General features: G+C 40.1%; 7 protein-coding genes and 1 long non-coding RNA gene across 18 annotated transcripts; 5 read left to right on the forward strand and 3 right to left on the reverse strand.

The window, feature by feature from the left end:
• Positions 1–243: 243 nt before the first annotated feature.
• On the reverse strand, positions 244–27,423 carry CENPK (centromere protein K). Of its 2 annotated transcripts, XM_064139941.1 has the most exons (10): positions 27,291–27,423; positions 22,073–22,174; positions 21,155–21,211; positions 18,060–18,132; positions 13,810–13,856; positions 11,679–11,761; positions 11,453–11,551; positions 11,146–11,278; positions 5,713–5,766; positions 244–1,266 (listed from the first exon to the last, which is right to left on the reverse strand). In XM_064139941.1, the coding sequence occupies exons 1-10, from the start codon at positions 27,291–27,293 to the stop codon at positions 1,108–1,110; spliced, it is 810 nt and encodes a 269-aa protein (XP_063996011.1). In that variant the 5' UTR covers positions 27,294–27,423; the 3' UTR covers positions 244–1,107. The 2 variants fall into 2 exon arrangements, with proteins under 2 accessions (XP_063996011.1, XP_063996009.1); XM_064139939.1 differs by lacking the exon at positions 5,713–5,766 and having other exon boundaries at positions 27,291–27,415.
• A 17-nt stretch (positions 27,424–27,440) lies between these two features.
• On the forward strand, positions 27,441–38,059 carry PPWD1 (peptidylprolyl isomerase domain and WD repeat containing 1). Its single transcript, XM_064139938.1, has 11 exons — positions 27,441–27,585; positions 28,531–28,633; positions 29,332–29,432; positions 30,588–30,708; positions 31,333–31,780; positions 32,329–32,519; positions 32,982–33,171; positions 34,431–34,612; positions 35,369–35,450; positions 35,957–36,139; positions 37,154–38,059. Exons 1-11 carry the CDS (start codon positions 27,441–27,443, stop codon positions 37,295–37,297), a joined length of 1,890 nt encoding a protein of 629 aa, XP_063996008.1. The 3' UTR covers positions 37,298–38,059.
• An 11,360-nt stretch (positions 38,060–49,419) lies between these two features.
• On the forward strand, positions 49,420–53,126 carry LOC135193113 (uncharacterized). Its single transcript, XR_010309104.1, has 2 exons — positions 49,420–49,517; positions 52,815–53,126. It is a non-coding gene; the product is annotated as an uncharacterized LOC135193113 (long non-coding RNA).
• A 4,166-nt stretch (positions 53,127–57,292) lies between these two features.
• TRIM23 (tripartite motif containing 23) lies at positions 57,293–84,205 on the reverse strand. Its single transcript, XM_064176604.1, has 11 exons — positions 83,981–84,205; positions 83,175–83,337; positions 70,237–70,358; positions 69,080–69,358; positions 68,247–68,429; positions 67,075–67,290; positions 65,502–65,636; positions 62,470–62,599; positions 62,240–62,350; positions 60,694–60,818; positions 57,293–60,327 (listed from the first exon to the last, which is right to left on the reverse strand). The coding sequence occupies exons 1-11, from the start codon at positions 84,080–84,082 to the stop codon at positions 60,148–60,150; spliced, it is 1,746 nt and encodes a 581-aa protein (XP_064032674.1). The 5' UTR covers positions 84,083–84,205; the 3' UTR covers positions 57,293–60,147.
• Positions 84,206–89,678: 5,473 nt separating this feature from the next.
• On the forward strand, positions 89,679–126,211 carry TRAPPC13 (trafficking protein particle complex subunit 13). 5 transcript variants are annotated; one of them, XM_064140184.1, is made up of 13 exons: positions 89,679–89,883; positions 99,371–99,439; positions 100,256–100,355; positions 102,195–102,279; positions 105,218–105,345; positions 105,482–105,554; positions 108,995–109,039; positions 113,796–113,813; positions 115,960–116,093; positions 116,648–116,846; positions 121,593–121,693; positions 122,917–123,064; positions 123,163–126,211. In XM_064140184.1, the coding sequence occupies exons 1-13, from the start codon at positions 89,838–89,840 to the stop codon at positions 123,256–123,258; spliced, it is 1,242 nt and encodes a 413-aa protein (XP_063996254.1). In that variant the 5' UTR covers positions 89,679–89,837; the 3' UTR covers positions 123,259–126,211. The 5 variants fall into 5 exon arrangements, with proteins under 5 accessions (XP_063996254.1, XP_063996253.1, XP_063996256.1 ...); XM_064140183.1 differs by having other exon boundaries at positions 89,687–89,883; positions 122,914–123,064; XM_064140187.1 differs by lacking the exon at positions 89,679–89,883 and adding an exon at positions 90,168–90,240 and having other exon boundaries at positions 122,914–123,064.
• Positions 89,808–94,967, forward strand: SHLD3 (shieldin complex subunit 3). Of its 2 annotated transcripts, none has more exons than XM_064140189.1 (2): positions 89,808–89,883; positions 93,035–94,967. In XM_064140189.1, the coding sequence occupies exon 2, from the start codon at positions 93,170–93,172 to the stop codon at positions 93,917–93,919; it is 750 nt and encodes a 249-aa protein (XP_063996259.1). In that variant the 5' UTR covers positions 89,808–89,883; positions 93,035–93,169; the 3' UTR covers positions 93,920–94,967. The 2 variants fall into 2 exon arrangements, with proteins under 2 accessions (XP_063996259.1, XP_063996260.1); XM_064140190.1 differs by lacking the exon at positions 89,808–89,883 and adding an exon at positions 89,904–90,041.
• SGTB (small glutamine rich tetratricopeptide repeat co-chaperone beta) lies at positions 124,555–149,667 on the reverse strand. The gene is made up of 11 exons (XM_064140188.1): positions 149,521–149,667; positions 148,138–148,258; positions 143,152–143,255; positions 142,304–142,373; positions 138,289–138,388; positions 134,753–134,857; positions 131,804–131,942; positions 131,654–131,716; positions 129,581–129,618; positions 129,274–129,357; positions 124,555–127,889 (listed from the first exon to the last, which is right to left on the reverse strand). Exons 2-11 carry the CDS (start codon positions 148,235–148,237, stop codon positions 127,778–127,780), a joined length of 915 nt encoding a protein of 304 aa, XP_063996258.1. The 5' UTR covers positions 148,238–148,258; positions 149,521–149,667; the 3' UTR covers positions 124,555–127,777.
• A 31-nt stretch (positions 149,668–149,698) lies between these two features.
• NLN (neurolysin) lies at positions 149,699–193,675 on the forward strand. 5 transcript variants are annotated; one of them, XM_064140181.1, is made up of 13 exons: positions 149,699–149,917; positions 159,969–160,099; positions 164,914–165,170; positions 167,211–167,359; positions 174,324–174,431; positions 175,762–175,864; positions 176,570–176,730; positions 178,542–178,677; positions 181,136–181,502; positions 183,250–183,451; positions 187,081–187,267; positions 187,592–187,720; positions 193,152–193,675. In XM_064140181.1, exons 2-13 carry the CDS (start codon positions 160,008–160,010, stop codon positions 193,235–193,237), a joined length of 1,977 nt encoding a protein of 658 aa, XP_063996251.1. In that variant the 5' UTR covers positions 149,699–149,917; positions 159,969–160,007; the 3' UTR covers positions 193,238–193,675. The 5 variants fall into 5 exon arrangements, with proteins under 5 accessions (XP_063996251.1, XP_063996248.1, XP_063996249.1 ...); XM_064140178.1 differs by lacking the exon at positions 159,969–160,099 and adding an exon at positions 188,114–188,250 and having other exon boundaries at positions 149,715–149,917; XM_064140179.1 differs by lacking the exons at positions 149,699–149,917; positions 159,969–160,099 and adding exons at positions 150,321–150,560; positions 188,114–188,250.
• The last annotated feature ends 25,191 nt before the right edge of the window (positions 193,676–218,866 follow it).

Here is a 218,866-nt window from a genome sequence, read left to right on the forward strand (position 1 = left end):
GTTTAACTTGGCTGGTGGCCATGTTACAACAGTCTGCTTTAACAAGACTTACCCCCATGATCAGGAGCAAGACAAATGTGAAAAACACCAAAATACAAAAAACCCCGTGGGTTGAGATAAGGAGAGTTAATGGGATATGTGGTGGGTTGGCCCTAGTTGGTAACAACTGCCCACCAAAGCCACTCTATCACTCCCCTTCTTAAATGGACTGGGGAGAGGGGAAAATATAACAAGAGCCAGTGATAATATAGAAGCAATTTAATAATGACAATAAGCAGAACAACAGACCACACAGAAAGCAAAAGCAGAGAGACATATTAGTCTCTACTTCCCATCAGCAGATGATGTTCAGTCTCAGGAAGCAGGGCTGTATACACTTGGTCCTTACTTTTGGAGGACAGATGCCGTGAATAAATCCCCCAAACTTCCAAAGCTGTATTTATAGATATGGGAGAGTAGAATTTTGTTGATTTGTGGACCACACTATGGCCGTGGAAAATAGATTAGAGTGACACAGCATGGCAGGATTTATTCAGAAGACAGCAATCAATTGACATAACTTAAAAGCTACAAAAATTAACTGAACAGAAATAAGTTACAAGCCTTGATAAACTACATCCAAAACCCTGTGAAGACAAACACTGTTGAGTAATGTAACACAACACAAATTTAGGCTATTTAGGAAGCATGCATTTGTAAAGCTGTACACTCAACATCTGCAGTCCTTTGCATAGAAAAATGTCAGCTTTTGAAAATGTTTATCTTAAAAGCCAATAAATTTGTCTGCAAAAGCTCTGGAATAAAACCCAACCCCAAGCCCACTACATTCTTGAGATGATACCTCACTGTTAGTATCTGAAATGTCTGCAAATTAAAATACACTAAAAGAGAATTGAAAAGAGTTAAAACAATGTAATAAGTCAACATTAAAGAAGATCCCTGGATGCAATATGGTCTTAACAAAAAACCCCAATACCTTTATCTGAATGTGCATCTTATTGAAAGCAGCTAAAAGCCTACATAGCAAAAATCTTGGTATACCTTGCTACAAAACTGAAAGACAACTTTAACTGCAAGTAGTGAAAAGTAGAAATTTTTGTTGTCACACTACAGGTGAAAGGCTTCCAGACGCATTCTGTTTGCATCTCCTGTATGTCTCCGAGCAATTCCATACCGCAGTAGCAGCTCTACGTAAGGTGGCCAAAATGAGTCATCGATTGTGACATAGGGTTCATATGGTGTGTACAATAATTTGTTTATAAGACGCTGCAAGATCAAAAGGATTAGATTCAGGAAAAATACTTTATCTCCTTTAACCAAATTCGTACAAGTTCTTGTAATGAGACATACATAGGCAGTGTAAGAAACAAATGGGAGAAACACAAGACCTGTTAAAGGCAGAAGCAAAACTGAATCATCTTCATAACGCATTTTGGTGTAAAAATTAGAACCAGAATTCTGCTTTTATCCAAACTGTTCTTCTATCTGTTAAAAATTCTTAGTTGTTTCTGAACAGCATAACTGTAAATGTCCAAAAATAATCTGAACATGAAGGTCATAAGATCCTCATACACTTAACTTTTAAATCAGTATCTGTTAACTTAAGATTAAAAGCATAATAAAGAAAAGAAGCTAGGGTGTTTTTTTAATTACTTGTTCAAAATCATGAAGACTTACTGTCAATAAACAGTATTTCTTCCTCACTCTTTCAGATTTTGGCAGAGAAACATGTCATTCTTACATTTTTTCTAAAGTTCTCTCACTGAAATGCTAAGCCCCAGATGTCTTCGTAGATCAACATGAAGTTTTCTGTATTTTCTATCTTTGTGTGGGTATTAGAAATAGATTTGTACTTGGAAAAGTTAAACATTGTATTTCTACTTTACACTCATTGTTTGAACATCACACACTTTTGCACCTCTCAGACGGATTAACCAAATTCTTAATATTTCTTCTCTGGGAATAATCATCACCTTACAACAATTCATGTCCTCCTGATACCAAATAATCACTGTTGGAATTCATCCCATGCTGCTCTCTACTCACCCCACATACTTCATAGAATCAACCAGGTTGGAAAAGACCTCCAAGATCATCCAGTCCAACCTATCCCCCAGCCCTAACCAATCAACTGGACCATGGCACTAAGTGCCTCATCCAGTCTTTTCTTGACCACCTCCAGGGACAGTGACTCTACCACCTCCCTGGGCAGCCCATTCCAATGGCAAATCACTCTCTGGAAAGAACTTCCTCCTAATATCAAGTCTGTACCTCCTCTGGCACAACTTGAGACTGTGTCCCCTTGTTCAGTTGCTAGTTGCCTGGCAGAAGAGACCAACCCCTGCCTGGCTACAGCCTCCCTTCAGGTAGTTGTAGACAGCAATAAGATCACCCCTGAGCCTCCTCTTCTCCAGGATAAACACCCCCAGCTGCCTCAGCCTCTCCTCATAGGATTTGTGTTCCAGGCCCTTCACCAGTCTTGTTGCCCTTCCCTGGACATGTTCCAGCACCTCAGTATCTCTCTTGAATTGAGGGGCCCAGAACTGGACACAGTATTCAAGGTGTGGCCTGACCAGTGCTGAGTACAGGGGAAGAATAACCTCCCTTGTCCTACTGGCCACACTGTTCCTGATGCAGGCCAGGATGCCATTGGCTCTCTTGGCCACCTGGGCACACTGCTGGCTCATCTTCAGCCTACTATCTATCAGTACCCCCAGGTCCCTTTTTTCCTGGTGGCTCTCCAACCACTCTGCCCCCAGCTTTTCTACTTAATGCTTCTGGGTGATTTAGCTTTCCCAATTTAAGTAGTTACAAATTTAAATAGGTGCAATTTAAGCAGGTACAAAACATTCTGTCTGCCTCTTCTCGCTAAGGTAAAACTCAAAATTCTTACTATCAGGCTTTACTTTTTTCTTCCTTTTCCATCATTGCTATTGAAAAAAAACCAAACCAAACCCAAATACACAGAACAAAACAATTAAAAAAAATCCACAAACTGAAAACCACTGCTCTTCTTTTTCAGACCATTCTGCAGAATTGTTCCAGTTAATGTTTTTTGTACTTATGTGCCCTGGTTTTGAGTATTTACTCCAAACATGTTACTTAGATTAATTGTTACTTAGTCTTTTCTGTCGTCTGGTACTTTATTACAGCCTATACTGTCTGCAACTTTATCTATATTTGCATTATGAACAGTCTTACAGATCTTAAAGTAGTTCACCAAATTCTCAAACAGGAAGTAATAATCCTCAAAATGTTTAAAAGGAAAATAATTACTGTATTTGTAAACAACTGCAGCTCTTTAGTGGAATAAAAAGTAGTGTAATAAAAAAATCTGAGATTTGCGTTAAGTTTACTGCTTGCTTACCACATGTTAATTTAATGAGGTAGGTACTGATATGCATAAATCTTATAAATGCATACACTCAGAATCATAGAATAGAATAATAGAATCAGTCAGGATTGTAAGGGACCAAAGGATCATCTAGTTCCAACCCCCCTGTCATGGGCAAGAACACCCTATCCTAGATCAGGCTGGCCACAGCTTCATCCAGCCTGGCCTTAAACATCTCCAGAGATGAGGCCTCAGCCACCTCCCTGGGCAACCCATTCCAGGCTCTCACCACTCTTATGCTGAAGAACTTCCTTCTCATATCCAGTCTGAACTTACCCACCTCCAGCTTTGCTCCATTCCCCCTAGTCCTGTCACTACCTGATAGCCTGAAAAGTCCCTCCTCAGTTTTTTTGTGGGTGCCATTCAGCTATTGGAAGGCCACAATAAGGTCACAGCCCCAACTCTTTCAGTCTGTCCTCATAGGAGAGGTGCTCCAGCCCTCTGATCATCCTTGTAGCCCTTCTCTGGACACGCTCCAACATGTCCACATCCCTCCAGAACTGGATGCAGTACTCCAGGCGGGGTTCCACCACAGCGGAATAGAGAGGGAGAATCACGTCCCTCCACCTGCTGGCTACACTTCTGCTGCAGCCCAGGATCTGGTTTGCCCTCCAGGCTGCAAGTGCACACTGATGGCTCATGCTGAGTTTCTCATTCACCAGCGGACCCAAGTCCCTCTCCTCAGGGCTGCTCTCCAGCCAGTCACTGCCCAGCCTGTATTTGTGCTTGGGATTGCCTCGACCCAAATACAGGACCTTGCACTTGGTCTTGTGAACCTCATGAGGTTGGCTTATGCCCACCTCTCCAGCCTGTCCAGGTCCCTCTGGATGGCATCCCTTCCCTCCAGCATGTCTCCTGCACCACACAGCTTGGTGTCATCAACAAACTTGCTGAGGGTGCACTCAATGCCTCTGTCCATATCACTGACAAAGATGTTGAACAAGACTGGTCCCAGGACTGATCCCCGAGGGATCCACCATTTAGCTTGGTAAAGTAAATGTCTTAAAAATGTGAACTTCTGTTATTTAAAAAAACCCCAAACCACATGGAAACTGAGGAGACTTGGTGAGAACACATACACTGTCTGTAGTTCTGGTAATTAGTATCTCTACACAGCAACTCCTAAATCTGCAATTACAATACAAAGATGACTTAGCATTTATCTCTAAAAAACTGTTACCTGTATCTAAGAAAACACTTCTAACATTTCATGGTCACTTGATGCTAGAACCAAGTGACTCAACAAAAAAACCCTCCCATAAAACAAAGATGAAGGACATCAAGAATTTCCTTCAGGACAGCTACAATTCAAAGTAAATCTGAACTCTTGGAAGTAGTTGCATTCTTCCACCTGAAATTGGACATTACTTGGATGTGCTCATGTTCTGAGGACATTAACGATATCAGAAAAAATATGAAGGGCAATTTTCAAGCATCTGAATGTGGCTATTTTAAATTCTGATCTGTTTATAAGGTCTGTCTAATTTGGCATTAATAGACACGCTGAGATAGCTGATGTACATAAAATGGTTTTGATGATGTAAACCCAAGGTCTGGGCTTTAGACTAGAGTACAACAACATCACAGTGACCAGATTGTAGCATCTTAATACCAAAAAGTTGTTATTCTTAGAAGCTTTTCTATGGAAAAGAAATTTATTTGGGGAATTCTTACACATAGACATTTAAAATGGCCTGAATAGTGTTGATGGTGGATGAACAGGAAAATTCATTTCAATGCTACATTTAAAACAGGAAGGAACAATGCTAGTGGAAAGACTTTTGATGCTCCTTCAAAACTGTGTTTTGCAATTAAATCTCATTAATTCCACTGCAATTAAAAACACACACTAGGAAAGGCTCACATACTTTAAAAATTGATTAGAAATGCATTAATCAGATTGACTCCCTTATAAGAGAAGATAACCCAGTTAATATTAAAGGAAACTTGCATTTGCCCTATTGCAACTCTTATTGCATACTTCTGAAATGTTATTATTGTAACAGTGCAAGATGCAGCATGAAATAGAGCATAGCATTTGCCTTCCCTAGTATGAGCTACTAAGGCTCATTAAAATTTTTGAATACCATTACAAAATCATAAAATAAAGGATAATAATTTTCCAACTCAACATGAAAATTTAGTTATCTCAATTATTGACACATCTCCTGTAAAAAAAAAGAATGCTTAATGTGGCAGGAATCTGACATAGCATTCTTCTTTTCAATTAACTATATGCCATATACTTACTAATACTTAATATAATCAGATTGAAGTATTGAAAAACCCTCCAAATCTCTACACAAAACCCATCTTACCTCTAAAATGTCCTGCAGTGTTAACAGTTCTACCTCTGGATCTTTAGAAAATTGCTGCAAAAATAACCAGCCAGCCAAATTAACAAAGTCCAAAATTAAATACTCATGAAAAATGTTAATCAGTTATTTGATTGCATAGTACAAAACAGATTAAGGCTTTTACTTATATCATAACAGAAATGCAATGTAGTATTGAAATCTACCAGTTCAGTATTGTACAGTTTAAATGCAACTTTCTAATCATTAGAAAAAGATTAAACTTATGTGATCATACCAGATCTACCTGGGCTTACATTTCAATAAAACCAAGTAGAATCACAGAATCAGCCAGGTTGGAAGAGACCTCCAAGATCATCCAGGCCAACCTATCACCCAGCCCTATCCAATCAATCAGACCATGGCACTAAGTGCCTCATCCGGGCTTTTCTTGAACACTTCCAGGGACGGTGCCTCCACCACCTCCCTGGGCAGCCCAATGGCAAAACACTCTCTCTGGCAAGAACTTCCTCCTAACATCCAGCCTATACTTCCCCCAACACAACTTGAGACTGTGTCCCCTTGTTCTGTTGCTGGTTTTCTGAGAGAAGAGACCTGCCCCCACCTAGCTAGAGCCTCCCATCAGGTAGTTGTAGACAGCAATGAGGTCACCGTAGACCATAACTGCAATGTAGCACAGTGCCAAAAACATTATTTGAGTATGATCTGTTAGGAAAAAATTGTGCCTTTTGTGAACTCCAGAAAAATCTTTACAGTATGAACTTGGCACAACTCAAGACTTCACTTCATACTGCCATAATATTTTTTCATGATTTACCAGTGAATACTTTTTCTTTCTAACTGAATTATTTTTTAAAAAACGCCCAAGAAGACAGAAAGAAACAGAAATACTATCATTTTGAAAAAGAAAGAAAATCTTGACAACATTCTTTGTTTTCTTTTGCAGCAAATTAATCAAGTTATTTGCCTGTAAGCTTACACAGGCTCCTCAGGCAGCAATACCAAACTGCTTGTGCTGTTGCACAGTGAACCCGATTATTTTATAGCTTTAATCCTTTTTCCCCCGTCCAACTTCATATTCAATAAAGGAGACAATACAGGAGTAGCTGTCAACCTGCTCATTCAGGTTGACATATTCAACAGCAGTCCTAAATCCTAAGATTTCAACAGCTGTGCAGCAGCTTGCACAATCTCATTTGTGGAACAGAAGAATACAAGCAATAATGAATTTATGGAAGGCACGTCCTTGCTCCTTTTCCCCAGTCACAGTTCTGAACATTCTCATCTTCAGAATGCCACAAAGGAGACATACTGTGCTCCTTGGAAACGTTGCAAGCCATGGAGCTAGGGCTACAGAATAACTCACCACATAAGGCAAGGAAATAGAATCTACACTAAGCAACAGCAGAATACTCCTTATAGTGATGATGAAGATACTTTGCAGCCTCAGCTGTTGTATTTCCCTGGCCAAAAATACTACAATGTAACTCAGGCTGTGGGTACAATTTCAACGTTTCGGCTGAAATCAGAATATGACTTCAGTAATTAATAAAACTAATATTCAAAGGATAAAACCCTAAGAATATTAGTGTAAAGAGGTTTGCACTCACACATAACTACCTAACTTGGTTTGGTAGGTTTATAATATATGTTGTATATATTATTTTTTAAAAAAATGTAACTTACATATTTTTAATACCAATATATTAAGTACCTCAAATTAATTAACGCATGTGAAATAATTTTTAAGCAGAATGCTCAACATATACTTGTTTAACCTAAAATGCAATTTTCATCTCCCTTTCATGATACAGATTTGCATAAGAAATATTTCTCAGCATAGTGCTTTTCATATTGTGTGGAAAAAAAATGTCTTTTTCTAATCCAAGATTTAAAATGCAAGACAATTATTACCTAAATGACTAAAGGTGTTGGGCCAAGGCCCAGAAGCTAACCTGAACTGCTGTTACTCAGTCTTCCCTCTGACTCCCAATCCCAGACATTTGATGACTGATGAAACGATGGTGGCACTAGAATAATGAGGCTTGGAGAAGTTCACTCTGGTATCTTGCCTTACAGACATCAGCCCCACCCACTTGTCCTCACATAATACTGAGAAAACACAAACTGCTTCCACAAAGTCAAGGAAAACTACTGACGTACAGAGTTAAGAGTTCAGTGCTTCCAAAGTACTGAACCAACCTGGTAATAGATGTGAATAACATGTTTCCTCAAATCCATGTAATAGTGAATCTCATTCTCATTACTAATGCCAACAATTTATATATCTGATACAATACAGAAAACAATATAGGTGAAAATGGCTGTTTCTCCTGCCTTCACAACTAATCATTTAGATGCAGATTATGTGGGACTCATGTTTGAGCCACTGAGATGCAAGTGAGTCAAAGAAAGTATAGAAATTGCTATGAATTTACAAAAAGTGAAAAGAAACACAGTTTTTCTGACAAGTGTTCTAAAGAGTTAAGGAAATGCATAATAAAGACCTCACTTAAAAAATTATAATTAAAAATTATATTTAAAAAAAAAGAAGGTGAACTTCTGCGAGCGGAGGAATGGTTGATTGATCCCAGGCACCATGGACAATAATTTTTAATTTAGATTTTAATAAGGAAAATTGCAAGGAAGAGAGATGAAGACAAAGTAGCTAATAAGAACTTCTGACAGTGTAACGGCACCTGAGAAATCTGAAGAAGTTCATTTTGCTCTGGGGTGGGAGATTTTACATAAAATCTTCCTCATAATTGTAAAACACACGAGTCTACTGCTTCTTATATTCAGAGTATATCTGGGATATCACCATGAGCAACTCAAACCAGCTTTGGTATTGGCACTAACTTGCTGAGTGTGTTGAAATGGGAGATCTCTGGTGGTCACTTCCATTCTGTATTTTTCTATGACATCACATAAGTGGGAACAAATAAATTGCTGTATCTCATTATAGGAAATATGCATTTAGGGAAATAATCATAGAACCACAGAATGTTAGGAGCTTGAAAGGCCCTCCAGGGATCACTTCCCTGTCAAAGCTGGATCAACTAAGGCAAGAAATGCATTCAGGTGGGTTTTGAAACTCTCCTAAGAGGGAGATTTCACAACCCCTCCAGGCAGCCTGTTCCAGGGCTCTAGCACCCTCTCAGTAAAGAAGCTTCTCCTCATGTTGAGGTGGAACTTCCTGGGTTCCAGCTTATACCCACTGTTACTTATTCTACTACTGGGCACAACTGAAAAAAAGACTGACACTTTCATCCTGATACTCATCTCTCATATTTATAGACATTGATAAGATGCCCTCTCAGCCTTCTCAACAGTAAACATCCCCCAGTCTCTGTGTCTTTCTTCATAGGAGAGATGTTCCCTAATCAGCTTTGTAATAATTACATATATGGGGAAAATGGACAATCACTTTGAATACATCTGGGAAAGCTATTAGTGTTTGAAGATGTTTGTCCTAGAACAACTTTTAAGATAAATAAAGACCAGCAGATAGAAAGATGACATATCAGGCTGAATTTAGGAAATTTGATTGAAATACAACTGTTAATTAACCCTGAAAGCTTTATTTTTTTCATGTTGGAGAAAAATGCATTGTATTTTGTAATTGCATGAAATGGAAGGCATTGACATGCAGCAGAACTGTAGAGTACTGTGTGCAGTTCTGGAGCCCCCAAAACATTCAACTGTTAGAGTGAGTACAGAGGAAGGCCACAAAGATGATCAGAGGGCTGGAGCACCTCTGCTGTGAGGACAAGCTCATAGAGTTGGGGCTCTTCAGCCTAGAGAAGAGAAGGCTTTGAGGAGACCTTATAGTAGTCTTCCAGTATCTGAGCCAGCAGTGTGCCCAGGTGGCTAAGAGAGCCAATGGCATCTTGGCCTGCATCAGGAACAGTGTGGCCAGTAAGATGAGGGAGGTTATTCTTCCCCTGTACTCAACACTGGTCAGGCCACACCCTGAGTACTGCATCCAGTTCTGGGTCCCTCAATTAAAGAGAGATGCTGAGGTGCTGGAACATGTCTAGAGAAGGGCAACAAGGCTGTTGAAAGGCCTATAGGAAGGCTGGGGAGGGATTATTTACAAGGGCTTGTAATGACAGGACAAGGGGTAATGGGTTTAAACTGAGAGAGAGGAGATTGAAACTAGGTGTTAGGAAACGGTTCTTTACAATGAAGGTGGTGAGACACTGGCACAGGCTGCCCAGAGAGGTTGTGGATTCTCCCTCCCTGGAGGTGTTTAAGGGCAGGCTGAAGAAGGCTTTGAGTAACCTGTTCTAGTGGGAGGTGTCCCTGCCTATGGCACAGGGTTGGAACCGGATCTTTGAGATCACTTCCAACCTAAACCATTCTATCATTCTATAATAGAATAAGATATTTGAAGATGCTTGAATAAGACTTTGAAAAAATATATCAAGCCTTGTGGGCTGCATTTGGTATTTTCATGTGCAAAATTTGTACTCCTGTGCAAATGTTCAAGGTTCATCAGCAAGGAAAAAACAGGAAGAAAAACACAAGGGCTGCTTTTGTGATGACTGAGCTAGTAGCTCTGTTTACAGATACGCATCAGGGTAAGCCAGGGAATTAAAAAATTGTCTAGCAAACAAAAAAGCTTTGCCAGTTCAGTTAGCAAAAGAGAGAGTATAAGACTGCTGTCTATAAATATATCAGGAAGATACAACTCAAGAAAAAAAACCAAACAGTTATTCTGAGGATAATACTGGTGTAAGAATACATGGGATCTGTGTTAGACTAAGCGAGTAAATTTAGACTGGAAGTTAGGAGACAGTTTCTAGCCAGAGCACTGAGATACTAAAACAAACCTCAATAGAAACAGTAGGAACAAAAATAATTTGTTTTAAAGAAAGCTTAAAGAAATTATATTTGGTTGTCTCCAATAGCAGAGAACTGGTTTAAAGTAATTTCTGCTTCGGCAAAATACCCCCTGACTGCCCATTTTCTCCACAGTTTTAAGATAATTTTTGGCCCAGTTTGCCTGAACAGAAACTGGTGTTTAACGTCCCAAACGACACTGTAATTGTAAATGCGTCTCCAAAAGCACTGATAGACAATTAACATCTACTCTTCCAAAGAAAATATTAATCCATTTGCCTAGTGGAGTAAAAAAAGAAAAAGGAACGGTTTGGGGTGAACTTCCCACCATTTCCAAATTTGGCACAGCGTGCAGTTCAGTAAGAAACACAATATATTGCTATGCATCTCATCAGGATATGCATTAACAAAGAAAACAGTCAGATGGAAACAATACGAACCAAGCTGAAAAACACCAAATTTAACCTAAATGATCAGCTGTAAGAACTGTAATGATTTTGAAGTTAACTGCAGATTCCACGCTGGTAACTTTAAAAAGATAATGCAGAAGTTGGTAATTCCAAATTTAATAGATATTAAGAAAAACCTTACCTCATTTCTTCTGTCTTTCTCTGGAAGGGGAAAATGTTTTTCTAGGAATTCACTAAAAGCATTCAAGAGTTTTTCCTTATGTATCTGTAGCTTCCAGATTTCATTTTGCAGTTTAGATTCTTCAGGTTTTAAACTAATAGCAAAAACACAGCAACAGAATACATTTCACATGTTGCAGGTATGGATTACAGAGTTGCTCCTTGTTTTCTTAAATAGATCAAATATGTTTTACGAGTTTGCTTGCACATTTGCCCTTTTTGATATTTAAATTCTTAAATATAAAAAAAGGTTTATTTGTAAAAAATACCTTCTCGTGGAAACTTTTTCAAATTCCTTTTCTGTCTCTTCTTTAATTCCAATAAGAACATTTAGTATCTCTTTCTGTTCATTTTCCCACTGCAGTTCTCTTTGAAAATGAAAAGTAGGAAACAGCACAACAGATAAACAGATAGTTTTCCAGGACTGTCAAAAAAACACCCCAAAACTCAAAAAAAACAATTTACAGATTTCATAAGACAGAATTATTGTATTACCTTTTCAGATCTTCTTCCAGCTGCTTATTCTTTGACTGAACTGTTTGCAGCAGCATTTCAAGCTCATCCTTTACTTTCTGCAACTATAAAAAAGTAAAAAAAAACCTACAGTCTGCAGGTAGCCCAGTCTATAGTATTTGTTGTATGTAATATTACACCTGTAAATCTGGTAAAGAGGAAAAAAAAGTCTGTAATTTTCTTTCCAGTGGTGATCCCCAGGGATCAGTACTGGGTCTAGTTTTGTTCAATATCTTTATCAATGATCTGGATGAGGGCATTGAGTGCACCCTCAGCAAGTTCACTGATGATACTAAACTGGGGGGTGGCTGACACCTGTCAGGCTGAGCTGCCATCCAACGAGATCTGGACAGGCTGGAGAGATGGGTGAAGCCAAACCTTATGAAGTTTGATAAGGACAAGTGCAAGGTCCTGCATCTGGGGAGGAATAACAACAGGCATTGGTACAGGTTGGGGGCTGCCCTGCTGGAAAGCAGCTCTGTGGAGAACACTCCTGAAAGCAGTCTGGTAGACGGCAAGTTCTGCTGCATGGGACAGCAGTGTGCCTGTGTGGCCAAGGGAGACAGTGGCACCCTGGGGTGCATCAGGAAAAGCATGTCCAGCAGGTCTAGGGAGGTTCTTCTACCCCTCCACTCTGCCCTGGTGAGACCACAACTGCAATACTGTGTCAAATTTTGGGCTCCCCAGTTCAAGAGAGACAGGGACCTGCTAGAAAGAGTCCAGCGGAGACTCACAAGGATGACTGGGGGACTTGAGCATCTCTCCTATGAAGAAAGACTGAGAGACCTGAGTCTGTTTAGTCTGGAGAAGAGAAGACTGAGAGATTTCATCAATGTATACAAATATCTGAGGTTTGGGTGTCAAGTAGATGGGGTCCATCTCTTTTCACTGGTCAGCAGCAGTAAGACAAGAAGCAATGGCTACAAATTGAAACACAGAAGGTTTCACCTCAACATGAGAAGAAACTTTACAGTGAGAATGACAGAGCACTGAAACAGGCTGCCCAGAGAGGGTGTGGGGTCTCCTTCTCTGGAGACTTTCCAAACCTGCCTGGATGTGTTCCTGGGTGAAATATCCTAGGGGATCCTGCCTTGGCAGGGAGGTTGGACTCGATCTCTGAAAATCCCTTCCAACTTTTACAGTTCTGTGATTCTGTGATTCTTAAGAAATACAGCCATAGTGTGACATTCTTTTAAAATCCATCACTCAGAAAACAAAGATGCTGCCAAGAAAGTCTAATGGCATCCATGAATTAGATAGTCCTCAGAGTCATGAACATATCTGGGAGGAGAAAGAGGGAAAAATGAAACTACTGCAGCCAAAAGCTATATGCCATGCTGAAGTCCAGGAAAAATGGACAAGATCTTTCCTTGGTCCATTATGTTCTACATAATACTATTTTTAATAGTTTGGGGTTTTTTTAATATAAACTTCTTAGACACAAATTATGAGAACTTTTATATTTAGCTCAAAGAAACAAAAATTGTGAATATATTCTACAGAAGCAAATAAGCCCCATATATGTGCAAACCTGAAATTAAAAGTTACAAATCAGGTATCAGATGAAACATGCTAGTGCAAATGGAAGTGTGTAACCAAACAACTTGTTGATAATGATTCATAAGAGCTGGACTCCCTGCTGGGAGTGATACTAGAGGGAGGAAAGTTCCTAGGAAGCAGAAAACAAAAAAAAAGAGTTCTTTTTTAAGCAACAGCCACAGGAATACTATCAGGTCATATTGCATGCTAATATTAAAAAAATATTTCCTGATGCTACTCCTAACACGATTCTTGCTTGTTCTTTATTCCAAGGTTGGGAGAATTCAAATTAATTGCAGATTATTGCCACAGTAACAATACTGTCTCTTTTGTGTGAGACATTGCATTATTTCATATGAACTACAAAAAGCAAGCTATAAAAACTTTTACAGAGATCATTCATTACAACTAGTAAATTTCAGCTGTTATGATAAAGGTGAAGAAAAATATTAGAACAAAAATGCCTAAAGAAACATACACAGTACCCTATTTGCAGTCCACAGGAGTAGTCATAGGAAAATGTGGCAATTGTATACACTTTAATTTTTTTGTCTTGACAAACAAAAAGACTTACCTCTTCTTTTCCTAATGCTAACAGTGCATTTGGATCAGCAGAAATTACTGAAAAATAAATGGAATTTTTTTTTAAATCATTTAATTGGGTGATAGAGACTTCTTTATACTGAAAAGCAGCCCAGGTAGGAAGAAATCTGCATAGCTTCAAAAAAAAACCAAAACAAAAACAAGCAAAGAAGCAACAAAAAGTACAACAAACCAACACCTACCTGGGATGTCAACAGCAGTCTAACCACATTCTGTGGGCTAACTTATCATCACTGTTTAGCAAGTTAAATTCAACTGAAAGAAATGTGATGTTAATGCTTCTGCATTAATTTTTATACCTGAAGTAGCTCAGGTATATAGTTATAGATACCTAATGCTGAAATGAGAAGTACAGTCATACTTCAAGACAAGCAAAAGCCTGACTTTTCCAGTGGAAGAGATTTCATCAACCTGACCACTGTGGACAAATTCTTCCAGTCGTCCAACTCCTTGTTACCCAGCCTCCCAAATGCTATCACATTTAAAGAATTCTGAAAGCATGTCACCTCTTTAAAAGAACAGCTACATGCAGGAAGATAAAAGTTCCAGCAAGAGCAATGTCCTAATTCCAACTCTGAGCAATAGCAGTACATAAACGGAAATACAGTACTGTTCAGTAATGTAGTAATGATTCCTTAGAATGCTTCTGCAAAATGCAGTGACTTATGGTTTGTGGATTTCCCGAATAAAAAGTGAATTGTTGCATTTGATAGCCTTCAATGCTCTCAAATCAGTTCCCACTTCCATGTCAACTTGCAGCACCTGCGTGAAAGTAAGATTTTCTCAAAACTGGAGCATTTGAATTTGAACAGGGGAAATGAAAGCTACTCAAACAGATTTAAATCTTAGCATGACAGTAATTTTATTTCCAGACATTTAAAAAGTGGTGCTTGTTCCAAGAAAAACAACCAGCAAACTGCTGAGGTCAATATGTCTCAAATTATGTATCACAAAATCTGTTTTAGAGAACTACTGTCTCTAAATTTTGCCACAGTATTTGAGCAGAATTCCCCCACACTAAGCTTATATGTAAGCGCTGTATGAGGTAGTGATCTGTGCCATTATTAGAGTAAGATTTCTTTAATGGTATGAATATTCTACATACACAGGGTAAAATGCATTGGTGTGCTTTTACTCATATTCACTGGTGTATCCAAAGGAACACATAGACCTCTACTTCCCACCCCCTTCTCCACACCATGACTATCACAAGCCTTCACTACCTGGAATTATCAATTTCTACTATTGGTTTCTAACACTTCTTCACTTTTAGGTACCTAATTCTGAGTATGTGCTTCCCACTTGATATTCATATTATAATATAAGCCCATATTTTCTTAGGAAAGTAATCACTAGCCCTAACTTCGTGAAGAAATACTGCAGGTCTGAAACAATTTATGGCAGTTCTTACTGTGAAGAAGAATATAAGTCAACCCACTATCAGTTAAGGCTGTTTTCTGATATGAATTACTCCACTTGCAAAAATCAAATGTCAACCAGAACTGCCTAGGTTTACATAATAAAACTATTAAGCAAAATACTACTAGATGCTGGTAACATAAAATTAACTACTATGCACGTTTATAATAAAGAGGAATTTGTCAGAATATCGATATTTTGCAGAGAAAAACAGAACTTATACAGTGACCACAAAACTATGCAATACAGTTTAATATATGGTTGCCTCCACGTCGTCATTTTGCAAAGGTAAAAGGTTCTTCTATGAGCCAAATGCTTGCAAAAAAAAAAAAAACTAATTCAACTTCAGCTCCAAACCTACATTAAAAGTACCAGAAAGAACAAGAGACTTAATCAGAAGCTCTGCATGGTGAATATGAATCTGTTTGCCAGTATTGTGCCCAAAGAAATACAGAACTTCTAAAATTGATGCTTAGAATTAAAATGCTGACAGGCCTTCATTTACAAGAAATGACCCTGATATTTGTGATCTACTAGTAAATTGTGTGAAATTACTATTTCTGGTATTTCTGTTTACCTAAATTCAGAAAACTCTTTTTAATTGAGCACATTCTCCTTCAAAATAAACATTAGGTAGAAAGGAGCCAAGATGGACAGAGAATACATAAGCACAGCAGACTTGATTTTCATACAAGTACTAAAACGCTATTCAAATTCTTAGCAGCAATTTTTTTCTTGCCTCAGAAAGGCAAAGATATAGCTGCAAAATATTATTTTCATTGTAATGTGCAGAGATCATTTACCTAGTACAAAATGAAGACTTCTACTAATGAAACTTATCACCTGGGAACAAGTAAGAATGGCTGAGCAACACAAATCACCAAGCCTGTAAAAACAGTTCAAGTCCCAAGAATATTTAAGCCAATAGCTTACAGTCTAAAATAGCGACATATTCTAGTAAGAAAACCTGATATTTAATCCAGAAAAAAGAAAAAAAAAGGCAAATGTTTTCAATTAATTTGCTTTAAGCCAGCAGTGTATTCACAAGGAGCAGCCAAGAACCTGTACTTCCCAAATTCTTTCAATGCAATACTTTTGGTGATGTACCTCTAAGAAGCATTTGAGGCTGACCTTCTTAGAGACAAAGCACATGAGCTATGAGTTTATTCTAACAGAGCTATTTATAAGAAAGAAATATTTTTTTTCCATCTCCTCTATTAGCCTCTTCTACCTGGTGGCAAGTGACAGGACTAAACGGTTACAAGCTGTACTAGGTGAGGTTTAGGCTGGATATTAGGAAATATTTCTTCACAGAGAGTTATCAAAACTTTGGAATGGTCTGCCCAGGGCAGTGGAGCTACCATCCCTGGAGGTACTTAAATGGTGCATGGACCTGGTGCTTAGGGACATGGTTTAACAGTGTCCTTGCAGTAGTTGGGTCAAAGGTTGGACTTAAAGGTCTCTTCCAACCAAAGATACTCTGTGATTATTGCATCGCAATACGCCAAGGTACATGAACTTTGAAGTAACCTGAAGCGACTCCAATGTTCATCTGAAAATGCATTTCCATCTGGCAAATGACAAAATATGGAGTTACCATCTGCTGTTTAAAACACAACTCTACTGTTACGCAAACATTAAAGGAAAACCAAGATTTTTCTGGCATAAAAATTACTCAAATGAGTCAATGTATCAAAGATTGACCAGTAAGTTTTCCTGGGTTGAAAGGTGCCAACAAGTCCTTGAAAAAAGCTGTCAGTGTTTACCAGAATACCAATGACAGTTTAGTGTGAACTGGTTTAGGAATCTGCAAATGAGATATCTAAAAAAAAACAAACAAAAACAAAACAAACCTGAATAACTTTATTTACACTTAGATTTTGAATTATTTTATTTTCAGTGTCTGGTCATATCAGCTTGTAACAGAGTGAAATGAGTCAGCACTGCTTAGGTACAAAAAGAATTAGGAAGAACTAGGGAATTGATACTTTTTTGACTGATAACATCTAAGAAATCTAAAAGGTATCACCTGTCTCAGTGGCTTGTGATTTTCAGGATTAATAAGTGACCTAAACTTGCACATTCTTAAAATGAACTGAAGTACCTTTTATAATCTCTTCTTGACCTGAAATCTGAGCCTTGTTAAATTCAAGATAAATTTTATTATGATGTAATGGGCATACTGATGAGGGTTTAGTTCAAAGTTTCTGAGAGTGGATCATAACACAACACTCTTGTGAAGTATTAATGATAAAACCACAAAGAAAGTATGATTAGTAATATGTCTGAGTAAATTATTGTTCACTTATGAGCAGTATTTCAAAAGAAAAAAAATCATCTTCTTAAAAGACAAAATGAAGACAAATTTATTTGTCAAAGTAGTTCTTCTGTTCTACAAAGGAAATGCAAATGAAAAATGAAGATGAAACAATCACAAAATGAGAAATCTGAAGGATAACTGCATAACGCACTTCTGTCATTTAGTTAGGATAACAATTCATCTGTTTAACTGACTGATGAATAGTTACATGAATCATGCATTTATTTTCCAGAATCATTAAGTTAAGTTGCAGGACTGAGTGATTAAGAATTCATTTTGAATTATAAGTTCACTTAGAACTGAAGTGCAAAAAGAAAACAGAAATGAAACACACATGCTACTGTGGTATTTAAGTAATTATAGTCTGAAAATACAATCAGAAGACATTTTATATATGTATTTTATATATGTACTGTTCATGATATATAAATGAAAAACTTTGCAGAAGTGTGAGCATATCTTGCATGAAACAAGTTACTTACATTCAGGTCTTCTATTTTGCCACTGTTTGCATTCTGCTGTTAAAGCATTTGCTTGCATCATTAACAAGGAAAGCTGTATAACAAGAAGCATTTATTGAAGTATGTTGAATTGTATCAGAGTAAAATGAGATAGAATGGGATAAAAAAATCTATTTATATTTATAAAGCACAAAAATAAAGAGCATCTATTACAAAGCCACTTACCATTTCAAGAGATTTAAAAAGTCACTTTCAGGGATCAGGAGTATTTTTTATTATTTTTTTCAAATGAGGTCAGAAGTACTCAGTTTGGTTATCACCAGCAAAGCTTACTAATAGTGCATTCAACTTATTCATCTGGATCATGGGTAAGCATACCATGGCCCTAGAACTGACCCCTAAGGAGGAACGCTGCTGGTGACTGGTTACCAGACAGATGTAGCTGCCTTGCAGAGGACTTGGGGTGCTGGTTAATAAGATGCTTAACACAAACCTGCAATGTACACTGACAGCTCAAAAAAGCCAATCACATCCTGGGCTGATCAAAAGAAGTGTGGACAGCATGTCAAGGGAGGTGATTCTTCCCTTCTACTCTGCTCTTGTGAGACCTCACCTGAAGTACTGCATTCAGCTTGGGAGTCCCCAGCACGGAATGGACGTGCATCTGTTGGAAAGGAGTTCATAGGAGTGCCAAAAAGATAATCAGAGGGCTGGAGCACCTCTCCTACAAAGACAGGCTGAGGGAGTTGTGTTTGTTCAGCCTGGAGAAGAGGAAGGCTCCAGAGAGACCTTAGAGCAGCCTGTCTATACCTGAAGGGGGCCTACAGGAAAGCTGTATGGTGATATGACATGGGGCAGTGGTTCTGAACTAAAGCAAGATAGATTTGGATTGGACATTAGGAAGAATGTTTTCTCACGGGTAAATAGTGATAGAACAAGAGGGAATGGCCTCAAGCTGTGACTGGGTAGGTTTAGACTGGACATTAAGAAATACTTTTTCACAGCAAGAGTGGTCAGGCATTGGAATAGGCTGCTGTGCTAGTTTGAAGCAAGCTAGAATGTTTTGGTGAGAGAAAGTAGATAATTGGCTATGACAGGAAAACATGGTTGTGTCTCTTCTCTCACAGTCCCACTGAGAACTATGGGAACAAGAAGTAAACATTAGATAACATTCTCCATTTTGTCTTCACTCTGCTTTTGCCTTCACACTGAGCAACATCTCATTAACCTTGCTGCCACTAACCTTCCTTCTTAACCTCTTGGCTGCACCTCTATTCTTTCTCAGGATTTGGGGTAAGGTTGAGAGGGCCAGGGGGGGGTGTTGGGGTGGTTTGAGAACCCCTCCTGGGGACTTAGGTTTCTGGGAGGGGAGTTGTGCTTCTGTATTACTTATCCTTTGTATATTTCTGTATATAACTGTATATATTGTAAATATCTGCTTGTATATTCTGCTAGCTGTAAATAAATAGCTTCATTTATATTCCCAGAGTCCATCTGAGTTAGCTGGGACATTTCCAAAAGTGTGGGGGGCGGGTTACAGCCTAAACCACCACAGCTGCCAAGGGAGGTAGTTGAGTCACCAACTCTGCACATGTTTAAAAGTTGTTTGGATGTGGTGCTTGAGGATATGGTTTAGGGTGAACCTTACAGAGGAGGGATATCAGTTGGACTTGGTGATCCTGAGGGTCTTTTCCAACCTTAATGTTTCTGTGATTCTGTGAAGAAGTTTCTTACTATGAGGATGGTGAGATACTGGAACAGGTTGCCTACAGAAGTTGTGGACACCTCATCCCTGGTAGTATTTAACACCAAGCTGGATGAAGCTTCGAGCAATCTGGTCAAGTAGGAGGTGCTGCTGCCCATGGCAGGGAGGTTGGAAATAAGCGATATTTAGTGTCCCTTCCAACTCAAGCCATTCTATGATTCTGTGATCTTGTGAAGTTACATAGCCCTCCATTTCATTTACTATGTTAGTCATTTATCACATTATTGTTTTGATTGGAAAAGACCTTTATCATCAAGACTAAACCAGCACAACCAAGTCCACCACTAAACCCTATGTGCTGCATCTACATATCTTTGAAATACCTTCAGATGATGACTCAACCTCTTCCAGGGGCAGCCTGTTCCAATGCTTGACAAACAAAGTGAATAAAATTTTCTTAATATCTATTTTTAAACTCCTCTAGCACAACCTGAAGCCACTTTCTCTTGTTCTATCACTTGATACTAGGGAGAACAGACCAACACCAACCTCACTACAGTCTTCTGTCAGATAGTTGTAGATAGTGGTAAGGTCCCTCCCTTCAGCCTAGTCATCTCCAGGCTAAACAACCCCAGCTCCCTCACCCATTTGCTGGGAGTGAGGCCCAAAACTGAACAGAGTATTTGAGGTACAGCTTCACCACTGAATACAGAGAGATGACCACTTCCCTAGTTCTGCTGACCACACTACTCCTGATACAGGCCAGGATGCTGTCTGCCTTCTTGGCTACCTGATGAAATTGCTGTTCATAGTCAGCTGGCTATCAGTCGGCATCCCTGTGTTTCTCTGGTTTGCAGCCACTCTTCCCCAAGCCTGTAATGCTGCATGGGGTGGTTGATACTTAAATGCAGGAACCAGCTCTTGGCCTTGTCAAACCTCATGCCATTGTCCTCAACCTATTCACCCAGTCTGTCCACTTCTTTCAGTAAAGTGTCCCTATCCCCAGGAAGGCCAACTCTCCCACTCAACTTGGTGTCATCTGCAAACTCAATAAGGGTGCTCTAAGTTCTCTCTTCCAAATCATCAATGAAGACATTAAACAGAAGTAGCTCCAAAACAGAGACTTGAGGAACACATATAACAGGCTGTCCACTGGATTTAAGTCCATTCACTGCCACTCTTGGGGCCCAACTCCTGTGACAAGACTACATGTAACTTTTCTGCTATAGATAAATACAACTTTTCAGTATTTGCTAGAAAGGTACTTCAGAATACAGCTTCAAAGTTAACACTCTCAAAAGTTGACAGCTTTACTGTTAAATGGAGATAATTTAGACTCCTTTTGGAAACAATATCTTTACAGAAAAGTAAATATTTTATGAAAAAGGAAAAAAAAAGAAAATACTCTTACCTTGGGAGTCAAGTTTAGCACTGTTTCCGTTTCTTGAAGTAATATCTTGCTCTGGTACTTAGTAGGAAACAAACAAAACACAAGCAATGACTACTTACTCTTGTCTTTTGTAAGAAAGAAACAGGATGCTTAGAAACTCAAACAAAAACCAAAAGTTGTTTAATATAGGAATAAAATTTTGACTTGGTCCTAATTTCAGTTAAGTGAAAAGTAGAAAATTAGCAGCTATAAAAAGCTGTGTGATTTGAAGAGAAAGGCAAGTTATGAGAGAAAAGCTGATGCTAAGCAGTTTTTGCAGACACAGCAGAATCTTATAGGATTCTCCGAAATGTTAAAACATTGTGCTCCCCTGGGATTCCCAAAATAACCCACTCTAAAATGTAATTATTAGCCTATTGAATCCTATGTTGGAATAATTTTTACTCCTGAGGATGCAGCTGTTGCTTTGTGTGAATGTATGCTAACACTATTGTTTTAGCTTCTTTCTCCTCCCATTTTGTTTCACTTTCCTTAAAGATCCAAAAAAATTGTGAACAGCAGCTGAATCCTGTCTTGCATGATGCTAAAGAGAAAAGGATCTCAAGTCTCACTTTTCTGATACTCTCTGGTACTACCAAAGCACAAAAAAATTGTTCAATAGTTTTAACAGATACTCTCATTCCATTGAACGATATCATAACATTGGTATACTGTAAACAAATACAGATGCTGCAAGACATTCTTAATCTCTGCCAGCACATACATCTAACTTTGGCCTTCGCGAAGTCCTTTTTCCCACCCCCCCTCATTTTCTTGCAGTGGTTTCTTTGAAGAGGGTTAGGCAGGCATGCAGTGAAGGAATGGAAGGTGAACAGTAAAAAAAAAAAAAGGTGAGGAAAGTTTACAATAAATCTAGACTATCACTTGTGACCTGCATACCTCTCCCATCTGCTTCCAAATAGTATCACATTCCTTCAAGAGTTCTTCTATGGTGTCTACAGGATGAACTACACCACCGCTGCTCTCCGGCAAACACTCAGCCTATTAACAAGAAAACAGTACAATTATCATTTAGATATAATTATTAATAGGCTACTGAATTGTACCTACTACATGAGGTCAAATATGTAATACAGCAATCCCTCTGAAGCTGAAGATTTCCTTCAATACCTCTACATTTCTGCAGTTATTCAGTAAAACCAGTTAACTATTGCTGTAGTAAAGTTTGAAGACGGCAGTTTAAAGTTGGACCACCAAGTCCTAAATTTTCAAAACAGCCTTGGTTATCCACAATGGTGGGTTTTATTTTTTGAAAACTTTATTAAAGAAATTCACTTTACAAAGCTATGCTTTTGTTCCATATATCTGCAAAGCTCTTAAGCATAGTTACTTCTGCCTTGTTTTCCAATAAACAGCGTAATCTATTTCTCTGTATGACAGCCTGGATTACAAATCTTTTTGATTAAAAAATTAAAATAAATAAAAGCACCTGAAAGGTGGACAGGTGACCAGGAAAAGATGGCATTAAAACAGCCAAGAGAAAAATCAACCGAAGTTAAACTAAAAAATCTGTGATAGATAAAAACGCATACAAATGTAGAAATTTAATACTAGTTACATCTACAGAAAGATCTGTGAATGACAATAGGAATTAAGAGGGAAAAGAGCAACAAGGGCCAAAATGGCAAAGGGAGGGGTTTTTTTAAGGGAAACCAACCAAGAGGTACTTCCTAGATGTACACGATGCTGGAAGTCTTTAAAAATACTTAAATAGACTGCTAAGTGCAAATACATAGATGTTGAAAAGAGATGTTAAAAACTACAGAGATCTAAGGAAAACGTAAGTATCTCTGCCACCTTAATGATGCACAAATTCCTAACTCCTCATTTTGCTAATTTTCAGAACAAAACCTCACCAGAGAAAGATATGTTGAAAACTCAAATCATTTAAGAGGAATTAGATACTCAACTAGCACCTCCAAAGCTTAAGTATGCCAGAACAGAGTGAAGAAAAAAACTGGAATGTCTCACTGAACACTGGAAGCATTGTAGAGAACTGAAACGTAGCAATAGTTTTACTTCCTCAGAAATTTGTTGCATAAAAAAATTAAAATCAATACACCAGAAAATCTGGATTGCCATGATCCAACATGGTCCAATGAGTGCTGGTTTTGAAAGGAAAATCATTATCTTCTCAAGAGATATCTTGAAATGTCTCCATACCGTAAAAGAGAATCAGTTCACCTAATTTAGTAAGACTTCTGACATGCCTCCAGCAAAGTCCCCCACAGAAGGCTAACAAAGAAACAAAGCTGTCTTGAGGGGCAGTGTACTTTTTTTTCCCCACTGAATGCTGTTCAGGAGGCAAAGAGGGGGAAAAAAAAAAAAAAAACACGAACAGGTAATTTTTGTCATGGGAAAAGACTCAGCAGCTAAAAGTGCCTGCATTTAAAAAAAAAAATCTACAGCAGAACACTTTCAAGATTTGAAATTAGTTCTGGAATGGAATAGATAGCCCCATCATCACCCCAACCTCCTGTCACAACTCAGTATCCCAAGCCAACTCTGGGCAGCTAGGATTAAAAAAATGTCCCTGGAGTAAATAAATGCTAAACAATGCCAAACAGCTGATGAGTTAGGTTTATTAGAGCAAATGAAAACTCTTGGTAATGGACCAGAGCAGAGGGAAAATACGAACAAAAATTGAGAGAGAGAGAGAAAGGTAGAGTTAATTAGTGAGGGAGACAACTAGGGAAGGTGTCCTCCTGGACCTGCTTCTTGTGAACAAGGAAGAACTCGTGGGGGAAGTAAAGGTTGGTGACTATCCAGGGCTCAGCAGTCATGAGATGACTGACTTCTCTGCCCTTGGGGAAACAAGGAGTGGGGTTAGTAAAACTGTGACCTTGAATTTCCAGAGGGCAAACTTTGGCCTGTTCAGAAGACTGATTGACAAAGTCCCTGAAGGATAAGAGTTCAGGAAGGCTGGACGTGTTTCAAGAGGCAGAGGAGCAGGCTGTTCCTGTGTGTGCCGAAAAACTAGTTGTTGGGGAAGACGTCCTGCCTGGCTGAATAGGGACATCTGGCTGGACCTCAAGAACAAAAGAAGAGTCTATGGTCTTTGGAAGGGGGGGACAGGCCTCTCTTGAGGACTATAAAGATGTAGTGAAACTATGCAGGGAGAAAATTAGGAGAGGCAAGGCACAGCCAGAGCTCTAACTAGCTACAGCCATTAAGGATAATAAGAAATCTTTCTACAAATTCATTAGTAACAAAAGGAGGACTGGGGAAAATCTTCATCCTTTATTGGATGCAGAGGGAAACAGTGACCAAGGATGAGAAAAAGGCTAAGGTGCTTAATGCCTACTTTGCTTCAGTCTTTAGCACTCAATCCAGCAGTTCCCTGGACACCCAGCCTCCTGAACTAGGAGTCAGGGAAGGGAATGAGAATGAGGTCATCATACTAAATGATCTGCTACATCACTTAGATGCACATAAGTTTATGGGGCTTAATGGGCTACACCCGAGGGTGCTGAAAAAGCTGACAGATGTGCTTGCCAAACCACTCTCCATTATTTACCTGAGTTCCTGCTTAACTGAAGAGGTGCAAATGGACTAGAGGGTAGCAAATATAACATCTATCTACAAGAAAGGAAGAAAGGAGGATCCAGGAAACTACAGGCCTGTCAGTCAGACCCTGGTACCAGTGAAGGTCACAGAGCAGGTCATCTCAAGTGCCATTACAGGGGACACAGAGAGGACAACCAGATCAGGCCCAGTCAGCGTGGGTTCATGAAGGGCAGGTCCTGCCTGACAAACCTGTTCTCGTTCTATGACAAGATGACTTGGCTACTAGATGAGGGAAAGGCTGTTGATACTGACTACACAGACTTTCAGAAAGCTCACAACACTGTTTCCCACAGAATTCTTGTGGACAGACTGCTCATGGCTTGGACAAGCACAGGGTCTGCTGGATAAGCACTGGCTGGACAAAAGGGCCCAAAGAGAGTTAAATCCAGCTAGTGGCCAGGCCACAAGTGGTGTTCCTTAGGGTTCAGTGTTTGAACCACTCTTCTTTAACATCTTTATAGATGACCTTGACAGAGACATAGTGTGTCAGCAGTAAGTTCACAGGTGACACCAAGTTGGGTGGCAATGTTGATCTGCATAAGAGCAGGGAGGCGCTACAGGTGCTGGAGTAAGTGCAGAGGGAAATGAAGCTGAACGGCCTGCAGAGTAAATCTTATGAGGACCAACTGAGGGAGCTGGGTCTGAGGAAGAGTAGGCTGAGGGGGGACTTCATCACTGTCTACAACTACCTGAAAGGACATTGTGAAGAGGTTGGTGCTGATCTCACAGGCAAGTAGTGACAGAACAAGAGGGAATGGCCTCAAATTGCAATTGGGTAGGTTTAGACTAGATATAAGGAAAAAAAATTCACAAGAGTGGTCAGGCATTGGAATGGGCTGCTGAGGAAGGTAGCTGAGTCACCAACCCTGGATGCATTTAGAAGTCGTTTGGATGTGGTACTTAAGGATATGGTTTAGGGTAAACCTTATAGAAATATTGGTTGGAAATGGTGATCCTGAGGGTCTCTTCCAATGTGAATATTTCTGTGTTTAAGAAGTAACAGAAAGATAACACCATCCCTGGTTCTCACAGGCATAGTCCAAGTCATTCAGTGATGGTTGTACATTCCAGGAGGGTCTCCTGTGTTAAATACAACAGCTGGATCCTGAAAACTGTGGTCCTTTTATACCGTTTTGCACTGGGGGATGGGAAATCTGTCCAAGTCACAAAGACACAAGGAGAGGTGTGCATGAATGAGGTGTGCACAGAAGGTTGTGTCTGGCCTTTCAGGGGTGCTGCTGCAGTGGTTTTAAAGAGGGAATTCTCACCTCTGCAGAAATTATGTCTTTCCATTATCAACCCATTTCTCCAGCCCAGCAGCTCTCCTCCAGGGCTACCAAGTCCGTGGAAAGCACCACCCTGTGGTGGTAATGTCACATCTTGTTTGAGACAATACCGTAATTGTGGGCTATCGGCCCCTCCCTGCCAGCTGTTTTGAGACTATAAAGGATTGGGCTATCATATTCTTCTATTCCTGGAGTACATGGCACAAAAGGAAACCCTCATAGGTTTAAACTGCTACGATTCTATTACTGCTATCCTTCAAAATGTCCATAAACGATCCCACACAAAGTTTTATAGTGTATATATTATGAAGAGGCTTCTATAGCGCAAGCCAAATTGACTTGTGGTCCCCAAGACGACACAGTGTACAGACAGAAATGCAATGTTCGCCTGTTCTTCCTTGTAGCTTGCAGTTTTGCCAGTTTCTGTTTGGTAATTATTCGTGCACCGAACCTGAACGCTTAAGGGTTATTTCTGCATGCCGTTAATATTAACACATTTCATTTTCAGCATTCCAGTAATTCTTCATTCTCACTTCGAACTACTTAATTAGACTTTAAAAAACCTCGAACGGACGAGCATGCATTATAGGATCTCAGCTAGCCAAGCAAACGGGGCTTATGAGAAATATCTGCCTCACATAGAGGACAACTAACTAACGGCAGGAATTTACAAATGAGAATGCAAAACAGGACAGGGAAAAGGAGAGAGGAGAGAGGAGAGAGGAGAGAGGAGAGAGGAGAGAGGAGAGAGGAGAGAGGAGAGAGGAGAGAGGAGAGAGGAGAGAGGAGAGAGGAGAGAGGAGAGAGGAAGGCGACAGGAGTTCACCTTCGGAAGAAGAGTAACAGCGTGGTACAAACAACATCACAAGAGGTTAGACAGGGAGACTCTCATGCTCCCTGAAATAAACCCCAGAACTACACCAGCTACAAGATATCATCCTAAAGGAGGTTACACCTCACAGGTGATGCTTGAAGACAGCCTTTCCCAGTGCGGGGGCCGGAGGTCACGGGAGGGCAGGGCAGGGCACGGCATAGCACGACAAGACTCGACCTGCCCCGCCCTGCCCCGCTCCCTTTCCCCTCACCACCCCCCACTCGCTCCCCAGCAAAGCAGCGGCCCTTAAAAGGCCTTCAGTCCCCTGGAGCCGCATCAGTTGCCTTTCTGTGGGGCTGAGGAGCGGAGCTGCTTCCCTCAGCCGCTCACCCCTGCGAGCGTGGCGCGGCGGCCCCTTCCCGCACGTTACCATTGCGGCACAGCTCCGCTTCCCTCCGCGCAGCGCCAGGCGCTCGGCTCCGCGCGCTCCGCAGTCACTGGCTGCGCCCGAGCCGTCGCTTTTGAAACGCCGAGCGCGGGCGGGACGGCGGGAAGAGTCCCGGGGCAGTGACGTAGCAGCATGGCGGCGTCCGACTCGGAGCGCAAGCGAAAGCAGCCGGAGGCGGAGGAGAACAACGCGGCGGTGGTAGTAGCAGAGGAGGATGAGGAGGAGCGCTGGGTCGGGCCGCTACCAGGAGAGGCCGCGCAGGCGAAAAAGAGAAAAGGTAACGGGAGGCGCGGAGCTTTCTCCCGCCTGTTCTTCCTTAGGAGGTGGCTCGGGAGGCGTCCATGGCTGCGGCTCGGGCTGGGTCCGGAGCGGCGGGATCGCTCTTGGGCCGCAGGCCCCGCCGGGAGTAGCAGAGCGATCCCGGGGCTGGGGCAGCTGGGCTGCGGCGGGAGGGGCCCCCCGCGACCGGAGGCGTGGAGGAATAGCGGGTGGAAGCCCGTTTATCGGTCGTGAAATGACCTGCCGTGATGGGACCCCCCCCCCCGCCCCAGGGTACAGAGTTAAAGCCAAGGCTAAGGGCGCTGTATTGCTTATGGCTGTGAAGTTAACGGGGGAAGTTAACGTCTTCCGGGCCAGCGCCCTGCGCTGGAGGAGTGGAGGCCTGTGGACTTCATTGTGGCATAGGTATTTGTATTCCTTGGTATCAGTTTAATGATGTTCAGCAGACAGGTTCAGTAACAGGCCATTGTGCAGGTAGTAATAGCTAAGATGTAACAATCAGAAACAACAGCAGAAAATCTGATTATTTTAGATAGGACAGTTAAACAATGAACTAGATGGGTGTCAAAGTTTAAATCATAGATGGTACTTATCTGGAGCCCTGAATCTCAGTAACAACAGCTATGTTTGTGTTTGGAAGAAAATAAGGTGCAGATTGTCTCCTTTTTAGTGGCACGATAACTTGTGCCTATTTTTTATGTGCTCAGACATCCAAGGTAATAAACTTGCTTTTAAAAGAGGTATTTGTATGGGTCAAAGCAGAGTCTGAGTGACTTTACATGGACTTCATTAGGCAGAGTACAAAGCCATGCTGGCAGCTTTTTCCTATCAGAGTCTTCATTGAAATGGGAGTAAGCTATGCAAGCATAATTAGGGGAGAACAGAAATTAGGCTTAATTCTATGAAAAACAATTACAATTAATTTTCTTTTTATTTTGTTTAGTTCTTGAATTCGAACGAGTTTATCTTGAAAATCTACCATGTGCTTCAATGTATGAACGCAGTTACATGCACAGAGACGTCATTACACACGTGGCATGTACTAAGTAAGTATCTTTTTTTCCCCCAACGTCTCATTTAGCTTGTATCTGGAGTGAAACTGTAGCAGTTGCTCTATCATTCTGTGGTCTCGCCAGCAGAGGAGGTTTGGGAAAAAGGAAAGAGACCTAGGAGTTGAAAGCAGAATAAATTTGCTGAAACAGCCAAAACACTGCAAATATAAAGTGTACAAAGTTATACTCAGTGAATGAATGATGGTCACAATAAATATGAAAACAGGGTAAAGAGCGGCCCATACAGGAAGCCTCCCATCTTCAGCAAACTTTCTGCTTTTTAGTGAGTGTAAAGTTTGCTGTATGGGATACAGCTGCAAACAATCTCAAGTCAGCTGCCATGGCAGACTTGAAACTGCTAATGGCTGTTCTGTAACTGTTTCAGTGAAACCAGGATGAGGAGGTAGCTTTTTTCTCTTCTATGTTTGTGTGTGTATTAATAGTAACTACCGTGAAACCAGACTTGAATAGGAGTAACATTTAAAAGGGTTAGCATTATATACTTATGGAGTTAAGGCTGTTTAGTTCTTGTAGAGTAATCCAGAGTGTGTTAAATGGCTTTTCCGAGTGTGAAAGCACCCATTCAGACAGGCTGTTCAGAGTTCATTGTCTACATAGCACTAATTCTAGTGCAGTTCTGTCCAGTGTGAAAGTCCATCATGTATATATTTTTTTCTCTTATTTAACTGTAGGACAGATTTTATCATAACAGCCAGTCATGATGGACACGTGAAATTCTGGAAGAAAATAGAAGAAGGGATCGAGTTTGTTAAACACTTCCGAAGTCACCTAGGTGAGAATTTTTTTCTGCTCACTTTCTGTCCCTTATTCTTAATTTTTCTGAAGAGAGTGCAATTAAAGAAAAGAGAGGTTCAGAGCTTTATTCACTACAGTCAGGGATTGAATGATCTGTCTACTTGTCTTCCTTCATTCCCTTAACAGTTCATTTCCAAATGCAGAAAGCGTGAGAATTAAATGTGGACCACAGATTCCCTACATACTTTGCACTGCCTTATGCAGCAGGTGTGGGTAGAATGTTTAGGTCATGGAGAAATAAATGTTTAGGTCATGTTTAAGAATAAATGAAAACAGAACATATCAGGGTAAATAAACAGAAGTTTTAAAGGATGTTGCTTCCATCCCCCAACTTTTTACTTTCTTTTCTCTTGCAGTACTTATTTTCATTTGGAATTATTGTTGTTGTAGAGCAAATTCTGTATTATGGTCATGATTGTCAGATGAGCTGTAGTTAAGAATTAATAATATTAAACAGGTTTTTGTAAGTAAGTATGTGTAGGTCTTCTGTAGTATGGTAAGAATGAAATAGGCTGGACACAAAACAAGGTTCTTATTGTTGTTAGAAGTTGTCATATGCCTGATGGAAAAAGAGTTTGATATATGGACAGTTAAAGTAAGGAGATACCTAATGGTAGAAAGCGGAATTACTGTTTGTTTTTAGAGGTAGAAAAACATATTATGTCTTTATCAGTGTCTCATTATATACAGAAACAAAATGTGAGAACAAAGCATAATAAACTAGAGTAAGTGTTGTGAAAAATTCAATTACAGGATAGTTTTGAGTATTGTATGTGTTAATGGCAGGATTGTAATCATCTACAGAGCTTTTTGGGTTTTGAGATGCAAGCAGAAGACTAACACCACTTCCTACTGCATTGTACTGTTCTCAGTTATTTGAAGTTAACATTTTTAAATTAAAATAATTGCAGTTACAACATTTTCTTTATGTAAATGGTAAGTCATTTGTTAGCACATGCTAATTGCATTCTGAGGTTTGGGGTTTTTTTTGTTGTCTGGTTTTAGTTACAGTGTTTTTAAGTCATGCGAAGAAATCTGATAAACAGGTTTACACCTTGTTAGTTTTTCACCTGTGAAATACTGAAGAGCATCCTTTTCTTGTGTATTAATAGTGCGATAACTTTTTTAACAGGTGTTATTGAGAGTATTGCCGTTAGTTCAGAGGGGGCATTGTTCTGTTCGGTTGGAGATGACAAAGCAATGAAAGTGTTTGATGTAGTCAACTTTGATATGATCAACATGCTGAAACTTGGGTAAGTTACTTAGATTTTGAAAATGCTTGTTTGAGATTTTAATTGGGGGTTGTTTGATAAGAGGTAAGTTGATAATTTGGGGATTTGAGCTTTTCTGCCCTGCCCACCCCCCATTCAGTTGAATTTCAGTGAGTTGCATTATTCAAAATGCATTTGGTGGCTGAAGACTACCTGACTGAGTAGACAAATGTGCAAAGGCAGTATGGCAAAGGTGCAGTTGTCTTTGTTTCCACTGAAGTGTCAACTGGTTAACAGATGTGAAGGAAATACTATTGAGTCTTAGAATTTGAGTAGTAAATATTAATGCCACTAATGCTATTTAGCTGGCTTTCCATATGTATTTTTGCTCTATGACTATCACCTATCTCTTGGTTGCTCTTTTATAAAGAGGCTGTGATAGAAAACAAGTGGCTGATCCACTGAACTGAAACCAATTTTGTGCTTGGGAAAGTTTGGTTATGGTACTGAATTTTAGCAAAACAAATACTAGCAAGATGAGTAAATAAGGCTCAAAATTAGCTTCTGATACTCCTGATTTCATGTTTATAGAGTAGCTCAGTTATCTATGTAATACCAGTCTTAATTACTTTATTCTTTTTTTTTTTTTTTCATTCGTTGTTGCAGCTACTACCCAGGCCAATGTGAATGGATATATTGCCCTGGCGATGCCATATCTTCTGTTGCAACATCTGAGAAGAGCACAGGAAAAATATTCATATATGATGGACGAGGAAATAACCAGCCACTTCATGTGTTTGATAAACTCCATACGTCCCCTCTTACTCAGATACGGTTGAACCCTGTCTACAAAGTAGTAGTGTCTTCTGACAAATCTGGAATGATTGAGTACTGGACTGGTACTCCTCACGAATATAAATTTCCCAAGAATGTGAACTGGGAGTATAAAACAGATACTGATCTATATGAATTTGCTAAATGCAAGGCTTACCCATCTAGTTTAAGTTTTTCACCTGATGGCAAGAAAATGGCCACTCTTGGGTCTGACAGAAAAGTTAGAATTTTCCGTTTTCTGACTGGGAAACTCATGAGAGTCTTCGATGAATCTCTGAGTGTAAGTTTGGTTTTGTTTTCTTTTGAGGCTTGACTTTGTGCCAGCATATTGTCCTAAGCTACATGTTTCTAAAGCTGAGATTGATTGCTATACTTTTCTTGCAGGGGAGCTTATCTAGTCTTTTGTATTGCTTTACTCAAGAATTAATTCTTACTGAATTATGATCGTTACATCAACAGTTGTTGATTTTCTTCTGAGTGTTCATACTGCTAGATTTCTTTTTACTAGAAAGAAGTTAGGAAAATTCCCACTTCTGTCATGAAAATAGTGAATTAAATTTGTCATCTTCTAAAAGCTCTTTTAGATATCCACAGACATTCTTTTCTTTACCCTGGTACCACAACGTGCATATTGGGTTGTTAAAGAGCAGCAATTCTATTAATTTTGGTTCCTCAGTGAAGTTTGAGTGGAATAGTATCCTTGAATTTTGTATTTTCTAAATGTGGATTAGTGTGTAGCTGGATCAGAAGTCTGAAATGTGTTTTAGTATTACCTTTTTTTGGGTTTTGCTTGGGTTTTTTAAATGTTTTGGTTTTTTTTTTCTATAGATGTTCACTGAACTTCAGCAGATGAGACAGCAACTACCAGACATGGAATTTGGGCGACGTATGGCAGTTGAGCGTGAGCTGGAGAAAGTGGATGCAGTAAGATTAATTAACATAATTTTTGATGAAACTGGACACTTTGTTCTCTATGGAACAATGTTGGGCATTAAGGTCATCAATGTAGAGACTAACAGGTAAGTCCCAGTGTCAGAGAGATGAATATATTTGTCTGTATTAAGTCAAATTTATAGCATATTTGAAACTTGATGTGATTGTCAGCATCTCTTTTTTTTTTGACTGATTATTTGGGAGCTTTACAGTTAGTAAACTTCTGCAATTAGTAATGAGTTACTGCAGTTTAAAGCTTAACAGAATGAGGAGAAAATGACAAGCATATTTGTATTAAGGATGCATAAGCAAATACTCTCTGGGTGTGATAAAGTAAATGTGGCTTATCCAGTCGGGATTTTCTTGTGTTAGGGAGCTGACTAGTGAATCATGTAGCAAGTCTGAATAGAGAAACATCCTAAAACAAATTAATAGATTATTTTGAGAGGGTTTGGGGATTTTATTTTGAGTCCTGAAATAAGAAAGGATACCTTCTTTGACCATGAGTGCCTAGCAGTGGTTACATATTTTTACATCTTGTACTTCAGGTGTATTCGTATCTTGGGAAAACAAGAGAACATCAGAGTGATGCAACTAGCCTTGTTCCAAGGAGTAGCAAAGAAGCATCGTGCTGCAATCACTATAGAGATGAAGGCATCTGAAAATCCTGTTCTCCAGAATATCCAAGCAGATCCAACAATAATATGTACTGCTTTTAAAAAAAACAGGTTTTACATGGTGCGTATTTTTTTCTATTTTAAATAATGCCATTCTTGCATTTATGTTTCTCCATGTTTTTTTCTCTTTGTACTTTTCTAGTACTTTTTGTCTTTGAGTCCTTGTGGACACAAATTTTGAAGAAGAATTGTTATATATTTTAAGTATAATACATCAGTTTTAGCTTGAAATAGCTAGACATTTAGTAGAAAGCTTTATAGTCTTTGATTCTTCAGTGTTGCTGAAGTAATTAAATATATTTGGGTTTCTGCCTAAATTATAGTTCTTAAAGAAGGATATATACTAATGTTCTGTTTGGAAGAAAAAAACCCATAGACTTAAATAAGAACATTTGAAAAAACAAACCAGATGATTAAATTTAGAACAGGAACAGCACTCAGCAACCCCAAGTATCTTATGGGAAGCTAAGACAGGAATCGTCTTCCTGTTAAAAAGCTTAGTTTTCAGGTGAGACACAATGAATAAACTGAAAAGACAAGCAGTTCCAGAATAATTAGTGGCTGATCCACTGGATGGTCTCCATAGGTTAGAGATGGGTATGTGTTGTTAACCTGTGCTTGGGTTGGATCACGTTTTCCATTGGAGCAAGATAGAATACTTTCTAAAGCTTTGTGTAGTACATAACGCAAAGTGGAATGCACTATTTGGAACAATCTGACAAGTGAGGAAGGAAATATTGCTCTCTGATAGAGAAAACATGACTCTGTGGCTTTCAGAAAGGTTTTCCGTTTGATAGATGAGTGCACTACTCAAGTGGATGCTCATGTAGTCCTATATTTATTCTGTTTTCCTGTTAAGTACTACAAAGATTAGTCTTTTAGGAGTGTCTTGTGTTACTCCTTTTCTGTGACTTTATATGTATGCTTTATTTGAATAAGAGGATTTAGTTTGGTGGGTTTTTTTTGTAGTGAGACTATAATCTTTGTGATGAAACCCACTGCTTCTCTCTCAATATAGCAGAACACATGGATATTCTGCACTTGTCTTTAAAGAAAGACAACTGCTATCCTCTTTCTATTGTAAAGAGGAGGAAGTTTAAGGGAACAGATTATTAAAAGTGACATGGATTTGCAGGTAGTCCTACTGGAACTGTGCCTTTGGAGTTGCTGGTAAAACAACACTGAATTCCTCTCTTTCAAATATAGTTGTATGTTTAGTAGGTTGTATAATCACATGCATGTCTTGGATGCAGAGCTTTGTTTGAGATAGAGGGGAAAATCCCAAACAGTAAGTTAACCTTCTGTTCATTTGTTTTTCAGTTTACTAAACGTGAACCAGAAGATACAAAGAGTGCAGATTCTGACAGAGATGTGTTTAATGAGAAACCTTCTAAAGAAGAGGTCATGGCAGCCACTCAGGCTGAAGGTCCCAAAAGAGTTTCAGACAGCGCCATCATCCACACAAGCATGGGAGATATTCATATCAAGCTTTTTCCTGTTGAGTATGTATTTGTTAGTTTTTATGTTATTTTACTTTACCCTCTCTACTTTTTGTTGGCAATATCAAAGACTTACATTTTAAACTAGAAGTAATTATTTTTTTCTTAATACTGTTCCTTGCTAGTTTTTCAATACATCAAGCTAGGAATGTGACTTGCCAAACACAACATCCAAATAGTTCAAGCTACAGCATGGCTTGGGATTTTTTTTTTTTTCCCAAATTATTCATTCAGATGACTTTATTCCTTCCTTCTCTTTCTTTGTCTTAACCACAGATATGGAAAGATGATTGTGAGGCAGTGCTTTGGATTCCGTCTTGAAAACAAATGACAGTGTTGGCAGTTGATGTATCAGTAGTTCTGTGTAAACCAAAGGATTAGTAGTTTGCTGTTTTATTTTTATATCTCACTTGTTGAATACAACACTGAATACCTTCCATGCATAGCTTAATAGAGTTTATGTAATAGAAGTAAACAATGGAGTGTACACTCCTTGATTTTGAGTAAACTACAGGAGCAGAAAATTGGTGGAGGAACATTTCATCTTAAGGCAGCTCTGCTTTGAGGAATCAGATTTGGTTCCTGACTGTCACCTAACCTTGGTTGACAACTAAGCACCACATAGCCACATGCCCTTCCTATCATGTGCCAAAATACTGCTCAGTACAACAGAATTTTAGTCTCAGATGAAATCTTTGACCTTGCTACTATACTGTTAAATATTTATTGTAGCCTGTGTTTTCTGTTCTGTGATTTTAGATGCCCCAAAACAGTGGAAAACTTCTGTGTACACAGCAGAAATGGTTATTACAACGGACACATATTTCACCGTATCATCAAGGTAAAAAGCTGGGGGGTTTTGTTGTTTTTTCATAATGTACCTTTGTAGTAGGCCTCTGTTAACCATTTAATTTCCCTTTTGCACAAAGGAACGGCTTCAGCGCTCCCTTTAATTTCCAGACAATTCTGAGGCTCTCTATAAACTTTATCCCTTACCAAAATTATTGAGTAGTAGCTCTGCAACTGATAAGATGAAAGAAACTGAAATCTGAAAGATCCTGATTGTGTTAAGACTTTATTTCATGTCAGAAGGCATTTCTAAGTTTCCTGCCTAGGTATTTGCAGAAGGAACATGCAGTCGTTTTTCTCCCTCACTAGCAGAAACTTGATTTTTTGCAAGTACCCAATTTTCAGTTAAAGCTTGAATCCTTTGCAGATTTTCCACAGCACTTCAGCGCTTTAATTTTGTTGAAAGTTTTGAAGGAAGTGAAAGAATAATGGCACCTGGCATGAAACACATCTATTTTCTTATTCTGTGTAATAATGCAGTATTTAATTTTTACACAGGGTTTCATGATTCAGACCGGTGACCCAACTGGTACAGGAATGGGAGGTGAAAGTATTTGGGGAGGCGAATTTGAAGATGAGTTTCATTCAACTTTGCGGCACGACAGACCATATACTCTCAGCATGGCTAATGCGGGACCGAATACTAATGGATCTCAGTTTTTCATAACAGTAGTTCCAACTGTAAGTAATGTGAAAAAGATCAGTTGAAGGCCTGAGATGCAAACAAGATACTCAGAATATTTTTCTGATGGGGAGGGGGAAAGGAACACACTTGTACTGCCTAAATTTGTGCTTGCTATTTTGCAAGTAAGTGCTGCACATAAGGATGAAGCCTGTGTAGGCATCACTGAAACTGTTCTCTAAGAAGTCATCAAGGCCTTTTGACATTACAGTAAGGATGATACCAAAATCTCAGTAAATTAGACATGTTTGCAATTGTCTCTTACTAGAGTATTGTACTATTTTGAACCTGATGGAAATCAAGTTGCTTAGGTTGAAATTTTTGGATGACTCTTCAGTATTGCCTAGCTGTGGCTACACAAAAGGGCATTATTCAAGTTTCAGTATTACTTTGATCTGTGTACAATTTCAGAACACAAAAGATTTTAGTATCTGAACATAACAAAAACAAATTCTTAAAGGTAGCACTTTTAGACACCGCATTCTTATGTAGCACTTAATCATGTGCCTTTCTTTTCAAAAACACCCATCTACCATATTTTTTTAGGCTTATTAAGTTATATTGGTGCCTATAATCAGACTGCTATTTTGGCATTCTGTGCAAATACGGCTTTTAATTTAGTAGTGTTCTTGACTGGCACCTAAAATGCAGCTGTGGAAACAACCATGGACTAGGGAGACTGAATCAATGGTTTTTCTGAACTAAGAATAAACTTTAAACTATCATGTGCTACTGCTGTGATGGTTTGGGTTCTTCTCACCAAAACATTCTGTCTAGCTTTAAACTAGCACAGCTGCATTGCTAGGACTTGACCACTGTAATACAAGAAATTGAAAAGATAAGTTTAAATGCATGTGAACCTGTATTAGCTGCACTGTAGTATTTATTTACATGGTGTTAAATTTTGTAGTCTGAGCATATAAAATCTGTTCACTAGTTCTAGATCACTCTTTTTTGTACACACTGCTTTCTATTAATATGCTTTCTGTTTCTTCTCTTGTGCCCTCAAACAGCCATGGCTAGACAACAAGCACAGTGTGTTTGGACGAGTGACTAAGGGAATGGAGGTTGTTCAGAGAATCTCCAACGTGAAGGTCAATCCCAAAACGGACAAGCCCTATGAGGATATCAGCATCATTAATATCACTGTGAAGTAAGAGAAGAGATGAAGGATCCAGCTAGAGGTTCAGCATCATAGGATGTCAGGGCCTGGAAAGGACCTCAAAAGATCATTTAGTCCAACCAACCTCCTGCAAAGCAGGATCACCTCCACCAAATCACACAGGAACATGTCCAGGTGGGTTTTGGTTATCTCCAGAGGGAAACTCCACAACTCCCCTGGGCAGGCTGTTCTGGTGTTCTGTCACCCTCACAGTGGAAAGAATTCCTCGAGTTTACATGCAATTTCCTATGCCTCAACTTCCACCCATTGCTCATTGGACATCACCAAGAGAAGCCTGGCACCATGTTCTTGGCTCTCACCATTTACATATTTATAAACATGAATGAGGTCATCCTTCAGTCTTCTCTTATCCAGTCTACAGAGCCCCAGCTCTCTCAATCTCTCCTTAAAAGGAACATGTTCCATTCCCTTAATTATCTTTGAGGCTCTGCATTGGACTCTCTCAAGCAGTTCTGTGTCCTTGAACTGGACACAATACTCCAGATGTGGCCTCGCCAAAGCAGAGCGAGAGGAGAACCAGAGGGAACAAAATACTGATTCCTGGAAAAGCTCAGCACTAGGACACAAAGAAGGACTTAGGAATTATCAAAATTGTTTCTGTTCTTTCTAGGTATAAGAATTGCAAGGACAGAGCAATCACTAGTTGTACTGTTTTAAATATACCTAAAGTGCCCTAATACTGTGTTTCTGGTAATTTTGTATTTTAAAGTAAAAACATCTGTATGCTTCTTACAAAGTCTGCTCTTGCGTCTCTTTTATGCAAAACCGAAGATAAAACTTCACACCATGCCTCGTGATAATGTTTGTAAAATAGGATCAAGGTATAATTTGGATTTTTTTCATATTTCTGTCTTTTGTGACTGCTTAAGTCTTTTCACAATATTGAAATCTTTGACAGAAGAAAGGGTCAGAAATCATAAGTCGAGTAAATACTTCAGTCATTTTTACCTGTGTGATGGGTTAGGAGCTTCCTCTTCCCAACTACCTTGAAATTTACCAGCATGAAAAGAAGCTATATTTACAACAAAGCAAAATTTACAAGTATATTCATATTTGCAATTATATACAAGTTAGAAATAATACAGAAATCCAAACTCCCTCCCAGACAAAGGAACCTGCCCAGAAGGGGCTCAAAGCTTCCCTCTCTCCCTCTACTTTCCCAAACAAATGAAACAATCAGCAGTGTTTACATTATTGTGTTAGCCAAGATTAGTGGAGAGATAGTGGGGGGAAGTGAATAGATCCAATGTACCTGACCAGAGTGGGACAAACTATTTACATTTTGGCCTTGTACCTTAAACCAATGAATGATACAGACTTTACACCCAGTGATCTGATTTCTTTCATTAAAATATTTCAGTTGGCTACAATCAGCCCAGGCTGCGTCAAAAGTTAGATTAAGTTATGATGCTGTTTGACAGGATCTGTCAAACTGCCACCCTTCTGTGCTTTAAAAATGATTGAGTACATGTCTTGTGTTGTCTGGGGTTTGGCTGGGAGGGAACATCAGAGAGAATGGACAGCTGAATCCACTAATGGGCACATGCTGGTGTCACAGGCACCATGTAAGGGAAGAATGGTCTTGGGCAAAGAATCATGGGACTTGGAGTTTGGACTTTGACCTGTGATACGAGATGCTTTGTATTTCCAGGGCACTGTTACCTTCCACTTCTGGATTTTTTCTGTTACTTGCTCACTCCATTTCCTGTGAAGTCTAATATCTTCTTGCACTGTTCCATTAAACTCTCCTTATCTCAATCTACATCACTCTTTTCCATTTGCTCTTCATCTTCTTTCCTCTCCTACCAGGAGTGTGGGGTGGGAGCAGTTGTGTGAACAGGTGGGTTGGAACTCAGATGCTGAGCCTAAACCACAGCAGTCCCTTAGGTGTCCAATGTGGGCATGACATGATGAGGTTGAGACAATGTGGGGTTGAGATGAGAAAAAAATTGACTTGTTTAAATAACTTTGATGTATGTATTTTCCCTTTGTACATTCACCATGGTGATGAATTTGCTTTTTTGGTTATGCTGTGTAAATCTTTATATACCCTCTGGTGTTTATCACCTCAGAGAAATGGATTAGAACCATCATGTTGTACAGGCTCCTGTCAGGTCATAATAGGATCGCTCTGTTAAGCTGGTATTAGTATGCAGTGCTGTCACTTAACCAGTAATCTCACCTCAACAATGGGTGGAACAGCAGGCAGCACTTCTTCATCTTTAGAGAATTTTGAATATCCTTGGGTCACAGAGACCAGCTATCTTCTGTTCTTTAAGTATGTATTGGGCCTTTTCCAAAGTAACACAAATCTTAGTGATGTGTGAGAGAGTACAGGCAAGTGTCTAAGACAGTGATCACTTCTTCCACCATTTTGGTATTTTACCCCTGAACAAGCACAAAATCATGACAAAGTGGTGAAATATTTTGAAATAAGTCTACTGTCACCCCAGAAGTTCACAAGAGACAAATCACTGATTTGTTGGGTCCTGGTCCCTGCCTCTTGAGCCCTTCTCATCACTGCAACTCAGAGGCAAGAGAAAGTCTCTGGGCCTAAAGCAAAGGCACTGCAAGTACTCAGATTCCAAGAGTAGGCACTGTAGCTGCACCAGAGAACCACTCTCTGCTGGTATCAGTTGCTGTTGTACAGAAAGGAAATACACAGAAAAACTTTTTTGCAAAGGATGAGGATGAATCAGTGTCATCACAGGAATAAAAGAAAAAGTCAGACGTAATCACTTGATCTTCATCCTGTGCAAAAATGCAGGACATAGGAAAGAATTTGAACCACCATCCAGGCAACCCCATTATCACCTGGCTGTGCCACTTCTGGGATAATGGAAACAGTAGTTTGGAATTAGACGGTAGGAAAACCAAGCACGTGAAATCCCCGTCTAGGGAAGGGAGTAGTGGCAAGGTCATTGGAAAACAAGCACAAGGCCTCAGCCGCTGGAGGCCACTTCTATCAGGCATGAAAGGTAGGTACTCTTTCAAGAAGGTATGTGTCACCCAGGAAAGTGGATCACCGTGCAGAAAGGCATCCAGTACTTCAGGGAAGTAGCTGTGCTGCAGGTAATCTGTAATACAAGGGGCGAGCAGCTGCCAACAGACCCAGATGATGTCATGCACACCAGCTGTGGGGGGGAAGGTTTCTACAGAGTGCACCACTGTTGTGTGCTTGCTCATTGTCAATAATATTTTGGAAAGATGGGCAAGGACAAACAGTGGATGTATAGGGTTAACACTCCAGGGGGGGTGTAACCCTGAACCTGACCTTAGGGATCTTGGCCCCTCCCCAGGGGTGGGCCACACTCCAGGTGATGGTTAGCCCACTCCCCCCACTTCCTGTGGTATAAAAGAGAGAGGAGCTTCCTGACTTGCTCTCTTTTTCCTTCGCTCCTTATGGACACACACACTCACACTGCATACCAGCACACCACATGGCAGCCACTAGGCAGAGACACCATCACATTGCTCGGGTTGTATCCATCCCTTTTTGTATTTTGCTGTTTTCCCTTCCTTATCCTTTGTAAACTTCCCTACCTCCAATACCTTTTCTAAGTTGTTGTTAAACTTTTCTTTTTAACTTCCAAATCGAGTGAGATTGATTTATTTGGGTGTACTTATCTCTCTCTCTCTCTCTCTCTCCCTATCTTTGGGAAAAGAGGGGGAAGAGGGGAGGGCACTCTATAAATTCTATAAATTGTCATTGGGTCTATTAAATTTATTAGAGTCTCTGGGGACCTGCATTTGAACCCAAGACAGTGGATTAAGTGGCTAACGTTCCAGCAATACAAGGGAAACCTCTCTTCCTCTCCCTTTCAATCGTGGAGCAACTGTCCCAGGTCTTCCATCAATTTAAAGAACACAGGTCCTGTTCCCCACCTCTGCAGTCCCATACTTCAGCTATTAGGAGCAGGCATTTCCCTGTCCGAGAGAGAGACTCTTAGAGGTACAAACCATGGTGTACCCTGTAGTTTTACTTACATGACCATGGGAAGGAAGGACATAAGAAAGTGAGACAAAAAAACAAAACCACTTCAGCCCTAGCTGTGCAAGTGTGTGAATAACAAGAAAAAAAGCAGCCAAAAAAGGGAATTCTACCCAGAAGAAAGACAACCCACTTTCCAGCAGAAAAATGTCCAAAAAGATCAGACAAACTGACGCTGCTTCTGATCCTCTCAAAAGGACCTCCAATGCATCTTCACAAGATGCAAGTGATTGCAGTCAGGATTAGAGGGGCTCTGCCTCCAGCCACATGGAGGAGAGGGACAATCAGGTCGGCTGATCTGTGTGCATTCGATGGCCTGGCTGCCGTGGAGGGCCCATAGGCCCAAAATAGGCTTACATATGCCTTGCCTTGCCTGGACATGTTTTGCTGCCCAAACCCGAGGTAAGCGCATGAAATGAGCACAAAGGGGCACAATAGGCCTGGTGACATAAAGTCTGGCCTGCCCTGGCTTTAGACTGTGTAAGTGGTTGTATAAGCCCATGCACCTAGCCCATGGCCCACCGGGTGCTAGGCCCATGCTATTCCCATATTTGGGAGGTCCAGGAGTGTGGACTTTCCCTACTATGGTAAGGTTTGGCTGACTGCCAAAAGCTGCTTGGTCATTTTGGTGGCCAAGGGGCCGTTAATCTCGGCCCATATTTAATATAAAGAGGTACACAGGTAAACAAAGTGCTTGGACTCGCCAGCACTGCTTTTTGTTTATGCCTGCCTGCCTGCCTGCCTGAAGCCTCACACGCAGGGTTCACCTGCAGTGCATCTACTTTATTCTACGGAGGCAGTCTCCCAGCCAGCCGTGCACATTTGCATGCCACTGAGGTGAGTTACCAGGACCAGATCCTGTATTGCCTTTATCTATGGAGCATAGACTCCCGTGCAGCTGTGCACCCTATTGCACGCCTGCTGCCTTATCGTTGCCTGGTGCACACCACTGCCGCTGAGCTCCCAGGAGCAGACCCCACTTGTCTGAACACAATTGGTCTATATGGCCAGCGTGATACCGTGCCAAGACTGCATGGCATCATACTCCTTCTGCACCAAAGGTCCTGCCTAAGAATCCCTGGACAGAGTGCCCAGAAGAAGCCAGGAGAATAAGGTCAGAGACTGTCCTTTCCCATACAGCCAGGAAGATTCTGCTTTCCCCTGATGCCAGGAGAATTCTGGCCTTGATGTCCATGGGCAGAGTCCCCTGAAGATTTGACACTTGCATAGGCTGTGACATAGCCCCAGAGGGTGATTGATAATTAATCAGAATTTGTGAGTGAATGCTTTAATGTCTCTGTAATTTCTATTGCCTCCTGCCATAGAGCAGAAAGAGCTTCAGCCCACCTGCTGGGCAAGCAGCATATTGACCCCAAGCAGTATTTGCCACGGGGAAACTCCTCTCTCTGTTTATAGTTTGAATGTCTGCTAGTTATTAACAAGTTATTGTTTGATATTCCTAGAATGTCTTTCATAGCCGTGTAGATCTTAAATAATATTAAAATTCAGTGGTTGGGGGTGGCGAGAGTTAAAAATATTGGAGTTAATAAATTACATTATCTTTATAGAATATAATCTTGCACCAATTAATTTCTCCCCTCTGCTACAATTGGCATAGGAGGCAGACTACCCCTCCACAACACTGGCACGTTGGAGTCACAGGAGTAGATACAGATACACAGTGTGCTCTGGTAGCATCAAGGGGGCGGAACCCATCTATTTTTGGTGTGATGGGGATCCCAAGAGCTGAGTGTGTTACAAGAGGTGACCATAAGGGGAAATAAGTGGCCAAAACATCCCACTGTAACTGACTCGGGTGCCCTGTGCATCCTTGGTATAGATTGCCTCAGAAAAAGATATTCTAGGAATCCAAAAGATGGTGGCTTTTGGTGTGGCTACCTTGGAGACAGAGGAAGTTGAACAGTTGTCCACTTTGATGAGTCTCTCACGACCCATGCCAGTTGCTACTATGGCAGTGCAATAGTACCATGTAGCTTGTGAGAGGTACGTGTTTGATCAGAAGTTACAACAGACTGACAGTCGCTAGGTTAGCAGAGATAAGACCTGGGGAAAACAAGGCTTGCAAGTACGTGCACCATCAGTAGGGAAAGGTGTTATATAATATATTCCAAAATAAAGGAGGAGCTCTCTTATCCTTGGTTCAGCCTGGTGGGATGTGCTGCTGTACATCACAGAATTCTGAACCCATATATACTGAGAGCCTAGAGAGCTAGGTTGGAGCAGCACTGATCTTACCACCATGACAGTGCTGTTCTTGAATGGGGCCACCCACCTAAGATAAGTGCCTGCCAGCTCTGCAATCTACACATCTCAGGAGTATGGCTGGTCAGTTGGATAGAGTGAGTATAACTTGCTCTTTGATCAATATAATTACTCGGCGTTCTTTGTCATATCTTACTCACCATTGTAGTTTACAGTATACCTTTGTCTCTCATTTTGGTATTTGAGTTATGATAAAGTGTTGAAGCTCTACCCAAAAGGGAGTACCCATCTGTGTGTGTGCTTCCTGGATCTCAACCCACTAGAACTTTGCAGTATCACTGAAGCCCCTGGTCAAGCTGGCAGCCCATGGCTTGGACAGGACCACTCTCTGCTGGGCCAAGAACTGCATGGACAGCCAGGCCCAGAGAGTGGTGGTGAGTGGCACCACATCCAGTTGGCAGCCAGTCACTAGTGGTGGGCCTCAGAGATCACTGATGGGCCCAGTCCTGTTCAATATCTTAACTGATGATCTGGACGTGGGGATTGAGTTCGCCATCAGTAGGTTTGCAGATGACACCAAGTTCAGAGCATGTGTCAATCTGTTAGAGGCTAGGAGGGCTCTACAAAGGGATCTGGACAGGCTGGATAGATGGTTGGAGTCCAACAACATGAGATTTAACAAGGCCAAGGGCCAGGTTCTGCACTTCGGCCACAACAAGCCCATGCAGTGCTATAGGCTGGGGACAGAGTGGCTGGAGAGCAAACAGGTAGAGAGGAACTTGGGTACTGGTTGACAGCCAACTGAACATGAGCCAGCAGTTTGTCCAGGTGGCCAAGAAGGGCAATGGCATCCTGGCCTGTATCAGGAATAGTGTGGCCAGCAGGACCAGGGAAATCATTCTTCCCCTGTACTCAGCACTGGCTAGGCCATACCTTGAGTATTGTGTCCAGTTCTGTGCCCCTCAATTTAAGAAAGATGTTGAGGTGCTTGAACATGTCCAGAGAAGGGCACCAAGGCTGTTGAGGGGGCTGGAACACAGCCTTATGAGGATAGGCTGAAGGAGCTGGGGTTGTCCATCCCGGAGAAGGCTCAGGGGAGACCTTACTGCTCTCTACAACTACCTGAAAAGAAGTTGTAGGTGGGTGGGGGTTGGTGTCTTCTCCCAGGCAATCAGTGACAGAACAAGAGAACAGAGTCTCAAACTGCACCAGGGCATGGTTTAGGCTGGGCATTTTGAAGAAATTCTTAATGGAAAAAGTGATTGCCCATTGGAATGGGCTGCCCAGGGAGGTGGTGGATCCACCATCCCTGGAGGTGTTTAAAAAGAGCTCTAGTTTAGTTAACTAGAAGGATTAGGTAATAGATTGGACTTGATGATCCTAGAGATCTTTTCCAACCTGGTTATTTCTGTGATTCCTTTACCCCTATGTGTGAGCTGATTTGACAGCTGGAGAGCCAAGGGGTGATCAGTAAAACTCATCCTACAGCAGCCCTGTATGGCCAGTGCAGACGTCCAATGGTGAACAGAGACTGACAGTAGACTACCCTGGACTGAATGGAGTTATACCAGCAATGAGTGCTGCTGAGCCAGCCATGCTGGAGTCAAAGGCAGCCAACTGGTAGGTCACGAATGCAGATTTTTTCCTATCCCTAGATCATGGAATGCAGGTCACAGTTTGCTTTCATAGAATCATAGAAATGTACGAATTGGAAGACACCTCAGAAGATCTAGTCCAACCTCCCTCCCAAAGCAGGATAGAGCATTTTCTTTCACTGAGAAGTTTCTTCAGTGCCATAATGAACAACCCCACTGGCTCAAAATGCCTATCATAAAAAAAGGCAAGAAGAATCTGAAGAAATACTTCTTGTTAAAAGGACAGTATCTTGCCTTGCTAACACTTTATTTCCAATGGGTGAAAAGGGGGGGGGGGGGGGGGGGGGGGGGGGGGGGGGGAGGGGGATAAATAAACCAAAACAAAACCACACAACCATCCAGATATCCATATATTGAAAGAACCAAAACAGTAAAGGAAACGGTAAAAACCAGTCAACTTCTGACTAATAAGAAACTTGAAAACTTGCTAACAGCATTTCAAGTAAAGCACAGTAGAGGTGAGAACCTGGATCTGAGAATACAAAACTCTTTAAATGTGTCCCTGTTCTGTACCTAAGAAATCGGAGAAAGAATGTGGGGATGGTAGATAAGACAAAAGAAAGTGTGAATGGAAGGAATGCCGGCGCAGGTCTGATTTAGTTAGCCAATGTAATTAGTATACATGGGGAGTGGGAGGCCACTGCCATGTGAACCGAACTCCAAGTGTATATAAGAGATTCAAGTTGTGCAAATAAATGTCTTTGCCTGAGTAAACTGCGGAGTCCGTGCCCCTCATAATCGCTACAAATGGTGACATCCGTCCTGATGGACTCTAATACCGCCAAGAACAGAGCGCACCGGTCGCAAGCGCGGCTAAGGTAAGAGCACAGTGGACCAGAGCTGCTGCGTCGTGCGACATTTTCAACACCTCTACGGTGTCAAGAGAGAGGTGAGCAGCTGGGAACTGCAACATAATGGGTCAGTATACGACCAAAGAACATAATTCTATCTTGAGTGTTTATACTCACAGTGTGACGGCTGTTAAGAATGAAAGGCTGCCGTCACCGCCGCCGCAGAAGAGGAAGGAATAGTTGTACCACAGCACCCACTATGAACCTCTTTTGAATGTCTTGGGGCTGGATCCAGGGACTGCAGACGGTCTGTGTTTATTTGAAACTCCTGTTCTAGCTTTCGGGGTCCCTCTCCATTAACGTCTCTGACCCTCAGTGCCGTTGTCGCTTGAGGGTAGAGACTGCGTGTTTACTCAGCCATGCACGGGGCTGGTTCCCAGCCGGGCACCGCCATGGATGTGTACCGTCCACGGGAGCCGCAAAGCTGCAAACCCTCCCGATCAAGATCGCCTGCGGCGCCTCCCGGAGCAGCCAAGCCAGGCAGAGAAGCCGCCAGCAGCGGCAGGAGGAGGAGCAGGAGACAGGCTCACGTCATATTCCCTGCCTGTGTGTTTCCATGGAGATGAAGATGGTGGCAACAGTAACCCTGAGGCGGGTGCTGTGGTTGCTGCGCGACGGGACGGGACCCCGAGGCTGTAGGAAATGGCCGGTGCTGATCTCTTGTTCTGCCGGCTGCTCGCCCATCTGCCGGCACAGCCACCACGGAGGACGAGAAGGAGCTGGAGGCAGTGAAAGCCAAGCTTGCCCAGTTCACCCAGAGAAAGGCACAGATGCTGAGTCTGGCAGGCTCAGCGTCATCAGGGCATTCTCGGTTTAAGCAAAAAACTTGCTCAGCAGGCATTAGGTCAAGTTCCGGCTTTAAACAAGCCTACGCTTTCTTTTTACCTTGATAAAGTAAGGTGCCAACGAGCCATTTTTAAAATGTATAGGTTGGTTAAAAGACACGTCTGTCTCTCTCACAGCTGCTGTTTGGGGCGGGTGTTTGCGATTGTGGTGCCAGAGAGAGGCTGGTTCATTTTCATGCTATTTGATAGTAATTGTGGCGTTAAGTTCTTAAAGTGTCACCGTTTGTCGCTTTGGGGGAAAAAAAAAAAAGAGAGAGAGAGAGAGAGAGAGACGGGGGAAAGGGGGGCATAAAGAAGTTTCCTCCTACTGCAGGGGAGGGGAGAAGCAGCTTCCATAACCTCCTGATAAAAAAAACATTGAAGTTGTAGCTTTGTAGCTATTTGCCTTGTTGTAATTGCTGGAGGAAAGGAGTACAGCTAATCAGGCAATGTTATACATGAAAAGTCTGTTTTATCTTTTGTTTTGTTAAAGCAAAACTGAGGTTGAGGTTTTCTCCTTGCCTGTGAAGGGAGAGGCTGAGAAGTGTTAGTTGTCCTAACCAAATCATTGCATTCTTGAGATAAGTAGGAGAACTGTGAGAAGATGTGATAGTATTTAAACAGGGAAGTATAATATTAAGGTGTAGAAGAAATAGCTACTGAAATTTGTTTAGGTTTAAGGAAGTTTAGTTTTATGAAAATAGATCTAAGGATATGTTTTTATCTGTTTTGCCTCACAAGAATTCACTTTTCAATGCAAAAGCCTTAAAAAGGGCAAGAAAAATCGGTGTACTTGAAGCTGAGGTGAACTTTCTGAAACTATCAGTCACAGCAGCAAGCAATTCACCTGGAATTGGAAACATCAGAAGAAAACAACTGCAGAACTCTTTCCCAGATGATGATGATAACAGAACCTAAGAGCTTTTCTGGAAATTACAGGATGGTGCTACAAACTGAATTTCTCTGACTCTTAACACATAAATGAGCAGCAGTTGGCTGATATCATCTGTTCTGAGCCAGAGGACAGTCACTGCTGACTATCACACAGTTAAAGCATAAACATTATAAATCCTTCTTTAGACTGTTCCCCCCCCAAAAAAAAACCAAACAAACAAAACTCAAAACAAACAAACAAACAAACAAACAATACATGGAAGCTTAAAGACAGAGGAGGACGTATGGAGTCATTTCACCTAAAACCATTTTTTGTTAAAACAGCTTGAGGAAAAGCAAACTACATCTATTGGAAGCTGTCCAACCACCAGTCAAGGTTTCTACTATGCTGTGGGAAGCACACCAAAGGGTAACAGATTAGCTGACAGGGGCCAAAGATAGCAGAAAACATGTCAAAGGAATGGGCTTTATCCTGAAATAATAGAAACTGAATTAGAACCAGGATTTTAAGTAATTAGTAACTTGGAGGTTTTTCAAGGAAAAGGGATGTAAGTATCTTTTAGTGCTCACATGGTTCTTTTCCAGATGCTCAGAGGTTTTCTCTAGAGTACCTATGGTATATATGGTCACTCCCTCAGACTGAGGTATTAATTCCTGCACTCAGGTAATACAACAGGTAGATAATTTTGAAAACATAGTGGCAATTGCATATTCCTTATAAATCATAAGCCAGTGGACAACTAAAGAAATTTAATCATATGCTAAACGTTAAATAGCCACAATTGCATTATTTAAGAGTGTGAGGACAAATAAAGGAATTAAGTTCATTTTTAGATGTTGTGTGGGTTATCAATTGGGGAATTCTTGTCTGCATAATTATGTTGTCTTTTAGGAAAACAATTGGAGAAAGTTAATACAATTGTCCTAGGAACCAGAGCTAAAGGACTATCTTGTGTACCCCTTTAGCCCTGCAAACTAAGTTCTGTTGAGAATTTTACAGGCAATCTTCGATGAGAAGTGGAGCAGATCCTACCAGAACAACCTACACTGCGATCAAGATAGGAACAACCAGATGGGACATAATTACCCCTGAATGGAAAAAGCTTCAGATAAGGAAATTAGCAATATCTGACTTGTGTAAAGTACCTGCAAACATTTATACAGAATTGTGGCTCGAAGGACCATCAATCGAGGAGTTAAAACCTTGCTCCCATCTGCCTGCCTGACTACAGCCGTTACAGCCTGTTTTCTCCCCCAGAGGGGCATAAGCTGTAACATGAGCCGTTGTTTTGGGAAAAAGACCTTGGTTCAGAGGAACTATGAGCACCCTACGCACACCTGCTGGGGGCTGACCCTTACCAGCCCCTGGGGTGGTGCCACAGGTTGTTTTCATGAGAAATAGCCTATCTGTGAATTACACATAATTTTGAGCCAATCTGTATTGTCCACTTGTGTCAACCCAAGTCTGGCTGGATACACCTCCTCTGAACGGTATAAAAGATGCTGCATTGCCTTAATAAAGCACCTGGATACTCTCGCTCACTCGCTCTCACACACACCCACACCCACACACATGGCACATGGCACAGCTCGGCACTCGCACTGCAGCATCGAAGCTACAGCCGACTCGCCAGTGCTATGATCTGCGGCTGGCCTCCGGACGGACGCCAGCACCCAGCTTGGCTCGGACCCGCGGAAGCTCAGGCAGCGCGCCCCAATCCACGATATTTAGGACTTTCAGAACTGAATTCGGACAGTGAGTAACTGAGAAAGCTTGATCTAAAGCCAGAATAATCTCTCAAAGCCTTCCAGTGGAACTCTTGCTTCGCCACAGACTCTCTTCCTAAATTCTTTCAAACTGTTGCTAAATTCCTGATTTCTTATACATAGTCATTCTGTAATTTAATTCGCAACCGCTTACAAAGAACTTGCGTGGGGTAGTTACAAATAAGTCTGGGGAAGGGGATTTCTAGTGATTATAATATGAAACCTTTTAAACTCTTAAAAATCGGCCTCGCATTTCATTCCCCAAAAACCCAGACAAACTCCACTCGGTGACAACTACACTCCACACCACTATGTGATATAGTGCATTTAGACAAGTAGAAAATCAAGCAAATATCCTTAAAAAAAAAAATAGGGGTGGAATTATGGGAAGTGACACGTTTCGTTTTGTTTACCTCTAGGCAAAGATAAATATGGAGATGGTAGACAAGGTAAAAGGAAGTGTGAACGGAAGGAATGTGGGTGTAGGTCTGATTTAACTAGCCAATGTAATTAGTATTCATGGAGAGTGGAGGGCATGATCTGAAGACTACCTGAAGACTGCGCAGTGAATAGACCTCGAAGGTGTATATAAGTGACTCAAGTTGCGCAAATAAATGTCTTCACTTGAGTAACCTGCGGAGTACCCCATAATTGCTACCAAATAATTTTTTTAAAGCATTCACTGGTCAAATAGCACAAAGATAATGTTTAGCCTGTTTTGTGAGTACTTACATTTGCGGCCAAATTGTTCATTATACTGATACTTTGTAGACTGTGCGTTCTAGCCTCAACACTTCATTAGAAAATGAACATGAAAGTCTGGTAAAGTAAAAAATGAGACATAAAGCAAGGCAAAATGCAGAGTAAATAGGAATTAATCAAAGAAAAAAAGACTACCAAATTCTGGCAATAAGCTGGGTGAGGGCACGAAGGTTCAAGGAAGCTGTATTTGCTTTTTCAAAAAGCATGCAGTAGTGTACAAGCCAGGTAAGTGGGCTGCAAGTAGATAGTAAAGAGACGACCTAGGAAAGTGGGTATCTATGCAACACTCACTCTTAGACATCTCTCTCCACCTAAAATACCACAATTGTAAACAAAGAAATCAAACAGGATAAAGAATGATTATTTGGCAGTGTTTATAAAGTTTATAAAGCACCACAGGTCCTCCTTCATGAGCAATCTCGGTATTAAAAGATTCCTGGTTTGGGGCGGGGGGGAATGGTGATAGGAAAACGAATTTTAGGAGCTGAATACCTTGCTATAGCTCTGAATTGCCATAAGAAATAGCTGCAATTTGCTTTTAAGTTTTGGGATCTACAATTTTGTCTGTCAATGCTACAGAATTATGGAAAGTTTAGATTAAAAGGTCAAGTTGAACTTCAAGCAGGATTAATCTAGAAATGATATCAGGTTGCACAGGGCATCATCTAGCCAAGTTTGAAAGTCTCAAAGAAGTCTCCACAACCTCTTCAGATACAGCCTCTGAATAGCCTATTCACCTTCCCCATACCCCTCTCAACCTTACCCCAGCTCCAAGGAAGAACGGAGGTTCAGCCAGAGGGTTAGGAAGCAAAGTGGATTAATCAGAAAAACGGCAGAGAAATGGAGGATGAGGTTAGAGAGAGAGATGCAGCTTGGAGCTCCCCAGCAGGAGTAGTGCCTAATCTATGTTTTGATTCTTGTTTTTATATATCTCTGCAAGCCTATGAGGGAAGTAGACATCACCATCGTTTTCCTTTCACAGCCTGTAGTCTAGTTCTTCTCACCAAAACATTCTAGCTAGCTTCAAACTAGCACACCTTATTGCAGTTTCTGACTGTTGTCTTCTGCTTTTTTCTGTTTTCCTCCAAGAAGAGTTGTCAGAGGGGTGAAAGACCAATGAAGTGCGATGTAGATATTCACACAGACAGAACATTCTTTCAGCTGTCCAGGGCTCCTTTCTAACCTGCTGTTTGAGATGCATGCATCTATAGTTATGATTTTCATTTAAAGGCTTGGAGATACTTGGTTTAGCCAGCTGATAATGGATTTTGTGCAGCGCCGTTGTGCTTGAGCCAAGTTAGGTAAGATACTGAAGAAGCCAAGGGAAAGAGATCCCAGCCCAGCCGAGTCTGTCCTAGCATGACTAACACATGCCAGCATCTGGGCAGTTTAAAATTTATCTGTTCTGCAGCACATTTCCTGTAAAAAAAAAAAAAAAAAAAAAAAAAAAAAAAAGAGAGAGAGAGAAGGAGGGGGGAAAAAAAAAAGCCCAAGAAAGTAGAACAGAGTCACTTTTGTTGTCAAGCAACTGGGATACTGAGACTGCCTGAATTGTCATGTACTTCGTGCACAAGTGCTGTGTCTAGGCAGCCAAGGGGTCGCTCGACCTGCAAGCATTTATACAAAACGTACTGCTAAAAGACAGTAACTCCAAAAACGCTTTTGGTTGCCTCCAAGTGCTCATACATCGAAGTGTATGTCCTATGTAGAAGTGGCATCTTCGTGTGCCTGGCGGCACTGCAGGCACAGGATGGGCAGTAAATACTGTTTTGGTGGGCTGAGGCAGGCTGGAGGGTTGGGGACCCACTGGCAATAACGAGCCTGTTTCTCCAGCTACTTGTGGGACTCAGAGGTCATCCTGGGAGGGAGGTAGGGAGGTGGGTTCGGTCCCTGGAGGTTTTGGTGCTTGTTAAAATTGAGCCACCAAAAACTTAGAGATAAGTTTAAGGAGTTTTATTTTGGCAAGCAGGGAGCAGCGCTGGGCGCAGGGGAGTTTATCTCCACAGCTGCGCACTGTACACATGCAGCTGCAGGGTTTTTATTTCCCGCTCGGATACATATTCACAAAGCAGTGTAATCCATATTTTATCATTTCCCAAAACGGTTGCAGTTTTTCCTGGAACTTTTGCGCATGCGTGCTAATCCTCCTGGGGTTCTCTCTGGTGGTCGTGAGGCTGAAGTAAAGAGTCTTCCTCAGGTGTCTTTGTGACTCACCTATTTGCGTCTTGACAGTCGCCTGCTTTACAGTCTTCTTATCTACCATGCTCACGGTGTTTTCTGTTATCGTTCATCCCTAGCCTTGCTCAGCTAGCTCTGGCACACCCTTGTTTTGTTCATGTCCCCTATTCACAGGGGGCTCTCTTCACAGCGCTTTCTGTTATCGCTCGTAGGTTCCAACGTCTCCAGCTTAGTTAGCTCTGACACACCCTGCTCTGCCTTTCGCATAGTGACATATTTTCGTTTTCTCATATTCTTATATTCTGCTTTGCCATTCTTTTATTGACACGGGTACCATTTTTCACAGTGCTGATGCAGACTTCCTTCAGCAGCTGTCAGGGCTGCTGGCACTGGGTACTGCCTGAGTTTCTCAGTCTGCATCCTCAAGCCGGGGGACAACAGGACCACATGAGAGAAGGAGGATGGCGCTGAGGTGCCTTCCATGGCACATTGCCACACTGTGGGTTTGCGGAAAGATCTGCTGGGAAAGCAAGATAACTGAAGTGGTGTGGTGGGGGCAGAAGTGAAAGGTTTGGAGAGAGAAAGTGTTTGGAGAGATAAATGGAAGCAGCTCCTGTTGTGGTATTGTTATTAAATATGATTTATGATAAAGCAAAAATTACAAGTATTAATTTTTTTTTAAACACCCCCCCCCCCCCCCCCCAAACTTATTTACAGTTAATACATACACAGATTCGGATATTCGGTGGGTAAAGCTGGCTTTGCAGAATGTATATACACAGCATTAGAACGATTTAAACATCTCCAGCAAATTTAGAAACAGTAACCCGATTGAAAAGGTTCCTGCCGCTTGTCCTCTAAGGGTAATGTTAACGGAACTTTCATCCACTTGAAGTTGAACGGCAGGCACAAATCTTTATAAACTGTAGAGAAAAGAGTCAATTTACTCACACTCACTGACTCGAAATGTCAATATTTGTAGTCCAAAACGATGCGCGGCTGCACAACGCAAAGGCAGTTCCAACGCGCGCAGGCTGCGGAGGGGCTGCTACAGCCGAGGGAAAAGCTCTGCAGAGGGGTGCGTAGCGCAAATTGGGCGCAACATCTCCGGGGTCCACGGGCACGGCGAGACAACTCCTCAGTGAGAGGGCAACTCCTTCCACGGCTCACAGGTGCTACCCGATCGGGCAGCCTGCCAGGTGCGGTGGGATCCAGGCTGCGACGGGTGGGTGCCAGGCACGGGACTGGCTCCGTTTGCAGTCAACAGAAGCGGTCCCCGAAGTCGTAACCCGATGCTGCTAGGCTGCAGCTGGGCCGAGCGGTCCGCGGCTCTGCCGGGCTCAGGCGGGCAGCTGCGCCCCCGAGCGGGGCAGGCGGTTTGGGACTGCGGCCAGGCTCGGGAGGGGAGCAGCGCCCGCACCCCCCGCTAGCAGCAGAGGCAGGCCTGGGCGCTGCACATGGCCTGGAAGCAGGTACGGCGGGGCCGGCAGCGAGCAGGCAGACGAGGGAGCAACTTGTTTAGCAAATCCGAAGTTAAGCATTTTGCCGAGAGCATGTTAGGCCAACAGGAGCAGATAAAACTCAACAGCCAGCCAGCCCTGCGTTACTTACACCAAAAACAGAAGATGCACAGGCGCACACACATCAGGCTGCCCACGGACAAAAAGGTGGATTTTGTTTACCAGTGCGCAAAGCAGGCCCAAAAACAAGCCCAAACGTGGTGGTGTTATTCAGACTGACAGGCACCAAGGCTTTCGTATTGTTTCCCACCTTGTCCTAGCTCAGGAAAGAGAGAGAACTGGTGGGGAAGGTGAGTATGTTTGTTTGGGACATACAGGGACATGTCCTGGATATGCATTTTGAGCATAATTTTGGACCTTTCACCACAGCTCCGTTTGCCCAGCAGTGAGCTGAAAGCAATGGAGTGATAAGGAAATGCAAAAGTACCAAAGGGCAAGCCCAGGTGCTCTGGGATGGTGCAAATCTGCACAGGGCACAGACAGGGCCGAGAGCCCTGTGGGTGAGGCTTTTTGAGCTGCTGGAAACCACCAGTAAGCTGGGAGTGGAAGGCATCACCCACAGCAGTGGTGTGAGGCTCTGGAGCCTGCTCCGTGATGCCAGCACAGTTAGCTGGCACCTGTTCAGGTGCAGCAGTGCAGACACAGGTGGGAGGAGGCACTCGGTGGAGGCAGGTCAGTCTGTCACAAGCCAGGATAAGGAGATGGTGCTTCTGCTGAGGCAAGTGGAGGGTCCCCAGCCCTCCAGCCTGCCCCATGTGAAATATCTGACTTTGGCTGTGTCCAGAAGTGAGAAATGCTTCAGTGAAACCATTAGGCTCAAGATGAATACAAAATGTCTTTATGTTGTCAGTGCCTCCCCCTGCCAGCACACATGCCCATGTGTCTGCACTGTGACTTGTCTTTACTCCCCCTTCTCCTCAGGACAGCCTTGCTCAGGTAGAGCAGCCTGCTTGGGACATGGATGAGGGCTGCATTGGAATGGGAACTGCCCTGCTTTGGGCTGTGATGTAGTGTTTTAGATTAAAAACGTGGCTTCTTGATATTTAGAGAAGACTCTCCACAGGCCTCCCTTGCAGCAACAGGATGTCCTTCCCACAGGAGAGGGAAGGATGAGTCTCTTCTGTGGACCACAAACCTCTTGGTCATGGACCACCCCAGTGATGCTCACTCAGTGATCCTTGCTCAGAGGTGCTGATTGACTTGACCTTGACAAGAGGCAGGTCCAGCTGGAATGAAGGAAGTTTCTGCAAGTTGCTTACATGAGCTATGCCATAGCCCCTGCCCCACTACCAAACCTTGTTGGACAGAAGTGCAACACATCAGTTAAAGCACAGAAGTGCGTTTAATTGATCTTGAAAGCAGTGTAAAAATTTCCCCAATGATCCTATTGAAGGCGCAACTCCCTAAGGTGTTATCCCCATCCCCCACTGCACAGCCGGTAACAGACTTCCCTGGCTAGCTGTAACTGCCAGTGCCTGGCAATAGGCACCACATAGTCCCCTCTGCCCTGCTCCATGTGCAGCCCATTTCTCCTCCCATTGCTCCTAGCACAGCCTTAGATCTCTTCTCCTGATGCCTCCAACCCACATCCATGACTTCTCACCTCTCCCAGCACCTCCCCCACTTCTCTGTTTACATTCAGTTGGGTCACAAACTCTCTGAAAAAGAAGAGGCTTTGCACTGCCAGAGGTGGGCACCCTGCCTACAACTACCTGGGCAGGCTGAAGCAGGCACCCTGAGGGAGGCGTGGGGTGGGGAATCTCCTCTGCATAACTTGGTGGGGCAGAATGCCCTTGGGCTCATGCTGCAGGGATGCTTGCTGGGGGCAGCTGACTCCTGCCCACAGTCTGTGCTGGTACCACTTCTGCTCCTTCCCAGGATGGACTCTCAGTATCTCAGGCCTCCCCGCAGTGCAGGACAGCCTGAAAGCCACAAGTGTAGAGTAAGGAATTTCTGTGCCCAGGATTCCATGGGGCCAGGAAGCAGGACCACTCACTGCTACCCTCTCTGCTCTGGCAGACACAGAAGAGGTCACAGCTGTCCAAACGCCTGAGGAAGAAAGAGGTTAATACAACCAAGTAGCTGGAGAAACAGGCTCGTCATTGCCAGTGGGTCCCCAACCCTCCAGCCTGCCCCAACCCACCGAAACAGTATTTATTGCCCATCCAGTGCCTGCAGTTGGGTTGGGTCACTTGCTGCCAAGCTGGGGCAGTGGCTGGGGAGCACAATGCCCATTGCATGGACACAGCACCCTGTCCCCTTCTCCTAGTGACACAATCACCACCACTTCACTTGCCCTGAGTACCTGTCCTGTCCCCTTGTCATAGTGGCACAGTTGCCATCATGACATTGCCCTGAGTACTCATCTGTTTTGAGCAGGGAACAGTTTCTTAGGGCTCAGCAACCTCAGTATAACTCCAAGGCCAACTGGGGTTCAGTGCTGACAGCACGGTCCCACTCTGCCCAGTGTGTCCCACAGCTGTGCTACATCTGGTACCCATAAAGCCAAAGCCCAACTCACAGCTGAGCATCTTGGAAACCCTCAGCTGCTGGGTGAGGGGCTACTTGTTGGGTCAATGGCTACATCACTGCCTCTGCTTTCAGGTTCACTGGAGTTGTGGTGACTGGTGGAGAACACAACGTAGACGATATCTGGTGCTCATTTTTTTCATTCATTCATTTATGCCTTTCTGTAAATACATTCATTTTTTTCCGTATGTATATTTATTTCTGTTTTTCAAATCTTGGCTCTGTCTCATCCCTGCATTGTTTTTGGGCACTGGTGGGGTTTGCCCAGTTGTGGTTTCCACATGCTCTGGAGGCAGCTGTGGGTGCTGGCCTGGTCACCGCAGAGGCAGTGGAAAATGAGCAGAGGGGCAGGAAAGGGGCAGCACTTGGGGAGGTGGCCTCAGCTGGGACAGACCCCTGAGAGTGAGAAGGGCAGAGTATTGGCGGCAGGGAGAGAGAAAAGGTGCAGCTAAGCAAGGCCTGTCCTAGCTGCTACCTGCTGCTCACAGTGGCCATGGCCCCTGCTCCCCACACAGGGTGCTTCTTGGAGTGTGCAGTGCAGACTGCAAGGCTGAGGCTGCATAGGGCTGTGGGCAGAATGGTCTGGTGCAGGGCCCTGGTGCAAGGCCCCTAGGGTGCACAGGCCTTGGGGCCGAGCTGTCACTGAGGGGTACGTGCGGGCACTCGTTAGCCATGGCTACCCACTGATTAGCAGAGGCTATCTTCAGTGAGATAAAGGGTTATTTCCAGTCACCAATAACAAAAACTAGAGTAAGTTAAATGTAGCACACCTCTATTCTGAGATAAAGAAAAAGTTTATTAAAATTCAAAGTTTTAGATAATTCTTTTCCATAGAAGTATTTTTCTGGGCAATTCACTGCAGCAGGCCACGAATTGTTTCCAATAAAAGAGCCCTTTCAAGAAATCTTTACATAGCATCCACACCTACTCCAACAGTTCCAAGTAAGAGCTATCTTGGAATAAAATCCCAGTGTGCCACACACTTCACAGTCAACGTAAAGGTAGTATGCAGTAAAATTGTATCAAGGGATAAAGCATTTTTCATTTAGACTAGGCATACTACTTTTGAGCTGAGATTCTTTAAAGAAAGCCACAACACAGTCACTGTATGTTGTATTTACTTAATTTCACAAATAAGTCAAAATCCTATGAAAAGTTATTCAGTCTTTTCAAACAATCCTCATAGTAACACTTGAGTGAGTTCTATTTGAGGAGATATTTCAACCAGATATTGTGTGAATTAGTACACTAAAAGTTAAAGTCCAGTAAAACTGGTGGAACAAGCTTAAATTTATAACTGAAGGCGTTTATATGTAGTATTAATTTATAATACAAATAAACCTCTTAGTGTACCTCTTTACACTGAAGAGTTCACAGACAAATTAAACACTTTCACAGTTAATTTCAAGATAATAGAAATAAATTCCATTTAAAAACACTTTTATGGTAGCATTCCACGTGTCACAAAGCAATCCTTAGTACTTATGATAGTATGCATGAGCGAGAATTTTCCAATTTCCCCTCTGCCCTCAAATGTAACGTTATAAAAAATCCAAACTGGTCCCCTTGAGTGTTTTACAACGGAGCTACACTGAGGCATGTGTAACTGGAGCATAAGACAGCCAAAATAAAATTACAGAGTTGGGATTTTACTGAAGTATGCATCTCTGCCCTGTTAAAAATATTTCAGGAGAAGATACTTATGAAGGGACAGTCAGCACTAAGTAGGTCTTGGACTGCTTTGCAGTATGGGCAAAGCAGTCAACTGTCTATTGTGTTACAAGCTGGGAAAGATGAGTAATTTTTAGTCCAAGTGGTGCAAGAAAGCATCTTTCACTCTGTTGTAAAATTATGTCCAAATACCACATTGAAGAAAGAGTAAATACCCTTTGTACATGTGGAGGGTGTTCAGAGACATTTAACTACTTTGGAGACTAGCGTTCTTTCAGCTGCTATGCACTTGGCTTGCTGAATCTTGCCACACTCAACATCATTTTCAAAAAGATCTAACAGAGAACTACAAGTGTCATGAGGAACAACACGTTAACTGCTCCTCTTTAAGAAGACTGCAAATGTACTAAATTGTTTGTTTATACATTCTTGGCTTTACGTAAGATACCTAGTGGGAAAACATTGTTCAATTCATATTTAATATTACAATAAAAGCCACAGTCACAGAAAATGGGGTATCTTTTCTTTAAAAGATGAGGTTTAGAGGTCTCACAGGTAAACACACTTTTCAATGTGGCAACAGTATCTACCTGTCTGTGAAACAACTCTGCTCACTTCCACTGTCTGGCTCTCCTGAGTCACCTCTGCTCCAGTAAGAAAAGTGATGATACAAGGTTTTGATCTACTGGCTCTTTGTACCTCCTCTGCTGACACAAGTTCTACAGTACAGCTACTTTAATGGCTGTACTCTTACAAAAAGAGGACAGAAGACTCTGGTGTGCATACTAGACAGACAAATCTTTTAGCAGAGCTAAATATGCAGCAGGAAAAAAAAAAAGAGATATCACTAAAGCTGTTGCAACCTTCTCTAAATTTAAGCAGCATTTCACCCATATTTCACGAGTCTGCAAATAAGCAATCTTGGAAAAAAGGCATTAGTGACAGTTCCATGTAGAAGACAGAGTAAGATCTTAAGATCTAATTAGGGAAGCTTTATATCACATTTCACCATCTGCTCCTCTAAGTAAGAGTTATAATTAGTGTATACTGGTTTACATTGTGTTATTTACTATTTTAAGGCCACTACCTTAATCTGAAAGCATGACTTCTACATAAAAGTACATAGTTGGATTGACAGTACAAGCTACTTCTTAAAGATGAGTTGTTCAAAACTTCATTTGACTTCTGCAGAAGTAAACGCAATCTCTAAAGGTAGATTATGTCCTCAAGCACACACAAACCACTTTCAGCTCAATATCACTACAGTCTGTTCATAAATAATTTAGCATGTGTACAACTCACAAAAAAACCCAACCTTAACCTTTGCCACCCACCCAAACTAGAAAACACCTAGTTAATCAATGCCACAGCCCCTTAGCCAGGCAACACTGTTCCCCATTCTCAGTTTTCTCAGGTATGCAAATAAATGTCAGGGGGAACATATTCTTTTTGTGGTGTACTTATATGTAATGTAAACAATTACACCACCTTTAGATGAATGAATTCTTTTGACCTTAAAAGAAAAGCACCATTTATTTCTCTCTAATCAAATAACTTGAGATGGATTTTGGAATAGTTTACTGGGAAAGTATTCATAAACTACTTAAACTTTTTCTGACACCAGTCAACTACTGCAACCTTGTTATAATTACTAGATAAACTCCAATGCATATTATATCAGGGAAGAATTTTAATTTTTAATAACCTAATTCACCAGAAAAACTTCAAGGCACCCCTGTAACGAGCCCATTCCATTACTTGTAAATATACCAAATCTCAAAACCACTGTTACAGCACAAGTTTAATAAACCAATTATCCAGTTTAGGATATAGGCTTATATTTTTCTGCAGCCACAAAGATAAACAAAGTCCTCTCTTCAGACAGCAGACCTGGCTACAGCATCCTAAATCATGCAAACAAACACAACAGTACAAACTTAAATTTCATCTGCTGTAAAATTAAGCCACATCCAGGACTCCAGCAGCCACTAACTGTCTTGAAAGCCAGTCCAATCCTTCATAAAGTCCTGTACCACTCCGGGCATCACAGCCCTGAATGTACCAGCTACGGCCACAGCAGAGTTTGTGAAGGCTCAGTAGTTCTGTCATTTCTTCCACTGAAAGTGCACCTGCTACATCCTATAATAAAATCAAACAAAAAAGACACAGTAATTCTTCTGTACTAAGTTTAATGTATTTTATCTTTACCCAGTAGTTTAGAATGAAGCTACAGATCATGCAGAAGCTTTGCAAAAATATAAGCTCAATAAAGCAGTTATGCATTTACTACTTGCTATCATAAACTAAAAAAATGGTTATTATATCTACTACGCACTCTAGCATCACTTATTTTACCAGCATTAAACATGAGAAAAACATTTACATTTAATGGGTTGTACCTTATCATTCCCTAACCATAGCAGAAGGTTCAGAAAGTTGGAATTTGATACACAGACTGAGGGAAAGAGTAATAGCGTGGGGAAAAAGAAGAAAAATCACAAGTACCTGTTTATTAGCAAAGATCAAGAGCAAGGCATCCCGCAATTCCTTTTCTGTTAACAATTTCGCAAGTTCACTGTGTGCTTCACTGACCCTGTCTCTGTGACTGCTATCAACAACAAAGACCACCGCTATGAAACAAAGAGATAAATGTTTACACACATTCAGATATAAACACTGTAACATTAGCTTTCAACTCACAATTTTTTTTTGTCCTAAGAGTTGTCTATGTGAAGTTTCTCAGCACTGCGCAACTTAGATTTCAAATCCTGGAGGACTGAGAAATATCTTACATAACTCTATTTTTTTTTACTAAAATTTAGAAGTCAACTAAAATAGAGGGGGGAAAGTCTGAAGTTTTTTGCCCCGTCTAATATAAAGGCTTTCATACTTCTAATTACTTAGGTCTAAAACTAGATTTACAATGTGTAGAATGAGTACCTCAGGTTATATAATTTCTTGATCCGTTTATATTGTTCAACTCCTACATGACTCTACTAGTTTCCATTAACCGTCTGGAATATCTACAGGGTCAGCCAAAACAGCACAGCTCTCTTCAGCTATAGACTATGCAGTGAAAATTGCTGTCAACCTGACACAGCAGTGCAGATTTTACTATCCACTACAGAGTAATCAAGATGCCAGAAAGACTGGAGAGCCAGGGAGGCATAGCTAGAGCACAGAATTTAAACTTGCAGCTTTTGCAACTAAAAAAAACCCAACACCAAAACTAAACAAAACTTACTGCAGAGTATGTACCAGGTTAACTGCTTAGCTTTCTCTCCAACATAAAATTCCTAGAGGCAGACATGAGTCCATGCTACTGGTGTTTACACAGTAAGTTTTAAGAGGACAACAAAAATCTCAAATTACAAGTTTTAGAAGTTTGAAAATATGAATAATTTAAAGTGTTACAGCTTGCAATGCAGGGTAACATAATGCATAAAGTGGAGCACCTAGATTGATGTTCATCATTCCTAAGTATTTTAGTTAATTCTGAACAAATTCACGAAGAGGAACCCCCTTTCTAAATTGGAGAAACAACTATGGGGGATTTACAACATAAGTTTCTAAGTTGGCACAATTTAGATCAATGTTTTCAGAATCAGTAATATAGTCTATGACCAGATACTACACTGCAACATTGAGTCAGAAGTTAATGAACTTGGTAGAAATGTTTACATTGTCAACTAACGGCTCCAAAAGACTGAATATTTTAATTTCAAGTGATATTTGAATTTCATACCTGGCAAGTAGTAATTCTCACTGTGCAAACTTAGGAATGCTACACTGTATCTGTTGTCAGCTAGAACCACTTTTAACAGAGATTCTAATTTTGTCTGGCTCCATAAACTGACAGATTTACAGAGAATGCACCTTTATCAGATGCTGTGACAAACCAGATGGAAATTTATTAGCTCATGAATCTAGCAGCTGTACTTCATATTACGTGAAAACTTCTACAGTGATAAGTTATTTCCATTATAAAATTTCTTGGCTCTGAAATCAGCATAGAAGACGAAATAGAGATTTAAAGTTCTATGAGTCTCACCTTGTGTATTGAGGTAATAATGTTTCCACAGGGGCCTCAATTTGTGCTTCCCTCCTACATCCCAAATAGTAAACTTTAAATTCTTGTACTCTACTGTTTCAACATTAAAACCTGAAATAAAAATATTAAAGTTTCACAGTCTTGCCCTGTATAAATAAAAAATAATGAAATTCTGCAGATAAGCCAAACATTCAGAAAACAGCTATAATGTTTAAATTGTTGCTACTAACCTATTGTTGGAATTGGCTGCATGAATTCATCTTGCTTCAATTTAAACAAAATAGTTGTTTTGCCAGCTCCATCTAATCCTAGAGTGACAACACGGATTTCCATTTTTGGTCCAATATGTACCCTGTTGTCCTGGAAGAAATAGCATGTACAAAAGACAAACAAGTTTAGGAAGTTCTGATTAGAAAACCCTTACGTTTAAGACAGCTATCACTATTTGTGAAGTGATTAAATGGATGAACTCTAAAAATACAAGGCACAATCACCCTTTAGCGATGATATAAGCCAAAGTATCCAATAATGTCTATATTGAATCTGCAACTTCTGTTTATCACACACCAGACATGTGATAAAGACAGCCAGTCTCACGCTATCGTGCTGGTACTTGTTAAAATTTCAAGCTCTTCTGTAATTCTTAGCTCAAACTGCATGAGGATTTCTTCATAGCAGTTAGAATTCTCTGACCAGAGCACTCTCTGCTGGTCTTGTAACTTCTCTACTACCTTTAGTTACATTCTTAATGCCCCCACCTACAAAGTTTCCTTGCTTGAAGGCTCTATAGCCATGCCTCTTCAGCTCACTCTGCTTCCAATACTCTATGACATTACAGAAGCAACATTATTAGCACTAAGCAGTAATCTGAAAGAGTGAATTAAAAGAACAACAAAAAAAAAAATCCCAAAGCCTTGCTTGGAGGCAAGGAAAAATGAACTTCTCATTTGTAGTTTACAGTGAGCCAATGAGAGTACTGAGCAAGCTGATGTTAAGAACGTGATCAAATAGTAGGACTAATACGCAGCAGCAAAACATAAACAGTAAAATAAACACCACAGGCTAAGATTACTATGTATCCATGAAACACTTGGAAATACTTAGAAATGCTACCTTGATGAAATATCAGAGTTTCAACGATTAGAGTTGTGTGGCAATAGATTTGTTTTCTTGTAAGATCTGCACAGCACTATGCTGACAAGTAATACACAAAACCTTCTGTATACCCTACACAGCATTTTATTTCTTCTTGTATTAGAAACACTATTTATTGTGCCCAGGCTCACAGCTACTTTAAGGCTTGTTCCTTAAAAAGAGACACTGGAAGACTTCTGAGTTCCCCAAACCAAGACGTATTTTGGATCTATTACAGCTTAGCCAGCTGCAAGTGTTTTCTTTCAACACACTCAGAAATTCGTAGTCAAAATGTTCTTAGTTAGATTAACAGCTCCCAAAGGCAAAAATAGGCATCCAAAATGCCTCTCTGACTCAACCCTGTGAGATGGCAGCATCAGCTCTGAATACACAGAATTCAATTCATCATCTATGAAATGTGAATGCTGCTTTATTTCTGGAACAATTAGAGTTTGCAGAAGAGGTTTCCCTGATAATTCTAAACTTGGTCTGAGCTGAATAGGAAAGGGAGAGATAGGAACGAAAATGTTGCACTATTGATCTAGAAACAGTTTTTACAGAAATTCAAATAAACTGAAAAAACAAAATAAGTTCTATGGAAAAAAATGTAATTTCTACCATCAGAAGGACTGGGACAGGATTCTCATGGAAGCATCTCTTTCCTTATAGTAAAGACTTCAACGGCAAGCATTAAATCCTCAGTTTTATCACAGCAACATCAGATCTTATACCTCGTTCACCATTTAGAACCAAAATAATTCATGAACTAAAGCACTTCTTGTCTTTTAAGAGTTTCAAACTTACTTTCCTACAAGAATAACAGTCACCACTATCAAACTCCAAATAATTTCATCATCTTTCAACAAAAGGTTGCATTAAAACTACATTAAAGGAGAAAAAAACCCAAACTATCTAAAAGATCATCTGTGTCTAAACCATCAGTGAATTTAAAGCAACTATAAGGCAAATCATCATTTAGCAAATCGAAAGAAATACACTGCTTGGGGCAGTGTGGTTAGAGAGCTGCCTGGCAAAAAGGGATCTGGGAGTTGTAATAGACAGGCAGCTGAATATCAGCTAGGAGTGCACCCAGGTGGCCAAGAAGGCCAGTGGCATCCTGGCTTATATTAAAAATGCTGTGACCAGCAGGAGTAGAGAGGTGATTGTCTTCTTGTACTCAGCTTTGGTTAAGGCCACACCTTGAATACTGTATTCAGTTTTGGGCACCACAATACAAGAGAGACGTGGAGGTGCTGGAGAAGTTCCAGAGGAGGGCAACAAAGCTGGTGAAGGGCCTAGAGAGTAGATCTTATGAGGAGCAACTGAGGGAGCTGGGGCTGTTTAGTTTGAAAAAGAGAAGGCTGAGAGGAGACCTCACTGCTGTCCAAGCTACCTGAGGGACATTGTGGAGAGGCTGGTGCTCGTCTCTTCTCACAGGTAATTGGAGACAGAACAAGAGAGAATGACCTCAAGCTGAGACTGGGTAGGTTTAGACTAGATATTAGGAAAGAGTTTTTCACAGAGACAGTGGATGTGTTTAAGGGCTGTTTGGATATCAGCTTAGGGATATGGTTTAAGGTGAATCTTGTAGAGTAGGGTTATAGGTCAGACTTGGTGGTCTTGAGGGTATTTTCCAACCTGGATGTTTCTGTGAAGATAAACTGAAAGTTATAATAGTGTTATCACATTTAGAAAGAGGTGTGCAATTTTCAGGAAATAAAATAATAAACATTATGCAGGAGTCCTGCTGTTCTCATAAAAGTCAAAACCACAGGGAAAATACAATTCCTGGCATAAGTCGAACAAACAACAAATCAGGGATGTTTACAAAGAAAAGCATTTCTAGAATTCACAAATATTATCTTACATATTTAAGAAAAAGTAGCTAATCTTCAAATAAAACTACCAATGTAATCAATGTCAAACAAATGTTTCTCTCTGTAAGTACAACAGCACAGTAGTTTTTTTGCTCATCATATGTTAAAGACGCTGTGGCACTAACTGATATCAACTTGCCTAGATTTGTGGCAAAAGGATCATAATGATCATATACTACTCCTACTTTCTTTTAAATTACATTTAAGATATCACAAAGTAGATAGATGTATTTTCATGAAATTAGCAATACCTTTGTAAAAGTGACAGGTATGCTAGCATCCAGCTGGACATGATCTGCAAGTTCTGTAAACTGCTGCTGCTGTTTCTGTAGTGTCTCCAGCAATCTTGTAATTTCCTGTTTGGCCAACACTACTCTGCAGTCATCCTAAATAGCCAAAGAAAACAAAAGCGTTCCTTACCTTCAGTAATTTACTTAAAATAACCAAACACAATGTAAATGTGGTGATTATAATAAAGAGACACTAATGTAATAGAAATAATTTAAAATAATTCATATACCATTCCAGCAGCTGGAATAGAGCAGCTCCTTTGAAGCTGTAAGAGGGAAGAGCTGGTATGTGTTTTATCAGAAGTTACAACAGGCTGATAGTCATTAGGTTACTAAAAGAAAATACCTAGGGAAAACAGGACTTGCAAGTATGCACATGGGCAACAAGGAAAGATGTTATGTAACAGATTCCAAAATAAAGGAGAAACTCTATTCTCCTTCATTCAACCTTCTGGGATGCACTGGCTATATATAACAGAGATATATATATACACCGGGAGCCTAGATAGCTGTGCTGGAGCAGCACCAGCCTTACCATCACGATGGTGTGGTTCCCGGTGGGGATGTCTATCTTAAGAAGGTAAGTGCCTGCCAGCTTTGCAATCTACACATCTCAGGAGTATGGCTGGTCAATTGGATAGAGTGAGTATAACTTGCTCTTTGATCAATATTATTACTTGGCATTCTTTGTCATATCTTATTCACCATTGTAGTTTACAGTATACCTCTCTCTCTGATTTTAGTATTTGAACTATAATAAAAGTCTTGAAACTGTACCCAGAGGGGTACCCATTTGTGTGTGTACTTCCTGGACCCAAAAGAATCCACTGGAACAGAAGCATACAGTAACAAGTTTAACACAAAAATATTGTTATTCATCCATTAATGACCATAATCCACAATGGAACACTTGCACAGATAAAAAAGTACACCTGACTTAGCAACCAGATATTAGCTCTAGAAACATGAAAAAAAGTTAAAATGACACATTAAATAATTTCTCACACTGATTACTGGTTGGTGTTTTGGTATTTACTTCCTGTTACCACTAAAATAAGGAAGTGACCAACCTGATACTGTCATAAGGCTCCTTCTTCCAACATTTAATATGTTGAATTACTTGTACTGCAAGTGATACTGGGAGTTATTTAGTCCTAAAACTTTTATCCTACCAGCATCATATGACAACTGTCTTCAAACACCTATATGAGTAATTGCAACTGTAAAATCTCATAAACCTTATAGGTTTTCAGCTTCAGTTTCATCTCTCCTTCTCACTAACCTCACAAATAATCAGAAATAACTACAACCAAGATAATTATGTGACAGGATTTCCAGCAATTAGAAGGCTTGATGCTTTTGCACTGATTATCCTTGTCTAATATCCCCTTGTAACAAATACTTAAAGTCAGTATAGCAATATTGTAAAGGAAATAAAAATGTGGAGTAGCATTTAAACTATTCATCTGTAGTGCAAATTCAAAAGCCAGTTCTACACATCTTGCCGTATGTTACAGCTCATTTGCCAACTTACCTGTTGTAAGGTCTTTTCACAATGAAGGCACGCTGTTGAAACTTGTGACAGGAGAATGGTCATGTCTTCTTGCTGTTGCCTAAGCCAAATCAACTTCTCTCTCACATGAGCATCAACAACACTAAGAGCCATTTCCTCTTGGCGACAAAGAGTTTCATGAAGATCAGAAAAATAGGCTCGGACACACGAGCGAGCATTCTCTGCAGTCCCCGGTACCTAGAGTGTTGCAGTTAGGAGATGAAGGATTAAGAACAACGTTTGTTTCTGGAAGCACATTTTACTTTGTATGTTTTCATCGTTTCTTAACGTGTTCTCACATCTGCTTGGCTACATCACAGCTCAAGTCCCAGTTATATAAAATAATGTCCTATCAAGATCCTCCAAGAAGTTACTTCACTCATCAAGGAGCTTATTCATCTGTATATGCACATTAGTAAAAACAACTAGGGAAAAAAACCTCAGCAGTATCACAGCATCCAAGAATAGATGCTGTGGCAGCAACACAAGCTTTGTCTGGGGCCTCTCTGTTTTCATGTTGAGGTGCTGCAACGTGTCCAGAGAAGGGCAACAAGGCTGGTGAAGGGCCTGGAACACAAACTCTATGAGGAGAGGCTGAGGGAGCTGGGGTTGTTTAGCCTGGAGAAGAGGAGACTCAGGGGTGACCTCCCTGAAGAGAGGTTGCAGAGAGGTGGGGGTTGGTCTCTTCTCCCAGGCAACCACCAATAGAACAAGGGGACACAGTCTCAAGTTGTGCCAGAGAAAGTGTAGGCTGGATGTTAGGAGGAAGTTCTTGCCAGAAAAGAGTGATTTGCCATTGGAATGGGCTGCCCAGGGAGGTGGTGGAGTCACCGTCCCTGGAGGTGTTCAAGAAGAGACTGGATGAGGCACTTAGTACCATGGTCTAGTTGACAGGGTAGGGCTGGGTGCTAGGTTGGACTGCATGATCTTGGAGGTCTCTTTCCACCTGGTTGATTCTATGATTCTGTGAAGCCATGAAACATTATAATGGACTACAAATTTCCCTCTACAAACTGTCTTAAACCTTAATCCCTATTTGGCAGCAGTAAGAATTTACAGTCTTTTTGAAAAATATATGTAGGTTTTACAAGAAATTCCTTATCTTGGTTATTATTAGAAGCCAATACTCTTGGGAGAGGGAGAAAGAAGCATACATGTTCAGTATGGGCCATTCCAACTCCATCTTCAACTATTTGTTCTCCTCCTTCTATATGTTGAACAATTCCAACTAACTTTCTGGAATAATCTGAGATTTCTTCTGTGAAAGTTCTTATACAGTGAGCCATGTCTAAAATGGATGCACGAATCTGGTTTGCTTCTGGTTCCAAGACAGAATGCTGTTGATTAAAAGCAACATATCAATGATCAACCACAAATATTTTTCTTAATAACCTTTTCTATTTTACTACTATTATACATTTAGCAGTAGTAAAATATATGGGTACTATATATATACACACATATATATTTTACTACTACTATATACATACACACACATACACACATACAGGGAAGGCAAGTAAAAATTTAAAACAATCTTGCAACCTAAAATGCAATCAGGAATTAGAGATTATGCCAAGACTAACACAGGCATTTAGCACTTACACAAACAAACACAGAAGTTTCCTCTTTATCACCATCAGTTTCAAAAACAGTGGTTCAGCTGTACTGGGGAGGGTAAGCCTAATGTTTCTACAATGAAAACAACTTTCAGAACTGGTCAGTGAATGCTGTGAGAAGCTCAAAAAAGCACTGGAGAAATAGGTTATCCATTGTAGTATATAAATAATTTACTGTGGTTATTAATGGGCTTTATTGAGGTTATTATTTCTTGCAGTCTTACCACAGCCATTATCTGAAAAGGAAAACCTAAAGAGCAGTATGAAGTTGCCTCTGTAAAGGTGTATCAAGAATCCAATCTTTCATACTTCAACTGGTTAAATAACCATGCAAGCTACCTCATGGATGACTAGAAAATTAGCAGTACCTTATGACCTTGATGCTTTCCATATTCTTTGCAGACACAACACATAAGAGGACTGGCTTGGCAGCCCTCTTCTAAACAAACAAACTCAATAGCATGCACTTGATGTTGGGAGCACATGGTCTTCTCATGTGGCTTATCAGCGAGAGGTACACGCCTGTGTTTTGCTAGTGTCTTTGTAGAATGAGTAAGCTGAGAACAGTCTGCACACAGGTGAGTGGCACAAACAGTGCAATATACAGATGCAATGTGGGCTTCATCTTCATCACAACGAATGATACTCTAAAAAGAAAAAAAGTCAAATTGTTAACATTTAATCCTAATAAAACCAGAAGACCCATAATGAATATGAGCCTGAAAGCAGACTTTCTTTAAATACTACACACTAAGAATTATTTGAGATATTTCTGAATATTTAAGTTTTCAATAAATTATTTTTAAAAATTAGCGTCTCCTTTACAGTCAACTCCAATAAATTTTTCTTAAGGTATCCAGAAATTTTATAAATCCAGAGTGGGAGCCATAAATTTTTGGAGGGCAAATAATTCAAGCTCAAGTCATTTCCTCCAAATCAGTTACTACAGAACAAGTTACAGACAGACAAGCCAGCAATAGACAATTAGGCATGCAGGGCAGTTACCTATTCGTAAAATGGCACTGCACAATAGTTTTTGCATATGAGTTGCTAATACAGAAATTATTAAATCTGCTAGTTTTGATAATGAAATACTATCACATGATGTAGTGATATCAAGTAACTGTAAAAGGCAGCTATTCAAGAGCACAACAATGACTTGAAGCCTTTAGGAAGACTTGCTAAGTTTGAGAAAATTATCCTTATATCACCATAACTAAAACATCCAAATGAGTAACTTTTTCTAAGCATCCTAAAAGCCTAGAAAAGGACAAAAGAGTAAGCATGTCTCATAATACCTTTTTATTTTCCACTTTAGTCAGTGGAGATTCACATTTGCTAATGAAACTGTTAATTGAAGCCTTAATATTAGATACTGAAAGAAAACAGCATTATTAATAAAATTACATTTGGTAAAGAACTGACTTCCCCCCTTTTATTTTCTTTCTCTTTTTTTCTCCTTATGTCTAGAGATAACTTAAAGACAATGTAACATTTTTTTTCCTTTTTTTTCAAAAGTCAGTACCTCTCCAGATTGACCAATGGCTTCTTCTGCTGTTCCACACTGCCCAGCAGGTCCATTCTGCAACCGTTCCAAGAGTTCCAACAAAGCAAAATTCTTCTTCAAGCCCCAGACACCAGAATCTCCTATTTCAGAAGAAGAGTTAAATGAAGATGAATAAAGGAAATCAAACCTCAAGCAAATACCATCATGAGAAGTTCTACAAACTACATTCGAGACTCTAATAAATACTAAGAGCACATTAACTACAGTGATATTAACAGCAGAAAGATACAGTACTACTTTTTCTGTGTAATCTCATACTACCTTTATATCCTCTTTTTTCCCTACTTAAAAGACGCCAGGATTATTAATTTTTAAAAGCTCAGTAAAAATACTTGTAAAATAATCCACAATAACTGACAAATAAAGACTGTAAGGAACGCACAATCTCTAATGTGTACCATAAAAATTAGTATTTCACATAATTGTGTACAGTGAACATTTCTACTATACTAACAGAAGCTCTGACGAATTTCCATGGACAAACCCCATCCCCTAAATCATAACATGCAACACCTATTGCAGATCTCCACTTACAATACTATTTGATGCAGCAAAGAAGAAATCTCATGCTTTCTAGAGTAAAGCAGAAGCTCACATCTACTCTTGTATCATCCTGATTTTGTAGATGTTAACACAAAGCAACACGATGAGAAACAAAACCAGAATTGCATCCCAACGCTGCTGAATGTTACCGGCATAGGTCAGGTAGCATTCGAGAACTCCAGTGATTGCTTTTCCAAAGAAGTATCAGCACTGCCACAAATTTAAAGACATTTTTCTGACACATGGCAAAGTGCCACAGTGAATGAAGCTGCAGCTTTGAAACTGAATCATTACTTTCTAGTCACTATAGAATTACAGAAAGATTCAGGTTGGAATGGGCCTCAAGACATCACCTTGCCCAGGCCTCCTGCTCAAGCACACTTACCTAGAGCTGCTTGCCCAGAACCATATCCTGGCAACTTTTGAAGATCTCCAAGGAACGAGAATCAACCACCACTCTGGACAGCCTGTGCCAGACCTTGGTTATCCTCACAGCCAAAACTGTTGGAAGTGACTCACAAGGATCACCAAGTCCAACTCCCTACTCCTAGAAGGACTACCGGCATAACAGGTCATAGAATCATCATACAATCAACCACGTTGGAAGAGCCCTCCAAGATCATCCAGTCCAACCTAGCACCCAGCCCTGTCCAATCAACTAGACCATGGCACTAAGTGCTTCATCCAGTCTTTTCTTAAACACTTCCAGAGATGCCACGCCACCACCTCCCTGGGCAGCCCATTCCAATGCTAAATCACTCTCTCCATGAAGAACTTCCTCCTGACATCCAGCCTATAGCTCCCTTGACACACCTTGAGACTCTGTCCCCTTGTTCTGTTGCTGGGAGAAGAGACCAACCCCCATCTGGCTACAGGCTCTCTTCAGGTAGTTGTAGACAGCAGTGAGGTCACCCCTGAGCCTATTCTTCGCCAGGCTAAAACAAAAACAAAACCACTTGACTAGAAGTGTTGGCTGAGCACTTCCTGAACTCTGACAAACTCTGTGCCATGACCACTTCTCAGGGAAGCCTGTTCCAGTAATTGACCACTCTCTCGGTGAAGAACATTTTCCTAATGCCCAAACCGAACTTCTCCTGACTCAGCTTCAGTTCATTTACTCATGTCTTGGATGGTCACTGCAAGGAGGAGATGAGCACCTCCCGCTCTACTGCCGACCTTGAGGAAGTTGTAGCTTCCGTGTCATATCCTAACCTTCACCAGACCAGGCTGAACAAACCAAGTGGCCTCAACCACTCCTCTGAAGTCTTGTCCTCAAGACCTTTCATCATCTATTTCACTTATCTCCAGATACACTCTAACAATTTGATGTCCTTCTTACAAATACCAAAAATGCACACACTACTTGAGGTAGAGCCACACTGGTGCAGTGTAGAGTGGGACAATCATCTCCCTCAATCTGCTGGCTATGTTAGCCCATTTGGCTGCCAGGGCACACTGCTGATCAACTTGCCATCAATACAAAACTCTAGACCCCATACTGCAGTGCTGCTCCCCAGCCATTTATCCCTAAATTTATATGCATGAGGCCTAGATCAGAAGGAGAGTTCCTCACTATAGGAAGGATACTAAGGTGCTGGAGTATGTCCAGAGAAGGGCAAGTAGGCTCATGAAGAGCTTGGAGCACATATCCTACACAGACCATCTGAGGAAGCTGGGGTTGGTCAGTGCAGAGAAAAGGAAGCTGAGGGGAGACTTTATCTCTCTTTACAACTACCTGAAGGGGGCTGGAGCAAGGAGAGGACCAGCCTCATCTCCTTGATGACAAGTAACAGAATTAGACAAAATGGTTACAAGCTGTGCCAGGAGAGGTGTAGGGTGGATATTAGGGAAAATTTATTCACTGAAAAGGATATTAAATATTGGAATGGTCTGCCCAGGGAAGAGGTGGAGTCACCATCTTTGCAAGTATTCAAGCCATGTGTGGACCTCTGTCTTAGGAACATCGGTTAGTGTTGACCCTTCAGTGTTGGGTTGAAGGTTGGACTGGATGATCTTCAAGGTCTCTTCCAACCAGTCATATTCTGTAATTGAGCATTCTTAGATTGTCTCTGGCCTCATGTGTGGTGACAGATCACATCAAGTAACAAACCAGTATTATCTCTGATCCTCTTTCTGCTGTTACAATATATTTCACAAAGGCCTTTTAGTTGTCTTTCACAGTGCTGGCCACCTTGAACTCTAATCAAGCTTTGGCCAACAAATATTCTCTCTGTGGTAATGAATGGCATTTCTGTGGTCCTTCCCTGTTGCCTGCCCCTGATTACAATGTCCATATGCTTTTCTAGGTTATAGAAGCTTCCTGCTCAGCCTAGCTGACTTTCTGCCACCCTGCTTGTTTGACGTCAGACACTTGGGAATTGCCTGCTCCTTTAAATACCTAATGCAGAAAACACCTAGCAACTTCCTCTCAAGTTGTTTTATATAAAGAAAAAAAAAATCTCATTTTAGCAGTATACTATCAGACATTCCTCAAATGGGAAACGAGTCATTTTCAATGACGGAGTAGAAAGAATTTGAGATTCTTCTTAATACACAATACTTAGAAAGTTCTGTACAACTGCTATAGGCTGACTCCCATTGTGGAATCACAATGATATACTTCTGAAACTCAAGAATGACTAATTAGAGGGGCAACCTGAGAATAGAGAGGTGTTTCCAGTGGAGCTTAATGTTGAATTCAGTACATATTTTCAGGGTGTCACTTCTGTGTGTAGGTTTGTGGGTTTTTTCTTCTACAAAATTGTGAGGAAAATAAGTTTTGAAGTTGTTTAGTGTCCAAACTTGTGGGAGAATTCTCCCACAGTGGGACATGAGCTGTAAACATGAGGGAGATTTCCTTGAGTTTGCTGGCTCAGGAAGCTAGGCTGTGGACAAGTGAGCAACCCACGCACACCTGCAGAGGGCTGGACCTGCCAGCCCCTGGGGTGGGAACCACAGGTTGTTTACCACAGGGTAACCTATCTGCACCCTGCACGTGGCTTGGGGCCAATCCGTACTGTCCACTTGTGCCAGCCCCAGGCTGGCTGGATACACCTCCTCTGAGCACTATATAAGACACTGCACTGCCCTAATAAAGTGTACTGATGCATAGCAAGCTGCTGAGTCGAGTCGTCAGTACCCCGATCTCGCCTCTCGCCAGCCTCCGGACCCCGACACAAACTAAACCTTTATTACTGCACTGTTTAGAACCACTGTAACTTCTAATTGACACTAACAAAGCTGCTCATATATACTACCAGTACTTGGCCCTTTCACATTAGGAGCTGTTAGCAAGTAATTACACCCTCTACCTGGATTAGCATGTAATGTATGTGCTCTACTTCCAGCCTCAGTGCTATGATGTCTTTTACTATTGTCATAGGGATTTTATTATGATCAATTCATCAAAATTGGTAGAACAAAGATAAACCAACTCTCATTACAATCTCCAGAGATCTTGTTTTCCTATCAAATAGTTAAACTCATGCCTATGATCATCTTTTAACATTATTTTTACCAGCTTCTGAAACAACTGCTGACTGTAACATTCTCAGTGGTCAACGGATGAATACTGCTTTTCTACAGATGAAAACGAGAATATGTAAGCTGTCCTCTCCTCCAACACCCTCAACTGGTGCAAAACAGCACTGACCTACTGTTTGTCAGAAATGCTTACCAGTCAAGGACTGCTCATAGTACCAAAACTGCTACTTCTGGAAACAGGTCCATCAAGATAGTGTTAGCAGATTTGAATTTAGGCATAAAGCAAGGGCTTTCTGCAGTTCCATGATGGAAGACTTCTCTGCTACAGGTAGCAGTCCCAATATCTAAACTAAGCTCAACGCACTCCACAAAATAAACTGTGAGCAAAAAAGTTTTAACTTTCTTTTGCTACAGATCTTAAAGTTAAGTTCACAGAAGTTATGTTCTTATTTTTCACAATTACAGTCAGCACAAGCACAGGCATCTGACTCAATGCATTTTGACTTCATAGTTTAATTATGGTTTATATCTAGCACTCCAATCTGGATCACAGTGTTCTTTGTAACAGAGAGCAAGGAAGAGTCACCATGCTCTTCTTAAAAATTGAAGAAGTACAGATCAAAATATTCACTTTTAAAATCTAAATTACGTCAAAGCCATTTGTAAACAGAGTCTGGATTTGCTGATGCTCTATGTACTTCTGTTTCTAAATGAAAATTCCAGACAGTGGAGCACAGAAAAGCAGGTAGATGTTTCTTTTCTACAACACTTAGAACAGCAGTGCCCTGTAGCAAACTTCACTGTGCACAGCTTCCAGTTACAATACATAAACACTCATATTAACAACACAGTAACATAGTGACTGCTGATCCTAATACAGATGTATCTTCAGATTAGCCACTAATCCAGACAGCCACTAAGAGCAGAGAATATATGTATGTACAGACACCAAAAGGATAAATCTACTTATGAAAAGGATTATGGCATGTTAACCTTTAAGTAAACATTGTCTTAGCCCTTAAGCAAACATTTGATAAGACTGAGAGAGAAGCTGCTCAATCATGACAGTTGTTTTTTATTGTTTTTTTTTTTCTTAACAAAAGTATTAGAACTTATGAAGGAAAAAAGTTCTCCCCTCAGTTTACATTCTCCTACCTTAATCATGTTAGTTCTGGTTTATGTCTAGCATGAAGAGAAAGCCAAGGCAGAAAAGTCAAAGCAGAAGTAACTTACTGAAGCATAGCCAACAGAAAAGGTACTTCTGCAGCTACTGTATTTATTTTCTTGTTGCTCACTGAACGCTGTCAGGAGACAGCTTTAAGTCATAGAAAACCAGACAAAGCTCACATAGAAACTGTTAATCTATAAAACAGAATTTATAACCAGCAAGCATTCCATACAACATACATTATCAAACAAAGTCACATCTCACTTAACTAGTATGTAACAGAGTTTATGTATTGAAGAGAAAGTCACTTCGCTCCTTTTTGACCTGAACTATAAAACTGCTACACACTCAACATGCACATTTTCAACACATCTGAACAAGTGTTCACTTTGTATTCAAGAACACTAAAAGAAGAGCCAAGTAAGTACATCTATTTAATCTCTTGGACTTGAACTCAAATTCTGCTTTGGTAAAAGAGTATAGTGATCTCATCACTGTGCCTACAAGGGATGTTTGTGCCCATTACAAGACCACTACTTCATCATCTGACTGTCCCTTTTCAAAAGAATAAGAAATGAATTACAGGAAGCATGTGAGGCAGGAATTAGATGGTGTCCGAGTGAAGATAGTAAGACCAACTTCAGCTAAAAGACACAAGTGGTATTTTTGGAACCATAAAGCTTGTTCGCAAAAGGACTATAAATAAAGGAATAAAAACCCAAGAGAATATTATGGTATAGCCACATTTTCTTGCATAATAAATTGAACTTTGATCTTACCACTCAAACACTAGCAAAACAACATATAAATGGAAACAGTATCAATGGAAAGAATTCCATGAAGGATGCCAACATCTGCATACATCACTTCAACGGGAAAATAGTTTCAGTCTTGCAAAGTGATAACAGCAGGGAGAGTTCACCTCAGCCACAAACTGTTAAAAGCTTTTCTAGCATTGCTGAAGTTAAAAAACAGAGCCTCCAAAGCTGCTCCATAAACACAATCTTCTTGACAGTTCCCTGGTCCATTTCATTGAAACAAAAGCACAAACAAACAATCAAACCAAAAAAAAAAAATCATTAATCCAACGCAGAAAGAAGAGGGAAATCAATTTGCAAGACATTACTCGTTTCTCACAAAGCAAGGTATTTCACAGAAGAGGCTCTAGGAAGAGTCTCTTCTACAAAGACAATCTTGTAAAATTCTCTCAAATTTATTGCCTGAGTCAATATAATCTCCACAATACATAGCTTCAAAATTTTGAAAATTGAAAAAGCTCTTCCATTAGGTTTTTCTGGTTAAGGAATCTTAATCCAGTTGAAGGCAACCACTAGACAGCACACATACCTTCAACGTGTATATATATTAAAATTCTCCACTAGAAGATTAATCACAAGCAGCTTAATATAAAACTCTCCAAAAATCTTTATGGTTAGTCTACTCCACAGAGCAATATGGTTTGGGCAGTCCTTACTAAATAGTTTCCCTCATAGAATCAACCAGGTTGGAAGAGACCTCCAAGATCATCCAGTCCAATCTATCATCCAGCCCTATCCAATCAACTAGACCCATGGCACAGCAAGACTTTAAGAGCTATTAGAACGTTCTGCTAAGCATGTAAATGATGTGTTGACAATTTTCACTTACCAACTACAAATTTCTGGAAATCATGATTGACATAGTCAAAAAACCCTGCCCTCTCATAGTTTTATATAAATTTTCTGGTCTATCTCTTTTATAGAAGCGTCCACTTCAGAAGTGAGATGTCCTGATTTTCCTGGGATGGAATCACAGAATTAGTTTTCTATTCAAGAAAGCTACATTTTTTAAAAGACTGCAGTACCTGATTCTGCAAGACTAAATTGGTAAGACATTGCTTTCCATTCTTGTCTAGCCATGACATGTGGGTTTCTATAGTGATGAAGGTTTGTAACAGTTTTGAGCGAGCCAGATGCTAAAGCTAAGAGTGAAAACCAGGGCAGCTGACCTATGGTGGCCAAAAGAACCATTCCATAAAATAAACATCACACTCACTATAAATGAGACAAGCTTACTGGGTGAGGGTTTTTTTCTCCTGATGGCCATCATTCTTGAGAGTTTTGCCTGATATTCTGCTCCAAAGGCCTACTCTCTTGCTAGTTGTGACCATCACATTTTCAATGCAGCTGTGGTGCTTGTGCTGCCTGACACTTAGCATTCACTGCTGAGATTGCACAGCTCACAAGCACTACTTTTGTATTTCTACTAGTACTCACATTAGAGATTTTGTTCCTATTTTATTAAATCTGTTTCTATTTCACCACACAGGCTCCTTTTCTTTTCTGGATTCACTGAGTGATAGAAAAACTGGCTAAATGAAGATGAGAGAACAGCTCTATCTACAGATAGATCTCCAAGTATTTATTTAAAAAAGCTCTCAAGATTCCTTGGGAAAACTTGGATGAAAATAGGATTCAGTGATTAATTAATAAGTGCAAAGGAAAAGAAGCAAGTCTACTTACTGATCTGTATAGGTTAAATGACCAATTAACAGCATTCATGAAATCAAATTACTGGTAAAGGAATTTTGTCCAGCATGGGTACCCTTACATCCTGATTATACAGCTTCTCTTCCAACAGAACTTTCTCTTGTCAGTGGTCCTACAATCTAGGTTTAGACACTAAACAGTTTCCTGAAACTACATCATTAAATAGCAAAATGGCAATTGCAGAAATGGGTGAAAAACGGAGCTTGCGCCACCACATGCCTCCCCTGACCTCCATTCCTAAGGCTTCAGAAGAAAAATGAAATGCAAGTGCAGCAGATGTAACCAACAACAGTGACTACTAGGTGACTATGGAGATGTCTCAAAGAAGGACCACGATGAGCTGCACCCTCATGAAAACCTCATATTTAAATGCTGGAAGCAGTAATATTTAAGACAGTTTTTACTAACCTGGTAAGACTCAAAGTAGCTATGACTCTCTTCTGCCCCAAATTGCCACACAAAACAATTTTATGCACGTAAGTAATTTTATTTTCAATATGTTTTGCCAAAACTTCCCACCTCTGAGTTTTCTGAGCCACTCTTGATAACAGAATGAATATTACCCTTCTTTCTAGTACTAGCCAGTAGGACGTAAATCTGCCCTACATAGGCAGATAGAAGTGGTTTCACATTCACAGGCTGATTTCGATCACCCTGACATCTTCTGAAGTGAGTACGGCAAGGCACCAGCAACCCACGATGTCCTGGAATGCATGCATGACAACTTCCTCCTCCAGTGGTGGAAGAACCAACATGAAAAGGTGCTATACTGGACCTTGTTCTCACCAACAGGTAAGGGCTGGTTACAACTATGAGGCTCAGGGACAGCCTTGGCTGCAGCGACCACAACATGCTAGAATTTAAGATCCTCAGGACATCTAGGAGAATGTATTCCAAGCTTATGACTCTGAACTTCAGGCATGCAGACTCTGATCGCTTCAGGGATCTGCTGGTCAAAGTAACACGGGACAAAGACCTAGAGGGAAGAGGCGCCCAGGACACCTGGTCAGTATTCAAGGACTGCCTTCCCCATGTCCAGGAGCAAAATATACCAACAAAGAGGAAGACAGGAAAGAATGTTAGGAGACCTGCCTGGATGAGCAAAGAGCTCCTGGACACATTGTCACACAAAAAGAAACTGTACAAGGAGTGAAGAGAGGACAGCTAGAATGGGGGGCATATAAGAAAGCTGTTTTAGCAGCAAGAGACCTGGTTAGAAAAGCTAAAGCTCACTTCGGTTTAAATCTGGCCAGGCAGATCAAAGGGGAATAGGTACACTAATGGCAAACAGAAGGGAAGGTCTGCCCCCCCGCCTCAGAAAGGAAATGGAAGAACTGGTGATGAATAACATGGAGAAGGTTGAGGTTCTCAATGTCTTTACCTCAGTCTTCACCGACAAGGGATCCAGTCACACTCCTGAAATCACACAAGAAAACGGCAGGGGTAGGAAGAACACCCATTTTAAGTGAAGATCAGGTTCATGACCATCTGAAGAACCTGAGAATGTAAAAGTTCATGAAACCCAACGGGACACACCCACAGGTACTGAGGGAACTTGCAAACAAGGTCATTAAACCACTCTCCATTATATTCCAAAAGTCATGGCACTCCAGTGAAGTCCCCACTGACTGCAGAAGGGGAAACACAACCCACATTTTCAAAAAGGGAAAGAAGGATGAAATAGGGAGCTATAGGTCAGTCTCACCTCTGTGCCCAGTAAGATCATGGAGCAGATCCTCCTGGAGGCACTGCTGAGACGGAATAAGGAAGAGGTGATTTGGTACAATCAACACAGCTTCACCAAGGGTAAATTGTGTCTGACAAACCTGGTGGCCTTCCATGACAACATCACAACAATAGACAAGGCAGAGCAACCAACATGACTTATCTGGACCTGAGCAAAACCTTTGACACTGTCCTGCATGACATCCTCATCTCCAAGCTGGTAAAATATGAGTCTGATGGATGGACCACTCAGTGTATGAAGAACTGGCTTGACAGCTGCAACCAAAAAGTGGCTGTGAGTCCACATCCAAGTGGAGGCCAGTACAAGTGGAGTCCCTCAAGGACCTGTACTGGGAACGGTCTTGTTTAACATCTCCATCAGCAACATGGACAGTGGCACTGAGTGCACCCTCAGCAAGTTTGCTGACAGCACCAAGCTGTGTGGTGGGGTTGACATGCTCCAGAGAAGGGATCCATCCACACAGACCTTGACAGGCTGAAGAGCTGGGCCCATGACAACTTCACAACGTTCAACAAGACCAACTACAGGGTCCTGCATCTGGGTAAGGGCAATCCCACTGATACAGGCTGGGCAGTGACTGGCTTGAGCACAGTTGTGCTAGTTTGAAGCTAGCTAGAATGTTTTGTTGAGTAGAACTAGATTACAGGCTGTGAAGAGGAAACAATGGTGATGCCTACTTCACTCAGAGGCTTGCTGAGAGGTATAAGAGCAAGGGTCCAAACATAGATAATGGAGTTGCTCTCTGCCCAGGCTCTGGGCTGCATCTCTCTAACCTCACCTTCCGTCTCTCTGATTAATCCACTTGCTTCCTAACCCATCTTGGGCACAAGGCAATGTCTGGGGTAAGGTATAGAGGGGTGGAAGAAGGTGGGAGGGTGGTTGGGAGTCCCTCCTGGGGACTCAGGTTTCTGGGAGGGGTGTTGCGTTTCTGTATTACCTTTTACCTTGTATATAACTGTATATATTGTAGATATCTGCTTGTATATTGTGCTAAGCTGTAAATATAAAAGCTTCATTCGATCTCCAGAGCAGGCTGTGTCTAGTCTGGGTGATTTCTAAAGTGTGCAGTCCTGAAGAAAATTATTTGGGGGTGCTGGTGGATGAACAGCTCAGTATGACCCACCAGTGTACACCTGCAGCCCAGAAAGCCAACCAGATCCTGGGTCTCATGGACAGAAGCGCATACAGCAGGTCAAGAGAGGTGATTCTCCCCCTCTACACCGCTCTCATGAGACCCCATCTGGAATCATACAATCATCTAGGTTGGAAGAGACCTCCAAGATCAGCCAGTCCAACCTAGCACCCAGCCCTATCCAGTCAACTAGACCATGGCACTAAGTGCCTCATCCAGTCTTTTCCTGAACACCTCCAGGGATGGTGCCTCAACCACCTCCCTGGGCAGCCCATTCCATTGGCAAATCACTCTCTCTGGGAAGAACTTCCTCCTAACATCCAGCCTATACTTTCCCCGGCACAACTTCAGACTGTGTCACCTTGTTCTGTTGCTGGTTGTCTGGGAGAAGAGACTCACCCCCATGTGGCTACAATCTCCCTTCAGGTAGTTGTAGACAGCAATGAGGTCAACCTGAGACTCCTCCAGGCTAAACAACTCCACTCCCATCAGCCTCTCCTCATAGGGTTTGTACTCCAGGCCTTTCACCATCCTCCTCACCCTTGTCTGGACACTCTTCAGCATCTCAACATCTCTCTTGAGCTGTGGAGCCCAGAACTGCACACAGGACTCAAAGTGTGTCCAGTTCTGGAGTCCCTGTTTCAAAAAGATATAGATGTGCTGGACAATATCCAGAGAACAACCACAAAGATGATGAGAGGGCTGGAGCATCTCTCCTGTGAAGACAGTCTGAGATTGAGGTTTTTCAGTTTGGAGAAGGCTCTTAGCAGACCTTACTGTGGCTTTCTGTGAAATTTACTAGCCTAGACACAAAAGTTAAAGAGTTTTTTTCCCCCCTCTTCCGGTCTGTAGCAGTGTAATGGATTGAGTGAACTTGCTGATGTTATTCATACCATGATGCAGTCATGTCAGATGTAAAAATAAAAGCACTAACTGGCGCAAAATATTATGGGGCTTGAAGTTCACAATGAAACAATGGCAGATTCCTTTTCTGATTGCTGCTTTTGGGTTCCTGTTCTTGGGTGTTGATCTTTCACACTGGGATGGCAGTGGGACAAGGAGGGATGGGGGAGCAGTCTTCTGGCTTGGGCTTTTGGCTCACTTACTTCTGCTTGCTGCTTCATTGTGCCATGTTTTTTTCTGCAAATAGGCTAAGGTAATTATGCATTTTGTACCACATTTTACTGGTTTTCATCAGTAGACTCTATTCTCATCTCACTTTTTTTTTGTCTCAGTCTCAAGTTTTTGAGTGTTACTTTGCCCTCACTTCTGTCTTGGGAAAATAGCCAGGTTAAGCCTGCTGGTTCAGCTTGACCCATTTTGTCCAGATTCAAACCATTTCAAGAAGCCTCACATGTTTAACAACATTTTGTTGTGTTTCATCAGAAGCTACTCATTACGTAAGATTTTTTAAAAAAATCCATAAAGCTTCACTTTTGTTAAAATTGAAACTCAAAAATGACAGGATACTTTCAGATGCCAAGGAAAAAAATGCACAATAAAAACTAAGAAGTGCAAGTCCCCTAGCGTAATAAAAATGCTACAAGATACAAGCAGTGGTCTTGGACAGAAATGTTTCAAAACTAGAGGACTGAGCTTGTGCTCTAACATTCTCCCCTTTAAAAGCATACTCTAACAAGCATCGTGTCACTGTACTGTCACAGATAAGAAACTGTTATCACCACAGTTCTTTCAACCACAGCTTCTAGATCAGCACTCATGATGCTCACACTTACCATCTCCTTCCCCCCAAGAAAACAAACCCCTCTTTCATAAGAGACCAATTTATTTTCCTGACTCCTGCTTCCATGAAAGCATTTCAGTGTGCTTTAATGCTGCTTCCAGCTTGGTCTGCCATCTAGCAGATTCTCTAACTGCAAAGTAAATTCGTATTTGACCAAACCTTATATTTAAGAATTACTTCCATGAATTACTAGAGGTCTCCTTTGAGGGTCTCCTTCACTCAACAGATTTTGTCTCCCGTGCTATTCAAAACTGTTTGAGGCAGTAATTTAAAGTAGAACAGTTCCTTTGTAAATTTAAGTACACAAAAAGACTTTAAGATATAAAGTTTGCAAGCCCACATTTGATAATATAAAGACAAAATCTTTGTCTTTTCCTAAGGTACCTATTTTATTAGTGTTTAACAGTGCTAAGAGTATCTCTGAATGATAAGGAACGCTTCGTATTCGTTACTTGGCAATAGTATCACTAAGTGGAGCAATATGAATCTGCATCCAGCACTGTCTTTCAGATATCCTCAGTTTTAAGAAATTTAGATTTAAATTTTCTTACCTAGTTCAGTAACCTGTCGATCAAAAGGACAACGAACTACTCTGCCATGAAGAGGAAGCCGGGTAAGACAGTCATGGCAGACAGTATGGCCGCATAAAAGCAGCCTGGGAACTTTGTCACCTTGCAAAGAAAATACATCTTCACAGACTCCACATTCAAGAACCTGTCATTTCAAAAGAGACCACATTTCAGTTTGAGCTGATAAAAAAGCAAAACTTCATACAGTAAGCCATGGGACACTCTTCATTTTGCAGAGTTCCTACAATCACAGCAGGTTATTAACTTGGCTTCACAAACTACAATCAAAGGAATGATATTTATAAAGCAAATAAAGAAACACGAGCACAACACTTCAACTCCTCCGTGCCTCCCCACCGCTTCATGTCCTTGCTCACATCATTTAAAAGCAATGCCATACCTGACGATGCATCAGACAACACCGCCAGCCAACTACCTCAGGGAGCCCACCCGTTTCGTTTTCTCCGGGCTCGTTCTCGGGTTTGAGGCTTGCCACCTTTTCCCTCACACAGCGGCCTCCCACCTCACAGCCCGCTCCGAGGCACACTAAGGCAGCGCAACTCTACGCGGACGAGAGCGAAAGGGCCTCCGAAGAGGGTTTCCCCAGGCTGAGCTCACTGAGCCCCGCCGCCTGAGGGGACGCCTCCGGTCGTGGAGACCACTCGCTTCCGCCGCTACTCCTTGCCCCAGATGAAGCAGCGACGGCACAACCCCGGCAGCCGCAGCCTGCCCTACCGCAGCAGGGCGGCCCAGCCGAAGAGCGCGAGGAGCCGAGCAGCCAGTCTCACCTTCACTGCGACCCCAGCCGGGCCGCGACCGCCGCCACCAGCCCCACGACCGCTGTCCTGCCCGGCACCAGACCCAACCTTGTTTACACTTAGCGCTGCCATCTTGGGGCGGGCGGAGCGGAGCACGCACGGGCAGCAACGGGAGAGCAGGCGCCTCCCGCCGGCAGCGCTGCCACGGGAGGCGCATGCGCGCCGCCGCCCCAGGGCAGCCTGCGCCCGCCTCTCTCCCCCGGCACGGCGAGACTGCGCTTCCCTTAGCGGCGCGCTGGGACGTGGCTGCCGCGCCTCCTGGGCGAGTACGTCAGACAGCGCGGGAATGCGGTGGTGGGAGTTGTACAGCGCACTTTCGGCGCATTCGTCTTCCCTGTCCGCCAGGAGCGATGTTCCGCGAAAACCGGATTCATTCACCTGGCTCTGTTGTAAAGAATTCTAGCATACCAGATGCAGTCATTAGAGCCTTTTCTAGCGCGGCCACCCCTAGCTATGGTATAAACTACCGTCTGGCAGAGTGGAGTCCCGTTCGCCTATCAAAGGGTTTTCTCCGCTTTTACGGCCCCATTTAAGACCTCGCCCGCACAGAATCCGTGTCCAGTTTATTGATGATTATTGTAACTATTGCTTCTGAAGTACCAGTGGTGGTGCTCAAGGGTCAGTGCTGGGCCCAGTCCTGTTCAATATCTTTATTGATGATCTGGACGAGGGCATTGAGTCCAGCATCAGTAAGTTTGCAGATGACACCAAGCTAGGAGCAGGTGTTGATCTGTTGGAAGGTAGGAGATCCCTGCAGAGGGACCTGGACAGGCTGGATGGGTGGGCAGAGACCAATGGGATGAGATTTAACAAGGCCAAGTGCAGGGTTCTGCACTTTGGCCACAACAACCCCAAGCAGTACTACAGGCTGGGGACAGAGTGGCTGGAGAGCAGCCAGGAGGAAAGGGACCTGGGGGTACTGATAGATAGTAGGCTGAAGATGAGGCAGCAGTGTGCCCAGGTGGCCAAGAGAGCCAATGGCATCCTGGCCTGCATCAGGAACAGTGTGGCCAGTAGGACAAGGGAGGTTATTCTTCCCCTGTACTCAGCACTGGTCAGGCCACACCTTGAGTGCTGTGTCCAGTTCTGGGCTCCTCTATTCAAGAGAGATGTTGAGGTGCTGGAACGTGTCCAGAGAAGGGCAACAAAGCTGGTGAGGGGCCTGGAGCACAAATCCTATGAGGAGAGGCTGAGGGAGCTGGGGTTGTTTAGCCTGGAGAAGAGGAGGCTCAGGGGTGACCTCATTGCTGTCTACAACTACCTGAAGGGACATTGTAGCCAGGTGGGGGGTGGTCTCTTCTGCCAGGCAACCAGCAACAGAACAAGGTGACACAGTCTGAAGTTGTGCCAGGGGAAGTACAGGCTGGATGGCAGGAGGAAGTTCTTGCCAGAGAGAGTGATTGGCATTGGAATGGGCTGCCCAGGGAGGTGGTGGAGGCACCGTCCCTGGAGCTGTTCAAGAAAAGACTTAATGAGGCACTTAGTGCCATGGTCTAGTTGACTGGATAGGGCTGGGTGCTAGGTTGGACTGGATGATCTTGGAGGTCTCTTCCAACCTGGTTGATTCTATGATTCTGTGAAATATGGGAACTAACAGAGGTACTGCATAAGGTTCAGAGAAGTACTCCTGCAGGAGTGTCCAAAGTATACCATTTTTTAAGCACTTGGTTCTCTGACCTAAGGTGATGGGTGAAATCAATTTCAATTGTTCTAGTAACAGTAGTTGTAGATTTTGTATGCATTTATGTAGTAATCCAATGTGACTTTGTGTGCTGAAATAAACTAGTTGAAATAAATAAGTTCAGACAAGACTTCAAAGGGGGTAATTGTTATCAAAGTGAAACTGGTTGAGTAAACACCTGGGTTATAGTGATGATCAGTGGTTTTATAGAATCATAGAATCACAGAATCAGACTTTAGAGGTTGAAGGGACCTCCAGAAATCATTGAGTCCAACCTCCCTGCCAAGGCAGGATCCCCTAGGGTAGTTCACACAGGAATACATGCAGGCGGGTTTGGAAATTCTCCAGAGGAGGAGACTCCACAACGTCTCTGGGCAGCTTGTTTCAGTGCTCCGTTGTGGTGGTTTAGGTGTTACCCGCCCCGCCACACTTTAAGAAACACCCAGCTAACTCAGACGGGCTCTGGGAATATAAATGAAGCTTTTTATTTACAGCTAGCACAATATACAAGCAGATATTTACAATATATACAGCATTATAAAAAAATATACAAGGTAAAAGGTAATACAGAAACACAACTCCCCTCCCAGAAACCTGAGTCCCCAGGAGGGGCTCTCAACCACCCCTGCACCTTCCCCCTGCCCCTCTCAACCTTACCCCAGTCTTAAGGAAGAATAGAGGTTCGGCCAAGAGGTTAAGAAGCAAGGTTAGTGGCAGTGAGGTTAGGGAGATGCAGCTCAGTCAAAGCCCAGCCCGAGAGTGAAAACAAAATGGTGAAAGTGTTATCTAATGTTTTCCCTTCTTGTTCCCATACATCTCAGCGAGACTGTGAGGGAAGTTGACATCACAATTGTTTTCCTTTTCACAGCTAAATTTTCTACTTTTTCTCACCAAAACATTCTAGCCTGCTTCAAACTAGCACATCCGTCACCCTCATTGTAAAGAAGTTTCTCCTCATGTTGAGGTGAAACATTCTGTGTTCCAATTTGTATCCATTGCTCCTTCTCTTATTGCTGCTGACCAGTGAAAGACATTGTCTCCATCTACTTGACACCCAAACCTCAGATATTGTATACATTGATCAGATGTCCTCTCAGTCTTCTCTTCTCCACATTAAACAGACCCAGGTCTCTCAGTCTTTCTTCACAGGAGAGATGCTCAAGTCCCCCAGACATCCTTGTGGCTCTCCATTGGACTCTCTCCAGCAGGTCCCTGTCTCTTGAACTGGGGAGCCCAAAATTAGACACAGCATTTCAGGTATGGTCTCACCAGGGCAGAGTAGAGGGAGAGAAGAACCTCCCTAGACCTGCTGGACACACTTTTCTTGATGCACCCCAGGATGCCATTTGCTCTCTTGGTCACAAAGGGCATATTGCTGGCCCATGTAGAACTTGCTGTCCACCAGCACTCCAAGGTCTTTCTCCACGGAGCTGCTTTCCAGTAAGGCAGCCCCCAACCTGTATTGGTGTCTGCTGTTATTCCTTCCCAGAGGTAGGACCTTGCACTTGTCTTTATTGAACTTGATATGGTTTGCCGTCATCCAGCTCTACAGCCCCTCCAGATCTCGTTGTATGGCAGCACAGCCTGACAGGTGTCAGCCACCCTGCCCCACCCCCCCCCCCCCCCCCGCCCCATTTTGTATCATCAGCGAACTTGTTGAGGGTACACTTAATGCCCTCATCCAGATCATTGATACTGAACAAAACTGGACCCAGAACTGATCCCTGGCTACAAACCTCTAACTTGATTCTGTGCTTTTGATGACAACCCTCGGAATTTTGTTGTTGTGGATCCAGTTTTCAATCCCCCTCACAGACTAGTCATCTATGCCACATGTCCTGACCTTATCTACAGGGATGTTGTAGGAGGCAGTGTCAAAAGCCTCGCTCAAGTTAAGAATTATTTTAATTGGAAAAGACCTATAAGATCACTGAGTCCAGCCATCAACCTAAAACCATTAAACCATGTCCTGAAGTGCCATATCCACATGTTCTTGACCGTCTCCAGGAATGGTGACTCCACCTCCTCCCTGGGCAACCTATTCCAATGCTATAAAGATTTTTTTTTCCTAATATCCAGTCTAAACCTCTTCCAGCACTGTTTCAGGCCATTTCACAGAGTCACAGAGTCATCCAGGTTGGAAAAGACCCTGGGATCATCAAGTCCAACCATTGTCCCTACTCTACAATCTTCACCCCTAATCCATATCCTCAAGCACCACATCCAAATCTTTAAACACCTCCAGGGATGATGACTCCACCACCTCCCTGGGCAGCCTGTGCCAGTGTCTGTCCATTCTTGTGAACAAGCTCTTCCTAACGTCCAGTCTAAACCTACCCAGCTACAGCCTGACAAACTTCATGCACACAAACCTCGTGTTTAAGAGAACTCTCATTCTTGATTTATACCATTTTTGTCTGCAAAATCAAAGCACTCCCCAGGCTGTGAGGAGGATGGATGGGATGGAGCATTCCCAAGGAAGAGCCATATCCCTCCTGGCAGCCACTGTGCCCTCTTGTGTTCCTATAATGTTCCTATCACATGATACTAGAAAGAAGAGATTGACCTCCCAGTTCACTACAACCTCTTTTCAGGCAGTTGTAGAGAATAGTGAGGTCTCCCCTCAGCTTCCTCTTCTCTAGGCTAAAGAATCCCAGTTTCCTCAGCCATTTCTCATATGACTTGTTTTCTAGACTCCTCACCAGCTTAACTGCCATTCCTTGGACATGCTCCAGTAACTCATTGTCTTTCTTGTAGTGAAGGCTCCAAAAATGAACATGGTATTTAGGGTGCAGCCTCACCAGTGCCGAGTTTGGGCCGAGGGGCCCAAACACTTCCCTACTCTTACTGGCCACATTATTCCTGATATAGGCCAGGGCGCTGTTGACATTCTTGGCCACTTGGATACATTGCTGGCTCATACTCAGCTGTCTGTCAACCAGCACCCTCAGGTCCTTTTCCACCTGGCTACTTTCCATCCACTCTGACACAAGGCTTTTGCTATCCTGATGTTCTGTAAATCAACCAATTATTAGATAACCCAAAATCCTGCCAGAGACACCAGGCTTGGAGGCAGGTATGGATTTTCTCGTTCTTATGTTTATTCCCTCATCACACCCCACAATGGAGAGCATAGAGGACAACACTACTTACATTTCCTATCCCTTAACCAGACCTTCCAATTCCTTTAAGTTTTTTTTTTCATTACCTTTGGCCTTCTTGCTCTCACTACATTGCTGCCTACCTGGAATATCAGCAGTAGTCTGAGGGCTTTAGTAGGGAAGAAAGTTTTCTCTTCATGTGACTAACACAGGCATCTGGGAGGCAGCAGACTTCCTGAAGACGAGTCCAGGCTGCATATTGGGCCTTCCACTCCTTTCACAAGTGAGTTGCCCATGACAATGGCCCTTCTTTTATTCTTAGCTGATGAGATTTTGATGTGGGGTCTAGACTGGCCAAATTTTGGTAATTCATTGGTGTCTGTCATCCTTGCATTCTCTGCTTCCCTTTGAAGTTAGAGGGACACGCCCATGATGGCTGCTGTTTATCATAGCATCACAGAATGTTAGGAATTAGAAGGGACGTCTAGAGGTCGTCTCGTCCAGCCTCTCTGCCAAAGCAGAGCGCAAAGCTGCTCTCTATGAGCAAACCATGCGTACCGTGAAGACAAAAGGCTGATAATGCAGGGCCAGTGCTGGAATTTCGTATTGAAGCAGAAGGCTGTAGAAAACCACCAAAGATGCCAAGACTTAAGGACACAAAGAACTTTAGGGGAGACATATTTGCTTCGTGAACAGGCATGTTTCAGACAACAGTCGTGTAAACAAAGAACTCTTCAGCTCAACAGAGAAGACCGTGCTGCATATTTAACCCCAACTTAACGTCACTGCCACCTGGGCGGTTTCACCCGGATGGCAGGGGCCGCGCAGTGCTTTCCGCAGGTTGCAGTTTCGCCACCGTACCGGCGCAACGCCACACCGCGACGGTGACGCGCTGCATGCTGGGACAGCCGTTCGCGGTGTTGGCGGTAGCTGCCGCGCCTGGGCGCTGCGCACGGGTCCGCCCCGTCTCTTCCGGCGGAGCGCTTCCGCACACCCGGCAGTGTTTTGGCCTGTCTGTCGTCCCGTAGGAGTGAAGGTTGGCGCTATGGACGTTAATCAGCCCAAGCAGGAGCACTTGCTGGCTCTGAAAGGTATCGGCTGCGCGGCCCGCCGGGCCTCCTAATATTCCTCTATCTTGCTAGTCCGCACCTGCTGCTGCAGCAGTGCTTCCACTGCGCTTGCCTCCGCCCCCCTGTCTGCCCTTGGCCCGGCCCTACAGAGCGGCTCTGTAGCCAGGCCGGGCGCCGCGGTGGGTGGAATGCGGGGTTTGTGGTGGCGGTGGGGCGAGACGGCGCGGGCTCTGGGTTGTGAACTGTTTGTGGAAGACAGTGGTTTTCAGAGACGAGACTAGTTTTTCCTTCCTTTTTGAGGGAAGGTAGAGAGCGGCCCGTCAGAAGGGCCTGACAGTGGAGTGCGAGGCGGGAGTAAAGAGGCGAGAGGCGGCAGCTGTAAGTGGCAAAGGGCCGCGGGTGTGCGCCTGGTTTGATTAGGCCATCGAAGGTGTTTAATGTTATTTGGTTTTGCACAAGGCTTTCAGCAGTTAGAAGAAAATATTTTTTTAAAAGTTCCTTATCAGTTCCTTCGTTCGTTAGTTTGGATTTCCCCCTTTTGATGGTTTTTCCTCCTTTAACCTTATGCTTAATGCACAGCAACTGGGTCTACATCCTTGGTTCAGCCATCACAAATAGTAAAAATAAAAATGTGCGTGTATCTCATATGCCTTACGAGACAAAACAAGAGAGAACGAAAAACCAAGAGGGCCCTGTAAAAAAATGATCATTTCTGCTGGCAGTTGGATAATAGAAATTTAGCAATTGAAATACTAAAAAGACTGAATCTGCTTTGGCTGTAGTCAACAGATACAATTTTTTTGTTAACTATTCCTGTTTATAGAATAGATACTACTAATAAAGTTGGTGTCATAACTGCTTAAAATTTCGGTTCTGCAAGCATTCTAAGTGAGCGAGGCTGCTTGGATGGTAGACGTGGCACTCTGGGACGTGGTTTAATGGTTGTGATGGTGTCAGGTTGTTTTTTGGACTCAGCTATCTCAGGGGTCTTTTCCATCTGAAAAAGTGCTATGATTCTGTGATTTCAAAGCTCACTTTTTGCTCATTTAGTAGTTTTACAACATTCCTGGAGAGAGATTTGTCTGCATGTCGCAATAAAACACATTAAGTACAATTAAAAGTATTAACAAGCCCTTTTTCATATCTTGCACATGGACACACTAAAGCCAAACCCCAAGAACATGAAACATCACCAGCCAACATGTCAAATACATTTTGTTAGTTTTAATTCAAAGTATAAAATTTTATGATGGATCGGAAAACTAAGTAGTGTGTCCAGATGGCCAAGAAGGCAAACAGCATCCTTGTGTGTATTGGAAACAGTGTGGCCAGAAGGACCAGGGACATGGTTATGCTGCTGTACTCAGCACTGGTGAGTCTGTACTTTGATTACTGTGTTTGATTTTGGGCCCCTAACTGCTGGCCTGTGTCTAAAGAAATGCAATTAAGCTGGTGAAAGGTCGAGAGATCAAGTATTATGAGAAGTGGCTGAGGGAGCTGGAATTGTTTAGCCTGGAGAAAAGGAGGCTTGGGTGTGGCTTTACTGCTCCCTATATCTACCTGAAACAATATTGTAGCAAAGTTGGTCTCTTCTCCCAAGTAAAAAGTGATAGCATGAGTCACCATCTCTGGAGGTTATTAAAAACTATATAGATGGAGTGCTGAGGGACATGGCTTTGGAGTGACTTGATAGTGCTAGTTTAATGATTGGACTTGATTTTAAAGATGTAAGATGGACTTGATTTTAAAGATGCAAGGCTAAGGGAAGACCTAATAACTGTATATAAATATGTGAAGGTTGGGTATTGAGGAAGGGACAGCCTCACTTGTGCCCTGTGACAGGACAAGGGGCAATGGATGTAAACTACAGCAGAAGAAGTTCCACCTCAACACAAGGAAGACCTTTACTGTAAGGGCTGCAGAGCACTGGAACAGGCTCCCCAGGATGGTGGTGGAGTCTCCTTCTCCAGAGACTTTTAAGACCCATGTGGATGTGTTCCTCTGTGACCTGTGCTAGATTATATGGTCCTGGGGGATTGGACCTGAAGATCTCCAGAAGTCCCTTCCAAACCCTAACATTCTGTAATCCTGTCTCTTCCAATCCAGATGACTACATGATTCTACAATTTAGCTTTTGTAAGATACCAATATAATATTTTGGCTTGTACTGAATTTGGTGCAGTGTCCAAGCTGCAGATTTTGTTAAAGAAGTGAGAAAGGTAACAGTTGCTTTGCATTTTGACTATTTGAAATGAAATCTTGACGTGGTAATAACTAGCAATCCTAGATTTTACTGATTTGAATATAATTATATATTCCCAGTCTCTGGCAGGACATGTGAATTGATTACAAGCTTGTTCAGGGGGAAGACAGGAGAGCGAGTTACATTTAATAAGCACTGTTTGTAGTTCTACACACACACACCTCCCCTCACCACCAGCAGCTGCTACTTCCCCCACGTTTGAGATAATCTTCATGTGGAAGAATGCAACAATATATCAAAGTGTAAAGTCTTTTAGGAATAATGAGTGTTTTAATTGTTCTAAAAGTTTAATAAATGATTAATCAGGCCCTGAAGAGCTAAAAGGTTGGTTGCAAGTATAGCTCAGAAGCTTTGAGATTAAACCTGAATGTATAGTTCTGATAGGAAATGGAAGCAACCAACTTCAATTTGCTTATAGCGCTTCCCTTTTAACTTGTGACTGAAAGACACTCTATTGTTCAGTACTATTTCAGAAATTTTTTTTGTAATGCATGTTTTTTAGTTACTTTGTATGCTCTGTCTTAAAGTGTAGGAGGGTTAAAAAAAACCCCAAAACCTGATTTCTTTGGTAAATTTCAAGTAAGTAGGCAGTAATTGTATGTCTTCTAATATGCATCACAACACTATAACAAGAATAATGATGAAAAAGCAAACATGAGATAGTGACAGTGAAAGAATCCTCTTGGGAAGGCTAGTTGAGTAAACTGCATGAGTATAGATAATGTTCAGTGTACTGTAGTTATGCTGGTGATGATGGAATAAAGTCACTAATGTTCAATTCTGACAAAATAGAATGTTCTCATCTGCATCTTGCTTGTTTTTGCTATGTGTTGGTTTTTTTGTAAAATGTCCTAACAATATTTTCTTAATATGGTAGTGTCTTACTTTTCTATAATACTTTTGCTTTAGGTCCTGTTTTCCACTGATCTTTGCAGTACAAGGCAAGGAAATTCTTGTAAATAAGATGTTTCAGTCTAGATTTGAGAATCCCAATCGAGAGACTGATATTTGTCTTAAGAATAACTGGATTCCTAATGTACAAGCATGGAAGTGGTCTTGCATTATCGACCATATCAGAGAGATCAAATAAAACTGCAGAAATTTGCAGAAGCAGCAGTAGAAGAGTTTCCAGTTCGTCAGTTACCAAGATTTACACCCTGGTTTCCAAATGATTTAAGCAGACTTCCCCTCAAACCAAAAAAGCACCCACCTGTTATTTCTTGTGAGGAAGCAGAAGAACTGAAACAGCTTTTTACAACTTCAGACTATGTTACAGGGTCTTCTGATTATGACTGCACAAAAAATCTGCTTGAGTTTCAGTCTAATGTGACATACGGACAGTCTTCAGTCCAAGCACAGACTGTTCACAGATCAATTAATGTGGAGAATCAAGAAGAACCACCACCTAATGGAAGAGAAAAACTGAAAAGATCTTGGAGTGTCTCTCTGCCTTGCCCTAAACTTAAAGAAGAGATTCTGCCTCTATCTCAAGAACTGCAAAATAATTTGGAAAGACTTAAACTGCATGCGTTTTATAGAGCAAAGTGGACAATTGAACAGTCTATTTGTAATAATCAGAATTTGGAGGACATCTGGATAAAATTGAACAGGCTCATAAAGCAGAATGAATTGCCATCCTGCAATGCTACTATCCAAAGATCTGTGGGACAGATATGGATTTTCTGTGATATATTATACTGTGAATATGTTAGAAATATTCTTAGGGAAAAGCTGTGCCTTACTGATAAAATGAATTTGCTTGTACATAAATTTGGAATTATATTTAGTTTATAATTGTAAGATAGAGTTTCATTACAAAATTGCTGTGTGAAGCACTAGACTTTAAGCAGTTTAGAATATATTTTAGAACAACTGATGAATTATTGAGCAGAAAACCACCTAATTGTACTTTGCTACATTTTTTTTTTTTTAACTGTAATAGTGTGTTTATTTAACTTTAGTTTGCCAAGAGACTTACAAATGGTTTTATTAAGATTAGTATGTTTCTGTTTGCCTTCACAGTGTATTATGTGGCTTTTCCATACCTTGGTGGTCTAAAGTAAGAAAAAAAAAACAAATCTAGACTATTACAGCAAACTGTGTCAGATAATATTTTTAGTTGTTTTCTTCACTGTAAGGATCTGTAATTATTTTTGACACTGAGACTTTTCAGGATCTGGCTAATTCCTGAGAATAGTGTGCAGGTTTTTAATTAATGAAGATATAGCCATCGTTATAAAATGTAAACTTGACTTTCTGTGGCATGCACATGCTGTATTAGTAATGTTATCTGTGTTTTTCCATAAATATTAATGAGAATTTCGGTGGAAGTTGTGTGCTGAAAAATAATAGAGTGGCATTTACTGTTCCAAGACTTATGTAATGAGATTTTACCCTGATGTTTCTGGTCTTTCATCTCTATATTTGGGGAACATGAAAGCACTAACTTCGACCTGCAGGTCAGCAAGTTAAGAAATCCAGCTTATATGTGTAAACCTCTGTTTGTTGTCATTATGGAAGATAAAGGTCTCTGAGCACTTGATTGCATTTCATGGTGATACAAGGCTGAGCTTTGCGTAATTTTTTTGTCATCTGAAAGAATAAAGTGTTCCAAGGTCGGTCTGTCTCTGCTTAATTCAATGTCTGGAGAGCAGTTAAACTGGAACCAATATGACTGCAAGGGTACGTGTTTCTCTTAGAGACCCATGCTTACTCCATTTGATTTTGGTGTACGTGGAGGTCAAGGTCTGGGACATCTCAGGGGAAAAATAAGTGAATAGTATTTGTTAATTGTTAGATTGTCTTTGTAACACTGACCAAATAAAAGTATGTGTAAGCACAACAGAGATCCCTCCATGTAAATACTACATAAATCACCTTGGACTTTTATTCATTTTTTTTTAAAGTGACATCCTTGTCTTGAAATACTTAATTTTTACTTTAGGCATTACATGGAAACTACAGACCTGTCAGTCTAACCTCAGTGCAGAGTAGGATTGTGGAGGAGATGAACTTGAGTGCCATTATGCAACATATGCAGAGCCACCAAGGCATCGAGCCCAGTTCAGTGTGGGTTCGTGAAGGACAGGTCCTGCTTGACTAACCGGACTTCCTACAACAAGGCATCCCACTTACTGGATGAGAGAAGGGCTGTGGAAGTTATTTACCTGGCATTTAATGTTCTTAGAACATCTTCCTGGAGAAACTATGTTGGATGGGTGGATGCTTTACTGGTTTAAGAACTGGCTGAATGGAGTTACATCTCTGTGATGGTCAGTCATAAGTGCTGTTGTTCAGCACTGAGACCAGGTCTGTATAATATCTTTGGACAAGGGAATTAAATGCAACTTCATTGAGTTTGCAGACACCAAATTGAGTGGCAGTGTTGATCTGGTAGAGGGCCAGGAGGCTATACAGAGGAACCAGGATGGGCTGGATTTATGGGCCAAGGCCGGTTGTCTGAGATTCAGTAAGGCCAAATGCCAAGTCTTGTGCTTGGGTCACAACAACCCCATACAATGCTGTGGGCTTGAGGTGGGGTGTTTGAAAAGCTACCCATGGAGAAAGAGCTGGGAGTGTTGATTTACAGCTGTCTGAACATGAGCCAGCAGTAATGAGCCACTGTCCTGCCCCCATTATCAGGAATAATGTGATGAGCAGGACTGGGAAAATTATTATCCTCTTATACTCAGCACTGGCAAAGCTACCCCTTGAGTGCTGTGTTCAGTTTTGGGACCCTCACTACAAGAGAGACATTGAGGTCCTTGAGTGCGTCTGGAGGAGGGCAATGAAGATGGTGAAGGGTCTGGACACCAGCTGTTATGATGAGTGGCTGAGGGAACTGGGATTGGTTATTCTGGAGAAAAGGAATCTGAGGAAAGAGGAGACTCTCTTCTGCAACCTGATGGGAAGTTGTAGAGAGGTGGGTGTTGGTCTGTTCTCCTAATGAGTAATAGAATGAGAGAAAATGGCCTCAAGTTACACTAGAAGTTTTGATAGGATATTAGAAGAAACTTCTTCACTAGAACAGGCTCCCCAGGGAGATGGTTGAATCCCCATCTCTTAAAGTGTTTAAACGATACATAGACATGGTGCTAAGGGGTGTGGTTCAGTACCAGACTTGGTAGAGTTAAACTTTATGGGGCTTTTCCAACCAAAATGATTCTAAGCACATTGTCCACTTTAGGTGGTTCACATGTATTTCTAATCTGAGTGGATGTTCAGGAGGTCTTATATTGAGCCCCATTGTATTTGAGATGTTTGTGACATTGTGTGTTACCACTTGGCAAAACTGATGTAAAATGCTGTCTAGAGTAACTAGGAGTTATTATTAGTTTTAAAGGTTATATAGGCAGCTTACGCCACTGATACTAGTTTTCTGAGCTTAACAGTAACAAAGGCTCAGGGGTGACCTTATTGCTGTCTACAACTACCTGAAGGGTGGTTGTGGCCAGGGGGAGGTTGCTCTCTTCTCTCAGGTGGCCAGCTCCAGAACAAGAGGACACAGCCTCAGGCTGTGCCAGGGGAAATTTCGGCTCGAGGTGAGGAGAAAGTTCTTCACTGAGAGAGTCATTGGGCACTGGAATGGGCTGCCTGGGGGGGTGGTGGAGTCGTCGTCCCTGGGGCAGTTCAAGGCAAGGTTGGATGTGGCACTTGGTGCCATGGTCTAGCCTTGGGCACTGTGGTAAAGGGTTGGACTTGATGATCTGTGAGGTCTCTTCTAACCTTGGTGATACTGTGATACTGTGTGATACTGTAAAGTTTCTTTGCATGCCAGCGTTTTTGAAGGTATGTCGGACCAGAATGCAGTGTGATTTGAGTTTTATTTGGTGGTGCATTTTGTGTCTAAGTTCATGGAAGATATCCTAAGAAGAGAAAATGTTTTGTAATATTAATTTATTAGCTATATTAAGTGTGATAACATAGATAATTTATTAGTGTTTCAACTTCATTCCATGATTTATTTATTTATTGTCTTAAAGCATGTGTAAACTTGGTCTGTAACTTCTTTTAGAAACAGTCAGCAGCTAGTTTATATAGGCTTAGTGTAGATTTGAATGAAATTAGGTAACCATCAGTAATACAGTCCCACTATATTTCTGCAGCCCTCAACACAAGAAGAACATGGTACATACTGTCATGGTCTTGTTGATTTGACAGGGCTGGGTGCTAGGTTGGACTGGATGATCTTGGAGGTCTCTTCCAACCTGCTTGATTCTATGATTCTATTCTATATTTCATACCAATAAAACTAAACAAACATCTTCATAAACAGAAGGAGAGATAATGTCACTGTTGGGGGTAGTTGCCAGCTTTTTGCTGCTTTGGGTTGCCTTGTATGTGAATAACTGATACATGCATTGCTTAGCTTTGGGCTTCTTAGCTGCATAACTGTCACTGAATACCACCTTTGGTTTCTCTGCCAAATGATCAATGTAGTGTTGGTTAGCACGAGATTGCAAGCTGAAGTCCAGACTTCTCTTTTGAACTTTTGTGGAAATGCATAGCTCACATGCATTTACAATTCATTGTTTATCTTTTTCACGTTCACTGTTGAATAGGGTTCTCCGTTTACTCTGGTATATCTGGGAGCCTTTTATTTACCTTGTAGTTCTAAGTTTTCAGAGGTCACGCTTTGCAACTTTTCACCATTACGAAAATAATTTTGTTACTAATCTGAAAACTGAGATTTGGTTCTGTCATTACTGGTTTGAACAGGTCTGTTGTGTTGTAGTGTAAGTTCTTGTGAAGTAATACAACACACAACTGAAAGTGCTGACCAGATGTATAAAAATGTAAGGATGAAAGCACAATACACATCAGTGCAAGGATGCTGATTTTTTTTTTAAGTCAAGCTAAATGCTTTATTTTTAGTTTTGAGAAATTATGTGTGGTTTATGTTTATTAAGTTTTGAAGAAAAAAAATGAATTGGTGACTTTCACATACTCAGACCAACACCTCAGGTTACAAATGCTCAACTCTGTTTCACATGAATGTTTTCATGAGAAGGTATATGTAAGATTGGGGCCATTTGTTTATATAAATAGGGAGGACTTATTTTTCAGCAACACTTAAATATAAATGAAAATCACAGAATCATAGAATTGTTTGGATTAGAAGCGGCCTCAAAGATCATCCAGTCCCATCCTCCTGCCCTGAGCAGGGACACCTCACACTAGATCAGGCTGCTCAGAACTCCATCCAGCCTGGCCTTAAAGCCTTCCAGGGATAGAGCTTCACCTCCCTGGGCAACCGGTTCCTGTGTCCCATGACCCTCACGGTGAAGACCTTTTTACCTTACACTCAATCTGAATCTACCCACTTAAAGTTTTGCTCCATTCTCCTATCATTACCCAACATCTTAAAAAGTCCCCCACCACTTTTCTTTTAGGCCATCTTGGGATACTGGAAGGCCATGATAAGGTCTCAAAGCCTTTTCTTCTCCAGACTGAACACCCCCAACTCTCGCAGTCTGTCTCCATAGGATAGGTGGTGCAGCCTTCTGATCATGGCCCTTCTCTGGACACATTCCAGCATGTGCATATTTTTCCTGTAACATGGGCTCTAGATCTGGTGGGGTCTCACCAGAGTGGAGTCATGTAATCTTGAGTACTGTGGGTTAAAATTGCCTTTGAAAGTACCACTTTCTTGAAATAGTTTTTTTTAATAGCAAGATCTTATAATTTTGATTTTGTTGGTATTGATGATTTTTTTTTTTTGGGGGGGGGGTTTGCCAGTTTGAGATTGAAGATTCATGGCTAAAAGTAAAGTGATTATATAAGCAATGAAGACTTTTAGACTTATGACTCTGTCTTGTGTGTATGTTGGAGTTTGAAGTGTAAATGCCATTCCTGATAGCCTGGTGTCTGATTAAAAAGATCCATATTAGTCATTATGTCTCATTCGACGACAACTCTAGGATCTTAGAGCAGGTGCTTAACTTAGGAAACTTCACAGAATGAAAGTGGTATGTTTCTCCTGATGTCCATAAGGCAACAAATATAAGACCTTTAGAACATTAGATTGAAAGCACTAGATGTTAGTGCACCAGGGAAATAAAGCAAGAGGGAGCATCAAAAGTGCTTTTGGTTGCTCTGAAAAAGGGTATGTGATCCAAAAAGTTGCTACGGCTTTTCAGGCTAAGACTTCGGGTTTTTTTTGGGGGGGGGTTTGGAAGGACTGCAAGACAAAATTATGCTTAAAAGTATTTAACTGACTTTTGCTTTATTTTCTGATTTTTGCAGTGATGAGGCTAACCAAACCCACTTTATTCACTAATATTCCTGTGACTTGTGAAGAAAGAGATTTGCCAGGTATGTCTTTTCTACCGACAGATTAATATGTACATATTAGTAGATTTAAGTAATACAAGCATCTGAGACTGAGACAAGGAGTTGTATGACCTTCCATAGATAGTAATATGAAAGAGCAATATATATGTGGTAATGGCTGTGAGAAAATACCAAAGTGCACTCTACAATTCTTTACCTACAGCTTTGAAAGTTTGGTGGTGTTGCAAAACGTGACCTCAAGATGTAAGGGAGTTGTAAGAGGGAAATATGTACTTGTGTAAAGTTTGGCATTACTGTCTTCTTTATGTCAAGAGAATGTGCTGGTACTGAGAACCAGTGCATGAATATTCTATGTGGAATTACTTTGCAGCAATCACTGCTTTTGAATTGAGGTTGTGCTTGGAACCTCCTGGAATGTCCCTCAGTTTACAAGTCAAGTATAAGAGAGAGGCAAAGAAAGGACTAAAAAGTAGGGGAACAGAAAGGGGGTTGATTAGTTCTATTATGTAATGTGCTTCACTTGGGAAAAACTTGACTTAAAGTTTAGCATTAATTTGAGCAGTGCCTTTGGGATTGGGCTGTTCAGTATATACACTGATTAACTTAATTGATGCAAGTGCCTGGTAGTAAATTATAATTTTTAGTCAGGCCTGTAGATAGGTGTTTTGTCCCTAACCACATTAATTGTAAAATATGTTCTACATATATTTTACATACATATGTAAAATATGTAAAATAAGTTCTATGTAAGTAAGAGATTAAGTGTCATAGCTTAAATGTCAACAAAGCTTTAGGCTAAGAAAATATTAAGATACTAGCGATTTGCTATTTCTACAGGTAGTCTGTTTAACCAGCTTATGAAAGATGATCCTTCCACTGTAAAGGGAGCAGAAACTTTGATGCTTGGAGAAATGCTGACTCTGCCGCAAAATTTTGGGTAAGAGTGAGTTATTATAACTGTTGTATGCAAGGTTTAGGATTCATTCAATGATAATGTGTTTATTAGTTTTCTGTCTGAGTATTACAATTGTGCAATGAGATATTCAATCATTAAAAAGTAGTCTGTGTCTTGATGTATAATTTGACATAGTATGTAAATGCATACTGCCTGATGTTCCTTGTCTGTGACCTGGCTCTGAATGTAATAAGGATTTAACTTTGAAAGAAATTTTTATCTGTAAGTGAATTTCTAACATAATGCACTGCTATAAACCACATATTCACAAATTGCATTGGGTTGGAAAGGACCCTCAAAGGTCATCTTCTCCAACTGCTCTGCAGTCAGCAGACACACCTCCAACTAGAACAGGCTGACCAGAGCCACATATAGTATGGTCTTGAATGTCTCCAAGAACAAGGCCTCAACAACATCCCTGCACAACCTGTTCCTGTATTTTACTACTCTCACTGTAAAGACTTCGTCTGTATGTCCAACCTAAATCTACCCTGCTCCAGTTTAAAATGAATGCCCCATGTCCTGCTGATACAAGCTCTTCTAAGCAGTTCTTCTCCAACATTTCTTCAGATGTTGAAATGTAGTTATAAAGTCTGCCTTGACCCTTCCCTTCTGCAGGCTGAACAGACACAATTTCCCCAGCCTATCTTCACAGGAGAGGTGCTCCACCCCTGTGATCATCTCTGTGGCCCTCCTCTGGACCTACTGCATCAGGTCCATGTCTCTCTTGTGTTGGGAGGCCCAGAACTGCACACTATACTCCAGATGAGGTCTCACCAGAGCAGCATAAAATGGCAGAATCACCTCTCTTGAGCTTGTCCTGGTTTTAGGGCCCAGGTTCCCTTAAGAAAGTCACAGAGTTCTCCAGGATGACAAGAAAGGTCCAGGAGATGAACCCTTAATTTTTTTGATTCAATCCCATAACTCTGCTAGCACTTTATAAGTGGTCAGTAGCACCAAATCTTTTTCTTCCTTCCTTCGGCTTTCCCGAGGGAGCCCTTATCATCTGGTAAAAGATGGGGCCGTAAATCTGCCTGTGGCCCTCAGGGCCTCACTGACTTCTTGCTGTTCAGTCAAGGCCTCTCTGGGCCTAATGGGAGACAATGGGAGAAGAGAAAACAAGCACTGGGGTTTTGTGTTTCAGTCTGTTTGTGGGGAAGGTTTTGAAAGTGTTCTCATATATCCTGTATCTGTGTTATGTGTTAAGGATTCATGTATTCTGTATTTTCCTGTACTATTTTTAATACAAATGTCTATATTCCTCTCCAATTCAGCTAGAGCATCTTTATTTTGCTTCCTTTGTGAGTAAAATATCTCTTTCTGTCTGCTTTTTAAAACTTACAGATCTACTGGCCATGCTTCTTTCGATGCAGCCCAGGATGCAATTTGCCTTCTGGGCTGCAAGCACACGTTGTTGGTTCATGTCCAGCTTCTCATCCACCAGTACCCCCAAGTCCTTTTCTTGAAGGCTGCTCTCAGTTTCATCATCCCCCAGCCTTCACTGGTATCTTATATGAACAGAATACAATACAGTGATTTTTTTGTGCGTACTGTAAGCCATCTTCTCAGATTTTTATCTAGCAAAATATTCTGATTTGTTTGTTCTCTTCTGGAGTGTGTCTTAGAAGGCTCTGAAAATGCCAGCATACTTTTTCAGGTCTGATCTAGTGCATAAGTGTGTGCATATGCTTATTTGTGTGTGTGTACACACATATAAATACATATATGTATGTATAAAAGAACTTAAAAGATTTTCTGTGAAATGTTTTGTATTTTTTAAAATGGTATTACTAAACATTTTTTTTTCTTCTTTTAACACAGAAATATATTTCTGGGAGAAACGTTTTCCAGTTACATTAGTGTACACAATGATAGTAACCAAGTTGTCAAGGACATATTGGTGAAGGTATGTGAAGATAAATCTACTTTGTGATTTATAAAAAGACTATGTTGAGTATGTTTTCCAACAGTGTATTGTATGTTTAATGCTGGTATGTGCATTTTAGGAAATATATATCACTTTTTCCGATCCTGAAAATATACCTGGAAATTTGAAGTAATAAGACATAAAGACAGAAATGATCACAGTATCACAGTATCACAGTATCATCAGGGTTGGAAGAGACCTCACAGATCATCAAGTCCAACCCTTTACCACAGAGCTCAAGGCTAGACCATGGCACCAAGTGCCACGTCCAATCCTGCCTTGAACAGCTCCAGGGACGGTGACTCCACCACCTCCCCGGGCAGCCCATTCCAGTGTCCAATGACTCTCTCAGTGAAGAACTTTCTCCTCACCTCAAGCCTAAATTTCCCCTGGCGCAGCCTGAGGCTGTGTCCTCTTGTTCTGGTGCTGGCCACCTGAGAGAAGAGAGCAACCTCCTCCTGGCCCCAACCACCCCTCAGGTAGTTGTAGACAGCAATAAGGTCTCCCCTGAGCCTCCTCTTCTCCAGGCTAACCAATCCCAGCTCCCTCAGCCTCTCCTCGTAGGGCTGTGCTCAAGGCCTCTCACCAGCCTTGTCACCCTTCTCTGGACACACTCAAGCATCAAAATGTCCCTCCTAAACTGGGGGGCCCAGAACTGAACACAGTACTCAAGTTAGAACTCTAAAGGCTAAATGAAAATTTAAAATGTTATTTAAAAAATAATAATAAAAAAAAGATGTTTTCAAGCTTCTGTGGAAAACCAATGTAGCAAAACTCCCACAGCTGAAACATTGGAGTTTTATTCACTTGCACTTTGAGTGAGTCTCTGTAAAGCGTGTATTGACTTGTCTTTTGCTTGTATTTCAAATTATTTTTTTATAGTATGTATTTTTTTTCCTAGCATTTTCTGCTGAACAAATAAAATATTGAGAACACATTGAGAAATTCCAGAAGTCATTGTGGAATTCCATGTAAAAAGTAATTGGAAATTTTATAAACTACATGATAAAGGATTGGATCATTTACATATACTTAGAATCATAGAATCAACCAGGTTGGAAGAGACCTCCAAGATCATCGAGTCCAACCTATCACCCAGCCCTATCCAATCAACTAGACCATGGCACTAAGTGCCTCAGCCAGTCTTTTCTTAAAGACCTCCAGGGACGGTGCCTCCACCACCTCCCTGGGCAGCCCATTCCAATGCCAATCACTTTCTCTGTGAAGAACTTCCTCCTAACATCCAGCCTATACCTACCCTGGCACAACTTGAGGCTGTGTCCCCTTGTTCTGTTGCTGGTTGTCTGGGAGAAGAGACCAACCCCCACCTGGCTACAGCCTCCCTTCAGGTAGTTGTAGACAGCAATAAGGTCACCCTGAGTCTCCTCTTCTCCAAGCTAAACACCCCCAGCTCCCTCAGCCTCTCTTCATAGGGTTTATGTTCCAGACCCCTCAGCAGCTTTGTTGCCCTTCTCTGGACATGCTCCAGCACCTCAACACCTCTCTTGAATTGAGGACCTCAGAACTGGACACAGCACTCAAGGTGTGGCCTGAGCAGTGCTGAGTACAGGGGAAGGATAACCTCCCTTGTCCTACTGGCCACACTGTTCCTGATGCTAGCATAAGCACTTAGCTTCCCATTTCAGATGGAAGTCACAGAGACTAGCTTACCCACAAGAGAGAGGTGATGTGTATTAACCTCAGTGCCTTGCCCCAGGATGGATTAGGCTAACTCACAAAATCAGTTGAGAGACTAGGCAGTGTATAACAGTGGTGTCAACCCTTCTGCTTTTGCCTTTCAGTTGTTAGCTACCGCAGCTTAGCTTGAGCCTCCATTTGATTTATACCGACCATATCTGCTATCTAGACAGCACCCAGGAACTCACAGTTGCCCGTAAGAGTGCTGCCTCTTTCAGCCCTTGGCTCCAAGAAAGTCTCAGCAATTGGAAAGGATGAGAGTCATGGCATAAGAGCCATGCACAACTGATGAATTAGAAATTGAAGTTGGAGGCCAAGATATGGTAAAGTAATAAAGTGAATAAACTTGATAGGGACTGTTGTCATCTATTCACACTACTCTCTTCATAGTTTTCCTTTTAAAAGCTCTGGAAAAATGTGACTTTCATATAACAGCCATGGAGGTGCCTGAGTTTATCATTCATCAAACAGCAAAGTAAGACTTCCAAGGGTTTCAGGGTATCTCCCCAATAGCAGACTAGGAACATCTTGGTGCTCAAAATAAACAGCAGCTCAACACTGACATGTGTAATCCTAGCATTGCTGTGAAGTCCAACCATTTGTGTCCACATCTCAGTCAAGGAAGGTGCTGATACCTGTGGTGGAGGGGCAGCAGCCCCAAAACTGAGGCTTCTCTATGCCTCTACATGCCTGGACATGTTTTTCTACCAGGACCCACGAGGCAGTAAACAGTTGTGTAACACACACACGCCCAACCCGTGTGCCCCTGAGGTCCAGGCAGGGAATCTCCTATTGGGAGGTCCAGGCATGTCTCTACTGCCTACTGGGGCAAGGTTTGGCTTACTGCTAGCCAAATGTAATAATGTAATAAGGATTTAACTTTGAAAGAAATTTTTATCTGTAAGTGAATTTCTAACATAATGCACTGCTATAAACCACATATTCACAAATTGCATTGGGTTGGAAAGGACCCTCAAAGGTCATCTTCTCCAACTGCTCTGCAGTCAGCAGACACACCTCCAACTAGAACAGGCTGACCAGAGCCACATATAGTATGGTCTTGAATGTCCATCATTTTAACATGTCTTAATTATATATATGAAAGCATGTAGAATACAAAATGCTCTAGCAAAACCTAATAGTTGCATTATAAAGCTGTTTTTCTTTAGGTTGGCTTAAGCAGATGCAGTTCTGGCCAATGCTTTTGCTCTGTCCCCAGGCCGATCTACAGACAAGTTCTCAGCGCTTGAATCTTTCAGCTTCTAGTGCTGCAGTGGCAGAACTTAAACCTGACTGTTGCATTGATGATGTGATTCATCATGAAGTAAAGGAGATAGGAACACACATGTAAGATCTAAATTTTGTCTATGATTAAGTGAGCTGAAATTAAACTGCAGCACATGCATGCTATTCTGTTGCTCCTTTAATGCAGACACAGAATTTGAAGTAATTAAAAATATTTTTAAAACACTGTTTCTTTCAGCTTAGTTTGTGCAGTAAGTTACACTACGCAGACAGGAGAGAAGATGTACTTCAGAAAGTTCTTCAAATTTCAGGTATTGCACTAAATGTTCTACTCTATTTATATAACCATTTTGAAACATTTGATACTTCAAAAGCACTTTTGCACACTAAAAATCTGTTTGACTTTTTGAAGTGAACTGACAAAACCTGTTGCTTCAAACTTCTAATTACCATACATTTCAGGAATGACAAACATTGCATCATACATTTTTTATTAATTTACTGAGAAAGAAAAAAATACTTCTAAAACCTCCTGGGTTTATGGCACTCAACTTTATTTTTAAACAGAACAAATATTGTTCATTCTGACTTTGACCCATCTCACTTTTGAATTTAGACTGTAAAATTTAAATTTTAACGTGTAGAACCTTTTTTAAATTGGAACATAGCAGTTTGCTTTTTTAAAAGGAAGCTAAGCAAAGAAGTCCATTGAGTTATATCTGACTAATATCCACAGAAATAATTGATAGAGTTAAAAGCTTGGTTACACAGCACACATTTCATACTTGAGACTGGAGTAACTGAGGAAACCAGGAAATTACCATTATCTGTGGACTGTTTCTGTCATGAAAGAGTCTTGTTTAGCTATGTGTTTGATGGATGTTTATAGAGAAGTATGCTGAGACTTGGATAATTATGGTCTTTTTCCCCTAGAATGGGAAGCACTAGGCTATGTGCTTTACAGAATACATTTTTAGGTACTCTTGCAGAGTGTCTGGTGATACAAAAGCATTCAGTGATTGAGACCTGGATATTTTGCAAGTCGCAGGTGATTTCATTTTGTGCTTCTATAGTATTCTACCTAGATGATTCAGAGAAAAGTATTTCAGACTTTTGAAAACAAAATTGCCAAGCTCTACAAAGAACATCCAAGTGCTAGAACTAACAGCCCTTGAAATGGCAGGTATTCATTAGTCAAAGGCATTTCCAAACAGATCAAGGGAAAATAATTCCATACCAATTTTCATTTCACTGTCTTCTGAACACAGAGACTCTGCAATGTTTCTTTATCTTTATTGAAGCTGATTTTCATCTTTTTGTGTTCTGTCTTACTTTCCTTGTGAAACTGTTTCTCTTACAATTTCTCCATTCTTTGTGCCCCAAGAGTTCAGTCCTACTCTTCACTATAGGGTTTCTCCAGGCACTGACATATGCATCTGCAGACTTCTGGTTCTCATCCTCTTTCCCTTCCTTTACCTTGTTCAGGATATTGATTTGTCTCCTTTAGATTTGATGCAGAAACTTATTTGTGTGCATTTTCTAGGGGTCTGCATGCATATTGTACTATCTGTGTTTTTTGACTGAATCCAACACAGGCAGCTTTAATGTCAAAATAGCTAAGGCCAGCTATCTGCCAAATTTGAATGTCTTCCTTCCAAAAACTATGTAGGATCATAGGATTCTGAAGGTCGGAAAAGGCTTCTAAGATTATCGAGTTCAACCGTTAGCTGCCGAGTCCACCACTGAACCATGTCACTAACACAAGCACTTCAACACCATTCTATAAATACTCTCTGATTGATTATGAGAGAAACACTTCCCTCAGCACTTTTTTCGGTGATTTTTAAAAGATGTGATGTAGAGAGACCAGCTAGAAAATCTGAGAACAAACATAAAGAAATGTTACAAACAGCTGAACAATGTCTTTACAATGGGAATTGATGCTGCCACTGATTGAGATGTCACCAGCATAGTATATTTCATAGGTTTCAGATAATAAAAAAGCCCATTTTGTCTTTGACAACTTCTCAACTTTTTCAGTTATGCTTTCTAGGATCTTTTAACCTGAACTGCTGTTACAGTTGTTTTTAAACAGCTTCTTTTTGAATTATTGAATGTAGTTTTATACTGATCAGTAGTGCCTTTTTGTTCCAAAAGTTTCTCTATAGTGAATAACACCATTATATTTATATGGAGAAGGATTGATTCTTTTTAGGGCTTAGATGTTGTTTGGGTTTATAACAAGGCTATGAACTTCACAATGATTATTTTATTTATACTTGAATACCACTTGAAAATTAGTAGAAATAACAGAAAGACTCTGTTTACCAGAAAGAGAAGACAGTAGTATTGAGGGAAATTAATGAAGCCCTATGAGGCAAAATATGAGTGCAGCATCAACTCAAGGTACCACTAAATGTGGTCCAAGCTAGGACAGCAGGTATGGTACAGGGGCAGGTACATCATGGGCAGTGAGCATGGACATCACTGCACATCATTCAAAGCATCACATTCACGTTGGTGCATTTTTCTGCCTCTATGTACAGCATCAGCTCAAGGTACACTAAATGTGGTCCAAGCTAGGACAGCAGATATTGTACAGAGGCAGGTGAAAAGCATGGACACAATGCGCTGTTCTAATGGGAGGTGTCCTTGCCTATGTCAAGGGGTTGGAAGTGGATGATCTCTGAAGTGCCTTCCAACCTATACCATTCTATGATTTTGGAAAAAAACACACTGAACCAACAAACATCTAAACTAAAATTTTGACCTTTATTCTGACTAGACAGAAATAATTATGATTACTTGAGAGATTTTAACATTGTGCCTGTTACTATGCACAAATCTCTGTGAAGGCTACTTTTTAACCTTGAATAATTCAGGGCAAAAAAAATGTGTTCACAACTTGAAACTTTAGGGATCTCTCAGGATGCAGTATGCATATGTCAACCAAAGAAAAGTTTCCCTGTGTAAAAGGAAATAAATGTCTTCATCAAGATAACTTAAATGTGTTTCCTTGAAGTGTAATAGATTATTTCTTTCAGTTACATCAGTGTATATCCATTCCATATTTGAAGTGCTAACTGTAGTGAATTTATGCTCAAAATTCAACCACTTGACAACAACACATTATCACCTTTTATACAATCAAAATATGTTCTCTTGCTGATTTAGTCTCACACAATGAAAATGTTTTGTTAGCTTTTTTGTTTCTTTCAACAGCTTCATTTTCAAGAAGAAAGGGAAGTATAATAATAGTTGATTGCTCAAACTAATCACATGAATAGTTCTCTATTTCATTTATTTTTAGAGAAGCCCTCAGCAACTTTTGCTGCAGAACCCTTGAAGGACTTGTGAATATTACACAGTTCTTGCTCGTTTTTGAAAGCAAGTGCAGACCACTTCAGGATACAAGATGGATGTAATGTTATTTTAAAGACCAAGATCTACTTAGTGCGCTGAGTTTGTCTGGTTTTGTAAAATGCCAGTGCTTAAGTGGAGAAGTATTTGTTTTAAATCTAAGAAAACTGCTTAGTAGCGAATAAATCAAGTTTGCAAATAAGCAGCAGTGAGTATATAATCTGAATTGTGATTCTTCATCTGAGTATAAATAATATATTCCATTAGGTATCTGTTTTGCATAAGATCAGAAGGACAGTATTTTATTAAAAATCCTGGCACTCATTAACAGTTGATGCTGAAGTTCTCTGAGAAACCAGATGTCAATCTCTCTGTTTTCTATTTCATTTAGGTCCTTAAACCGCTAGATGTGAAAACCAAATTCTACAATGCTGAGGTAAGTGAGAGCTGTGTGTGCTAGTTTTGGTGTGCTGTTTATGACTCCACATTAGAATGATTAAGTTAACAAAGCTTCTTAAATACATTTTCTGAGAAAGTTGATCAGTTCGAAAGGAAAAAAAATAGTGATATTATTCAAAAATTGATATACTTCTGATAAAGAAGGGAAAGAGATGATAAGAAGGCAGACTTGTCAGGAAGTTTAATTCACCTGACTGAATTTTGCATATTTTCCACATTCCCATGAATAAAAATACTAGCACTATTTGCTTTTATGTTTAGGCTGATAGATTACTTACTGTAAGGTAGATTAATTGTTCACAAAGCAGATGATAATTTACCAGACCAGAGAAGTTTAACTTTTTCCTATGTAAATATGATCTGCTCTGTTCAGTAGTGTAATTTTCAGATTTGTGTCAATTATACACAGTGCTTCAAAAATAAATGACCTTATAGAGCTTGTATATTTCTTTAGACAGACATCAGTTTTGACTGTTCATGGGACAAATTTAAGTAAAGCTGAATCAGATATTAGGAAATCTTACAAGTTATATACAGCATTCTTTATACTTGTACACATTTTCTTTGGATATTTGTATTACACAGGTTTGTTTAGGATATTAAATTTCACAATATTACATAGAAAGCTAGGACATTTGTTTCCATCATTATGCTTACCTGCTTTGTGATAGTGAGCCAGTAATCAGTAAGTTTGCAGATGACAAGGAGCAGATGTGGATCTGTTGGAGGGTAGAAGAGCCAGACTGGGTGGGTAGGCAGAGGCCAATGGGATGAGATTTAACAAGGCCAAGTGCAGGGTTCTGCACTTTGGCCACAACAACCCCAAGCAGCACTATAGGCTGGGGACTGAGTGGCTGGAGAGCAGCCAGGAGGAAAGGGACCCGGGGGTACTGATAGATAGTAGGCTGAAGATGAGCCAGCAATGTGCCCAGGTGGCCAAGAGAGCCAATGGCATCCTGGCCTGTATCAGGAACAGTGTGGCCAGTAGGACAAGGGAGGTTATTTTTCCCCTGTTCTCAAGCACTGGTCAGGCCACAGACTGACTCCTGTGTCAAGTTCTGGACTCCTCTATTCAAGAGAGATGTTGAGGTGCTGGAACATGTCCAGAGAAGGGCAACAAAGCTGTTGAAAGGCCTAGAACACAAACCCTCTGAGGAGAGGCTGAGGGAGCTGGGGGTGTTCAGCCTAGAGAAGAGGAGGCTCAGGGGTGACTTCATTGCTGTCTACAACTACCTGAAGGGAGGCTGTAACCAGGTGGGGGTTGGTCTCTTCTGCCAGGCAACCAGCAGTAAAACAAGGGGACACAGTCTCAAGTTGTGGTGGGGGAGGTCTAGACTGCATATTAGGAGGAAGTTCTTGACGCAGTTCTTGATACTGTGGTGATACTGTGACACAGAGAGTGACTAGCATTGGAATGGGCTGCCCAGGGAGGTGGTGGAGTCGCTGTCCTTGGGGATGTTGGAGAAAAGCCTGGATGAGGCACTTAGTGCCATGGTCTAGTTGACTGGATAGGGCTGGGGGATAGATTGGACTGGATGATCTTGGAAGTCTCTTCCAACCTGGTTGATTCTATGATTCTATGGTTTTGTGAGGATTTCACTCTTGTGTGAAGGTCAGACATACTTGTGAAGTACTTTGAGAGCTTCCATTATAAGTACTGAAATTTTTTCTGTGACTCCTGAAATGTCATCAGCTATTACCCTGCTGGTCATTTGAAAACACTCATTAGTATTCTTAAATAAGTTTGTTTGAAATGGTTTAAATGATGGAATTAAGTTGGACATGGTTTATATGGCAGTGAATGGAAGATAAAAAAGACCAAAATGTTATTGAGAGAAGAAAATACATGTAATTTTTGCAATTTGAAAAGTAACTTGTTAAACTAAGCAAAAAATATACTGCTCTCCTGTTCGTTCTTAGCTAAGGAGATCTTTGTGCTATGAATCTGCATGTAGAAAAGCAGAGTCTTCAAATCTGTTGTTCTAATTATTTATCTCCACCGTAGTCACACCTGGGGTTGATCATGATCATGCAAGACTATGGCTATAGAGGTGTATTTCTTTCCCTTCTTGACAATATCAGTAAAGAGAAGAGAGGAATAACAGATACAAATTTCTACTCAGCAAATTCCAGGTGCAAAGATCTGTCTTGTTCAGAGTTGTGGAGGAAATTTTTCATACAGGTTTTACCTTTGCTGTGAATGAATGGAATGTAAATTATGAAACATATAGTAGAATCATAGAATCATAGAATCAGCCAGGTTGGAAGAGACCTCCAAGATCATCCAGTCCAACCTATCACCCAGCCCTAGCCAGTCAACTAGACCATGGCACTAAGTGCCTCATCCAGGCTTTTCCTGAACACCTCCAGGGACGGTGCCTCCACCACCCCCCTGGGCAGCCCATTCCAATGGGAAATCACTCTCTCTGTGAAGTAGATGTAACTTATTTACAGGAAGGATGAATCAGGGCTTAGGTTATAACTGATTTAAATATCATAGTACAGAGCATGTTCCTAAAAATATCTTGGTACATGTATCTAGGCCATAGGCTTCAGTGCTGAAGTTGACCGTGTGTGAGATGCGCTAGCAGGGTCAGAACATAAGCCCAGTGCCTTGTAGAACTGGTATTATTCACAAATGGCAATGTACAGAAATGTTTCCTGCTGTGGTTTAAGAACAAAAATAATCCAAAGAAAGTAAGTTATGCCTCTGGGAAGAAATAAACCCTTCATTTTGTGTGTGTATTATATTATTGTTTCATACTGAAAATATGTGGCAGATAAAGAGGAACAGATAATTGTAAATTGAATGTTTCTGTCTCTACTTCCTGTGTATATTTTGTTTTGTGCTGAAACAGTAATGAACACAAATAAAAACCTCTTTAAGCTAAATTTTAGGCACACTTCTGCCATAGATCAAAAATACTGTTTTTTTTACAAAATTGTTTTACTGGCTGGCATTGATAAGGGACTCAATAAACCCATTCCTTTATTAAGCCACCAACTCGCCATGATAAAGATGTATTAGAAGCTTTGCTGCCTAAGCTCTTTGGAGTGGGATTTTTTATTTCATAGAATCAACCAGGTTGGAAGAGACCTCCAAGATCATCCAGTCCAACCTAGCACCCAGCCCTAGCCAGTCAACTAGACCATGGCACTAAGTGCCTCCACCACCTCCCTGGGCAGCCCATTCCAATGCCAATCACTCTCTCTGGGAAGAACTTCCTCCTAACATCCAGCCTGTACTTTCCCTGGCACAACTTGAGACTGTGTCCCCTTGTTCTGTTGCTGGTTGCCTGGCAGAAGAGACCAACCCCCACCTGGCTACAGCCTCCCTTCAGGTAGTTGTAGACAGCAATGAGGTCTGCCCTGAGCCTCCTCTTCTCCAGGCTTGTTTGGTTTACTTTGGTTTGCTTTTTTTTTTTTTTGTCTACCTGTAGAGGTTTTACAAGGCTGCTTTAGAGCCTTTGTTCTTTCTTTTCAGGAACTTATGCAACTCCCATTACCAAAGTATCCATATGATTGATTGAAAAAAGAGAGTTTTTTCCAAGATTTTGGATGATACTAATGGAACAATTATATTTTGCTTAGCAAGCTGATATAATATCATTCATGCTTCATTTCTGAAAATATAGGTGTTGTCACCACAAAATTTTGAAACCTAAGATAAGTCTTTAGTTAGATGTTGCTGGCAAAGCATCAAGACCTTAATCTTGTTTATTATGGAAGACTGCTGTCCTTGGGAGTGGGGGAGGAAAAAAGAAAAAATGTTGTCAGTTATTACTTACCTAAAGGTCTTTAGAGTCTGACTAACCAGTTTAACTGTTACTATTAATATTACAAATCTGCTGTGATATCTATTAATAAAATTTGCCACTAAAATGATAATCCGTAATTTAATTTTTTTCCAAGACAAGCAATGATGCTGAACCTTAATTTTCTTGCTTGTTGCTCTCATATTGCAGTAGCATCCAAATCAAGTTGATCACTGAAATTCATGCATAAAACACATACCCTGTTGCCCTGACCTGCTGCAGTCCTGAGATTGAATTAACCTGCTCTCATCTGTAGAAAGTCTCTGACTCAATTTGGTGTGCTTTGGAAAAGGCTCTGTCCCTGCACATGTGCATAAGAATACAAATGTGCATACACTTAAGAAAACAAAGTTTGTGATTGAAGTTGGGTTTTTACAGTGATAGATAACCAAAAAGGAGATATTTTCTGATTATGCTGTGTCAAATTTTGCTATAAGCTGCACTATTATAGCTTTGCGAGAACACGTTGTCAGGTTATTGTTATTTTGAGACCTTATCAGTACTTCAAGTTATCTGTAACATGGCAAAGACTGTTTTTCCATTTTGCTTACAGCCCATTGCATGGATTTAAGTTCAGGACAAACTTTAATTAAAATGCTCAATTTTTTTTTAATTTATTTCATTCAGCCTGTGCTGCCATGTCTTATGGGTGCCGTAGGCTCTACTTTGGATTGGTTCTGAAGCAAAGCCTAGACAACCATGTAACCATAGTAGATGTAACTCACTAGAAATGTAGTTGTCATCCTTGTTTGCATCCATTTTTATTTGTGTTTCTGTCTTACTAATGCTATCTTGTGTAGATGGTGAAAAAAAAAAATGCAGAATGCATTTTGTTTGAAAGTTAGCCTCCTTTTTCTTTAACATTTAACCTTAATTTCTCTAATGTGTTCTTTTTTTTTTTTTTTATTTTCCCATTAGAGTGACCTCAGTTCTGTGGTAATTTTTATTTATTTATTTATAAATACATAAGCTTTTAAAATTGCTTATCTGTTTCTGTGCTTGTTGACATTCTTTTTAAAAACATAATGGAAAAGCAATGTTTGTTCTGCATATCTTGAACTGATGTTTTCTTATGTTTATAGATGCAGCTAATCATGTAAATGGTTAGCTCTTTCTTTAATACCCATTGTTAAAACTGAAAGTTGATTATTACAGACTCTTGCCTATAAAATACCTTATCAAAATTTGACTTAATTAATTATTTGGAAATGGGAGTCCATCCCTTCTAAACTCTTCCCAATTCTGGCCCATAGAAATGCAGCTTTTGCTACAGCACTGCTTGTGCAAGCTCTGACAGTTTTTGCATCTTATTGGTGGAGACAGTGGGTTTGAGGAGAGAGAGCAGCAGCTGGATGTTCTTCCTTCCTTTTGCTAGCTGAAACTGCACTTTCCCACTTCTAACAGCATGTAGCAGTTGATGAGTTAGTATGATACATCTGCAGTCTGATTTCACTTTACTGTGTGCCTTCTATTAAAACTAACTACATTCTGATGGAGTTTTCAGGGATTGTCTTTTAGAAACCCCCCATGTGATATAGAGCCACACAGAACTGACTTGCTTTTTCATTATGCTGCTTGTTTTTTCTTTTTCCTTTCAAATTAGCTTTTTCTGAATTTCTGCCTATGGTTGCTGCATTGAAAACAACTAAAACTTGGGTAAATGGACACCTTGCACAATGGATTTATGGGATATAAACAGAATCAGTTTAAAGGACAGTAAAGTGATAGTAGTAATTATTAATGAGAGCTGTAGGTTTGGGTTGTTTCCACCTGCTTCTGGAAGTGTGAGATCTGTATGCAACCCATTGAACATGCAGTTTTCGTTACTATATATATATGTTACCTAGTTTGTGTTGAACATGTTTATGAGGCACTGTTCTATATTTCTAACACAATGCTTTTTGAGCCTAAAAGCATTTTGGTTGTTTGTTCCACTTGTGTAGTTTATGAGCAAGACTCCTTTTGTAGAGTGAAGTAATTTACTACTCTGATTAAAAAGAAACTGCAAGCTTCGTTCCACCTTTCCCATGAATACTTAAAAAAACATCTCATAACAAAATACCTAAATGGCTTCAAGCTTATTTTCTGTTCTATAGGATTTAATGTGAAAGGGACCTAATCTAGTCCAACTGTCTGAATCAATGACTTCCTTGCAAATACAGGTTTAGTAAACCTGCCACCCCCATACCCCTTCCCCCCCTTTTGTTTTTCTTTTCAATTGGCACATCTTTGGTGGTGTTTTTCACTTCTCTAGGTGCTCACATCTCTAGCAAACTGACCCTTCTGTAATTACTTCATCCTGAGAGATTTTACAGCTATAAAGTGATCTGGAGTTGCACAGAAGGAGTGAGGCAAAATCACTTCTAGCTTCAATTTTTTTTCAGATTCTGAAGTCTAGCAGTCTGTAGCTTTCATTCCTGTTGGTCCTTGCATACCATCTTCAGGTATTAACTTCATGTGGCAGGTATGAGTTAGAGGATGCTTTCAAGGTAAACCACTAGTTAAATTGTTGGCTGCATATAATATTAATAACCACTGCCATGAAGCAGCTGAGTGAGGCAGAAGGATGGTTTTTGCCTTTGGGTCAGTACATCAATGTTTCACAATAATACAATCTCAGAGCATGTACCTGAACTATTTTACTTCAGTTAAAGAACTCCAGACACTTACTTTAATTTCTTTTTATGCAGCTTGATGCAATAGTAAATTGACAGGGCATGTCATTGTGCACTGCTGTTCCTTACCATTTATGCTAATTTATTTTTTCATTTTTAATAATTTGGATTAAAACTTGAGCTGCTATTCAGTAGATGAAAGTCTTGGGAAGTGGTGATGTGATGCGTTACAAATAAGCAGTACCGAGACCACAGCAAAACTATCCCACATCCATTGTTCAGCAAGATACTTGTTGACTAACACTTTTGCTCCTGTTGTTACTGGGATTAAGGTTTTTTCTTGCATTAATTAATTTGATTTGCAGGCATGTACTAAACACATGACTTCTTTTTAAACAATAGGACTGTCTACTCTTTTCAGTAACACCAGTCACATTTTCATGAACTTGCACTTGTGTTTATTTCAGACAGATGAAGTGTTTTTGGAAGCTCAGATTCAGAATATCACTACGTCTCCAATGTTTATGGAGAAGGTTTCTTTAGAGCCATCTATGATGTACAGTGTTGCAGAACTGAACACAGTTGACACAGCGGGAGAAAGGTATGTTCAAGTTTAGTGTCTTTGACGACAAAACTCTTTGTGTTATGATTTCATGAGGCATACGCGTGACAGTTTCATGAATTGTAATGGAGGGATTGCACTTCTTGGCTTCATTCAATTTCCTGCTATGTTGTTGGAGGTTGGGAGCTGTAGAGTTAAAAGTTCTCTAGAGACTAGAGGAGCCTAGGGGGTGTACACTGGAAAGTAAAATTACCAGCATTGTTATTTAGATGCTGAGATACCACATAATAAATTGCAGTGTAGCAAAGTGGATTTCCACCTCAGTTTTCTCTGACTCAGGAGAATTGGTGGAGGTTGTTGGGTTTTTAGGTTTGGGGGTTTTGTTTTTTCTTTTTTTTTTTTCCCTATCAGTCCTCAATGCTGCATAAATTCTAGAATTTTTTTCAGTTATGAAAATGTGATTTTTTTTTTTTTTGCTGTGAATGAAATACACATAGAGTAAGACTGCTGAGAGATGGGGAAAAAAAGATTGGGTTCTTAATTCTTCTTACAAATAACTGTTTAAATTAAGACACAGTGTTTTTTTGTTTCAGTGAGTCTACTTTTGGCTCAAGGACTTACTTACAACCTATGGATACACGTCAGTACTTATACTGCCTAAAACCAAAGCAAGAATTTGCAGAGAAAGCTGGAGTAATAAAAGGTGTGACAGTGATTGGCAAATTAGACATTGTATGGAAAACTAATCTGGGTGAACGAGGAAGGCTGCAAACTAGCCAGCTTCAAAGAATGGTGAGTTTAACTTAAGCGTCAGTTTAACTCATTCTGAATTAATGTATTTTAATACAAATTTGAGAAAGTTAATGCTTTTTGTCAGTAAACTATGGAAAAAAAACACTATTCTGAGGGACTGTGTCTGAATAAAACCATTACTATGCCTTTTGGTCATGTGAATAGCAATATTTTTTGTTTTCTTGTGGACATGTTTTCTGGTACATAACACGCCTTTTTCACAGCACTGAACAACATAGCTGAATGGATTGTTCACTGATTGCACAATCCAAAATCCAATCCAAAATCAAGTAACCTGTGTAGCAACATACATTGGTTAAAATGGATTTAACTTATTGGATGCCATTTAATTACAAACTGAAAAGCACTGACAAAAGTACTCAATTAAGCATTTGAACTGTTGACACAATATCCTAATTCATAGCTTTGAGTAACACATGTGTATAGAGTACTACTATTTAACTTTCATGTCTAGTTTTGATTGAATATATTATGTTCTGATTGATGTGGAAATTGTTTATGAATTTTAAGTTGATACTACTAGCTGGTTTGTCAGCTCCACAGCCTGCCTACTCTTGTGCCTAAACTTGCATCTTTTCAATTAACAACGTGTGAGACAGAAGTAAAACAGTTTTGACAACTGAATCTCAGTTAAGTTCACAAAGCTTGTAACTGAGTTTCTGCCTCTGTCTCTAATGCTCACACATGTCCTTTAGTAAATGGAGCAATTCTGTAGAGAAGTTCCATTGTCTTAGGAGTAGGCAAGCAAACTTGGATCCTGTAAATTTGCAGCTAGCTCACTAAAATGTCTTTGTTTTCAGTTGAAGTGTTAAGTATCATCAAATTAGATACTGCCCTTTTTTCTGAACTTAGTTACTCTTGTTACTTTGAACTTTGCTGTTTGTTTTTAACTAACAAACTCTCTCATTTTTAATTGACCTTTCTTCTCATTTCTCTTGAAAGAGATTTCCACACAGTCCCCCCCCCCTCACTCTGTATTATCTCTGCATCCCTTCTTGTTAAACCATTGCGAATGGTACTTGAAACACTCCTCTGCACTCCAGAACTAGTTTTGGTCATCCATCATTATTTTGTGCTAGTGTTTCACAAAGAAACATGAGCTATTTTGTGTACTTTGAGCAACATCTGTCTTTGGAAAAGTAGCAAACAGTTCCGGGGTGTTTTCCTCCTTTGAGCTGCACTGCAGTTCCCTCTTGTCTTCTCATCTTTTAAGGGCTATCAGATTATTTTATTTCCAGGATCCTTTCACCTTCAAACATTTCCCTTCTAATCCATTTACTAGCTCTGTAACCATTGTTTCCCCTGCTGGCTCAGAATATTACATGTAGTGTGCCCCTGTGTCATCATTTTAGTTCAGGTCAGAAAGCACTTTAGAAACAAGTATCCTGAATCATACTGTACAGTTTGGGGGTGTTCTGTGGAATGGTCTTGGAATTCACAACTGCACTGTGTGTGCATAACAGAAAACCAGATAGATGCATGTCCACAGTATACCAGGGGTGCTCCACTTGCTCACAGGCATTCAATACAGAACTAGACTAGAATGAGCCCAGAAGTAAAGAATGCTATTCTTGAGTAGCATAAGCAAGGAAATGTCTAGCTGATTCCATGGTCTAAGCAATCATGTCATTTTCAGATTAAAACTACATTAAACTTTTGATGTTAACGGTAAGGATTTTACCTCTAGCCACCAAGTTCTTGCAGGTTAAGGCAACAGATTAAGTTGCATTGTTTAGGCCAGCAAGTGTGAATGTACTGGTTTAGGTTTTCCCACCTGTTCTGATCCTGGCCTGATTTGTTCAACTGCTGCTAAGTTGTCCTGTATTGTTGTACAAAAACAACAATAAAAGTATTAATTGTATTGTTGTTTTTTTTTTTTTTTTTTAGTATATCTCTCTTAAAAGAAGAGTCTAATGTTATGAAAACCACATTGTTTAGGGATCTGGATATAAATTTTTTTTGGCATATGCCTCCCTGTCACCTAATGCAATTGAAAATGTGTAATGCAGTTAAAAATGTGTGCCCTTTCCTAGTGCTGGATAATTACTTTCTTTCTTGAAGGGTTCCAAACCTAACATTGCTTGACTAGTCTTGAAGTCTTCAGTGGTTTGACATCCCTTTGCTCCCTACAATGTCCAGCTTTAGGTGCTTTCTAAACCATCATCTGTCTTCAGTCTATAATGAACTCTGCATGACTAAAATCTGTTTCTACCCCACCTGTTGTTGGATTTCTGGACCTCTTTGGGAATGTGTTTTAATCACGCTGTAAATGTAACTTCTGCTACAACACCCTTCTTTCAGCAGAATTGGAACATGTCACAACTAAGCCTTGTCAAGCAGAACAAAAGTTTCCCTTGTTTTTGTCTTATAAGCTGTCATTTGTGGTGATTGAAAATGTAAAGCTTTCTGTCTGCAGGTTGCCATTGTGAATCAGCCCTGGCTGGTACTAACTGGTATCTTTGTCATAAGTTTGCTAATAGACCATTTGAAATGTGTTTGGCTGGTGATGGAATTGGATAGTTGAGAAGTGTAGTGTTAGTATCATATGCCTTTCTAACCTGCAGCAATTAATTATTTTGGCAGAGGCCTGAAGGACTGAAATGGCAAGGAGAGTGGAAGATCTTTTATTTCTGAGGATGTGGAATAGTGGTGGGTTTAAGCAGGAAAACTATACTTAGGTTGTCCATAACGTACCTGTCAAAGAGGCCTGTCACAGGCTGAGTTTTACTCTACTGGTGTTATTCAAACCCATCCTGCCTCATGCCAGTTCCAAAATGAATGCAAAGTATTGTGGGGCTTGAAGTTCAGATTGTAACATGGGAAGCTTCCTGTTCTGGCTGCTGCTTTTGGATTCCAGGTTTTGGGTATTGGTTCTCTTCACAGTATCACCAAGGTTGGAAGAGACCTCATAGGTCATCAAGTCCAACCCTTTACCACAGAGCTCAAGGCTAGACCATAGCACCAAGTGCCACGTCCAATCCTGCCTTGAACAGCTCCAGGGACAGCGACTCCACCACTTCCCCGGGCAGCCCATTCCAGTGTCCAATGACTCTCTCAGTGAAGAACTTTCTCCTCACCTCAAGCCTAAATTTCCCCTGGCACAGCCTGAGACTATGTCCTCTCGTTCTGGTGCTGGCCACCTGAGAGAAGAGAGCAACCTCCTCCTGGCTACAACCTCCCCTCAGGTAGTTGTAGACAGCAATGAGGTCACCCCTGAGCCTCCTCTTCTCCAGGCTAAACAATCCCAGCTCCCTCAGCCTCTCCTTGTAGGGCTTGTGCTAGAGGCCTCTCACCAGCCTCATTGCCCTTCTCTGGACACGCTCAAGCATCTCAATGTCCCTCCTAAACTGGGGGGCCCAGAACTGAACACAATACTCAAGGTGTGGTCTAACCAGTGCAGAGTACAGGGGCAGAATGACCTCCCTGCTCCTGCTGGCCACACCATTCCTGATGCAGGCCAGGATGCCACTGGCTCTCTTGGCCACCTGGGCACACTGCTGGCTCATGTTCAGGCGGGTATCAATCAGTACCCCCAGATCCCTCTCTGTCTGGCTGCTCTCCAGCCACTCTGACCCCAGCCTGTATCTCTGCATGGGGTTGTTGTGGCCAAAGTGCAGCACCTGGCACTTGGAGCTATTGAACCCCATCCCATTGGACTCTGCCCATCTGTCCAGGCGGTCAAGGTCCCGCTGCAGAGCCCTTCTGCCCTCCAACCCAGTCACATCTGCCCCCAGCTTAGTGTCATCTGCAAACTTGCTGATGACTGACTCCATGCCCTCATCCAGATCATCTCTGAAGATGTTAAAGAGGATGGGGCCCAGCACTGATCCCTGAGGGACACCACTAGTGACAGCCGCCAGCTGGATGTGGCACCATTCACCACCACTCTCTGGGCTTGGCCCTCCAGCCACTTTCTAACCCAGCACAGAGTGTTGCCATCCAAGCCATGGGCTGACAGCTTAGCCAGCAGTTTGCTGTGGGGGATAGTGTCAAAGGCCTTGCTGAAGTCCAGATAGACCACATGCACAGGCCTCCCCACATCCACCAAGCGGGTCACCTGATCATAGAAGGAGATCAGGTTGGAGAGGCAGGATCTGCCCTTCCTAAACCCATGCTGGCTGGACCTGAGCCCTTTGCCATCCCTCAGGTGCGCAGTTATTGCCCCCGAGATAACCTGCTCCATCAGTTTCCCTGGCACTGAGGTCTGATATGACAGCAGGATATGGCAGCAGGACAGGGTGCTCACTTGCTTCTGCTTGCTGCTGCTTTTTGCTGTGCCTTTTATGCAAATAGAGTAAGGTAATTTTGCATATTATTATCTCATTTATTCAGCAAGCTCTCTATCTTAACTCAGAGGTTTTTTGTGTGCCACTTTCCCTTCATTTTGGTATTGTAGGGAAAAGGCTGTGTTGTACTAGTGCAAGGTCTTAGAATAAAACTGGTATTCTCAGGAATTGTAGCTGGGCATACAAACTTCATGATCTACATGAAAAACTTAGTAATAAAGATAATCCTTCTTTGAATTGTTAAACCTATCAATAAGTTGGTCATCAGTAATGAATGGATCACTAGTGCAATTTGGGTACAAATCAAAATAAGAAAGAGTCAATCTTCTTTCTTCAGATCTCTTACTACAAGCTTATTGCTGTAAATGAAAATTTGAGTGGCAAAAACTTCAGCTTTACTATCCAGCATCTGAGAATATACATTCTTGTACCTTTTCAGGCTCCTGGTTATGGTGATGTAAGGCTTTCTTTGGAGACAATACCAGACACTGTAAATTTGGAAGAACCTTTTGACATTACATGTAAAATAACAAACTGCAGGTAATGATGTTATGTGATTATTGTGTTTTTTTCCCTTGGTGGGTAAGTAGTGGCCATCTTTGATTTGTATTTCAATGCTTTCTCTTGAAACCACCCAAACTTTGACTTTACTACAAGTTGTAGCAACATGAAACTAATTGAAACATTATCTTTTGTAGTATCATGATTTTGGGAAAAAAAAAAACCAGAAAAAAAAAACACCTTCCATCATGACCTGTTAATAGTATTTGAAATAAGGGATTATGAAAAACCTGTGGTGGAATTCTCTGTCTTTCTTGAACTGAGGGGCCCAGAACTGGACACAATATTCCAGATGTGGCCTCAAAAGGGCAGAGTAGAGAGGGAGGAGGACCTCTCTCAGCTTGCTAACCACAGCCCTTCTAATACACCCCAGAATGGCATTGACAAGAGCACATTGCGAGCTCATGGTCAACCTTCCATACACTAGGACCCCCAAGTCCTTTTTGCCCTTCACTGCTCTCTGGCAGGTCAGTCCCCAACCTATACTGACCCATGGGGTTGTTCTTTCCCAGATGCAAGACTCTGCACTTGCCCTTACTGAAGTTCTTTCAATTTCTCCTTAATTCCACCAATTAAATCACAAATCAGCTTAGTTAAGTTAATTTAGTAACAAAATATGTAGTATATATATGTATATGTTTTAAAAGTGCATATAGTGGACTTTTTTTTTAAAACTGTAAGTAATTTTGTAAGTGTATATGATGCCATTTGTATCCAGTCTGTTTTTTACCACTAGTTCTGCACTGCCCCTAGAATGCCTGATAACCGTTGTCACCATAGCCTTTTATATGTGTTTATACACAGCATGTCTTGATTTGGGTTTACACTATGATCTCCAGTAGCCCTTTATGAAAAGGTTGCAAGATTGACATTTAAATAAAGTAATTCTATTAAACTGAAACCAGAAACTAAAGCTTACCTATACGGACCGCAGGTACTTCTCATAAAAATCTCATACTCCATCCAAATCACATGCAGTTATTATGCTACTCTGCACTGCTAAAGGCATGACAGCATGCTTTGTTGGACTAAGCTATATGCAACTGAAATACTGGGCATCACAGTAAATCTTGCTTGCTGCCTCATAGTTATTTATAAATACCTGAATAATGAAGTGATCAAGATTCTACATGTCTGCAGTCCTTGAATGCTTAAAAAAAAAGCCCACAGGTTTATTCTTGTTTTTCAATTTCCTCCAGCAGTGAAAGGACTATGGACCTGGTTTTAGAAATGTGCAATACTAATTCCATCCACTGGTGTGGAGTTTCAGGAAGGCAACTTGGAAAGCTGCACCCAAGTTCATCTCTCCATCTTGCACTTACATTGTTGTCATCAGTGCAGGGATTGCAGGTAAGTCTTCTCTAGCATAGCTTTGTTATAAAATAGCTGTTTCATAAGCTTAGTCAGTATTTCTACTAACTCCTGTAAAATTTGTTTTCCCTTTTTAGAGTGTCTCTGGCTTAAGACTTACAGACACATTTTTGAAGAGAACGTATGAATACGATGATATTGCACAAGTCTGTGTAGTTTCTGCAGAAGTCTAACAAAGCTGAAGTAAAAAAAACCTTCTGTATTTCTGCTGTGTTTTTATCTTTTTTATTTAGGACCAATTTCATGATGTTTTGGCACCCAGATCACATGAAAATCTGTAAAAACAAAACCCACCCCCCTATATAGTTGAAAACATAATTATGCTTATTTAATTTCTCTGAGTATTTTTTTTACTGTTTTAAAATCTCTTCTAAAAGATGCATACATGTTATTTCCTGAAAGTAAAGCTTTTAAATAAAGTGTAGCTCTAGCAAATTACATGGCATTAACATTACCTTGGGGCAAGGGGCTGAGATTGTTAGGAAATTGTAGCAGCTTTGCACTATTTTTTTGTTATTTTTCAAATATTTAATCAGTTTAAAAACTGTGGGTTTTGACAAAACTGCCACAGTTTGAAGGAACTGATCTTTTACAGACAAGTTCCTGTAATCCAACCCCCTAAAAAATGTCTCAGAATACCTGGTGTGGCTGTGTATTTATGTGGTATATGAGCAGCCAAAAGAACTATACAGTGTGATACGGGAATTGGACAAGAAAGTGCATCTGCCACTGTTGAGACATTGGCAGGTAGGAAGGGGAGCATCAGCCAAATACATGTTCTGGTTGTGGCCTAGTCTTTAGAAAGAAGCAATACAGCAAATCTGACCCAGCAATACAGGGCATGCTGTGAACAAGCATGTTACTTCCCAACCAGTAGGAAACTGAAAAATAAAATACCAGAACTCAGAATACTTTTTTTTATTGTTAAACTAAGGCAGTGCAAATTATGTTTTTAGGAAGATGAGGATAAAAATCCTAATGGCTGCCCTAGTTCGGATTTTCCAAGGAATAAATGCGGGAAGGGAATTCAGGACTTTGTTAAACACTGAAATGTACTTTCCCCTAACTTTATTGTGACAAAAGATGGAAATATTTTTGGCTGAAATTTCTAAGTCACCTAAAGGTAGCCATTTAATACAGAAATTGGACTGGCTCTCTAACTAGTTTAGTTTGTGTTAAAGATTTTATTCAGTGACTTGTCATGTTTCTCAGCTACCACAGTGGCACTTGGCAACCTTAGTTTTGAAAATATTGTACCAAAGATTCAGAATTAGATCCTGAAATATTGGATGAATTTAGGATCAACTTACTAAATTGAGGGAATGAGTCCATACTGGGAAAAACTCAAACTATTTCCTGCACATCTAATAAAATTCAGACACACCAATATAGCTATTGCATTTAAAGAATGCAATTCACCTGTTACTCTAGATGCATGAACAGTGAACAATAAACCCACAACTATCCAGTCAAAAAATGTAAATAACTTTATTTATAATCTATTTTCAACTTAAACTGACACAAGTTGAACAAGACATAATCACATGGTGATAAGAGGTGGGAGAGGTACAGAAATGGTAGGCAAGTTGCATTTTACCAGTATGACTTTCTGTAGCCCTTGGAACAGTGCATGAATCCAAAACTGCAGAGCCAGTGCTTTCTCAGTATGCATGAGTGATTTTTACTCTCTACTTGTTACAAAACCAAAACTGTAACTGAAACAATTTCTAAGCTGAATATTTCATTAGATGTCATTATGATCAGGCATAGTTACAAGAGTATACTTCCATGCAAGCATATTACAGTTTACAATTTGAGTACAAAACCTTTTCTTCTCTAATAATTATTACACTTATATGCTGATAGAATAGTAATGATATAAATCCAGTTTAGTGTTAAGTGCACATTTTCTGAGTTGAATGATAAATTGCAACTGACCTTGAAACAGTGTTTCTGGGGACTGTGGTTTACCACGTGATCTAGCAGGATGAAAAATTTTCGTGCAAAATAAAGTGCAGTTATTACACAGGAAAAGATTCCTTCCCCACCCTGTGATTTAGACATACTGCATGACCGTGAAACAATCTAACCTATTCAAGGCAAAATAGTCTCTAGCATAAATGAACCTTCTGTTCCCAGTTTCAATGGCAAAGCATGTTAATGAGAGCTCCTGTTATTGGTTTTGCTGTTTTCATTTAGGCTATAAAGCCCTTTCTGTTAACACACAAGAAACAAAGATTGTTTACAAGTATTGTGCCAGTTGAAGCACATTCCTATGTAGCACACAGTTAGCTAATAGCTATGTAACTATATAGCCCGTAATTAGCTAATGCCATCAATGTTTTAATACTCTGGTTACATATTATCTGTATTGGAGTAAAACCTAAATGACAATATTGTAGTGTGCTAAATGGAAGTTACCACTCTAATACTTTCAAGAGTAGTTTTCAGATTAACTAACCAATGCTTAACTCTCTTTAAACCTGGGAATAACTCTCCTACAAATCCAATAAGCTGTAGGTCAAGTACAACTTCTACAGCCAGTCTTAGCACATTTTGTAGTTCTTAGGGAACTTTCAAGAGGTTCTTGACATTCTTTCTGTCTTAAGGTAGAAAGATGAGTGTGAGAGATACTGCATTGCTGTCCAGTCCACTCTGGATTTATTTGTTCTTGTAAAACTCACTTTGAGCAGTTGAACACACAGAACAAATTACTAAAAGGAGCTGTGAAGTTCAACAGGAGATAGGCTAAGAGCAATGCTTCTTTCCTGACACAACATGCTATTCTGAGAAATGTTTGTGCAGTAGTTGTAGCCCACCTACAGCCTCCATTGATATTTGTTGTAAATGGTATCTTGTCCTGTAAAATGTAACTGAACTTAACCAGCAGTTTCCTTCAGTTGATTATATTCAGGATCTGAACTACCTCTGAAAAAGGATCCTGTTAGGAGTTTTATTCTTTGTCATCAGGTGTTAAGTCAGAAGTTGCTGCTTGGAAATGCATTTTAATGTAAAGAGTATCTCTACACTCTACAGCCTCAAAGAGACAGCTACACAAAATTAATATATAGATTTTCAAAAGCATTTAAGTGCTGTACATAGGAATTGAATAAAGTATGAAATGTCTTTGGATTGTTCTATTAATCTCTAGCTCTTTATTCAAGAGATTGTAATATGGATTTCCTATTTTTTTTTCTCTAATCCTTTTAATTTGTCCTTGATCAGTTGCAATTTCCCTGTTTTAGCAGGGGAGGACTCATATAATAGATGTACAACTGGCATTTGTGACTTAAACACAAATTTTACATTTCGTGCCGCTTTTGACCACAAGATGAATCAAATATGTCTGAGGTCTGGGCGTTCTATGTTTTTGTCCACTGAGAGGAGTCTACTGCTACTCTTCCACATACCTTCTTCAGCCTAACTGGTCAGAAGTGATTACTTTGACTTAGGAATCAATGCAGGCTCCTCGTATGAATTCTGATATACAAAGAGAGGGGTGGGAATGTTGAGAACCTCCCTGGAGTAAAAAAAAAGTATATCTTGCACCAGAGAGTTGTGTGAACAGTAAGCAGCATAAAAGAAGCTAACAATAATACAGTGGTCTCTAAAAGAGTAAGATGTAACTTAGCAAGAATAGCCAGGGCAGGAACGTAAGTACTATAGTGGAAAAATAATTACCTTGGTCATATAACCATGATTTAAAACAGGTATGTGTAATGAAACTTGGGAAAAAAATCATTCATTGTTCAAGCCAATGATTTAACATACAAGAATAGAAAAAGAATCCTGCTTTCTAAGAAAGGTATTTTTTGGACAGTTTTTCAGTACTACTTAGTTGTACAGCCACAGGATCAGTTTTAGCTTATTACAGTTAAGAATTGTAAGCTTCTATTAAATACTGCATACATACAGAATGTAATACAGTTTGCCATGCCTAGGAAAAGTGACATAATGCTGACCTCCAGGGCTACCTCATGAATTGAGGGTATACATAGCAGTAGAAAAGCCTAAAACTTCTTTAATAATCAAAAGTTCTGTTTGGTTTCTGTGTATTATCCTATTCAGGATTAGTGTCTTCTTTCTCTACCATTTGTGGTGGTACTTAATATGAAATCATCTCTCTCCCTCCTGGCCCAATGAAGTTGAAAAATATTTCATGATGGTCCCTCCACAGCATTCAGAATCAGACTTTTCAAGCACTTGCAAGTACAGTCTGTATGCCAGTACTGACTTGGAGTCATTGAAAGGGGCACATCAGATGGGCCTACTGTTTCAGTACTTGTCAAGGAGTAGTACAGCCATAATGATTTTCACAGTAAGAATAAAATGCCTTTTACACTAAGATTTCAGAATTAAGCTGTTATGAAATATCAGAGCACTATAAAATATATCCCCACACAACAGCCCTGGAGATCAATCTAATGCAGATACAGAAAATTACTAGTACTTAGGGATTTTAATACACCAACTATTTAGTGTATTAATTTTTAGAGGAGTAGCTTTACATAAACAGTATGTTTCAAGTTATGTGCAATAGATCTGTTTAACAGATTTATTCTTGTTTGCAAACACACACAAAGAATTTTCTGTCTTCTATTCAAGCAGAAGAGTTACAATGGTGCTTTTGCTACTAACTATGGTATGCATTTGGGGGTTATGTACCATTCCAATTCACATGCCTCCTTTAAGTCAAGAATGTTCTTCAGTGCTGCCACTGAAAGATCTGCTCCGGACATGATTTCTCAGTTGCTCTATGAGCTCAGGATTCTGCTGCTGTATCTGTTGTGCAAACTGCTGCCCCCTGTATTGAACAGTTTTGAAGTAAATTAAGTCATGGGGAAAAGAAAAAAAAGGAAGACAAGCAGCATTTAAAAGAATACAGGATATACTAATATAATGGAAAGATGAATTATATGAAAATTAAGACTAAGGGTAATTTGCTTTATATTCTTAATGAAGATATTTGTGGTATTACAAATTTATCTAGTTTAAGCAGAACTATCATTAGATCTTAATTTTTATTCTTTACAACTACTATTTCTACTTTGTAATATGGAGGGAAAAGTATTACCTTATTTGGTAAAACTAACATTTAGTAATTCAGTGGTTTGGTCCTTTTTTTGTCTAAGAGGATGTGTTTTATTGTTTAACATAACTACTCTCATAGTTGAAATACAACCTTGTATTAGTTTTTCCAGAAACACAGTGTGTGGCTGACAGTTTGTACTTGTGAGCAATGTCATTAATAGAAGCAAGAATTCAGTTACACCTTTATGTCTAGTATGACTGAGGTAGTGACAGATCCATCTCTGTAACAATTGTAGCTTAAGAATTAAATTGATAAGTGAGATTAATTACATGCGAAAGACAAGGACAACACTAGATTACTAGAAAAAAAACAGGTAAGTAAAACATACTACTTCAGTAATAGCCTGGCATGGCTTCTTTGTAACTTTCATGTTTTGCACGAGTAGCAAAATGTCAAGACTTCTTTAAATCACAGTGCAGGTTGAAGGAATGTCACCATGTTCATAGATATAGGTGTAGCACATGTTTGTTTGTCTTTTTAGGCAGCTTTTGCTTGGGCATGTTCCTATCTGTGATGTGAATTATAAGTTACTTTTGTCCTGAAGTGACAAGACTTAACAGATTGAAACAGGCCGGAATGATGAAATTGTATGCCTTCCATGAGTCTTACCCTATACAGAAATGGTCTGTTTCTGTGCAGACTCTTCCAGTTCCATTCCCATTTTAATACTCTAAAAGATTTGGGTCCTGGTTTTTGTAATAGCTACTCCTCATTATATTGAGTTCCTTGCAGCCTTCCTAGTCTAAATGGAATAATGCCAGAGCAGAACTAGTTGCAGCTTGTGTTAAGGAAATCTGCAGCTTTTCTAACTAGTCACTGGGGTATCAGGTAGTAACTTAATCAACAGAGTTTGGAAGTACAGCAGTATATAAGAAACAGAATGTGAAAACTGAGCACAGAGTTCTGTCATTCCAATAGATGGAAATGCACAAAGCAAACAAACAAGACAGTGGAAATTACATCTTCCAGTTCTGATTTTAATAATAGGCATACAGTGAGGCCAGGCTAATTGGCTTGATACTACCCCTTTTAAATAGCTGTTGCACAAGGATACTTCTACAAATAAAACAGTTAAAATTATTCAGTTCCTACTTACGCGTGGATCAGGCTGGACAGATCTGACAGGCCACCAACACCCGCAGCAGGGCCACCAATGGCATTTGACATCATCCCCGACATCCTGGAACAGTTAGTACAGTGTTGGCATTGGGGTATGCAAAGACCCTTACAGTAAGCAGTAGGGTTTTTTTTTAGTTGCTTGAAGGAAATAAGCTGCAGTAGTTCTATTTACAGTAATCAAAAGTAAAAGTACATTTTCAGCAATACAAGGCTATCCACCATCTCTCATTAATTCAAGTCTCCAGAGAACATTTGTTATAATAGTTCTCCATTTAAACACTTACAGTTGTTGAACTTGAGGATTCTGCATTAAGCTTGCTGCCTAGAATAGAAAATAGATAGCTGAAATTGTAACACAGTTAGTATTTGAATATCAGTGAGGAAAATGTGGAAAAAAGCCAACAAACAAAACCTCTTACATGCTCTATTGTACGTTGTATTACAAAATTAATTTCTGTGCATAGAAATATATGGTCACCAGTGAGAAGAATCATTAGAGGAACACATTTTAAGGATGCAAAGCTGAAACAATTAATTACAAGTTGGTAAAATACAGTGATTACAGATTCAGACATTAAAAATATGACAAGATAATAAATATAATAACCCAGTACCAGGAAAACTTTGGAAACAGAACAACAACAACAAACAAAAAAAGGCTTACAAGGACAGAAGTTTTCTATTGTGGTTTTTTCTTTTGGAGAAATGTCTGCATTTTATTGACTCACAGCCTAGATAAATGAATTGTGCAACTATTACTGCTACTGGGTATAAACTATTGTTATGATGGCCATAAAATATTGCAAAATAAACAAGTATAGACTGACTTTGTGTCATGGTTTTGTACTAATATGCCTTTGTGGTAATTGTGTAACTTCTTGCTTGCTAGCAGGCATGAGGTTATTTACATCTCCCATTCATAGGATACCTCAAAAAATATACTGTGTTTATAAAAAAAAAAGTTAGTAACAGTTCCTGCAGAAAGCAGTGTCTGTATGACTACAAATCCAATAGGCACAATGCAGGATCTGCTGTTCACTGATTTAGTAAAGGTACTACAAAACCCAGGTATATAAGATACTAATTTAATTGGTCACATATCTATTTCAAAATCAAACAAGTGGTTTCTCTAGTCTACAATTTGATCTAAAATGCCAAATTCCAGCCAATTCTATGGGTAATACAGGAGGGGTTTTTTTTTTCTCTCTTCCATCAGTAACAAATCTGATTCAGGTTAGGGGCCCAAAATGGAGGCTAGAAGCCACTTTCTCAAGATCAGACAGTAACTGATTTTTTACCTTGAAAAGAAAACAAAAAACTACACCACAGGAAAATAATTATCTGTTCCTCACTTGAATGCCCTGTGTTCTCTCCACTTCACCAGGCATCTTCTGGAAATAATGCAAAAAAATCCTTTGACCATAGTTAGCTCCACATTGAAGAGTAGATCTTTGTCACTAAACAGAAGCAGTCACATGGCCAGTGAAGCAGTACACGCAGTTCTAGTGCTATTCAATTGCTAGTGCCACTGGAGAAGGAACTCAATTCCTTGCCTACCAGCCTGCCTCTATTATTTGGACCATACTATCAGACAAGATGTATTGATATACCTTGCATGCCATGCATTTCCACACAGAAGCCCTTGTTGAAATGTCCTGTCCTTACGAAACTACCAGAGGCTGTAAGGTTAAAACTGAGTTCTCAAAGGTATTAAGTACTTTTTGCCATTTTTTCCCACCAAATTCGATCTCTGAAAGTTAATCAATACCATTTAGCTAAGAAAGCCACACATGGAGAAAAACTGAGGGACAAAACCATAATTTGCCACTGTACTGGAAGTAAAGGAATGCACTATATGTTATTTATATTAATTGTTTGATATCTTATGAAGGATTGCAAGCTTAATGATGTTGGGGATAATTTGGAAGAATTAAGAACAGATAAGTCTCTTAGGGAGTTCTGCCTAAGAAGAATTACTTCAGTCTTGAGTAGATTACATCTGAACCAACTGCTATTCATTTAAGGTGTTATTTCTTTGTATTTGTTGTTGAGTGCTATGTGAAGAATAAAAAAAAATTCACCATGCTGCTGACAAGTGTTTTACTGTAATACCATCTACAAAAAATGTATAGCTGATGTAGGCACCTTATTATTGGTAAGACAATCACCTGTATATAAGCCAGGCATTACAGGAGTTTTATGCTTCACTTGTTTAGAGTGCAAAATGACCAAGAAGAGTTTAAATTCGGTATAATAAAACCACTGCCATTATAATAAGCACGTGTTATTAAAACAAGAGTTGTTCTCAAAACTTCAGTTTTAAAAACACAATGTGAAGCTTCTTGACATTTACTCACCATACTAATGAAGGCAGGATTGTTTATCAAGCTTGCCATGTCAAAACTCAGTCCAGTTCCAGTCTATAAACAAAATGCAATTGAAGGTAAGTTTACCAATAAAATCCCAGTTAAAACTATTGCAAATAAATAGATACAGAGCTAACTTACAGGACTGGACATGTCTCTTAGTTTCTGTTCTGCTATTTTCAAATTTGACTTATAAGAGTCATTCTCTGGATCAAGATCCAGTGCTTTTTGGTAACTGGTTACTGCTTCTTCGTATTTATTCACTGAGGTCAGAGCCAACCTAATGTGAAATAAAGAAATCCTGGGTAGAATATAAATGACCATCGAAAGATAAAGATACATTTTCTGCTCTAAGTAAAACAGTATCTTACAATGGATTTTTAGCTTCAGCACTAAGTTAAAGCAAGTTTTGTTTTACTCCTGCTTAGTGTAAGCACTTGTTTTTGCAGAAGAGATCATCTCTCAGGGACTCATCTTGCATAAGTCCTGCTCCAAATATATGCAAGTTTCATTAAAAACTCTTAGGCATCATCAAGTGATTTAGTCTGTAGTTGAGTGCACAAGCTGAACCAACCATCCATGACTTTTTGCATAAGCTCAGGAGTTCCTGTGTCTCCTCCAGTCTTTTTGACTGAAGAGATTATTCAAAAGGGCACACAGGTAAGTAGAGCAAGGATATATATGAGTTCTGCAGCTTCAGGAAACCAAATACTGGAACCAGAAGTTTCAACATAATAGATTTTTGTCTTAGGATCAGTGCAAGGTTCTCTTTTTGGATCTTCAAGACCTTGACAAATGGCTTACACAGAATAATACATCTCCAGGATGCTGTAAGAAAACCTTTTATCAGAGAATTCTGCTTCATGTTTAAAAAAGATTCTTCTCCAGTAGGTTAGGACAGCACAGAACAAATCTATTATGTTTGAAAAGAGTATTGTTTTCAAATTTGATTAGTTACGACATTTAAAACATAATCTTTCTTTGAGCTACTCCAGAAGACTTAGCTGGTTGCAATTCCAATGCTGGTTTCAGTATTTTCAATTTATAGTGATCACAAAAATAAACTGATCTTTTCCATATTTTGCAAAACATCTGTGTGATCAATATTCAGCTATTTAGTACTCCAGTCCTTTGTTGGTATGTGCTAAGCTACACAGCTTGGGCTGATAAACCTGTACTAGTGCTCACCAACAGACCTTACACTTCTATCTCAGGCAAGAGAGCTCAATGTGTTAGACACATCACTGATAATCATTGCGCTCAGTGAAGATGAACTCAGTAACAGGCTGAAAACCCAGGAGTTTCCAGTAATACTTCTGGAAGAAATCACACAGTATTAATGTTTTCTTTCTTAATGTTGTGTTACTCTCATACAAAATATTTTAGTTTCTGGCCTATTAAATTGCCAAAGCAGTTTTTGACCAGAAATGCAGCCTGGTATTTCTGTGAGGCAGTCATGGTTTTCTTTTTACGAGGAAAGTATGTAAAAATCTGATCGGAATTCAGAGCAAGTCAGAGCAGCAGACGACACTTTGCTTGCTCAAACTTTCTACCCAGACGTGCTCTTTCAGGGTCACCCTGCAAGCATCATTTCAACTCTCTATCTACATGGCTTCCATCTCTGTGTCTTTCTGTGTCACTTTTGCATCCTTCTGTAACACATGAAGTTTCTGTCAAATCCTGAGAAAAACTGATATGCCTACATAATGCAGTCAGAAAACAGCTTTCTCACGAGAATGTATTGTTAAAAGGTATTTTCTGCACTTGGTTTTCTGGTTTTTACTAAACAAGCACTGTTTCCTTGGTCAGCCCACACTAAATGTATTATATCAATCTGCTGAGTTAAACAATGGCTTGTAGCAAAAAATGCATCCTCTATCAAAAGAACCAGACAGTCCAGAAACCAGAAGCTTGATTGCTCAATAATGATCCCACTTAAAAGCACACTGGACTTACACCCAAACCTCTAGAATACCCTCCACTTTCCAATTACATCAGCCTATGGCTTCCCTCTGTCTTGCTGAAATGGGAGGATCTCAAGCTGTTTAATATGAAGAAACAATCTGAAGAGAGTTAAATAGGACAAAACCAGTTCAACAGTCCCTGAAATTTCAAAGTGAATTAATACTCTCACAAGCCAGTCTGGCTGCATTTGTATTAATAAAATAAACTGTATTGTAGAAAGGTGGTTTGTTTTGATGCCCCCTGTTTTGTTCTAGGCAAAAATGCACTATCACAGACAATTCTGAACCAAAAACATGATTCAGAATTTAACACACACCAACACAGTTTAGCAACAGGCAATTTGCAATTGGCCACTCTGTACTGCAAAATAGATTTTAATAACATAGAGGTGGGCCATTTTGTGACAGCTGACCCAACAAATAATTCTACACATTTTTTAATCTACTATCACAGATGTGAAATGTCAAAAGGTTCATGCAGCATTCAGCCTACACCCACAACAGGTTTGCTTACCGAATATGTAAAGCTACAAGAACTGCCCTTAAGTAGATGTCCCATTCAGAACATTCGTGGTATTTTTTTGGCAGTACTTACCCACTGTCTAAAGAGGCCACACTGTTAATCTCTCAGACATGACTGAGAAAACTATCAAAAGGACAAAGCATAGCCTGGCTAAATATCTGCTTCCAAAGACCTGCTGAACAGAAAAAATAAGCCTCTATTCCTGATTGTACGATGCCCCAGTATTTTTAGGATTCCATTCACTAACAGCATCCCACTAGAAATAATTAACAGGTTCACGATCATTAACAAGTTCCCTGTTCCAACTGCAGAATTTTGATTACTCAGGACTAGGCAGCAAACAGAAAGAAAAACTTAATGACTTTATAAACTCAGTTTTCATAGTTGATAAACTGAAAGAAAAAATATTACAAACTGAAGAAATCTGATACGAATGTGCCGATGTCAACCAAACGTATCAAACTAAAAGCTGACAACCTGATAGGGTCATCTTCGTAACAAGAATGTCTGCTAAATAAAACAACCTACCTCTACTTAATTCAGAAAGTCTGCAGTGATTTACATTTCAGTTTACAGTGTTTACTCAGATTTGTATTAGCTTACCCCATTCTCCCATACGCTTTGCTGTACTTTGGATCTATTGCTATGGCTCTCTCACAATCTTTTATTGCTTCATTGTAGTTGTTGAGCTTACTTTGAGCAGCAGCCCTAAAAGGAAGATGAGAGGGAAGGGAGAGCTCTGTCAAAAAAAACCCCAAACAATTAAAAAATCCCAAATAACAACAAACAATAAAAGAAAAAAAAACAAGCTTAGCTATTCCTATGTCCACAGGTAACTTTAGACTATTTAATTTTAATGAATTTCACTTCTTAGAGGCAATGCCTCAGATCTGCTCAATTAATGTTCTGAACTAGGTATGTGCGCTTAAGTGAATTGCTAGAGTAGGCTTTGGAAAACATGCACTTATCGTTGAAGACACAAAGGATAATAATTCTAATGAACTAGTTTAGATCTAGCAGTGACTGCACAAAACACATCAGAAGCTTATTACAGGAAGTGAATCTCTCAGGTAGTAGTTATAACAACTGTTTAAGCAGAAGTGTTTGTGCTAGTTTGAGCTTAGCTAGAATGTTTTGGTGAGAAGAATTAGTTCACAGGCTGTGAAAAGGAAACAATGGCGATGTCTACTTCACTCATAGGTTTGCTGAGATGTGTAAGAACAAGAACACAAACATAGATAATAGAGTCACTCTCTGAGTCTCTCTGGGCTGAACTTCTCTCTAACCTAACCTGCCATTTGTGTGACTAATCCATCTGCTTCCTAACCCCCCCCGGCCGACCCTCCAAACTACTTTGAGCATAAGGCAAAGTCTTGGGTAAGATAGAGGGGTGGGAGGAAGGTGGAAGGGTGGTTGAGAGCCCCTCCTGGGGACTCAGGTTTCTGGGAGGGGTGTTGTGTTTCAGCATTACCTTTTTAACTTGTATAGTTCTGTATATACTGTAAATATCTGCTTGTATATTATGCTAAGCTGTAAATACAAAGCTTCATTCAATTTCCAGAGCTGCTGAGCCTAGTCTAGGTGATTTTTTTCAAAGTGTGTGGGGGAGCAGGTAACACCCAAACCATCACAGTGTTTCATACAGTCGGTGTTTTATAGCAGTAAGCATAGTTTTACTGATGTTCAAAGAAATGCTGTGATTTTTTTTCCTTCCCATTTTTTTTATCAGGCAACTCTTACTTTCATGTAAATAGGATAATATTCCTCCCTAATCTCTCAATTACTAAACTGCAATTGCATCTCTATATCAGAGAAATACTGAGTGTTGAGAGCATTCATACGGTAAGACTAAAGACTTGCCCAAATTAAAAAGGACACTGAAACAGATTAGTGACAGGTCTCAAACTACTCCTTGCTCTTCCTTGATTAAAAAAACTATAGTAAAAATCAAACCTTTCACTGCATACAACATTATTTTTTTATCAGGAATGCTAGGTGCATTCTAGCAATTCATACAATAACCACTACATTCAATCCTTTCTCTTGCAATAACCTCCAAATTGCATGGGTTTTTATCCTGATTAGATCTCTTCTGAGTGGGACTACTTAACATATTTTAAACATTCAGGCTGCTTGACAGTGTCACAGATGCCAGTGATGTATGGAGAAAAGCTAGGGACAATACATAGTCCTTCATATGTTTGGACAGAAAAAGTTTTTTCCATGTTTATAGATAATTTATATGGCCAGAGGAGAGTGACGAGACTCGTGAAGGGAGTGGAGGGAAAGTCTTACGAGGAGAGGCTGAGGGAGGTGGAGTTGTTCAGCCTCAAGAAAAGGAGATTCAGGGGGACCTTACATACTCTACAACTATTTGAAGGAAAGCTGTATTAAGGTGGGGTCAGGCTCATCTCCCAGGCAGCTTGTGACGAGAGGACGTGGCCTGAGGCTGTGCCAGGGGAGGTTTAAATTGAATGTTAGGAAGCACTTCTTCACAGAAGGGGTAATTAGACACTGGAATAGACTGCCCAGGGAGGTGGTGGAGTCACCATCCCTGAAGATGTTTAAGGAAAGATTGGATGTGGCACTTAGTTACATGGTCTAGTTGATGTGGTGGTGTTAGATCATAGGCTGGACTTAACCTCAGAGGTCTATTCCAGTCCCAGTAATTCTTCTGGCAGGGGGGTTGGACTAGACGATATTTCGAGGTCTCTTCCAGCCCTTGACATTCTGTAATTCCGTGAACTCTCTCTTTCTTTCAAAGCAGTATCATTAAAAAATCCATTTACATTGTTCCCAAACTATCTTAAGAAAAGCAAGAATAGGGCCTGTATTTATTCAAATACTGCATCATCCACCAAACTCCAAGCAATTCCTGTCTTCTCATAAATAACCCCATACTGTGTTTACTGATATCAAGATTCACTTTGGTCCTTGCAAATGTGGCATGTGATATAACACAGAGAGCAAAGCATTTCTGCTCTTGCCAATTACAGATTTGATATTTAAATGCATTCTACAGAGGAAAATTTCAGTGTTTTGGGGAGGCTTTTGAACCTGATCTTGTATTTCTGTTTTATACAAAAAATCACTTATGTGATCGGATTTATCAAGGAAAAGAAAAAATTTACACTGCCAACTTAAAGATGTATAGATTAGTAAACTCTGCATTTCCTTTCTCTTTATGCTTGCTGCAAAACAATTTTCTCTTGTATTTGTCACAAAGTAAACTGTAGTAATGGAAGCACAGCTCCAAAAATAGAAAAACTTCAGTGGACACAGTGCCACAAGGCCAGAGTGACAATATTTAATATGTCCTTCTGGTAAAGCAATCACTGTAGCGTGTACAGCAGAGTGACTCTTGAAGCAGGTTAGTTCCAATGGGGCTCACAGACTATATGGCCTTTGCTCTTATGCTGGTCTTCCAGGCAGTATACAGAAAGAGCATACTTTTGATGCTAGGTTAACATGCCCTTCCTGACTTCATCTGCTCCCACAACACTATGACTTCATTATGGTGAAGAATAGATTATACAATGAAACTACAAAGACAGCCTTATTAATTTTGAAACTATAAAGACAGCCTTGTTACTTTTCAACAGGTCATGCATACAAATGTTGAGTATACAAAGCTTGAAATCTCCAAAATGGTATACCCACATTTGTACTATTTTTTCCTAAAAAAAATCAACATTAGGAGAGATATGAGGTGGCAGGTGGGTTGCTAGAACACAAAACCCACCAAACATCAACCAACCAAAATGAACAAAAAAAAACAACCAAACCCAAACTGGACAAAAAAACCCAACCCAACTCAACAGAACTGAAAAAAAACTCTTACTACCCTCAACAGTCTGGGAATCGCAGCCTATGTTATGATTTAATATAGACAGCCTAATGCACAAAAACCTGGTCTCAATTACTACATGTAATTTTAGAGCCCGTATTACACATTTGACTGATACAGATATGCAGAAGGAGCTCACTTTCACTTTAGACCTTTTACAAAAGTTAACATGACACATTTCTGAATAATAGGGTTTTCTAGCCTCAGGTTGTTTTAAGCTATATCACAATTTATCTATAAAATAATGTTAATGAAGTTTGGGAATGAAAGGTTTGTATTATTTTCATTTTACCTGTTGCAGTAATAGACTGCATTGTTGGGATCTAGTTCTATAGCCCTAGTATAACAATCCACTGCAGCACCATAGTTTTCTTCTTTCATGTGATTGTTACCTGAAAAGAAATTTAAAAAGCCCTTAAGTAATTAAAAGATACAGTGTTATGTACGAAAGAAACAAAGTAGTATCATTAGAGCATCTGTGTAAGATATTTATGACTATACCACTGGAGAAGATGACTTTGAGGGCACCTTCCAACCTCATGCAAACTGTGAAGCTGTGAGGCAACCTCTTCAAAATTGAATTGCCATGGAATAATGCAAATAAAAATACCTACTATATCTGTAAAATAGATTATGTCCATTGTAATCCAGCACAAACCTTCCCCTTCTCAGGTTGCTATTTTACGCTTTCCAGCTAATTTCTATTGTTAAAAAAATCACTTTGTTGAGAAGTACTATTTTAATTAGAGTTCCACCCTAGTAGATACATCAGTCTTAACTCTCTGTGCAAGTCTCATAATACAATAGGTTGTATGTTAATTACTTTTCCATCTAATTTTCTTAAGCATCCCAGTAACTTGTAACTATCTTTATAACATGGAAAATCAAAGAAAATCAAAACTAAGCACATAAGCCTCACTTCTGTGATGCCACATAATTAATGAGTTAAGTTCATGAGAAGTATGTATAGCACAGGCAATCTAAAAAAATCCAGAGTTAACATTTGTCACTAAAAATCTCAAAAATTCTGTTCAGTAATGAAGTACGTTTCATAAATATTTCAAGTCAAGTGAAAAAAAAAAAAAGACAAATTTAACTTCCCTATGGAAAGAAAATTCTGGAGTAAAGTCTTCAACAAAAGATTCACACACATTCTTTCCTCATCAACAAAGGGTGATCTCAGCACATTTTTTCTTTCCTGGCAACAGAGGAGAAAAAGTGCTAGTTTAGAGTGCCCAAGTTTAAGGCTGTTCCTTGTCCTGCAACTACAGATCTTTGGCTTGACAGATTCTACAGAAGCCTCGACCTCCCAGAAGAGCCACAGAGATGTCATGACAATTAGACTTCCACTGACTTCCTTGTACTATAGCAGAATATTACAATTGTTTCCCAAAATAATCAGGAGAGGGGATAAATCAACAGGTTGCTACAGATGTAAGTAACGGCACAAGCAAAGGCTGGAAATGTTCAGTCAGTGCAACATTTTGTCTCTAACGCAAAGCAAAAATCTGTGGAGCAAGCAGGATTAGGCTCCTGAGCTAACTGCAATACTTGCATTTATCTGTGAACTCAGAAAGCTTAATAATCAAATAGATTTAAGCACCTGACTATCATCAAGGTAGTACAAAATCACGTCTTCCAATAATGATATTACTGGGCCGTAATTATAGTCATCAATCCCTGACAGTGAGAAGGCAAACTGAAACTGTGATTGCATGCATGCCCTCAACATACATACAGAATGTATTCATATCTGTCCCATTTCTTCTGGCTCACCAAATACTAAGTCTTTCCTTTGATCTAAGGTCTGTACACTAAGTCCTGTTGTCAGATAAAATACTTGCAAGTTACTTGCACTTCATGACACTGCAGTGGGTAACGTTTCTTTCAAACAAAACTACCATCAATGACTATCAAAGCTGAAATAACTGATACTGCTCTGAACTACGGATGACCTGTGGTACAGGGAGCTAATATCAGTGGGTACCTTTCTTGCCCTCTACCCAGCTCAAAACTGAATAAAGGAAAACAGAAAATAAGAGCTGGGCCTACTATTTCTGCTGAGATTAAGCAATCCAGGACAAAAGGAAAAGCAACTGTAATACTTATTTTATTGCCAGAGAAAAATTCTTAAGACAAAAAGCTCCCACAAACAGTTACACTTTCAAACGTGTGTCCTCTATAATCTATGTACCTACTGTTAGAATCTAAACTGTGGTAATGCCCAGATTTTTTTAGGATCAAGCTGTTGTTACACTATACAAAACTGCTCACAATTTGTGCTCTTACATAGTTTACACTAAGTCAAAGTGTCAAGTGACATACAAGGATAGACACACAAATTCAGCTATTTACTAAGTTGGAGGGTTTACCACTTCCTGGTTTCAAAATGACCAAGATAGACAACTCATCTATCTGATTCTGCTTTGCCATTCCTTAGCTGATTTCTACAGGTACTAGGACTGGTTTGAGAGTAGAAGTGCCATACAGATCAGCAAAATATTCCATTGCTATGGATAGACAGATAGAAATGAAGAAATTAAAGTGCTAAGAATTACAGTATTATAGAAGATATCTTAGGGGTCAAATGGACTTCCCTAAATTATCTAATTTGTCTAACTCAGAGCAGCATATATGCATGATAGTGTTAATGGATAATACACATATGAAAATGAGGATTAATATGACAAAGCAGCATTAGAAAATGTGTCAGGAAGTTTTGTTAGAGGAAATGAACCAGAGGCAATTCAAGCAGATCCAAACTGCTTACTAATGCCTCTGCTAGCTGACACTTTGGCCTAAGACTAGATGATTTCGTTTTCTTCAGTAGTGACATGGCACTGTTCTAACACCACCACAAAAAAGACTAACACATAACACACATTCATTTCATTTACTCAGTTTATTTCAAAAACCCCTGTGGGCTGACAGATGACAAGACAGAATCACAGACTTAAAATAGGCATTGTCTATTCTACTTTCCATGAGCTGGCTGTAACAGACAGTAAACTGACAAGCCAGCATGCACAGCAGATATGTTACAACTTACAAGCTAATTTTCACATGCGATGTTGTGGTGGGTGGGGTATTATCCCCAATAAATGTTTGAGTTCTCATTCTTTGAATTAATGACCTAATGAGTTACATGAACAATTAGGAAAACACACTTTCAGAGCCTGAATGGACTGCATTCATGACTACATATGAATAGTTCTAAGATAAGACAGACATGGAATTTATTCTCAAAACCTCTGAAGCTTTTTCAACATCATTAGTCTGATTTTTTTTCTACAAAACTCAAATACCTGTAAATCCAACAGATCATTAAAAATACAAAGTATCAATACACCTGATTCATAATAGTTATGAGTGCTACAGGCCTTTCCCCCCCTCCCTCGTCTTTTCAAGGGGAAAAAATGGATTCATTCTTCAGTAGCACTAGTGAAGACTTCTACAGTGCAGCTGCTTTTCCACACCTAACATCAATAACATTTATCAAGGAAAAATAAAACTATTGACTTTTCTGCAATTTCATTCAATAGAGATTTTTTAGGCTATCAGGGAGTGATAGGACTCCGGGGAATGGAGCAAAGCCGGAGATGGGTAGGTTCAGACTGGCCGTGAGGAGGAAGTTCTTCACCATGAGAGTGGCAAGACCTGCCCAGGGAGGTGTTTGAGGCCTCATCCCTGGAGGTGTTTAAGGCCAGGCTGGATGAGGCTCTGGCCAGCTTGATCTAAGGCAGGGTGTTCCTGCCCTTGGCAGGGGGTTTGGAACTAGATGATCTTTGTGGTCCATTCCAACCCTGACTGATTCTATGATTCTAATAATTTCACATATGTGAAATACTAACCCTATTAAATTTGTAAGGCTTTTTCTGTTGGCTTCAGGTCGGTCAGCTTTTTAACTGTTATAATATTCAGCAAGCAAAAAATCCTTGACATAACCTTTTCAATATATAGTAGTATCTTGTATAGCAATTCCATGGACAGAGAAATCTACAATATACTGAACAATAACTGTCTATTCTTTGAAGTTTCTGCTACTCAAGAATGCTGCCCAGGACTTCACATGCTATGCCTTAGAAAGTATTACGGTACTCCCTGAGCAAAGGAGAGAATAGACTGTAACTCTTAATTCTAAATTCCTAAATTCTAGATGGTGCAAGCCACTTAGTCCTTTTCCAACAAAACAATCTGCAAACAACATAAGCTTCAAGCCTTTGTGTGCAACACTATCCATGATAACCATGTTTGTTATAACAAAATAACGAAAGCATAAGATACTTATTCCTGTGTTTATTACAAACCTTCATCCTTCAGCTGGTCTGCCTTTTCAGCATCCTCTGGTAAAGCATCAGAGAGAGGCAGCATGTTGTTCTGTATATAAACAAACAAAATAGTTTTTTCATTAAAACATAAACCCTGATTTTATTAAATACTTACATCCTGGGCAGCATTGCATCAACAAGCAACCAGTTTTAATGTTGTGCACAGAAAGTAGGATAGAACTAAATGTCACTAAAGGATGCCTAGGAGGGAAAGAGAGCTTGCCTTCTACTACTGAAAATTCCTTATGGCTCACCATACATTTTAAGGTGATCAAGGGGAAGACAACTGCTAAGTCTTTACCACAGTCTTGGTTTTCCTACTTCTGACTCTCCTATTTGCCATACTGTTGGTTCCTATGCTTCCTGTAGTGGGGATCTCAGATAACAGATATTATTAATACACATTTTTGAAGTTCCATTTTAAGATTAGTGTTCATGGAGGTGCTTTTAAAATTGAAGAATGAAATTATTTCCAGAAAGGAGTAAGAAACATCAGCAAACTACAAACGACCTCAAGCATTTAAAAGACATTTATCTCTGGGAATTGCAAAATGCTTAACTGAAGGATAAAATTTATCAAGTGAAAATGAGACATCCACTATTTAGTAATTTTCTATGAGGAATTGTCCTTGTTGAGCTGAAATTAATTCCTCCCACTGCCCCAAAAGATTCTAATTCTGCTATTTTAATTAAATGCCACTTTTTACTTATTTTCATTAAGTTTCCACATTGTTTTGACCTATACAGCACTTTTAAGGTTGTATATACAACATGACATCTTAGCATACATTGGCAGAGTAACTCTACAATCTCAGTGAAATTATTACCTTGTGAAAAGAATTTGTGAACATTTCTATCAAATGCTGGGGAGGTGCAAGATGAGTATCATCCAGGTTAATCTTAAACACAGTCTCCAAACACTGAATTGCAACTTAAAAAAAAACAAACAAGAAATTCACCAGATTATCAATAGAAGTGTAACTTCACTAATCATAATTATAAAACTGTGATTCACTTCTTGACTCAGCTAGTAAAAGCAGCTCTCCAGAATATAGTATAAAACAAAGAGAGGCTACCTGATCCCCATAGAATTAATCTGCTGAAAAATAGTATAATCTGTATGGAATCCATACATAGTTTGGGTATTATTATTAAACAAATTAAACAATAAATTAATGAAATTATTTCAATCATGCACTGTCTTTTAAAAAACACAAATTACAAAACAATAAAACAGCCCACAAAAAAGCAAAATAAAAATCACATAAACATATGAGGATTTAGCAAAAGCATGACTCATAATACAACTATGCACATATCACACACCTCAATGCAAACTGCCATGTATTTGTGTGGAATAATAGTTGGAAAAAAATATCTCATCCTTATTGAGAAGAATAAATGCAGCTTAATTTTCATAAAGTAAGCACTGATTACACCGAAATCCGAATTATGTACTAATAGTACTTACTGCCACACCTATGATAAATACAGTGGAATTACATATTCATTTTCCCTTATATGACTTACTGAGAAGCCACTTGCTACTTACCAATTTTCCCCTCAAAGTTATCTTCATTTAAGGCACTCTCTTTCCTGAATACCTGACCTCATTTGTAGTTTTGCATACATTTAAAAAACAACTCTCACAAGGCATTAAGTCCATGATGCTAGCATTGGAACAGGTTGCCCAGGGAGGTGATGGAATCACCATCCTAGAGGTATTTAAAAGATGCATGAATGTAATGCTTAGAGACAGAGTTCAGTGGTAATGGTTTAGCAGTAGTTGTGGGATTGTGAGTTCTAGGTGAATGTTTGGACTTGATGATTACAAAGGTCTCTTCCAATCCTGACAATTCTATGAGTCCTGTATGACAGTCCTGTTCTGACTCTCTGTCATACAGGAGATTTTTGCAAAGTGGAGCAGTGCAAATCATGCTTAAGCAACGTAATTACAAAATTAGTATTATTACTATTTATTACTACATTATTAAGATAGAATATTATTACATTATTAAAAATGAATAATTATTACTAAATCTTACTACATTATTAAAAATGAATATTATTACTAGTTAGAATTTCCATGAAATAATTAGGTCTTACAGTGAACTCCCTTTTTTCATTTCTCCTTCAATTAAAAGATGGAATGTATACTTCTTACAATCTATCACAGATACAACAGTATTAGGAGCTCTTATGGGATCCATACATTAGAAAAATAACCACTGGTTAACAAGCAAGCCAACAATGGAATCCTGTGTAAAAATAAACATACCAAAAGAGAAACATTTCCAAATCAGAAAATGTATTAAATTGTAATATGATCAGTGAACTACCTTGTTTTAACACGACATAAAAATCTGCTGCCAGTAAAGACAAAGGAGTGAAGACTTTTTTGTCTGAGGATTATCCCTTGAGACTAGACTGCTAACCTCTCACTATCCCATTAGGAAACTGAAGCACTGTCAAGTGCCACAAGACCAGTATCATGAGCAAACTGGAAAAGACTTGCTTCACTACAATAGATATTAATCTAAGATTTTTCTCATTGCTAATCTTAAAGGCCAAAATTATCAGTTCTATTATGTCCATCATCAAACACTTTGAGGCTTAAGCAGCTGCAGAAGCTTGTAGTGACCACCTTGCAAACCACAGGAGATACCTGCTTCCCTTATGAATGTCTGGGGCGCACACAGAGACCTGGAAACAGGTCCACTTAGATTATGCTAGAGCCCAGCTCAGCATCCCAAGTGCCTCATAGCCCCTAGATTTTTTACTGTCACAGCAAAAGTTGCAAGCAACAGCAAGGCATCCTAGCAGACATTTAAGATGTTGATCACTGAAAAATTAATATTGACTGAGCTGCTGAGGCCACTCCACTACTTAGTATTCCTCTTCATCTTAGATATAACCTTCCCCACCTCAAATATCACATGCATCCCTTGCCTTAAGCAGGGTATTCCACTGGTTTGAAAACACTGCCTGTGATGGTTTGAGGCTAATTGGCATATTTTAATGAGAGAAATCAGATCACTGGTTGTAAAAATAAAATAATGATGAAGTCTATATGATGAAGTGTATAATTCATTGGTTTGCTGAAAGGTATAAAAAGCAAAAAAATAAATAATTTGTCCCACTCTGTTCCGGGATGCAGCTGCTTTTCACTTTCCTCTAACCTCGGTTGACAGATAACAAGGAAAGCTTTGCTGATTGTTTTGTTTGTCTGTCTGGGAAGGAAGAGGGAGGAAGAGCAGGTAGCCTTGAGCCTCTTCTGGGCAGTCTGTCTGGGAGAGAATTTGGAGTTCTGTATTACTTTTAATTTGTATATAGTTGTAAATATAAACAAGAAGGAAAAAAAAGAAACTCTAAACAGGAAAGAGAAGTAATTGTTATTTAAACAATTTCTAGTTCATACACCACATCTGAGCATTAATAAGCAGAGATTTCCATCACTGCTCTACATTCTAGGTAGTAAAGCTGTATATTTCTCTGGTCTATTTTCCACTTACTCTGCTTTTTCAAAATAAAGCATTTTTATTCACCATACAAAATTCCTAGAGAAAATTTACACTATAACTGACATCACTATATAAAATTCAAATGTGCAAAATATCAATATAAATGGAGTTTGAATATATGCTAGACTTCTATTTTTATAGTTCTTTTTGTTGTTTTGTAGAAAATAGAACTAAATAATTTACCAAACACAAGGTATCAGTGTAAAACATTAGTTATTTTTTTTCATCCCTGTTGTCTGCACCTAACATTAAAAGACAGAATCACATAATATTGGAAGTTGGAAGGGATCTCCAGAGATTATCAAGTCCAACCCCCGCTGCCAGAAATGCTTTAATGGGTGGGGATTGGACTGTTGCTGCTCCACATACACTAAAGAGACTCTGAACAACTAAAATGAGTCAATCATTCAGAATGCCAGCCTCCTATCCTCTAGCACACAGCATATGGTACCACACTTTTGGCAGGGTACTGCTCTAAAATTAGGATTCTGTATCTGTATTAAAATGGTAAATGTTACATCAGCATTTAAGCAAAACTGAGGTTTTATAATGTTTTTTGTTCAGAAAACAGTATTTTAGAATTTAATCTTTTATACAGACACTGGCTAAGGCTGCTCTAAGCCATGTCATCAGGTAGATTTTCAGTCATAACTCAATATGTATTAGTATTATTGTAAAAACAAAAGAAATACTCTTTTCCTCTCATTAAGTGATTTCCAAAAATTTCCATCAGCTGAACATCAATGCGACCAGACAGAGGTTAAATTCAGAGCTGATTACCATTTTTCGGATGTACAAAATGCTCCAAGATTTTGATGTAAACTTAAACCTTTTGGCTTTTATTCCTCTGGGAGTATCTTCTGAATATTATGATTAGAGTGTTGCTCTCTTGTTTACATTAGTGAACAGCTGCACTCTAATGCTAAGAGACGTTGGAAGGAAGCACACTCCATGTCTACCTTTCTAAGTTTAAGGTTCTGAGAACCAGGACTTGCTTTGCAAATCAAGAAAATGCACTCTTCAGCTCTCTCAGATTTCAGGTAATTCAGTGATTATCTGCTTCAATGTTGTTTATTGTACTGCTGGTTCTAGATTTCCCCCTCTCAGCTTTGAATTTCTCCTCTGCTTGAATGATACAACTGAAGACTGCCTTGAACGGTACAGAGTTTATTTTAAGGGAATGCTGTGAAAAGGTCATTGCAGAATTAAGACTTCTTGTCCTTCTCTTGCTTAATTCCACATTGTGACATGACCTGCCATGAAGTCTCCAGGAATGAGGGAAAAGGAATAAGAGCACTATGAAGCAAAAAGACACATACTATGAAGTTACAAAGACTTAAGATGTGTCTCTCAACATAGGGAATACACAGAAGTCCATCACTCTGTAGCTATGTCTACAGATGAATGGACTTGGACATATAACAGAAACTATATCATAATGAAAATTTTTTTAAAAAAATGTCTGTAGTACTGTTAAAAAAAAGAGAGGAGGGAGAAAGGAGAGGAGAGAGAAAAAGGGATAAAGGGGAAAAAAATTTATTTTATTTTCCATATTCTTAGGATCTTTTAGCTTTCCCTCATGAGGCACACAAAATTCTTACAAGAATGAAAGAGGTGCTTCTTCCCATACACCAGAACAAATACATGTAATTTTTTTTTATTTCCTTCATGGCCAGCACAGCTACTGTCAGATGTAAAATGCAGGAAGAAAAACCAAAAAGCAACGTAAAAGTAAAGAAAAAAGGAATCATTAGGCAAAAATCTGAGTGATACACACACAAATCATTACCATAGACTGTATTATATAGCTGCTGAATTAGATGTGTTTTATAGTATCTGTTGCTCAAAATTAAAGTATGCATTTGTAACTTTGGATCAGTTTTTAAATGAGAGATGTTTTAAAATTAATAATCTCAGAAACATTAAGATCATTATTTTATTAATGAAAATATCTAGTGGTAGTTAGAACAGAATAGAATAGAATAGACCAGGTTGGAAGAGACTTCCAAGATCATCCAGTCCAACCTATCAACCAGCCCTATCCAATCAACTACACCACTGCACTAAGTGCTCCATCTAGTCTTTTCTTGAACGCCTCCAGGGACAGTGACTCTACTATCTCCCTGGGCAGCTCATTCCAATGGCAAATCACTCTCTCATTGCAGTGAATTAGTTGCACTTAGGTCACTACAATTATTTTCTATGACAATATATATCAAGCAATTTATCACCTTGGTAGGTTATTATGCATATATATACACACAAACATACAAATACATACATATATCGTACCTTCCAAACTTTCTTGCTCATCTGGAGTGAAAGTATCCATCTGACTCTGCTCTCTCAAGAAATGGATGACTGCATAAACCAGATGCTTGACTGATGACATTTTGAAATGGATGAGATTCTCCTGTCAAAGAACAGGATCACTAATTTCAGAAAAAATAATTCCCAGAGTTTTCAAGCCTCCCACTGACATCAGTAAGAGGTACACACAATAAACAAAAACTTATCCTTCCAAAAAAGTGATGCCTTAAGTGGTTAAATTTTATGGATTAAGAACTCCTACGATCATCTAGTTTAACTGTCAGCAAAAGCGCAGATTTCCTCAGATTCATTCCTGCGGGAGAGTTAACTGAGGCTACAGTGATTTAGTATTTTATCTTAATAGTTTGGATTTTATTTCTAAGACATATGCACATGGAAGCAGAAGCACATGCTGAAGTCAACATCAATTAAAAAGATACACTGATAAATATAATGAAGCAAAGAAACACACTTCAATAAAAGGTATTCTATTATCTCACACGGCACTGAACGTTTTACATTCACTTTGGTCAAAAAAATGGAACACTGTGACCTCAGTGCACACTTCTGATTAGTACCAATACTGGCTCAGTCCGATTTGCATTCAGCATCCGCTGGGAGTTATGTAACTTTGAGGAAAATTTCAGTCTCAACTTTCCAAGTTATTTTTCCCTTAAATCATTTTGATGTAAAAACGCACAACCTTAGCCAGTCGCCAGGGGAAAGTGGTTAAGGAAGAATGTTAAATGAACGGCAAGATCAAGGCCAACCCTCCCCACATTTTTTTCTCTCTACAACCCCTGAGCCATCCAATGTGCAGGCAAACCCACGCCCGAGGGGATGAGGGAGAGGCGGCTCCTCGCCGAAGTGGCGACTGACAGGGGTGCATGACGGCGGCGCCCGTCTTATTCGGACACCCCGCACAGAAGGGCCGAAGAAGCGGCCGCCGCGGTGTCGCGCTCCTAGGCGGCCGACACGCCCCACCGGCCAGGCAGCACGGGGTCCTGCCGGCTGAGGCGCGCCCCCACGGCACTGCCACAGCCGCGGGCAGCAATCGCTGTCCCCCGCTACAGCGCCGGCAGCGTAATAGTGGCGCGGCAGGCCCGGGGCGCTCGCTCAGGCCTGCAGGACAGGTCGCCCAGTACAAGCAGGTCGCCCAGCTGCCCGCGGGCGCCCCTCGGCATCGCAAGGGCTGTCCACACCGCTCAGCTCCCCTGGCCGCCTCAGGCTCACCGAACGCCCGGACGAGGTCGGATCTGTCCCACCACCCTGCGCTCCGCGTACGGGGGTCTCCAGGGAGGCGTCGCGCACCCGCCCCGCCCCCACAGAGCTGTCCCCGCCAGAGAGACGGGGCATCGCCCTTACCGTGCGAGATGCAACGAGCGCCGCGGCAACGCCGTCCCCGGCAACGCCGTCCCCGTCAGCGCCGCCTCCGCCGCGGGGCGAGAGCAACAACGAGCGCGAGGGCGGGCCGCCGGGCGGGCGCGCGCGTGCTGTAGGAGGGAAGAGGCGGAGGGGAGGCGCGTGAGTTGGCTGCGCGCGCCGAGCACGCGCGCTCGCGACTGGCGGGCACGCGCCGCTCGTTAGCGGCTGGAAGGGCGCGAGGAAGCGGCGGGAGCCGCGTGGGTCCGGCGGCGCAGGCTGAGGGTTGTGCGGGCTGCCGGCGAGAGGCCGCGTAGCGGGAGCGAAGCCCTTCCTCTGGCCCCGCCTCCCTTCACGCCGCCCTCCCCATGCTGGTCCTGTGCGCGGGAGCGGCTCTCAGGTAGGCGCGGAGGGGAAGGTGGTGTCGCGGGCCTTGGTGTGCGGCGCGCTTCACGGTCTGCCGTGTCAGGCGGTTCTCCGGTGTCGGGGGCCGCCTGTTTGCATGTGGTGGGAGTCCTCATCCGCCCGCAACTCACGAGAAACACCATGTCTATCGGGAAGCTAGACCAGGGCTGTAGCCAGGCGTCTTAGCGTGGGGTGGGCCGTAGGGCCTGGTTGACGCCCTTCGGACGGGCATGCGGGGGAAATTGCCGGCCGGCACAGAGGCTCGGGCTGGCTTGCGGAGCACAGCAAGCGTTGGGCTGCAGGTGTGCAGGGCGTGCTTCAAGGGGCCAGGCAGACGATAGGGCGGGAAGCTTTACCGCTTGTGGGGTTTATTGTGTCTTTCCTGACGTCGGTTTTCCCCGAAATAACCTGCATTAGGTGCAACTTACAGGTGGGCAGGCTGGGTGAAGCGACGTCTCCGCCATGTAATTCTTGCACTATCAGACTTGCGGAAGGAAAAAGGACGGCAAAACAATAGAATGACTACTGAGGGTCTCTGCGGCTCTTCAATAACGTGTATGTGAAGTGAGACAGGACAGTGTGGTTTTAATAGCTTTGTAATAAGGCATGCCACTATTTCACATTATATAAGGGTTCAGGTGGGTACAAATATGTTATCGAAGTGTTTGTAAGAGATTAATTATTTTCTCTGTAATCAATACTGGTTGCAAATGGACTCAGAAAACCATCGTGGAAGGAGTCTTGTAGGAAGTTCTAGATGGATTGAACAAATTAGTATAACTAGAGAAATTCACGCGCAGAAGACTATGAACAAAGGACCATATTTACTAAGAAAAGTGGAAATAGTAGAGGAGTCACAATATAAATGAAAGTGGAACCGAATTTGTGTCAAATGACTTTTTGAGAAATGACAATTGTGCACTTTCTGCATCAAATGTACAATTTTATCCAACTATTTTATTTTTCTAATACACATTTACATTCTTTTTGTATTGTAATTTTCCCTGTTCTTCCTATTTTGTATTCCCTGACATAATTTGTCCTACAAAATTTTCCAACAAAAAGAAGGATGGAAGTATTTTTACTTTAGAACATATTAAAAAGTTTTTCTTTGAGGTTTGCATTTGGAAACTAAAGATACATCTTTCTTAAGTAGTAATTAAGGATACCGATTTGGTTTTGGAATATGGATTAAATATTTTTTCCCACCATTTGCAATTACAGCAGGAAATGACCACTTTAATGATTGTCTTTTTTTACAGTTATCACCTGAGTGCGCTGAAATAATTGTTACACAAAACAGAGTGATCTTCAGTGCCTAATTTAGGTGACCTCTAATTTTCAGAAGTTAATCAATAGGTCACAGAAATGTTGAATAGCAAAGATGCTCAGCGTCCTGTTTTCCCAAGGGCATCTTAACATTTTCTAGCAAGTTTCAGGTACAATGCCTTATGCTGAATAAAACAGTGTTAAATATTTTATTGTTTTGGTTAAAATAGGATGCTTTTGGAAGGGAGGCTATTTCTAATTAATCACTTTTCCTACTGGAATTGAAAAGATTCAAAAACTAATATTTAGTTCAATAAAACACAGGGGAAAAGGCAAATTGAGAGGTAGATAGTTAAGTGTGGTACTTTTAAAGGATTTTTTTTAGAAATGGAAAAAAAAATTGGAGTAAAAGTAAACACAGTGGTATAAATAATTTCTTTGTCCTAAAGTCATTCTCTAGTGTACTTGAATTCTGGAGTGTTTCTTTGAAAATCTGCAGTCAGTTTTCTAATAGAAGCTATAGATAATATGGGCTCTGGAAAAAAGAGAATTTATATTTATGGTCTAATTTCGTATTTCTGCCACTGGAATTAAACTTAATAAACCAGAAGGATGCTGGCGCTAAGGAAAAGAGGCAAGAAAAGGAATGACATTGGAAGGCCAAGAAACAGGAAGAAGTCTTACAGTAATTTTTAATTTGTACTTACCACCAGAATGTGTGCATATGCATTCCTTCAACTATCAAGTCTGACACCTCTGCAGTGTTCCACAAGAACAATTTGTCTGTAAGATTCTGCAGAATAAAATTGTTCCCTGGACTAGCTTAGACAAAGATATTTGGCTTAGAAGCGTTTTGTGAAGTGAATTTTACCCATGGAGCACTAGTTGGACCACAAGAAGCAATGAAATTAATGCCTTCTGAGATGTACCCCTTCAAAAAATCACAGAAACATCTAGTTTGGAAGGGAGCCTCAGGATCAGCAAGTCCAACCTATAACCCTACTCTAGAAGATTCACCTTCTAGCATTCTGTCTATAAAGGAGGAAGTGTCTGTTTTGGGAAGATTTATTTTAAATGGTTTGAAGTAGTTAAAAAGTCTTATCTTCTACAAGAGCCAGGGTCAAGTATCTATGAAAGTATGTAAGGCACTATAAAAACGTTCAATACTGCCTTTGCAGAACATCCTGTAAATTGGGGACATCTCAACACAAAGTTTCTCATATTATCTAGTATAAAACTTGTTCAGTTATACATTTTTACATTGAAAATGCCTCCTAAAACTATGCTTGATATCTTCCTGAGTGATAGAGATGACAAAGGAAAACTTGAACCCTGTTCATTCTCTCTATTCTCTTCATAGTGATATAAATGTCTGAAGTACTTATTCTGGTTCTGTTTTGTTGGGTTTTTTTTCAGTCTGAAAAATCACAGCCTAGTAGTTTTTGGAATCCATTGCTCACTACAGCTTGTTTTTGCTAGCTCATGATAACCTTGTAGAGCAGGAGAGGTTTTGGAGGGCGGGTTAAAGAAGATAAGAGAGTTTATCATTAATTGTTGGGAAGATCAGAACTGCACATAGTATATGTGTGCTTCACATTATTACAATGTAATATAATGAATATTTGTGTTTTATTTTCTGTTCCACCTCTAAGTTCTCTATTTTCAGTTTCCTTTTAAGCTGCTTGTTGGCTGATGTCTTCGTTAAAGTGCTGTGTCTCCAGGATTATTAGATCACATTTATTAAGACTGAAGTTCACTTAGTGGTTTTAAACTGTATGTTGTGACATTGTCTAACATCTTTTGTAGCTGCCTTTAGTACACTGTGTTATCAAAATTGGCACTTCATTAATCCCCCTTTTTTGTATAAAATTGTGAAAAGAGTACAAAATATGTCATGGAACCCTGCAGGGATCCACTGGTCACCTAGTTCAGTTCAGAAAAATGAATGGCAATTTCTGTTTCTCTCCTAGCTTTTAACTGTTACGCCCATTAGAGGAGCTTCCGTCTCTTCTCACAGCATCACGATTTCTTTAGAACCTTCTTGTCAACAGTCTTTGGAAATCAAATAGCTTATAGTAACTGTTACCTCTGTTTTGACTTTTTCAAAGAATTCAGATAGAATTGTGAGTCAAGATTTACTTCTGTAAAGGAGACTCTTTTGCAGTACACGTTACTAAATATTTAGACTGAGGAAGACAAGGTAAGGATAAGAGGATGATCACACTTCTAAGTAAAATACAGTTAGAGAAAATGTGTATTCATCATACAGTCTCTAAGAGCTCTTCTAACAATGACAGGTTTTGTTTATTCTGTAGAGAGTTACATGTGTGAAGTTCTTGGCCTTACCAGGTTCCAGTATGGTTAAGTGTTTCTCAGGGCTCAGTGTTGGGACCACTTCCATTTAAAGTCTTTACTGGGGCAATCCCAAGCCCCAGTCTCAAGATGGGCAATGACTGGCTTGAGAGCAACCCTGGGGAAAGGGACTTGTGGGTGTTGGTGGATGAGAAGCTCAACATGAGATACCAGTGTGCACTTGCAGCCCAGAAAGCCAAGCATATCCTGGGCTGCATCAAGAGAATTGTAGCAAGCAGGTTGAGGGAGTTGACTCTCCCCTCTCTTCCAAACTGGTGAAACCCCGTCTTGAGTACTGCCTACAGTTCTGCAGCCCCTATTACAGGAAAGATATGGACATGCTGGAATGTGTCCAGAGAAAAGCTGTGGGGATGATCAAAGGACTGGAGCATCTCTTATGAAGACCAGACAAGGAGTTGGGACTGTTCAGCATGAAGAAGGGAAGGCTCTGAGGAGATCTTATTGCAGCTTTCCAGTATCTGAAGGGGGCCTACAAGAAACCTGGTGAGGGACTTTTTAGGATGTTAGGTAATGATAGGACTAGTGGGAATGGAGCAAAACTACAAGTGGGTAGATTCAGACTGGACTGGAAGAAGCTCTTCACCATGAGGGTTGTGAGACACTGGAAGAGGTTGCTCAGGAAGGTCGTGGAAGCCCCATCCCTGAAGGTCTTTAAGACAAGACTGGATGGAGCTCTGAGCAACCTGATCTAGTGTGAGGTGTCCTTGCCCATTGCAGGGGACTTGGAGCTAGATGATCCTTGAGGTCCCTTCCAGCTCTGACAATACTTTGATTCTGTGATCTTCATAAGGACATGGAGTGCACCATCAGTAAGTTTGCAGATGATACCAATTAGGCAGGAGTGTTGATCTGCATGAGGGTAGAAAGACTGCAGAGAGACTCGAGTAGATTGGATTGGTGGGCCAATGTTAATGGCATGAGCTTCAACAGGGTTGAGTGCCAGATCCTGCACTTGGGCCACAACATGCGCGTGGAATGCTACAGGCTTGGAGAAGTGTGCAGGGAAAGCTGTCTGACGGAAAGGGACTTTGGGGGTTCTAATCGACAACTAAATGTGAGTCAGCAGTGTGTCCAGGTGGCCAAGGAAGCCAATGGCATCCTGGCTTAGAAATACTGTGTCTAGAAGGAGTAGGGAGGTGATTGTGCCCCTGTATGCCCTGGCGCTGATGAGGCCACATCTTGAGTATTGTGTGCAGTTTTGGACATCTCGGTATAAGAGAGATGCCAAGGTGCTGGACAAGTGCGGAGGAGGGCAATGAAGCTAGTGAAGGACCTGGAAGAGTGACTGAGGGAACTTGGGTGTTTAATTTGAAGAAGAGGAGGCTAAGGGGAGACCCCATTGCTCTCTGCAACTACCTGAAAGGACGTATAGAGGTTGGTGCTGGTCTCAGCTATCTCTTAGAACAAGAGGGAACAGCCTCAAACTGCAACTGTGTGGGTTCAGACTGGACATTATGAAAGTTTTTTTCCACAGAAAGAGTGGTCAGACATTGGAGTAGGCTGCCGAGGGAGGTCATTGAGTCACCATCCCCAGAAGTATTTAAAAGTCATCTAGATGTGGTGCTTGGGATATGGTTTAGGGGTGAACTTTGTGCAGTAGGGATAATGATTGGACTTCGTGATCCGGAGGGTCTTTTCCAACCTGAATGTTTCTGTGATTCTATGACTCTTTCATGTAGCCTGAAACCAGTATGGGAGATACTTATTGTTGTTAAGTCATTGTTCTTTTGAAAGGCAGAGCAGAAAGCAGGCTCCATTTAATTTCCTGAATTGTGTTGAGCAGACATACAGTGCTCTTTGAGATTTTGCAAGCATCAAAGCAATTACAGCGTGCTATAGTACACTATGTTCCCAAGAAGAACAGTGACTTGAAATGGTGCAAGTAAGTGAGATTGAGTTGTCATCTGGCACAAAGGCAAAAGAGCTTTGCAACTAACCACTGGTAACAAAGGCTGTTTGTTATTCCTTTGACTGCATGATTCTTAAGATCAGTGGAAAATAAGAGTAATTCCATGGTACAGGCTAAACTGATTAACTGTTTGTGTAAACCAAAGAAACTTGTGTTTGCAAACATTCCTCAAGAGTTTTCTCTGTCCTGCACCACCTTTTCTTTTTCGTTTGGAGTCCACAAGCTGTTTTTCCTGTATTAGCTGGTTGCATTCAAGTATTGAACTATTGTTGTGGTTTGGCAATTTCCACCCCCCCGCCACTAGATTAACCAGACTAACTCAGGCAGCTGGTAAGGAATGAAGCTATATTTGTAATGTGCACAAATATACAAATATATATGTGTATATATAATAAAATATTATATAACACCATAATATAATAATAGTATAATATATACAATGTATATAATAATAAACTATAGTAATATATATGTATATAATATAGATACAGATATTTATAATTATATACAAGTTAAAAGTAATACAGAAATTCAAAATCCCTCCCAAACAGCCAGACTGCCCAGAAGGGCTCCTGACCAACCCCACTCCTTTCCCCTCCTCACTCCCAATCTCAGAAGTAACCAGATAAATGTCCATATAACTCAAGTGATAAGTCTGCAGAGATCTGAGGTGAGATGTCAAAAGCTGACAAGCAGGTTAGAAGAAACGGTTAGGTGAGGTTACATCTGTTTCATGCAAAGGAGTTAAGGCAAGATGGAACCAGATGGATTGAGAAGTGAGAGCTTTATCTTATATTTTGACTACTTATGCCTTTCAGCAGAACAAATGAGTGATATAGGCATCACTATTATTTGTTTCTCACAGCCAGTGATCTATTTTCTCTCATTAAAATATTCTAGTTAGCCTCAAACCAGCACAACTGTCCTGACATCAATAGTTGGTGGTGTTTTTCACTAAGCAGCATGATAGCCGTATGGTAGTTCCTTATGCAACAGTGCTTGAGAGAGCTGTAGGGCCTTAAACTGATTTTTTTTCCCCACTGTTTCCATGGTTCACCAATGGTCAAATGATAGGATAACCTTAATGAGTACCTCTTATGTTGAATAAAAAGTAGTACACTTACTGTCTGCATGTAAGTGTTGTAAAGTTTCTAGTTTCCCTTTCCAGGGTCCTCTAAGGTTGTTTTGCTGTGCTGGAGGTTTGCCATGACACAGAAAGGACTCACTTCACAGAATGGTTTTGAAGCCTATTTAGTAGTTCTAGGAACATGGGTACTTGAATTTTGGAGATCAGATACTTTGCAGAAACAGTAACATAACACTTCTATGTGCCCCACTCCAGACTACTGTGGGGAAATCACCTCTTAAAAAAGTCAGTCAGACCAGTTTCAGAATTTCCTTTTGTTTAAACAGTGATGGTTGTAGGGGAAAGAAGAAGATATAAGTAAATTGTAGCATTTTGTGCATATATGAGTTCCTGCTTAAGGTCTGGGTTTTATGTTAAGTACAACTAAGTGAGTTTTTCAATTACTTTGCTGTTGATGTTAATTCTATCAGAGAAATAAGTAAAGATTGTTGCCAGAGAGTAAGGTCACAAAAACAACACCATGGGTAGCATATACATCTATAAAGAGGTTAAAATGTTTGCATAACTTGTAGTTTGACTTGCTTGTGTTAATCTGAAGAGTTGAAAGCTTCGGAGTGTAATCAGTGTAGAGTGTACAGGGAGTTCAGTTGCGGAGAATCCTTTTTTCGTGGAAAGTATAGTGACAACAGCATAGTGAGAAAAGATGATAGATTTTCTTCTATTCCTTCAAATTCATCTTAATAATAAAAATTAGTTCCTAATGCCAGTTACAGAACTTTACATTAGAAAGTACTACTAAACGTGGTATTATTTTGTTATGATGAGATTTATCTGTGCCACACACAATCATGATATAGAGCCAAGTATTTTCCTAAGGAAAAGGAATGAGATGTTCAAAGCATGTGTTCACTGTTCCATACACTATCAAGAGCCAAATAGATGAAAGGACTGGGAGCAATGTGTAACAAAGACTTCGCATGTGTTTGTCCAACAGGAAAAAGTGATGACTTACAGTGTGAAGCTATAGTCTCACTCCTCTGGCTTAATCGAAATAATGTTGCCTTGTGATTATCTTAGAGCTATTCAAGTATACTTGTTGTTGACTTTATTTTTTTGCTTTTGCCCTGTGTTACTCACTCTTATACTTGCTTGATTTTTGTCCTTGCTTTATTGTAAGTTATACAATGTCTTCTTGTCTAAAGCTGTTAATCAAAAGTTTAAACAATATAGAGATCTATTTAAAGAATCAAGTATCTCTAAATAATACAAATATTTCAGCCTATTAAGTTGCTGTCTTAAACTCCATGATGAGAACACAAGCCAGCAAGAATGTATCTTACACTGTACTAGCTGCTGTGGAGTACTCACTGTTTGCATTTGAAGACTTTACATGGAGAAGTTACAAGCACTCCATATGAGGCTTGACTGTTGCAATGCTTGGCTTAACTATGCCTGTCTACTGTCATATACTATATATGTTTGGTAGCGCTTGAGTCTTACTTTCATATGGCATATTATTAAAGTATTAAATAATTTGTCTTGAAGTGAACTTTCTCTTTTTATATTGCCTTAATAGGACTAGTTAGTTTTCTGGTTGGTTTTTTTTTCGGTTTGTTTCCTTTTTTTGTAAGATGGACGCTAGGTGGAGTTGAATACGCTGAGATCCTGTGAGTACGTACTGCAGGTGCTTGGTGAATACAGTTCTCGCAGACAATGCTGGCGGCTAGCATGCTACACTGGTTTTCCTACAGTCTATAATAGGAGGAAGCATTGTTTAGCTAATATCCCACTCGCTCTCTCTCCTCCTTCTCAAGATCATCTCTCCTGCATTACCCCTCAAGCTGTTACCCCAGATCTTTTGTCACCAGAGAATATACTTTTGCATCATACAGGAAGCTGATATAATCTAACCTTTTTGTATGGCTACATGGAACTGACATACATTTTTGGAAGTATAGTAAACTGGTCTACATGTCTGTTCCCCAGAAATACAGTTCTTCATTACACTTACTCTGTGAAATTATACTTGTTACCGTAACTAATATTATTTAGGTGAAGATTAATTTGAAAACTGGAAGTACTGTTAAAAAAAGTCATAGCTACCTGTATGTAATGAGTTCAATGAGTCAGCAAGCTTAATCTTTATTATTAAGTGATTATCAGTTGTAGAAGCATATTTTGGATGACTTGTAGGATTTTGTTTGCCATTTTCTAAGTACTAGGCTTTCTCCTTATGCTTTGATTGTGACTTCTTTGTTTTATTTTAATATCATTACTGGAACATGCCAACAAAAGATGCTTCTAAACAAAACCAGATGTACACAAATGTTTAATGTTTTTGAAATAGTGCACAAGGTAAAAACCAGTCTGTAAATTCAATTGCTTTGTTTGTCTTTGAAGCAGTTATGTTAGCCACTGTATTGCTGCAATAGAGCATTATAAAAGTCCTTCTCCTTTCTAAAATCAAATTAAATTTATGTTTTCCAGAAGCAGCAAGTAATATAATTGTAAATAAATTACCTGGCATTCTGCAAAAAATAGCAATGATTGCAATCTGTAACTTAGAAGCTTTGATTTTTTCTTTAAAATTATTTTAGAAGTAGATGCTAAGCTTTTAAATTGTTAGTCTATAGTATTTTTGGTAGAAGTTATCATTCTTACTACTTTTTGGGTTTGGCAGATTAAAACCATCATTTGTGAAAAAAGATGCTTCTATGCTTTTGTTATAGTGGAAAGTCCAAACCAAGCCTTGTGTGCCTTTCCTCCTGAACTTTCCATAGACAGATGCAGCAGTGCAGAAATGTGTAGTAGATTTGAGTTTAGCCTTTGTGTCATCCTGTGGACATTATTAGGTGCCATAAGATTCAATCAAAAATGTCAGTGCAGATTGCAAACAGAGGTCAGTTAGGTAGTCACAGTAAAAATACAGTGTAAGTAAAGGTGCTTGCTTCCATTTTTGAAGTATCATACAGGAACATAGGGACTTGAAGTGATCAGATCTAGTCCTGTGCTATCTTATGTAACCAAGTAATATAATCCATGTTGTAAAGTGGTCAAGCTCTATGTTTTAAATATTTTCACTTCCTGGTGCTTATAAGGAGGCAGTTTTAGAATCACACTGCCTTGATGGTTACAAATGTCTCTCAAAATTCTAGCTTACATGTATTCCTGACCAGTTTATGCTCATTTGTTCTTTGTTTGCATTAGCAAAACAAACAAACACTTGCATTTCATACCTGCTTCTAGCAGTGGTGCAGACTTAGGTGACTACTAACACTTTGATCCTTTGTTTTGACTATCACAGCTGTTTCGAAGTCACACGTCAAATAGAGGATGGAACTGATAAGCTAAATATTTTTTTGCCTGTATGCTGCCCTGTCTCTTTCTAAAGTATGCCCCTTCCAACAGTTTTGCTTCTGTCCTCGATGGAGTGGTGTATAGAGACAAATGAACAGCAGAGAAAGGATCAGGAAAGAAGACAATCTTAAGGCAGTACTGCTGCTGGACATGAATGTTATCCTTATTCAGGCTGCAGAAAAGTGAGTGTAGTATCTGAAATGGTTTGAAATAGTTTAGACATTAGCAACAACCTACTCATGGCCACATGGGATAATTGCAGTATACAGGTTAAAATTACTTAGAGATTGTGGTGGGTTAAAGTAAACCAGCCGGTAAACTTGTCTGCCTCCCCCAACACAGAAATGAAGGGAAAAACACCACACACAGAAATTCTGGGTTGGGACAAAACGAGTGAGATAAGATGAGCAAATCAGATAATCATAATACAAATGCAGTTACCTTAGCCTTTTTGCAGAAAAAGCAGAGCAGATATCACTGGCAAGCAGAAGCAAGCAAGCTCAAAACCCAAGACAGGGAGCTACTCCCCCATCTCTCCCTGTCTCTCTGCCATCTCATCTATATTGGTCTGATTTAAGCTTCCCAGAGCCCAAAAGTCTAACGGAACAATAACATAAATAGGATGCCTTCCCCCCCTTTGGAAAGACTTAGGTATAGAGAGTGAAAAGGGGTAAACACCCAAAGACTAGCCTTGCTCTGATTTCAAAGTTAAAAGGAAAATTTTAACAATAAATGAAAGATATATAAGATAAGGGGAGTTACAGAAGTGTAGGGAAGGGAAACAAAATACCAAATACATTTACAAAACCAGATTGATGGCAATGGATGGAGGTAGATTCAGAAGGTGTTTTTGCTACCACGTGGTAGGCTGGCCATGTGGCAAAGCAGGAACAGCTGGAACAGGTGTGCTGCTGGCAGGCGAAGGAGGGAAGAGAAAGAAAAACAGGAAGTTCTGTTTTTATAGGAGGCGCAGACAGGAAGTCGGAGTGGGCTAACCATTGCACCTGGTGTCAGGTTCAGACCACCCCCAAGAGAGGATAACCCTTTACATCATCTTTACATCATCAGAAGAGAACCAATACTCAAAACCTGGAATCCAAAAGCAGCAACTAGAACAAGAAGCCTCCCGTGTTGCAATCTGAACTTCAAGCCCCACAATACTTTGCTCCAGTCAGCACTTTTATTTTGAAGCTGGCATGAAACAGAATGGTTTTGAATAGCAGCACTGAATTACAACTCAACCTATGACACAGATGTACATTTGTTTATCCTTCTGTCTAGTTTAAATTAAATCAACTTCTGATTGCTTCGTCCAGGTGATGGTTGGCCCTGCTATAATATTGCTGCTGGTTACCAAAGGCAAGTGTAGAATAAGAATTGCATTTTGTTGGTTCAATTGCTCTGTGAAGCTGTTTGGAGATGTATCTGGTTCCTACCATTATTAATTTAATTTTCTTTCCAGATTGTATCTGCAAAGTTAATTTTTCTCAGTGATACAATTAACTGTAATATTTTCTCCATAATAACATGGACTTTTTTTTTTAAGCAGTCATACTATTACAGCTATACTTCTCATTTATTTATGGTTATGCAATTTTTAATATTGGCTTTGTTTCTTTCTTGAACAAATAAAGTTAGTAAATTATCTGTTTTAATTCAGTATGATACATGGAGTGTAGGGAATTTCTTTATGTGAAAAAGAGTATAAAATATTAAGCTATCAAATAAACAGCTAGGATTTTGCCTGGCCACATATTTTTACTTGCATGTTGTTTTTTATGGATCGGAGGTCAATTACATTGGCCATGGGTGCAATGTAATTGACTAGTAGGAAGGTAACAACACATGTCTGTAAGTGGTTATTTGAAGAGCTGTGTGTAGTGATTGGTTTTATGTGAAAAGTTACACTATGTTTTTTCACTGGGTCGATTAGAAAGAATTACAGATCTTCCTGAATTTGTACTGCCTTTGTTAATCTGCTGAAATGACTGCTTCTATGTATGAGCAGAAGGAGACAAGGTGTCAGCATTTCAAGATTAGGCATTCTGTGTTTTCCAGTAAGAGAGCCAACCATGTGCTGGCATTTACAACAATTGTTTATGCAACTGTTGAACCTCAGTGCAACTAGCCTGCATACTAAGAAAATTAGGTGGCATTTTGCTGTGGTATCTAAAAGTAGTGTTATGCAGTAGTCCGGGACCCTGCCTTCAAGTTCATGAAATCAGTAAAATTGTAATTATCATACTTGTTGGATTGGCTGAAATTAATATAATCTGTTGGAGCTGTGACTGTCTCACTGTTTGTTTCTGATAATACACAGCTGGTCAGTGACAGGGCTGTGTTTTCTACAAGTGGAGGTAATCATAGAATCAACCAGGTTGGAAAAGACCTCCAAGATCATCCAGTCCAACCTAGCACCCAGCCCTATCCAATCAACTAGACCATGGCACTAAGTGCCTCATCCAGTCTTTTCTTGAAGACCCCCAGGGACGGTGCCTCCACCACCTCCCTGGGCAGCCCATTCCAATGGCAAATCACTCACTCTGTGAAGAACTTCTTCCTAACATCCAGCCTATACCTACCCTGGCACAACTTGAGACTGTGTCCTCTCATTCTGGTGCTGGCCACCTGAGAGAAGAGGCCACCCCCCACCTGGCTACAATGCCCCTTCAGGTAGTTGTAGACAGTAATAAGATCACCCCTGAGCCTCCTCTTCTCCAGGCTAAACAGGCCCAGCTCCCTCAACCTCTCCTCATAGGATTTGTGCTCCAGGCCCCTCACCAGCTTTGTTGCCCTTCTCTGGACATGTTCCAGCACCTCAACATCCTTCTTGAATTGAGGGGCCCAGAACTGGACACAGTACTCAAGGTATGGCCTGACCAGTGCTGAGTACAGGGGAAGAATAACCTCCCTTGACCTACTGGCCACACTGTTCCTGATGCAGGCCAGGATGCCATTGGCTCTCTTGGCCACCTGGGCACACTGCTGGCTCAAAATGAATGATAGAGAGCTGTATGATCACTTAAAAGAAAACTCATCTTTTTCATATCCAGAACTTCAGCATAATTGTCAAGTTTTCTGTTGTTTAGGCTGTTGTTTTCATTCTATCTTGCTTTTTATTTTGGCCTTAACTTGGGACATTTAATATTCTGGAATGAGCAATGGAAGGTGGATCTGAGCCTTAACCCTCCTTTTGAAGGGGTTCCCCTTCGGCTTCCATGAGGTTATACCAGAGCGTGTGACAAGCTAGTGCGTTCTGGGGATGCTAATACTTAATCTTTTCCTTTCATGAAAGCAGCTTCATTTTTTTTATAGGCTTCTAAGTGATATTTGAAGTTTCAGTAGTCCCAGGGAGAAGCTGCGAAGACACTGTCAGAATTGAGTTGGTATCAGTGAGATAGAACAGAAGTGGAAAGAACAGTCTTTATTCAGGCTTCAGTTTCAGAGTTAAATCATCAGTATGCTGGACATAGATGCTTCTGTATATCAGTAAAAGGGAAAAATAAACATCTTGCCTACACTGTATGTGAGGATTTTAGAAACTGGTAACAAGGGAAAAAAAATCTCAGCATACAGTGTAGATAGAAATGTTGTTTTTAATTTTTGTCTTGTGTAAAAATAGTTTTGGCTAGGTTATTTCTAGAGAATTTCCTTTAAGCATAAGTTGGACTTTTAACTAAAAGTCTTGTCTTCAGACAAGGCCTGCAATGTGTCTCTTTTCAGATGGTTGGCACTTCACTCTCCTGCTTTGTTTTTACTTCAGCCTAAAATTGCCTATCCTTTTATGCAGCCTCCATTGTATGCCAAAACCTGTCTGAGCAGTTATGTATATACCAGACTGGTTTTGCAATAACATTATTAGAGGTACAATGGCAAGCACTAAAATAAGGTATTTAATGTAAAATAGTGTTAAATAAGCATCCCTCTTAGTAGCAAGCTCTTTTCAGTTATGACTGAAATTTTTTACTTGTCATTATTACTATAAAATGATTAATTTTTTTTAGTTATGTGACCAAAGTTAGGAGGTACATAGTAAGTCTCTGCCAGCCAGAGATCTTCATATGATGCTCCTGTGATCCTCCTATGATATTAACACTGCAGTAGGTTTTACTCTTTGAATACAGTGTCTTTTAATTACTATCAAATTATTATCATCCTCAGCAACAACTTCATGTAATTGAGCTATTAATGTAGTTGCCAGGTGGACATCTTGTGGACTGTGTGGGTTTCTAATAACTCCACTTCAGTCAGTTTGCAGATTCCATAGCCTTCTTTACACAATGAAGCTTGAATATTAGGGTGGGAGGAGAGAAACCTGTATTTTTGAAACCAGTGTTTTCTCAACAGGCATTACTCCAAGTATTTTTTTTTAATATCAAATAGATTAGTGAAAGGGCAGATGTCAATTGCAGAACACACTAAGATCACATGAGTGTCACACATGAGTAAAGTTATCTGCTAAATAAAGCTTAGATGCTTTTTATAAACAGGATTAATCACAGTAAACTTGTATACATCTTCTGGTAATGTAGTGAAGCTGTCTACTTAAAATCCACAGCAGTTAAAGGACGAGATACTCAAATGGCACAATTCAAAGTTTTCCTCCCATGACTGATCGTGGCAGCTATCCTATATAAATATGAAATTACTTGTTACGGTGATCATGACCAAATAACTTTTTTTCTGGTGTTGATTAATGCATCTTTGCAGTTGTTGATCTTCATAATCTACAAATCACCATGTGGGGTTTATTCCTTATTTAAGAAAAGTGAATACTGTCTGTAGATGGAAAAGAAAGAAGGCAGACTTCTGATTTATGTAATTTTTTTCATAATTTTTAAGAGTAATGGCTGTGCTTTGTGCTGCTGGACACACTATTTCTAAGAAGGACTTTGTACCTTCGTCTAAACATACTTGGTATTTTTTAAAGGTTTGTTGTGGTTTTTAATGTTTTCCATAAATGAATACTTCAACTAGAGTCATGCTATACTTTCAGGTCCCTGGGACCAAAGCTTTTGTTGAGAATGACGTTAGGAGCAGAAATTACTGGCCAGATCAAGGCTTCTTCATACATAACATCGGGACGAAACCTTTTGAGATGGGACTTGTCGCCGGAGCAGATTAGAACAAGAACAGAAGAACTAATCAGGAAGACAAAGCATGTATATGACAATGTTGGGATGCTTGATATTGGAAAAGTAACAGATGAAAATACTATACAGGCTTTGGCAGATATAGAAGTGGAATACACAGGTCAGTATGTGGTTTCTGATATTGATTCCATAGGGTAGATAGTTGCTGCTGGTAAGTCTGATCCATCCTGGTCTACTGTAAGAATGTGTAGAGGCCTGTCAAGGATCCCCTGGACATAATAACCTTGGCAGCATGTAACATAATCAGCTACAAAGAATTTCAGCTGTTTTTCCATGTGAAGCTCCAGACAGATGCATTTTCTTTTCCAACTATGTACAACCACTAGTGTGCCACAGTATCACTGCAAACAGCTGTGGTATTCATAGAACTTTCAAACTGCACAATCTGAGGCAGAAAAGCAGAATGAAACAGTGGAAATATTGGTAAGCTCTTACTGGAGAAAATGTGATGATAGAGAATGGTGGCATTTTTGTATGTTTTCTTTTCTGAAAGAAGATTGTTTTACTTACCTTTATATCATGTTCCACAAGGCCTTGTAGAATCTAGAAAGAGTTATTTGTCATGCAGTCACACCTAGGTTATTCTGAATAAATTATCAAGACATGCTAATAAGTGGGTGAATTTTAATGGTCAAATGCAAGTAATTCAGTTAATTTATTAATAATGGTCAGTCAGATGAGATGCAGAAAAATAACAATGTCTTGGGTGGCTTTCTTTTCAAAAACTTACCAGGGGGTGGCTGCATAAGTCTCAAAAAGCAGTCCATAATGGAATTACAAATACAAAAGAAAATGTTCTCATAAATCCTCTTAAGAAATCTGGAGTAGCATCAGAAGCATGGAAAACATCTGCCTTGGCTTGGAGCAAACCTTTGTTAGCAAAAAAGAACAGCCTAAAGCTCAAATGATTGTACTGTAATATTAAACTGTCTTTCACATTACTGAGAACTGCAGTTTAGGCACGTCCAGTGAATTGAGTGGAATTGATGCTGGCAGAAAGACTGAGAAGTCTTTATCCAAACAGCTTCCTGTCAGATTCAGATTTAATTGTAACATATATTTGGTATAATTATTGTAAACCTTTCCACTAAGGTATAAATCTCTCTGCTTTAAAGTAAATAAGAAGGAAAATGTATGTTCTATTCAGAAAATGGTGCCCATCAGCTTCTGAGATTAACCATGAAGATTTGAAACTTCCAAAATACATTTTTATTTTCCCCCTCTACAGTCTCTTGAGGTAGTGGGTCATGTTTAAGCTTTTATGCTAGTCTTCAAAGATGTATGTGAAATTAGCATCATATACTATGGCTGTCTCAGAAGTAAATATTAAAGATTTTGTTAGAACCTTGGATTTTTAAGGACTCTGTCCTGCCTTCATATATACATAAAAAATCTACACCAGTAAATGAAATTTATCTGCAAAGGTATACATGACAACAGGCCTTATATTTCACTTGGAAGCCACCAAATACTACTTCATCATTTTGAAATATCTTAGCATAAGGGCAGGGCTGAGTGGGAGTTCCCTGTGGAATTCAGGAAGAACCATGTGCCAATGTTTGTGTTCCAAAGGTTTTGAAAGGACTGAGAGTATTTCAGGGCTTTTAACCTCTAGAAGTGGAGAAAACATAAACATAAGGCAGAAACAGCCTTATTTTTTCTCCTTGAACACAGGAGAGAAGATGGAGATTTGACACTGTTCTCATATCAATGTAAATATAACTTCAGGACAGATGGGCCTGTTTCAAGATTCAGCGCTTTTCACTTGAAATGCTAACATGGAATAATCCACCAGCTATGAAACAGTGTCAGCCTTCACTTACAAATAGATAATCTTTCAAAAATCATGTCTCATTTATGCACTTCAGCTGATTTTGCAGAAGTAAGGAGATTAAGTAATTGGATTTGGGTAACAGTTTCTATAAAATGTTTATGTGTTGTAATGGTGTGTGCAGTTTTGTCCTTTTACCTATTCATTTTTACGTTACCTATAAACACTTTATTTGCTTCAAGTCTAATGTGAAGTGTCAGGTTGCTTTGGGTCTTGCTTCTTATCTGTAAATGTCAGGAGAGGGGAAGTTTCTTATCCTTAAAGTTTTCTTGCCTTCTATACATGTGTTCATTGCCTTTTGTTTAACAGTGGAAAGAAGTATGTTGGATTTTCCCCAGCATGTCTCACCAGACAAAGAAGTACGCTTAGCAAGTACAGAAGCTGACAAAAAGCTTTCTAATTTTGATGTGGAAATGAGCATGAGAGAAGATGTGTTTCAGAAGATTGTGTATTTGCAGGTAAATTACAATGCCATCTGTATAGCTTGTGGAAATCTAGATAAATTTTCAACAGTTAAAAACTTTTTCTAAAGAAGATAGTATTCACAGTGCTGTTCAGTATCTCTGTCACTGTCTTTCCTCTGTGTATAGCAACACAGCTATGCAAGAGAGTTGTGATTGCTCCATAACTTAAGCCAGTGTAACTTGGTGCTCCTCCCTTTTCTCATGTTTAGGTGTGTGTATCCTTCTGTCTGCATTGCAATAGCTTTCAATTTTGTCTAAGCTTCCAATGAACTCGTACGAGGAGGCTAAACCAGCAGAAACAAACTCATCAGGAATAATAAAATTTACTGTTTTCTTTTGGCTGAGCTCTGTGAACTAGTTTGCTTAGCGTATTACCAAGGTGGGGAGGAAGGAAACAGTAACCTACCAATGTATTTAAGTTGGCTTATACCACTTTTGAATTGGTGTCCAAAAATGAGCTTTATTGCTGTTGAGAATTCTGAATTTTAAAGTAATGAAAGTTAATAAGAATTTGTAACTGGGAGTCACTCCTGAAATTACTTCTTTTTATCTGCTAATTATAGACAGCTACAGTGTATACTCTTCCTCATGTGTTGCTTAAACCTTAAAATAAAGGGCAGTCAAAAGATGTATTTAGTGTTGAACTGTATTCTATTGCTTTTTTGATTCTATTTAGATTTTCTTCTAATTGAACATTTCCATGAATCTTCTATTCTTCATTGTACTGTTTATTTTGTATCCCTAACAGGAGGAAAGTTTGGTTTTATTCCAATGCATCTAATTTTCTAAAAGTCTAATTTAAAGATAATGAAAGGACCCAATCTACTATGAAAACTAAAATATGCATATTAGCCCATGCTTCAGATGTGAATCTTCTAACCCCAGTGATTTTTAAGCTTATGATACTGATAATGTATTGAAACTCTGTTCCCATTGAATAATTTGTACTTTTTGCAGCATTAAATGGGAATCAGAGTAATAATTGCAGCAGCTTATTACTTTCCAATACCGTTGTCTTCTATTGCTGTGTTTTCTAGGCACATTTTCAGGTGTTCTCCTCAAGTAGAGTAATCTTGTTTGTGTGTCTGTGGAGGTACATAATTGCCCCATTTTGAGACCCTTCTTTTGTGTTTTGGTAGATAGTACCTTATGTGTTTGTTTTTTATTTTCTCCTGTGCCTTTATATTGATACCTCCCACTCTCCCACAGTGCTTTGAATTACATTGCTTTATATGTATTTATTATTTGCTGGGATTTTCCTCACCCTACATTATAGTATGCACAGATACATATAGGACTAACCTACCATATCCATGTGTGTATATATATATATTTACTTTTTAATTTAAAAGAATTTCTGATGGTAGCCAGTGAAAACTGAGTGTTGTTATTTTTGAGTAGTACCTGGAATATTATTTTTTCCTTGAAGGAATCTTTTTATTTGATGCTTTCTTACTTCGTTTTCCTTTGCAGCAATACTTGGCTTCTGTAACAGTTGACAATTGTTGCTTAAATCTCGATGTCATTTTTTTAGAGAATTTCTGTGGCTTAACTGTAGTATACCTCAACTTCATACTACCTATGAAAATAGTAGCAGTTTTTGCTGTAGAGCAGATGTGAAATTGCCAATATTGCCAGATTGTCAAGTCTTACTATTTCCAAATCACAAAGTCCATGTTAATTAAGTGAAAAAGTCAGGTTCCAGGAGCATATGAGAGGACAAAACATTTTCAAGTGAACAACCTTTTGTAATCTTTCGAAACTGCTTTGAGAAATATTGGTGATAGGTGTGTGATATTTAGTTGAAAATAACCACCCCCCGAATAACAACCTAGTTCTCTTTTTTCCCCCACACATTAGGCAAAAAAAATCTGCATGAATTGATCATCAGCAATTTTGCTGGTGATATGAAACTGGGAGGGTGGCTAACAGCCTGTCAGGTTGTGCTGCCATCCAATGAGATATGGACAGGCTGGAGAGCTGGGTGACAGTAAACCTTATGAAATTCAATAAGGACAAGTGCAGGGTCCTCCATCCGGAGAGGAATAACAACAGGCACTAGTACAGGCTGGGGGCTACCCTGCTGGAAAGGAGCTCTGTGGGGAAAAACCTTGAAGGCCTGGTGGACAGCTAGTTCTGCATGGGCCAGGAGAGCAAATAGTTTTCTGGGGTGTAACAGGAAGAGTGTGGCTGCAGGTCTAGGGACATTCTTCTGCCCCTCTACTCTGCCTTCGTGAGACCACACCTGGAATATTGTGTCCAATTTTGGGCTCTTCAGTTCAAGAGAGACAGGGGCCTGCTGGGAAGAGTCTAGTGTAGAGCCATCTCCCTGACAAAGCGAGACTGAAAGACCTGGGTCTGTTTAGTCTGAAGAAGAGAAGACTGAGAAGGTTTTATCAATGCATACACATATCTGAGGGGTGGGTGTCAAGTGGATGGGGTCAATCTCTTTTCTCTGGTCAGCAGCAATAAGACAAGGAGCAATGGGTACAAACTGGAACATAGAGGGTTTCACCTCAATGCAAGGAGAAACTTCTTTACAGTGAGGGTGACAGAGCCTTGGAGCAGAATGCCCAGAGAGGTTGTGGAGTCTCCTCCTCTGGAGACTTTCCAAACCTGCCTGCATGTGTTCCTGTGTGAACTACCCCAGAGGACCCTGCCTTTGCAGGGAGGTTGGACTCGACAATCTCTGGAGGTCCCTTCCAACCTCTAAGGTTCTGTGGTGTTGAGGGTGTTCCAGATCTTATGTAACTTCTAGCTGTGGGCCTGAAACTTGGAATAGAGGTAAATTTGGTAGTGAAACTACCATTACTCATAACATCTGTTTGTTGGCTAGCAAAGGCATGCTTAAGAATGTTGCCAATCTCCTCCACCTACACGCTCTCAGGAAAGTCTACTTGATGTAAACAATTGCTGCAGTTCTTATTTGTCATACTCTAAATAGATTTTGTTTCTTATTCTGCCTCTACTCCACCTTGGTAGACTCCACCTTGGTAGACTCCACCTTGAGTATTACATCCAATTCTGAGCCCCTATTACAAGAAAGATATGGACATGCTGGAATGTGTCCAAAGAAGAGCCATGAGAATGATCAGAGGGCTGCAGCACCTCTCCTATGGATACAGACTGAGAGAGTTGGGGTTGTTCAGCAGGGAGAAGAGAGGGCTTCGAGGAGGCCTTATTGTGACCTTCCATAGTCTGAAGGGGGCCTACAGGAGAGCTGATGTGGGACTTTTTAGGATGTTAGGTAGCGATAGCGCTAGGGTGAGTGGAGCAAAACTAGAAATGGTGTTTGGGAGTTACCCGTTCCTCTGCTCTTATGAAATCACCAAGACTAGACTCAGCAGACTGGAAGTTAAGGAATTAAGCTTTATAGTTACAGCTTAGCACAACATACGAGCAGATATTTACAATATTTATAGCTATATACAGAAATATACAAGTTAAAGGTAATACAAAAACACAACACCCATCCCAGAAGTCAGAGTCCCCAGGAGGGGCTACCAACCACCCTTCCACCCCTCTACCTTACCCCAGAGTTTGCCTTTCTTGCAAGGTGAGGTTGGAGAATTGGTAAGAGGGGTTAGAAAGTAAACGGATTAGTTACACAGAAGCAGCCCAGGGCACCCCCTTCCACAGAGACACACACACACTGACTTTAACACCCTGTCTTATCTGTATTTTGTGGTTTTGTGTTTATACATCTCAGCAAGCCTGTGAGTGAAGTACACATCACCATTGTTTCCTCTTCATAGCCTAGCCTAGAATCTATTTTTTCTCACTAAAATATACCAGTTAGCCTCAGACTAGCACAAGTGGGTAGATTCAAATTGGATAATAGGAAGAAGCTTTTCACGGTGAGGGTGGTGAGACACTGGAACAGGTTGCTCAGGGAGGTGGTGGAAGCCCCATCCCTGGATGTCTTTAAGGCCAGGCTCTGAGCATCCTTATCTAGTGTGAGGTGTCCTTGCCCATGGCAGGGGGCTGGAACTAGATGATCCTTGAGGCTCCCTTCCAGCCCTGATAATTCTATGATTTTAAGATTTCTTCGTGGAATAAGGTAGCATGGTTATCCAAAACAGGTGTGAATTGAAATTATTAACCATGACCATTCCAAATCTTTTGGAAAGTTCCTAAATTCTGTGTGTGTTGTGTATTTGAAATCAGCACTTCTGTTACAAAAATTGTTCATCAAAAAAACACAGGATGACACAGATCATCCTGACCAAATTGAAGTTCAGAAATGACCACAGATCACCATTAGTTCCTGTGATGGTTTATATTTTTTTCTTTATATTTAAAGACTTGGCAGGTCTTTTTGAATATATGTATCTTCCTTATTTTAAGCATATCCGTGGTGTGAATAAACTTCACGGAAACTGAGATTAAGACTACAAGCTGTTTAAGACTGTTTTTTGGTTTTTTTCTTGTTTCTTTTTAAATGTATGGTCATCAAGGGAATGATGAACACTTTGTTCTTTCCTTTCTCTGGAAAGGAGAGCTTTAGACAGAGCAAATATTCACTGCCTTTAAGGGCTAAAAGTTAGTTTTCATTAATTGCCTTCTGTGTGAAATCTTTGCTCTATTTCAGCTCCAGAGATTTTCAGTAGCATGACAGTTTCATATGCCCAATGGAGAGGCTGGATGAGGCACTTGGTGCCATGGTCTAGTTGACTGAATAGGGCTGGGTGATAGGTTGGACTGGATGATCTTGGAGGTCTTTTCTAACCTGGTTGATTCTATGATTCTTCTAAATAACTCAGTGAGAATTTTCATAATCTTCTGTTCTGAAGTGTTACTGTAATGGAATTGGTATCTCTCTTTAGAGTACTCAAGTTTTTTCTCATCCCTTCTGGTTTTGAGCTTTGCAGCACAGTTGGCGCAACAGGAACATCAATATAGTGTCAATATCTACATTTTTCATCTCTATCACTTTCAAGTTGTGCTTATTCTATCACATTCGTCTTAGGTCAGTAAAAAATAACCCCATAACTGCAGTAGGAAAATAATATGTGAAAATTCAGGTGGTTTTTTTTTTTATACTCAGTATCATAATATTGACACTCCTAGATGTACTGTATGATAACACAGGCATCTTCATGAGTCTATGTGATTTCAGAGAGTACACCTTGCCAGAAGCAGATTAGGAGGCCCAAGCATTGCAGTGGGTAGGATAACAGCATTTTTTTTAATCTTTGTGTTGGAAATACTCTATTTGACTTGCCTGATGCAGTTGTCATAAACAAAGATGGAGGTGTAAGGTTTGACTTGGAGAGGGCAGAATGCGTAATTTTCTTCATTTACTTTCCTTTCCAAAGTAGATTTTCACCATTTACTGTTTGTTGTTGTGTTGTTTTGTTTTTTTTTAACAAAAGACCCATGGCCAAGTGCGACAAAAAAATCATAGTCATAGTAAGGGGTACGCCATGCTGTCACATTGCTCAGACATCATTGACTGTAACTGTGTTGTAACCTATAGTGTTAGAGCATCTTTTCATGAGTCAATCGATTCTTTTAAAAATTACCTGTGAGTAGATAAGAAAAAAAAAATCCATCGTTAATCATCTGACAATAAATTAAGTTAAATCTGTTTATTGCTTTAGAACTATTAGTTTGTCACAAAGTTAAGTGATTGTTGTAATTTTTTAACTGGTTGTAATGGTTTGAAATTCTTGCTTGTGGACTGTAAGTACAGGCATAAGAGTTTTAGGCACAATTGTGCTAAAACTTAGTGATCCTCTTGAAGCATAATTACTGAAAGTTGAGACTGTAAAGTAAGAAAAAAGGTTCTGCCATTTTAACCTTTTTCGTTATTCTAACCCCCAATTTCTACTTATTTTTAAATCCACACAACACATAAACAATGTCTGCTGCCACCACTGCCATGCATATATTATTTGTGTGCTGTGTGGATTATTTTTAAATGGCAGCTGGGAAAATAACCTGTTTCCTGCCTCTTTATTTTTTTTCTGTTTAAGGAACAGAGGTAATTCACACTGGCAGGTCATTAATTGACAGCTGTATACGCAAACTGACTTGTGTAAGTCTCATTAAATTCACATGTTTCAATGTCCATCCTTTTATGTAAGTAAGATGATGAGAAGATTGTTAAGACAAGTTCAGAGATGATTCCAACAGCTTCATGTTTGAAAGTGAATTTAAATAGCATGTGCCCTTTTTAACAAGGACTATAACCTAACACCTTTTTAAAAGAATGTTTACATTTTTAATGTTTTTTTTTTTTACATGTCCATTTTTAAATTATGAAGGAAGATACAATTAGAATGTGTACAGCACTGTTTTTTTATTTAGGACATAATGGCAAGTTTCTGAATTAATCAGTTATGCTGTAGTCAGTGTGAAGGAAGACCTTTATAGGACCTGATACTTGTTTCATAACAGCCAGTACCTCAGTATTTGTTGCTTTAGGAAATGACCGTTCAAGAATCTTCATAATGGCGTAACTAGACACAGAAGTACCATTTTTTTTTGTTGTCATTGCTTGATTAGTGCTGAAAGAGTAGATGTATATGTTCATGCCATTTGATAATCTTTAGTGATATCTGATATTTTGCTGTGTTTATAATCCCATCAAGCTTTAAGGTCCAGTGTTACTTTTTAACACTGATTTTCTTCATGTATATATATGAAAGCTGTCTTTGCAGAAGAAGCCCAAATGCACTATGTGTAATACAAACTAAAAAGGCTTGCCATTATGACAACATGTAAATGTGCTGAGATACATCTTAAAGGAGAATTACGTAGAACCATGCTACATTAACATAAGAATACTGTTATCGGTTAGCTGGGTTTGGGAAGTCATTCCCACTAAAATATGGTTTGTTCCTTTTTTCACTATGGTGGTGTTCTAAAAATCAACCCTGTTCAGATGCTTCTAATGCTTGATATGTTTCTTATATCATGTTCTATGTTCAGTTATTCTATACTATCATTTCAGCAAACATGCGATCTTGAAAATATAAAGCCTGAAGCAAGGCGGTATCTAGAGAAATCAGTTCAAGCTGGAAAAAGGAATGGACTCCATCTTCCTAAAGAAGTGCAGAATGTAAGTATGGAATATTAGTTCATAAGGAAAAAGTGGCAAACTGTTGAAGAGGTGAAATTGGGGTTGTATAGCAATACTAAGCATGTGTTTGAACTTTGTGCTTTTGAACCTACTCAATTACTGCTCTAATCTTATCTGCTGTTAATTTCATATCCATAATTTAAAATTCACTCAAGGGTTTTAAATGAATTTGTTAGGTATCCAAAGTACTCAGCGGATAGAGGTGGCATGCATCTCTTAGCCATCCAGAGTAAAAGAATCCTGGAAGAGCATTGCTGTGTATTCTAATTACAGAGAATGCTTAAATTAGATGGATTCTTAGCCAAGAGACAGATTATTAACCTGTATTATAAAATGGGTCCCAGATTTTAGCATTTTGTATAGAAAAAATATTAGGTAGCCTAAAGGGAGCACAAGCTTCGCTGTGAATTTTGACTCCATTAAGGAAGAATTTACTCAAGCATGTAAAAAGCACTTGTCAGTTCTGAAAATCTTTATATTCTAAATGATGTTTTATAACAATCTCAATTTGTGACTCTTGGTGGGAATTTTCATGTATATTTGCGTTGCCTAGGGGCAAACGATGCCTCTAGAGGAATTTTGAAATACTTTATGTAAGTAGACAATAGTTGAATTGCATTTAAGTAAAAACTCGACTGACAGCAGTCTCTGCCAAGTGTTTTATTTGATGTATGTTCTATGGTAACTGCTGTGTCTGTGAACTTGACAGTTGCAGGCACAGACATGCTGCGAGGTGTGCTAGAAAAGGTTTCAAATGGGTTGATAGCAGGATTTTTGAAAAGGCTTTGGAACAGTCTTGTCTTGTCTGCATGTTTTCTTTTTTGTTGTACCTGATCGGTTGCAAAGGAGTGTTCTTTAGTAGATTGCATGCATTTTTACTCCCTTGATTCTCAATGGTTTTACCTTTTTTATATAAAAATTGTAACTGAAGCTTTTCAAATAGAAGAAAATCATTGAATGCTGCACATAATGCTGTTTAGAGAATTTGTTTATGTTCAGTTCCATCTGAGTTGTGAGCACATTTGAAGTGTCACAGTGATAACCCCAGCCCTGAGTTCACTGGCGGTAGTATTACTCAGAACCAAAATAAAGACAGAATGAAGGCTGAGGGACAGCCTCCAGACCTGAAAGACAGGAAGCAAGATGCTACCTGCAGTGTGTTAATTGTCAATGCTAGCAGTCACTGTTGGATAGTAGAGAGCCTTGCTGGAAAATATTAAACACCATTCTTGTGGAGGATAGTAACAGCAAAGTTTGATTTAAAAAAAAAAAAATCTTCCCCACTAAGTTCAGTTTATATTCAATGCAGGAAATAAAGATGATGAAGAAAAAATTGAATGAGCTGTGTATAGATTTTAACAAAAACCTGAATGAGGAAAACACATTTCTTGTATTTTCTAAGGATGAACTTGGTGAGTAGTTTGTGTGCTCTTTCTATTTCTTCAGTGTTCCTCTGAAGTAATAATTTTTGGCCCAGTGAATGATGATTAGATTAAGGGAAATTCTGTTTTCTTTTTTTCCTCTCTTTCTTCTTTAATCCTTCTTCAGTCAGTTTAGCAGGACCCTTTGCAGGTGTTTATGGTCTCTTCATGTATTTGGACTTCCTGAAGTGGTTGCTTTGCATCAACACGTTAGCATAGAAGTCCTATCTTTTTTCCCCGTGATTTTAATCTTTTTTTTTTTAGTTCTCCACTGTCAGACAATGCCATGTGTATTATATTCATAGCAGTTATTGGAAAAACTTCTCTGTTCTTCAAGCATTTAAACTGATCTAGAGATTTCATGTGACATAAAATTTGGGGAGTCATTAGCTGAAGGGCATGGCATAAAATGTGCTTTAATAACACCACGTATTTTAAAATGTCTATTATTTTTCTATCTAACAGGCTTATATATATTTCTCTTTCACTTGCAAGTATTTACAGGTGTTTTTTTTGCTTGGTTATGATTTTAAAATGTGTTAGCTAATAGTTGTAAAAAGAAAGGTTATATTTCCTTGGAGATTTTGATGTCAACTTAGACTGCAACAAAACAAATGTAAGAGTCTCACTCATTAAAAAAAAAAGATGGGAATAGATAATTCTGGTAAACATTGTTTATTAAATTGTATTCTATAGAAGGCCTTCCTGATGACTTTATTAAGAGTTTAGAGAAGACTGAGGAAGGCAAATATAAAATTACTTTAAAGTATCCCCACTATTTTCCTGTCATGAAGAAGTGCTGCATTTCAGAAACCAGGAGAGAAATGGAATATGCCTTTAACTCAAGATGCAAAGAGGTATGTCATATATTGACTGTTCTACAGAGTAACAAAGTTTACCAGTATGATCTTCCGCAGTTCCTTGCTACAGTGTATTCTAATGTCTAAAGACCTTAGAAGTTCCTGATCATTAGAAGTTCATTAATATTTCCAAGGTACTGTAAATAGAAGTAGGATTTTGATCTTCTGCCAAATGTCACTACTGTGTTCTTCAGGTGCTTACTGGCACTTTCACTCTAGAGAAGGTAGTCTGATTGTAATTTCTGTTGTACTTTGGGATTCTTCATAAGGAGAGAGTTACTTAAGCTCACATTTTAATTATGAAATACAGGCGATTAAATGTAAAAGAAATGCATTGTATATTGATGAGAATTTTAGTTAGATGTAGAAATCCCCTAATTTTTGTAAAATAGTTACTTACCTGAAGGAGGGATGGAAACATGCCTTTCAGAAGAAATAATGTCATGAAAAGTCTGTTTGTTACTGATGAGCTGGGGCGCCTAAACAGGTACAAAAATAATTAAAAGGATAGAATGGATAGAAGAAGTATTATTCAGGCCATTGTACCAATCATTCACTAGAGAACAAAGATAGAGCTGAGCTTTTGTGTTTGAAGTGCTGGGAAATGAATGCAAAGAATATAAGATAAAATGGCACCAAGAACAGAACACTGTGGGTCAGCACACTTGAAGTCATTTGGTGTTAAAACAGCAGGACAGTCTTTGACTCTGGTGCTTAAAAAGAAGTTCCTTGAGAAATCTCACTTTTTCCAGAACTGGAGGTTAACCCAGTTGCTTTCTCAGGTTCTCAATGATCCTCCACCACATTTAGGTCAAGGTCTGGCATTTTTGTATTTCAAATCACTTTCGGTGACTGCTATTGTCAGTGGCAAAAGAGGGAAATTTGCAAAAAAGCTTTGAATGTTGACACAATAGTTTTTCGTGTGTCTTCACCAGTAACAAGCAGTTAAGCCTGATGTTAGCCTTTTTGCCGTTATCTCTCAGATTTAAATGATGAGAAAAGAAACACACTCATTGCAGAAGTCTAAAATTTGTTATTTTCCTAAAAGGAAATGCTGTATCACCAACCAGAAGGGCATGGTCAGTGTACTAGAGGGATGGGTTGTCATCCAGAAGGACCTGGACAAGCTAGAGAAATGGCCCCAGGTGAACCTTATGAGGTCCCACAAAGCCAAGCGCAAGGTCCTGCACCTGGGTCAGGACAATCCTTTTTATCAGTACAGGCTAGGGGATGATGTGATTGAGAGCAGTCAGCCTTGTGGAAAAGGACTTAGGGGTACCAGTGGACAAGAAGCTGGACATGAGCTAGCGATATGCACTTACAGCTCAGAAGGCAAATCATGTTCTGGACTGCATCAAAATAAATGTGGCCAGCAGATTGAGAGAGGTGATTCTGCTGCTCTGCTATGGTGAGACCTCACCAGGAGTACTGTGTCGAACTCTGAGGCCCTCAACACAAGAAGGACATGGACCAGCTGGAACAGGTTCAGAGAAGAGCCACAAAAGTTATTGGAGGACTGGAGCACCTCTCCTACAAAGACAAACAGGGAAAAGTTGAGGTTCTTCAGATAAATTGTAGTAGGGAAATTGACTAGACTGACTCAGATTGACTAGAAAACAAGCTACCTGCAATCAAACACTGTGACAAAAACATGCCAAAAATCTAGTTTAGCTTACATTTTTCTATATTTGTATCTTAAAGTGCTTAATTCTAAATAATTGTTTCTTATAATGACAGATACTCACATAATTGTTTCAGTAACATACATTTTCTGCTTTTACTTGAAAATTTTTCCTCTTTTTTTTTAGGAGAATACAAAAATTCTTCAGCAATTGCTTCCACTAAGGGCAAAAGTAGCAGAGCTTCTTGGTTATAATACGCATGCCAACTTTGTCCTGGAGGTAAACACTGCAAAGAGCACAGATAACGTAACAGCCTTCTTAGGTTTGTTTTTATTTATAAACAGTACTTTAATATCCAATGTGGCAACATGACTCCTCAGCCAATGTAAATTTAATTTTGTAACTAGGTCACAGTGTCCATCATGTTTAGATAGAAAAAGAACTCTTTGTAGCCTCTGCTCTGGCATATGTTAAACCATAGCTGCACGAATGCAATTACTCCAAAACAGGGAAATGCAAGACAAAAATCCAAAAATAACCTCTTTGTGACAACAAATATAGGCAAGCACTTACATCTAATATGCAGTTACCCTAATTTAGAACCAGAATAACACATGCAGCCTAAGCAATTTTATCTATTCAGGAGGCTCTGTCACAGTTGCAGCCATTCATTCCTTTAGCTGCGATTTTTTTTGTGTGTCTTTGATAATATCAAACTACATTAAGTGTAATGAAAAACAATAGCATGTGATGATGCATCTTCCATGAGCTGAATGAATAAATTACACATGGAACAGTAGATTAAATCTAAATTTCAAAAGCCCTCTCGTGGGATAAGATGAAAACGGAGATCTCTTGAAAACTGTAAGCAGTTTACAAATTGATAGTCATCCTTTTGATCTCAGTAGTTTCACTCTTCTGCACGGAGTTAACGCAGGTCCACAAAAGAGTATGTGTTCCTTCATAAATGTGTCCTAACAGTACTTAGGATTGCATATTGATGTACCTTATAAGTAAACTCTCTAAAATAAGGTAGTACAGCAATGAAGTCTGTTTAGTGGTGTCTTGTGAGTTTTGGTGTCTATATATCAATGAAGCGGCTCAAGTGCACCTCTTACTTCACCAATAATTCTGTTATTTTAATCCTGTAATGGTGTGAGCTCAGCTGCATCTTTAGCAGTACCAATTATCTATATATTTGCCAATGAACTTATGGTTAATTTTGATTTATAGTTAAATAAACTTGATTTATAATTAAATAAACTTGATTTTTTAAAAATGTACTTAAAAGTAGCTTAGAGTCGCCATTATACATTCGTCATCCTAAATGGCCTTACATAATACTGGGTTGTATTTTAGTTTCAAAAGCAACAGACATTTTTAGTAGTTATTGTTGTGGATGACTTTGTACGGTATGAGATCATAAACTTTTCTATTCATAAGTACCATGTTTCTTGGCAGTTCTCTTAAAGGGAGAATGTTCATTGAATTAATTGTTACCTTTAGTTTAGCTCTTTTGATATATCCTTAGCTACGAGTTTGGCTATATAATTTGCTGTGCTTTGTTCATATATATTAATGTTTTAAATCAATGTTTGTAAGCCATTTTAGGGTTGGGAAGAAAAGTGTTCTGTCCTGTGACATATTCTGGATTTAGTATAATATGAATTGCCGCAGTATTTGTCATGTATAGTGCCTTACAGCCTACCTAGAAGCAGGAGTGGCAGTTTCTAAATTTTAGGTACGGTTATTATTACTGAAACTCCAGTAAAGTACATACTGTACTACTGTAAATATTTCTGTACTATGAGACACCTTTTTTTCCTTCCTTAACAGCTGTCAAGTGGTGTTCCTCAGGGCTCAGCTTTGGGGACAGTTCTCTTTAATATTTTTATCTGTGATCTGATTGAGTGCACCTTCAGTAAGCTTGTGGGTGACACTAAGATGTGAGGAAGAGTTGATCTATTTGAGAGTAGCAAGGCCCTGGGTAGGGACCTCAACAGAACTGATGGGCTGAAGCCAATATTATGACGTTTGACAAGGCCAAGTGTTGAGTCTTGCACCTGAGTCACAGCACCATGCAACACTAAGTCTTTGGGCAGAGTGGCTGGAAAGCTACCCAGCAGAGAGGTATCTGTTGGTGTTGATCAGCAGCCTTCTGAACATGAGCCAGTATGCCTAGGTGGGCAAGAAGGCCAACAGCATTATAGACGCAGTGTCAGGAATAGTGTGACAGCAGGATTAGGGAAGTGATTGTCCCCCTGTACTCAGCACTGTGGAGGCCACACCTTGAGCACTGTGTTCTGCACTTACTAGTAGAAAGACATTGAAGTTGGAGTGGATCCAGAGGAGAGTAACAAAGCTGTTGAAGAATCTGCACAGGAGGTTGAGGAGAGACCTTCTCACAGGTAAATAGTGATAGAACAAGAGGGAATGGCCTCAAGCTGCGACTGGGTGGGTTTAGACTGTGCATTAGGAAACATTTTTTACCAGCAAGAGTGGTCAGGCATTGGAATGGGCTGCCCAGGAAAGTGGTTGAGTCACCAACCCTGGATGTGTTTAGAAGTCGTTTGGGCGTGGTGCTTGATATGGTTTAAGGGTGAACTTCGTAGAGCAGGGATAGCGATTGGACTGGATGATCCAGAGAGTTTTTTCCAACTGGAATGTTTCTGTGATTCCATGATCTTAAAGGTTTTTTCCAACCTAAACAGTTCTGTGATTTTATAGAAATACACTTAGTAGGGAACAGAAACCTTATTCCAAGATGATTTCTATTTCAGATGATTTGAGTAACAAGCTAAAGCCATTGGTTGAGGAAGAAAGAGAATTTATTCTGGATTTGAAGAAAAAGGAATGTAAAGAAAGAAACTTTGATTATGATGGAAGAATCAATGCCTGGGATCTTCATTATTACATGAACAAAACAGAAGAGCTGAAATACTCCATAGATCAAGAAAAGCTGAAGGAGTACTTTCCAATTCAAGCTGTTACAGAAGGCTTACTGAATATATACCAGAAGCTGCTGGGACTTGTATTTGAGCAAGTAGAAGGTGCTCATGTTTGGCATGACAGTGTTACTCTTTATACAGTGAAGGATAATTCAACAGGAGAAATGTTAGGGCAGTTCTATTTGGACCTTTACCCCAGGTAATTATGTCTTAGTGTGTTATATGAAGTAAACATTATTCTCACTGACAAGATTATTATCATGTTCGGTAAATCTGAGCTGTTTCAGACTGTTCATGCTTTTTTCAGTGCAAATATGTTTCTTACTTGCATTCAGGTTATGAAGCATTAGTACCTTTTTTTGGTCTACTTCAAAATTTTCTCCTTCCAAACTAACACTGAAGTTTACTTTTCATTTGTACTGAACTGTTGCCCTAGTCTGTTCAGGTCAATTATATTTTAGTCTGTTCAGGTCAATTGTATTTCTATCTGCTAAGTGTTCCTAGTTTCTCAAGGAACAAACCTTGAGCAAACTGAGGTGTGTGGTTCCAGGTTAATCACTGTAGCTGTCCAGCTCTCTTTGTTAACTATTTACAACACTGTCTGAGTTCTGTCAGAGATTAGGAGGTGTGATGGTTTGGGTGTTTCCCACCCCCCCCACTTTATAAATCACCCAGACTAGACTCAGTCGGCTCTGGAAATATGAATGAAGCTATTTATTTACAGCTAGCACAATATACAAGCAGATATTTACAGTATATACAGTTATATACAGAAATATACAAGGTAAAAGTAATACAGAAGCACAACTCCCCTCCCAGAAACCTGAGTCCCCAGGAGGGGCTCTCAACCACCCCTGCACCTTCCCTCTACCCCTCTCAACCTTACCCCAGTCCTAAGGAAGAACAGAGGTTCAGCCAAGAGGTTAAGAAGCAAAGTGGGTTAGGCCAAATGGAAGGGTGTGTTAGAGAGATGCAGCTCAGTCAGCAGCCCAAGTGAGAGTGAGACAAAATGGCGAGAGTGTTATCTAATGTTTTCATTTCTCGTTCCCATACTCCTTAGCAAGACTGTGAGGGAAGTAGACATCACCATTGTTTTCCTTTCACAGCCTGTAATCTAGTTCTTCTCACCAAAACATTCTAGCCTGCTTCAAACTAGCACAGGAGATTAGACTGTTTTGACAGGATTTATTCTTAGACCTTTTTCATTATCACTTTTTTTTTTCTTTACTGCTCTTTAGCAAATTATGAATTGGCTGATATGCTTTTGAAATTAAAAATTGATTAAAGACTTCTCTGGGTTAATAAAATTAGGTTAGTCAATACAATGGTCCATAAGTTGTTCTTTTTAAGATGGCCTGTTTGCCTGCTCTCTCCCTTTCTGCATATAATGTGAATTGTTGAAGCTCTTTATTAGGAAAAGTTCTGACTTAACTACCCAGTTAACTACGGAGTTTCCAGTGAATTTTTCTTTAAACTTTTGGAAATGCATTAAATTGTATTATTTTGTCTTCTGTAACATAAGAAAAAATACTGCTGCAAAGAGCAGGATGTTGTGCTTTTTGCTACAGTAGCAGTTTAAAATAGAATTGGCATCTTCATGACAAATACTTTCAGTATTTGAGTGAAAATTAGATTCTAATAAATCATAAACTCATAGAATGGTTTGGATTGGAGAGGACCTCTAAGGGTCATCTAGTCCAAGCCCTTCTCCCATGCTGCTGTGAATCCTAGATTGCTGCTGTTTGTGTACCTCTTTTTTTTTCACTCTTGTACTCTTTACAGAATCTTAAACTTAATGAGTCTTAGTAGTAGTGAAAAGATGTAATTTATTTGTGTAAAGCTTTAAAGAGACAGTAACTCATCATCCCAGGTCTTGATTAGGCTTCACTATTCTCATGAGCAGGCTTGTGGTTTGAACAGAGTGTCCGATGTGTTTTCTTATACAGAGAAGGAAAATATGGTCATGCAGCATGCTTTGGTCTCCAACCTGGCTGTCTTCTCTCTGATGGCAGCAGAATGCTGTCTGTAGCTGCCCTGGTAACAAATTTCACAAAACCTGTGTCAGATCACCCATCATTGCTGCGACATGATGAAGTAAAGACTTACTTCCATGAATTTGGTCATGTAATGCATCAAATATGTGCCCAGGTTAGTGATGTTTTAATCCAATGTAAGACATCTTTCTCAACTGTCTCAAAACAAGGTGTAAGTCTGTTTTGGTGATTTCTAGTTTTAATAGAGTGCATATGCAGGTTTTGGTTATTCTTTAAAGTGGCAGGTTGTGAGGGGTTTTATGTATTCATTTTTCTTCTTGTGGAAACCATTTTCATAGGAATAGATACTTATGCATTTAAACCATGCAAGTTCCTGTAACAAATAAATAGATCCACATATAAGGCAAAGAAGGTGCTCAATGGTGGTTTCTTTCATAGCTGTTAGAGAGCTAGCTTTTTATTCTTTCCAGCAGGATTAGGGAAGCTTTTGCTTTTATTGGAAGCAAAAAAAGCTAACCCAAAACGTGCTGTACCTAAGAGTGCAAATGAATTGTGAATCCAGATCACCTCTAACATTTTGGAATTTAGCACTCTTGAGAGCTCTGTCTCTTGACATCGAAAAGCATAAAACAGGTCATGCGTCAGCTGTTGTATTTTCTGCTCTCCTGCCTGACAGTCAGTGTTCTCACAGTGACCAGAATAATTGAAGCTAGTTTGCAGTTTTTACATCAAGATGTCAGTAAAGTTGTAAAATTGCTGGCTTCATTTTTACTTACATGCAAAATTGATTCTGCCAAGTGATAAATTTATTATTGGCCTAATGAGAGTTTTAAGTTTCAGAGAGAGACAAGTCATTCATTCACAAAAACTGTGCGTAAATATGATGAAATCCAGACTTGATGTAGCAATACTTTCATCTTCTTTATAATCAAATATCAAAAAATAAAATCAGATAAATACAACACACATTAGATTTTAATTCTTGACCTTGATCATGGAGACTAAGATTGCAGAATAAGAAAACACAATCATAGAAGTCCATGTATTAAATCTATAATTAAAGAAGGTACATTAAACCAAACTTCAGAACAAGTAAACAGACTTGCTTAAATATATTTGCATAGTGTTGAAGTTCAAAATAAATTATTATTTAATAGATTATTTGATTGTCTTCACCCTAAGACAGGTGTTTTTGAGCTCATATATCAAGAATCAAACCTGTTCTTTCTTTTAATCTAACTAAAATTTGTTTACAAATGAGATACATTCAGCATTGGGACAAAATTGACTGCAACATTTTGATAAGTGGTGAAGATGAGCCTGGGTGTTTTAGAACTGCTTCTAGGCAGTCTAAGCCAACAGTTATAATACTTTACTTGCTGGGAAATTGTACATAGGTCAGAGAGACCTACTTCTCAGTTTTCTCTGGTACTGCTTGAGGAGGTTTCTGTTTGCATAGCTACTGTGCTCGCTGCTCTTACATTTATTTTTTTTAATTGTTATTTGCAGGTGTGCAAACTTGCTCTTCCCATGTAAGACCATGCTGTTCTCTGTGAGCTGTTTGCAAAGCACCATCTTGGTTCACATGATGATTTGTTTAAGCATGTTAAAATTTGACATTTAAAGAATATGAGAGAATTGGACTGGGTAGAAACCTGTGAGTTGCTAGTAAAAGTCAGCTTTTGGAGACTGATAATGTACTGGATGTCTGCTGGAAAGTGAGATCATAGAATCAGCCAGGTTGGAAAAGACCTCCAAGATCATCCAGTCCAACCTATCACCCAGCCCCATCCAGTCAACTAGACCATGGTACTAAGTGCCTCACCCAGGCTTTTCTTCAACACCTCCAGGGATGGAGACTCCACCACCTCCCTGGGCAGCCCATTCCAATGGCAAATCACTCTCTCTGTGAAGAACTTCCTCCTAACATCCAGCCTATACCTCCCCCAGCACAACTTGAGACTGTGTCCCCTTGTTCTATTGCTGCTTGCCTGGAAGACACCAACTCCCACGTAGCTACAACCTCCCTTCAGGTAGCTGTAGACAGCAGTGAGGTCACCCCAGAGTCTTCTCTAGGCTGAACAACCCCAGCTCCCTCAGCCTCTCCTCATAGGGTTTGTGTTCCAGGCCCCTCACCAGCTTTGTCACCCTTCTTCTGGACACTTTCCAGCACCTCAACATCTTTCTTGAATTGAGGGGCCCAGAACTGGACACAGGACTCAAGGTGTGGCCTGACCAGTGCTGAGTACAGGGGCAGAATAACCTTCCTTGTCCTACTGGCCACACTGTTCCTGATGCAGGCCATGATATCATTGGCTCTCTTGGCCACCTGGGCACACTGCTGCCTCATCTTCAGCCTACTCTCTGTCAGTACCCCCAGGTCCCTTTCTTCCTGGCTGCTCTCCAGATGTCAGAGTAGGGAGGGAATGTTTATGCTGTGAGGAAGGAGAGTCATTGAAGTACATTACTTAAATATCTTAATATTTTTGTTAGTGTGGTGCACTTTTGCAGGGGTAAATGCTCTACAAAAGGCCCACAAGTTCTTGCACCCCACTTGCGTTTTGCTGCAGCCACTCTATCGTAATGTCTTCCTATCTGATGCTTTTGAGCTTTTCTTCATAGCTGCTACTCAGGGAGTACAGTAAGAAGAGGTGGTGTGTTATAACAGTAGATTTGAGTAACATGCAAGTGTAAATGAAAGCAAATGTTTTTGTTTTTTTTTCTGTTGTTCTGAAGACATGACAGAAAGAGATATGCATGGGGTATATTTGTCAGGTTTTTTGTAACCCTACAAGCAAGTTTGAAAGTGCTCCTGTGGGCATTTATTCTGTGTTTGAGGCTGGAACCTAAGAATATCTACAGCCCTTAATGAGGGTATCCAGAAAACTGAGAATTCTTTTTTTCTTTTAGTACTTGAAATGTTCTGTTAGAGTTTTGAGAAACTGGCTTGATAAAAGGAGGTAAATTTATTACAGGACAAGTGTGGAGTGGAACATTTTTTGTTAGCATTTGAACTGTCTTTCAAAAGTGACTTTATATTTAGAAATATTTTGGGCTTGGAATGTATTTTTGTGAAGACTTATAACTGTGCAAAGCTTTTCTTCAAAATTAGTATGTAGACAGGCTTTTTAAGCATGATGTGACTGGTGATACTAAAGTAAATATTAAAAAGCTGTAATGAGCTTGGCTTTCAAAAGGAAGATTCTTCTGTCAGTGACTGAGTGTCAGATTTGGAGACCTTTCATCAATAAAATTGCTAGGTGTCATTTCAGGCCATGTATTATTGGCCTGAAGTCATTGTACTGCGTTTTACCTAGCTACCTGATGAATGAAGACAGGGCAAAGCTGAACAGGATAACTAGATAAAAGTAAAATCTTTGAATCAGTGCAGTAGACTGTAATGGAATAAACTAGTTTGTAAGTGTGTAATTGGAGTTTATTGTTTTACTTTGTGTTAGTTAGAAAAAAATAATAACCATTCATAAATTATATAATTGTCATAAGACAGCAATGGAAACATTTATATTTCTGTGATAGCCTGAAAGATAAAAATCAGTAAGATTAAGAAAACTAAAGTAGTGCTTCTCACCAGTAGAGAATGCAGTAAATAACTAGAGAGTAATCTATTTTGTTGTTTGATTGAAATAAAGTTATTGTCTCATAACTGAATTTTTGCCCTCCTTTCTTTAAAATTCATGTTATTGTTATTATTATTGAATTGTTCAACTTACTACTTTTAAGTCTACTTCTATTTAATACAGTGATTTTTTTTTTTTCTTTTAGACTGATTTTGCTAGATTTAGTGGAACTAATGTGGAAACAGACTTTGTTGAGGTACCTTCACAAATGTTTGAGAACTGGGTGTGGGAAAAAGAACCGCTACAGCAAATGTCAAGACATTATAAAGATGAGAGCCATGTTGGAGATGCCATGATGGAGAAACTTGCTGCCTCTAGACTGGCTAATACAGGTATCTCTCTGTTCTCTCTGCTTGCTGTGTATGTTTAAAAATATGGGATTTAAAAGTTGGTGGGGAAACACTTCCAAAAAGTGTAAGACAGTTACCAGTGTCTTTCTGCATTTATTTGCATGGATAGCACCTTGAATAAAAGCTACATGACAGATACCACTAAGTGCAGGAACCGTGGCAGCTCTGGTTTTCCAGGCTACCCATAGTACAAAATGGTTAGAATTCTAATAATCTAATGTGTACATGGAGAACTTTGAATGAAGGGTGCTGAAGAACCTCTTATCTACTTGGATGCTAGTTAATTAAATGTTCTTACCTCATTAGGCCTTCTAACCCTCCGTCAGATTGTTTTAAGCAAAGTTGACCAGGCACTTCATACAAAGCCATCTGTTGACCCAGCAGATGAATATGCTAAATACTGTATGGAGATTCTAGGAATTCCTGCCACTCCAGGTGCGTCAATATGAAGCTTTTATACAGCATGCCCAAAAGGTTTCATTAAACATGCCTTTCTTTCCTAACAATGCTTGTCATTCAAAAAAAGGGTTGTTTATAAAAGAACCTACTCTTACGAAGCTGAAGTAATTACTTTGAAACTTGAGATGATCTTTGAAAAAAATTGAAGGAAGATTAAAGTAAATATAAAACTGAACCTTTTGCTGGTTCTGTTTTAGAGTGACATGATGTGAATGCAAATTCCGTCACATCTGTGTTGAACGTGCAACTAGCCTAAAATGGGAAATTGAGTTTCTTTTGTCAAGGCAGCTGATCTAAATTCCTTATTAATTTAGGTCAAAGTATTGAAGTAACTGCATTTGTTTTAAATAAATTAATCTACTTTTCAAGGAACAAACATGCCAGCTACTTTTGGGCATCTGGCAGGTGGTTATGATGGTCAGTACTATGGATACCTGTGGAGTGAAGTGTTTTCAATGGACATTTTTTATAGCTGCTTTAAACAACAGGGAATAATGAATCCAAAGGTAGGTGTTGAATTATTTTTACTAAATACTTTTGTAATTTGTCTCTGAAACTGCTTTTATTGCAATTATGATCTGTAGATATGATATCTCAAGTACTTCCTTCATACATGTCAAGTTCAGATCAAAAACAATAACAAAATGATAACAAAACTTACTTTATAAAATCATCTTAAAATTTCCAAGAGCACCTGGAATTAAATACAACTCCAAGATATTCAGATATTTAGTATTGTAACACTTTTAAGACATATGTCACATTGACTAATGCCTTTGTCTTCAATTTTAGACTAAAAAATATGTTCTCCCACTGCAAGAGCAGATTTGTGTTCTTCTTTGCTAAAGCTGTCTAATAACGGTGCTCTATTTCCATTAATCCATTAATATTTCCAGTAATCTATTTCCTAAGTACATGGTACTTCTATGTTATTTAGAAAACTGAATTTATTTTGGGCTTAACTTTTTCACATCACAGCATAACTTGTTCAATGATTCATAGAATATTTTCATTTGAAGGGACCTTAAGGATCATTTAGTTCTAACTCCCCTGCCTCCCTAACCTTTTGCTAGACCAGATTGCTTAAGGCTTCATCCAGCCTAGTCTTGAAGACCTCCAGGGAGGGGACATCCACAAGCTCCCTGGGCAAGCTGTTCTAGTGTCTGACTACCCTCACTGTAAAGAATTTACAGTATCTAGTCTAAATTTACGCTTTCCCAGTTTAAATCCATTCCTTCTCATCCTATCACTACAAGCTCTTTTAAAATTAACTTTCAGGCTTTGTTGTAGGCCTGTTTCAGGTACTGGAAGGTTGCTATAATGTCTCCCTAGAGCCTTGTTTTAGCCATGCTGAACAACCCCAACTCTCATAGCCTGTTCTCATAAGGGCGGTGCTTCAGCCCTCTGATCATCTTTGTGGCCCTCCTGTGGACCCACTCCAGCAGTTTGATATCCTTCTTATGGTGAGGGAACCAGAACTGGACACAGTACTTAGGTGAGGTGTCACCAGAGCAGAGGGGCAGAATCTCTTCCCTTGTCATGTGGTCACACTTCTTTTGATACAGCCCAGGATGCAGTTTGCCTTCTGGGCTGAAAGTGCACATTGCTAGCTTATGTGGAGTTTTTCATTAACTGACACCCCCAAGTCCTGCTCAAGGCTGCTCTTGAGGCACTCCTTGCCCAGCCTCCATATTTGCTAGGGATTGCCTTGACCTACATATAGGATCCTACATTTGTACCTTGCTGAGCTTCATCAGGTTGACTTGGGCCCACCTCTCAAGTCTATCCAAGCCCCTCTGGATGACATCCCTTGCCTCCAGCCTGTCGACTGGATCAAACAGCTTGGTGTCATCTGTAGACTTGATGAGGGTGCGTTCATTCCCACTATCCATGTTGCTGACAAAGATGTTAGACAACACTAACCTTGGGGGATGTGACTTGTCACTGGTCTCAATTTGGACATTGAGCAGTTGACCGCAAGTTTTTGAGTGTAGCCATACAATCAGTTTATTTTCCGGGAAGTGTCCACCTCTCAAGTCCATGCTCTTTCAATTTGGTGACCACAGTGTCATAATGTCAAACACACTGCACAATCCCAGGCAGATGACATCAGTTACTCTTCCCTTATCCACTGATGCTGTAATTCCATCATAGAAAGCCGCCAGGATTTGCCCTTAGTGAAGCCATGTTTGTTACCACTAATCACCTCTTCTTCATTTTCTGTGTGCTTTAGCAAAGACTTCAGGAGGATCTGCTCCATGGTCTTGCCAGGTGATTTGCAATTTTTCCCTCTAAAGTTTTTCTCCCAAGTGGCTTTTGAAGTTCAAATCATTGACAGGTTCTAGATTTACAGGTTTTTTTCTCCTCTTGTGTAGTTCTCCAGTTTCATCTGCTGCCATTAGAAATAGAGGATTGTTAGTGATGTGGTTGGTAGTCTTGCAGTTCTATCAACCTTTCTTATTTTTCAGAGATTATAGTATTAGACTGGTTAGTTGAGATGCTGCAGCTCTATCATGGGAAAGGCCTTTCAGTTTTCTTAATCTTCTTAAGTGTCTTCTGGATTCAGAAACCAACACTACTTCTTCCCTTCAGTTAATATATATAAGAGAGAAATAAAACAGAGGTAAGAAAGTGGTTGAGTTTCCTGTTCCTCCCCTGGAATTTGCCTTTGTTCCTTCCTTTCCTTATTGTAGCAAATAGAACTTCTAGAACTGTCACCCCTTCTAAAGGGTGGAGAAAGTAAACAAGATCAGACTTGGACTTGAAGAAAGGAGTCCAAAGAGAAGATGGGGTGGCTAGAAAGCTGAACAGTGAGTAGGCTAATAAAACACTAAAGGAGTTTTATGAAGAAAAGCAGTAAAATGAGTAGTTTGAGAGAAGTGATGACAGAAGTTGTGGCTTGTTTCCAAATGCAGGAGAGAAAGAATGGCAAGTTAAATGGGAGAATAAAATAATTTTTTTACAAATCTCATGCAGATCTTAAAAATGGCCTTTGGGAAGTGGTCAGACTTCCTGGGCTTTTTTAGCTATTAGCAGTTGGAAGAGATGGCTAAAAGGGTGCTGCTGGTGCCAGATTTGTGGGACTTTGAGTCAGTTCTCTGTTCTGACATATACACACTTCCACAGTCATCACAGACTTCTGTTTGCCTTACTCCCTATCCTCAAAACTCTTTTTCTGAGCAATTGTATTGTCAAAATCCTAAGCTATAGTTTTCCAGAATTACTCTGTAACCTTTGCTTTTCCAGAAGTGTGATAGTGCTTTTTTTTTTTTTTGGTTTTGTTTTGTGTTTGGTTGTTTTGTTTTGGTGGGGATTTTTGTTTTCTTTGTTGGTGTGTTGCAGGACTGTAAGAATATTTGTCATAGTTCAGCTAAAAGGCAATGAGTGCCTCTTGTAATGTGAAGCCTGCTATCCAGGCTAAGAACTGAGAAAGAAAAATGATTATCTCATGAATATATGTATGTGTCACTTGCTGTCTAGCATATGTGTGCATGCATACTTTGCTTGGCACGTATAACTTTAGGGTCTCAGAGTAGTGCTATTTACTCAAATTGATTTAATTTCAACTTTGTTTCCTTATTTGCACTCATGTAAGTGTAATACAGTTCTACAAGATGAGAGAAACAACCTTCCATAAATAAATGCTAGATATCAATACAATTTTGGTAGTTATTAATGTTTTGTTATATCTATATTCAGACTTTAGAACAGCAGGAGAGGAGAACAGTAATGGTACTATGACTAAGGCTTTTAGAATTTACTTTGCCTCTTTCTGTTACAGTAAAGCCTCTTACCCTCTTTTAAGCAAGTTATAGAAAACTGTTTTCAGAGAATGTATCTATAAAAACTCTGTAGCAAACAACTCTGCTTTTATTGGTTGCCATACACCTCAATTCTTGCACAATATCTGAAGTAACCTCTGATCTCCCTAAAACAATGTTCTGGCTCTGGAAGGACATCAGCAAGGATTCAAGTCTACTTAAAAGACACTTTAAAACAATATATTCATTTGGTGCTGATAGTTAAGAACACTACAAAAATAGTGAAGTAAAAAAAAATGCTTCAATCAATTTTTTAAATCTTTTTTTTCCCCATCTGGTATTAATTCAGTACAATTGATAATGGAATTAATGCATGGAATTGCATCAGTTCAGAAGATCTACTCTTGGTTTTACATTGCAGCTATCAGGAAGTGGTCCTGTAATGTCATAGCATCAGCTATGAAGAGAAAGTATATATGTATATATACAGTGACTAAAAGGAAAACCTTTGTTTTCTTCAACATCAGAAGCATCTGGGACATCAGACAAAATAACTTTTTCTCATTGATAATCATGTCTCACAAGCCCAAGTTTCTCCAAATACATTCTTATATAACCTTTTCATAAGAAAGTTGTCATTATTTAGTGTTGTCTCAGAAGCTTGATTCATTCTTTTTAGAGGAATCCATTCCTTCTGAAGTAATAATGTTTCAACCTGAAAATAAAACCTTAGTTAAGTCTCCTTTAAGATGCTGAGTAGGGGAGTTAAACATGTTTGTGTATATTATGTGTATAAATATGTATATAATATATGTATGTGTGCCATGACATTCCTCAGTGCTATATCCATCTCTGAATTGTGATCTCTGTTCTTCAGAGATTAATAAAAGAGGAATCATCAACTAGGAGATAACAGATGCTACGTTTGCTCTTCCTGCCAGTCAGTCACAGGGATACTAATCACTGAAGATTGTATGGAGATTGTGTGTGTGTGATGCTTTATAGAATGCCCTTCAGACAAGGTGTGGTTGTATACTCCAAAAGGGTGTAGGTCCACAAGAAAAATTATTTCTTCAGAAATGGGTTAAAATTTCAGCTTGCTTGAATTCTTCTAGTAGATTAGGGAGCTGGGGTTGTTTAGCCTGGAAAAGAGGAAGCTCAGGGGTGATCACATTGCTGTCCACAACTACCTGAGGGGAGACTGTAGCCAGCTTGGGGTCAGTCTCTTCTCCCAGGCAACCAGCAACAGCACAAGGGGACCCAGTCTCAAGTTGTGCTGAGGGAGGTCTAGGCTGGATATTAGGAGGAAGTTCTTCATGGAGAGAGTGATTTGCCATTGGAATGGGCTGCCCAGGGAGGTGGTGGAGATGTTCAAGAGAAGACTGGATGAGGCACTTAGTGCTATGGTCTGCTTGATTGGCTAGGGCTGGGTGATAGATCAGACTGAATAATCTTGGAGGTCTCTTCCAACCTGGTTGATCTTATGATTATATGTAAATTATAGTTGTGGTGTATCCTAATTTGTATTACTAAAATCTGGAATGAAGGGAGGTGTTGCATCATGAGAGTTGTTTGTTTTTTTTAACATAGGCCACATACAGTTTGAAAGATAAGAAATACTGACATTCTGCTTTACCTTTTATCAGGCTGGGATGAAATACAGAAACCTCATTTTGAAACCTGGAGGATCTTTGGATGGGATGGATATGCTGCAAAATTTCTTGGAGCGTAAACCAAGCCAGAGAGCTTTCTTATTGAGTAAGGGATTATGTGTTCAGTAAAATTATTGTTCCTTTGTAATAGCACAAAAGTACTGTATTGGCTGGAAATATCAGTGTATTTCACATCTTAACTGTGTGTCACTCTAAGGAAAATGGGTCACTTTTTGATGATATTGTTTTTAATTGTGTAACTGTGGTGTTTGTTGGGTTTTTTTTTAATTGCATAGGACTACAAAGTTTAACACATCAGGAAAAAAAATCTGAGATGTGCGGAAGTTGAGGATTTTTGATGGTTTTTTTTTTCATTGTTATGGTATAATACCAGTTAGTATGGGAAGTTGATGCCATGTTTTTCTTTTAATAGATAAACTATGTCTTGTGAGTGAATTTTAAAACTGAATGGGGATAAAAGGACACTACCAGCAATAAAAGAAACTGATTCATTCTTATTCTGTGTTCTTCTATTGTACTTACGGCTCACCAGTGTCTTTGGTGGAGACAAAGTGTGTTTGCTTTCACTATGTTTTGAGTTCAGTCTGGACTCTTAACAAATTTCAATGCTCACAGCCTGCAGAGAGCTTTACAGCAGAGACACTTACTTGATGCTTTTATACTTTATTCTAATGTATGTTAAATTCTTGCATCATTTATAAACATTCACAGTATAACTAAAAAGTGAAAATCCCTACCATTTGAGCTACCATTTTCTTCCCTTCATTGAGGAAAAACAGCCCAAATCCAAGACTTTGTCAGTACTTCCACCACTACTTCTTAGTTGGTGATCACAAATCCATTTCTTTACTTTCCAATTATGTCAGCAGTGGCAAGGAAAAGTTTCACTGAAGTAATTGTAGTGATTTCAGTTGGTCTGTGAAGTGTTTTTAAATACCTTCTTTCCTTCTTTATATGTGTTACCAACAGGGGTGGTAAATATCAATCCAAGATTTTCCTTTGCCTTTTGAGTGTCGCATGCAGAGGTGCTACAAAAAAGCTTCATAGATTTAATGACTTCAGCTGTGGGAGTGTTAAGGTCAACAGGGAATTGTTTTGCAGGTTTACTGCAAGATCATCTAAATAGTCTGCCAATCCAGGTGCAGTTTTCCTGGGTTTAGATATCACAGTATCACAGTATCATAACTTACTTTGCTTTTTGGTGATACATGAATAAGCCTTAACTTTGGTTCCTAGCTAATATGCTTTGGATGTTTAAGCCATAGCAGTAAATATGGTTGGTATTTTTATTTGTTTGTTCAGCTGTAAAGTTAAAAAAAAAACTTATGTGGTCAGGTCAAAAGACTTCTTTTTACAGCAAAAGAAAACTGAAAGCATTTGCTTTGGGTCACATTTATATGTTTCAGGGGAAAAATACCAACATTGTGAATGTTCAGTTGAAATTTTGTTTCAATGTGTTTTTCTTCTAAATTGCAGGGGGGGGGGAAAGGAGTCTGATAAGTTTATGAAATGGAAGTTTTTCAGAACTTGCTTCTAAACCACAGGACTTCTTTTTGAACCACACCAGTTACAGATGTGAGGAAACACAGTATTTTTACCCAAAACATATTAACTCTGTAGTCCAGACCACACAGCTGAGTCAGTTCTAATGCTCTGAGACTGCTAGAGTTTTAGACCCCAGTTTGCCTGGGTGATGAAAAGACAATACATGAAATTCCACATGTGTTAGAACATCTTGGATAGTATTCAAAACAGCTGGAAAAGAAAGCTGAGGAAGCTGATGGATTCAGGACTATCCTAAAACCTGTGAGATTTACTTAATTTTTTCTTAAATTCTACTTGGATTTGGAAGTATTTTCTAAACAGCATTCAGTAAATCTAAGCAATCAAATTTTAATAAGAACAAAATGCAGGGTTGATTTTTACAGCTGGTAGACAGATTTCCACATGAGGGAGACCTTTCTCAGCATAAACCAGCAGGTTCTGGTCAAGGTAGGTAAATGCAAATTCTAAACAAATTTATGTTATGATATAATGTAAATTCTAAACAAAATTATGTTATACTATATAAAAGTTAGATTTAAGATGGTACTGCTACTAATGATAATTTGAGTTGTTGAGTTCTTCAAAGTGTGTGTGTGTTACACAGTAACTAAGATACTGAAATGCAGGGGAGTGTTTGCTGTCACAGAATTAACCAGGCTGGAAAAGACCTTTGAGATCATCAAGTCAAACCTATTACCAACACCATCTAATCAACTAAGCCATGGCATTGAATGCCACGTCCTGTCTTTTTTTAAACACTTCCAGGGACAGTGGCTTCACCACCTCCCTGGACAGCCCATTCCAATGGGCAATTATTCTTTCTGTGAATAATTTTTTCCTACCATCCAGCCTAAACTTCCCCTGAAGCAGCTTGAAACTGTGTCCCCTCATTCTGTCACTGGTTGACTGGGAGAAGAGATCAACCCCCACCGGGCTACAACCTCCATTCAGATAGTTACAGAGAGCAATAAGGACTCCCCCAAGGCACCTCTTCTCCAGGCTGAACAACTCCAGCTCCCTCAGGCACTCATAGGGCTGTGCTCCAGCTCCCTCACCAGCCTTGTTGTCCTTCTCAGGACATGTTTGAGCATCTCCTCTTTCTTAAATTGAGGGGCCCAGTATGTGAAAATGCCTGCATGATTGTACAGTTATGTCAGCTAGGTGTCCATATATGGAGGGCGGAGAAAAACCTGAACCACATTGTGACCACAAATCAGAGTGTTACATTCTGTACCCATCCCACAGAACAGGACTTTCCATAATTTGTTTTTGTAGAAGGGTCAGTTTGCATCAGGGAATAATTAAGGTAGATCATTTTATGGCTAAGACTACACTTAGCACAGAAGACTAATGGGTGTGTTCTGAAGTGCTTCTGAAACATCTTCATATGATAACATATCAAACTTGTCTGCCAATTTTTATATTGGCTCAATCTGAATGAAATTGAGTTTGGACTGGATTACTTTTAAGGGTCTCTTCCAACTAGAATGATTTTATGATTCTGTGACATTCATATTCAGATTTTGTGTTGTAAAGACCTGAACTTGGATTAGAAAAGATAAACTGAAGAAAGATAAGTGTTTTTTTTTTTCTTGCTTTGAAGCTCTCCATCACAGGCATGAAACTTTGTATAGGAAACAACTTATTCTGACCATATTCCAAGGCTATAACCTGAATTTCCCCCCAGAACCACTTCCACTTTGGAAATATGAGTTAATTGCCTTGATACTGCATAGAAGCAAACATACATGTTCAAGGAGCCAAGATGTAACTGGTCATAACCCAGCCCAGTCTATATCAAACAGCTGCCTTTGACAGTTAGTAATGTATCTTGTTAGAATTTCATTGCATTTAGGTTTATTTTTTTTCCTGTCAGAAATTCAAATTGGATGTTGATTTCACAACAACAGCTTCAAATTAAGGGAAAATGTAAAATAAGAGGCTTGGAAGAAAGTAGTTGTAACCACTCAGTAAGTGAATAATAGGCAATGGTTTCCCCATTCTGCTGCTTCACTGGAGAAGATAGAATGCAGATGGGTCACAAGATAACTAGGTGGTGGCCTCAGCAGTCCCTCCTAATTGTCTGGCATAGGTCTAGCATTTAGGCTGTCTCTGGATTGCTTTCAAGTCATGTGGTCAAACCTATCTGTAAAAGGAGTCTGAAGAAAAAGTTTAAACTGTATGAGTTCTGCTGTCAGTTGTTATGCTGAGTTAATAAAGAGAGCATAAATACGTAGGCTGTTCATGTTTGTAGAGATAAGTGGAGTATTGACTCTCACTTGAGCTACTACTACAGTTTCTATACAAACAGTTCTGTTGTACATTACTATAACAACACTGCAGAATAAAACTTTCCCATTTTAGTCAGTAATCAGAGTCAGTCAGCTGCTGACCTTTTTTGACAAACAACTTTGTTAAACCCCGTTTTAACAGATAATCAGGCAGAAACTAATTCTAATGACTGTAGTCATTTGGTATAGGATAAGTAAAATTACTGCAAGAAGAAGTGAATCACAAGATCAAGGTCTCAGGTTCCTGGGTGAAAAATGAAGCAATTTCCAAATACCTTTAGATGTAGTGCTGAGAAGCTGAGTTAAATGGAGACTCCTGGGAAGGTTTTCCAGAATCGTAGAGCTGGTTGCATTTTGAGTGGTTACTGACAGGGATTAGAGCGGCTAGACATAAGATGATGTGGTAGCACAAGCCAAAGGGAAAAAAAGGGAAAGTAGCAGATGAAAGGATGAAGTTAGAGAAGGGTGTTTTGACAGTAGTAGAAGAGTTGGAGGGAATGTCAGAGACAGATAGCAGGAAAAAGACATACTGAAAAAGACTCGTACTGATTTATGAAAGTCTGTTGAATGCTCTTCATTGTTTTGTGAATTAGAAGCAACAGACGCTTGTCTATGAATAGATCTATTGTCTTTTTATTTGTATGCCAGAGAACATGACATTATGCACCAGCTAGATGCTTGAATATTTGTGCCACTTCCTGGCATCTGGAGATAAATTTTTGTCCCACCACTATTTCATTTGCTTCTATACTTTAATAGTTTCCCATGGTGGAAGAAAAAAGTATGATGTTATAGAGAAAGTTCAGTTCTTGGGGTCTGTGCTGGAAATCCTATATAGCTAATTATCATTAGCCATTGAAAAATTGTGGATTATATAAAAGACATGGTACCACACAACAAACAATCTATTTTAGGCCTAATTAACACAGATAAAGATAAATTAAATTAATTGACAGTTAGTGGTTGCTTAGAAATGAGTAATCGTGACCTAATTTTGTTCAGTATTGATTAAAAGAGGGCAGACACCACCAACGCTCGCACTGTAATCCTGATGAATTAAAAAGATATTAGTGCTAAGAGAACCAATGAGAAAAATTATTGGAAGAAAAGTTGCGAAGAAAAGTGCTGTGTCTTTAAAATCCAATTAGCCAGAATCCCAAAATTTCACAACTTAAATGTTTTTGAGAGCAATTCTGACTAAAAAGCAATCTGCTCACCAGTAAAATCAGCAATTAAAAGTACACAAAACAGAAGTGAGAAGTCAAATAGAAAACAGTTATAAAAGGAAGAATAGTAAAGTATTAAAAATAATAAAGACAGTAAAAAAAAACAAAACAAAAACCATCAACCATAGATGGAAGGATTATAGGCAGCAAGATGTCTAACAATGTATTAAGAACTAATAAATACTATTAATGTTACAGACCTATTAGTAGATGGGAATGCTAGTATTACACATTACAGAAAAGATAAATCACTGTTTCTCTTCCACATAAGAAGCAATGTGATGTAATCACATCAAATGAGAGTGATGGGGTGCTTTGCAGTCTGTTATTGAGGATATTTAGCAACATCTACTAAGAATAAATCTTTTGCATCAATAGATTGAATAACTTGCACTCTACAAACCTGCAAGAATTTGAGGGGAAGGGATAATTTACTGTTAATCATGGGATACTGAGTGTATGCCATTGTATTAGGAGAGTGCTGATGAGTTCCACTGTTCAAAGAGTGCAAACTAGTGACTATTAGTCACATAGCTTGAAATCTGTCATCAGCAAAATAGTGAGAAAGAATAAATAAGGTTTTGTGGCTGAAGAATTAAACAATGAATGTAATTCATACAGTGCAAGCAATTTTATGAAAAAAACAGTTGTCAGGCAAGCCTGATGTAACCACTTAGGCTCATTACAAGTTTCATACATATGGTTGCAGAGAGAATTATGTAAGTGGTATTTCACTTAGTACTCTGTATTTTCATTTGAAATTACTCTGTATGGTATCAGTGGAGAATAAGTAAAATGGGTTAAGAATGGATTAAAAAATACTAACTGCTCTAGGAGAGTGCTTGGTGTAGAAATACCATTGAACAGGCTACAGTGTTGTGAGAGCTGTAGTGACCAAGAACTTAGGATAAAACTAAAGCTTGTTATTCTAGAAAGCACTAGTGCTGCTGAGGGTTCTTAAAGTGTCTGGAGACTGGTTATACTAGTTCTGTTGAATCTGAATTGTTATGAGACCACAGCAAAAACAGATGAGCAGTCCCATGATGGATAAGTAGAAGACTATTGCAGAAGAGCAGGTTATTGATGCTATTTCTGTATACCGTAGCAGCAAAGGAGGCAATTACATGGATTTTTGTGTCCTGATTTTTAACTGGAGTTAGTAGGACTTTTTATTGCAAATAAACATAGTGGATGTGTATGTAGAATAAGGTAATATAAACCTTTTGCCACTCTAATATCCTTGGCTCTAGACCCTCTGCCAAGGATATTGTAGAGGCAATATGTTTACATGGGTTTAAAATAAGACTGGACAACTTCTAATCTTAGAGAAGCCAACAAATGGCATTTAAATATAGGAAACCCTTTCCATTATGAGGAAGTACCTGTAAAGGGTGGAGATCAGAAGACTACTGAAGGAAGTGTATGTCAGACCTAAATGTTTTTTTATGCAAACTTACTCTACTAGAGACATAAAGCCATACTCCCTAATCTGAAGGAGAAACTTAAAATCTGGAATGGCCCTTACAAATAATATTGGCAAAAGCATGGATGAAGTCTTAAGGTGGCTGGGTTTCATCTCTCATTTCCTAGGGATGACAGTGGGTTTGCTTTGAGTTTTGTTGGAAATTGCTTAAATCACAGATTGGTTTCATTTTAGCACACCTGTCATGCCATCTGCTGTCTAGTGACAGAAAGCAGAGAGTTCTTCCCACATTATCTCTTCAGCCTAAATAGAATAATACAATGTCTGGGTTAAAAGGCAGTGAGTCAGCTTCTTAGAAACCTAAAGATGATGGTACTCTTGCTTAGCTAAGTTGGTATACAAGGGTAAGCTTGCAGTGGTGAAGGAATGACATGTTACTAAAGTGGTTGTTCCCTCAGAGGTGCGCAAAACCAACATTCAGAACCTCTTAGAAGATAATATTTGCCAATATAGAAAGAACCAAAATAAAGCACACCTTCAAACAGTTTTTAATGAGAGTGGTGATTATATATCAGATACAGAAATGGTGGACACCGAGAAAACAGACAGAAATGGGTAATGAATGCCAAGACACGATCTAAGATCACAGCGAAAGAGGTCTTCATTAGTGGGTGAGGTTTATCTGCATACCAGAGAAAAATACAGTCAATTTAGCCACACAGGTGTCTCATGAACTTTCTCTTGGACAGGAGCAGATATACTAGAATCATAGAATGGTTTAGGTTGGAAAGGACCTGAAAGATCATCTAGTTCCAACCCCCCACCACAGGCAGGGACATCTCCCACTAGAACAGGTTGCTCAAGGTCTCATCCAGCCTAGCATTGAACACCTCCAGGGAGAGAGCATCCACAATCTTTCTGGGCAACCTGTTCCAGTGTTTCGCTACCCTCATTGTAAAGAACTCCCTAACAGCTAGTATGAATCTCCTCTCTTCTGGTTGCAACTCATTGCTCTTCATCCTGTCATTACCAGACCTTGTAAACAGTCCCTTCACAGAATTCATCCGCAGGTTTCAAAGAAAAAAGTCATTCTTTTGTTCTTGATATTTGATTAGATTTGTCTGCACAGTTTTGTGAATGATTCCATAATAAGTTCAGACTAGAGAATTCTGAAATGGTTCTCCCAGTGTTTCAAAACTTTGTGACTTTCAAATTAATACTTCAGTGTGAGCGACAATGAAGCTTTGAATAAGACAGGATTCTTTGATATGCCTTTGATATATATGAAAGAGTCTTCAGAACAGAGAATAACTTAAAGTAACATTTCTGTACTCACTTTTAATCAAATTGTTATTAGAGGACTTGAATCTTCTTAAATTACAAATACATGCTGAGCATGAAGGTTTACAAGTTCCTCTCTGGAACTGACGGTGCCTTGTCTGGCAGCAGTTACACTTCTGCAAAGCCTCTTTACCTGTGTTGCTGCTACTTCCACATTGAAATGTGTCATGTTTCTAAGTGCTTTGCTCATTCTACTGGCAGCAAAGGAGACAGTGAATCTAAATAACCGCTTGACTTTTCCTCATGTAGAAAGTATACTTCCTGTTAGTTATTTTCAAAGAATGAGGATTTACTGAGCTCAGTAGGAGACATTGTTAAGGGAGATTGAAAATCATAGAATGGTAACTTGCCTGGGATCTACACATTTTTATCCTCCTTTTACTCTTTTTTTGTCTAAATTATTTTACAGAATACATAGCAAGGATAAGAATATCTCTTACTATATATAAAAAAAAAAGAGACCTAGAGAAGGTGAACATTTTGGCATCAGCTTAGGCTGTATGTATTTGGGACGATGGCATCTCCATTTTCATTAGAAAACTTAGTAATCAAGTTTTGGGGGAAAAGTAAGAGAAGTATTATTTAGCTAGAAAAATAGAAGATACTTGCTATGACTGCAGGAGATGTGAGTCTGAATAGGGAAAGATCACTAACGTGATGGTAAAATTTCACTAAAAGAACTGCGTAGCTGTAAAATGTCAGAAAACACAAATATGAATGCATCAGTTATTATTTAGACAAAAAGATAAAATTAAGGACTAGTATTTAGTGTCTGTTATAAAACACATATAAGGTACTGGAGTAAATTTTTTTAAGGGGGAAGTGACACTATTTCAGATTATTTTATGCTGATTAGTATAATTTCAATGACCAAAATGCCCCAAAAGAATTATTATGAGAATTATTTACTGTGCTTGCCATCTGCCTGATTTATCATGCACTCCAGTGTGGTCAAGTCCACCTCTACTTTGAGAGCACTCGAGCAAATGTTCTGCTGATTAAAGAGCCTTAAATTCTAAGCCTTGCTTTAGGCACTGGGTTTTTATAACAAAGATGCTATTGAGCTTGGGTGAAGAGAGTTGAAGCAGATTATACTGGTCATTGCAGACACTTGCACTATTAGTTCACTTACCTTAGGTGCTGGTGCTGTTGTGGTTGCCAGTGAGTGACTACATACCTTCTTTTTTTTTTTTTTTTTTTTTTTTTTTTTTTAGAAAAAAAAGGGTCCATAACAAAGATAAAATAGTATCTGTTTCAAATTCACACAAGGACACAATGATTAAGGTATACTAGGAAATACAGGGCACAAAATGTATTTTGGTTTTCATTATATGTGTGCAGTCCACTGAGAATGTAAAGAAAATACTAAGATACTATCTGTACTTTTCTGCAACACTGATTTATGTGCAACAGCTTTCTGTAGCTCACAATCTACATTTAATCTACAGTTTATGCCATATATTTAAGACCTAAGAATGCCGATCAGTCAGTCCATTTGCAGATTGTTCCTTCTGCATTAGCATCAGGGAGTTCCCTCCAACCTGCTTATTTGTTGCCAGGAAGTTGATCAGTGAGGGCACTTCTACAGTTCTGATGGTTTATCTTTCTATAGCCTAAGCTGGTTAGCAGCTGTTATTGTCTGCCCAACTTGAGCCCTGTGGCTAAGGCCTGGAAAGAACTCTAATATGGGATAAAATGGCTCATTTACAGTTGAGCATACTCAAAGCTGTGAGAGATTCAGGCAATTAAGGGGTTTCAGAGCTTTTAGATACGTAAGTGCAGCAGGTCTTTACTGAATTGCGTGTTCTTACAGGTCTATAACATGCATAAATGTAGTTGTGCTTTCATGAGAATACCACAAAAGACACTTCAAAACAATTTATTTTTCTTTGCGAATTTCAGATATTACTCTCATGCATGGGTACCAGGTGTTTTTAGTTATTGAAATAACATGTGTAATACCATGCTTTGATTTCAGAAGCAGTCAAAATAATCCAGCTGAAAATTTCATCAAAGCTGCAAAAGCAACTTGAAGAGTATATTCAGCATGGAATGTTTCAGCTCAAACAGTTATTGTTTGGCAAATTTAAAAGCAATTGAAAACAGGTTATTATAATAGGAAGTGTTGGGCAACCTAAATTGCAGGCACATCTACAGGCTCCAGCTATAATTTACAACATGTAGAAAGTAACTTCTAAGTGTAAGATCATAATTTATTAAGGTAGGTGGAGCTGTTTCTTCATATAGTTTGTCAGGGTTGGTGCTGTCTAAAATTAATATTTTTAATGTGCACATATATTTAATGGAGCACTGGATTTCAGTAACTTCTGTTGTTGTTGTTGTTGTTGTCCAACAGATGCTTTTATATCATTTAGATTTTGTGAGTGGCAGCACTTGTTTTAAAAAAATGCATAAAACTTTCCACTGAAATACTAGTGGGGGAGAATGATTGATTTTTCAGTTGAGATGCTTGCAGAAATATTCCTTTCCATACAAAGGACAGCTTTTGTAGACTGGTCCAGTTTAGACTTAAGTTTTGCCCTACTATACATAAGATGTGTTTTCTGGTGCCTCTTCTCCCAGGCAACCACCAATAGAACAAGGGGACACAGTCTCAAGTTGTGCTGGGGGAAGTATAGGCTGGATGTTAGGAGGAAGTCCTTGCCAGAGAGAGTGATTGGCATTGGAATGGGCTGCCCAGGGAGGTGGTGGAGGCACCGTCCCTGGAGGTGTTCAAGAAAAGACTGGATGAGGCACTTGGTGCCATGGTCTAGTTGACTGGATAGGGCTGGGTGCTAGGTTGGACTGGATGATCTTGGAGGTCTCTTCCAACCTGGTTGATTCTATGATTCTATTAAACATTTTCAGCAAAAAAGTTAGTGGAGCTCTCTTAAGTGAACTGTAGTCAGCTTGCATTAACAGAATAAATGAACTGTGAGGATCAACAAATATTTAAATGCCTGCTAATGGAACTTAATGTTTAATTTTACAAAGAGAAAAAATAGTGTGTTTTGTGTAAAGAATACATTATTTAAGTGGTATGTATTAGTACTACCTCTAGCTTCTTGATTGAACCTGAATTCTCGCTGTGGAAAGAGGTGTAAAGCAAAAGCCTGAAAGAGTCTCAGCTAAGGAAATTATCACCATTGTTTCAGACAGTGGTATGCTCACAGACTGAACAAAGAAGATAGAACCATCTCCCAGAAGCAAACCCACAACACAAAGACATCAAAGCCAGAATGGACAGTTACTGGTGAGAACTGACTAGGTCGTCATTGCAAGTAAAATGGGCTTAGATATTTGTGTGGCTTCTCCTCTATATCTAACACTTGGAGATGCAGATAAAAGAATGTCAGGCTGACAGATGCAAATGTAGATGTCACACTAAAAAAGAAGCCAAGGGCAGGAAAGCAACATGGCAAATGACAACGTGTGCTTCACTTGAACACTTGTTGAAACTAAAAGTGGGTTGACACTTGACTGAGTAGTAATTATAGGAGTAAACAGGAAGGTGACTATAATCTTCAACTCAAGAAAGAGTCCTTCCCTGATAGTGGAATCTGATAACACAATGTATTGAGTTCTAGAAGTGGAAACATGAAAAGGTATGACCAGGAGTATAAACTGGAGTAAATGAGACATTGGTAAGACAATTACATGGTTATAAAACCCATATAAACATGATATTGAGATTAGAAGTATTTATTGCTGTGGGAGGATAGAGGAAGGGAATAAAATTTTATTGAAACACTTGTTTTGCTTCTACAAAAATAAAGATCTTATTGTATGTCCTGGTGTAATGTAATATAGCAGATAGCCTCCTCAGTTGTTCTAGGGACACTGAATCACAACAGCACTGGGTTCTGCAGTGTGATTAAAGGCAGGTAGAAATAGTTCTGTTGCTGCTGACCAAAGTCCTTCTGAGATGTTATTAATGGAGTTTGTGATGCTGAACAAGGATGCCATGCCAAGTGGTCTGCAGGAAGGCAAGTACCTTCACTGATTTATTTTGTGAAACCGTTTCCTAGGCTGGTCACAGCAAACTGAAAACAAAATAATTCTGAAATCTGTGGTCTCTTTTCAACTCCCTTAGTAAGATTGTATCTCTTTTGCACGTTTGATAGACATGTATTCCAATTTTCCCCCCAGTTCTTCCTATCTCAGAGGCCATACTGCTAATTAAACCCAAATAAGGTATTCATATGCTTTGCTCAGTACATGTAATCTTACTGAATTCTCATGTACACTTGTAGTGTAGAACATGCTCCATGGTTTAGCTGTCTAAGTTGTAGGAACATATATATAATATATAATTTGTATATATTATACTAATATATAAATTGTAGGGAGACTTTTAATGGTATATTTTAAAAAATCAGATTTAGGTTCACCTGCCACTTGGGACTGTGTCTTAGTACTGTCAGTGTAATTGCTGTATAGATCATTTATAATCTTTTCAGACAGACAGACCAAGATTGTGAATAGTTAAATTTCTGTATTGCCATTGCATTAGTTATTTCAGAAGTATCACTGAAACTATGATTCTGCCTACCATGCTTAAGAAGTATGGAGATGTTCATATGTAGCAATTATGAAAGATTGCTATTAGCTGTTCGCAGGGTAAATATTTCTTCATGACGCTGACATGTGAGTGCCTGTAAAAGATGAGTGCATCCATCCGTTCTGCTTTTCAGCATGCACACAAAGATTTGCCAGCTGACTTTTTCAGTGTAAGCAACAGTAGTAGCCTTTCTGTCTATCATGCTGTGTTTCTATATTTGTGCTATGAATTAAGAAACGACTGTCGCAGAGCTTATCCAGTTGGTTTGGCTGAACTGAATAATAGGCAGGAGTGGGGCAGGACAGCAGCTAGAAAAGGCTCAGATCCTCCTCCCATTTTAGACAATAAGAATTTTAGCATAGAAAGAGGCTGGATAAAGCATTTTGTATGGAAAAAGTAGCTTTGTTATCCTATAGTTAAGAAAGTAGTTCAGAAAGATGCTGCAGATCATCATCAGAGATTTATAAATACAAACTTCGGTAATATCCAAGCCAGACTTGCAAATCTCTACATTTTTGCACATCTCCATAAGAGCATTTTAAGTTGTGACCTGAAAATTTTTGAGCCTCAGACATCTCTATCATGAGCCTAATGTCACATGAAGGCTGATTGCCCTGGACAGAGTGCAGTGCAAAGGCACTGTACTTTCCACTGTCATAAATGGCATGCTTAATGGCAGTTTGTGCCACCCAGCAGCCCTGTGCTGTGGAGACCGTCCTGACACAGGCAGATTCCATAGGGAAAAGAAGAAAGGCGGTGGTCATGTAATTGAAGACTACATCATAAAGCTCAGTCACCAGTGGGTGTAATTATGGTTGAACATAATTATGCACCTCATAACCTTACATACCTTAATTATAGCATCTCCTAAGTCTTTGAGTGCTTGCCTTGGAATTCAGTCTGCTGGCCTGCAAAACACACCATGGTTGTATTCACTGTTGCCTTCTTAATACTGAAGACAGTCACTTGGTTAATCCAAGAATCAGTGGGGTTTCCTCTACTTGTTTAACTTTTTAAGCTACTTAGAGAAGAAATTTGACATTAGACTTCGATGAAAATAAAGCTGTTACTGAGGGCTTTGGCTGTCTCGTTTTTCTGGGGAATGACAGCTGTTTGGAGTGGCATCTAGGGACTCCAGGAATCTGGGAAGCTTCTTGGAGCATCTGGAGCAGACAACGTCATTTTGGAAATTGTCCAGACCGAGTGTCGGAGCAAAACACAGTGCGTAGTGGCCTCAATGCCTCCTGCCACAGACACATGGTATGATAGCTCCCTCCCACGCTCTCCACCTGTGTGATCTTCACCACCCTTGCCCTTACCTTTCTTTGTGGGGAAAGCCCCTCAGTCTATGATTCTTCTCCGAAACAACTGTGATAAAATCTATGTGTCTCACGTGTGCAAATGTCTCAAGGGCTCTCTAATGGAAGGAAGCTGTCCCGCCAGTTAGGTCTACATCATCCTGGTGAAAGCAGGGAACTGTTCCACCCACAGCAATATTTTGCACTGAATGGAAGAACTTAGCCTAACCCACACACTCATTTGAAAACTTAACAGTGTAGGCAGCGAGACAGACTGTGACAAATGCATCTGGAAGACACAACTTTGATCTCTGTGGAATTTTGATGAAGAATAATGGCAACTTTGGATTTCACTGTCTTACCTGCACTGAATAAGTAAAAGAAAACAGTCAAAGGGTCTTGAAAATCCAGATGTATGAGGAACAACTGAACAATATGTCACCTAAAGCAAAAAAAAAAAAAACCATATTTACCTAATAAAGTGTGAGATCATGTAGTGCTGTTGAATCCTGCTGCTTTTTTGATGGGGGTGGGAGGTACAAAGAAACTTTAGTTGCCTTGCTGTGCAGTGACTAGTCTGTGTGACAACACTTAAGTAATGAGATACTCCATAGGGAACAGTTTGGGAGGGATGGATGCAGTAGCAGGTAATACTTGCACAAAAGACATTCTCAGGGACACAGCTTCTATTTCAGCTGGCTCTACCTGGAACTTGGCCCTATTGCCCATCCCTGCCTATAGGCAGCCCACAGCATGAGATGAACAGAGTTTGTCAAAATCCACTAGAAAACTAAAAGATCTATAAAATTCTATGTGCTCTCTCGCCCTAACTTTCTCCAGAGCATTCAGTCATTTCTTCTAAAAGCCCATCTCTTCCTGCTGATTAACCACAGACAAAAACTTTCAGGCTGTATCCAGCCACACATTGATGTTGTTAGAAGCTGTAATAATTATGCAAGCAGTTCACTTTACTGGTCACTGAGGGTATGTTCTGTATTCAACCTAAATGCCAGCAGGCTATTGTGTTTTTAGCAAGGATGTGTGGAATTACATATCAGAAACCAAAGTAAGTACAGGAGGTGCTTCTGGGAAAGCTCAGAGACTTCGGTGGCTTTTGCAGTGTTGAAGAGATTGGTGCTGTTGGTGCCTGGATGGAAGGTTTGTGATGTGCATAGTGGCTAGGCAGAGATGTTTTGACAAGCATTTTAGTTCAAACATGCAGAATCAGAAGATAAATGATTTCATGGGTTTAAACTGGAAGAGGGGAGATCCAAACTAGATGTTAGGGAAGGGTTCTTTACAGTGAGGGTGGTGAGACACTGGAACAGGTTGCCCAGGGAGGCTGTGGATGCTCCCTCCCTTGAGGTGTTCAAGGCCAGATTGGATGAGGCCTTGAGCAACCTGTTCTAGTAGGAGGTGTCCCTGCCTATGGCCAGGGGTTGGAACTGGATGATCTTTGAGGTCACTTCCAACCAAAACTATTCTGTGATTCAATAAAATGTTGATTATTTTCCTCTCTATTTCTTGTTACCATGAAGACTTCTTTCCCCTCCCCCTCCTCTGCAGACTTTATTGAGCCATCACTGTGAGTTTCTCTTCAGGTTAGTGCCCTTTCTCTTGACTGAATTAATTAAGGGTGAAACTGGAACAGTGACTCATAGAAAAGAAGGAGAGTTTCTTACTAGTAATAAGCAAAGGCGGCCACAGGAACCCACTGTTTCCCAGCTCCAAAAATGTCTTCCTCTCCTGTGTCATTCCCACTTTGATCATGCTAGCTGATGCCTCTTTAGGTACTAATTACTGTATTGATGAGTCTGACTAGGACAGTTTCATGATTTGGGTGCTTTGGGGGAGCCAATCTCCATGTGGTGAAAGTACTAATTGGTAATTACTTTAAAGCTGTTATCCTACTTCTGCTGGTGTCCATTTCCATGGTAACAGGAGCAGGTAGAGCAGCATTCAGCCAAGTGGCTCGGAGCTCTTGGCTGTGTCAGTAGGGGCTGAGGTTGAAAAGATACCGTACAGACTGTGCGTGCAGATTTGCCGGCACTCCGGAGATGGCTTTGCCACAGATCTGACTTAAAATACCCCCCCCCAAAAAATGTTCTAAAAATGAGATTCTGAGCTGCGTAGGCTTTTGAAAAGTTTTTATTTTACCCTCAAGTCAGCTGGCAGCCCTTCCAAAGGCTGGGTTGCAGCCAGTCCTGAGGGAAAATTCTGTCTGACTCAGCAATTACTGGTTTTTTCCTCCAGCCTCCCGTGTTCCAGACAACAGCTTTGACACTTCCTCACTCTTGGGCCTTGTCTGCTAGGCAAACTAAAAAAAAAAAAAACAAAACCAACTTCCCACAAGTGCTGTGAGCGTGCCTTAAATTGTAAGCAGTCTGTTTGGAGTAGTTTCTGTCACCGCGTTAGTACAGCACAGCTGCCATCAGCTGCAGCAGCTTCCTAGCTATTCAGGCTTTTAGCACCTAACTCTGGTGTTTCCCCATGTGTTGTAAATGCAGATCGTTCACACTGTCTTTATGAAGCAGCAACGATTCCAGACTACTGCCGTGGTTTGTTGTCCATGCACTCAGCAAAGCCAGGCATGACATTTCCATGCTCTGGAGTGAAAGTTTTGAAGTGATCTAAGTGAAGTTGTCAGTGGAAGAAAATCATAAAGTATCCTACTTTCTGCCTGGATGAGCTTCAGAGCTCAGAACAAGCTCCAACAAGAGCACTTCAAAAGGAAGAGCAAAACGTTTGCCTTGCAGACAGATGTCTCCATAGGGCATTGGAAAAAAGAACGATACAATGCAATAAGAATCATAAGGATTCTGTAGAATTGATTCTTTCCCCATGTTTCTGGAAATGCTGACATCTAGCAACATTATTCACACTGATACATTTAAAAAGAAAGTTCTTTATTAGCTAATACCTCTTATTTAAATAAAGTTTATTTGATTCTGTAACGGATATTAAATTTCACTCTTGAGCAGCTCTGCTGCCTACAGGATATACCTAGTCTGTTTACTTAAAACAAGTAAGAGCCATAGATAAAGCATAGATAAATGATGTACAGTGCCTTAGAATTGAAGGGGGAATTTAAAATCAGTGTATTAGACCTTAAATATTTGTGATAATTATATCCTTTCATTCTGGGCATTGTTTTTATGACACAGGGTCAACTTTTTAATTCTACATATCTGAAGTAAATGACAGTTAATGTTTTATCTTTCCTAATTTCAAGCAAAGAAACACTGATTTAAGTTCATAGGGCTTTTTCACGCTAAGTAATGTCTCATAGTTTTGTGAGCTATGCTGGCCTCTACCCAGCAAACCCTTTAATGTACTGGCATGGGATAAAGCTGGAGCAATGGAGATACCTGTACTGGAAAAGAGGATTAAAAGCGGGTTTGGTGGCTCACAAACTTGAGGGCAGGAGAAGGAGAATGAATGTTGATAATAACATTCATTTTATTGACAAATGATCTGGATGAGGGGATTGAGTCCAGCATCAGTAAGTTTGCAGATGACACCAAGCTAGGAGCAGGTGTTGATCTGTTAGAGGGTAGGAGAGCCCTGCAGAGGGACCTGGCCAGGCTGGATGGGTGGGCAGAGACCAATGGGATGAGATTTAACAAGGCCAAGTGCAGGGTTCTGCACTTTGGCCACAACAACCCCAAGCAGCACTACAGGCTGGGGACTGAGTGGCTGGAAAGCAGCCAGGAAGAAAGGGACCTGGGGGTACTGATAGATAGTAGGCTGAAGATGAGCCAGCAGTGTGCCCAGGTGGCCAAGAGAGCCAATGGCATCCTGGCCTGCATCAGGAACAGTGTGGCCAGTAGGACAAGGGAGGTTATTCTTCCCCTGTACTCAGCACTGGTCAGGCCACACCTTGAGTGCTGTGTCCAGTTCTGGGCCCCTCAATTCAAGAGAGATGTTGAGGTGCTGGAACATGTCCAGAGAAGGGTGACAAAGCTGGTGAGGGGCCTGGGACACAAACCCCGTGAGGAGAGGCTGAGGGAGCTGGGCCTGTTTAACCTGGAGAAGAGGAGGCTCAGGGGTGACCTCATTGCTGTCTACAACTACCTGAAGGGACATTGTAGCCAGGTGGGGGTTGGTCTCTTCTCCCAGGCAACCAGCAATAGAACAAGGGGACACAATCTCAAGTTGTGCCAGGGTAGGTCTAGGCTGGATGTTAGGAGCAAGTTCTTCCCAGAGAGAGTGACTGGCATTGGAATGGGCTGCCCAGGGAGGTGGTGGAGTCACTGTCCCTGGAGGTGTTCTAGGAAAGCCTGGATGAGGCACTCGGTGCCATGGTCTAGTTGACTGGCTAGGGCTGGGTGCTAGGTCGGACTGGATGATCTTGGAGGTCTCTTCCAACCTGGTTGATTCTATGATTCTATGAAATGATGTGGTTACTAATCACAACTAGTCCTTGTACTGGGACAGAGAAAGATGCATTCCCTTCTCAAGGTATTTATGCTGTAAAACCTTCCTGCTTCCCTTGGATTCTTCCACTTACTGAAGCAAACAATGTTACTGAGTATCAGACTTTGGTAGTGTGTTTACATGGAGATAAAGTTTTGAGGATAAGACATCTTGTGCTGTCTTCTTGTCTTTAACTCAGCTTCTTACCATTTGGCTAACACCCTGGAGTTAAATAGTCACTGTGCTACTTGGGTGTTTTCTGAGGGGTTGCACATTAGCTACAGATCGATCTCTCACGGGACACATCTATCCGACAAATATTCCAGCCTCACAGGAGTTGGATTAACTCAGAGGAGATGCCTCACTTGCTTGCCTCTGTCATGGTGCTTTAAAAAATTACTCTGGGAAGAGGAATAGGAGAAAACTAATTCTCTGTAAATCTCCATGCCTGCAAAGACAGAAAGGCTTCACTGCATCCAGGCAAGACCTGCTTCAGATCCTCCTGGTCACCGACCAATAGCTTAGAGTTCTCTGTGTTTGGGAAACAAGCAGGCTAAGTGAGAGAGCATATGATGTTGTTATACATCCCGCTGGAGAGATGGCTGTCATCCCAGTTTCACTCACAGAAATCAGCAGAACACCTGCACCCAGCAAACCAGGAGTAACATGGTTACAGATGTAAAGAAATAGCAGAGTTAAGGGTATTTACCCTAGCTGGGTTAAACAAAACCAACAATGACCAGAGAACCAAAACCAAACCCCACAGGTCAACAAACACAACCCCTCCAAAAAAACAAAACAAAAACCAACAGAAAATCTGAATATGCAGTTACTCACTCCTCTTCAATGGCATTCCACAGAGTGGGCAAACAATTGACATTTGGAGATGGAGACTCTTAACAGCAAACCTGAAAACTGCTGGGTTGGAGAAATGGGCTGCTGTGCTGCCTTGCCTGTCACTTAACTATGTGCAGAATTAAAATCTGACTGATTTAACTCTAAGTCTCTCTATTTGAAAGTAGAACCACTGTGAAGCAGAACTAGAGCAGGGTGAAGTATCAAAAAATGGTAAAGCAGAAGGGAGAAGAATTCTGTGAAAAGTTAATATGTAAATGCTGGTCACAGAGGAGAGAGCCTGCTCTGCTGATTTTGCAGCTCGTACCCCACTGAAATGCATTTCCCGTGTTTGAATTTGCCTTCATTTGTACCTTCAGTAATGAGGCCCTGAAGCTGTATTGGGCTGACAACAGAATCATTTACCTGGTCTGGTTCTGCCCTTGAGTTTGTCCCCACACCATTTTATTTATTCCTTTCGTGCTTCCTTGGCTGTGTGGCTTTTTTGCACCTTTTAAAGGAAGCTGTGCAACCACCTGCTCTTCTTGGCAGGCTAGATTGGCAAAATAGTCGTTTCTCATAAGCCTGGGGCTGGCTTACAGGGAAGAAACCAGCAGAACACAGCCATGTTGTGTCCTTTGCCAACCCTGAGCAGCAAAGCACAGTACCGCAGGCTTTTTTAAGGCAGGTACCACACCAGGGCTGTGCTGGCACTGGGAGTTCTGAATGGCTAAAGTGAACACATGATCGTGTTTGGCCATTCTACTGGTAAGCCATTATCATCATGTTTAGAGAGTGTGAGCCTGCAAGTGCACAAACTTACCCAGTTGATCAAGCTGAACTGCCTTTTTAGTTTGATTGGCCTCTCCTTATTTCCCTGCTCAATGTAAGCACTTTGTGATTCGCCTGGGGCCTTCAGTAGCAAGGAGGCAGGGAGCACTGCAGCTCCACAGTTGGCCAGCACTTCTGAAAGCCATGTTCATCAGATCACAGAATCTGAAGCTGCAGCTACTTCTGTCCCTTCTGCAGCCAGTCATACTCTGCTGGTCACATCACACTGTCCATCAGACAGCCCTGCTGACAGAAGGGGTGGCTGGACTTGCTGTGCTGCTGCAATCTAGCCCTCTACTGGGTAGCTGAGCAGCTTCTTCCAGTCTCATTTCCTGTGGCAGTTCAGCAGATATTGGCATATGACCAAGAATGGTTCAACAGCTTTGATAGGTCCCCTTCACACTACAGCAGCTATTGTTATTATTATAATGGTGTACCAAGTGCTGCAAATGCTAAATGAGAGAGTCTCCCTTTCCCCAGTTGTGTAGCATCCAAAGCTGGAGGGATTACGGCACTCCTGCCACACGTGGTCCGTGGCAGACCAGGATGCAGAGTTCAGAGCGTCTAAATCCTGGATCAGAGAATTAACAAGATTATCCTTTCACTCTGAAAACAAGATTGAAAGAGATTTTGATAACAACAAGCCACACGAAAACTAAGTTACATTAAATTGCCTGGCACCGTAAAACATTTAGACTTTACAGTGCATGTACACTTAAGGGAAAAAGACAACAACAACAAACAACAAAAATCAAACCACAAACTGACAATAAAAAGTGCCACTTTGATCATACAGATAGTTGAAAGTTACACTACTGACAAGTCTTGTTTTTAATAGCTCTCATAACATTATGAATGCTTTCATAATTAAAATAACTTGTTCTGTGACAGAGCAGATGTCCTGGTACTTAAATACATAGTGCTGCAATTCCAAAGTCTTCTGTTTAATGGCATTAGAAGCAGTAGTTTGTCCTGATCAGCAGCTCTGGTGACATCCTAGACGATGCTGGGAGCCAGAACAGGTGTATCTTCAACAAGCAAGAATTTTTATGGGCTGGGTTTCTTGCAAATGGGCTGGATGCACACAGCACCACTGAGCAGTTCCTGGCACTGGGCACTTTGGCTGATCTCTGACAGCTTCTGTTAGAAAATTTCCTGACATTTACAACCTCTCTATGTCAAGGACCATTTTCCTATAGTAGTACTAGGCAAAGGTGGGTCAAAATTACAATTTGTCTCAGGGAAAGAAAATGTCATAGACAAACCTCAGGTTGAAAATGTGTCTTTGGCCAAGTCCATAACCTAAAGGAGACTTCAGATGTTATTACAAAATTCCGGTCATACCCTTTCCTTCTCAGTTCTCTTGCAGTGTAAATGGTCTTCCCCTATCCCTTCCCCTTCACCGTGTTTTCCAGCAGACCTGGTTCTTGCAGTGCTGGCACTTGTAGCCTCTGTATTTTTAAGTTCTTCTGAGAATGGAGCAAGAGCATAGCCCCTTTGAGACAAGGTTCCTGCAGACACAATAAAATTGCAGCACATTCATGTCTTCCAGTGGTGTGGTGATGCATGTAGGGTCTGGCCTCCACTTTTCTCTTTCCCACACACTCTGCTCAAACCCTCAAACCGTGGCAGCACCTCAATGTGACAACAGAGTTGTAAGAGTGAGCAGGTGCCCAGACTGACATGGTGGACGGGTGTGTGTTAACACCATACAACAGCACACTCCCCTTGTCTGGCATGCTCGCAGGGCAGGGACAACAAGCCCTGCTGTGTGACTACTTGTGTACTCTTTGTGGAGCCCGAAACAGCTGTTCCCTGTCTTACGGCTGCATATGCACTCTGCATATGGTGGAGACTATGAAGGTTTAGTGATGTCATGTTTAAATTCGGTATATGCTACAGGAGGAGCTTTGTCCACATGTTGTTCCACTGTCTCCTTAAAAGGCTCTTTTAGTCTGGCTTCATCTAAATGCTCCATCTCAACTTTAAGACACCAATTTCTGAGTGCAGCAGTGGCTGTGCCAAGGAGCCACCAGAATCATAGAATCAACCAGGTTGGAAGAGAACTCCTGTCTCTTCCTCCAACCTCCAGTCCAACCTATCACCTTATCACTCTCTCTGGGAAGAACTTCCTCCTAACATCCAGCCTACACCTCCCCCAGCGCAACTTGAGACTGTGTCCCCCTGTTCCGTTGCTGGTTGCCTGGGAAAAGAGACCAACTCCCACCTGGCTACAATGTCCCTTCAGTTAGTTGTAGACAGCAATGAGGTCACCCCTGAGCATCCTCTTCTCCAGGCTAAACAACTTCACCATTGAAATCCACTTTCAGGTGCTTAAATTCATGTTTATAATTGTATTATTCCATTATTTTTTTCCTGATGTTTTACCTCTATGAAATCTCTGTAGGTTGAAAGCACAAATACACAGTATCTAGACACCTTAGGAATGTCCTTACTCCAGGAAGGGATTGTATAGATTTGCCAGTCACCCCACTGCCCTCAGCGTATTCCTGCAGATATTGCAGAACTGAGCTCCAGCAGAGGAGCTATCAAACATCAGGCTGGGGCTGTGCCACTCCTTTGTCACTGCCCATTGACTATGAACAAGAATTGAAGTCACTATGCTGCACTATGCTGCAACCTGTGCCTTAGACAAGGGCAAAGCGCAAAGCTCACAGCCTTGGTCAGAAGTGGGGAGAAAATGCTTGTTGCTCTCCTTACCCTGTGACACAGGGAGCTCTGAGTGTGCGGTGGCACAGCAGCAGTCCTGGCAGCTAAGACCCCATTGCCCACTGTTTCAAAGCCCAGCTGACCCAGAGTATAAATCAACCATGGCAGCAGCTGTCCTCCTCCAGGTTTGGAGTCAAAAGACTCCTCTTGCTGTTAGTGAGCTGTGCAGGAAGCTGTCTGGGTGGGTGGACCAGAAAAGCTACCTTGCCTTGCCTTGCCTTGCCTTGCCTTGCCTTGCCTTGCCTTGCCTTGCCTTGCCTTGCCTTGCCTTGCCTTGCCTTGCCTTGCCTTGCCTTGCCTTGCCTTCCCTTCCCTTCCCTTCCCTTCCCTTCCCTTCCCTTCCCTTCCCTTCCCTTCCCTTCCCTTCCCTTCCCTTCCCTTCCCTTCCCTTCCCTTCCCTTCCCTTCCCTTCCCTTCCCTTCCCTTCCCTTCCCTTCCCTTCCCTTCCCTTCCCTTCCCTTCCCTTCCCTTCCCTTCCCTTCCCTTCCCTTCCCTTCCCTTCCCTTCCCTTCCCTTCCCTTCCCTTCCCTTCCCTTCCCTTCCCTTCCCTTCCCTTCCCTTCCCTTCCCTCTTTCTTTTCTTCCTTAATTTTCCCAATTCCCCACATTTTTTTATCTTCAAAAACTGTGAATCTACAGAGAAAAAAGTATGCAGATTCTGCTAACGTAGCAAGTCTTTGTGCCAAGTTTTGTGATACATACCTTTAAACTCTTGCCTTATTGTTCTCAATATGGGACTATTTGCATGGGGAGACTCTGATTCCATGTGACTGGATAAACCATTGGCATGGAATTTTTTTGTCTTCATTCTCAAACTATTGTTACACATGGCATTAATGCTGAATCTTAAAGACAATTCTGTATTGTGTTTTGATCTGAATGTGCTTTAATGTCAGTCTTTTTTTTTTTTTTTTTTTTTTTTGCTTTCAGTTCACTTGTTCTTTCTGTCTAAAAAATGACACATGAACACTGAGGACAAAAGCCTCATTTATTTAAAATACATAAGTGATTAAAAGCTGAAGATTTTTAGAGCTACACATATATGCCAGGACCAAAGTTCAGTAAGAGTTTCATAAGGTATCGACCCTTAGCTATCAAATTCTGAAATACTCATGGATATACATGGACAGATCATGGATATACAGTCAAGAACCACAACAAATTACTGCCAACAAGAATGTTTAGCAACCAAGGTTGACAACAACGTGGTAGGAGTATTACAAACGTGCAGATACCTGACAGTTTGACTTTGGAAATATCTGCATCCTCCTGTGTATTTTAGAAAAATGAAACATCAACAGGCCTAAGAGGGCCATAAATTCAAGAAAAAAACGTATTGCTGCTCTACTTCAGCTCATTTTTATTATATATTCAGTCTATTCTCCTTCTCTATTTGGCTCTTTGCTTATTGAGTGCTCATTTTTAGCAGACCTCTTCTGCACGGTCTTTTCCCTCTCAAAAGCCACAAAACATGCTAGTGATGCGTAATATGGTTAGAAATTGGTCAGTAATCCTGGAGCTTTATCATTGTCCCATGCTTAGTTTCAGAGGCCTCTGCCAGTATGTCTACCTTAGTGCTGCAGTCCTGTCTAAACTGAAAGCTGAGAGAAGTAGTAAACCATTTAGACATATTTTTCATAATAAACATTTGAATGTATTTGTAAGTGAGCTTTCAATATTTTAATGGAGCTGACAGATTAGCTTAGCAGTAGTGGTGGGATTGTGAGCTCTAGGGGAGTGGTTGGACTTGATGATGTCTGAGGTCTTCTCCAATCATAGAATCATAAAATCAGCCAGGTTGGAAGAGACCTCCAAGATCATCCAGTCCAACCTAGCACCCAGCCCTAGCCAGTCAACTAGACCATGGCACTAAGTGCCTCATCCAGGCTTTTCTTGAACACCTCCAGGGACGGTGCCTCCACCATCTCCCTGGGCAGCCCATTCCAGTGGTAAATCACTCTCTCTGGGAAGAACTTCCTCCTAACATCCAGCCTATACCTCTCTTGGCACAACTTGAGACTGTGTCCCCTTGTTCTATTGCTGGTTGCCTGGCAGAAGAGACCAACCCCACCTGGCTACAGCCTCCCTTCAGGTAGTTGTAGACAGCAATGAGGTCTGCCCTGAGCCTCCTCTTCTCCAGGCTAAACACCAGCAGCTCCCTCAGCCTCTCCTCATAGGGTTTGTGTTCCAGGCCTTTTACCATTAAAAACAATCAAACAAAAAGCCCCACCAAACCCAGTAAATCTTTTAAATCTGTGATAATGCCACATCATAATAATGCTGTTCTTTAAAACATCTCCCACAGGCAACACGTGGAATGACTACCAGGCAGGCTTCAGATTTGGGACAGAACTGTATCTTTTTATTGTCGTTTTAGAACCTACTTTTGTGTGTCCCAACATTTCTTTCTAAATAACCTATGAAATCAGATTACTTTTAATTACAGAAACACCAAACCCCTTACTTGTTCTTCTTTCCTTCTTCTGCTGATCAAAAAAAGGATTTCCTCTTCTTCCCTTGTAACCAAAGACTTATTAGCACACATGCCATAAACCTGTGCTTTAGCCAGTGTGAAGGAATTATCTTTTAAACATTGTTCAAATGGTACAGGCATCCAGAAAAATATTTTACTGGAGAAAACTGTTCTGGATTGTGGGTAACAGAACCAGTGAACGGCATGAGAGTAATTAATTGCCTCTCATTTGGTGTCATATCATTCAGCACCCCTGACTTCTGAATTAGACTGCATTGTACAGCCAAAAGGCACCATAAAAGAGCTGTAAACAAATATCTTAATTGTATCTTCACCATATCACACTTACCTTATTTTGCTAAGAAGGCACATTTCTCACCATCCTGGCTGAAAGAAAATCAGGTTTTACAATCTAAACATACATTTTCAGTAAGAGATCTAAATTACTCTGTCTTTTTCCAACTGCTAATAGAGTTTAGAGATTCTTACTATTTATAACATAGTTCCTCATAACTATGATTCTTAATAGAATTTGAGGTCTAAGTCGGCAGGCAATTCCCAGCACTACCAGACACTGCTCAGAATCTCAGAGGCATAGTTTAAATGAGAAAATTCAATCTACTTCTTCTGAAACAAAATCTAAATACTGGAAAACTTAAGACAAAATTAATTACATCTAATTTTTTTAATAGATAAATAGCTGGGTTAATGATAGTTTAA

The sequence above is a fragment of the Pogoniulus pusillus genome, chromosome Z, assembly GCF_015220805.1.
Source record: "Pogoniulus pusillus isolate bPogPus1 chromosome Z, bPogPus1.pri, whole genome shotgun sequence".
Lineage (NCBI taxonomy): Eukaryota > Metazoa > Chordata > Aves > Piciformes > Lybiidae > Pogoniulus > Pogoniulus pusillus.

What these genes read in the sequence shown, in the direction of transcription:
- CENPK (XM_064139941.1), bottom strand. An exon ending in TTTGGAAGCAGATGGGAGAG is followed by an intron (nt 21,212 to 22,072) that starts GTATGCAGGTCA and finishes TTTCCTACTAAG; the next exon opens with TACCAGAGCAAGATATTACT. An exon ending in CACTGCAGGACATTTTAGAG is followed by an intron (nt 1,267 to 5,712) that starts GTAAGATGGGTT and finishes TTGATCTTGCAG; the next exon opens with CGTCTTATAAACAAATTATT.
- PPWD1 (XM_064139938.1), top strand. Translation starts at nt 27,441, where the DNA reads ATGGCGGCGTCCGACTCGGAGCGCAAGCGAAAGCAGCCGGAGGCGGAG. An exon ending in ACACTTCCGAAGTCACCTAG is followed by an intron (nt 29,433 to 30,587) that starts GTGAGAATTTTT and finishes CTTTTTTAACAG; the next exon opens with GTGTTATTGAGAGTATTGCC. An exon ending in TCATAACAGTAGTTCCAACT is followed by an intron (nt 36,140 to 37,153) that starts GTAAGTAATGTG and finishes GCCCTCAAACAG; the next exon opens with CCATGGCTAGACAACAAGCA.
- TRIM23 (XM_064176604.1), bottom strand. Translation starts at nt 84,082, where the DNA reads ATGGCAGCGCTAAGTGTAAACAAGGTTGGGTCTGGTGCCGGGCAGGAC. An exon ending in TCGACAGGTTACTGAACTAG is followed by an intron (nt 70,359 to 83,174) that starts GTAAGAAAATTT and finishes CTTCTGAAATAG; the next exon opens with GAGATTCTGGTGTCTGGGGC. An exon ending in GAAAGCATCAAGGTCATAAG is followed by an intron (nt 68,430 to 69,079) that starts GTACTGCTAATT and finishes TTTAATCAACAG; the next exon opens with CATTCTGTCTTGGAACCAGA.
- TRAPPC13 (XM_064140183.1), top strand. Translation starts at nt 89,838, where the DNA reads ATGGACGTTAATCAGCCCAAGCAGGAGCACTTGCTGGCTCTGAAAG. An exon ending in GCACTTGCTGGCTCTGAAAG is followed by an intron (nt 89,884 to 99,370) that starts GTATCGGCTGCG and finishes TGATTTTTGCAG; the next exon opens with TGATGAGGCTAACCAAACCC. An exon ending in ACTCTGCCGCAAAATTTTGG is followed by an intron (nt 100,356 to 102,194) that starts GTAAGAGTGAGT and finishes CTTTTAACACAG; the next exon opens with AAATATATTTCTGGGAGAAA.
- SHLD3 (XM_064140189.1), top strand. Translation starts at nt 93,170, where the DNA reads ATGGAAGTGGTCTTGCATTATCGACCATATCAGAGAGATCAAATAAAA.
- SGTB (XM_064140188.1), bottom strand. Translation starts at nt 148,237, where the DNA reads ATGTCATCAGTCAAGCATCTGGTTTATGCAGTCATCCATTTCTTGAGA. An exon ending in TCACAAATTCTTTTCACAAG is followed by an intron (nt 142,374 to 143,151) that starts GTAATAATTTCA and finishes GTTTATATACAG; the next exon opens with AACAACATGCTGCCTCTCTC. An exon ending in GCAGTCTATTACTGCAACAG is followed by an intron (nt 134,858 to 138,288) that starts GTAAAATGAAAA and finishes TCTTCCTTTTAG; the next exon opens with GGCTGCTGCTCAAAGTAAGC.
- NLN (XM_064140177.1), top strand. Translation starts at nt 160,008, where the DNA reads ATGAACAGCAGAGAAAGGATCAGGAAAGAAGACAATCTTAAGGCAGTA. An exon ending in CTTATTCAGGCTGCAGAAAA is followed by an intron (nt 160,100 to 164,913) that starts GTGAGTGTAGTA and finishes CTATACTTTCAG; the next exon opens with GTCCCTGGGACCAAAGCTTT. An exon ending in TAACGTAACAGCCTTCTTAG is followed by an intron (nt 178,678 to 181,135) that starts GTTTGTTTTTAT and finishes TTTCTATTTCAG; the next exon opens with ATGATTTGAGTAACAAGCTA.